The 288,358-nt window shown below is 35.5% G+C and overlaps 2 protein-coding genes across 3 annotated transcripts; one reads left to right on the top strand and one right to left on the bottom strand.

Moving 5' to 3' along the window:
• The first annotated feature begins 46,981 nt into the window (after positions 1-46,981).
• RASA1 (RAS p21 protein activator 1) lies at positions 46,982-156,267 on the top strand. The gene is made up of 25 exons (XM_072736858.1): positions 46,982-47,721; positions 101,850-102,002; positions 102,993-103,128; positions 103,712-103,782; positions 107,625-107,742; positions 110,834-110,865; positions 116,348-116,400; positions 118,752-118,902; positions 123,593-123,671; positions 129,546-129,666; positions 130,886-131,042; positions 136,833-136,920; positions 138,925-139,002; positions 140,730-140,887; positions 141,342-141,418; positions 142,695-142,867; positions 143,182-143,341; positions 144,462-144,604; positions 146,002-146,117; positions 146,839-146,925; positions 149,157-149,224; positions 150,770-150,858; positions 152,327-152,404; positions 154,139-154,273; positions 155,199-156,267. The coding sequence occupies exons 1-25, from the start codon at positions 47,252-47,254 to the stop codon at positions 155,280-155,282; spliced, it is 3,075 nt and encodes a 1,024-aa protein (XP_072592959.1). The 5' UTR covers positions 46,982-47,251; the 3' UTR covers positions 155,283-156,267.
• Positions 156,268-158,247: 1,980 nt separating this feature from the next.
• CCNH (cyclin H) lies at positions 158,248-181,148 on the bottom strand. 2 transcript variants are annotated; one of them, XM_025992932.2, is made up of 10 exons: positions 180,989-181,148; positions 177,266-177,554; positions 174,890-175,012; positions 173,715-173,788; positions 172,478-172,688; positions 168,470-168,633; positions 164,946-165,016; positions 162,097-162,208; positions 159,231-159,291; positions 158,248-158,645 (listed from the first exon to the last, which is right to left on the bottom strand). In XM_025992932.2, exons 1-10 carry the CDS (start codon positions 181,039-181,041, stop codon positions 158,607-158,609), a joined length of 1,197 nt encoding a protein of 398 aa, XP_025848717.2. In that variant the 5' UTR covers positions 181,042-181,148; the 3' UTR covers positions 158,248-158,606. The 2 variants fall into 2 exon arrangements, with proteins under 2 accessions (XP_025848717.2, XP_072592960.1); XM_072736859.1 differs by lacking the exon at positions 180,989-181,148 and having other exon boundaries at positions 159,216-159,291; positions 177,266-177,551.
• Between the last annotated feature and the right edge of the window lie 107,210 nt (positions 181,149-288,358).

Here is a 288,358-nt window from a genome sequence, read left to right as displayed (position 1 = left end):
GTAATTTGTTATAAAAGCAATAGGAAAAGAATATATATGCCAAATCAAAATCTCTGGAAATGAGGTCCAGGAATTTGCTTTTTATCAGTCTCCCAGATGACTCCTTTGTACTCCAATGTTCAAAACCCCAATATTAGTTTTGAGTTCTTTTTTAAAAATTGAAGATTTTTTTAAAAGGTTAATTTCCTCCCTTAGTCTTACAGGCAAAAAAGAAGAAAAAGATCAGACTTTTTCTGAAAGACCTACAAACTTGGAGAAGTTAAAAAAATAATAAGCTAATCAGTTTGTTCAGTGATATATACAGAACATTTCTTACAAAGATTTCTAAACAATTTTTAAAAGGTTGAGATGTTATGGATTATCTCATCAAGTGCTATGGGATTTAAAGAAGAGAAATATTAACAGAATATTTGTGAAGGATTAAATGGGTTTTAAATAAGTGGGACTAAACATATATGAAGTTTTGGGATGAGAGTATTTAGAAATGCAAAGATGTAATGTTAAAAACTGAGGTGGTACATTTTAAGAGACCATGAAACTAGCTTGATTAACACGTGGCAGGGGGCCTGGTGGGGCTGTGAGGAGACAGTGGCTCTGTAGGGAATTCTGGAAAATAAACTCAAATGGTGAGTGTGGATGCTGAATGCAGAAAGCTTTGTAGATTTTGCCTAAACTGTGGACAAATTGTTGAATAGAGTACTCTTGTGTGTTTCTAAGCATTACTTGATAAAAGTGGTCCTTATCGAAAACTGATCTGCTAGTGCTTTGTATAATAAACAGGACAAAAGTGCCAAGACAACCATTCAGGAAGCTTTAAAATAACGTATGCTTACAATGCCCAAGACTGGATTTAAAAAAAATGGCAGATGCTAGATTAGGATTGGACACATTGCTTTGAATTGATGTTTCACTAAATATAGATGCAAAGGGATACATATAGAAATATTTATACATATGTGTATTTACATGAACTGGTATATATACATAAATTTCCTTGCTCTGTCAGTTGAGAGGGCTTAAAAGCAAAATACTCCAGCAGCAATGGGCACACCCAGTGTCCAAATCTTGTTTTCTAATACCATTCTCTAATAAGGGAACTAGGAGTCCTTAAAGAAATGGTTGATTCTATGGGAAGAATAATGCCTCTTCCCACCCAAAGATCTAGAATTCCCAGGATCTGTGATTATGTTATTTTAAATGGCAAAAAGGAATTAAGTCAGAGATGGGTTTAAGCTTGCTAATCAGTTGACTCTGGTATAGGAAGATTATCATGGGTTCTCCATGTAGGCCCAACGTAATCACAAGGATTCTTAAATGTGAAAGGGGAGGCAGAAGAGGAGAAGCAGAGAGATGGCAGTATGAGAAGGACCCAAGCTTCCATTGCTGGCTTTCAAGATGAAGGAATGTGAGTCAGGATGCCAGCAGACTCTAGAGGATGGAAAAAGAAAGATAAAAAATCTCCCCTAGATCCTCCAGAAGGGATGCAGGCCTGTCCATATCCCAATATTAGCTCTTGGAATTTTGACCTCCAGAATTATAAAGTGTATAAGGTAACAAATTTGTGTTGTTTAAAGCCACTAAGTTTGTGTTAAGTTTTTACAGTAGTAATAGGAAATTAACACAGGCAGGAAATATACTGGATGACCCTACAGCATCCTATAGTGCCAGAAAGTAAGGAAGTGTTTAAAGACACACAGACACACACACCAAGGAGGTATGCCAAAGGATATAGAAGCTAAGTGAAAGAGTTCCCAATGCCTAGAGTTGGAACAATTTGAGCAACCAAATAAGTAACATAGTATTGTTATAACCCCAAGTATAAAATAAATATCCATGAAGCCACCTTGATATATATATGTAATATATATATTTGTATATATAAAAATCTGCATGCAAAATTCCAAATAATTATGTAGATACTCTACCCCCAACGAGAAGGAGCATGACTCCCCAATCCTTAAGTGTGGGCTTCCTTCCAAAGAATATAGTACATGGAAAATATATATATATATAGTATAGGGACGCCTGGGTGGCTCAGTGGTTGAGTGTCTGCCTTTGGCTCAGGGAGTGATCTCAGTGTCCCACACTGGGCTCCCTGTTATCAGAATGACTTACCACTGTTATTGTTAACCTTGATCATCTGGCTGAGGTGGTTTGATAGCATCTACTCTTGATAGGATGTGATGAGAATGGCACCTTGCCTCTGTGTTCTTCCTCTTCAAAATTCAGTATCTTAATCTAATTACGAGAAAAACATCAGACAAATCCCAATGAGGGGAATTCTACAAGATACCTGGACAATATTTCTTAAAACTCACAGGGTCATCAATAATATGTAAAGTCTGAGAAACTGTCACAGCCAAAAGGAGCCTAATGAGATGCAGTTAAATGTAATGTGGTATCCTGAATGGGATTGTGAAACAGAAAAGAAATTAAGTAAAAAAATTTAAAAGTCTGAATAAAGTATGGACTTTAGTTAAAATAATGCTTCAGTCTTGTTTCATTAGTTATGCCATATGTACCATATCAGTGTAAGATGCTAATGGTAGGGGAGGTGGGTATAGAGTATAATGTAATTCTCTATAATTTTTGTGACTTTTCTGTAAAGCTAAGGCTACTCTAAAATACAAAGGTTATTTAATGGCAGAAAGATTTCAGAAGGAGAAATGTTTTATGCAAGATGTTAAAGGAAGTAACAGCTGGTTTGATGGTTAATTGGATAAAGTAAATGAAAACATAGAGTCATAGAGTGTTGCCAAAGATTTAGGCCTGAATGGTCAGGGGAATGCAATGCTGTGACAAAGAGGAAAAGTGAAAGAGGAAGCTTACTGATAGTTGAGCAAATGGTAAGTTTGGGACACAAGAAATTTCAGACCAAAGTGGATAATTCAAGTATAAATATAATCAGCAGCTAGAGATAAAGAATTTGATTTTGAGTGAAAGCTCATGAATGGGAATGTAGATTTAGATTTAATCAACCAACCAGCAAATATACATGGAATAACTGGCTGTTAAGTTCCCGCATGGAGAAGGGAGTATATACTAAAATGAAAATCAGTGGAGAGTCAAGGTTTATGTCTACATAAAGATAACAACGGAAAACAATGCAGTGTTGACTAACATTTAGGGGAAAAAATGCAGTGTTGGAGTTCAGGATAGTAGCCTGAGTGTCCACGCTGTCAGTATAAATGAAAGCATCAAGGAAACAGGTAGTGTTGTAAACTGAATGGTATGGGCCCCTAAAATTCATGTACTGAAGCCCTAGCCCTCAGTGTGGCTGTTTTTGGGTCCACTAAGGAAGTACGTGAAGTTAAGTGAAATCATAATAGTAGAACCGTGATCCAATAGATCAGTGTCTTTATTAAGAAGAGACACCAGAGAACTGGTTCTTCACCCCCCACTGCCCTGAGCCTGCACCAAGGAAAAGCCATGTAAGGAGTAATGAGAAAGCAGTCATCTGCAAGCAAGGAATAGAGGTCTCACCAGAAACCAAATCAACAGAAACCTTGATCTTAGACTTTGAGCCCTGGAATGGTAAGAAAATAGATTTGCTATTTGAGCCTATGATAATTTGTTATGGCAGCCTGAGCAGACTAATGCAGATGGTAATAAGAAGGTAAATGAGGAAATGGGAATTGGAGAGTAATAAAAAGAAAACCAAGACAATGTAGCATCCAGGAAGCCAAGGAAAAATAAATCTTCATTTATTGCTTCCTAAGTATTTATCAGGAATTTATCTTGTGCCAGACATTGTATTTGATCCCAAAGATACATAATATACTTTTGCAAACAAGAATAATAGACAAATGTAGAGATCATGTTTACTGAAGGGAGATGCAATAATGAGCAACCACGTACAGTACATATGTCTTGAATGGTCAAGAAAGAACTCTCTGAGGGAGACAACATTTAAGCTGAGACCCACAGAATGAAAATGAGCTAGCTCTGCAAAATTTGAGGTAAGAGTTTTGTGGGCAGAGAACAGGAAGTGCAAAAGCAGTGGTGTCAGAAAGCACTTGGGGAATTTGAAAAATGGAAGTGAGGCCAATGGAATTGGCAAGAGAGAACATGATGTAGCAACTTTGCAAAAGGTAAGAAGAAGCCACATTATACAGTCTTATAGGCCCGCCTAAGAAGTATGGATCTATTTCTAAGACAGAAGCCGTTGAATGAGAACGCATGACATGGTCTGATTCATGTTTTTAAATAACTCTGATTGCTCTGTGAAAAAATATTTTTGAACAAGAACAAGGAAGGAGGCAAAATGACCAATTGGAGAGCTATTTCAAATAGTACAGAAAAGAAATTATGGTGGTTTAATCTAGGACGGTTGTGTATAGATGGAGGGAAATGACAAAATCAGATATTTTTTGGTGGTAGAAACAGGAGAAGTGGATGATGGATTGGATATGGAGAATTGCAGAAAGAAAAGTTTTATTTAAGAAAATGGATGAATTTTCTTGTGCCAAATACCAAGATGAAGAGGAGTAGTGGAAAACCAGATTTGTGAAAAAAATCAAAAGCTCACTTTTGGGCTAGAAATTTAATTTTGAGAACCATTAGTATATAGAAGGTACTTAAATCTATGCCACTGAATGAGATCACTTAAGGAGAAAATTTCTGATAGAACTGAAAAGAGGGCTAGATCTGAGCCTTGGCAAAGAAAAGGAGCAACAATGAGATAAGAGGAGTGAGATGTCACAGAGAGAGAGTGAGATGTCACAGAGCCAAGAGAAGAGAAGGTTTCAAAGAGGGTGTGTTTGGTGGAATCAAATGTGGTCAGGCATCAAGTGAGAGAACAGAGAAGATAGTTTTGGCAATGCAAAAACTGTGGGAGTCCTTGATAAAAGGAGTTTCAATATAGGAGTGGGAATGGATGCTGGATTAGAATTGGGTGAAAAATTAATTGGAAGTAATAAAGAGGACTGACACTATATTCAACAAGTTTAAGAGAAAGATGTAGAGAAATTGGGCAATATCTGCTAGTATGTGGGATCAACAGATGTGTGTATACTTCTTTTTTTTAACATGCGACATGCTGGAACGTTTTTTGGTGTGGTCCAGTAGAAAGGGTGAGAGGTAGAAGTGTCAAAGATCCAGGTCTGTGAGAAGGCAAGAAGGGATTAAATCTAGAGAAAAGTAGAGGGATTTGCATTTGTTGTTTTTTTTTTTTTTTCAGATTAATTAACTTATTTATTCATGAGAGAGGCAGAGACATAGACAGAGGAAGAAGCAGGCTCCTGATATGGGACTTGATCCCAGGACCCCCAGGATCACAACCTGAGTTGAAGGCAGACGCTCAACCACTGAGCTACCCAGGCACCCAAGGACTTGCATTTGATAAGAACAGGGTAATTCTTTTCCTGTAACCCCAGGGTACTGGTTCTATCTGGTAAGATTTAGGGTGGGAAGATGAGAGAGTTCACTTTTGATGCCTCTGTTTCTCAGTTAAACTCAGGAAAATGGGTGTTAAGGATGAAGAGAAGATTTGAAACAGGCATCTGAGAAAGTGGAAAGCAAATTTACTAGGAAGACATACATGAGTTCTAGGCAGCATTGAGTGGGCATTTGAAATTTTGTCATGAATTTCAAGAATTGTCAGTCTGCCGAGTTTTTTCTACCGAAGTTCAGCTACTGAAGTGCAGACAAGAAAAGGGATGTGGAGATTGCAGGTTGCTATTTGGTTAAAGACCTATAGCAATGCAAGACTAGGATGAGTAAAATAGACTCGGAGGTGATGGTCATAAAGTAGGATACTTTAAATAAAGGCTGATTGCTTTCCCAGTGATGGGAAATGCGGTTGCTTTCCCAGTGATGACACATTCCAGTGCTCATGTGAGTGGGTGGCAAAGGTGGAGCTGAGGCAGAGAGTGAAGAAGGAGAGGTCAAGGAACAGAGAAGCTAAAGTTTAGTGTGGTTCATTCACATGGTTCTTGCAATCACTAAGAACAATAACAGGAATTAAGATGTACAGGAAGGCAGTGAGTCAGTAGTTGAAGTCTTAAGTGAATGAGGAAAAATGATTAGGAAGATAGCTAGGAATTACCACCAAGGAGGGGCCACAGGTAATAAAACTAGATGGGAACCTACAGAGTACCTGTTCAGCGAAGTTTATAATGATATTGCCCTAAAGACAGTACGGCATAGCTCTCTAAAGAATAATATATATACTATTATTTAATTAATACTTCCAACAGTCGTTATCTTCATTTTTTATCACACACTCCTATCAAAGAATTTTGAGCATATCCATATTTATTTACTTGTAAATTACACATATGGTACTCTAAAGATATTTGTTACGAAAGCAATTTTAAAGGATGAAAATTTATATGAAATAACCTATGTTTGAAACTACTATTTCATGTTACTGTTAATATTATAAAATTATTTTGCTCACACTTGAAAATTATTATTAAACACTTTACAATGGAAAATACTTTTTTTTTTTTTTTAAATCCTGTTTTAAATTTTGTAACTGAATGATTTGAAGGTCTGGTACTAAGTTTAGTTTACTTCAGTACATGATTATAATGACTTTTCTAATTGAACCAAAAAACTCACAAAACCATTTATATCCAAATGAAAGACATATATTTTTTACTGTGTTTACCAAATTCTGATTTCTAATCCCATCTACCAAATATACAAAGATTTTCAATAACTTTTATATGGTAAATTTTAATTTACCTTAATGTCAATCAGTTTTCCTAAGCCAGTTGAAAGGTATAATATTTTTATGTTTGTAACAAATGAATTTAAAATGCATCAAGGGCAGCCTGGGTGGCTCAGCGGTTTAGCGCTGCCATCAGCCCAGGGCATGATTCTGGAGACCCGGGATCGAGTCCCATGTCGGGCTCCCTACATGGAGCCTGCTTCTCCCTCTGTCTGTGTCTCTGCCTCTCTCTCTGTGTCTCTCATGAATAAATAAATAAAATCTTTAAAAATAAAATAAAATACATCGAAATTCTTTATTTGGATAACTGTGGATAAGTTGGAAAATTATCTTTTTAAGGGTACAGATACGGGAGTATTCATAGGTGCTGTACTTAATCATTTGCAGTTATAATATTCCATAAAGCTGAAAATTTTATAAATGTTTATATACAAAATGTTTTCTCATAACATAAAGTTCTCTCAAAAACATTACTTTCTTTTTTTAAAAGATTTTATTTATTTATTTGTTTACTTACTTAGAGCACACAAGAGCCCATGGAGGGGCAGAAGGAGAGGCAGGGAGCAGACTCCAAGGTGAGCACAAAGCCCCTGTGAGACTTGATCTTACAACCCTGAGCCAAAACCAAAAGTCTGTCTCTTCACTGGCTAAGTCATCCAGGCTCCCCTCAAAGTGTTACCTTTTTATTACTAAAATATATTTTTTCTTTAAGGAATAGATTAAATATAACCCTCTCCCCCTCAAAAAATTAAAAAGCTACTAGGTAAAATACACACTTGAAACAATTCTTTTTGTAATGGAAAATGATTTACTTATCTTGGCCTTACCAGCCTCTGGGGGCTCTGTACAGTAAAGTATTCAAACAGCAACATACCCTGTGGACTTCAACCAAATTCATATGGGTACAATTTAACGGCATCTCTCCTCCAGCCTTGGGATTCTCTTTGGATGTTGAACCATAAAATGCCACAGGACTGTGTAGTGGTCACATATACACAAGCCAGAAGATCAAGAGAATTAAAGCCCCACAGGGTGAACCTTTATTTTAGATTGGGTTCTCCAGAGAAACAGATTAGTAGGATATGTGTGTGTATGTATATATGCGTGAATATATATATATGCATATATATATATATATGTATACATATAATGTGTGTGTGTATAAAATGAGGTCTACTGTAAGATATTGGCTTATGTGATGTGGAGCCTAGGAAGTTCCATAATCTGCCATCTGCAAAACTGGACACACAAGAAAGCCAATGGTGTGGTTTGAAATTCTAAGAGCTAGAGCCAAGGGTGTAGATTCCAGTCCAAGTCTGAAGGCCTGAGAACCTAGAACAGTGTCTCCACTCCAGCAGTCAGACAAACTCTCTGCCTTTTTGTTCTGTTCAGGCCTGCAGAATGCCCACCCACAATGGGGAGGAGGGCCTGCTTTCACCTTTCTACCAATTCAGATGCTAATTTATTCTAAAAACACCTTCACAGACACACCCAGAATAATGTTTAACTAGAGAGCTGACCATCTGGTGACCCACTCAAGGTGACAGATAAGATTAACCATCACAATCTTTGATTAACAGAAGAGGGTCAGAAGATTATTACTTCTCTCCATTTCTACAATCAAAGCAAGATGAAGTCCTTTATACAGTCTCCTGGAAGATGAGCCCATGAGACTGAGTTGTGGCATTTGAACCTTGTGGTGGCGAACTTGGTAATGCAAATTTGTGTTTGTTCTGTCTCTCATTCCCTGCCACTCTCCCCTTTTCTATCATTTGTAAACCCAGGAGATTGCATTGCTAGATGCAGATGTAGCACATAAGCCTTCCCTGCAGGCTCTAAACCCAAGCTGATATAAATATTTTTACCTGACATAAGGTATAAACCTCTTATTGTATAAAATCTGTTCATAGTAATACCTCCTCTAATTATATGATATTTATGATGATATAGGAGATATAATCGTATGACCTATTCAAGAACATATACACTGTGTTGTGTGGTAATGTGATTTTACACAAATGGGAGTGCCAGTATAAAACCCCCCAACTGTGGGACTCTTTCATCAGTCATACTTCACATACTGTGTGTGAAGTATGAACATCTGACCAAATACCTGATTTTAGTCAGATCCATATATATAGATTATTAGTCAATCCATATGTTAAACATAAGTGAAGTTTAATATCTCCATTTATCTATTGAATTGAATTGAATTGAATTGAATTGAATTGAATTGAATTGAATTGAATTGATTGTATGTACCCCTTCTTGAGGACATACAGACAACTGTTCTAGAAGCTACAGCCAATGCCTATATTGCAAGAATGACCTCCAAGGTAAGGTGAAGTCATCAGACATCTCTGCTCCACAAACAAGGGAAGAGTTATAGCCCAATAGATGGAAAAATAATCATAAATTGTGAAAATTGATTTTATTTGCCTTTTGAAACTATAGAAGGCAATGCTTTAAGGCAGAGGATCCTTTGCTCAAACAGTATTTAATTTCTTTTTTTTTTTTTTTTAATTTTTTTTATTTATTTATGATAGTCACACACAGAGAGAGAGAGAGATGCAGAGACACAGGCAGAGGGAGAAGCAGGCTCCATGCACCGGGAGCCCGATGTGGGATTCGATCCCGGGTCTCCAGGATCGCGCCCTGGGCCAAAGGCAGGCGCCAAACCGCTGCGCCACCCAGGGATCCCAGTATTTAATTTCTTATTCAGCATTTAAAAATAAATTAATTGTTCATTTTGAGATAAATTGCTCTATCAAATGTTTGTATATCATCTATCACTAATTTCATATTTTAAGCATAGCTATTTGAACTTCAATTTAAAGTATTTGGCATTACATATGTATTTATTAGGGATTTTTTAAAATTATATTTTATTTACTAGATATGAGTCATCTATAATTATTTAACATTTTAGCATTTAAACTGATATTTTTCTTTTCTTTTTTTTTTTAAGATTTTATTGATTTAGTTGAGAGAAGAGAGCATAAGCAGAGGGGAGCAGAGGGAGAGGGAGAAGCAGACTTCCAACTGAGCAGGGAGCCCAATGTGGGGCTTGATTCCAAGACCCCAGGGCCATGACCTGAGCTGAAGGCAGATGCTTGACCAGTTGAGCCACTCAGGCACTCCTAAGCTGATATTTGTCTATTTTATAAAAACTAATGTTATTCCATAAATTTAATTATTTATGATTATATATGCAAATATATTCTGTAAAACAGTAAAATTAATATTAATTAAGATGTATTCAATTCATAATAAGTTTTGCAACATTTGGGGAAAGTTTACCTCAGAAAATGGGCAAAATTCTAATAACTGCACACTGACAAAGGTCAAAAAAATCACAGATTATGTAAATATTGTTGTTTGAAGTTATAATTTATTTTATTTTTAAAGATTTTATTTATTCATGAGAGACACAGAGAGAGAAAGAGGTAGAGACACAGGCAGAGGAAGAAGCAGGCTCCGTGCAGGGAGCCCGACATGGGACTGGATCCTAGGACTCCAGGATCATGCCCTTCATGCTGAAGGCAGGCACTAAACCACTGAGCCACCCAGGGATCCCCTGAGGTTATAATTTAAATATCTGTTATAATTAATTGTATTAGAAAGTTTTTTGTGGGGGGCTCCTCAGTGGCTTACATTGAGCATCTGCCTTTAGCTCAGGTCATGATGTCCTGGGATGGAGTCCCAAATTGGGCTCCCTTCTCAGCAAGGAGTCTGCTTCTCCCTCTGTTTCTCCCCCTGCTCATCCTATCTCTATTTTTCTCTCAAAAAAGCAAAATCTTTAAAAAAAAAAAAAGGATTGAGGGACACCTTGGGGGGTCAGTCAGTTGAGCATTTGACTCTTCTTGATTTCAGCTGTGGTCATGATCTCTAGGTTAGGAGATTAAGCCTCATGTGGGACTTTGTACTGGGTGTGGAGCCTGCTTAGGATTCTCTCTTTCCATCTTCTACTGATCCTTCCCCCACTTGAGTGTGGTCTCTCTCTTTCTCAAAAAAAAAAAAAAAAAAAAAGGTTTGATGTCTAACTTGACAATAATTGTATATTAACAGATATTTCACTCATAACCTCCAATTAGCAGAAATGTGTAGATCTTTAAAAAATTTTTCATTTTGTTCACTTTATATCCTTCCAGTCTAATATGACTTCCTTAGTGCAACCAGTTATAGTATTGTTTTTACTAGTAATATACTACTTATTATAATGTTTATATTAACTCTTTAGGAAAGCAGCCCGGGTAGCTCAGCAGTTTAGCGCCGCCTAAGGGCCTGATCCTGGGGACGCGGAATCAAGTCCCACGTCAGGCTCCCTGCATGGAGCCTGCTTCTCCCTCTGCCTGTGTCTCTGCCTCTCTCCCTGTCTCTCTCTGTCTCTCGTGAATAAATAAATAAAAAAATCTTTAAAAAAAAATTTTTTTTTGTCAATATAATGAGCAAAAACTTTTTTATTTTGCATATTCCTGGTTACTAGTAAATGTACTCTTTTTTAAAAATTTTTATTTATTTATGATAGTCACACACACAGAGAGAGAGAGAGAGGCAGAAACACAGGCAGAGGGAGAAGCAGGCTCCATGCCGGGAGCCCAATGTGGGATTTGATCCCGGGTCTCCAGGATCGTGCCCTGGGCCAAAGGCAGGCGCTAAACCGCTGCGCCACCCAGGGATCCCTTTTTTTTTTTTTTTTTTTAATTTTAATTTAAGTAAATGTACTCTTATTTTCATAGTTGCTCATTTGTTTAGTCTTTGCTATTTCTTCTGTGAGTTGCTTGTTCATATCCTCTGCTCATTTTTAGATTGGGTCATCTCTTGTTTACTTGTGGATACTTTTTTATATAATATAGATATTAAAATTTGATATGTATTATGTAGTCAGTGTTTTACATTTTTTATGATTTCCTATATCTTGCAGAAATTTTAAGTTTTATGTACTCAAACTACTGATAGGTCCATTACCTGGTTTCTGAGTCTGACTTAGTAAAGATTTCCCTACATAAGGCTGTGTTCTTCTAATATATTTAAATTAATTGGTTTAATGCTAGATTGTCTTGAAATTTTTCTATGTATGAGGTAAAATAGCTTCAGAAGTTTTTATCCTGTTTCATAAATCTATTCATATAACAATTTCACATTCGGGTTTGTCTTTACTCTTTCTTTAATTTTTTAAAATAATTCTTTTATTTTTATTAAAATGACATATTTTCAATATAAAAACTTTAAATAATAAGGGAAATAGAAATAAAAACATCATACTGTCAACAAATTTTCATTGAGCACCTATTTTGTGGTATGTATTGTTCCAGGAAAAAAAGATCTAGCAGTGAACAAACCCAACTTTCCTGCCCTAGTGTTTATGTCTCAGAGGGTCATAAATAATATTTTACATTGGAGTAAATATCACTCCAGACATCTCATTACACAAATATACAGATGAAAAAATAGTTTGATACAGAAAACATATTATAATGGGATTGCACAGGCTAGTTCAGATAAAGTTAATTTTAGTGGCATTTAACAAAGATGAAAACTCCTAATGTGACTAAAAGAATAAACATCAGATAAATGTTTCTTCATCACCAAAGATGGCTTTAAAAAAGAAATCACTCTAGCTTGAGGAACTATTATTAAAATCATTGAGTTCAAAGTCACTGTGGACTTTTTAAATTTCATGTGTCAATTTTAGTCATTTTTGATTGACTCCCTAATAATAAACAGAGGAAACCAGCAAGCTTAGAAGCTTCCTCTGTCTCCCTTTTATCACTTCCCAATTCCTAGCAGTGTTTACTTCACTTCATCAACTTGAATAATACCTATGCTCTATCCACTGACACAGTATCCACATTGTTTAGTTTTAGTTCTATATTTAAATAGACATTACATTCACTAGAGTTCTTTGACCACAGTCTCCCCATTCCTGAGTTTCATTTTGATTAATTTTTTTGTTTGTTTGGATTTAATTGAACTGCAACTCTGTCCTGGGTCTCCAGCCTCCCAGCCTATCCAGCAGATCTGGACTTGCCAAGCCTCTGTAATCACATGAGCCAATTCCTTTAAAGTTTCTCTTTCATTCTACTGTAGAAATATACAGAATTGCGTTATTCATTCACTCATTAAGGACAATTAGATTGTTTCCAGTATTTCATTATCAAAGTGGCAGCACGGGCCTGGTGCATATCTCTTTGTGCACATGTGCAAGATTTCCTACAGGACATAGAAGTCGATATGGATTTCCCAGTTTTTAGGATAAGAACATGTTCAGCCTTAGTATATATTGACAAATTGCTCACCAATGTAGTTTTGTCAAGGAGGATTGCATTTAGCTACAAGGGTAAAAGAATCTAACTATCACAACCCATTGGTTTGCAATTCTCTTCGTCTTTCCTCCATGGCAACAAGGTAGCTGTTGCAGCTCCAGCTCAGCTATTGGGTATGCTCATTTTTTAATACAAATCAGAAAGAAGGGTGGACAGGATAGAGACAGCAAAAGTTTTCACAGGAACACCCCCAGAATATTTCTCCTTGTGTCTCATTGGCCAGAAATTTTCATATGGAGCTCCTATCTGTAAGCACAGCTGAAAGGGATGGGACAAGATTGCCATGACTGAATTAAGACTAGTCATGAACCATTATTTGGAACCCAGTTTTTTTTTTTTGTCCTTAACAAAATTGGACTTCTGCTCTTTAGGAAGAAAGGGGAATAGATGTTAGATAGGCAGCTGATGACATCTGCTATAGCAGTTGTACAAATTTATGTTCCTATTAGCAAACTTTCTGGTTTTGTGTTTTGTGTTGTTATGAGGTTGTGTGTGTGTGTGTGTGTGTGTGTGTGTGTGTGTGTGTGTGTTACATGCTAACACATTAGGGGTTTAGTGGAGCTTTTTTTTTTTTCAGTAATTTCAAGTTTTATCTATCTGTTCTGTGTTATATGTAAACCCAATTGTTCATATTGGCATTTTCCTGATACTAAAATAGTTAGGCATTTTTTCATGTTTATTAGCCATCTGAGTCTCCTCTTTTGTGAACTGTGTCTATGTTTTATCTAGATATGTTTTATCTATATTTTATCTAGATATGAAGTTTTATCTATATTTTATCTAGATATGAAGCATTTTATAAGTTGTATATGTTGTAAATATTTTCTCCCAGTCTGTGACTTATCTTTTAATTTTATTTTGACATCCTTTATGGAACATAGATTTTAAATTTTAATGTTATCAAGTTGACAATATTTTTCTTTTGTGCCTGGTTTATGAAATCCTTCCTTCTCGAATTCCTAAATTCTCCTATATTGTTCTAAAATTTTTTAAGTTTTGCTCTTTTCACTTAAATTTCATTCATTTGGAATGTATTCTTACAAATAATTTGAGGCAGACATTGTATGTTTTCCAATGTGGCTAACAATTGTCCTGGCATCAGTTTTTTGAGTAGTCTGGTCTTTCTACATTGAATTCTAATGCCATGCTTGTCATACACCAAGTCCTCACATATGTGTGTTTGTTCTTGTCTCTGAATTTTGTTTTATTGGTGTATTAATTTATCCCTGAAATAACAGCACATTTTTATTAGTATATCTTTGGGATATCAGAACCTAGTAGGAAAATATCACATATTTTAAATACTTGATTCAACTATAAGTGTTGACAAACTGTATGTATTTACATGTATACTTATAAGCTTGGTTAACCTATAATTTTTCTTTCTCTTATTTGTTTTTCTAGTTTTAGTATACAGAATATACTAACTTTATAAAAGCTGCTGTATAATTTGCTTCTTTCTTCTACTTTTTATCATATTTTGTTGCAAAGAGGGATTTTTCTGTCCTTTGAAGTATTGGTAAAACCTGCTTCAGTATGTCTGGGCTTGGTGTCTTTACTTTGTTTTTGTTTTTTTAAGATATTATTATTTATTCATGAGAGACACAGAGAGAGGTGGAGACATAGGCAGAGGAAGAAGCAGGCTCCATGCAGGGAGCCCAGTGTGGGACTCAGTCCCAGAACTCCAGGGTCACTCCCTAAGCAGAAGGCAGACCTTTCAACCACTGAGCCACCCAGGCATCCTGGTGTCTTTATTTTGGATAGCTTTTTGCCTGCTGATTGAATTTCCTTGATTGCTATATCCTCAGACACAGGTTTATTTTTCTCAAGTTAATTTAGGTCATTTAAATTTATATAGAGAATTTTCCATTTGTGTTTTAAAATTTATTCTTATAAAATTTTAATAATTTTCTTATGATTTTTGATATTTTAATTTGTACCATAACTATAATTATTTTATTATCATTCTTGATACTATCTACCAGTGCCCTCTCTTTAAATTATTGATCTATCTTTCTGAAGATTATCTATTTTATTACTCTTTGAGAAGACCCAAGTTTTGGTTTATTGATCAATGCAGTTAATCAAGGACCTCAATCATCCTTCTTCTTGTGGCACACAATCTTCATCATGTGGTCTCCAAGATCACCCCAGGATGGCAACAGAAAATGGATGATGGAGCAAATAAATGGTTTTTGTGTACCAGGACTAGAAGTGGCATAAATCACTTATGTCCAAATGACTTCAACTCGACTGTAAGACTTCTGAGAAATGCATTTGAATTGCTGTCCAGGAAGAAAAGGAGGGGGAAACATTCTGTGATCATTTTACTCTTATTTCTACATGCAGAATATACTTATCTCCTCCCCAGATAACTGAATGTCCCTTCCAGTCAGTACCTTCAGCTCAAAATCCAAGATATCCAAGGAATGTGCAGTCTTCTCCAAATATGAATATTTGGTTTCTTCTGAAATGGAACTCTATGAACTGAAGACACAACTTATCTTTACCACTACTCCCAAACAAACATACATACATCTAATATAAAATATTAGATCATGAACTAACTATAATAAAAACTCTCATTAGTAAAGGGGAAAAATGGAAGGCAAGTAGCAATACCTAGTACATATCCATCTCCAGGAACAGATATCCAAAATCACTGAAGAATGGGGAGAGAGGGTCTGAAAAGTCATAAATCAAAAGAGTTAACATTAGAAGAGACTTAGAAGTGGCAAATATCTTTTGGACATATTCCAATGGCTAAAGGTCAATTCCATGATCCCAATAAAATTATAAGAAACCTATGAAAGTATTTTAGTTGTGTGCCAATAAACAAGAGGAGAAAATGGATATTGATCAGCTCTAGCAGTCTGTGTCATCATGGTGAATTGACCATTTTATCATTAAGTAATCAAGTTTTTTAACCCTAATAATTTTACTGCTATAAAGTGTTTCTTCTAATATTAGTGTTTCTCTGCCAAATACATTTTGGTTGGATTTTTTCTATAACTGTTTTCATCCAATTACTCTTACTCTATTATTTTTAATATTTTGAGATTATTATATTTTAGGTGTGATTCTTGAAAAAAATAGCTTAAACTTAGATTTTAAATCCAATAAAATCCAATCTGAGAATCTCTGTATTTTATAGCTTAATTTAATCCATTTTCACCTTTACAAGTTTGATGCTGGGAAACAAATATCTTCAAAGACTAAACTATCATCAAAGATTTATTATGAAATAAAAGTAATTTTCAAAAAAAAAGAGCGTTTACTATTTGCAGACCATGCATAAAAGAACTGCTAAAGTACGTGAGTTGCAAAAAGCAATGTCTGTGTGGGAAAAAACAAAAGTTGGTAAATTTGACTAAACACTGTAAAAAAATGACTAATTTGAGGGTACTTAAAAACAAAGAGGACCTAAATACAATATAATTAAAGATGAGAGTGGGGTATCAAGCCTGAAATATTTCAAACTTGAATTTGGGGAGAACTGAATATGCGCTATGGAAATAGATTTGGCAGCTACTAATAAAGAGTGAAGAAAATCACAGGAGTATTATTGGATGAAGCACTTCCTCTAGTTAATACAACAAGGTAGACTGAAAACTCTAATGAAAGAACTCAAAGTATACAATGGCTCAAACTCAGTAACAATGTATTTTTCTCACACATAAGTAACCCAGGAGAGCTGCAGGTTAGTGGCCAGAGCTGGAAAGGATTCATCTTCACGCAGTCATTTATGGACCCAGGTTGAAGAAATAAACCCTTCCACAAATAACTTTCAGGGTCACCCTGATCATTAACATTCTCACCTGGGAAAAGGAAAGGACTGGCTGAGCATATTGAACCTTTCTCAGTGCAATATGGAATCACATAATTTAGAAGACTTAGCTCTTCTTCATGATCTTCCACTTAGTAACTATGAGTTTTGGAAAACTAATTTCTCTCTATATGTATCTGTCAAATGGGGAAAACAAGAAGTACTTTGTCCCACCAGGATGTTATAAGGTAGAGATGAGATGAAATATATAACAATTTTGTAAATAACTATACTGATTACATTTTTACATGATCACAAATGGTCTTAGGATCAGAGTGACAAGGTCTGACCCAGGGTGTTTTCTTATTTCTGACATTACCTCATGCTCTTGGCCATGATTGTTGACCTTCAGGGCACTGTGCCAGAGATACCTTTCTGTGTTTTTATTCCGTTCCTGGTTTCCTGCTAGGATATTTTTTTTTACTTTTGTTTTTTAGTAAAATTTCATTCTTTAGCAAATGCATTTCAGTTTATTGTGATCTTTGCTTTTTTATATAACAGAATTTGGTCATTTATACATCTCTTTTAAATTTGTAAATCATTTCAAAATGACTAATTTAAAAGACTAGTAGGAAGGCTCAAAAGGTGCTTTATCCTTTGCAAAAATAACAAAAAAGGAAACTATTGCTGCATCTTAGTTATTAAAGTGTCTTTTTGGCAAAATTTTGTTAATATGAAAAGAAGACATTATTATAAAGGAAACAAATTTCATCATGGTATTGAAGAACAATATATATAAATCTAATGATTATAATGTAATGAAAAAATATATGAAAAACATTAAGTTTTCCATGCTCACGTATGTTCCTTTATTTTCAGATCCCTGCTGCAGTTACTGGTTTACTCAGACTTTCCCTAGGAAACAGTCACCATCTGCCTGATTAGTCTGTTTCCTTGGTATCCTGCCCATTCTAGCTATTTAAGTTTCTGGTCTATTTCAAGAAATGCACTCATTAGGATGGTCACATCTGTTATCATTTGAAAAGAAATACACATATTCATAAAACATATAATAGAACCTTGATATTTTATTAGCTATAAACAGGAAAGCTCTCCTTTCAACTATCTTACCCTTAAATGCTCATAAAGGATGGTATGATCTTTAAGGTCCCTCCTGTAGTTCCATGAATCTAAAATAAAAAAGGAGTGCTGAAATGATCAAAGTATAACTTATATATTTTAATTATGTACATGTTTATAAGAAAAAATGCCATCTGTTAAAAATAGTTAACTGAACACTAGAAAAGAATAATAAAAATGAAACAGGTATATTAGCCTATTCTGGTAACTTTATATCTGGATATTTTCTAAAGCTCCTGAAACAAGAGAATACTAATATCTTACGTATAATTTTTTCCCTTAACTTTCCCTAAACATGCTCCACATGGACTGGTATTTTTAAATATTTTTTTTCTCTAATGTGTCCAAGTAATGAGACACATAATAAATAACTGACTCAAGTAGAATTCTAAGATGGTCCTCCAAAATTCCTGGCCCCTTTTGTCCATATATCTTCTCCACTTATTCACTCAAATAGTAATCTATGTAATACTATGAAAGGATTTTACAGATGCAGTTAATGTCTCTAATATTTTGACCTTAAGATGAGGGACCATCTTGGTGAGCCTGACTGGATCATATGAGTCTTTAAAAACAGGGTTTTCTCTGGTGGTCATAGAAGAAGAAGTCAGAAAGACACATCCTGACTGATCTAGAAGAATGTAACAATCAGACTGTAAATAAAGGCCGTATGGCAGGGAAAAAGGGGCAGCCCCTAGGAAATAAAAGTAGAACCCACCTGAGGGCCTGCAAGAAAGCAGGGACCTCAGTTCTGCAGCCACACAGAATTGAATTCTGCCAATTCTCTGATGAGCTTGGATGACAACCTGAGCCCCATATAAGAAGTATAGCGCCAGCCAACACCTTAGTTTTAGCTTGATGAGACTGAGAATTCAGTCATGTTGTGCTGGACTTCTGACCTACAGAACTGTGAGTCTGTAAGTTTGTGTTGTTTCAAGCTGCTAAATTTGTGGTAATTTGTGCTACAGCAATAGAAAAATAATATATTGACCTATAATAGGAATTCAGTAAGTATTTGTGGAATAAATGAACAAAATTTTGATATGCTACATAGTTAGGGTAAGATAATTTTAATAAAAGGGGCCAAGTGTAAGACTATGTAGATAGAGAATGAAGCCAACTGGAGACTATGGAACAGCCTTAGTGCCCTGATCAGTCTTCATCCTGCTACTTCTCTATGTCACCTTTGTTCCTTAAGCTCAATGTGCTATTGAAGCTGCTCACTCCAGCAGTAACTATGCTGGAGGCTGAGGAGATTGATGCTAGAGCTGTAGCCACACAAGGCAACATATTCACCATAAAATTCTTGTGATTCTAGAACAAAGTTCTTAACATTTTTAACAACCACACATCTTGTCCTATTCATATACACTTATGTGACATTAATATGTCATATTTAAATAGAAAATAAATCCTAAATTAAAATATGAATGGCGATGCAAAGAAAAAACATGTATAATAATAAATATATCTCCATTAGTATTTTACGTTTAAATGAAAGAAGCTTAGAGTAAATAAGACTACAATCCCATCTCAAATCTATTTTGAATATAGTTGAACTATAATTTTTTATGTATTTGTAGCATGTGAAACAGGATTTATTTCATTTAGAATAAATATACTATTAAATTTAAGGTGAAATTTGCAATCAATATTCTGGAGTTTTGCCCTATCTTTGCAAATATGGCATATCAAATTGGAAAAGATTCAAGTAAATATGCAATCCATACTCTTAGAAATCAGTAAAATTTCAAAGAGCCGTCAACAAAAGTTTGACTATAAGTTGTTTGAAAGAAACTAAATCAGTGTTGGGTGGCTTGATGTTACATATAAAACTAGGTTATAGTGGATTTTAAAAGATGATACATAGCCCTTCTTAAATATTATTGGCTTCTTAGTATTATAGAAAATTGATACCTGTTGGTCTGAACAGTATTTATTTATATATCACTATTTTTCAAAAAGGATTTGAGGGGAGAATATAAATAAATAAAGTTGAATAAATAATAAAAAATTGGAAATGATTAAAAGAAGCCAAATTGTTCATTTCAATGTCTAATATAGTTGTTATAATTGGGTATTAAATTTAGCTCTGGCTAAATATGTTGTAAAGAAGGAAATATACTATTAAACCATTATTAAAGAAAAATTTCAGTGATCTTAAGTTTGCTGTGATCTGGTCACTCCTGTGATTTCTTTAAATTTTTTTTAAATTAGTATCACCCTTGGCAAGTATATTTTGGGCAACTTTATAGGTAGCTATAAGGAAAAGAAGTCAGAGAACATGTTATGAAAGTAACAAAAGGATAGAATAATAAATGTTCATAAAACACCAAGGCAGAAAGAATTGTTAGAAAACACTCTGATAGAGGTATGGTTTATGTAGTCTTGTCTAATCTGAGCACCAGAAGATTATCTTGATTAGATTATTTAACTATAACTGAGTACCTGGCTGAGTTCTTTAACTGTGATTTTTATAAATTTTTGTTAAGAATTTCTGAAGCTATATAGAACAATAGCTATATTCCATTACATAGTTCATGTAAGTGTATATATGATATATATTAAATTTATATATAATATATTAAATTAGTGTGATATATAACTAATTTAGTATTACATATATAAATCAATTAAGCAAATTGACTTTAAAAGCTAATGTAATGGAGTTCTCTTCAATAAAAAAAAACTCATCATCAAGGACAGCTAAACAATAATTTCTATTCTGGTCTTCCCTGGATTTCTCTTTTTGCACCATCAACCTTAGATTGACTCACTTGTGGTTAATTCCCTAGTTTGATCTTATTTCTTATTATGCAGACATTCAAACTGCTTTGATTTTATTGGAATAAGCTTAATAATTGAAGAAAGAATGTTTTAGGTGTAACCTGAACTGATATTTAGTCTATATCTACTAGCATTATGCCCTATGTAACAATATCTGTTTTGATTGGTTGTTACCCATGCATTACTAGTAGTCAAATATACTGACTATGGTCGCCTGGATATAAGTATTTTAAAACAAATCTGGCCTACAAAGGTAGGTTATGAAAATAATACAAAAAATATAAAAGTATTTTGAAAAAAATTTAAAATATCGTTTAAAATAAGGCATTATCAGTATTACATTTAAATGTATTTGGTTGTCCCATAGTACCAGAAAGCTTACCTTTAACATTGAGGGAATCTAGTATTAAAGCAGCTTAAATTAAAGAGATCCTGAAAGGAAATCAAAACATTCCTAGGATAATATCAGAACAAAGTGAACATAAAAGCAAGAGTATCGCTAGCGATAAAGAGGGAAATTTTATAACAATAAAGGGACTAACCCACCAGGAGAATATCATAATTCAAGATTTGAATGCACCTAATCACATAGATTTAAAATATGTAAAGCAGGGATCCCTGAATGGCTAGGTGGTTGAGCTCAGGTCATGATCCTTTGGCTCAGGTCATGATCCCGGGATCCTGGGATCGAGTCCTGTGTCTGGCTCCCTGCAGGAAGTCTGTTTCTCCCTCAGCCTATGTCTCTGCCTCTCTCTCCCTGTGTGTCTCATGAATAAATAAATAAAATCTTTTAAAAAATAAAATAAACTACATAAGGCAAAAAGTGGGGCGCCTGGGTATCCAGTTAAGCATCTGATTCTTGATCTCATCTCAGGTCTTGATCTCAGCTCAGCTCTTGATCTCAAGGTCATGAGTTTAAGCCCTACATTGGGCTTCATGCTGGGTGTGGCACCTACTTAAAACAAAAATATAGAGAGAGAAAAAAGTGATAAATCTCAAAGAAAAAGTATATAAAACCACATACATAATAGGGTACTTTAATAAACCTCTCTCAAGAGTCACTAAAACTAGTAGACAAAATATCACTATGGGTATAGAAAATCTAAACAACGCAATGAACAAACTGGAACTAACCAGTGTAAATAGAACACTACAACCAACAACATTAGAATACAAATTCTTTTCAAGTGCCTGTGCAGTAAAAATATATAAAAGGCTCAAAGTGCGGAAATAAATAAAACTACTATTTGCAGATAATATGATCATGTACATAGAATATCCAAAAGACTACATACAAAAATCAATCCCAGATGAGTTGTAGAGCTAAATGTGAAAGGTAAAATATAAAGCTTCTGGAATAAAACATAGAAGAATATCTTCATGTCTTTGAATCAGGCAAAGCTTTCTTAAAAAGGACACAAAAAGTGATAAACTAAAGGCGATAAATGAAATCTTATTAAAAGATATACTGGCCGACATGTGTGACCTCTGTGATCGAATCATCATTGGGGACCGTGAATGGGCAGCACACATAAAATCCAAATCCCACTTGCACCGACTAAAGAAGAGAAGAAGGTTGGACTCGGATGCTGTCACTACCATAGAAAGTCAGAGTATTTCTTCAGACCATGAGAAAGAGCTTAAAGAGAAAGGATCCCTAGGGCAAAATGAGAAAGAGCTGGAATCTAGTGTTTAAAGAGACATGTCCAGTAGCCTTTGCACAGATACTTTTATAGATGACTGAAGTATTGTGGGCCACAAATCGGGAGTTCTGGATTTGAGTGAATGTCAGGAAAGGACCAGCCCCAGTGAGAAGATTAAGTGAACTCAACCACCAGTTCTTGGAATTCCACTGAGAAGGAGAGAAGGACGTGGTCATGACATGGCACTTGAAAACTAAAGACTTTGACATTTTGTTGAGTTCTTCCTGTGTGATAATTACTCTCACTGCTGTCTTTACATTAAATTAGGAGTCTATATTTTTATTGAAAGTTAAATTAAAGAAAAAAAGTTTCCAGGAAAAAAAAAATTCGAGGCTGGGGGACTCGGAGCCACTGTGGCTGCCCAAGCTCAGGGAGCTGCTCAAGTAGCTGTCTCGGTCCGCAACAACTCAATTTTCTATTTATCAGAAGACACCATTATGAAATTAAGAAGGCAAGCAATAGGGTGGGAAAATATATTTGTATAACTCATATCCATAATATATAAAGAACTCAGATAAATAAAAAAAAGAGACTGACAATGCAATAGATAAATGAATAGCAGACTTAAAAAGCCCTTCACAGAAAAAAAGTATATCCAAATAGCCAATGAAATAACAACTGGAACACATATATGTCATTGAGAGTGTAAATTGGAACACCTACTTTAGAAAAGTGGCAGCTGCTGGGGATTTACCCCAAAGATACAGATGCAATGAAACGCTGGGACACCTGCACCCCGATGTTTCTAGCAGCAATGTCCACAATAGCCAAACTGTGGAAGGAGCCTCGGTGTCCATCGACAGATGAATGGATAAAGAAGATGTGGTCTAAGTATACAATGGAATATTCCTCAGCCATCAGAAAGGATGAATACCCACCATTTGCTTCAACGTGGATGGAACTGGAGGGTATTATGCTGAGTGAAATAAGTCAATCGGAGAAGGACAAACATTATATGGTCTCATTCATTTGGGGAATATAAAAATTAGTGAAAGGGAATAAAGGGGAAAGGAGAAAAAATGAGTGGGAAATATCAGAAAGGGAGACAGAACATGAGAGACTCCTAACTCTGGGAAACAAACTGGGGATGGTGGAAGGGGAGGTGTGTAGGTGGGTGGGTGGTTGGGGTGACTGGATGATGGGCACTCATGGGGGCACTTGATGGGATGAGCACTGGGTGTTATTCTATATGTTGGCAAATTGAACACCAAAAAAAATAAATTTATAAAAAAGTGGTAGCATCTACTAAAGCTCAATATATGCATGTCATATATTCTAGGAATTCCACATTTTGGCATAAACCCAACAGAAATATGTACATATGTTCCACAAAAGACATGGGTAAAAATGATCATAGCAGCACTATTTGTAATGGCTAGAAACTGGAAACAAGCCAAATGTCCATCTACAGCAGAATCAATTATTCTGGATTCGTACCACAGAATACTGTATAGCAATAAAAAATTAATGAGCTGTAATTACTATAATGTAAATTAATCTCACAAACAATGCTGAGTAAAAGAACTCAGATGTTAAAGAGAATATACTGTATGTGTCCATTGATTTAGGTTGAAGACGGGTGAAATCAGTCTGGGCTGTTGGGAGTCAGGTTAGTGGTTATTAATGGGATGAGAGGTGTAGGGACTGGAAAGGGGTTTCTGAGATTCTGTTATCATTCTATGTATTGATCTGATTGCTAATCACTTGGGAGTGCTCATTTTGTGAAAATCAACTAAGCAGTACAGATATTATTTATACATTTCTGTTCACATGTTAGATGTCCTTGTTACCTTATTAAAAAGCAAAACCTCACCAAAAAAATAAAAATAAAAAACCCTTCAAAATAATAGCACTTCACTGACCTGTTTCTCCATACCTGAAAATTTAATTTAACTAAACATTGACACTTAAAAGACTGTTAAGGCTGTTGCTAAAAACTACAAATAAAACTACTTAAGCACTAAATATCCTTTTGAATTAAAAAAGTATGCCAATAACTTATAGATATCTTACTCCCACACACATGTAGTGTCATTCCTTTTTTGCAGTACCAAAGATGATTATTTAATTATTTAATATTTGAACCTCAATTTGCATCTCAAACATGTGACTAAAAATATTCCTATTATTTTTTAAAGATTGATTTATTTATTATTTGAGATGGGGAGAGCATGCACGGGGGGTGGGGTGTGAAGGAGCAGACGAAGAGGAAGAGAGAGAGAGTCACAAGCAGACTCCCCACTGAGCATGGAGCCCGACCCAGGGACTCCATCTCCTGACCCTGAGATTATGACCTGATCCTAAACCAAGAGTTGGTTGCTTAACTGACTGAGTCACCCAGGTGCCCTGTGACTAAAAATATTATGAATCAAAGTATATGATTAACAAATATTGAAGAGAAGGTTATGGTTTGTTAGTGATAATTAATCTTCCAATAAAGTTATTCTTAAACATTAAAATGATAATAATCGAGAAGCAATTTAGCTACTAATCCATGACAGAGGCCATTAAAGTCTAGGATTTGGATAATTACAGATAAAGAAATATGTGACCTAGGGTCATCAGTCTAAAATTCAAAAATATGATACAAATAATGTGTAAGATAAAGAAGCATGATGATTTATAATCAAGTTATAGGTGATGTGTTAGTTTTCCATTGCTGCATAAAAATTATAAATTTAGCAGCTTAAAAACACAGATTTATTATGTCACAGTTTCCATGGGTCAGGAGTCCAGGTACAAGTTAACAGTCTAGAACTTGGGCTCGCATCAGGTTGATATTATGGTGTCAGCAGAAGCTATGATCACTTCTAAATATTTGGGATCTTTTGTCAAGCTCATCAGTTATTGGCAGAATTCATTTCCTTACCACTACAAGACTAAACTTCTTGCTTTTTTTTGCTGTCTGTCAACCGGGGACTGTTTGCAGACCTAGAGGCTGCCCAACATTCCCTCTCCACAATATGGCAATTCCTCAAGACCAGCAGAAGAATCTGTCTGTTCAGTTGGCATGGATGAAGTCTTATATGACATAACCTAATCAAGGGAATGACTATCTCATCATAATCATAGGTCCCATCCATATTCAAGGTGAGAGGATTCTACAGGGCTTATACACCAAGGAATGGGGATTTGGGAGGTCGTTTTAGAATCCTATTCACCCCCACAAGTGCACGTTGGTCAGATGATGTAAATTCCCAACACATGGAACATGTTTAAATAAAAACAGAGTGGTCTGCTACAATATGAGGATTAGAAAAATGTGAAAGAGATACTTAAAGGAGGGAGGGAGGAAAAACTGATGATTCCGTGTTAAAAATTACAGAAATAAAACAATGTAAATACAAAACTACATATACTAAACATTATCATGCAAAGTATAATATACAATTTAAAACTAGAGGGGCATGTGGGTGGCTCAGTCGGTTAAGGGTTTGCCTTTGGCTCAGGTCATGATCGCGGGGTCCTGGGATGGAGCCCTGCATCTGGCCCCCTGCTCCCGGGAAGCCTGCTTCTGCCTCTCCCTCTGCCTGCTGCTCTATCAAATAAATGAATAGATCTTTAAAAAAAAATAGAAACACATTTGGTTTACCAATATTTTTACTTTCTACACTAAAATAGTTCATTTTAAGAGGACTCACGCAAGAATAAACTGATTTTTTTTTTGGTATTTTACAAAAAAGATAACTCTAGAAATCATTTGCCAAAAAATATGAAGAATTATATTGTAGCCAACATACCTGTGAAACATAAGCTAATATTGAACTTGTTTAATAACTACAAGCATGTACACATATCTTAGAGCTTAAACTGGATTCAACATTTCTAAAATAAAATACAGCATTTTCTTCCCTGAAACAACTCTTCCTTCCTAATTTGTCTATTTTTATCAATGGCATCACCATCCTTCCACTTACTAATAATAGAAACTTCAAAGTCATCTTCCATGCCCTTCCCTACCGTATTCCTATAACAAATAGAGTCACAAAGTTTAATATCATTCCCCTCATTCATTAAATAAACATTTACCAAGGGCTTGCTGCCTTTAGGCACCATGCCAGGCACTAGAACTGCCACAATGAGTAAGTCACCAGTGGTTTTATAATGTTTCCTGTAATTTCCATTCTCATTGCACCTGCTTTATCTCAAAAGCTTAACTAGTTGTCCTGCCGCAAAACTCTCCTTATATTTAATTTGTTCTGCATATTACTGCCAGATGAATTGTTTGTTCATTCTTTCATTGGCACTGCTATCAAACTGTGATCTAAATGCTAAGACGACAGCAGTGAATAAGACAACCGAAGCCCCTGCCCTCAGAAGCATATTTTCTAGTGCAATAAGGAAGATACATATATAAAAGAGCATTTCATATGATATATTGGAGTGGCAATTATCCTCTAAAGTCTTTTTCTCCATGTCATTGTCTCCATCTTCATTTGCTCCTTTTTTTTTTTTTTTTAAGATTTTATTTATTTATTCATGAGAGACACACAGAGAGAGGCAGAGACACAGGCAGAGGGAGAAGCAGGCTCCATGCAGGGAGCCCGACGTGGGACTCGATCCCGGGTCTCCAGGATCGTGCCCTGGGCCAAAGGCAGGCGCCAAACCGCTGAGCCACCCAGGGATCCCCCTTCATTTGCTCCTAATGCTTAAAATAACTTGTTGACATTCAGAGCCTTCCTCAATGTGCTTTGTCCTCCTTTTTTATGAAGTACCTTATTAGGCGAGCCTTCTCAGTTCTTCATTTTCCTGCTTCCATGCTCATGCCTTTCTTTTTACCCTTTTTTCTGGCTACCTTCTTCTCCCACTACCTAATTCTATCTAGTTATTCTCACATTTGCTCTGAAGTCTTTCCTGACTAATTTGAACCAAGGTGCTTTCCCTCTTTTGAACTTCCCATAGTACTTTTTAACTGTAATCATTGGGTTTTTTTAAACCATATATTTTCTGGTAACACAGTCAGTTGGTTTTTTGCAAGTATGTATGTTTCATATTTCCACCAGATCCCTAGCTTTTATTAGGGCAAAAACTGTCTATTTTGTATCTAGGTATCTTTAATACTAGTTTCAACAAAGATATCAAAAAGATAACTTTTCCCTCTTTAGAATTATCTCCTATTTGATGGGGCACCTGGGTGGCTCAGTGGTTGAGCGTCTGCCTTTGGCTCGGGTCGTGATCCAAGGTCCTGGGATCAAGACCTGCATCAGGCTCCCTGCAGGGAGCCTGCTTCTTCTCACTGTACCTATGTCTCTGCCTCTCTTTCTATGTCTCTCATGAAAAAATGAATAAAATCTTTAAAAAAAAAGAATGATCTCCTAATCGATATAGTTTGCTTAGATGTTAGTTATTCTCAAATAACCAAGCCATTTTATATACTATTTTTTCCTCAAAAAGGGAAGAGTACTTCATGTAAAAAAAACTAGAATCACTAATATGAAAAAAGAAAAGTTTTTGAAAAAAGTATTGATAAATTCCTATTGACACTCTACAAAAATAACAAGACATCTGTGTCCAACCTATTTTTGTTCTGCAGAGTGCACTCTTTCTAGAGTTTTGTAATCTTCAAAGCACCATGGCTTTGACATTGTGGTCACTCACCCCATGATAACTATCTGTGTCAAGCACTAACCACACTCCAAGCACTGTGCTGGGCATTTTATAAATATTAGTCTTCAAATATTACCCTTATCCTGTGATACTAAAACCCCCTTTCACTTCAAAGGAGGCAGACTTCCATTACCAGCAATATGGCAATCTTTATCTGAAAAACCTCCAAAAAAGATGCACAAAAACCTGGTAAAATATAACAAACATCCTTTGAATACATAGCTGAGCTTGCAGGAAAGTAAAAGAAATCCACAGAGATCAAATGTGAAGAAAAAACTAAAAATTAGAACTAAAAAGTGTGAATTGATGGTACTGTTGTCTTGGGTTGAGGCGTGAGAGGTATTCTCATTTGTTGTAAGCATAGACCTATGGGGAGGCAAGCCTCGGTTGAGGTAAGATGGGGGGAAGAGGGTTAGCAATGAGACCCTTTGTGAACAGATGGATTTACTGCAATCCCCCAAAAGGGTGAAGTAGAAAAAAAATTAACTTTGTAACACCAAAGACAAAGCTTGTCATCACACTGCATTCTGGGTCAGAAAACAAAATCTCCTCAGAATTTGCCTGAGGATAATATTCAATTTGAGATTAGTGTTTCTCTCTAGGGCCTAGAAACCTCTAAGCCAAGAAATTCCCAGCTCTCTTGCCAACATCTTGCCTTTTATTTGACTAAGGCCTACACTCTTCTCCCTGTTGTCCATTAATATCAAAGCCAATAATACTCATGGGGAGAATTGCAGCAGGAGATACCAAATGAGTCTATAAAGTGATTCTCTCTATCCTTGGTAATATTCTTTGCCGTAAAGTCTATTTTGTCTTCCATTAATAGAGCCACACCACCATTCTTATGGTTAGCGTTGGTAGGTTATATCATTTTCTGTCCTTTTATCTTTGTATTTTAGAATTTGAAATGGGTTTCTTGTGATAGAATATAGTTAGGTCTTATTTTTTTGTTCAATCTATCCAGTCTTTGCCTTTTAATTAGCATGTTAGATGTGAGGAGACACTCTACAGATATCTGGAATTCTTTTTCTTTGCTGCTCTCCTCCTTGCTCTTCTGATTTGTAATATCTAACTAGCTTCCTGGGTCTTCCACATTTCCAATTCCATTTTTTTTTTTCACTTCAAAAAAACTTGCTGGGCCTTTTCTGTATGCCCTTTCATTGGAAGCCCTCCTAATTAAGGAGTTTACTTCGTTTATTTCCCATTTCTGAAGGACCATTGTCTTTGTCACTTAATGGTGTTGTCTTTAAAAACTGTTGTTTATATATTTTGTCCAGAACTTTAGTTGTTTCTGGAAGGATAATAAATATAGTCTCCATTACTCCATCTTGCCCAGATGTGAAAGTACAAACCATTCTAGAAGGACATCACACAGGATTCCCACAAATAAAGCTCTGCTTTAATGCATGGGTACATGAAAAAAATCACCCGTCATCAATTAAAGTCAACAAACACAACAAACAGCATGCTTAGACCCCAAGAACTTCAGAAAGTAGAATTATTAGTTATCGACTTTAGCATAAGTATGCCCAAATGATTCAAGATTTGAAAAAAACTTAGAGGGACACCTGGGTGGCTCAGCGGTTAAGCATCTGCCTTTGGCTCAGGGTGTGATCCTGGAGTCCCGGGATGGAGTCCCACATGGGGCTCCCTGCATGGAGCCCGCTTCTCCCTCTTGCCTGTGTCTCTGCCTCTCTCTCTGTGTGTCTCTCGTGAATAAATAAAATCTTTAAAAAATTAAAATTAAAAAATTAAAAAACTTAGAAAAACAAATGACATTCTCAATAAGTATCAGACAATTTTGAAAAAAAAAAACAAATGGAACTTCTAGAACTAAAAAATATAATCATTGAATTTATATATGTAGAAATAAAAGCCATTAAATTTGATTTGTCTAAAATCACCCACCTTGTATGTGGCAGATCTGGAACAGAAGCTGTTCTAGGTAAAAACAATATCTGTGATCTTTTTACTAATACTGTATCTGAATTTAGAGGAAAGAAAAATGAGTGATGAGGGTTTCCAATATTTAAGTCTCCTCCCAGTCTTTGAATTAACATTAACTAATATTTGAGTCACTGAAAATAAAATTAACTTAACATCTTTTACATAGTGACCTTACACCCAAACTGTGGAAAAAGCGGAGATGTCCATCAACAGATGAATGGATAAAGCAGATGTGGTTTATATATACAATGGGATATTACTCAGCCATCAGAAAGGATGAATACTTGCCATTTACATTAACATGGATGGAACTGGAGGGTATTATGCTGAGTGAAATAAGTCAATCAGAGAAAGATAATTATCGTATGATTTCATTCATATGTGGAATATAAGAAACAGCACAGAGGATCATAGGAGAAGGGAGTAAAAACTGAATGGGAAGTCATCAGAGAGGGAGAAAAACCCCTCTGAGAGACTCTTTACGAAACAAACTGAGGGTTGCTGGACGAAAGGTTGGGTGGTGGGATGGGATAATTGCATGATAGGTATGAAGGAGATGAGTGCTATGTACATGATATGATGAGCACTGGGTGTTATATGCAACTGATGAATTATTGAACTCTACATCTGAAACTAATGATGTACTAAATGTTGGCTAATTGAATTTAAAATTTTTAAAAAAGCAAAAAAAAAAAAAATAGTGACCTTAGGAAGCAGCATTAACACATATGCTTTATGCTAATGTAAGTGAAATTCATTTTATTGAATTGAAAGTTGAATAAAACTGGGCCTATTTTATTTCAGCTTCAGATAGACTTATGTCAACACATCCAAAATAAATAGATAAGACCCTAAAAGCATATTATACATATTCTAATAATTCTTCAAACTTCATAAAAACCTTCTTTATACATCTTATTTCCCCAAAATTTCCTGCTCTCCCTGCCAAAACAAAACAATAACAAAATACAATTCCCTTCCTCATCTTCATATTGTTTTTTTCTCTTATCTATTCCTTCTGTTGCCATTTCTTTGTTATTTAAAATGGGTCATTTTACAGTCCACGTCTTCATGTGATATACTTTGTGATATACTTGAAAATTATTTTGATATTTTATGTATCTCAGTTTCTTTCAGCCCAATGGATTTTTTAAAAAATTTTTCTCTTCTTTCTTTGTGGGTTTTTTTTTTTTTTTTTTTTTGAGGTAGGGGGAGATGATGAGAATAAACATGATATAACTTTTGGCTTGAGTCACCTACTAGAGGAATCTAGCTTAGGAAGAAATCATACAACATTCACCAACATTTTTCTCTTGTTCTTTTAATTACCATTTTGCAGAACTGAATATTGATAAAAATGAAGCTATGAGATAAGTGGCTCAATGTGGCTTTAATGAATATCAACTGTTTTGTGTTTCATTCTTTATTTCAAATCAAAGAATATTTGAATCTTAGAATTGAAATGGAAATCAGAGGATAGATATATGATATTGAATATATTATATAATTAATATGATATTTAATATCATATATAACATTTATTAATTCATTAATTTGGGTCTTTAATAATCTAAATGACATACCATTTATATTTTAGAGTCTAAATTTGCCTGAATAGCTCAAAATGATAGTGAAGAGAAAGACCTTTTGTTCCCCCCAAAAATAATAAATAGCTACAAAACTATGACATAATGTCCTAAAGTTGGGGTGTGATGTTGACTCATAACAACCAGTCAGCCACACTCATGGAGTGATGTAATACAACTTTAGTTTAATGGAGAGACATTGTTTTCAAGAATGTTTGATAGTTGTCTTCAGATCCATTTTGTATTACCTTTTGAAGATTTTGTCTGGTTCCCCTTTCAGGCTTTTCCTTCCTCTTGGATAGACAAGAGTTTTTTCCAAATGCTTGAAAAATGGTAACTTTATTTCCAGTTGTTAGTTGATACAAATGCATCCCTTTGAAGTGAGCCCTCCTCATCTATTGCTGGAAGCTCCTCCCCCATTGTTCTAAGGATCTTTACACAAAGTAAGGCATAAATGACTAATAAATGTTTAAAATATCATTATTTTCTTTTCATTATGGAACTTATCAAATGTACATAAAAGCAGAATGAATAGGATAATAAACATCCAACTACATCACGACCCATCTTCAACAAGTATTCATGTTTGCCAGTTTTATTAAAAAATTACCTTTTCTCAAATCTACTAATAAGGGTTCATACTATTTTAAAGGGAATCCTGTAAATATATGTTCCTAACCTGGATCATAACTATGAATGGGTGTATTCTATTTCTGTCTGTAAAGAAAATCATGGTCCATTCAGAGGAAAGGGGGGATATATGAAGCATATCTGCTCTACAGAAAGCAAGAAGTGATTCTTTCCTTTGTTAAAAACACAGCATTTAACTACAAAAGGTCTCTGTTTAACTTTTTAAAAATGTAGTGTCAGAAATCTCTATGACACCCAAAAATTTTCCAACAAATTTTTTGATAAATCATCATATTTCACATATATTTATGGAAGTTTCTTTTTTCCTTCTTGGTATTTCCACTCTAAAGTGGATGTTTACATAAAATGGAGGAAGGAAGAGGTATTTCAAGCAGGTTGTTCTTGATCTCCCATTATTCAAACTTTTAAATATAATAGAAGCTTTCCCTGAATGCCAAAGATAATTAAAATATGAGAGTCCTAACATTACTTCCTCCTCTTAATAATACCTCACTCTGAGAATGAAAAATATTTTAAACGAGGGTAAGTATGTAATGGGAAAAAAGTAAAGACAATGACTAAGTGTATGAAAGGATGAAGTTATATTTAGGGAAAGAGAAAAAAAGTGGATGACTTTTTCGCTCTTTATTCTAAAATAAATTCCAAGTAAGTGAAAGATTTAAACAACCTAAAATTGTAAACCATAAAAACACCAGAAGATAACCGGAAGAATTTCTAAAATTGGCACAATAATGAAGAAGGGCTTTTTAACCATGACACAAATCCAGAAATCATTAAGGAACCCAAGTGGATCATAGGTCATGTTGGGTTGCAAGGGTGGCTGGGAAATTAAGTGTATGCCAAAGGGGAACAGGATTGTCTAAAGATTGGCTTGGCAAGTTGGGATTCATTGCTCAGGATAGATTCATTGCCATCCTAAGCAAAATCAAGATTCAGTTAGCAAGAAAGGAGGTAGGAGGAGGTTCACAGATAAACAACAAAGAAGATCTGCCATAATCACGGTGTTCTTTTCCTACAGAATTTATAAGTCTTGTCATAGCATTGCCTGGTTTTATTTTCTAACATTTTATTTTTAAAGATTAATTTATTTATTCATGAGAGACACAGACAGAGGCAGAAACACAGGCAAAGGGAGAAGCGGCTCCATGCAGGGAGCCCAATATAGGACTTGATCCCGGACCCCAGGATCATTCCCTGAGCTGAAGGCAGATGCTCAACTGCTGAGCCACCCAGGTGTCCCCTAACATTTTATTTTAATTTCAGAAGTAAAAATAAGTGCTGATACATCAAAAAGTAAACAAAAATATAAATTATGAAATATTGCTGTAACAGAACATAAGACTAATATAAAGTTTTTAGAAATAAGTACTGTTGTTATAATATGGAAAAACAGAATAGTTTTTAAGAAAGTATTTATCTAGTCTATATAAAATGAAATAAAATGTTAATATGTTATCAACTTATCAAAAATAATTTCAAATTTCAAATCAATTAAAAAATAATTACTATAAGGGACAGCAAAAGGTTTTAGATGAAAACAAATCACAAATTTTTAATATGTTAGAACTTTTCTTCACATCAGATGAATAATATGATATAAAGCCTTTGTAGATGCAGAACATAGAAAAAAATAGTAATACATACAACCACGTAATCTCCCAAAACTTATTTAATTAGGTGAATTTATTCCTGTAATGTTATGACAATTGGTTTAGCAGAACATTTCAAAAAGCTGAACATACTATATATCATCTAAGGATGAATATTATATAAGCAGCATATTGTCCATGATCTCAGTCAGAAAGCTCAGGAAATAAGATCATCAATACATAATGCATTTAAGAAACTTCAGGCCAAAATCATCTCATGCCTTGGTTAATGCCAAGTCTTAAAAGACTGAATATTTTACTTGAATAAAGCACAATTTTAAATAAGTCAAGCTATATGGATAGATCACAAATTTGTAACTGACTAGGAAATTAACATGGCACTGTTTTTTTTTTTTTTAACCTAATATATTTGTTTTGGTTTTTCTAACTGAAATACAAAAAAAACAACAAAATCTTGATATGTTTTTCTAGCTAGTTCAAGCATTTCCAAGGTATAGAAATTTAATGGATATCCTTTTCAGTAACCAAGACTTAAACAAATTTATACTAAAAAACAAAAGTACAGATTCAGAATCAAAATGTATTAATAAAGCAGGTGAGGAATGGCAAAACTGAAAATAGAAAATCAATTAAAATACCTCAGACCAAAAGAACAACTCCCCATCCCAAACAAAAACCTAATTATCTATGCTATGTATTCTGTCTATAAATTGCTATATTTGAACCTAGCTATGGCTATGTAGACAGTTATCTAGATAATTCAGATTTTTAAAGCCTTTTTATTCTTCAATAATCTTCATAAACTTTTGGAAGATATTTTTGGTTATTTCCAAATGTAGCAGAAGCTTATTAATGATTCAGATTCTAGGCTATATAAACTTGTAACATTCTCTGATCTATTAGCATAATCCTAAATAACCATAACTTTTTACTATATTTGATTCTGTTATAGACCCTTTGCCTTTATTAGTCAACTTTGCTTCAGTAACAAGTGATCCTAGAAATGTGTTACTTAAAATAACAATGATGTATTCCTTGCTCATATTACGTGTTTGTTAACAAGTTTGCCTGTGGTTTTGCTCCTATGTATCTTCTTATTCTGGGACTTTGACTGAAGGAACATTCTTTGTGTAGAACACTTCCTTCCTTCCTTCCTTCCTTCCTTCCTTCCTTCCTTCCTTCCTCCCTCCCTTCCTTCCTTCCTTCCTTCCTTCCTTCCTTCCTTCCTTCCTTTTTTCTTCCTTCTTTTTTGGAGAGAGTATGCCCATGCATGTGAGCAGGATGGGGGGTGGGGGTAAGGAGGAGAGTGAGAGAGGAACAAGCAGACTCTGCACTGAGCACAGAGCCCAATGCAGGGCTGATCCTAGGACCCTGAGATCACCACCTGAGCTGAAACCAAGAGTTAGATGCCCAACCGAATGAGTCACCCAGGCGCCTGTAGAACATTTTATTCTAACAGCAATGGAAAGAGCAAGATTATTGGCAGAAATATCCAATGGTGTATGCCATTTCTGTTTATATATCATTGGCCAAAATAAATCACATGGCCAGACGAAACAATGAGGCTAGAAAGTATATCCCATTGACAGGCAAGTACTATAAGTCACATGGTAATATGTGGGTACATATAATCTTCTTACAGATAAGCAGAGAGCAACTCATGATGAGTACAGTCCACCAGTGCTATATTAGATTTAATATGTTGGAGTTATTAAAAAGAAAAAACAAAAACAAAAAACAAAAACAAAACAGAAAAAACCCTCTGTCTTCGTGGCTTCTAACATCTAGTCATTACAAACTCCTTTCAATTCCTTTCCCAAGTCAACTCTTAATATGGTTGAGTAAAGACTTGTGATCCAAGGTAAGTTAGACAATACTACCTGGGAACATGGTTGAATTAAATGGGCTCCATTAAAAAGCTTCATAAAATTTCCATCTTAGCCTTAGTCTACTGAAAGATTGTACAGATGTAATGGATTCCCTGATAAGTTGGATAAGTTGTTGTAATAATTACAAGAGAAACCAAAAGGTAGATTTTTAGATACATGTGATGACTAGAAGAGTACTGTGATATACTGTGACTTTGGCAAGTAGTTTAAACTTAGAAGCTTTGGTTTTCTTATTTACTGAATGAATGTAAATAGAAATATCTATTCCTTAAGGTCATTGAGAGGATTAAATGAGATGAGATGCATATAACACAGAATAGAATTTTAAATATTAGCTCTTCTATTAAAAAACAAAAACTTTTCAGAAATGCTTAATAAATACACCAGTTCCTAACAAAACTTTAGAAAACATTATTAACCAGTTGTTTTGAGTGTGAAAACAGACAATGGATTAGTTATGATCATCAAGAAGAATTTTATAACAAGACATACCAAGCTCTCCTTTATTTTTTAATAAAGTTATTAAATTGATAGAAAAAAATGCTACAGAAATCTTTTTGAAATTAGCAAGGTGTTTTTCAAAATCACTTATACTAAACATAGGAATAAGCTAAAGGTAGGCTGAGAGGACTTTTTTGCCTGTTGAGCAACTACACCTAAATAGTATTAAATAATGGATTCATGTCCATGTAGAAAGGTTGCTAACTTTGTCCTTGTTCTGTTCATCATATTACTGATTTGGATTGGAGTGATAATATACATTATTTGCTTTTCAAGTAATTGGGGATTGATCAGTCAGGATTCTCCAGAGAAACAGAACCAAGAGGAGAGAGATAGATAATAAATAGATGATAGATAGATAGGTGATAGATAGATAGACACCTCAAAGAGAGATTTTTATTTTAAGGAATTTGCTTATACAGTTGTAGAGCTGGCAAGTTTGAAATCTGAAATGCAGGCCAGCAAACTGGAAACTTGGTAGGAGTTGACAACTTCTATTAACTATTAACCAAATCTTCAAAATACCTTCACAGCCATACCTAGATAGTATTTAATTAAATAACTGGCTAGAATAGCCTAGCCAAGCTGATACTAAAATTAACCATCATAGATACCAAAATGGTAGAAAAAATAGTCAATATATTGTGTTACATAATGTGTTTTTTTTTTAATCTTGAAAGCTGAAATATTCAACCCAAACTAAAAGAATGCACCAGATTAAGTACTGAGCTGCAGGAAGATGGCAGTGGGGAGACTTGGCAAATATTCATAGAGAAATATTTCAATGATAATTGCTGTAAATGCAGTGTTTTCGAACAGTAGAATGTGAATTTCCAAAAATTCTAGTTCCCTCCTTCTTCCTTCCTTTTTTATCTGTTCTTTCCTGCCACAGAAATTTACTGAGCACTTACTATGTGGCAGACACTGCCCAAAGCAAGTGGAATATGGCAGTTAATATAGGCAGAAATCCTATTCTCGTGAAGCTTATAATCTGTTGGTGGAAGTAGACAATAAACAAGTAAACAAAGAAAATATGTCATCATTTCAGGCACTGAAAAGCACTAAGAAGAAAAAAAATCAAGCAGTGTAAGTAGAAGGTTTTTGTGGTTAGAGTGGTCAGTGAAGAACTTTCTGAGGACATGATATTTGAGCAGTCTTCAATGAAGGGAAGAAGTAAACCAGGTAAAACTCCATTGAAGAGTATTTCATATACAGGGGATAATAAGTCTAAAGGTTCTGAGATAGTAGGCTTCTTGGTATAATCAGGAAACAGCAGGATATTCAGTGTAACAACACTAGAGTTAAGAAGTGGAGGTGTGTGGTAGGGTCTGAGGTTTAAAGGAGAGGCAGAGGCCAAGGTATGTAAGGCCTTAGAGATCATGGCAAGAAGTTTACATTTTATTGCAGGTGATGGTAAGACTTCAAAAATGAATGTGAGGTGATTTGATTTGCATTTTAAGAAAGGTCATTCCGGCTAGTGTGTGTTGAATAGACAAGAGGAGAAAAAGCAAAAGCCAGAACACTTCTATAAAATCCTCTTATGGAAGTTGAGGTAAGAGATTATGGTAGTTTAGACTGGGGTGGTAGCAATTAAGATTGAAATGAAATGAAATACAGGATATATTTTGAAGGCAGAGTTGAGAGGGTGCACTAATAAATTAAGTGTAGGATGGGACAGAAAGAGGAATCAATGATGTAATCTAGATTTCTGGCCATGAAGAGAGCTGCTGATACTATTCACTACATGGGGATACTGGGGGAAGAAGTTTCAGGTGTAGTAGATTCAAGACTTTCCTTTTGAAGATAAGATATTCAGATGGAGATGCCAAGGACAGTTTGGGATAATAGGAGAGCCTAAGGTTAGAGATATTAATTTTGGAGTCATCTGAATATATATGGTATTAAAGTCATGAATCTGGATCAAATGATTTAGAAAGAGCAGAAGTTAGTGAAAAAAGCCAAGGGTACTCCCAACATTTAGAATTTAGGAAGATGTCTTGGACAACTTACTAGGCATCTTCAAGTGTTGTAATGGCTCTGGGTTTAACATAAATATAGAAACATGAACTAGGACCAGTGTAAGGACGTCACCAAAAATACATGTCTGCCCAATAAAGGGAATCACTTTCTAACACAGCTAATGCCATATCTTATGAACCACTGAAAATGTTCACATTTTTACCAAGTCACAGAGTTCTCTAGAAAGACCTTTTGTATTGGGTGGGATTTAATAATAGATGAACTCCAATGTCCCTTTTAAGATCTAAGACTTGATGTTCATCTTTAGATCTTCGTTACCATGATAGTCTTCCGCATTCAGCTAACTTCAGAAGCTGCCTATTTGCCTGAGGATGAAATCCAAATGCCTCTGATTGGCTTTTTAAAGCCTCCATAACTTTGCCCTAACTTACAACTTTACCATTATCTTGCTTTCTGGTTACGTATTTTCCTCTCTAGTAAGGCTGGCTATCCGGCGCCCCCCTCCCCGTTTTTTGTTTTTGTTTTTGTTTTTGTTTTTTGTTTTTTTTTTTTAACCACAGGAAAATGTTCATCTTTTCTTCTCACCTTTCCTTATCTCCTTGCCTGGGAGATGCAGTCCTTCTTTTACTACTAAAGGAATTAACAGAGAAATGGAAGCTCAAAAAAAATTTTTTTTACCTTTTTTCCAGGATACAAACTGATTTGACTCTTCTGAACTATCATTGCAGTACTGTAACATGTTAACCCATGTTAACAATTATATATTTAATTTTACATTGTAATGTATTATTATGTTACTATTTCATGAGTGTATATCTCATCCTCTCAACAAGACTTTTATCCATTTTAGTGGATACAATTTGAGCTCCTATTTTGTTCCATTATCTGGGTATCTCAAATCCTCATAAATACCCCCTACAGGTAGGTTTAAAAACTGTCAGCACCCCACCCATGTTCCTTTGTCACTCACTATTCTAGTGCATGGTCATGGAATCTACCTAGTGACTGGGAGGTCTCTCTTGCCTGTGAGCATGGGACGTCTCAGAAGTATAAGGAGTTAAAAGAATCTCAGAGCAGCCTTCACCATAGATAGAGAGAGTTGGAGAATAAATACTCGTAGTTTCTTGGGATCACCTACCAAATAACTTATGATCCAGTTCTAGTTGGGATCAGCCTCTGGAGGAACCTAACTAAAGCTAAAAGATATTGCTTTCCATACATATAACAGATGTGAAAACTGAGACCCAGGGAAGTTAAGTAATTTGACCAGAGTTATAGAGCTAGCAGTGGCAAAGGAGAGATTTAAATCCAGTCTCTCTCTCCTAGCATCCCAGTTTGGGGGATGATACACCGTCTGCATTATTATACTGTAACAGTCTGTGAACACTCAACAAAGATTCTGTTGAATTACTATAAAAACTATAAAGATTTCGAGTCATTTTAGTTTTTTCCCCCTAATATAATTTATCTTAGTGTTAGATGCTGCATTTATTTATATGGCTACTTGATGAAATGTCTGCCTCTCTCCAAACTGTATGCTCCATGAAAGCAAAGACTACACCTATTTTGGCTCACCACTGTTTCCCTGGCACTTACTAAATATCTGTAAGTGGAAGCAAGGAAGTAGTGGAAGCCACAAATAAGTAGGAATTAGGAGACAGAGAGGTGTCAAGAGAGGTGGTTGTTAGAGGGGGTATGTTGAGCAGAGAAACAGAATACAGTAGTGACCAAACACTTGAGTCATGGGAATGATGCCATTGAAGGAAATAATAACATGGTCCTCATTCTTGAGGCATTACCACAAGGATACCTGTTAGTTCCCTAAAGCTGCTTCTGGGTCCTGAACAAAAAAGATATTACAGTTCCCTACGAGGTTAGACATTTTATTGTGGGACAGTTTTTTTTTCCTACCATACTTCCCCAGGCATCCTTATAATAAACCACCATGACTTGAGGTGAATTGACCACACCTTTGGAACTCAAAAGCTTATAGATCTGTCAATTGAAAATAACAGTATTGTTATACTTTTCAGAATTGTGAAAAAGACAATGCATGAGAAAGCACTTAGATGACTTTAACATTTTCTACAAATACAAGGACTGAATTTTGAACCACTTTTAATAAAGTAAAACATACTTTATTTCTTCAAAAATGCTATTTTAAAATTCATAATAGTTTTTTAGTCTTTTCCATTATGAATAAGCTATTTTATGTCCAATGCATAATCACCTTTGCTTCTATTCTATAATCTAGATCAAAATATATGTTAAAAAAAAAGAGAGGAAATATGTTTGATATCAAGCAATAAATGGAGAATCTTAGAAAACCACTCTCTGGTTAGCATTGCTCTAGTGATAATGTGCATTACTGGGAAATGAGTTCTCATTCCACCTATGCCATGATTAACACTGAATAAGCCTCTTAGTCAGTTGTGCTAAATAAACTTAATAGGTCATAGAGTAGGATAAATTAAATGTAAAATGGCTCAAGTGTAACAAATAACATTCCATAGTACCTATATTTAACAGAAATAAGTTCTTTATTACAGACGTTCTCAAACCCTGGGATAGTAGGTACTGTCCATACCAACTCCATACTCCTGGGACACTTACTTTTTCTGTGCATTCGATAACCTCTCACTGCAAACACCAGTTAACTCTACTTGAGGGCTTTTTCTAGCCCTGGGAGACACTCAGCTTGCATAGAAGAAGGCAGTGTAGAGGGGTTGCAGAGGAGATACTCTCAGGAGTAGCCCTCAATCAATGACAAATGGGAACTGATGAGCAAAAACCAGTTTCTTTGTCCCTTAGGTATGACAAACTCTCAGATGCATTGTGTTGTCTCCCAGGGCTGCCCAGTGGGACTGGGCCCCAGTTACTCACAGCAGTAACCTGCTCATTAACACATCTTGCATTAGCTTCCTTTCCTTTCCTACTCTCTTTCTGAGATTTCCTGTGACCACCTCCCAAATAAATGACTTACCACTCAAGGTTTATTCAGGGTCTGCTTCTGGAGAAGGCTAGACTAAGATACCTTGTCAGCAAACCAATGCCAAATTATTTTTTAAAAAAGATTTTATTTATTTACTTATGAAAGACACAGAGAGAGAAAAGTAGAGACGTAGGCAGAGGGAGAAGCAGGCTCCAGGCAGGGAGCCTGATGTGGGACTTGATCCTGAGACCGCGGGACCACGCCCTGAGCCAGGGGCAGGTGCCCAACTGCTGAGCCACCCAGGCGTCCCCAAATGCCAATTTTTAATAAATTTGTGGGAAAATGAAAAAGGACATAATATTTTATGTACTTTTCATGACAGCTGATTTATGTAATTCAAGACTTTTCTTGAATTAATTCCTTCCCCTTTTTTTTCTCCCTCCCCCCAACCCCTTTCTTTCTGCCTTGAAATGCTCTTTCCTTTTATGAAATAGAGTGGTAGGAAATCGTATTTAATAACAACAAGAAACCCAAAAGTCAGCAACTTCATAACAATTTAATAGTCTCTCAATTTTTGTTGAAGCTTTAGTAGTTTGTAAACTTCAGATATCTAGAAATCATTGCTCTCCTATGTGTTATATATCACTGTTATCTTAACAATTAGATAAAGAATGAAGAGGGGCACCTGGGTGGCTCAGTGGTTGAGCATCTGCCTTTGGCTCAGGTCCTGATCCCTAGGTCCAAGTATCTAGTCCCACATCAGGCTTCTCCCCCTGCCTATGTTTCTGCCTCTCTCTGTGTTTCTCATGAATAAATAAAATCTTAAACAAAAAAAGAGAAAGAATGAAGAGAAAGTTAAAAAATAAAAAAGTGTGTTAACAGGTGAAATCAATTATTTCTTCAAAGGAATGTGAATTGAGAAATAACTATAGTTAGAAATATCTAAGAAAGGTAGTTTTAGTTTTTGTGACTTTAAGTTACTCACAACTTCTTCTGATGTACCTAAAACTCTCACCTTATTTTATCTATAATTAACTCAAGACCACAGTTTACCCTTTCATCATATAGTTATTATGAAGACTATTAAAGATGCCTGTGTATTTAATGTATGAACTGAACTTAGAGATGGAGGGGGTTGCAACCTGAATTAGAGATTTTGCAGAACTTCTAAACTGAAGAGGCCAAACGTGAGTTGGATTCCATGACTGTGCTTTAGGTGGTAAATTATGGCTGACACAGACAGAGTATGGTAATATAGCAAACTCTGAAACATAGAGTTCAGAAAACATAGACCTAGAGTCCTACTCATCCTGACTTTCCCATTTCCCTTGCCCCAAAACCGTCCACTTCCTTTTTTTCTTTTACTTCTCTCATAGGGCACAATCATGTAAAGGAACCAAGGTATAGTCAAGAAATAAAGAAATGTTTCTGGTCAGAAGAAAATTGTAGGCAAAGAAAAACAGATTAGAAATAATGGAGGAGAATTTCTGTTAAAGAATAATGAAAAAACGGCAAAATAAAGATAAAAGCATAAGAATAATAAAAAATAAAGACATTTGTCTACTCTTCTTTCAAGAGAAAGAATATTTAGATTCAACTGCTCTAAGCTCCTTTAGCCATCAGAAGAGGGCTTCTGATGATTTTCTTTGAAGTTTATTTTACAGCCTCAGAGATCAGGCTATTATGTAATTTCTTCACAGTGGTTTTATAATTTTCATAAATCTTATTTAGTTATTATACCATATACCATAATGTCTGTAGAGCTATTTACTTTTTCATCAAAATAATTTCCTTTAACCTGTGTCTCCTCAATATTATTTTCTCAAAACATCTCCCTAATAAGGAAATGTGAGCTCTTGAGGACTTTAAGATGAGGTGAGCAAATGCAGAAGGAATATTAGGGCTTAGTAGTAAAAGCTTCTTTTTAATGTTTTTTTTTTTGGGTCATTGAAACCTTTGATAGTATTTAGATGAACTTGGAAGTCTATTTGTATAGCTGAGTATGTACTAGGGCATGAAACACAATTTGGGATTCTTCAAACACAGCTGTAAGCTCTTTGTTACTTCTTGCTTAGTTTTCCCTTCAGAAACAACTCATATATTTGCTCTAAGCCCCTGGAGGTTCTCTAAAATTGTATTACTGCCTAAGAAGTACCTTTTTACATACAGAGGTATTAAGGCTGAAAAAGGTTGGAACGTATTGCATTCATATTTAAGTTGCCAATAAAATCAAAATGAGACAATTTTTTTTTAAATTAAAAATGTTTAGATTCTTTTCACCAATGTCTTTGCCCAGCATTTTTGATTATTTAAATACTATATTTAATTCAATATCTGGATAACTTTTCTAAAATCACAGATATCAAAGATTGTTTTACTAATGGTAAATGCTATTTTGAATTTTCCTCTTTCTTGTATATTGTTCTGTTTTTCAGTACCTCCTTGTTTAATATTATCTGTGAATTTAATTAACAGACTGTTTACTTCCCTTTGTTAACTGATGTTACATAACACCACATCTAACATCAGTTCCTGCAGAATCTCCGTAATGCCTCTCTCTGAATAGATATTTCATAGTTTTTTTTTTTTTTTAATTGTTCTTCAGTTTTTGACTCATGAAACTTTACAGAGTTTGACTCATGAAAGCTCAAAGAGTCAGGAAATACAGTGGCCTAGAAAAAGAGAAAAGGAAACACAGAAGTAGAAATTGAGAGAGAAATTAGCTGGAGAAAAGAGAACATGAGACTATAAATGAGAGAAGCGCAGAAGGTCAAGGTGAGTAGAAAAAGAAAAAAGGGAACAGACAAAAAAAATAAGGTATAAAAATAAAATAAAATGTCACTGAAGATAAAAGAGTGACTTGAGATTCAGGAAGCACACAGGGATTAGTAAAGATCAAAGCCTAGATCTGTCCAATAAAAGGAGTACATAAGATATTTGGAAGTGCCTCATGAAAGGCAAGTGGCAATCTCTTTGGATAAAAAGGACTGCACAACTCTAAGACTGACTATATGGTAAGATATTGGTATTAGGTTGATATACGGACAGACACAGTATGTTTTTCCTACGAGTTGAGCAGTTGATGTCCAAAGATGCAAGCTCATCTAATCTAGTATTAAAAGAATGGAGGCCTGTCCAAAACTGTTGGCATAGATGCTTAGCACTGGGCTAGGCAGTAGGATAGACCATATGTTGTATTTGCGGTGTAGATTTGTATATACATACACCTAAAAGGAACTAGAAAACAATACAACTCAATATGTAATTGGTGTTGGACAGCATTAAATATTGGCCTTTAATTGCTAAAGACTTTTCAAAAGGGGAAAAGGCAATTCTGCAAATTAGAGTAGTAAGGCGGACCTGGCATCTTTGGCAGCACACGGACGATGTGTGAACACTCAGAGATCAGTGATAAGAGTTGGTGATAACCTGCCAGGCCTACATTCAAAGGCTGATGGTGGTAATTGGGATGGGAGTGTTGGAGGACTGTCGTTTTCAACCAAAGGCTACATGAAAATTTGTTGGGAGTGGGTGGAATAGGTACTTTGAAGTTTTCTTCTTACTTTGAGGGTCTAAGTTTAAAAGAAAAAATACTGTTCCAGGGAGGCAAGTGTAAGAAGTAGGACTGCATTATTCTGTTAAGTATTATGAAATTACTTCATTATGCATTTTCTCATTTCCCAACCACTTGTCTAGAATAGTACAGGGCTTAGCAGCACGATACCTACTTCTCTTATCCTCCTACCTAATGAATGGCATGGAGTTGGCTTTCTCATTTATTCTTCTTTCTTGAAGTGTTGCACACCTCCTCCTTGATTAGCATACTATAGTACCGTGATTCTTAAGTATGTCAACTTGGAGGGCCTAGTAAAACAGATTCCTGGGCTTTCCGTTTCAGAGGGTCTGGGATGGCGCCAAGAATTTGCATTTCTAACAGGTTCCTAGGATTACAGCTGGTCTAAGACCACTCTTGTGACTAATCCATCTTTGCTCTCTCAAGTGGTACACTGCATAAGAGGTAAGCACAATGAGAGTCCTCAGGATTAATCAAGTTTGTCAATGATTTGGCAAATAGGTTTGTGCAAACTTCTAAGAAAAGGAAATGCCTTGTGTGCACCTTGCCACCTCTTCCAGTGGCTTCCCTTTTTTTCCATGAGCCTGTTGGAGCCCCAACTCATGTGCTCCTTATGTGCTCCTCTGTTGGTTGGATCATCTTTAGCAGAGAAAACATTGATCTCAAAGACCAATATTCGAAGGTAGTCAATGTGAGATTCCTCCTGGGAGAATTTAAAAGAACAATATATGAATGCAAAGGGCAAATTGCCCGTACTGTAATTTCAAATAATGGGAGTGATTCTTCCACTTACATGAATGAACGCAATCATTTATACATATTCTAGCATAAAAGACGAAACAAAACCCATCTCTCTGGCTTTACTTAGGTTGAGACATCAGTTTATTGATAATTTTTGAAACTATGCATTATTTTCTCTGGCACTTTGCAACGTTGACATTGGCCTTGTTCAAGGTTCTCCATGCTTCACATATGCATCCTGGAACAGGCCCCCTGCCTTCTGCACACGTGTTGTTTGTGGCACCCCCTCCTCTATACACGTCATTAGTGCCCAAGACCTGATAGATGGCACTGGTAATTGCGTGTGTGTGGGGGGTGGTGGGGAGGGACATGACAGAGAGGAGAGATGGTGTGTGAGTGAAGAAAACAAAACGTGTACGGTCCTAGAAATCAGAATTTGCCACTATTTCTACCAAAATTCTTAGCACCCCCCACCCCGCCCCATAAGGGTCCCCTTATCTATTTCCTTTAGTTCTCTTGAGTTTTAGAACGTAGTTTGATTTTTTTTTTTTAATACGGAGTGGGGGATCCCCAGGTGGCTCAGCGGTTTAGCGCCGCCTTCGGCCCAGGGCGTGACCCCGGGGTCGCGGGATCGAGTCCTGCATCGGGCTCCCTGCGTGGAGCCTGCTGCTCCCTCTGCCTGTGTCTCCCGCTGTCTCTCATGAGTGAATAAATAAAACCTTAAAAATAAAATAGTCATATAGTGATTTCTAGTATGCGACGAAAATCAAACAAATCAATAGCCCTGCAATCCCCCTCGACCTCGACCCCGGCCCCGACAGCCCCGCTTCTTTCTGCGCCGCTTCCTAAGGGCGTTATTTTCTACCAGCAGGAAGCAGGGCCCCGGCTCCGCGGCATCTTCCTTTCCGTCTTCCTCGGCGCTTCCCCTTCCCCTGCAGCGTCCCCGCCGCGTTCGCGGAGCCGGGCCCCCCAGCCCTCCGTCCGCCCCTCGGCGGCGCACACTGACCCGGGGCGGGGGGGCCAGGGGGGGGCGGGAGGGGCGGGGCGGGCGGGCGCCCCCCCGCGGCCGGTCCCCCGCACCGCGCGCCCCCGCCGCTTCCTTCCCTCGGGCCCAGCAGCGCGCTCGCCCCCGCGCCAGGGCCGCGCCTGCGCACAAGCCGCCCCGGCCCTGCTCCCCGCCCTTCCTCCCGCGGCTGGCTCCTCCCCCGGCGCCCCGCCTTCCTTTCTCTCTCTCTCTCTCCCTCTCTCTCTAGTCGGTTTCCGCGAGCGCTCCAGGTCGGCAGCCGCTCGGCCCGCTTCCCCGCCCCCCGCCCCCTTCCTCTCCTCTCGCCTCTCCTTTCCTCTCCCCACCCCTCCCGCCTCCAGCCCCGCGGAGGATGCAGCGGCCGCCGCGGCCCGGGCCCCAGCAGCGGCACCGGCGGTGGCTGCGGTGGGGGTGGCCGGAACTGGGGTGGTGAAGCGGCGGCGGCGGCCGAGCGGGCGGCAGCCGCGCCAGCCGCTTCCTCTGTGCTTCCCTTCCTCTCTCGCGCGGCCAGGAAGTTTCTCACTAGCGTGCATGTGTGTGAGTGTGGGTGTGCAGGCTGAAGGTGCGGGTTGGCGTTGGTGCCGGCGGTAGGTTTTTTGCCCACTCGGCTTCCCGTAACCCGGGCCGCCCCGGAGCCTGGGCTGTGGCCCGAGGAGGGGGCGCGGCGGCGGGCTCGGTCCTTTTGTTGCCGTTTCCTCCGCCCGGGGAGCCGCCAGGGGGACGCGCCCGGGTGGGGCGGCTGGGAGCCCGGGCCTGCTGGCCCCCGGGGCTCCCGGGCGAGCGTAGAGCGGAGAGCGGAGCGGGCTTCAACATGATGGCGGCCGAGGGCGGCAGCGAGGAGGGCGGCCCGGTGGCGGCCGGGGCGGCGGGGGGCGGCGCGGCCGCGGGCTCGAGCGCCTGCCCGGCGGCGTGCAGGGTGAGGATGCCCGGCGCGCTGCCCGTGCCAGCCGTCGCCTGCTCCGGGCTGCCGGAGGCCGGCGGGGCCGCGCTGGGCGCCGGGCCGGGGGCGGGAGCCGTGGGGGGAGCCGGACTGTCAGGGGGAGGGGCGGCCGCCGGGGCCGCCGGGGCCGGGGGAGAGCCGGCCCTCGCCAAGGGCACCGCTTCGCTGGCTGCGGACACCTTCGGGGCGGGCGGCGCCTTCCCCCCGCTGCCGCCGCCGCCTCAGCTGCCGGCCCTGGGCGCCGCCGGCCTGGGAACCGTGGACGAAGGGGACTCCCTGGACGGACCCGAATACGAGGAGGAAGAGGTGGCCATCCCCCTGACCGCGCCTCCGACTAACCAGTAAGTGCACGCAGCCGGCCCGGGCCCGGGGACGCCGGCTCCTGGGCACGAGTGGGAACCCCTGGGACCTGCTGCTTTTCTTGCAGTTGCGATCCGTTGGTGAAAAAGTTTGGAGCCTTCGGGGTTGGCGTGCGTCGGGACTTGATTGGATCGCTCCTCTTCCCTGAGGGCATGCACGCTCCCGTCGGCGTCTTTTGCATCTTTCCGGTTAGATAGACCCTGGGAAGAAGTGAAGTTTTTGAGATAGGAAAGCTTGGAGGGGGGCGGGGGAGGGGGGCATGTGTATCCATCGGGAACCGGATACGGTGCTGCCTTTTCCAAGTGGAGGTTGCGTCCCCGGGGCTCAGCTGAGCTTGCAGCTGCCCGGGCCGTGGAGTCTCTCCGAGCCTGTGCGTGCATTCCCTGCTGAAGTCAGGTTATCGTTAGTCATAAGGCTTTGGGTATGCAGGTACTCGAAGGGGTATTGTGTTGATGACCATTTTAAACATGCACCGGTCGGAAGGCTTTGTCTTTGTGGTGCTGTGCATCCCCGACCTTTCGGAGGCAGAGCGATGCAGAAAAGTCTTCGGGTCTCTCCTGAAGATGTGAGTCGGCGAGAAAGGAAAGGAGTTGTGCGAATTACAGGTGCGGTGAAGGGTCTCTCTCCTCTTACGGTGTCTGTAACCTAGGCCGTGAAATTCCCATTTATTGGTAACAGCCTGATCTTTTTATAGTTGAGACTTTGTAAGCACAGTGCTCAAGTAAAATTGTCGATACTTCAGTACTTTGTTGGTGGCCAGTGCAGTGTTCCATTTGACAATCAGTTTCGACGGTATATTGCAGAACATTTAGGGCAAATGGCTCTTTTCACACGGTGAGTACCTTCCCCTTGTTCCCTCCATAAGTGAACATAGGTGTGTGTTTGTAAAGGTGGGCCTTGATGAGAGGAGAGTGTTACTGGGAAGGGGTAATAGATGGCAAAACCGTTCTTACGGATCCTTCACGTCAGTCAGTTATTATCTGACCTTTAGAATTTCGACAGCCTTGGTGTATCAGAGGAAAAAATATTTGGTTCATATGATGACATTCACTCTGAACAATTGAAACTATTTGTTTGTTTGTTTTGGATAAGCTTTGGAGGATTTAGAAAGGACTTAGAAAATGATTAGAAAAAGATTCTGTGATAATCCGTTCTTAACTTAGGGCTACATCTTTTGATACTTAAGGGGGAAAGGTAAAAGTAGCCTGATTTGTGTCAGCCGTGGTATACTGCTCAGTAAGAGTTTAATTTTTTTGTCTAACTTTATTCCAACTTACCATGTTATGTGTTTGTTTTATAGACCTCTGAAGGTGTTCTGGAAGTGTGAAAAATTTGAATTTTACAGCACTGTTTACACACCTTCAAGCCTTTTTGAAAGAATCAGTAAATATTTAAGTGCTCACTACATCACTCCATGCTCAGCACTAGGGTTATAATAAAGTGCAACTTTTCATAGTGAAAGAAGGCAGTCTTTTGCCAGTGTTCGTAACTGAGTTATATTAGGCATGTTTGTATATTGCAGTTATAAATTTTTTTTAAAAAGAAGTGATTTTGTGGAACAGTTTTAGGTTCACAGCAAAACTTGGCAGAAAATAGAGTGTTCCCATTAGATTTTTCGGGATAAACATGAAGGAGTATTTGGAAAAAAATTTAGAAGTCTATTGTGTGAGGTTTCCATCATCATTAATATATATTTGGGAATAAAAATAATACTTGCATGACTGTATATATGAGAATCGTAAATGTTCTGAAAAGTATCCTCCATTTCAAGTATGTTTTTTAAATTTGTCAGTGAGGAGTACAAATTACCCTCTTTTCTTTATCTTAGATATCAAACCATAGTCACTGGAGGCAATACAGTGTAGTGTTTAAGTGTGCAAATTCTGAAGTTAGACAAGATTTGGCTTGGAATCCTGACTCTACCACTTATAGCTGTGTGATCTTGGAAAGGTCAGTTTCCCCATCTGTAGAATGGGGATAATAATGGTACCTCCGTCATACCATCGTTTTTAAGGTTTAATGAGAACCCTTAAATATTCAGTCAGCACAGTGCTTGGCACATAGTAAGTGTTCAGTAAATAGTATCCCAAAGTAACAGTAATATTTTATTGCCATTAAATTGCCTACTAATTCTATTGGTACAGGGAACTCCCTCACTGATAGTTACTTTAGGCAGTGGTTCGTACTACAGAGGTCTAGCTACCATGGTTAGTTATATTAAAAATTATGACTTCATAAAGGTTTCCATCAGGTTAAGTAGGTTTAGAGATGAAGTTCAGATCTTTTCTATGAATGCATATTTTTAAAGGGCTTTAATGATTTGGTTAACTAATGCCAAATCTTCTGTAAGGTACTGAAGAAATAAATGTTCTTGGACTAAGTGAATATTTGTTTACTAGTGAGTGGTCACCTTAGTTATTGCATAGCATGATATTAAGGGGTTCAGGTCACAGGTTTGAGTCCACAGTGGTTTGTTAGAGTAAGGTTTCCTTGCACATGGAGTTCAACCCTGTGTCCAGCTAGTTTGGTGCTGTTGGTCACAAGAGCCGTTAAATGACGATATATGGATGGACAAATGCAAATACCTTACTGCCATTAGTATTTTGTATCTTGTTTTTCTGTGTGCATGGTGAGTCATTGTCTCATGTTTATTACCGAGGGTTTTCATTAGTTTGGTTAAGGACAGAAAAGTTTAATAGTTTTAACTATTTATTTGAATATTTTCCTTTTACAAGTTTTGAGGAAAATTTAAAAAGCATAACATTCTTCCTATGTATTTTTATGCTGTAGAAGTTTCTGTATCTAAAATTCCCACAGATTGCTTTTTCAAGAGAGAGAAAAGTTAAAGGAGTTTGTCACGGGTCACTTTCTAATTTTATGAACTTACTTGCTTTTAGTGCTCCTGGTTATTTTTTCTCTTTGCTTTAGAAGTGAGGGTGATGGTAAAAGGAGTGTTTTCCCCTTAATCCACCTTCAATTATATGTAGAGATTTTAAATTATGAGCCTGCAGTAGCAGGATGCCCTTGGACTGAATCCAACCCACAGATATATATTGCTTTCTCTTGGTGTATTTGGAACATTGAGTAATTAGTTGCCACCATTTAAAAATAGGAAGACTTCACGTTTAAGAAGTCTCACTTTCTAGCATCACTTGCAAAATCACAAGATTTGGCTCTACCTGGTTGCTGTTCCTGTTTGTGGATTGCTAGAGCTGAGTAGTGTTGCCCCTTTTAGGTGAGTTCTGAGCTCTAGTTTGCTGCAGTCTTCACTAGGCTTCATTTGCCTTTTGATATTATCTGCCTGGCAGGTTAGATCATACCCTGGACCTAAGATGAAGGCTTCTCAAGCCTGAAACTTGAAGGAAAAGGAAATAAATAATGTACAGGATACCTTTCTTTTCCTTAAGAAACATGTGACTATCTCTACAAAAATAAAATCATTCTTAATTAAGCCAAATAATTATTAGAGGTGAATGTTAGGACATGTAGCGTTCATTAGCTTTGTTACTAATTGCATTATAACTATGGGTGAGTCATTATTTCTTAATAAACATGGGGGGTGAGGATTGCAAAGATTAGTGATGTACAGAGTGGTTGCTGACCAGGACCCAGATTTTTTTTTTTTTTTTTTTAAAAACCATACTTGTATGCATTGTAGAGCAGTATAGTAGGTGCTCGATATAAGGGATAAAAAAATGAGTAAGATGCCCATTTTCTCAAGTCTCTTTTCCGGGGCAGTTACAGATCTAGTAGGCAGTTAAGTCAACCAACTTCTATAATTCAAGCTAGATTAAGATAAACATCATGAATGAAGTATGAACAAAGGGTCATGGGCTTTAAAATAATACAAAATTTAGGCAATTAGGATCAGTAAGTCTTTGAGGAAAAGTATCAAGTATGTTATCCCTGCTGCTTATTTTCTAAACAAGACCTTATTGGTCCCCACGCCCTTTGTCTAATGATTCTATCATGTGAAAAAGAATTACAAGTTAAAGTAGTATAAACTTTTGACCCTGAATGTAGGGTTTGTCCTACTGAACTCCTTAATTATTTACCTGTGATCTGGAAGGAGGTTGAAGGAGATGCCTGTAGTCTCTGAGAATACAGAGCACACCCAAAGGCTAGAATTGGTTTGGATCATTGATTAGGTACTCTGGGGAAACCAGGCAAACATGATTGGTAGAGATAAAAAGTAAAAGCACAGGAGTACCTGGGTGGTTCAGTGATTTAAGTGTCTGACTCTTGATCTTGGCTCAGGTCTTGATCTCATGGTCTGAATTGGAGCCCTGTGTTGGGCTCCTCACTGTGTGTGGAGCTGGAAAAAGAAGAAAAATGATAGCTGTAAATTAGGAAGAAGAAAGGGAAAGCAAAATGTAGGCCTTTCTGGTTGCTTTACCCCTGTCTCTTTACTGGCCATAAGGGAAATGAGAGAATGGCAGCTCTAAAACCCAGAATGTACCTTGGTGTGGGTGAGACATAATAATTAACAATAACTGTCATTATTCCTGATATTTCTTGATTGCTTACTGCCTACCAAGAACTGTTCTAATTGGCCTACATGTGTTGTTTACTTATAACTAAACCAGCGTTTATTTGCGCTTAATTCTGAAGGTTGAGCTAGGCTTGATGGGGACTGCTCCATATGTCTTCTGTTGGCTATAACATCCAAGGTGGCTTCTTAATTCATAAATCTGATGCATCAGCTGGGATGGCTGGACCAGCTGGTGGATAGCTGGGAATATGACTGCCTCTCTCCCCCTTTCTCCCTTTACCCGGTGCAGGTAGCCTCCCCCACTTAATTCGATTGAGCTTCTCCACAGCATGGAAGCTGGGTTTCATGAGGGAGGGAGCATTTCAAGAGGACAAGCTTCACTGGGCCAACACTTATCAGGCGTCTGCATTCTTATGTTTGCTAATGTTCTAATAGTCAGTGCTAATAACATAACCAGTTTGGATTTAGTGTGGGTGGGGACTATACAAAGACTGGGAGATGAGGTTTGTTGAGGGGACCAAAGTTAACAACCTACCTCGTGTGTTATTCATATACATGTAATACCAGATAATAATACTAGGATAGGAGTGGTGAGGGATGAGGTGCGAGAAAGGGCAAGTACTTACAAGTTCTTTTTTTTTTTTTTAAAGATTTTATTAATTTTTTAAATTTATTCATCAGAGACACGGGGAGAGAGAGAGAGAGGCAGAGACACAGGCAGAGGGAGAAGCAGGCTCCATGCAGGGAGCCCAACGTGGGACTCGATCCCAGGACCCCGGGGTCACGCCCTATGCCGAAGGCAGGCACTAAACCGCTGAGCCACCTAGGCTTCCCTACAAGTTCTTGTCTTAGGCTTTAACACGGTAAATTGTTTATTAAACGAATCAGATATCCTCACAATAGATTTTGCTTCTGACCACCATTATCTTAATTTTAAATCACAGTTATGGAGTATTGATGCTGGTTATGGCTCAGTGTTTGAATGTGCAGTGTATGGGTGGTAGGTGTAGCATCTTGAAATCACCTGCAACCCATTTCAGTCATGAGCTAAATTAAAAACAGTTGTCAGATACAATTTACTGATAACTTCTCCATATGTCTGATCATATTTCAATGGGATTTGGTGTATGATTTTCGGCATTTCAGTGATTAACTGATTTTTATGAGTGAAACAGTGAACATTTGGGGGAACAGAAATAGAAAAGAATATACAGTCCACTTGGAAGATGAAGCATTAATGATAGAGAAGATGGTAAAATTAATCTTACAGGTATATTGTACAGATAACATTTTTCAAACTGGAGGATAGTGTGGAAGAGTTTAAAAGAATGAAAGTATTTGAAAGAATAAATCGAAATTTCATACTGTAATCCTCTTTTACTGGAGTTTTATAGGAAGTTTGATTAATTTTCATAGTATTGGTGTTTGATATTGTAATCATAAAAGTAGTATGCATAGATACATAGTATTTTAGTGATGAAGGAAACCCTCATTGCCCAGACGCAGAAGCCACCTGGGAGACTGCCTAGATGCAGAAGTAGAGTAGTCTGGCTAAGGTACATAGGTAGTGGTAGAACTGGGACAGAATCTAGTTCCCGTAATTTTTTTTTTAAAGATTTTATTTATTTATTCATGAGAGGCAGAGAGAGAGAGAGAGAGAGAGGCAGAGACACAGGCAGAGGAAAAAACAGGCTTCATGCAGGGAGCCCCGTGTGGGACTCGATCCCGGGTCTCCAGGATCACGCCCTGGGCTCCAGGTGGCGCTAGACTGCTGGGCCACTGGGGCTACCCAGTTCCCGTTACTTTTTAGATATGTTTAGATTTGAGTAATATTTATAGTTAATTTGGCCGGGGCTGGGGGGTGGAGGGTAGAGGATGAAAGGCAGAGGCCTAGGATTGACTAATCCTTTACCATATATGCTAGGCACTTTACAGAGATTATTTTAATTCTCAAAGGTCTGCAGTCAGATACTCTCCTCATTTTTATTGCTGGGAAAACTAAGTGATAGAATTGGAATTCTGATGCCAATACTATACTTTTTCCTTTGCCTCGTCCCCTTCCATTAAGTATAATACACACATATTATGTTCACTCATAGAATATACTTCCGGGCTGGCCAGCCACTGGGTATTACGGATTGAATTTTGTTCCCCTAAAACTCATAGGTTGAACCCCAAGTCCCAGTGTGGCTGAATATGTATAGGGTCTTTAAAGAGGTGATTAAAATTAAATGAGGTCATAAGGGTGGGTCCATAATCCTACTGGACCTCATAAGAAGAGGGAGAGACACAGAAGTGCACGTGCACAGAGAAAAGTCCATGTGAACCCCCAGTGAGAAGGTGGCCATTTGAAGCCCAGTAGACTGGCCTCATTAAAAAGTACCTCTGCTGGCCCTTTAATCTTAGACTGGGCCTCCAGAACTGTGAGAAAATAAATTTCTGTGGTTTCAGCAATCCAGTATGGTTTTTGTTATGACAGTCCGAGCTGACTGACACTCTGAGTAACCCCGTCTCTTTAACAATGGCTTTGGCTGATTCTGATGCAGGTCAGATGCACATTTACTACTTGAGAAACAGGGTCCTCATGTTTATATTTCCTATCTTCCACTGTAGGAAAGAAAAACTTTCCATGTACTTTACCTTCTTTCCTTATATGTTAGTGGTTTATTTCTCCTTTTTTGGCTATACGTGTGTTGAAAGATGGAAAAATTATTTAAATGCATGTTTGAGTAGTATAGCTTGAAAAGGTCCTATATATGACCATGATGGTACCCATGGGAAATCCTGTGGGGGAGACATTACTTCAGCAAAATTTCTGTATTCACTCTGTGTTCCTTGTAATATTCAGTGTTACTTGTGTGTTGTGTGTGTGTGTGTGTGTGTGTGTGTGTATGTATTTTTTATTATTATTTTGTCTGGATAAGTAAGATAAACACCTCATCAAGGTTTTATCAAGCTAGATTATCAGCTTAATACAAAAGATAGAACTCAGAAACAACAATGGAAGGCAAGGCATTGGACAAGGTATGTGGAGAAGGATACAGAGCTTCCATGCCCTGTCTAGGGATGCTACTCTTCTAGCCACTCTCCCACCTCTATGTGTTCACCAACTGGAAGCTCTCTCAGTGTTACTTTTAAAATTCCCCTTCTCTTACATATCTGTCTGAAGCTTAAGGGAAAGACCTAGAGATTCTTAACTCTTTTAACTCTTCTTTATAGGTATAACCTATTAGACTGGGTTCACAGCTAAGACACTTATATAAAGCACCGTATCATCTCCTCCATTCTCCTCCATCCGTGTCTACCCACCTACCTAGATATTGATTTATCTCTCAGATTTTTAAATTAAATTTTATTTTGAGGTAATTGTAGATTAAAATTTAGTTGTAAGGAATAATACAAAGTATGTGTCCTTCACCCATTTTTTTTCCTCAGTGGCAACATCTGGTATGGCAACAAGAAATTAACATTGATTTAATTTACATCTTCAGATTTCACTGGTTCTGCATACAGTTGTGTGTGTCTATGTGTTCAATGTGGTTTTAGTTCTATGCAGTTTTATCACATTGTGTAATCATCACTACAGTAAAGACACAGAACAGTTTCATCACCACAAGGATTCCTTGTGCTGCCCTTCTTTCACCTCTCCATTTATCTCTAACTCCTGGCAACCACTAACCTGTTTTTCGTTTTGTCATTTCAAAAAAAGTTTTACAAAAACAAACAACAAGACCCCATGATGTACAGATGGAATCATAAAGTATGTAACCTTTTGGGGTTAGCATTTTGTAACCCAACATAATTCCTCAAGATTCATCCAGGTCCTTGCATGTGTCAATACTTTGTTCCTTTACATTTGCTGAGTATTTCATGGTGTGGCTGTATAACATTTTAGCCATTCACCATTGGAGAACAATTTGGATTATTTCCAGTTTTGACTATTAGGAAAAAAAAGCTATGAATATTCCTGTTTGTTTTTTGTAAACATAAGTTTTCATTTTTGTCAGTTAAATGTCCAAGAGTGCAGTTGTTGGATTGTGTGGTAATTATCTGTTCAGTTATAGAAGAAACTGCCAATCTATTTTTAGATTGGCTGGATGCTTTTACATTCTCACCAGTAACATGAGTGGTCCAGATTCTGTATTCTCACGAGCATTTGATACTGTCATAAGTGTTTCTTTAAGCTATTCTCTTGGTGTCTACTGATCTTATTGTGGTTTTAATGTATATTTCCCTAATGGCTAGTGGTGTTGAAGATCTTTTCATATGCTAATTTGCTATCTGTATATTCTCTTTGGTAAAATGTTTGTTCTTGTCTTTTGTGCATTTTCCAATAGGATTGTTTTATTGTTGAGTTTTGAGAATTCCAAATATTACTCTTTTGTCTGCTATCTGCAAATACTCTCATTCTGTAGCTTATCGCTTTTTCCTTTTAATGGGGTATTTCTGAGAGCAAAAGTTTTTAATTTTGTTGAGGCTTAATTTATTAATGTTACTTTTTTTTTGGTTGTGTTTTTGGAGCCAAGTCTAAGAACTCTTTATCTAGCATTGGTCTCCAAAATTTTCTATTATGATAGCTTTATGAAAGTTTTATATTTTAATGGTTTGCAGATAAGTCCATAGTTTATTTTGATTTTATTTTTATAAAAGATACATTTAAATTGAAGTTCATATTTTTACCTATGGCTATCCAATTGCTCTAGCCCCATTTGTTGAAAAGGTAAGTATCTTTCCTCTTTTGAACTGCTTTTGCAATTTTATAAAAAATCAATTGGGCATATATGTGTAGGTTTACTTCTGGGTTCTCTATTGAGTTCTGTTGGTTTATATGTTTTTTTCTTAATTTTTATTTATTTATGATAGAGAGAGAGAGAGAGAGAGAGAGAGAGAGAGGGGCAGAGACACAGGCAGAGGGAGAAAGCAGGCTTCATGCACCGGGAACCCGACGTGGGATTCGATCCCGGGTCTCCAGGATCGCACCCTGGGCCAAAGGCAGGCGCCAAACCGCTGCGCCACCCAGGGATCCCGGTTTATATGTTTTCATCTGCTAATATTGCACTCTTGGTTACTATAACAATGTAGATGTAGATAAGCCATAATACCAAATAGAGTGGTTCCTCTCACTTTTCAATATGGTTTGAGTTATTCAAAGGCTTATGTCTTCATATATAAATTTTTGAACAAGCTTACTCATATCTACACGAATTTTACTGAGATTCTCATAGGAATTGCATTAAACCTATAGATCAATTTGGGGAGAATTGACATCTGTACTATATTGACATGGTCTTCATTTAGTTAGGTCTTTGATTTCTTTAATCAGCATTTTGTATTTTTTAGTATGTATATCAACTCCTATTGTATGCCTCTTGTTAAATTTAAACTTACTTTTTTTTTTTGTTTGGAGAAATTTTGTGAATATTATTTTTTTATCTCTGTTTTCAAATGTTCATTATCAATACATAGAAATGCGATTGATTTTTTTTTTACATTGATTCTGTGTTCTTTGACCTTGCTAAAATTTTAACCTTTTAGTTTTTAGAGGCTTTTTACAGTATACTCTATAATCTCTTTGCCTTTTATTTCTTGTGTTATTGCAGTGGCTAGAACTAGTACTGTATCGACTCACAGTGGTAAGAGCAGATATCCTTGCTTTGTTCCTTGTTTAGGTGGAAAACATTTAGTATTTCACTATTAAATATGGTATTAAGTGTATGTTTTCTTGTGGGGGGAGTGCGTAGTTGAGTAGATACTCTATCAAATCAAGGTAGATCACCTGTCTTTTTAATTTACTGAGAGTTTTTATTATAAATGGGTGGTGGATTTTGTCAAATTTTGTCAAATTCTTAGTGAATTTATATGATAGAGTTATTTTCTTTAGTTGATATGTGGGGTTTTGTTTTGTTTTAATGTTGAACCAAACTTGCATATGTGGAATAAATCCTATGGGGTTATGATATATAATGTTTTTCAGATATTACTGAATTTAGATTATTGATTTGTTGAGAATTTGTGTCTGAGTTCATTAGAGAAACTAGTCTGCATTTTTCTTGTGATATTTTTGTTTTGTTTCAGTATTTGGGTAATACTGGCCTCAGATTGAGGTAGGACACATTCCCTCCTTTTCTGTTCTTTGGAAAAATTTGTGAAGTTTTGACATTCTTTAATATTTGGTTGAATTCTCTAGTGAAAACATTTCAGCTTGAGATTTTCTTTTTGAGAATTAAAATTACAAATTAATTGTTTAGTGGTTGTAGGATTATTTATGTATTATTTATTTCAGTTGAATCTTGGTAGAACAAACAGTCCCTGACTTAAGATTTTTTTGACTTTATGATGATGTTAAAGTGAGACACATTCAGTAGAAACCATACTTGGATTTTGAATGATGATCTTCTCCTGGGCTAACAATATGTGGTAAGATTCTCTCTTGTGATGCTGGATGGCAATGGCAAATCATAGCTCCCAGTCAACCATGCAGTCATAAGGGTAAACAACCACAACGTATAACACTTAAAAGGATTCTGTATCCTTAGAACCATTCTGTTTTTCACTCAGTATTCAGTAAATTACATGAGATTGTCAACACTTTTTTTTTTTTTTATTTAAATAGGCTTTGCATTAGATGATTTTGCCCAACTGTAGGCTAAGGTAAGTTTTCTGAGGAGGGTTAATGTAGGTGAAGCTAAGCTCTGATATTTGGTAGTTCAGGTACATTAAATGCATTTTTGATTTGTGATATTTTCAGTTTACAATGGGTTAGTTGCATGTGGCCCTATGGTAAATAGAGGAAGATCTTTATGTGGTTGATTGAAGAGTTGATTCATTTCTTCTAATTTAGGGGCATAAACTTGTTTGTATTATTTCCTAATTACCCTTGTAATGGCTGTAAAATGTTCAGTGATACTTTCTTTTTTTATCTCTGATCTTGGTAACTTGTACCTTTCTTTTTGTTTTGCCAGTCTTGCTAAAGATTTATCAATTTTATTAATTTTTTTAAAGGATTAATCTTTTGTTTCATTTTTTTCCCTGTAGTTTTCTTGTTTTCAGTTTTGTTGATTTTCACTTTTATTTTTATTATTTCTCTTCTGATTATTTTCGGTTTATTTTTTCCTATTTTTCTAGTTTCTTGAAAACTAGAAAGGAATTTAAGTAGGAATTTAAGATAATGATTTGAGAACTTTTTGCTAATGTAAGCATTTAATGTTATAACTTTTCCCCTTGGCACTGCTTTAGTTATATCCCATGTCTTTTGATGTTGTTTTTTCTGTGTTGTCTTTTCATTTTTATTCAATTCTATGTTTCTTTTTAACTTTACTTGGAGACTTATTCTTTGATGATTGAGTTGTTTTGAAGTTTTTTGTTTAATTTCCAAGTGTTTTGAGATTCGCTAGTTGTACTTCTTGATTTCTGATTCAAGTCCATTATGGTCAGAGAATATTCTCATATGATTTCAATACTTTACAATTTGTTGATGCTTTTTCTGTGGCCCAGTATATGGTCTGTTTTGGTGAGTGTTCGTTCTATGGATTTAAAAAAAAAATAGGTATTTGGCTTTTTTTTGGTCAAATGTTCTATGTATGTCAATTAGATCCTTTTGGTTGATTGTGTTAGAACTTTAGAACTTTTAAGTTTTGGCTGATTTTCTGTTTAGTGTTTTTGTGAGTCTCTGAGAAGGAAGTCTTGAAGTTCCCAATGATAACAAAATTTGTCTGTTTTTCCTTTCAGCTCTCTATCTGTTCTTCGTGTATTTTGTTAGGTGTGTACCATTTAGAATGGTTATGTATTCCTGTTGGATCCATCCTTTATCATTGTATTATGTTTTCTTTTCTCTCTAGCAATTGTCTTTGCTCAAAAGTCTAATATTAATATAGCCATTCCGCTTTTATTTTGTTTCCATGCATCTTTTTTGGTACCTTTTCACCTCTTATTTTAAGTGAGTGAGTTATAAACAGCCTATTTGTGGATCATTTCTTCTTAAGTCCACATTGGCAGTATTTGCCTTTATTTGGTATATTTTAAATTTACATTTATTTTAATTATTAATAATGTTAGGGCTTATTTTTTTAAAGTTTTTATTTTAATTCCAAGTGTACAATACAATATTTCAACAATTCCATATACTGCCTGGTGCTCATCACTACAAATGCACTCCTTAATCCCTATCACCTATTTAACTCACTCCCCCTTGCCTCTGGGAACCAATCTGTTTCTTGGTTCATGTTTCTCTTTCATTTGTTTTGTTTCTTAAATTCCACATAGGAGTGAAATCATGTGGTATTTGTCTTTTCTGACTTACTTCACTTAGCATAATAATTTCTAGCTCTATTCATGTTGTTGGAAATGGCAAGATTTCATTCTTTTTATGGTTAAGTAATATTCCATTGTAAAAAAAAAATATACCGCAACTTCTTTATCAGTTCGTCAGTCAATGGACACTTGGGCTGCTTCCATATCTTGGCTGCAGAAATAATGCTGCCATAACACAGGGGTGCATGTATCCCATTGAATTAGTGCTTTTTTATTTTTTTGGGAAAATACCCAGTAGTGCCATTACTGGATGATAAGGTAGTTCTCTTTTTCACCTTTTGAGGAACCTCTATAACTGTTTTCCACAGTGGTTGCACCTGTTTGCATTCCCTCCAACAGTGCAGGAATGTTCCTTTTTTTTCCACATCCTTACCAACACTTGTTTCTTGTATTGTTGATTTTAGCCATTCTGACAATGTGAAGTGATAGCTCATTGTAGTTTTGATTTGCATTTCCCTGATGGTGATTATGAAAATCTTTTCATGTTTCTGTTGGCCATGTGGATGTCTTCTTTGGAGAAATGTCTTTTCATGTCTCCCTGCCCATTTTTAATTGGGTTATTTATTTTTTGGGTATTGAGATTTATAAGTTCTTTATTTTGGATACTAACCCTTCATTGGATGTGTCATTTGCTCTTAGAGCTTCTGCCATTTTGTTTTCATTTCCTGTTTTTTCTCTCTCACTCATTCCTCTGTTTCCTTCTTCTTCCTCCTCTTCCTCCTCCTCCTCTTCTTCTTCTTCTTCCTCTTCTTCTTTTTAACATTTTATTTATCTATTCATGAGAAACACAGAGAGAGGCAGAGACCTAGGCAGAGGGAGAAGCAAGCTTCATGCAGGAAGCCCGATGTGGGACTTGATCCCGGATCTACGGGATTACGTCCTGAGCCAAAGGCATTGCCTTTTTTTTTTTTTTTTTTGAAGATTTTATTTATTTGTTTTTGAGAAAGAGCATGTGTGAACTAGGAGGAGGGCCAGAGTGAGAGGGAGAAGCCGACTTCCTGGTGAGCAGGGAGCCTGATGCAATACAGGATTTCAGGACTTCAGGATCATGACTGAGCTGAAGGCAGGTGCTTAACCGATTGAGCCACCTAGGTGCTCCTTCTCTTTTCTTTTTATGTGTCACTTGAGCATTTATTAGTATTTTATCCTGATTTATTTATAATTGTTTTCAAATATATCACTTTGTAGTGTTTTCTTAGTGGTTGTACTGGATATTAAGATGTATATGTACCTTAAGTATGGAAACTACCCTTCCATTTAGACCCCTTTACTCTCCCACTTTGTAAATATCACAGTTACGAATATGTTTTCATACATTGAACAGCTGATCAGATAGTGTTAATATTTTTTTTTCCTGTTGTGCTAAAACATACATGGCATAAAATTTACCTTTTTAACCATTTTTAAAGTGTATAGTTCTGTGATAAAAAGTACATTCACATTGTTGTGGTGCAACTGTTAACCACCATCCATCCCCAGAACTGTTTCATCTTGCCCAAATGAAACTGTACCCATTAAACATTAACTCCCCATTTCTCTCTCCCCCTGTTCCTGGCATCCACCATTTTACTTTCCGTTTTTATGAATTTGAATGCTCTACGTACCTCATTTAAATGGAATCATACATACAAATCATATCTGTTCTTTTATTACTGATTTATTTCACTTAGCATAATATCTGCAAGGTTTGTCTATGTTGTAGCATTTATTGAAATTTTCCTTTTAAGCCTGAACACTATTTTGGCCTCCTACATTTTGATTATTCATTTACCCATTGATGGACGTTTGGATTACTTCCACCTTTTGGCTCTTGTGAGTGATGCTGCTCAAACAGGGTGCATAAATATCTCTTTAAGTCAGTCCCTCCTTTTAAGTATATACCTAGAAGTAGAATTACTGGATCATATGGTAATTCTGTATTTACGTGTTTGAGGAATTGTCATACCATCTGTGATGGTGCCTATACCATTTTATGGTCCCACCAGCAATGCACAAGGATTCCAGTTGCTTCACATTCTCACCATTACTTGTAATTTCCTGTTCCTTTCTCCTTCTCCTTTTTCATAATAGCTGACCTCATGTGCTATCTCATTGTTATTTTGACTTGCATTTTTCTAATGAGTGAGCAAATTTTCATGTGCTTATTGGCTATTTGTATATCATACTCTGAGAAATACCTATTTAAGTCTTTTGTCCATTTTTAAATCTGTTTGTTTCCTCTTGAATCACAGGAGTTCTTTATATATTCTGGATATCAATCCTTTTTCAGATAAATGGTTTGCAAATGTTTTCTTCCATTCTATCAGTTGCCATTGTACTCTGTTGATAGTGTCTTTTGATGTACTTAAGTTTTAAAAATTTTGATGAACTCTATTTTTTGGTTGACTGTATAATTTTTATTTCTTCCATCAATACTATGATTTTAAAACTTATTGAGTAGTAGAAGGGTAGTCTGGTGAATCTATAGGTTTTACTCATTCTTGCTTTTCCCATTGTACTTTTTTCTTTCCTGATGTTACAAGATTCCTTCTTTTATCATTTGAAAGACCTTCCTTAGCTCTTCCTGAAGAATACATATGCTAACAGATTTTAGTATTCTGTTGCCTGCTTATGTCTTTGTTTCATTTCTGAAAGATAGTTTTGTCAGATATAGAATTCATGGTTGATTGTTCTTTGAGCTCTTGAAAAATTTTTGTTACTTTTGTCTGACCTTTGTGATTTCAGATGAGAAATCTGTTATTTGAATTCATGTTCCTCATAGGTAATCCTTTCTTTGTGGTTGCTTTTAAGATTTTTTTCTTTGTTTTCAGATGTGAAATGATGTGGCAAGGTGTAATTCTTGTGGATTTACCCGTTTGGAGTTGTCACTTGAATCTGTAGGTTTTTGTGTTTCTACAAATTTGGAATTTTCATCCATTATTTTTATGAATACCTTTTCAACTTAACCCTCTTTTTCTTTCTTTATGGGACTTCAGTGAATACAGAATTGGATCTTCTAGATTTTGAGTCTTTGTTAGTTTCTTTTTAGTCATGTTTCTCTTTTGTTCAGATTGGGTAAATTCCGTCCTCAAAATGACTAATTTGTGCCATTTGTTATTCTTACTATTGAGCTGTCCATTAAGCTATTTTTTTTCTTATTATAGTTTTCCAGTTCTGTAGTTTCTAATTATATAATTAAAATTTTTATATATTTAATTATATAATATATAAACATATAAATATATATTTAATATATAAATATAAAAATATAAATATATAAATATATATTTAATTTATATATTTAATTATATAATTATAATTTTTATAATTTCTTTTTCTTGGCTTGGATTTCCTATTTTATTTGTTTTTTTTTTTAAAGAGAATTTTTAATTGATAAATTATTTGCGATGGCTGCTTTCACATCTTTTTTAAAAAAGATTTTATTTATTTATTTAAAAGAGAGAGAGTGCACATGTATGCTCATGAGCAGGGAGGGGACAGAGGGAGAGGGAAAGAGAGAATCTCAAGCAGACTCCCTACTGAACACAGAGCCCAACATGGGGCTTGATCACACCACCCTGAGATCATGGCCTGAGCTGAAACCAAGAGTAGGATGCCTAACTGACTAAGCCACCGAGGTGCCCTGTGCTTTCACATCTTTGTTAGACAATTCCAATATGTAATTCATTTCAATGTTGGCATTTGTTGATTGTCTTTTTTTCATTCAAGTAGTCATTTTCTTGGTTCTTGGTATGATGGGTAATTTTTGATTGGATGTTGGGTTTTTTTGCCTATTATGCAATTTTAAAAAAAATCATTTTTACCCTTAATATTGATGAGTATATTTTTATTGTAGAAAATTTGGAGACTTGGAAATACAAAGGAAAAAAATCACTCTTTTTACTACCAAAGGTAGCTACTGTTAATTTTTTTGTAGATTATTTACACATTATATATATATATATATATATATATATATATATACACACACACACACACACATATACATACATACACACACATAAAATTCTTGAAAGGAACTATATTTGCATATTTCTATTTTCCTGACATATAATTATAACTAGCATTTATATATATGAGCAAATTGAAGTAATGAGAGTTTTAGGTAACTTTCTTGGTTCACAAAGCTACCAAATAATTCAAACCAAGCTTCTGAACCCTAGGTCTGTACTTATTTGTTTATTTATTTATTTATTTAAAGATTCTATTTATTTATTCATGAGAATACAAAGAGAGGAGAGAGAGAGGCAGAGACAAAGGCAGAGGGAGAAGCAGCCTCCACGCAGGGAGCTCAATGTGGGACTCGATTCTGGGTCTCCAGGATGACGCCCTGGGCTGAAGGCGGCACTAAACTAAACCGCTGAATCACCGGGGCTGCCCTAGGTCTGTATTTTAAACCACTATGGAATACTCTATCTTTTTCTTTTTTAAAAAAATCACTTAAAATAAATTGTTTCAATAGGAGAATGAACTTCTTTGAGGAGGAATCATCAATAGATTAATAACATTCTTAAAATATTTTGAATAATGTTTTAGTAGTTCACTATATGTGTTTATAGATAATTTAAGTTTGTTTAGATACATACATATATATTTTGGTAGTGGAGAAAGGAGCTTTGATATTCCTCTGTTTATGCATTCGCATGAATAAATAAATTAAAATCTCCTTAGATTTGAATGGAAAGTAATAATAGGCCTTTTTTTTTCTTAGAGATTTGTACCTCCTTCTGCTTCTCCCTCTGCCTATGTCTCTGCCTCTCTCTCTCTCTCTCTCTCTCTCTGTGTCTCTCATGAATAAATAAATCTTTAAAAAAGAAAAAGAAGATGTGTACCTCCTTTAAGAGCATTAGTGTTTTTCTTTTTTTCTTTTTCTTTTTTAAAGTAAATCCTTATTACCCTTCCTTATTTGTTGAGGAACAACTGTAGATATTCTTCCCCATATTATTTCACTTAAGAGACCATAAGGTCACTCATTATGTACATATAGTGAGCTTGGTTGTTTGTCCATATCCGTTGAGTCTTAGCATGGCTACATAAGCATTGGTTTAGAGAAAATTCCTAATCAGTGACTGTATGAAAGCTAGTATATTTTATTGCCTTTTAGTTCTTAGCTAAGAAAACCAATCCAGTTACTACAGTGGAATTACTACTATATTTACTTATGGGACATAGTAATGCTTATGATTGGTGGTAAGAGGAATAAAATTTAAATTAATTTTCACTACCATTAATCCTTAGACAACGTATGAGTTGGGGGCACTGACCCCCTGCAGAGTCAAATCTGTGTATAACTTTGGACTCCCCTAAAATTTAATTACTGATAGCCTACCGTTGACCAGAAGCCTTAATGATAATATAAACAATACATTAACACGTTTTTTATGTTACATAAACACATGTTTATGTAACACATAAAACATGTGTTTATGGAACACATGTTCCACTGTGTTCTTACACTAAAGTAATCTAGAGAAAAGAAAATGTTACTAAGAAAATCATAAGGAAGAGAAAATATACTTATGGTACTGTTCTGTACTTTCTGAAAAGAATTTGCATGTAAATTGACCTGTGTAGTTCAAACCTGTACTTCAAGAGTCATCTATAGTTCTTTGGAACTCTGTAAGAGTTGTCTTCATTTGTCGTTGCTAGCAATTAGAGACAAGTTAACTATGTGATTTGATGTTTCTTTGTAGTCATTACATAAATTTCTCAGGAAATTGAAAAGAAAGGAACACAGATCAGACTGACAGGAGACTGCAAGAGACTGCATCCTTTAATTAATACTAAAATTCCTGAATATCATCCTCAGAATGTTTTCATCATGAAACTATTTTGATAGGATTTTAAAGATTTTTTTTCTATTTATTCATTTGAGAGAGAGAGACAAAGCGCAAGCCTGGGGAGTGGGAGAGGGAGAGGAAGAAGGCAGCTCCCCCTAAGCAGGGAGCCCAAGACATTGGGCTCCATCCCAGGACCCAGAGATCATGACCTGAGCCCAAGGCAGACGTCAGCTGTCTGAGCCACCCAGGTGCCTCTTGATATAATTTTAAAAGGGAATAAAGGGCAGCCCCGGTGGCCCAGTGGTTTAGCACGGCCTTCAGCCCAGGGTGTGATCCTGGAGACCTGGGATTGAGTCCCACATCAGGCTCCCTGCATGGAGCCTGCTTCTTCCTCTGCCTGTGTCTCTGTCTCTGTCTCTGTCTCTGTCTCTCTGTCTCTGTCTCTTATGAATAAATAAATAAAATCTTAAAAAAAAAGTGAATAGAAAATAAAATAGTATCTTTATTTTGACTTTTTTTTTAATAGGTTTTTTAAGGAACCTATTCTCTATGATGTGATGAAATAGCATTTAGCGCTGTAATCATACAAAATCTTACAGTGCTGTGGAGTCATTAATATCTTATAACAAAGTACTATTGGACACCTGGATGGCTCAGTGGTGAGCATCTACCTTTGGCTCAAGGTGTGATTCTGGGGTCCCTGCAAGGGAGCCTGCTTCTCCCTCTGCCTATGTCTCTGCCCCTCGCACTGTGTCTCTCATAAATAAATAAATAAAATCTTAAAAATAAAAGTAGTATTGATATTTATGGAAATGGCATTATTTGCCTAGTAACAAGGACTGTGAGTACAATGAAGAAAAGTTGAACTATAATAGATTGCAGACCTATCATGTTATGCTTTAAATGTCACAGTAAGGAGCTTGTGCATTATAGTGTAGAATCCAGAGGGAAAGCCTTTCCTACTACTCAAAATAGTTTTTCTTGTTTTAAGATTTCAGTCATTTTGGCTTTCTTTTTCTCTTTCTCCCCCTCTTATCTAAGCATTTACTAAGATTGTTTTGTACCTTCTAAAGTGCTCCCAGATCTAATATTTGTTTTCTTTTTCTTTTTAAATATTCTATGATTTCAAACCCTCATTTTCTTTTTTCCTCCTGTTGGAATAGTTTGTAAATTTTCTTTGTTCTTCATCTCTTTCTCTGCCAGTTAGCCACTCTCCTTATCACTGCCTTCCAAAAATTTTATTTCATCCAAGTAAAAATTAAGAAATTCATTGTGCTTTGTTATACAGAATTTATCTGGGTTGCGTGTATGTGAAACTACAAAACAATGAAACCAACATGCATGAAGTATAAATTACTACTTATGATGTGCTCTTTTTTCTTTTTTAATACTGTTCTACTTAAACATACTGGCAGAGAGTAAATTTAATTTGAGACTCCCATTAACTTGAAAAGCTGATTTGTATTAGCTGCCAGCATGATTTTCTAAAGACATATTTTACCATATTCTTTTTTGAAACCTTTCCTTCCATGAGTCTCCATCATCTGGAGAGTAGTGGCTTTCAAACTTCAGTTTAACCATCACTCACCAAAAGAAATAGATTTTACATCTGTGACCCAGTATACACATATAAACAGATATTTATAATGGAAACAAAAGTTCAATGAAAAAAATTTACCCTTACTGCTTATGAGGTACACCATTTGCTGTTCTGTTCTCACCTTTTTCACTTAATTAAAAGAAAATGCTGATTGTGACTTACTAAATTCATTTCTTGACTAAAAGATTGAGACCTGCAGGTTGAGACAAAAAAAAAAAAAAAAAAAAGAAAGAAAATTAAAGCTTACTTTAGTGTGACATACAACACGACTCCTCCCTGTTTTCCATTATTACATATTTTGTCAGTACCATACTGTTTATTCCTTAAATTTGATGTGGTATTTTGTTTCTCCAATTTACTATTTCTTCTGTCTGGAGTGCCCTTCTCTCTATCTTGATTGTGTGACAAACTGTCACTCATTTTTCTAAAATACAGCTGAGACATTACCCAAAGTAGTGTATCATGATAAAAATAAAGGTTTCTTCTTAAGCAGTAATAACAGTGATTTCATCAAACAGACTTGCAAAGAAAAGTTTTCTCAGAGAATTAAACCGCAATATCTCAGTTAAATGAACAAAGATGAATAAAAAATTTCTGGTTAGAAAGTCTTGGCAGTAATGTGGTTGGTGCTATTGCTGTATTTAAATAATGGGGACTTAAATAACATGATCATAATGGGTTCATAGAAAATGGAGCCATATTAAGGGTAAGCTTGTCAGTGATCATCTATGTTCAAAGGAGTGGGTTTTTCTTTCTTTCTTTTTTTAAAGATTGATTTATTCATGAGAGACACAGAGAGAGATAAAGGCAGAGACACAGGCAGAGGGAGAAGCAGGCTCCCCACATGGAACCCAATGTAGGACTCGATCCTGGATCCCAGGATCACGCCCTGAGCCAAAGGCAGAGGCTCAACTGCTGAGGCACCCAGGCCTCCCAGGAGTGGGCTTTTTTAAGCCCGAGGATGGAACTGATTTATATCTGGTGCACTTATCTTTTTTATTATGTAAATACTTATATTAAATATGTGAATTATCTGTATTCTGAGATTATGAGTCCTATGATTCCCACTGAGCCAGCCAGCCACTCCCTTGAATTAATGCTATCTTTTTGCCCAGATTTTATGCTCCATGAGCAACCGTTTTTGTAAATTTTTATGTTGCAAAATTTCATATTTGCAAAAAGATTATAAGAAAATGTACCAAGTAACCATATTTCATTTACCTTTACATTTTACCACATTTCATTTATTTGATTGCCTTTATACCAACATAGTTCCACTCAACTATTTGGGAGTTACTTGCAGAGATCATGTCTCTTCACTCTCAAATACTCATCATGTGTTTTCTAAGAATAAGGACAGTAGCTTACGTAGTCAAATAGAATGAATTTAACACTAATATTCATTTTTAGATACTGACCATTGTTCCTTTGTCCTTGATACCTACTTATTTATTTTAGTGAATTGTATTTATGTCTCTTTTAATCTAGAACAGTTCATCCACCATTTTTTTTTTTTTTAATGACATTGACATTTTTGAAGAGTCCAGGACAGTTGCTTTGCAGAATGTGTCTCAATTTGTATTTGTTGCCTCAGAATTAGATGCAGGTTAACCATTCTTGGCAGAAATACTCCATAAGTCATGAGTTTTCCACACATCATATCCAGGGGCACACAATGTCAGTTGTCTTATTGATGTATAGAAGTTTGAACTTGGTTAAGATGGATCCCACCAGATTTTGCCATTAAAAAGAGGTAATTAATAAATAATACTTAGTGATTTTAGTATTCTTTGATGCTTTTTACCTGAATCAGTTGTTACTTTGTTGTACTGGTATTATAAGATGGTGAGTTTTGTCCTATTTATTATTATTTTGAAATTTCCTACTTGGCAGCGTTCATTACACAACCTTGGGATAACAGTTTGGCTTCCTGCTTAATACGCATTCTGCAGAATAAGCTGAGAAGAGATACAGGCAGGCATTTTTGTTATTAATAGAAAAATTATTACGGTTTCTATATTAGTCCTTTGTGAATTTTGTTAGAATGGACTGACGACCTTGACTCATCTCTTGAAACTTGACTAACTTGATTTTGAGTTATAGACCTTAGAGAAGTCACCTCGCCTATTGTGATCTCATGAAGTGTGTTGGGAACCAGCAAGTTGATTCTAGCATCCTTTCATTTTATGTTTTTACAGTGACCATTTCAAAGTAAATAAGAGCCAGGGGTATGCATATCAGAAAGGTGTTGGATTTTATTGTTTAAAGGTGATGAATAATTAATAGAAGTGCTGTTTGAGTAAAACAGTGAATGATTATAGATAAGCTTAAAGGAATGTTATCTTAACTGAATTTTTTTAACTAATCAATTTATTTTTCAGAGAAATTTTAAGTTCAAGGCAGAATTGAACAGGAAGTACAGAGAATTCTCATTTCCTTGGCTCCACACATGTATACTATCACTCTGTATCACACTGGTACATTTGTTACAATCAACAAACCTAAATTGACACATCATTATCCCCCAGAGTTTGTGGTTTACATTAGGCCAAGAACTCTTGGTTTGTGCATTTATTTAATGGCTTTTAACAAATGTAAAATGAGATGTATCTACCACTGCAGTATCACAGGGGAATAGTTTTACTGCCCTAAACATCCTTTGTGTGCTGCCTATTCATCCCTTCTTCCCCACCCCACCCCATGCTCCAAATCCTAGAATGTTTTTACTGTCTCCATGGTTTTGCCTTTTCTAGAATGTCATAGAATTGAAATCATACAGTATGTAGTCTTCCAGTTTGGCTTCTTATACTTAGTAATATGTAATTATGGTTCCTATATGTCTTTTCATTGTTTGATATTTCATATATTTTTAGTGTTGAATATTATTCCATTTTTCTGGGTATACCTCATTGTGTTTATCCATTCACTACTGAAGGGCATCTTTGTTGCACTCAAGTTGGAATGAATGAAGCTGCTTGTAAACATCTGTTGCAGGATTTTATGTGGCCATAGTTTTCTGTTCATTTGGGGGAAATATCAAGGAGTACAATTAACTAGATTATATGGTAAGAGTATATTTAGTTATTAAGACACTTCCAAAGTGTTTTCCAAAGTTGCTGTAACATTTTGCATTCCCACCAGCAATGAATGGAGGTTTGTGTTCTATGCCCTTTCTAGGATTTGATGTCAGCATTTTGGATTTTGGCCATTCTAATAGGTGTCAGTCCTTTGGTTACATTTGTCTTTTGCAAATATTTTCTCCCAGTCTTTATCTAGTATTTTCATTGTCTTTCACAGAGCAGAAATTTTGAGTTTTGATGAAATCTAGCTTAGGTATTATTTCTTTTCTGAATTAGGTCTTTGGTGTTGTATCTAAAAAATCATTGTCATCTAGGTTTTTTTTCTTGTATTATTTCTAGGAGTTTTGTAGTTCTGCAATTTACATTTGCATCTGATATCTATTTTAAGTTGATTTTTGTTCAGTATTTAAGGTGTGTGCAGGATTTTCTTTCTTTTTTTTTTTTTGACATTTGAATATCCAGTTGTTTCAACACTATTTGTTGAAAAGACTATCTTTGCTCTGTGTATTGCTTTTCCTCCTTTGTCTAAGACCTGTTCACTATATTTATGTGGGTCTGCTACTGGGCTTTCTATTCTGTTCAGTTGATCTATTCATCTGTTTTTTCACCAATAGCACCCTGTCTTTTGTGGTTTTGCCATGAATCTTGAAGTCACATAATACCAGTCCTTCAACTTATTTAATATTGAGTTGGTTATTCTTAGTCCTTGGCCTTTCCGTGTAAAATTTAGGATTAACTTCTTAATTTCTAGAAAATAATTTGCTAGAGTTTTGATTTCAGTTGCCTAGAATTAAGATCAAATTAGGAAGATAGGACGTCTTCACTATACAGAGTCTTCCTATTTATGGTCATGGAGATAGTCTCTCCATTTATTTATCTCTTTGTTGATCAGAATTTTGTAGTTTTCCTCATATAGATCTTAAACATATTTTGTTAGATTTATAACTGGGTCTTTTGGGAATCTCTGGGTGGCTCAGCGGTTTGGCGCCTGTCTTTGGCCCAGGGTGTGATCCTGGAGTCCCGAGATCAAGTCCCACATCCGGCTCCCTGCGTGGAGTCTACTTCTCCCTCTGCCTGTGTCTCTGCCTCTCTGTGTGTCTTTCATGAATAAATAAATAAATAAAATCTTAAAAAAAAAAACTGGGTCTTTTGGGTGCTGAAACAAATGGTGATGTGTTTTAAATTTCAAATTCCACTTGTTCATAGCCTGTAATGGAAAAGCTGCTGGCTTTCGTATATTAACTTTGTATCCTGCATCCTTGCTGTATAATCTCTTATTACAGGATTTTTTTTCCCTGATCCTTCTCAATTTTCTCTACAGAAAATCATGTCATCTAGGAACAATGATAGTTTTATTTCTTTTTTCCTGATTCTATACCTTTTATTTCCTCTTGTCTAATGTGTTAGTTAGCACTTTCCATTATGATTGAAAAGGCATGGGGAGAGAAGATAACCATGCCTTATTCCTAGTCTTAATGGGAAAAGTTCAAGTTTTTCACCATTTGTAATGTCACTTGTAATTTTTTTATAAAGTTGTTTAAAGTTTTAAGATCTTTATCAAGTTAAAGAATTTCCTGATATTTCTAGATTTTTGAGAGGTTGTCTTATCATTAAGGGATGTTGGATTTTGTCAAATTTTTTTGGCATTTATATGATCATGTGAGTTTCTTCAACTTGTTGATGTAATGGATTGAATTATCCTTGCATATCTGGGATAAATATTTGCTCATGATGTATATTTTTACACATTGTTGTAAGTGATTTGCTAATATTTCAATGAGGGTTTTTACATCTGTTCATGAGATATTGGTCTGCAGTTTTCTTGTAATCCTTTGTCTGGTTTTGGGTTCATAGAATCAGGAATTATTCCCCTCTACTTGTGTCTTCTGGATGAGATTGTAGAGATTTGGTATAATTTCTTCATTAAAAGTTTGGTAGAATTCACCAGTGAACCCGTCTGGGCTAGTGTTTTTTTTTTTTGGAAGGTTATTTATTTATTTTTTTTAAAGATTTTTTTTTTTTTTTAATTCGTGAGAGACACAGAGAGAGAGAGAGAGGCAGAAACAGAGGCAGAGGGAGAAGCAGGCTCCATGCAGGAAGCCTGATGTGGGACTCGATCCCAGTACCCCGGGATCATGCCGTGAATCAAAGGCAGACACTCCTCCACTAAGCCACTCAGGCATCCCATTTTGGAAGGTTATTAATTGTTTATTTTAATAGGTACTCTCTCTTCAGAACATCTGTTTCTTATATGAGCTTGGGCAAATTATGTTTTTAAAATAATTGGTTTTTGTTTCATCTAAGGTTTTAAATTAGTGGGTATAGAGTTTATAATGTTCCTTTGTAATCCTTTTAATGTCTGTAGGACCTGTTGTGGTGTCCTTTCTTTAATTCCTGATATTAGTAATTTGCATCTTTTTTCTTTTTTATCCTCGCCTAGCATGAGGCTTATCAAGTTTTTGATCTTTTCAAAGAATTAGTTTTTGGTCTCATTGATTTTCCTCTATTGATTTGTTTTCAATTTTAGTTTTGAAATACTGAGTTTTGCTCTAATTTTTATTGCTTTTCTGGTACTTGCTTTGGGTTTAATTTGCTCTTCTTTTACTATTTTCTGAAGGAAGCTTAGGATATTGAATCTAGACCTTTTCTAATTTAAGCATTCAGTGCTATAAATTTCTAAGGACAGTTTTTGCTGCATCCCATAAATTTTTAATAAGTCATATTATTTTAATTTTTAATTAGTTAAAAATATCTTAATATTTTTCTTGAGATTTCTTCTTTGAGGCATATGTTATTTAGAAATGTAATGTGTCATCTCTAAGTATTTTGAGGCTTTCAAACTATATTTCTGTTAGTGATTTCTATTTTCATTCCATTGTCGGAGACCAGACATTGTTCTCTACTTTAAATTTGTTACTTTTTTTTTTTAAATGACCTGTAATGTAGTCTATCTTGATAAATTTACCATATGAGCTTGAGCAGAATATGTTATCCGCCGTTTTTGGATGAAATAGTCCATAGCTGTCAATTATATCCAGTTGGTGGTGCAGAATTTAACTATGTGTCCCCTTTTTTTAAAAAAAGTTTTATTTTATTATTTATTTGAGAGAGGGAGAGAGAGAGTGCATGTGTGAAGGTGCACAAGTGGGAAGGGCAGAGGTAGAAGGAGAGGGAGAGAATCTCAAGCAGACTCCATGCTGAGTGTGGAGCCTGATGTGGGGCTCAATCCCAGGACCCTGATATCATGACTTGAGCCCAAACCAAGAGTTGGATGCTTAACCAACTGTGCCATAGATGTCCCTAACTATGTCTTTTATGATTTTTGTATCTGTTCATTTCTAAAAGAGGATTGTTAACTATAATTGTGAATTATTGTATTTCCCTTTGCAGTTCTATCAGTTTTGCTTCACATATTTTGATACTTTTTTGTTAGGCACATATGGACTAAAGATTGTCCTGTCTTCTTGGAGTATTGACTCTTATATCATGTAATGTTTTTTAACTCTGATAACTTTGCTCTGAAGCTCTTCTGTTGGAAATTATAGCTACTCCAGCTTTTTAAAAAATTATTTTTTACTTTATTTTTTCTTTATTTTTTAAAAATATTTTCTTTATTTGAGAGCAAGAGAGAGCATGAGCAGGGGGTGGGAGGGACAGACAGGGAGAATTAGACTCCTCACTGAGCAAGGAGACTGATGTGAGGCTCTTTCCCAGAACCCAGAGATCATGATCTGAGCCAGAGGCAGACGCTTAACCAGCTGAGCTACCCAGGCACCCCCCAAAATTATTTTTTAAATAGTATTAACCTGATCTATCTTTCTGTATCTCCTTACTCTTTAAAAATTGTTTTAAAAGATTTTATTTTATTTATTTGTGAGAGACAAAGAAAGAGAGGCAGAGAAACAGGCAGATGGAGGAGAAGGAGGCTCTATGCATGGAGCCAGATGTGGGACTCGATGTGGGAATCTGGGTCAGGCCTTGAGCCAAAGGCAGACGCTCAACCACTGAGCCACCCAGGCGTCCCTCTTTATTCTTTTTTTGTTTGTCTGTTTTACAGTGTTCTTTTTCCCCCCTCTTGTGGATTTCCATCTCTTTTTAATATTTATGTATCTTTCTATTTAAAGTCAGTTTCTTGTAGACAGCGTTCAGTTGGGTCTTGCTATTTGATACATGTGGCAATTTCTGTCTTTTAATTGGTGCCTTAGAACTTTGACCTTTAATTATTGATATCGTTGGACTAATATCCCTTTTAATTGTTACTGTTTTCTATTTGGTTTCCTTTTTTCTTGTTCCTGTTTTTATCTTAACACACTTTGCCTTTTGTGGTTTTGAGCATTTTATGTTTCTATAAATATTGCTTTTCTTCCTTTCTTTTTTTTCTTTCTTAGTTTTTCTGTTACACATATATCTTTTCTACTTGTTCCACAGTTCTCGGATGTTCTGTTCTTTTTTTAAGGCGTTTTTCTTTTTTTATTTTCAGTTATGGAAGTTTCTATTGTTATATCAAGTTCATTAATTATTTCCTATCATTTCCAGTTACTAAATGAGTCCATCAGAGACAACTTTCATTTCCCTTACAATGCTTTTTTATATCTAACATTTCTTTTTGATTGTTTTGTAGAATTTACAGGTTTTTGTTTACATTGCCTTTCTATTCTTGCTCATTTTTTCCATGAAAACTCTTAGCATACTAATAACAAGTTAAAAAAAAAGATTTATGGTCTCATGATTCCATCATTCATGCCCCATCTGATTCTCGTTGTGATGCTTGCTCTGTCTTTTCAAATTATGTTTTTTGCCTTTTAGCATGTTTTGTAATTTTTTGTTGAAAAGTAGACATGATGTGCTGGGTAAAATAACTGGTGGATAGGTCTTTAACAATGTAGTGCTAAGGTGTGGGAGAAAGGAAATGTTCTATAGTCCTGTGATTAGGTCTTAGTTCTTTGGTGATCCTGTGTCCCTGAACTGTGAACCTCAATGTTTATTAATTTGTTTATTTTTTATCCCTTTAGGTGGAACAGGATGGCTACAGAAGGCTAGAATATTTCTCTTTTCCTATATTGAAGGCTAAAGCTGGCTTGAGTAGGATGTTTCCCTTCCTTTAGTGCTTTGGACTCTTGGTAGGACTCCAGCAGGTTTGACATTGATAAATTAATTTCTTATGGGTGCAGGCCTTGTTAAGAATAGATTGCTCTGGAGATTTCAAAGTGGTTAATTTCTCTCTGCTTCCTAGAAGCATGAGGTGATTTTTGTCAGATACTTACTTGTGAGGACCTGATAGAGGTCTTGAAAGTAAAAGTCACAAAGGTGTTGCTTCCTCCCCTCCATTACTGAGTCTCCCTAGAGTTTTTAATTCTTAAGAGTTTTCCACACTGAACCTCCAGTAATTAATTCTTCAATTGTGCTTTAGGTTTTCCTACTCTGGTGGTGTTTTCCCAGGGAGATATCTGCTCAGATAAGTTAGGATTCTCATTAATCACCTGTTTTCTTCTCAAGTTTGGGGGCAGTTGTTTGCCCTATGACCTCATTTCTCTGATGGATCCAAGAGGAATTGTTGACTATTTCAGTTTGTTGAGCTTTTTACTTGTCATTCGGACAGAGTAGCAACTTCTAAGTACCTTATGTGCCTGACAAAAAAAATTGCAGGTGACTTAAAGGATTGTTTTAAGTTAAAGGTTTTAAAGAGCTTAAAATGAATTTGGTTTATGGGTATTTTGAGGCTAAATCCTTTAAGAGAATGGTAGCAAAGTAAAAGACATATAGCAACGTAGCAGCTTTTTCAAAATAGCAAAGAGAAGTAATTTGAATGAGAATATTTTTATTACTAATAGTAAATACTTAGATGTGTTTTTAAAAAGTCATTTAGCTTGGGTTTCTTGTTTTTATTTCAGTGTATTCAAGGGTAAGTAATGCTTTATTTTAAAATATATTAATATATTTAATAAAAACTTGCAAAACAAGGTAGAGATTTTATCATTAGAAGAAAGTAGTTTGAACAAAAGAGGGAATTACTAGCCAACCAGTGTCCACTGTTTTGTGTTTCGTAGCATTTCCTAAATTGTGCACTGCATTATTCAGTCATAAGAATTAGTGTTCTGTGACATTTTTGATAGTTAAATAATTTGGATCCATGTTCTTAGAAATCGAGAATGCATGTGGCGCAAGATTCCTATGTTTTTATTGTGATAAAAAAACTTTTTCATTTAACTCTGCTTTTCTTGAACTTACTTATTAATTACTATGTTTAGTGAACCCTGTGTGTGGAACGTGTTGAGAAACAGTAAGTAGCTAGGTTTCTATCCACCTGTGCTTATAGAGGAAGTAGTATATAGAGGAAGAACCTATACAATAGAGTTTGGAAACCTGAGCTTCTATTTTTAATGCTTTTAGTGAATCACTATTGGAAATTTTATTTAATTTCCTCTTGGTTGAGTTTTTCTGTAAAATATTGTAGCTTTTCTCCTTTTTTAATTTCCGGTGATGTTGGTGTTTCATAGTTATAAAAACAGCTTTTGTAAAGCACTTACATATAAGGTTAATTTGTGGTTCTTAAAGAAGAAAGTGAACATTTCACATCTACCTTTAGGGAAGCAGGTGACATTGATGTGAATTGTCACAGAAATCAGAAACCTGTATAAATATTGAAATAGTAAGTGAATCAAGTACATAAGTGAATTGCTTGTTAACTTTATGTATGTATAGGCAGCAGTGCTAATAACTTGATTTTCATATAATTTTTTTGCACATAAAAGTATGTGACTAGGATGAAATAACAATAAACAAGAATAAATATGCATTTTAGTGTTACTTATTAAGATTTAGATAAAAGAGGAAATTTCCCAGTGGGGAATCTTATCCTGTTTATTAATGACAGAGGTAGGATAGGAACATGACAGAAGAGATTTGGATAAAATCATATGCATTTGTCTTTGAGATAACATCTATACTTAGTTTAATTGCTTTGTACTAAGGAACTTAAAATTGTATGCGTTTTAGAATAATCCTTATGGTAATTGGGGATGAAAAAGCTTTTTATTTGAAGAGGGACTAAAGTATTCAGATGCTTTTTTAATCACTGAAAAGCTTAAAAATGACATATATGATTGAAGTTTACGTAATTAATGAATAGAAAAAGTGAAAAATGGTGACAAAACCCTGAGACATATAAAAATACACATGCCAAAGAGGTAGAAGTGTGTATTCTCTGCTCTCTCTGACCTTAGTGGTCAGAGTTGTTAGTCACAGGCAGACAGGACTAGGCCCTTGGTCTGTCATCCATTGACTCAGCTGCTAGTACTGATCATAGAGTCCTAGGCTATTGAGCAGAACATAACATTGCACAGTCTTGGCTTCTGCTAACATTTGGCAGTATTGGGTGTTAAGGGATATTGAGTCCAGGATGAGGTAATAGATGAGGGAGAGGGCAACAGTTGGCAGTATACTATTATGAGTGTCTAATGTGGATATAACTTTGCCTAATACTGTTTGTGTAACAAAATACGTTTAAGCATGGTCCCTTTTAATGTTAAAATGAAGGTTTTAGTAGAAAGACTTTTTCTTTATTTAGAATTACTTTTTAAGTGTGTGGTTAAGGATAACACATTGAAGTACAGCATACATGAAGTTTAGCACCATAAGTTTTCATCTCAGTGAATATTAACAAGTAGTATCTATGTATTTATACATAATTATTTTATTATTAGGTATTGTATATGTATGATACTATGTGTTAATATCTATTAGTATGTTACTACTGCCATTGCCACTACCATAATACCTATGTAATCCATCTTTTATTTTTAAAAAATATTTATCTATTTATTTTAGAGAGCAAGAAAGAGAGTGCAGGAGGGGTGGGGGAAGGGAAAAGGGAAAGAGAAAATCTCAAATGGACTCTTCAGAAGACTTCCTGAGCTAGGAGCCAGTTATGTGGCTCAATGACCCTGAGATCATGACCTGAGTCAAACCAAGAGTTGGATGCTTAACCAACTGAGCCACCCAGGTCCCCTGTAATCCATCTTAAATTTGAGAACAGAATATTATCAGTGTTCTAGAAGTCCTTTTGTGCTTGCTCCCAGTGTGATACCTATGCCACCTCTCCCAAAGATAAACATAATCCTAACATCTTATACCATAGATTATTTTTGAATTTTTGATTCTATGGAAATAAGATTTTGTGTAAATTGAGTAATATAGCACATATTCTTTTGTGTTTAAAAACTTTTTATCCATTGTCACTCATCTCATTGCTTATACTGTTACACTGTGAGTATACCACAGTTTATTATCTTTTTAAAAAATTTACTTTCTTAAACATTATTTTTTTATTTCATTATTTATTTATTCATGAGAGAGAGAAAGGCAGAGACATAGGCAGGGAGAAGAAGGCTCCCTGCCAGGAGTCCTATGCAGGACTCCATCCTGGGACCCAGGGATCTCGCCCTGAGCATAAGGCAGATGCTCCACCACTGAGCCACCCAGGTGCCCCTATCTTTCTGCTTTGGACAGACATGACATTTAAGTTGTAACCAGTTTTATATTAGAAATAGTACTACTTTGAACTTTCTGGTAATGTCTTTGTCTTTTGATCAACATATATATGCAGTTATTAGTTGTATACCTACAATTAGAATTACTGGTAGGATGTTCATATGGTAAGCTTGATAGATATTGTAAATAGTTTTAAAAAGTGCCAGTATCAGTTTACATTCTTAGTAGCAACATATGAGAATTCCAGTTACTCCACATTCTTTCCAACAGTTTTTTTTTTAATTTTATTTTATTTATTTATGATAGGCACACAGTGAGAGGGAGAGAGAGGCAGAGACATAGGCAGAGGGAGAAGCAGGCTCCATGCACCGGGAGCCTGACGTGGGATTCGATCCTGAGTCTCCAGGATCGCGCCCTGGGCCAAAGGCAGGCACCAAACCGCTGCGCCACCCAGGGATCCCTTGCCAACAGTTAATAGTGCTTTATCCTTTTCATTGTAGCTGTTTTTGTGGGTAGGTGATGAAATAGCCCTTGTGGTTTTAATTTGTATTTTCCTGATGTGAGGAATAATGATGCTGTGTATCTTTTCATATTTATTGACTTTTTTTTGTTTGTTTAAGATTTTATTTATTTATTCATGAGAGAGAGAGAGAGAGAGAGGCAGAGACATAGGCTGAGGGAGAAGCAGGCTCCTCGCTGGGAGCCCGATGTGGGACTTGATCCCGGGACTCCAGGATCATGCCCTGGGCAGAAGGCAGGGGCTCAACTGCTGAGCCACCCAGGGATCTCCTTTAATGACTATTTTGAAACCTCTTTTATAAGTTGTCTATTCAAAGTCTTCTGTTTTTCTGTTGGTTTTTTTTTTTTTTTTTTTTTTTTTTAGTGATTTCTAGTTGTTTTTGTTCTATGAATCCTTTCTTGGATGTATATCTTATAGAAGTCAATTTGTATCTTACCCTTTTACCATCTTAATGCCATCTTTAATGAACAGAAGTTCTTAATTCTATTATTTTATACCAATTTATATGTGTCAGGCTTTTTTCCTTTATGATTGGTGCTTTTCTTTTTTTCTTTTTTTGGGGGAGGGGGCGTGTTTAAGAAATCTTTGCCTGTCCTAGAGGTGTGAATATATTTGCCTATCTTTTTTCCCCAAAAGCTTTATTGTTTTATCTTTCACTTTTAGATGTAACATACATATGGAATTGATTTTTGTGTATGGAGCAGGAAGAGGTTAACATTCTTTCTCCCCCCTTTAAAAAACATGCATATCCTGTTGAACCAGCAGCATTTTCACCAAAAAAACATCTTTTTCAGGTTTTACCATTGTCAAAAATTAACAGCAGTCTATGATTAAGTCTTTTACATCTCAGTTCTTTTCCTTTGGTTTATTGTATTAACTTTGTAATAAGTCTTGATAAATGATTGCATAAATAACTTTTCTGTAGGACCTTTAAGAGTCCCTCCTTTTTATTATTGAAATTGACAATTTATGACTTTTTTCTTCTGACTTGTCTTATAGAATCCTCAGTTTTACTGATCTTTCCAAAAATAAACCTTTAATTTTTCTTCTGAAGTTTTGTTACACTTTTGCTTTTTTTTTTTTTTTTTTTTTTTTTAAGATTTTATTTATGAGAGAGAGAGAGAGAGAGACAGGCAGGCAGAGGGAGAAGCAGGCTTCACCAGGGAGCCTGACATGGGACTTGATCCCGGGTCTTCAGGATCACACCCCGGGCCGAAGGCGGCACTAAACCGCTGGGCCACCACTAAACCGCTGGGCCACCACTAAACCGCTGGACCACCGGGGCTGCCCATACCTTTGCTTTTGATTACATTAATTCTGTTCTTTTTGCGTTTTTTCATGTTTAACTCTTTGTTCTTTCACTAATTTTTTGAGGTAGATACTTAAATAATTATTGTCCATCTTCTTAACGTAAGCCTTTAAGGTCATATATTTAACTCCAAGTAAAGCTTCAGCTGGATGTCCCTCATAAGTTTTATATGTCCTTTTTTCATTATCGTCCATTTGAATACTTGTTTTCCATTGTGATTTCTTATTTGACTCAAGAATTCATTTCTTAATTTCTTCATAGTTGTTAATAGGTTTTATTTTTTATTTGTTCATTTGGTTTAGTGATTACTTCTTTGATTCCACTGAGGCAGGGAACATAAGTCTGAATGATTTCAGTCCTTTAAACGAGGCTTTTTTTTTTTTTTTGATTTAGCATATGGCAGTTTTGATAAATGTACCATGTTCATTTGAAAGAAATATATATTTTGTTATTAAATGCAGTTTTCTATATAGGTAATTATATTTAAGAATCTTGGTCATATCTTTTTATATTTACTGATTTTTTCTTTTGTTTACTTCTGTAGTCAATTATTAAAATAGAGAAGTTTGTTTCCCAACCTACAATGCTTTATATTTTGATGTTACGTTATTGGGTATATGCATTGTTAGGTTAGTTTAAATTTCTGCCCTATGTCTAATAATACTTCTTGTCTTAAAATCTAGTTTGGCTAATATCATTCTTCTTTTGATTAATGCTAGTATGGTACAACTTTTTCTATTCTACTTTTGACTTTTCTGTGTTCTTTTATTTAAGATGTATCTCTCATAAATATGTTTTATTTTTTATCTATTCTGACAATCTTGATCTTTTAGTGGTTGCTTTAGAGATTACAACACATATTGACTTTCTGCAGTCGACTGAAAATATTTGCTTTTACCACTTCCCTAACAATGCTAAGAACTTAGAATGCTTGAACTTTACTTACTCTTCTTTAGCTTTTTAACTATTGTCCTAAATTTTTGTTGTACATAACTTTAATACTCAGTAGATATTCATGGTTTATACGGTCAGTGTTTGTTTAGATTTACCCATGTATTTACCTGCTTTACTTCATAGTGCATTTCCATGTTTTCCTGTAAGGAAATATTTTTCCTTCCCCTTCCCCTTCCCCTTCCCCTTCCCCTTCCCCTTCCCCTTCCCCCCTCCCCCTCCCCTTCCCCCCTCCCCCTCCCCTTCCCCTTCCCCCCTCCCCCTCCCCTCCCCCTCCCCTCCCCCTTCCCCTCCCCCTCCCCTTCCCCTTCCCCCCCCCCTTCCCTTTCCCCTTCCCCTTCTCTTCCCATTCCCTTCCCACTATAGAACTTCTTCTGGTATTTCTTTTGGTAAACATCTGTCACCAAATTTACTGTCCATCTGAAAACATGCTTGTTTTGATTTTGAAGGATTATTTTTGGGCATAAAATTCTAGGTTTGCAGTTATTCTCCCATGTGAAGATAATTTTATCCTCTCAAGCTTCCAGTATTTCTGTTGCAAAGTCAGCAAAGATTTTATTGTTATTTCTCTGAAGATAATACATTTTTCTTCTGACTGCTCTTAAAATGTAGTTGTTACTGTTTTTTAGTATCTTGATTATGGTGTGCCTAGATGTGGCTTTCTCTTTCTCACTTTCTTTTTTCTTATTGTGTTGGTGGTTTACTGAGCTTCTTGAATCTGGATTATTTTTCCTTGAGTCTGAGAAACTTTTGGTCATTTTCTCTTTACATGTTCTTTTGTTCTCTTCTCTTTTTTCCTCTGAGACTTAACATATATGTTAATCACTTTAAAAAATTATACCCTCTTTATCTTCTATGCTCTTTTCTGTTATTATCCATATCTGTATTTTTGTGCTTCTATAGGATATTTTCTATGAAAGCTAATCATTTGGTAGCTTCTTAAAAATATGCCTAATCTAATACTAATCTCTTTTTTTAATACTAATCTCATATTTAGTTCTTAACTTTGTAAATTTGCTTTTTAATCATACCGCTTTTATGGTTAAATTCCATCTTTTTATTTATTTTATCTTTTCCTATTTTTTTTTGAATTGCTACAGTCTCTGTAACTTTGTGATTTATTCATCTGTGGGTTGGAAATTGGTAATTTGTGGCTTTTTATTCCCCTTCTGATCAATTTTGCTCTTATTAGTCTGAGAAACAACTTTTGATTTTTTTTCCTGAATTTTTATATTATACATTTGTTGTTGTTGTTTGCATGTTTGCTTTCTTTATTGGGTTCTGTCTCATGATATGCTCTTACTTTTTAAATGCCAGACATTGTGTTTAACAGTTTATAGGAGATCTGAATTGATAGTTTATTACAGAGGATAGCTTGCCCTTTCCTCTGCTAAACAGATAGAATGCAGTTAATCACTTTATTTAAAAAAAAATTTAAAAAATTTATTCATTTATTTGAGAGAGAGAAGAGAGAGGGGAGAGAAAGGAGAGCAAGCATGGGGTGGTAGAGGAGAGGAGCAAAAGGAGAGGGACAAGCTGACTCTGTTACTCTACTCTGAGAGGGGAACCCAACGTGAGGCTCTATCCCACAACCTTGAAATCAAGCTGAGCCGAAATCGAGTTTGACACTCAACTCACGAGCCACCCATGTGTCCTGCAGTCAAATTACTTTAATCACAGAATTTTCAAATATGCATTTTGCTATGCAGAGTCTTTGCTAAGTTTCATTATCCCTCTAGTTGAGAATTTAGTTCCTCTGTCTCTCCTTTATGACTGGAATCCTCTTCAAGTCTCTCAATGTGTTTTACCAGCTTCGTGAGACTATCAAAATCTCCACTGGATTCTTTTCCTCTAAATAGGACCCAGGCAGAAGACCTGGGTCATTTGCTTGTTTTCTCAGCCTCTATGTGACCTCAGTTGGGAAATACTCTGAGGGAAAAAATGGCAGTGTGGCTGCTGCTGGCACTCTACTTCCTGTGAAATTTGGGCTACTCAAATTGTGAATGCCTGAAGTAACTCTGGGATGACTTCAAATGGACAGACTCCTTTTTTTTTTTTTTTCCTCTTGTATTTTATTTGCTTGAGAAAGTTATTCTTGGTGGAAGGATTATTATGCTGTGAGCAAAGTTACAAGTATTAGATGAATCCTTCTTGTAAAATAAACAAGAACCAAACAATACAGGAAAGTCTCCACTCCTTTATAACTCCTTAATCTCATTATTTTACCATTGCTATTATTTATATGTGTATTTGTTCATAAATATATGTGTAGTGCATGTTATATATATGCATATATGTGATTGTTACGAGTTATGTGTGTATATATATATATGATTAGTATGAGTGTTAAGATTATGAAGTTTTCCAATAGGCAGTTTATGTTTGCATGTGGGGAAAAATTAAGTATGTATAAGAGAAATATGAAAAGAGAAAGACTAATAAGTAGAATATAAAAAACAAAACACATGAACAAAGAAATAACAAAGGTAGAAGCAGATCCATAAATACAGAGAACAAAATGGTAGTTGGCAGAGGGGCAGTGCAAAATGAGTGAAGAGGAGTTTGGAAATACAGGCTTTCAGTTATGAAATCAATGTCACAGAGATGAAAGGTACAGCATAGGGAACACAGTCTGTGATATTCTAAAAAACATTGTATGATAAGAGATGGTAGGTACATTTGCGGTAAGCACAGCATAATGTATAGTGTTGTTGAATCACTGCTATACATCTCAAGTTTGTCAACCTATACTTCAATAAAAATAAATGTAAATAAATAAGGGATAAAATTTTTCTATTACAGGCTTTAGGTTCCCTAATTATACTTTCTAAGGTCAACCATTTACCACTTTTTCGTATGTTTATTATTTAATGGTAAATTTTTTTTCAGAACCTGTCTCTTTACCAAACACTGTTCTGGATGATTTAGAACAAATAAATAAACAGATGAAGATGGCTTCCCCTTTGGAGGTTATATTTTGCCAGGAGTAGAAAGACAAAGTAATAAATTGTGCAAAATGCTAGAGGTAATAAGTGCTAAGACAAAAAAAGAAGAAAATGTTGCTCACTTAAAGGGGTATTGGGCGGCCCGGGTGGCTCAGCGGTTCAGCGCTGCCTTCAGCCCAGGGCCTGATCCTGGAGTCCCGGGGATCGAGTCCCACGTCAGGCTCCCTGCATGGATCCTGCTTCTCCCTTTGCCTGTGTCTCTGCCTCTCTCTCCTTCTCTGTCTCTCATGAATGAATAAATAAAATCTTAAAAAATAATAATAATAAAAGGGGTACTGGTGGTGCCAGAATGGAAGGTGTAATTTTAAATAGGGTGGTTTTAATAGGACTCAGAGATTTTTTGTGAATTCTTTTAAATAGCAACATAGTGTGCTATTGGATGTACCTAATTTATTTAGTCCTCTAGCCATTAAATAATTCAGTTTTATATAATCATGATATTGTATACAGCTACTATGATAATCCTTGTGGGTTATTTGAGCATTTGTGTGCATTTAATACTTTACTTTTATTTTGACGTATTCAATTTTTTTGTGGAATAAAATCTCTGTCATCTTTGTGTGTATTTTTTTCTTTTTTGGCTTCTAAGCACAGATTGTCATCTATCTAGATTCATATATATAAATCTATAGTTTTCATAGTTTCATTTTTTAAATAATTTATCTGGCATTTATTTTGTTATTTTGGGGAATCTAAGTTATTTCCAAACATTTAATTGATTATTGTAGAACTATTTATTGAATACTTTTTGTGCTGTGCCTCCCACTTTATATTACATTTTTATATGTAATAAAAGCCTTTTCTGGAATTGATGTGTGCATAGTATTTTTTTATTTATTTATTTTTGTGTGTGTGCATAGTAGTTGAAAGATATTGTTGCTAGTTGGGTACCTTGAGGAAAAGCTTTAGAGGGAAGAATAGGAAGCAGGTGTATATAGTGTTTTGACTAGAGGGAAGACTTATGTTGTTTGCTATGTCAAGTAATGTCAAGGATTGATTGATTTTGAAAATTTACATGTTAGCTGGCTTGAAGTTCATTTCTCTGTGCATAACTTAAAGTTATCAGTAAGTAAGACTTAATAACAGCTAAAATATGTTAAAGGTAAAGAATATAGCAAATTGTTAAGTAGAAACTGAGGAATTTTAAAAGAATTTTAAGGAATCCCAGAAGCCTGTGATTCAACTAAGGAAAAATTAATAATCTAAAGAGAAAACAGTTGATCATCAAAATATTAGTAAGCAGAAGAAAGATGTCAAAGCTGGAAGTTAAAACATTTGAAGCACGTCAGTAAAATATAATAATGTTTGAATTAATAAGTTATTTGGAAATAAGGTACTTGATAATAGAGTTGATCTTATTTATAAACAATGACAACCATGTATAAGAAATGGAGGCTGGGTGATCTTCGCATAAAGATATAGAAATTAATCAAGATTTTGGTTATGCTGGTGATGGCCTTGTCTTCTGTATAAGAGCTGAAGTTGTTTGTGAAAGAGATTGGAATATCTTCCCTGGGATTGATAGCCTCTTCTAGTCTACTTCGACTGGGTATTAGTTCTGAACCCTACCTGGAGGGTAGGCTGGAGACCGTTTCAAGAGGTCTGTAAAGTTAAAATGGTTTTCATAATACTAAACTCCTATTTCTGTTTCCACTTTGTTGATGTTGGCACAGTGGTGCACTGGGAGGTAAAACTTGTGGTATTTTAAAGTCATTTCATGCAGTGGCACCATACTGTACTAGTTTAAGTCATTGTGTTTGTCATTGCCAGACACTGGTAGAAAAAAAGAAAACCAGTTTCAATTAAGAATACCTTGATGCAGCAGTAAGAATTATTTTAAGCTGCTGTCCTTGAGAGTTTGTCTTTTTAATATTTTGTGTGGTGAAATGGAAAATATACATAATATGTATTCATCAGTACACACATAATACTGTATTCCTGAGTACATTGTCTTGGGGAAAACGGTTGTGTGATTGACTTAGGAGCTTAACTAGATGCTGCTTTTATGGCACACTATTTTTGCTATAAAGAATAATAGACTATGGTAATTCAGATTTGAATATTTAACAGACATTTTTCTTGAAAAAGAACAAAACGAGCCTGTCACTTTACGGAAAATAACTGACAATATTTGGTGCTTTCAAGCAAAATTTGAGCTTTTAAATAAAAGTTAGGATTTTAAGAACCTTCTATCTTTAAATTTGAGAACTTCCGAAATACTTAATGACTTTTCTGATGATATTGATGGTTGTTGTTTGAGGTCCCTTAAACCACCCTCCAGTTCAGTGATTTTCTAGAAGGACTAACAGAACTCGTCAAAACTGTTAGACTCACAGTAACCAATTATTATACAAAAGGATATGGATTAAAATCAGCAAAGGAAGAAAGTGAATACAGCAGAGTCAAGAAGAGACTAGATGCAGGCTTCTAATTTCCTCTCTTGCTGGAGTCACACAGACCTGCTTAATTCTCCCAACTGCTGTGTGACAAATACCAGATGTCAATCAAGAAAGCTCACCAGAGTCTTTTTTTTTTTTTTTTTTTTCTTCACCAGAGTCTTAGTGTCCAGAAGTTTTAAGAGTTGGTCCTATAATAGGTCTGGAGCCCCCCTGTGGCTGATCTTAGTTACTCCATCAGTTTGAGTCTAGGATCCCCACCAGAAATCAGTATGTTATCATAAATAATCTGGTATAGCCCAAGGTTCTTAGTAAACTAAGACACTCTTTTTGAGCAGGTATTGAAAAGGCTTAGAGGTTATCTCCCAGCAGCCAGTCAAGGGCCAAATGTATATAGTTTGGACAATCCCCCCCAAGTGTGTTTTCTGTCTAGTGGTGTTATAAAGAATGTGATTTTTGGTATTATAAAATGTTAAAACTTGAAAGATTGTCATAGGCCATTGAATCAGTATTGTCAAATGACTATTGCATGATGCTACAAAATATACACGAGTAAATGATAGAGCAGTGGATTTTAACCTAGCAGAGTATGAAACATTTATAGGTATGGTTAGATACTATATTCATCTAACCTTTAAGTAACTATCTTAAGTAACAATCTGCATATACTATGAAGGAAAGCAGTAGCAGCAACTAATTAAATGTAGAAACAGATATGAATATCCAGATAAGGTTCTCAGTTTTGTTTCTAATACTGCTAATGTTGATATATATAACCCACATAAACAAATTTGGTGCTGTAGTTTTTTAAAAAACATGTGAAAGGGGCAGCCCAGGTGGCTCAGCGGTTTAGCACCACCTTCAGCCCAGTGTGAACCTGGAGACCCTGGATCGAGTCCCATGTCGGGTTCCCTACGTGGAGCCGGCTTCTCCCTCTGCCTGTGCCTGTGTCTCTTTCTCTCTCTGTCTCTCATGAATGAATAAATAAAATCTTAAAAAAAAAAAAACATGTGAAAACATGTGAAAGGACATAGAGACCAATAGCTGGTGTATAGGTAATAAAAAAGGATGAGATGAACAGCTAAACAAAGGGAAGGGTAGGCTTGTTACTGAGATCTCAGAGAGAACTGGAATCAGGGATTTGAACACAGTCATGACTCTCTTTTTCTCTTCTCTTCTCAAGAAAGGAAGAGAGAGAATCCTAAGCAGGCTCCACATCCAGTGCAGACCCCAATGTGGGGCTCAATCTCAAAACCCTGAGATCATGGCCCGAGACAAAATCAAGAGTTGGACACTTAACTGACTGAGCCATCCAGGCACCCCATGAGTCTCCATTTCCATCTTTGTATTTGTTTAGTCCTGTCAGTTTCATTTTTTCTTATTATAGACTGGTTCTTCCAAGTGATGGGAAGTTTAGCAAACATACAACCTGCTCCTCACCCTTTGACCGTGCATCCTGTAGTTTATGCTATCAGAGAAAGACTGACTCTTTTTTAGTTCGAGCGAGAACAGAGTACTTGAAAAGAGTTTGATTCTGCTTGGTTCAGGTACTTACCATGGAGTGATGAATTTTGACTAAGCCAAGTTCTTCAAAGAAAATGAAAGCTTCCTTAGAAACCATGTTGTTAAAATTGAGGAAGAAAGACCTCCCAGAGAGGGGGTGTGTTTTCCCTGAATGGGATGGCTGCCAAACAGGCAACTTCCAAATCAGCATCTTTGAGTTTCAGCAAGTTGTATAGATGATAGATATTATGGTAATTCAGAGTAAGGGTGCTTGGAGTGTCCAGGTGAGGGAACACCGTGTTCATAGATAAGTACAGAATTATATTGCAGTTCTTATTAATGGCCAACAAGCAAAAGCTTCCTTTTAAAAAATCTAGGGTTTTAAAAGAGGTAAACTATCATCCGGGGTTTTCAGAAAACATCTCAATCTGGAATAAGTACAGTTGACACTTGAACAACACAGATTTGAGCTCCACAGGTCCTCTAACATGTGACTTTTCAATGCAGTATAGTAAATGTTTTTTTCTCTTCCCTGTGATTTTCTTAACATTTTTTAATTGTAAGAATACAATGTAGAACACATATAACATATGCAATATTTGTAAATTGACTGTTTATGTTATCAGTAAGACTTCCCAGTGGAAAGTAGACTATTTATTTATTATTTGTTGCGAGTGTCAAAAGTTACAGATTTTGCACTGTATGAGGTTAGTACGCCTCTAACCTTGCATTATTCAGGGGCCAACTGTAGAGTCCTGTTTGTTATTTCATGTTAGAATGCTTCATATGGGAGAGGATTGAAGAATTGTTTTTGCCATTGTTGTATTTTATGTACTAGTAAATAAGCAACTTGAGAATGACAGCTTTGTTTTCCATTAGTAATGAAGCAAATTAAATACTTCCCAGCAATTATGGTTATTTGTCTGGCTTAACAATTTTGATATAAAATAGAATGCACTCTAGGTCAAAGAACCCCCCCTAATTTTTATAAGTCAATATGTGGGTTAATCCTTTGATTTCTGTTAATGAAAGATCGAAAAATTTTTTTAAAAAATATTTTATTTATTCATGAGAGATACAGAGAGAGGCAGAGACATAGGCAGAGAGAGAGAAGCAGGCTCCTCGCAGGGAGCCCCATGTTGGACTTGATCCCGGGACTTGAGGATCATGCCCTGGGCCGAAGGCAGGTACTCAACCGCTGAGCTACCCAGGCATCCCAAAAGTTCAAAATTTTAATCAAAATTTTAATCAAAATTTTCTATAGCTTCTTAGACAATTTATCTGTAATTCATTAAAATTTAGCAAATATTGGGATAGTAGATGTTCAAATCTATCTACTGATACTTTTGTGGGTAGATTTGAGAGAGCTATTAATGTTTAATTTCTTAGTGGTACAGATACCTTGAGACCAGATCTATTTATTTGAAAACAAAGCTAGAAGGGTATAAATTTAAAACCAATATAAGGAATAATTATTAGCTTGTGCTATGGTTCTCCTGCCTTTAACAAACACCCTGTAAGGTATCACTCACTGTTCTGGCCATACTAAACAATTCTTTCTTTAGACAGTTACCATGGTCATGCCATTCAGGGCCTTTTGGTTTCATAATGCACTTAAAGAAATGTAAAATATAGTTGTGGAAAAAATTTTAAAAGTCAACGGATAGCTTATTCTCATTTCTAGATGAGGAACAGACAAATGTTAAGTTTGATAATGACAAACATAATTTAAAATTTAAACCTTTTTGGTTTTTTGTCTTTCTTTTCTCTAAATTCTGTACCTCTCTTTCTCAAAGACTGGAGCCTTTTGTGGTGGCCTTTGAATGCTAAGTGAATTAATGAATAGTTTATACCTGGTATTTGGTAATGCATAGCTATTTGTAGACTTGAGTTATTAGAGTGAAGTGTTTGAGCCCATGGTTTAGGAAAAGCCTGTTGGGAAAGTGAATCTTTCCACAGTTGTAGGACGGGTTGAAACAGTGTGAGAAGAGGGCTTAAACCAGAGTAATGGAGGAGGGAATGGAAAACTTGAGAATAATTTGTCTATTGTAACGCTAGTGATGTTGGAGAGGCGGTATACAAGTTGGCACTAGTATTATGGCTAGAGAGATAGGAAAGAAAGTTGAGAGTTTGAAGGTTAGGAACGATGCTGATATCATTAACAGCATAGAGAAGTAAAGAGGAAGAATGGGGGTGTGTGTTAGTAGGGGTAATTGCCAATATTTTAGATTTGGCTATATTCACCCTTAAGTTGAAGATTCTTAGCAGGTACTTGTTAATTTAGGCCTGATACTTAGGAAGAAAGTCAGGTTAATAAAAAGAAGTTGGAAAATTATTCTCATGAAGGTTATAGTTTGAGCTGATACTGAATAATATTATTACTAATTATTATTAGTAATAATATTCTGTGAGTAAGAATAATGGGGAACAGAAAACTCTGAGAAAAAATAAAAAACCTTACAGGAAATGCTTTAATTTTAGGATGGCCTTTGGCTAAAGTGCTTAATCTTTCCACCTTTATTTATTTAAAAAGTTACGTAGGAAAGAGACCTTGAGAAAGCACAGAGAGGGAGTGCCTAAAACAAGTGCTTAAAAAGTACTTGTTGAATGAATAAATGTAATTTGGTCAAGATATAGGGGTTTGTAGGGGAATAAATGGACACATTGTGGAGAATTTTGAGATACGGTATTAATGTCCCCCCCCCCCCCCCCCAACCTCTCAGGGTTATGTCTGGGACCTGATTAGAGAATAGAACTTAGAATATCTTGAACTTTTAAAATGTTCTTTGAGGTATATTTCTGTTTGAGGAACTGAAAGAAGTTCAGCAAGTAAGGTTGTAAGTCTAGTCTAATTTTAAAGCATATATTCTTTACATTTTTTCTGCTAAGAATTTGATGTGTAAGCAATATTTTGAAAGTTTGAAGTATTCTTATGTTTTTATATCTGTATGTAAACTTTTCTTTGCCTATACTTTTCCCTCTGCCTAATGAAACTTTCTCACTTTTTCAGTCCCTTGCTTTCTCTGAATCATTTGCTATTCATCTTTTAAGTTTTGTTTAGCCATCCGTGTTTTTAGGAAGCGTATTCTAAAATCCTAAGACTGCTGCTTTTCTCTGTGCCCTCACATTCTGATACTTACTGGACCAGATTGCAGTTGCTTGTTTTATCTATATTCTCCACTAGATCATAAATTTCTGTGTCATGGTGTTCATTAGCATTAACTTGTTTTCTATGTAGCACCATGGTTGGCCATTGTTTGTTGGAGATGGACTAAGTTAAAAGGCAATGTTAGAACTAAGTTTGCTTTTAACCTTCAGATTCAGTGTTTTAAAGATATATTTTAAAATACAGGTTAAGGGGAACCCTGAGTGGTGCAGCGGTTTGGCACCTGCCTTTGGCCCAGGGCGCGATCCTGGAGACCCGGGATCGAATCCCACGTTGGGCTCCCGGTGCATGGAGCCTGCTTCTCCCTCTGCCTGTGTCTCTGCCTCTCTCTCTCTCTCTGTGACTATCATAAATAAATAAAAAAAATTAAAATACAGGTTAAGAAATATTTTGGTTGAAACAGATAGCCACTGAATCACTATTTCCTTCAAAGTTTTAGAATGAACATTGTGAAACTAAAGAAACAGTGTTTCTTTTTACATAAAGGTGATTTACAACTCTGTTGCAGCAAGGTGGCTACAAGTCATTTCCTCCTGTTTTTCATGTGCTCAGTTACTTTTATGACACTGTAATTGTTAAGGTTCTAAGAATTGGTAGTTTTTGAGAAATGAAATTACACAGATAGAAGTGATTGACCATAGAGGTAGGAATTGATATTAGCTTCCTGCTAGAAGATATTGTGCTTTTTCATTTCTTCCTCTTTCGTTTCTTTCTCTTTCCTCATTTCCCTCTCTCCTTCCTTCCCTCTCTCCTCTCTCCTCTCCTCTCCTCTCCTCTCCTCTCCTCTCCTCTCCTCTCCTCTCCTCTCCTCTCCTCTCCTCTCCTCTCCTCTCCTCTTCCCTTCTCTTCTCTTCTCTTCTCTTCTCTTCTCTTCTCTTCTCTTCTCTTTTCTCTTCTCTTCTCTCTCTTCTTTTTCTTCTTCTTCTTCTTCTTCTTCTTCTTCTTCTCTCTCTCTCTCTCTCTCTCTCTCTCTCTCTCTCTCTCTCATATGATTGGTGCATAACGTTTTTGGGGAGGGTGTGGCTTTTTCTGCTCTTCACTGTTACCTAGGGTAATGGGAGTTAAGGGTGATGAGAATGAGGCTATCTTGGTTGAGTGCCTTTTAATATAAATAAGCTTTTGCCTGTGTAAGCATTGTGTGTTGGTCCCCATCTTCCATATATTAGTCTTTTAGCAGACTAAATTGTTGGTGGGTAGATCACATGGCAGTGCTTTTCTTTAGAAGTACTCCCAGGAATTAACTCTTTTGGACTCTGTAAATATGTATTTTTATGAATAAAAGGAAATAGATTTTCTACTCTTGATTTGAGCTAATTAGATCTGAAACATATAACTAAATATGCAAACAGGATATTTGCCTCAATGCACAAATATACTCAAGGTACCTAACATATATGCACATAAGTATTACATATACCTACTGTATACATAAGCATTTTTTCTCAAGTTTTAAGTGATGTAGTTGGACTAGGGTAGAAGGCATTTGAGGGGCCTTATGCTTATTAGTCCAGTGGTTTTTCAAATGAATTTATTAGTGACTAAATTTTAATGTCTGTGCATAGTAATATGAAAAAAAGGACCAAGTAAAGTCTCTCAGTGTAAAGCATGATTTCTTTACTTTTCATTCACTTTAAAAAGTCAGTTTGTTATTCTTAATCATCGGCCCAGACTCAGTGACTGTAAGAAGTCTGTTGAAAGGAAAAATGGGGGCTTTAAGAGATGAATACTAGTTTTAGCAAATTTTTTTTTAATATATCATACCATCTTGAAATAACCAGTTCAATTGATAAAAGGACAAGCATGTAAGAAAATCTGATTAGCATCTTTGAGAATTACAGAAAACACTTTAGGAGTTCGTAGTATGATCAGGCACACAGTATCCCAGGTGACTAGGTGACAGAAGGGATTTCTTGCGATAGGATACATGCAGATACATTTCTCAGGAAGGACTTTGGTGTCTGTCAGTGACATAATTGAGAGGAAGAGCATTGTGGAAAGTAAAAGTGAACTGGGAACTTGAATGTAGTTTGCTTTTTAGAAGGAAGTATGTTGATGGTGACACTGTTTTAATTATTTTCTACTGTAGTAGACAGTTTCCATAGAGGAATGTCAAGTTAGTATCAAGTAATTGTATAATTTGAAGTGTCTTTCTTCACACCAGCTGGTTTTCTCATTGCATAGGTTTCTGTATTATTTTTCCTGATTAAGAAAGACAAACTAAAGAGCACAAAAGCTCCTATAAGGCCCATCAAATGTCCTCTACTGATACACAACATAAGTTTATAAAAACAATTCAGGTGATTCCAAGTTTTAAAGTAAATTGTTTCCTGCAACGTGTCCAACTTGTCTCTTTTATTGTTGACTCTTGAAATATATAGTATCATCTTGTATGGCATGTTATCTTAGATAAACTGATTATGTAGTTTCTGATGAAATCAGCTCTGTATCTGCCTGTAAGATTTCTCAACTTTAAAAAACAAAACAAAGGAATGTAGGGGAGAAAAAGAGAGAAAAACCAAGAAACAGACTTAACTATAGAGAACAAACTGATGGTTGTCAGAGGGGAGGCGAGCCAGGGAATGGGTGGGATGGCTGAAATAGGTGGTGGAGATGAAGGAAGGTACTTGTGCTGAGCACCAGGTGATGTATGGAGGTCTTAGATTGCTATATTGTATACCTGAAACTAATATTACACTGTATGTTAACTAACTGGAATTTAAATAAAAACTGGGGAAAAGATTTCTCAACAAAAAATTACAAAGCTAGCCGAGAAAAATATATTACTTATTAAATTTCCTGCTGTTTTCTTTTCCCTACCTCCTTAAAAGAAAGAGAAAAAGAGAGAGGTACTTTACTTTTAAATAGGAGGACATTAGATACTTTACTATTAAAATGCTACATTAGCAAAGTTTAAATCACAGTATCCCAAATGCATATTTTCTTTGTCATCCCTCCAGAGAATATATCCACTGGAGAAAGAATGGGGCTATCTGCAGGTTTTCTCCTGGAGTTGCCAGGAGAAATGGAAGAATTTCTAGTTTATGAATACAGTGGCATCTCCAGTGCCACTTAACATGTATGATCTGTAATGTTCAGAAAAGGAATTTTGGGAGAAGAAATTTTCTCTTAAAAATAAGACTTTTGGGGATCCCTGGGTGGCGCAGCGGTTTGGCGCCTGTCTTTGGCCCAGGGCACGATCCTGGAGACCCGGGATCGAGTCCCACATCGGGCTCCCGGTGCATGGAGCCTGCTTCTCCCTCTGCCTGTGTCTCTGCCTCTCTCTCTCTCTCTGTGACTATAATACATAAATAAAAATTAAAAAAAAAATAAGACTTTTGCAGAGACATTGTGTTCTCTTCCCCAAATTAGCTGGAAGGTGAAACAAGACTGGAAAATAGGAAGATAACTGGAGCTTATGTGATCTACAAATTAATTATCCATATACCAGAGTCATAAAATTTGGGATTTTCACTGATGAAATTGTATTAATCAGTCTCATAGTCTTTTATATGTATATATATAATTTTATATGTATTATTTCATCTAATATCAAGCCAACCTACTATGAGGTAGATGTTGTTATTATATGCCTTTTATAGAGGAGAAAACTGAGGCTCAGAAATTAAGTCATTTGCCCACACTTGTATAGTCTGGTGGCAGAGCTACAATTCAATCAGGAGCAGGGTGGCTCCAGAGTCTTTACTTAACCATTATGCAATTATAGCCTAGGTAGTAGTTTTTCATTTTTATATTTTTCTTTGAAGGAGTTTAGGACAAATCTGTAATTTATTCTGAGGTTAGATGAAAATTGTTTTCCATATTTCTTAACTGATAGTAATAAGTAACAAAATGTAGAGGCTTGACCAGAATCATGGAGGTTTCTGGTAAGTCTTCATCTTTCCAGTTGGTTTAGTCTCTCCTGAACATGTTTAGGAGGTGTCAGTGTAGCCATCTTTCTTTGAGCTCCCTTGGTCTAAATTATTTTCATATTCATTTTAGACCTAGCTGGCAGTCTTCAAAGATCAGGACTTAACTTACTATGAACATTGAAGAAAAAAAAAAATTTATTTCCCCAACATTATGGTTTATGATTTGATACTTCTTTCTTCATTCAGCAAATGCTTTTCTTATTTTATTTTTAAAATATTTTAGTTATTTATTCATAAGAGACACAGAGATAGAGGCAGAGACATAGGCAGAGGGAGAAGCAGCCTCCCTGTGGGGAACCTGATGCAGAACTTAGTCCCAAGACCCCGGGATCATGACCTGAGTCAAAGGCAGACGCTTAACCACTGAGCCACTCAGGCATCCCTCAACAAATGCTTTTAAAATTAATATTACTATGTGCCAGGTATATTCTGTAAGTTAAAATTTGCCATAAATGTAGTAAGTAGAGTAACAAATTTACATTAGGTAATGGTGCCCATATATATTCGGTAATCTCGTGTTCCACTCAGAATATCCTCATACTCCAATACAATACCAGTTAGTTATTCTGCGTTCCTTAGAGATATTCCAGATTCACATTTTTTAAAACTTATTTGAAAACAATCACCAGCGAAACTACCCTTACCAAGATATAAGACTTTGATTGTAAAGATTGTTAAGAAATAGTGGGAATGATTAAATAGATTTTTTTTATTTCCTTGTAATATTTCTACCGTGTACAGTCAGAAAATGTAGCATTTTTGTAAAATGGATCTTAAACCAATATCCACTAGGGGCACATATCCTCTAGTGGGTTCACATCTTTGGTATGGGGGTATGTTTTGGAAAGCCATATTACACATTTTTTTAAAAGTATTTTATTTATTTATTCATGAGAGACAGAGAGAGAGAGAGAGAGATGCAGAGACCCAGGCAGAGGAAGAAGCAGGCCCCATGCAGGGAGCCCTACGTGGGACTCGATCCCGGGACTCCAGGTTCACGTCCCAGGCCGAAGGCAGGCGCCAAACTCCTGAGCCACCCAGGGATCCTCATACACGTTGTTTTTTTATATAAAATGAATTTTATTACAAATTTCAGAAAATGAAAGTAGATAGCATTTTTTTTGACTCGGGGTTAAATAGAATCTATAATGCTTCTCTGTGAGAATGTGACAGCTTAAGTATTCTGGATTTCCTGGTAGGTGAAATTTTATGTTTATCAAAATTTCATGGGTTAAAAAAAAGGTGTTGAGAGACATTGTTTTAAAGACCGAAGGACCAGTGCTCTGTGGATGTAGAGCTTAGGTTCTATAAAGCTGAAGTACTTTAATCAAATCATATCACATTGGAATTGTGATCCATTTATAAAATATTTGTTTTAGCTACATATTGTGATACTATATACATTTATAATAAAATTATTATTTTACCTAGCCTGATACTGATTTTTTTTCCCAAGTTTTTAAATGGGAAAAAGATTGCATGTTGTAACCGCTTTTTTGAAGTGCTTTTTATTCTTCAATAATAGCTTTAAAATAGCTGTGCAGGTACATTTAAAATATTCTTGTTAGTATGATTTACCTTAATTTCAAATAAACAATAAAGATAATTCAAGAAAGTATGGGTTTTGATTAAGACAATTCAGTTTTGTTGGTTTGTTTTTTGTAGAACAGCAGGTGGGTTTTAACAATGGAATTTCAACACTTAGAGTATCCAACTCAACTACATATATGCTCATCCAGGCTGTTACTGGATAACTTATTTTCTATTTATAATCATAATCAATGACTTTTTCTTTTACTGTAGTTGACACACATTATATTAGTTTCAAGTATACAACTTAGTGACTTGACAATTATACAGTATGTTGTGTTCATCTTAAGTGTAGCTACCATCTATCATCATAGATTGCTATTACAATATTTTAATTTTTTTTTTATTTATTTATGATAGTCACACAGAAAGAGAGAAAGAGAGGCAGAGACATAGGCAGAGGGAGAAGCAGGCTCCATGCACCGGGAGCCCGACGTGGGATTCGATCCCGGGTCTCCAGGATCGCGCCCTGGGCCAAAGGCAGGCGCTAAACCGCTGCGCCACCCAGGGATCCCACAATATTATTGACTATATTAATTATAGTGTGCCTTTTGTTCTCATGACTTACTCATTTCTTTTTTTTTTTTTTTTTTTTTTTTCTTATTTATTTATGATAGTCATAGAGAGAGAGAGGCAGAGACACAGGCAGAGGGAGAAGCAGGCTCCATGCACCGGGAGCCTGACGTGGGATTCGATCCTGGGTCTCCAGGATCGCGCCCTGGGCCAAAGGCAGGCGCCAAACCCCTGCGCCACCCAGGGATCCCGACTTACTCATTTCAAACCCAAAGCCTGTATCTCTCACCTCCTTTCACCCATTTTGCCCATCCCCCCCACTCCTCTCTGCTTTGGCATCCATTAGTTCTCTGTATTTACAGGTCTGATTCTCTTTATTTATTTAACAATTAAAAAAAATAATAATGAATTGACATATTTTGCATCATGTATTTGAAGCTTCCTGAGCTTTTGGCATAAAGGGAATTATTAGTATTCAAGAAACAAAATTGTTTAAGATAATGTTTGTCTTAAACTGAATATCTGTGTTAATGCCATAATCTTACAGAAAGTACATAGATCTAAAAACAAAATCACAAATATACTTTTATATAGTAGTAAAAGATTTTAGTCAAGTATTTTTATGAATTAGTAATTGTGTAACACCTCAAGCCTTGTGTATCACCTCATGGTGGGTTCACAAGATGAAGGAGATTAAAATGTTTTAATCAAGACATTTTGGGCAAAACAACCGAAATTTTAACAAATATAAACTATATAAAAATAGGAGTTTTGCTTATAATTGGTTTTTTTTTTAAGATTATTTATTTATTTATTTATTAGAGAGAAAGAGAGACAGACAGACAGACAGGCAGAGGGAGAAGCAGGCTCCATGCCGGGAGCCTGATGTGGGACTCGATCCTGGGTTTCCAGGATCACACCCTGGGCTGAAGGCAGCACTAAACCGCTGAGCCACCGGGTCTGCCCTATACTTGTTTTTTTTTTAAGGATTTTTTTTTTTTTTTGAAAGAGAGTGAGTGAGTGATAGCACAATTGGGGGAAGGCGCAGAGAGAGAGGGAGAAGCAGACTTCCCTGCTGAGCAGAGAGCCTGATGTGGCTCCATCCCAGGACTGTGGGATCATGACCTGAACAGAAGGAAGGCAGCCTCTTAACTAACTGAGCCACCCAGGTGCTCTGCTTATAATTGTTTTTAATTTTTGTCTTTTCAGTGTGTAAATCTGCCCCGTGGGATAGCTTCATTGCTTTAGGTAATAAAGAATGTACCAATTTCATGTTCTAAGGACATGTCCCATGTATTTTCATGACAAAATAAACTTCTAAATAAATTTTTTTAAATGATGACTTTTAAAATCTCTTTATTTTATTTTTTATTTATTTGAGGGGGGGGGATCACAAGCAGGTGTAGGGGCAAAGGAAGAGGGAGAAACAGACACTCCCCTGGTGAGCAGGGAGCCTGCTGTGGGGCTTGATCCCAGGACCCTGAGATCACTTACCTGTGTTGAAGGCAGACACTTACCTGACTGAGCCACTCAGGTGCCCTCTAAATAAATTTTGTCGTGATCATGTATGGTTAAATTTTAGCTTTTCAAGGAACTTTTAATCATCATTAGTCTAAACTTTTCCTTTTAGATTAAAAAAAATAGCTCTTGAAAGTTGAATTTACTTGTCAGTAGCCTCAAATACATGATTGAACTGAGATTAGAATTTTAGAAGAATGCAGTGTTTATTCTTTGCCTCCTTTCTCTAATACAATTTATAATTATGTTCTTCCTATTAAGTTAAAACTAGCTTCATGATTAAGTTTTTTATTATTTTATTTGTCTTCTGCATAGACTTCAAATAAATGGGTTGGTTTTTTTTTATTTATTTATCTATCTATCTATCTATTTATTTATTTATTTATTTATTTATTTATTTATTTATTTATGATAGTCAGAGAGAGAGAGAGGCAGAGACATAGGCAGAGGGAGAAGCAGGCTCCATGCACCGGGAGCCCGATGTGGGATTCGATCCCGGGTCTCCAGGATCGCGCCCTGGGCCAAAGGCAGGCGCCAAGCCGCTGTGCCACCCAGGGATCCCCTGGGTTGTTTTTTTAAAAGAAAATTGAAAATTCATTTGATAAGTTTTAAGCTTTTTTTAAAAAATAAACTAATGAGTCTAGAGTAGTTAGCCTTCCTTACAACAAGCCTACAAAAATAGGACTATTATAAAAATAGTCACAGGACTGTAATGGTTTTGACTATTGACTTCTCTTTAGATATTAAATATATCAGTACAATATGAATGTTTTATTGTTTTCCTGAGTGTTTCAAAAGAGACTACAAGTATCAAGATGACTTTGGATGACTAACATATGGAAGGTGTAAAAATATTTCATAACAATTATTTTGTAGAACTATTACCATGGCCATGTGAAAATTCTAATACATTTCTTTTTTTAAATTTTTATTTTTTATTTTTTATTTACGATAGTCACACACACACACACACACACACACACACACACACACAGATTGAGAGAGAGAGAGAGAGAGAGAGAGAGAGGCAGAGACATAGGCAGAGGGAGAAGCAGGCTCCATGCACCGGGAGCCTGACGCGGGATTCGATCCCAGGTCCCCCGGGATCACGCCCTGAGCCAAAGGCAGGCGCTAAACCGCTGCGCCACCCAGAGATCCCTACATTTCTAATTATGCTTCTGTTTATATCAATCTATGAGTCTTTTATAGGCATAAATTGGTAGCGTGGGTGATGCTAGATTTATAGCCAGTCATTTAAGCAGATTATCTAGTAGCATGGTAGGTAGAATATATTTAATTTCAGAATAGGAAAGTTAAAGGAACAAAGGTTTTATTTATTTCCTACATGTTTGTTAAATACATGTGAGGAATTAAGGTCATATGTGTGGTTATGGAGTAGTGGAAATAATCAGCTGCATGTCGAAATAGGAAATTAGAACAGTAGTCTTTCAACAGTGTCATTCTATTTTCCTGTTCTAGAGCACAGACACTGAAATGGAATAGTTTTATTTTCTTTCAGGTACCATGTATTTTGCTTGTTATGTCAAGTGATAGTTATATGCTTAGGTTCCTTAGTATGTAGAGAGATAGTAATTGTTTCCATTGTCTATCATATTCTAATTTTTCTAAATAAAGATTTGACTGTTATAAGTGTTTATATCTTCATGAGGTAGACAATCCTGGAGGGAGACAGATGGACAGACATGGAAGAAGTTTATATGTGAGATGATTAGCCCTGATCTTATAGAACAAATTAGAAACTGAGTAAATGAATTTTTTTTTGAGAGAGTGAGAAGTTAAAAACAATTGAGTTAAAACTGGAATAACCAATGCAGAGTAAAGGGTAAATGTTTAAGTTACATTTAGGTATTTAAAACCTCTAGTGGTAAGTTTTCAACTACCAATAGTAATTTTATGGTTGCTATTTGTATTCTAATGTCAATTTTTTTCCCTATAGGTGGTATCATGGAAAACTTGATAGAACTATAGCAGAAGAACGCCTAAGGCAGGCAGGGAAGTCCGGCAGTTACCTTATAAGAGAGAGTGATCGGAGGCCAGGGTCCTTTGTGCTTTCATTTCTTAGCCAGACAAGTGTTGTCAACCATTTTAGGTAAGTATTTATTTCTAATATGAGGCTAGATAATATAGTGTACTTTGCTGTTCTTAAATATATCTGCCTTAATGAAGGTGAATGATTCGCTCATATTTAAATGATGGGGAAAGTGATTTGTTTTCAATTAAGTGACTTAATCAGGTGATATAGAGTAGATAATTGAATGCTTTTTTGGTTTAAAAACATTGGGCATTACTGTGCCAATCTCAAAAATAATGATCACTTTTAAAGTATAAAGAGCTATGGAGGAACTTTGAACGGTAAAGCAGAAATGAAATGTATATTTTTAGACTACAAAGTAATAAATTATAGGAAATAGTATTTAAGAGTCAAGATGTATGCTTTTTCTTTAATTCATTTTGCTTTGCTGTTCTGAAATTCTTTATAAACATTCATGTCAAAGGTATGCATTTTTTCAAGTACAGATATCAAAGTCTATATAAATACATGTCCCTATGTTAATGTCTTTAATTTCATTTTTATGGGAGACATTGAAAAAATCATATGCTGCCTATAATGTTAACTGATAAAATGTTTGTATACCCTTGACTTTCAGATCTTAAAATAAATTTTAAGAGCATTTTATACCACACATAGAATGTAAAATTATAATCCTCTAAGTATTTTGAGATCTGTGAGCTACTCTTAGCCAGAGAAAACTTACTAAAATTGCTATTCAGCCTTAAATATGAAAAGTGAGCAGAGGTATATGAGGATAGATTTATAAATATTGCAGTGAGTTATGTAATGGGGTTTGGTTTGTAGTCACATAATGTATTTCATATCATATATACACATTTTTTTTTGAAGAAATAACCTCAGGTAAATTTGCATTGGCATAAATATTAATAAATGGTATTATTGTAATGCAAAGATATAGTTGAAAACAGTATGAAAATTAGGGATTTATAATTTCTTTAGAAATTGGTCTTCAAAATTGGCTCTATAGGTTTTTGTTATACTGTATGTCTTTTCCTGTACAAATAGGATTATTGCTATGTGTGGAGATTACTACATTGGTGGAAGACGTTTTTCTTCATTGTCAGACCTAATAGGTTATTACAGTCATGTTTCCTGTTTGCTTAAAGGAGAAAAATTGCTTTATCCAGTTGCACCACCAGAGGCAAGTAAAACTTTAATAATTTTCAAAAATTTATTATTTCACTTTACTAATGAGGTTAGCTCTTGTTCAGTTTCTTAATTCTGGTTGTACTGTGAGCAAAACCGATTCCCTCTTAAAAAAAGAAAAATTCTCTGTAATTTTCTATTTAAGTTGCCTTTTTTTTTTTTTTTACAATATCATATGGTGATACCTTAACAAATATTTTTAAGTGAATGAAGAGTAATGACTGATAGCATAGGTAATCCTGAAGTTGCTGCAAGATTCTGAAATGCCTATACATCATTAGAGAAAGGTTAATTTATGTGTTCCACATAGTTCATTTAAAATCAAGTGGTTATTCATACTACTTGATAAAAACATTGGTTATACCATTAAAAGCATTTCTTTAAAGAAAAAACTGAAACAAGACAAGTATTTCTAGGCTTTGAGTATTTAAACCTTACTAAAGAATAATTTGAAGGATCCTCTGGTGTTTATAATGTGGATTTTTGTTGGTTTTAACTTGATGTGAACATACCTGATTTGACTTTGACATAAAGAGTTTATCTTTTGTAAAATTTATTTATTTTTTTATGATTCCTAGCCAGTAGAAGATAGAAGGCGTGTCCGAGCCATTCTACCTTATACAAAGGTTCCAGACACTGATGAAATAAGGTATTTTATAACATAGTCTCATTTGTAGGCATTTGAAATAGGCATTTGACAGACTTTGAAAACTTGCTACTCTTGGACTAGGAAGGTTTTGGAATTTGAGGAAATAGCATGCGACAAGGTGAAAGTGACTTAAATATGGAGTTCATTGTTTCTGTACTCCTGTGTTTGGCTTATTTGTTCAGAGAATGGATTTGGATCAGAGTGGCCACAGTGAAGATGGCAGGTGAAATAAATTCAGTTTTTATTAGACTGTCTCTGACAAAGTAAAGATAATTGTTATATTCTTTATTTTAATTTTAATTACTATGTGGCATTTATGTCTCAACTGTAATTTGTACCTAAATGATGACTGAACTTCTGTTTACATGATGAGTGAATAGTTTAAGTATGGCATTGAACTACAGAACATGATAATTTTTAAAAATTATTTTTTATATAATTTGATATATAACTTGTTTTTATTATTTTTATATAATCTGGTGTTTGATTAATTATCAAATTATCAGTTCCTTTCTATAAGCTATTTAACCTTGCAATAGAAAATTTTCTTACTGGTAAAATGTTTACTGATTCTAAGTGTACAGCTTCTCACTGAAGTCAACAGCAGCATTTAAAAAACAGTAACTGGGGGGAGGTTACTGAAATTTCTGGAAATAGGATATTTTAAAAAACAAAGATTCAACTATCTGGAATCTCAGAATAAGGATTCCATTTTTATATGATTGTGCATGAAGTAACAACTTTTCATTTAGTTTTTATTGGCATACCTTTATTTGTGATCTAATCAGGAAAAGCCAGTGAAAGAAAGAGAAGGAATGAAATGTATACAATAAAAAAGAACAGTGGTGAGCTACCAATTCAGGAATTTTGAATAACTTGTAAATTCCTAGTGTATCATCTAGGACAGCAGTTCTCAAAGTGTGGTCCATGTAAGCTTGGAGATCCTTGAGATCCATTTAGAGGATTCATGAGAGCAAAACTATTCTTAATAAGACTACCATAGAATTTGCCTTTTTCACTGTGCCATTTACACTGATGGGACAAAAATATCAAGCAGTAAAATTGTTAGTGCGTTAGCACAAATCAAGGCAGTGCAGTGGCACCAAAGTATACAGTGTTCTTTACAGCCACATACTTGGAGAAATAGTACCAACCAGTTTCCCCTCATATTTTCATATTTTTCTTGATAAGACTGTAAAAAGGTGTTTTTTTTTCTTCCAAAATCTAAACTCTTTTAATATTCTGTGTGGTGAATACATTTTTAATCTTCAGTGTGACGAAATGTAAAGTACACACAAAGTATCTTCATTGCGTACCCCAGGTCCTTGTCTTGAGGAAAGCAGTGAGTTGAGAACTGAGCTAGCTTCTGCCTTTGTGCACACCCTTTGTACTTAAGAGAATGACAGGCAAACTATGGTTATTCAGTCTAGAGTATCTGTTTTTTTTTTTTTTTTTTTAAGAGTAAATCTATTATGTTACATTAGGGAGAATAACTGGTGATATTTGTTGCCGATGACAAAATTTGAGCTTGCAAGCAAAAATGAGAATTTTGGAAATCCTGTATCTGCTATCAGGAGTTTGATAGCTTCCCACATACTTCCTGATTTTTCTGATGAGATTGGTAGAGATGCTAAAGAATGTGATGTTTTGATTGTGTAAAATGTATTTACATCTGGATGATCAGCTCAGTGAATCAGTATTTTTTAAATGATCAATGCACGCTGTTAAAGAATTATGCCTCGGTAAAGGTCTATGGATAAATAGATGTTACTGAAATGGGGTACGGAAAGTTCATTGGTATAGATTCCATGTTACGACTAACCTTCCAAGTACCAATTGTTGAGTTTTTGGTGTAATATCATAGAATATCTGTAGTTATCTGAGAGGCTATTAAAATACTCATTCCTTTCACAACTACATAATTTTGGCTATCCAGATTTTTTTTCATATGCTTTGAACAAAAAAATGTAAAACAGTATATGGGATGTAGAAGGAGAAGAATCTAGCAGTTTGCAGTTAAGCCAGATGTTGAGATTTGCAAAAATGTAAAACAATATTATTCACACTAAACTTGTAAAAAATAATTTTTCATATTCTTTATGTTATGTGTGATGAGGTATATTATTTTTTAAGAAATTAGTAAACATTTAAGAACATTTTAAATTCTAATATGGTAAATATCAATAGATAAAATTCACTGTAAATAAAAGCCTATCAGAGGATCAGTTTTTAGGTATATAAGAGATTCCTGAGAGACCTTCAGAACTGACAACTACTGGTCTAAGAAGATGAAAATTTAAATAAGAATTAGAATGTATAAATTTTAATTTGATCATAGAAATACATGGGAATGTATGAGTCCTAAAAAATTTGTATGTATCTGAAGGTTTTTTTTTCTTTTAGGTAAAAAAATCTGAAGATTAATGAGATTTAATAAGGCATCTTAACCTTTTTTGGGGAAAATGCAAAATAAAAAAGAATCTTATGTTTATATTGTTTGTATTAGTAATCATTTTATTAAATTTTTTTCATTTTTGTGCCATATATTTCATGTTCTAGAAACCACAGAATTCTCTTAAGACTGTTTTTGACCAAGAAATGAAACTTGTCACTTCACATTTGTCTTCTGTATTTTTGTCCATATGTATTCTCCTTTTACTCATAATTCTGTTCTTTAATGTAGTTATTTAGGAGATTGGTTCTAGAAAGGAATAATTTATTTGGTTAAGTAGTTATGTCTGCTGCCAATCAGTGAAATATTGGTCACTGTTAAGAAGAGTTGTAGAATCAAGATGGGATGCAGTATTACATGCTCATTGATATAGTATTCATCTAAAGTTTTCTAGTCTTAAACTTGTCCAGCACTGAAGTTTGTGATTTTTCTGGAGAAAAACAGTTTTTAGAAGTATGAGAGGAGATTTGCTAAATGGAACTTTGGTTTGTGAAAATTTAGACTGGAAGGAAAATTGATTAAAAAAACATGCAATAGATACTGATACAGATGTAGGGTGAATAGCAGCAACCAATCAATCTTAAAACCTTAAACATGGAGAGGCATGCAATCAGGCCTAAAATGAAAAGTTCAGTGAATTACTGGTGTTGATAGAGGGCATCAATATAAAACTTATTCTTCCTGTGATTTTGTGGGGTTTGAAAACATATAGATTACAAGAAAAAGAAACTAGTTTGTGTATGCATCCCCCCACTCAGAAATTGATAACAGAAAAAACATGCATGCATTTGCCTATCCTTTGATACAACTTTCAGAGAACAAGTGCTATGTTGTATCATGGCTATCTAATTGAATTAAATAAACCTTACTGTTTTTTTATGAGAAAAATGTTAGTTCTCATAAACAACTGCTGATAAGGCTAATTGTGCTTACTTAAATTTTTTCTAAAGTAACTGTATCTTGTGTATGTGTAATGAGTTAATTATATTATGATTTTATATCTAGCCCACATCTGAAAGAGTTAATTACATGGAAGCTTAAATTTTTAAGCTCAGTCTTCTTGGAGTTATTCCCTAAAGCCTGTAATACATATATAATTACTGTTTACAAAAATTATAATTTGAATTTAAGAGTAATCCAATAATGTAGATAGTGCAGATACCATTATTAAATCCGTTTTACATGTGAAGAAATAAGATTCAGAATAAGTATCTTCAGAATTTTATATATAGATGATACCAAAAACAGGATAAAAAATCCAGGGTATTTGACTCTAATTTCTTGCATTTTCTAATATCATATTATCTCTGTACTATGGCACATGATTACTCAAATTTCCATGTTTAAAATTTTAGTTAAATTTTAATAAGTTCATAATTGCTGTTTTCAGTTTCCTAAAAGGAGATATGTTTATTGTTCACAATGAATTAGAAGATGGATGGATGTGGGTTACAAATCTAAGAACAGATGAACAGGGCCTTATTGTTGAAGACCTGGTGGAAGAGGTGGTAAGTTTTGTTCTTTTCCTCTCACTCTTAGAATTTTAAATATTATGTACATTTTTGGATCTTCACCATAATCAGGCAAAGTTAGAAATGAAACTTTGTTGAATGAAAAACCTCAATTCCTAAGTATGAGGAATTTTTCATTAAAATATATTTACTGTAGTAAACATTACTAATTTACTGAAGTAAAGAGCATAACTAAGCTAGCGTGTTTGAATCTATAACTGTCAATTTTCAGAAAGTTTTTATGAGTTTCTAAGGATTAAAAAAAAAGATGAACATTTGTCCTTCTTTGTATCTTTTAGTGGTCTTCCTCATAAGTGAGGCTATGAAAAAATGATCACGGAATCAATCAAATAGGGTTGCACATGTTTGCTTTCAGATTTGTTATCTCCCAAATATATGTACAATTTTCTAGTAACCTTGGGAAAACTTAGTTGTATTACACATTTATTATTATATTTCTACATTTCCAGTATTCCCACTTTCATTGTCACCACATAATACATATCAGTAGTCTTTCACACAGTATAATTGTGTGGTTTTTTGATAGCAGGTCTGCATTCAAGCAGCATTTGCATTTCAGAGATAATACCCAGTATTACTGAATCCTATCAAATATATTACAATTTTGGAATTCATCCTTTCTTTTTGGATTTGTTTAGTATGATGGAATGGTTTCCTTTTTATAACCCTCAGAGCTACTGTTTTTAAATTATGTCAGGAACTTGGTAATATTCTGAAACCTGTGCTTTGATTATTTTCCAGGAAGATAGCAGTGGAGAATATTTTTCTTTGTTATTAATTCTCTTGATTAATAGATCTTGATAAGTAGAAGTAGAACATATGAGGAAAAGTAGAGGGCAGTTGAGGAAATGGTATGATGCATTGCCTGCACATAGTAACTTGGAAGAGCTGGGATTAGAACTCCTAATTTCTAGGTTAGTATTTGATATTTTACAGTAGGGAGAGTAATTTATTTTATATAGGACAGAAGTGTTCAAACAGAAGAATCTTACTGTTTTGGTATTACTACACATTTCTTAGTTAAAACTTTTTTATGTCGGAGTTTTTCCTCCCTGCTATCATCCCCCCCTCCCCCCCCTGATTTTTTCCTGACTATTTGAAGGATTTAGTATAGTTTAATTTTTCTCCAGCTTTTGGGATTCTGGGTCAAACTTAATAAGATAAACTTTAAGAAGGATAAGTGAAAGTTACCCAATGAGTACAGGAAAAAAAATCCCAATTTAAGATAAGGGCTCATGATCTAACATCAATAAAAGGAAAAAGAAGAACAAGTTAACAAGTCAGCATGAATGAACAATATTATGTGGCTGCTAAAAGGAATATAAGCACTTTCAATTAATTAGTGGAATAGTTCCAAGTTAGAATTAATAAACAGTTTTTACCCTAATAGTTAAAATAAGTTTTCATAATGATTTTTCATTGGAGCATAGTGATTCCTTGTAGCTTGAAAAGCCATTTGGAGGTTTTCTAGATATCAGACATTAGGTTGGTAGTTGGATTTAAGGATTTTCCCACTCTGAAATTCTAATTACTCTTCTCCAAGTACATTTATACTTTTATGCCTTAAATCTATAATGTAAGCTCCGTGAGGATTTTTGTCTCTGATTCAATGATGTGTATCTCCACAGCATAGTATAGTGTCTGGCATTATTAAGCCTTCAGCAAATGTTTGTTGAATGAATTTCTTTATGCCTACACTTTCCTGATAACTCTTGCCCTGCTAGACTACTGCCATGTAAAATTTGATTCATCTTTATCAATTCAGCTCAGGTGTTGCTCCTGTTTTGACAGAGGATTTATGCCTTTCTTGGGCTAAGTTGTTTCATCTTGTGTTTTTATAGCACTTTGTTAATTCTATATTTTATTAGAATTGTATTGTATTTATTAGAATTATTGTATAAAATTTATGTTGTAAATCTATTCTATAGAGATTAACTCCTTTTGGGCAGTGATTATGCATTTTGTTTTTGTGTAATTTTTTTTCTTAAGACATTCAGTGGTTATTTGATTTTAGTTCTGTCAGGTATTTGATGAGTAGGGAACAAATGGAGAGAAGCAAATCCATGTATATAGACAGACCATTTTTCTACTTTTTTCCTTTATTACTCAGTGAAAACCTGGTGCCAGGTACCCAGTTTTGCTGGGTACTAGGAGTACAGTTCAACAAATATTCATTGAAAATTATATGCCCAGCATTGTGCTGGTGGTTATGGTGGTGGTTGGGTGTTAACTAAGAAGGGTTAAGATCTTAAGGTGGTTGTAGCCTTTATAGTGGGATGAGTAACACTGGTGTATCTTACCTAATAGGAATGTCAGAGTAAGGTAAACTTCAAAAGATGCTTAAAAAAAAAAAAGGTTTTCTTTTCTATTCAAAGTAGAAGTTTATGTTTTAGAAGAGACTCAGTGTTTTACTGAGGACTAGTATTTGAGGAAGATCCTGTCTGGATAGTTTAGGTTAACAAACAGGAATAGGATATTCTAAGTTAAAAAGAACAAGCCAGTGGTGTGAGAATATAGTTTAGCACATCAGTAGTTATGTGTGTCCATTGTTATAGATAACTAAAGAGAATTGGTAGTTGGAGATAGGAATGTAGACTTGAGTGATATGATAAAGGATTTTGGTTTTATCAAAGGAGGAATTTGTAGGGAGCAGAGAGGTATTACAGGTTTGGTTTTTAAATTTTGTTTCTTTTTGTTTTGTTTGGTGTTTCTCACTGTAAGACAAAGTTGCAGTTGAAACTGATAAGTCCAGATTGGAGTGGTGAGATGATGGGGTGGGACAGGGCATAGGGGTAATTAAACTCACTGGGTTGTGGTAGTAGTTTGAGAAAAGGGAGGAAAAGGGCCTGAATTACAGTAACCACAACAAGCGGAAAAGAGTGTAATGGTAAAGGGAGAGAGTTTTGAAAAGATATCTTGAACTGATATATCTTTCCTTGTATATGCACAAGTAAATATGAGGAACAGGGTAGAGATATGTTTGCAGATGTGATTTTTATTAATTTTAATAAAAACAGATTAATATTTTAAGTTACATAAAATACTGTCTTAATGTCTTACCCTTTAGGGCCGGGAAGAAGATCCACATGAAGGCAAAATGTGAGTTTGTGTTCATTACTAAAAGGAAAAAGAAAATATGTTGTAAACCTACAAAATTGGAATACTTAGGCCAAAATTTATTTTAAAAGAAAATTGCTACTTCTGAGGCTGACCAAAGAATTGTTTTTATTTTGGTGCAGGAACTGATACATTAGTATTTTCTTTAGGATCTACTGATAGTCTTATTTTTAAATAATGAAGATGTCTTTTACCTATATGAAACTCTTCTGTTACTAAACTAAAGGCTTTTCTATAAACATTAATAACATTATAAATCATAATTCTTCATATTTTTTTTTACTGATATATTTATAGCATTTCTTGTTTTTGTGACTACATCCTTTGGGTATTTTATGTTTCAGTTTTTTCTTTTCTTTTTTTTGTTTGTGTCTGTGTGTGTGTGTGAGAGAGAGAGAGAGAGAAAGGGAGTAACTTTACTCCAGATTATGGTTCTTTACCATATTAATAAGAATCTGCAAGGCCTTTCTTTTCATAATCTTTTCAGGCTGATTTTAAGTATCTTGTAAGGGCTAATTCAAAGACCAGGTATTACTATACTTGTTATTTGCCACAGTATCCTCATATTTCAGAAGTTATTAGCTGTTAACAATAATCTCCTATGGGAAATTTACTCTAATTTTGTTTTTGTCCTTGGAGATCTTTTTTAGTGTCCTGCTTATCACCTCATTTATTTGCATATTAATTTTCTTCTGAAGATATTAACTCTCAATTCCAATTCTATTTTACTCATATGATTTTAATAGAAACTGTTCATATTTTGATCTCTTTTCACTGGAACTTTTTTTTTTTCTTTTTACCATCCAGTTAGTATTTATGAATGGAATTTAAGGCTTGTCTCTCAAGTGGTTGCTTTCTCTGTTTTGTAACCATTAGAACACAAAAACATTAAGCTGAATTCTCTACTTTCAGTAAATCTCCTTTAGTTCCCCCCTTTCTTTAGATGTGGAACATATGAGATGTTTTCTGAGTTCATTTTCCTTATTCTGTATAGCTGTGTAACTGCAAAATAGGCTCCATGAATGAGTCTGTACCTTGTTATTTTTAGTGTGAAGTCTTTCCACTACCTATATTAGATTACAAATTCTAATTAATGTTTGGAAGGGGCATACCAGTAATGTAAGCAAATGAAGTGAGTCAGGTGTAAATACTCCTATTTTTCTCAAATTACAGTAATCTTGATCTTTGCTATTTTACCTCTTTGCTATATGGAACTATTTCCCTATGATACAAACAATAGCACAAAGTGTGGTGATAAATGGCAACTAACATTCTTTTTTGTGAATGGTGTAATAAGTGGCCCAGGTTCATTCTTTTGCATAAAGCTGTCCATTTTTTCAGTACCATTTGTTGAGGATTTTTTTTTTCCTCTATTGTATATTCTTGCCTCCTGTGTCATAGACAAATCGACCATATATAATCATACATTATTTCTGGGCTCTCTGTTCTGTTCCATTGATCTATAGGTCTGTTTTTTTTTTTGTTTGTTTTTTTTTGTTTTTTGATTATTACAGCTTTGTAATATATCTTGAAATCTAGGATTGTGATAACTCCAGCTTTGTTCTTTTTTTTTTTTCAAACATTTTTTTAAGGTAGTTTTTTTTTAAATTTTTTTTTTATTTATTTATGATAGAGAGAGAAAGAGAGAGGCAGAGACACAGGCAGAGGGAGAAGCAGGCTCCATGCACCGGGAGCCTGATGTGGGATTCGATCCCGGGTCTCCAGGATCGCGCCCTGGGCCAAAGGCAGGCGCCAAACCGCTGCGCCACCCAGGGATCCCTGTTCTTCTTTTTCAAATTGCTTTGGCTATTCAAGGTGATACATGGTTCCATACAAACTTTAGGATTGTTTGTTCTAGTTCTGTGAAAAATGTGGTGGGTTTTTGATTCTGTAGATTGCTTTGGGTAGTATGGACATCTTAACATTTGTTCTAATCCATGAACATGGAATATTTTTCAGTTTATCTCTTCAGTTTCTTTCATCATTATTTTATAGATTTTGGAATACAGGTCTTTCACCTTGGTCAAGTTTATTCATAGGTATTTTATTATTTTTGGTGCAATTGTAAATGGGATTGTTTTCCTAATTTCTCTTTCTTCTTTATTGTTAGTGTATAGACATGCATGGATTTCTGTATATTGAGTTTATATTCTGTGACCTTATTCCATTTAGTTCTAGTAGTTTTTTTTGGTGGAATCTTTAGACTTTTTCATATATAGTATTATGTCATCTGCAAATATAGTGAAAGTTTTACTTCTTCCTTCCCAATTTGGATGCCTTTTATTTATTTTTCTTGTCTGATTGCTGCAGCTAGGACTTCCAATACTTTGTTGAATAAAAATACTAGGAGTAAATATGCTTGTCTTAAGGGAAAAGCTTTGAGTTTGTAACCATTGAGTATGGTACTAGCTTTGGATTTCCCCTATATGGCCTTTATTATGTTGAGTTATCTTCCCTCCAAATCTACTTTGTCCAGAGTTTTTTTTTATCATGAATGAATACTGTACTTTGTGAAATGCTTTTTCTGCTTCTCTTGAGATGATCATATGGTTTTTATCATTTCTCTTGTTAATGTGGTGTATCATGTTGATTGATTTGCAAATATTGAACCCTACTTGCATCCCTGAAATCGATTTAGTTGTGTTGAATGTTTTTTTAATGAATTGTCGAATTCAGTTTGCTAATATTTTGTTGAGGATTTTTACATCTGTCTTTATGAGGGATATTGACCTGCAGTTTTTTTTTTTTCCCTTTTTTTTTTTTTTTTGGTAGTATCTTTGGTTTTGTTATCAGGATAATGCTGGTCTTGTGGAGTGAATTTAGAAGTTTTCATTCTTCTTCTGTTTTTTTTTTGAATAGTTTGAGAAAAATAGGTATTCACTTTTATTTAAATGTTTGGTAGACAGAATTCACCTGTGAAGCCGTCTGGTCCTGGACTTTTGTTTATTGGGAGTTTGTTGCTTACTGAGTCAGCCTCATTGCTAGTACTTAGTCTATTCAGATGTTCTATTTTTTTCTGATTCAGTTTTGGAAGGTTATATGTTTTAGGAGTCCATCCATTTCTTCTAAGTTGTCCAACTTGTTTGCTATACAATTTTTCATAATATCTCTTAAAATCTTTTGTATTTCTGTAATGTTGGTTGTTACTTTTCTTCTGTCATTTCTGATAGTATTTACTTGAGCCCTGCTTTTTAATTTTTTTTTTTTAAAACGAGTCTGTCTGAAGGTTTACAGATTTGTGTATTTCTAAGAATGAGCTCCTGGTTTCATTGATCTTTTCTACTGTTTTAGTTTCTGTTGTATTTGCTTCTGCTGTAATCTTTATTATTTCTTTCTTTCTACTGGCTTTGGGCTTGTTTATTTATTTTTTTTTTTTTTGGGCTTGTTTATTCTTTTCTAGCTCCTTTAGGTGTTAAGTTTAGGTTGTTATTTGAGATTTTTCTCTTCTTTCTTTCTTTCTTCCTTTCCTTCCTTTCTTTCCTTTCTTGGTTTTATTTATTTATTCATGAGAGAGAGAGAGAGGCAGAGACACAGGCAGATGGAGAAGCAGGCTCCATGCAGGGAGCCTGATGTGGGACTCAATCCCCAGTCTCCAGGATCAGGCCCTGGACTGAAGGTGGCATTAAACCGCTGAGCCACTGGGCTGCCCATTTTTCTTATTTCTGATGTAGGCCTGTATTGCTATAAACTTCCCTCTTAGAACATATTTTGCTTCATCTCAAAGATTATGTACTGTTTTCATTTTCATTTGTATCATGTATTTTTTTGATTTCCTCTTTGAATCTTGGTTGACCCATTCATTGTTTAGTAGCATGTTATTTAGCTTCCATGTATTCTTCCCAGACTTTTTCTTGTGATTGATTTCTAGTTTCATACTGTTGTGGACAGAAAAGATGCATGATATGATTTTAGTCTTTTTGAATGTCTTGAGTTTTTGTTTGTTTGTTTGTTTTTTTGTGGGCTAATGTAATTTATCCTGGGAGATGTTCTGTGTGCACTTGAAAAGAATATGTATTCATGGTTTTGGGATGCATTGTTCTGCAGATATCTATCTATCTATCTATCTATCTATCTATCTATCTATCTATGTTCCATCTAGTATAATGTGTCATTCAAAAGCACTTTTTTCTTATTGATTTTCTGTCTGGATGATCCATCTATGATATAAGTGGGATGTTTAAGTCTCCTACTGTTATTGTATTCCTGTCAAGTTGTTTCTTTTATGTCTGTTAATAGTGACTCTATGTCTTTAGGTGCTCCCATACATAGGTACTTGTAATTGTTATATCCTCTTGTGTTGTTCCCTTTATCATTTTATGTCTTTCTTTTCTCATCACAGCCTTTGTTTTTAAAGCCTATTTTGTCTGACATAAGTATTGTCACCTTTCTTTTTACATCTACCTTTCTTTTTACATCCATTTGCTTGATATTTTTTCATCCCTTCCCTTTCAATCTGCATGTGTCTTTAGGTCTGAGGTAAGTCTCTTGTAGGCGGCATATGGATGTGTCTTGCTTTTTTGTGTCTTGCAGTATTTTCACTTTCTAAGTTGTTTTTTAAGCCACTATCAAAAGTTATAGTAGATCCCAAGTTTTTATGGCAAAGTGATAGAGGGATGATCTGGAGTTGTCAGCCTGGCCTTAAGAGGTGTTAATCAGCAAGATAGATAATAGTCCTTCAGGTAAATGAGAAGAGATTCTAGGAAATTTAATTACTAATTAATTTGTAATACCAGGTGTGTTATTTTATTCTAAGGTAAATTTAAATACTTTAGTTATTATATGCAGTGGATCCAAACTATAATGCCATTTATAATAATTTCTAAATGTTTATTTTAAGTGTACAGAAACTAAAATACTCTAGCCATCTAATTTGTTAGGGCATTAGCTCAGATAGAATTAGGAATGCTAAGTCATTCATTTCTTTCAGTCCTTCTGGTATCTACTCTTTGTCATCACTCAGTCTTACTTTCTGACTTTAATATGGGAAGTATTAATTAGCCATGTCTGTTTTCTTTCAAGAGAGAACTTACCTCTTATAATAGGGGAAGGTCACTTTGAGAGTAATATGGGGAAAATTCATTTGCTAATTTTTTTTCTGGATAATTCCGTAGTGGGCTCTACCTGTACCATCCTCCCTCCTAATACAAAGAAAAGAGAACCCTAGCTATAATGTAATAAGCATGCACAGTTTGTCATTATCAGAATTAAAAATAATTATTGTTTTTGTATTGTTAATATGGAAATTATGGTTCATACTGGTACCTTATTTTTCTGTTTCGCTGAAGTTATATACGTTTACAAAGTGCAATAACATAAATGTAAAAGATGACATAATTTGATCAGTTGCTTTTGCATTCATTTCATTTTGTCAGCTTGAATTAAACTTATGTTGGTTGTTTAGTTTTGATTGTATAATAGCAAAAAGGACTTCAGATTTACATATCTTATTTGTTCTCTTTTTAAGATGGTTCCATGGGAAAATTTCCAAACAAGAAGCTTATAATTTACTTATGACAGGTACTTGTATATTCACTTGCCTTTTAAAATAACTTTATTTAAAAAGAATAAAAGAGCAAACTGACCATTTATCATCAATTTTGCCTTTAGTGCTCATTTAAAATTTAAAAATACTGTAATTTCTTGCCCACCACAGAGAAACTTGTATATTTGTTATGCAGTGTTTTTTAGTTGAATACATCCATGTAGTATAAAATTCAGTGAAATGTTTCTCTCTGTCCCAGTCCCTATTCTCTTCCCTACAAGCAGCACCAGACGAGTTTCTTTTTCTGCATTTTTATAAGTTTTCAGTATCTGTGTGTATCTCTGTTTCTCTCTCCTAAACATACCCTTACACACACACACACGCACACATACTTTAGGAACATGCAACATACTTTTTTTCCTGTTAGGATGTATTTTGGGAGATCATTCTATATCTGCTTATATATAAGTTTTCATTATTCTTTTGAATGACCATAAGCTTCTGTTATATAAAAACCATAATTTATTATCTGTCCTTAGAGGAATATTGTGTAGTTTATATTTTTGGTTTTTTTGTTGTTCAACTGCAGCATATGTTCTTGTTTATCGTTGTGCACTTGTGGAATTATAGATTGTGCCTTATTTAAAATATATTATTTTAACATTTCTAAAAGTCTGGTTATAGAGATATGCAAAGTAAAGATTGACTTTTATTGTGGATTTATTATTTGAACTAAAAACTTCCTGTCATCATTTATCTAACATTTAAGACAGAATTAATTTAATTAATGAGTATCTTTTTCATAAACTGTACACATATGAGGATTTGACACAAGTTGAAGCCATAATCTATAATGTAGAAATCTTAGTTCTTTAAAAACAACCTGTTTGATAGTTTCCATATATGGTGAATAAACTACTGATTATTAAAGATGTAATCTGAATTACTCTTTTGAACTGTGGGCTTTGGAATCTAATGTAATTAATACTTGGCTCTTTTGTAAGATTTAAGGTTTTAGAAGCATTCAATTTTATTGTGAGGACCTAGATTAAGTAGGTTAAAAATAAAGAATATGATGATACATTATGGGAGTAATAGAGACCAGATGCTCAACCACAGTGACCTGCTATCAGCATTTGAGAGTGGGGCCAAAATATTTATTTAAAATTTACATACTTTTGAATAGAAGTTTATATTTTTGAACTGGATCCCCAGATACTTGAGGCACTCATTCTTGTTTTATGCATTTCAAGTTGAATGGAGCTAAACTTAATATCTTTATGTTATTTTATATTTTCTTCGGGTCATGTGCTTTTTTTAAGAATCTGGTGATTTTCTCCCTGAAAAATGCACATAAGCACTTGCATGCACTATTTTGCATGAGTTCCTATTCTTTGTATTAAACATGAAATTACTTGGTAGTAAGTGTCTTAGCTAGATGATTGGAACTCTCAATAATTTACATAAAAATTACATCTGATATTCTAAGTATTCAATGTGTTTTCCTAAAAGCAATCAAGTTCTGATCTTTTCTATGTCATTAGGACTTAAGGCAGAGGAAAGACAAAGTATTTTGGTGTTAAGAGTCACTGCCAATTGAAGACATCAGAAAGCCTTCTCTAAGATTAGTGTGAAAATCTTTAGTATATGATAATTTGTTTCTATATGACTTCTCAGGTTCTTAAAGGAAAGATAGTGTACAGGTATTGATTTTGATAAGGTACACACATATTTCATTTTTGAATCTACCTTTGTAAGCATTGGTACTATTTTATTACAGTTACTACTTTTTAATGTTTAATCAAAAGCATTAAGTATAGAGTATTCCTTTTTTTAAAAAAAAAAGATTTTTTAAATTTATTTATGATAGACAGACAGACAGAGAGAGAGGCAGAGACACAGGCATAGGGAGAAGCAGGCTCCATGCCGGGAGCCCGACGCGGGACTCGATCTCGGGACTCCAGGATTGCACCCTGGACCAAAGGCAGGCGCTAAACTGCTGAGCCACCCAGGGATCCCGTAATGAGTATTCCTATACAAAATTGACTTAAACTTTTTTTAGACTCTTCTTAAGAGGAATTATAAATAGAATGTGCCCATTTTAGCCAGTGTCCTCTACCCATGGTTAGATTATTTTTTCCAAGTCATGACAGGTATAGACATTATTAACCAGAAATCACTGCTGCTGACCTATTTCTATGTAATACAGACATGCACCATCATGGGTGGTTGTGACTTATAAACTAGAAAATACAAAAATGTGTTAAAATTGTCTTTATTATAAAACAAGTTCCAGGTTTAAATGTACTTTATAGTTACATTTCTTAACACTGCTTCTTTTTTATTTGATAATTAGGGAATAAAACTAACAGCTTAATTTTTACAGTTGGCCAAGTCTGCAGTTTTCTTGTGAGGCCCTCAGATAATACTCCTGGTGACTATTCACTTTACTTTCGGACCAATGAAAATATTCAGCGATTCAAAATATGTCCAACACCAAACAATCAGTTTATGATGGGAGGCCGGTATTATAACAGGTGAGTTGTGAGAAATTTTAGTTATCTTTTTCTTTTGGCAAAAGTAGTTGAAATCTCAATATTTAGTGTATCAGATTCAAAATTGCATAAAAGTTTGTGACTTTTTAACATTTAAAATTATAAGGCCTTTGATACAATTTAGTAGTAGTCATGTCCACATAGTAGTCATGTCCAATTTACATTACATTCACACAATGTAAAACATGAATGTAAGTTAGTAACTTGTAATTTGTTTTCCTCTAAGATAATTTTTGTTTGTTGATTGTATGCAAACTGTTTACAGCAAATTTGCTAAGTCCTTAACTATAGGATAACAAAACATTTGTTCTAAGAGAAAGAAAATATATTACATTCTTCTATTAGGGAGACATTTTATTTTATTTTTTTTTAGGGAGACATTTTAATAGAAAGTTATTTATTTTTAAAGATTTTATTTATTTATTAATGATAGACATAGAGAGAGGCAGAAACACAGGCAAAGGGAGAAGCAGGCTCTATGCCGGGAGCCTGGCGCAGGACTCAATCCTGGGACTCCAGGATCACGCCCTGGGCCAAAGGCAGGCACTGAATCGCTGAGCCACCCAGGGATCCCTAGAAAGAAAGTTCTTAAAGAGTAAACTGAGACTTATTACAAATGTTACCCATGTTATTGGGTGTTCTCAAGTTGATATTTCTTGTTTGTAATTATTGGTTCCTACTTCTCATTTTAAAAATTACAGTAAAATCATTGCTTATCCCATAAGATACAGAATGAACTGTAGCCACTGGAGCAAGAAAATAAGTTAATCAAGAAACCATATGATAAGGCAGCCCAGGTGGCTCAGCGGTTTAGCGCTGCCTTCAGCCCAGGGCATGATCCTGGAGACCTTGGATCAAGTCCCATGTCGGGCTTCCTGCATGGAGCCTGCTTCTCCCTCTGCTTGTGTCTGTGCCCCACCCCACCTTCTCCCCCCCCCCCCCCCATGAATAAATAAATAAAATCTTTTTAAAAAAATAAAGAAACCATATAATAGAACCCCCCCCCCCTCATATATTAGAAAAGAATCTTTCTTTTCTTTTTCTTTCTTTTTTTTCTTCTGAATGTGAATAATCTCCCATATGAGTTAACTCTAGAGTGGTTTTGTCTTCCTCTTTTGGAGGCTTTTATAAACAAAAGTGGTGGCATTTGCCTAGTTTAATCCCTTAATACCACAGCAGTATTCTCCATCCCATTTAGAATTTTTCTTAATTCCAGCTTGACCTTTGTGTGTATAGAGATCCAGCAACTGGTTTATCTTAGAAAACAAAACAAAACAAAAACAAGTTGTAGTTGCTTGACAGAAGGCCCATGGACAGTTATAAGACATCAACTGGAAGATGTGAGTCTAGACGTTTGAATCCTTTCACACACCTTATACAGAAATGCTACTTGAGTGGTTTCTACATTAATAGTCCAATCTAGACATCCTCGCGGAAAATCTAGCTACCTTCAATTTGAGCTCTTTATGAAGGTAAACTACTTTTTCCCGTTGTCCAGTTTTCTAAGGACTTAGAATATATAAAACTGTAAATTGAAAACATATATTCTTAATTGAATTGATAAATGTCCATGGAAACTTTTAAAGATAATATAATTTACTTGGTTTATTTTTTGTCAGTAAACAAACTTCCTTATGATACACATTCTGCAAAGATGAAAATTTTTCCTACATAAGGAGGAAGTCTGTAAATTGTATAAAGATTATCTTTTTTATTGATAAAGACTAGAATGAAGCAGGAAGAAAGAAGTATTTGAAGTATATTTCTAAATTGCAAAATTATTAGTCTGCTTACAAAATGACAAAAAATTTTAAATGCGTGTACATGTTAATTTAGTGACTGTGATCATTCTCCCTATTTTTTTCTTTTCTTTCTTTCTTTCTTTTTTTTTTTTTTTTTTTAAGATTTATTTATGTATTTTAGAGAGAGAGCATGTGTAAGTGGGGGGGAGGTGCAGAGGGAGAAAATCTTCCAAGCCAACTCTCCAACAAGCGTGTGATGCCCAATGTGGGGCTTGATCTCACAACTCAAGAGATCTTGATCTGGGCTGTAATCAAGAGTCCAACGCTTAACTGACTGAGCCACCGAGGTGCACCCCCACCCACAAATTTTCTTTATAGTTTATTTGGTAAAGTTCAGGGGGATTGTTGTTTCTAGTATTAATATTAAATTTTTTTAAAAGAAATATTTATGTAAATCTGATGTCTGGGAAAAAGGCAGTTTTATAGTTGTTTTGGAAGTATGTATTTCAGCATGGATATATATATATGCATATATATATATATATATATACCATTTCAGCATTAGTGTCAGTAATAAAGTAAAACTTAGAAGATAAACCTTTGTGGGTTACTTGGCTGACTCAATTAGGAAGAGTATGTGATTCTTAATCTTGGGGTTGTGAGTTTTACTAAGATTACTAAGAAAAGATAAATGAATTTAAAAAAGATACACCTTTGTGATTATCAGTTATTGTTTAGATATGTAAGTGTAAAGTTGAATTATACAATAAACGTTTATAAAAGAGCCATACTCTACTGTCTGTTCTCCCCATTAACTCAATATTAATCATTTGGTAAAGAGAGGTAGTTATGTCTGTTTCATTTAGAAACTGTGCTTTTGAGACATAACTCTTAACTTTCCTATAAATAAACTTTAAGAAAAGCAGGAGAAACATTTAAAAGCAAATATAATTCAGCAAGCATTTATTAACTAATTTGCTTTTTGAAATATATTGTATAGATCCTGTGCATATACATTAAAGAGAAAGTTCTATGAGGTACAGGTTTATGAGAAAAGATGGTGGGCTGACTGTGGTAAGTTCAGGGATGTGAACATAGGCATAGGAGAGTCAGTGGAAAGAGAGCAGTTGAGGTAGTGATGAGAAGGGAGAGAGAGGGGAAGATTTTGGTCAAACATTGAAGATTACTAACATTTATGGGGTTCAAAGAGAGAGACATGGTTTTATTAAGTAAATTAATTAAAATAAAAGTATAGGATATGGTATCTTTCAGAACTCACATTTATTTCACTGACATATAGTGAACATGTTTTAGTTTTCTGAAATATAAACCTATCTGATTTCATATCTGAAACTTTCATGGAATGTCTAGGAAATTCTGGGTTGCTGTGACTGTTTCTTTAGGTATATCTGGGTAGAATATAAAGTAATTAAAAAAAAAATCTTGAGGGTCTAGCTCATTTGTAAAAATATTTCCCATTGGTTGTCACACACTTAAATTTGCTCTTGGGCAGCCTGAACTGCATTCCACAACAGTATCCTATTCCTTGAGCTCCTGGACAAGAATTTACATTGTAACACTGAGAAGCTCCACAGGATCAAATGCACTTTATAGTTAATGAATCAGAAACCTTTGATATTTACTGTTTTATATAGATCTGATGCTTTTTCCTTTTGCTTTGAAACACATAGTCATCTCTATGTCTACAAATGTATTCTTTTCTGATTTTCTTTCTTCTTTTAACGTTTTTGGATTTATATGTAGCATTCGTTTTCCTCTAAAAATGTATAACCCTCCTTGTCTTTTTTAATGTTAATACCTTTTTATTTGTCTCATTTTGCACTCCTTCCCCTTGTGTAGAATGCTGTGTCTGGTATTTAGTTCATATCCATTCATGATTGTTTTTCATTAATCCTTTCAAGTCTTCTATTTCGCTATTTTACATTTGGTTTAAATTAATTTTGTAGTATAGCAGAGATATTTTTTCTTTGGAGACATATATATATGTATATATTTGTGTATCTTTGGAGAGGGGTTTGTGTGTGTGTGTACCCACACACATACATATGTATCTCTGAAGATAATATATATATTTCAATTCCATCAGTAGAACTGGAAAAAATCAAGTGGAAGGTTAAACAAGATCTGTTTTTGAGAAATGTTTCCTAGCTGTCCCTAAAATACCCATTCCTCCAGGATATTAAAGGGAAGTTTAAAAGTCTAGGACTTAAATAGTTAGGACAATAAAATGAGCTACTGATTATACAGATAATAATATCGAGAAAAGTCATTATGCCTTTCTAAAATATGTGTTAAAATACATTATACAATGTCATTTTATTTTCAGTTTTGTTTGTAAAATTTCCTAAATAGTAAGAATATTTTATAGTGTTTGTTTATCAAAATCATCAATAAGCCTTCTCTGTTGTAGTGATAATCCTATATGTAAAGTTATCTCCTGGTCTTCTGTTTGTTTCTCCTTTTACTTGCTGTTAATATGTTTTACGATCTAACTCATCTGATTATTATGAAAGCTGAATGTGTGTTTTCATGATAAAAATTCTTAAAATCTACCTGAACTTGCTATATAAATGCTATTTCTCTATTAGTTCTTTCTCAATTCCTCAGAAATACTTTTAAAAAAAAAAAAGTAGGCTTTTATTCTTTCATTACTTATACTGACTCTTTCAGTATGTGCATGCAAAATTGGAATCTCTGACTCAGGTATTCTGACCTGTAAACCAAATCTTGCTTTTCCAAAATAATGGAACTATTATAATCCTATGTACTATTGCTGTATTTGGGTTATATTCTTTGGGAAAAAACTGGCAAATACATAATTCTTGCCAACAGGGTCTTTGTGTATTTTCAGGATTTGCATTTTTTTATAAGACAAATTATGTCAATGTTAGTTATTTTTATTTTAACAGCATTGGGGACATCATAGATCACTATCGAAAAGAACAAATTGTTGAAGGGTATTATCTTAAGGAACCTGTACCAATGCAGGTCAGTGTTGTTTTTCTTTTTGCAGTAATAAGCATTTTATTTTAAAATGCATTTTTGGTGTTATGTTTTATGCACACAGTCATGCATTTAAAATTGGATAAAATTTAAAACTGCCATTACTCAGATTCTTTCAGAAAGTACATTGTAAGAGAATCACTTAGTTTTTATTTCTGTTGATTCTAGCCTTTGTGGCTTTTTGAGAATAGAAGCAGTGGTGGGACAGAAGCCATGTTACATGGGGTCAAGGAATGAATGAGTTTGTTGGAGGCAAAAGTGGAGACCACAAGGATAAATCACAGCTGGGCTTACCTAGGTGAGCTTGGTAAATAAAATGAAAATTAATTCTAGAAGAAGATAGGGTTGAGAGGGGTTTAAACTTTTTATTTCATGGTTTATTTGGCTATAGATTTATGGTGAGAGAGTTTTGTGCGTGTCTGCATACTCTGTGTAAAGCCACTAGTGATGATGAGAATGAGATGTGGTAGTGGCAGTACCTGATGTACAATTTCCTAGGCTAAATCCACAGTATAAGAAGGAAGATTGGTCTTAACAAAAGGGCCTGTTCAGTATTAGCTGCTTAATGCATAGGGTGATTGTTTAGTCTGTGTATTCCTTAGACTTTCTGAAGAGTGGTGGGCAAAGATTTTAGCAGATGTAGGAACAGGTATTTCAAAAAAGTGATTAGGAATTGTCTATGTGGAAAATGGAGGTATTGATACTTCAGGGACATAAAGGTTTTTTGGGGGTACCCAACTAAACTTCCAGTGACTGATAGTGTCTCTAGCGTCTCAGTTTTCCCTCCTAACATGTTAGTTCCAGAGGGTTGTCCCTGCTAGTCATTGAAGTTGCTGTGGTGGGGGATCATTTTTCTGATGCTTAATATCAATTCAAGAATCATCATCATCTTGTCACACTATGGTAGCTTCATTTCCTCATACTTTTCTGGTAGACTGTAAGGTCCATGAGAGCCAGGGGTGTTGTGTTATATTCCCAGTGTCTAGAGTAGCATCAGTGTTACTGAATGGATAACTGTTTGCTCTCCAGTAGGAAGCACCCCCTTCATCCCCTCTGTATTATCACTAATGTGTCTTAGTATCATTGTGCTTGTTGTTATCTCCATGTCCACCCCTTCCTCTAGGACTGTCGAAACACTGCTAGTTTTAAGATCCATCTCAAGTTTTACTTTCTCCTTGTTGACACCTTCCAAATAACGGTAGTCAGCCCTGATGTCCTGCTTTGGCAGTTTGGGCAGACAGTGTCAGTTCACTGCTCTGCTGACTGCATATTAAAATGAATTTAAAAAAGTTGTTTTGCTTTTGTTATCACAGTTTATTTTCTAGAAGCACTACTCAGGGTCTTTTTATTAGGGATCAGATGTGCCTTTACCTCCAGATGAAGATTGTGCCACTGTGTCTCACGGCTGTATCCTAAATTCTAATTCACACTGGTTGTTAGAGTTAATGATGGTTTTAATTTGTTTCAGAAGTCTACAGATTCTGTCTAAAAATTAAGTCCTATGTTTTCCCATCTTGGATTTGGGCTTAGAATTTTTTAATTTAAAAATTTTTAGAAAAGTTTATTTTTTAGAATAAAAACTTATTTAGCACAATAAATAAGTAGTATTTGACCTTTAGTAAACTTTTGTACTTCAGTTATAAGGTTGTTTTAAGAATTACTTCAACTATAGTCTGCTGCACTCTTGTGTTGTGGTTTCATAAGTCAACAAACCCCAAATTGTTGTCATTTGTAAAAGTGTCAATTAGTGCCTTGGATACTTCAGAAATAACTGATGCCAATTACAAAGCAATTCGATTGCTACATAAAAACCATTAAATGCTATTTGAAGTCTCTTAATTTGAGCCTGGAGTTAAAAGTAGGTTACTGTAGAAGTTTGGGAATCAGAATACTTACCTATCCTTCCCAGCAGGCTTCTATTACAGAACAGAAAGTGTAATAATAACCTTTATTAATGAAAAACTGATTAGCTCACTCCCCCTGAGGTGACTCTGCCTACCCCCACTCAGAGTAAGATGATGGAATAGAAAGAACAGTTTTTGGTAGGTTTGCTTACTTTCTGGAGCTAACACTTCTCAAGACAGATGTTAGAAGAGAAGGAGCCTTTTGAGCCAATGCAGCCCACAATTAAATGAGCAACATTTTTTTTTTTTTTTTTGCACTATGATTTAGACACTGTTCTTATTAATTTATTTAGTTTTTCAACAACGTGTTGAACTACTGTACAATAGGGAAATAACAACTTAGGGCATTGAGTCTTCCTTGACTCTTCTTTCTCTCCTATGCTTTGTATCCATACTGTCAGGTACATTATGCTGACTCTGCTTTCCAAATCTAACACATAACCACCGTTAGAATCTGACTTTGTCTCCGTATTTCCTCTTTTGCCCCTTAACACGGCACAACAGTCAGGGGGATCCATTTAAAATGCGAGTAAGATCATTTCACTCCTCTGTTTAATACTCACTTGCATATGTTTTATATTTCATTTGGAGTGAAAGCCAAAGTTCTTAGAGTGGCTTCTCAGACTATAGATGTCATCTCATTAGTCCTTTGAACTTCTTACTACAATCCTCTCTCTCATTTGTCTCCAGTCATACTGGCCTCCCTGCTATTTTTTAAAATATGCCAGATTCTTTTCTGCTTTAGGATCTTTGCTTTAGTTGTTCACTCTGCCCAAAATGATTTTTTTTTTTTTCCAATATCCTCTTGCCTCACTCATTCTCTTATTTCTTTCAGGTTTTGTTCAGAAATTAGCTTCACAATGAGATTTACCCATACACCTTATTTAATACTGGTACTTGCCCTACCCTGTAAAGCGCTTAACCATTTATTAACATACAGTATGATTTATATATTGTTTATTTCTTTCCCTCATTTCTTTGAGGATAATCTTTGAGGAATCTTTGATTTGTTTGCTGATGTATTTCAAGAACTAGAACAGACCCTGACACTAAACTAACATTTATTGAATTAAATGTATGGAAACATTTAAGACTTCTCTGGAACTGTGTAGATTTCAGCCTTTTCTTCTGTCATCCAGTGATTTACTGGAGTTTGGAAAGCAAAGTTCTGTCCTTGGCCATAATTTCTTCTAATATATTAGAATCTTTCAGAAGTTGTAGATGAGTATATCAGCCTCTACCTAATATAATTTAGAAAAGTGCTATGGAGATCATCCTGAAATCAGATATTTAAATCCAAATAATAGTTATGTCTTAATGCACACACTACAAATATGCCCATTCTGTAGCCAAGACTAAATATTATCATTACTGAAATAAAAGACTGAAAAGTACACATCCATATAACTGGGAAGGTAGTCATCACAGTTTATCATCTGGGTCCAGTGTATCCTTTTAAAATTTTTCTTTTTAAGTCATTTTATGAATAATTCTTAGAAGTGGGAGTAAAGATATAGTCCAAAAAAAGTTAATAGAAAGTTTAATACTAGGAATTTAAATATAGCAAACTGAAAATTTTTTTCCATATTTCCTTTGTTATAAAGGCTTAAAATAGGCAGCTGTTAATCCACTCTCAGGCAGGGACTTGGAACATATCCATCTTATTAAATCCTAATTCCAGATTTCAGATACATCTCTAATTAATTTTTGCTTTATAATTACTCAGGTTATTCTTCCCACACTTTCACAGTCAGAATCCAATACTGATTCCAGATGTAATTATCTCTTACTGGATTTTAGTTTATGATTCTTTTTTGTTCATGTACTTGAATCATCCATCAAATAGAATACTTCTGAAAACTTGTATGGTTTATATAAATTTTGTTGGGAGAGTATAGTCTTCTTCACTCCATAAGGGTAATATATTTTTCTGTTTAGATTTTTAAACATCAATTACAGTGATAAATATGGTAAATTTTAAAATTTCTACATTATGTTTCCTTCCAGCAACCTTTGGATACAAAGTACCTTTTGGCCACTACAAATCATCTTAAATAAATCTTGGTGCACAAACATAAAAATTTAAAAGAACCGTTATTTCTTTTTAGCAAAACAAGACAGTCTAGATTCTTGTCACAAAATATTGCATGAAGACATCCTTCCTACTAAATGACTGACTAGATAGAAACACCCCATATCCCTCCCCCCACGTAGAAATCTATCATTTACTCAGTGTTTCTTGAGTTTGAGAAAGTTTAAGGATACTGCATTAGAAGAATTAAAGTCTGAGATTTTTGCTTATCAGAAATCAATTTTATCATCACAGTAGATCCCAAAATGCCACTACCTCTTTGCATTCGTATTTTGATTCTTTTAATAATTGTCAAACATCTTCCTATGTCAATTTTTTCTCTTTGCTGTTAGCAGAACATTGAAAGTTCTGGGCTGTGTTCAATGAAGGCTACTGAAAAGTTAACACAGATGGTAGATGGGCTTTTATACTTTTGAAAGATGCTGCAATACTTGGCAGCATAGTAAAAAAAAAAAAAAACAACAAAGGGTGATGCAATAGAGATGGTTTATTTCACTCTTGCATCATCCTTTAAGTTAACAGTTGGCAAACTTTTCTGTAAAGGACCAGATAATAAATATTTTAGGTTTTGCAGGCGATTCAGTCTCCATCTCACCTGTTGAACTCTGCCTTTGTTGTATAAAAGCAACTGTAGACAAAAGGAATGAGTGTGGGTGTGTTTTGATAAAACTTTATGTCCAACATCAGGCAGTGGGCTGGGTTTGGCGCATATGCCATGGTTTGCCAACCCTTCTTGCTCTTTAGTATACTTGAAAAGTAATTGTTGAATAATGATGAAATGATTTCTAGGATGATGAAATAGAATGTTTTAAGATACAGGAAAAATATGATTTACGAAAATCTCGTATCTTAGATTTATAAAAGGATCAGAAAGACCCATGAAGTCTTTAAAAAATCATTCATTAAGTATTAATCCTTGTAAATAGTAAGAACTGCTCAAAAAAGAAACTAAGAAACTGAAATTAAGTCTAGTGGATCCCGTTGATAATATTGGTGATTGATTTATTTTGGAAAGATCATTATAAAGACACTCTTCTCTTTATAGTCTCCCTGACGTCAGAAATCTTTTTGTTACTTAGGAGGGTTTAGCAGTTAAGACACATGCATCCATTCCTACAAGTCACAGTTATGTAAAACCATGTATTAAGAACGGTAGATTATATAGGAAGGTGAGATTATGGGGTACAACACTCAAGAACCTCATCAGTAACACATAAAGATAACCTAATAAAACGTAGTATAGTTTTTATATGTGATAACTGGTTAAGAAATGTTTAACCAGAACAATAAATATGGTACTTTACCTTGAAAAAGACCTGAAGCTTACTTGTGGAAGAGGCTACCACCAGAAGGGTTGTGATTATTATAAAGTGGTAGAAGGAGGATTATTTGAAATCAGATGGCGTTCTATCACCAGGTGTAGATGAATGAGTGTGGCATAGAATGCTTGGTGAATTGAGAGCTGTAAGGTATTGGAGGTATGTTTTCTGTATTCCCATGCATCTCATTTTAGCTGGGCATAGCTTTGTGCATTCATCTAGTCCTCCTCACAGATACAATTTTGCATAAGCAACCAGGTTTTTGTTTTATGCTTAAGTTGGCTCCCAGTTTATCAGTTCTCTTGGGACAAATTCATGTTTTCAGTGTTACTTGCTGTAACACAATATTGTATTTTTGAGACTTTATTTGGAAAACAAAGGATCTCTTAATGTTGTTACATTTTTAGAATTTTAGTCTTAAAAACTTCTTTTAAATGTCATAGAAAGACAATCAGCCTGTTTTTTTTAAATTGGTAATTTAGTAGATTTTATTTGATTTCTATCAAGAATTCATGAAATAATTTTAATATTTTTAAAAATTCAGGATCAAGAACAAGTACTCAATGATACAGTCGATGGCAAGGAAATCTATAATACAATTCGTCGAAAAACAAAGGATGCCTTTTATAAAAATATTGTTAAAAAAGGTTATCTTTTAAAAAAAGGTAAGTATTAACTTTAAAGATTCAATTTTAGTATTTTACCATTAATATTTAATAGACACATTATAAATATTGGCATAAAAGTTCCCACTGATTTATTTAATAAATTTTGATATGAATTATTAATAACTGACCCTTGGTTAAAGCTTTTATAAGCATCATTCAAAATCTGGAGTCTACGATAAAGAAGATGTATACACACACACACACACACACACACACACACAGTGCAATACTACTCAGCCATCAAAAAATGAAATACTGCCATTTGCAATGACATGGATGGAACCTAGAGGGTATTATGCTAAGTGAAGTAAGTCAATCAGAGAAAGACAATTATCATATGATCTCATTCATGTGGAATTTAAGAAGCAAAACAGGATTATAGAGGAAGAGAGGAAAAAATTAAACAAGATAAAATCGGAGGGAGACAAATTATAAGACTCTTAATCCTAGATAGCAAACTGAGGGTTGTTGGAGGGTAGGGGGCGCTTAGGGGGATGGAATAACTGGGTGATGTAATGAGCACAGGGTATTATATGAGACTGATGAATCACTGACCTCTACTTCTGATACTAATAATACAGTATATGTTAATTAATTGAATTTAAATTAAAAAATCTAGAGTCTAGGTATATCAAGTCCACATTTCCAAGCAGAGTTTCATGAAACAAACTTATATATTTTCAAGTGTGTCTTTCATTCTTGAGGTCAATTCCAGTGCAAGATATTTGATTCTTTGCCCCCTCTCTACCCCACACTTCATTATTATTTTTCTTCTTAAAGAGAGACTTCTGATGACACTGGTCACATTCATTGTTTTGATATTTCTGTTTTATATATTTGCCTCATTTTAACATTCAGAAATGTAGGGGATTGGTTATTAGGATGTGGAGTAGAAGAGTATTTTCATATGATTAGAGAAGAATTACTCCAAAGCAAGAATTTTAAAGATTTTTATCATAATGAAACTTTCAAAGATATAGTTAAGGTACCATTGTCATTTACTCTGTGATTCATTAAAACAAGCAGTATAGCATAAGGCATTTTTCTACAGATAAATTTAGGTATTTTGTCATTTTGTAAGGATAGATGTGTGGTTGAAGCTTTGGAATAAAAATGGATATACGATTTTTATTTTCAGCAATAATTTTTATGATTTTAATATATATGGCTTCATAGTTTATCATTTGGCTTACAGAAAACATTTTTTTTTAAACAGGCAAAGGAAAACGGTGGAAAAATTTATATTTTATCTTAGAAGGCAGTGATGCCCAACTTATTTATTTTGAAAGTGAAAAACGAGCTACAAAACCAAAAGGATTAATAGATCTCAGTGTATGTTCTGTCTATGTTGTTCATGATAGTCTCTTTGGCAGGTAAGAAATTAATTTCCTATTTCTTTTTGGAATTGCTTTAATCGTAAAATAGTGGATATGTTCATCATTTTTTGAAGCATAACCAGTGGATTTTCAGAGTCCTAAAATCATCTGAAAAGGTCTGATTTACTTTCTAGGGTAATTTCTGTCTTCCTTTTTTATTTTAGACTAACCTGTGCATGAAATTCCACTCTTGTATTACATAGAAATCTTTGGAATGACATCTCCTGTAGTAAAACATGGCTTGTGTAAGGCATGTTTCCTCCCTGCGCCTAGCACCAGTCTTTTGAGTAACTCAGTGTGAGTCTTGTCCTCTCCCATTTTATCCCATTCTCTTTTAACTCATTGCATCTGTTAGTACTGAGTACACTCAGTTGTATTACTAACTTGATAATAAGCATGTTCGTAAAAAAATTGACATTAAGAAATAATTCTAATATAAAAACAATTGCTTCAGTAGGGAAAAGGAGAGTATTTCAGATTTGGAGTTGAAGCATTTTTTCTTAAATTAATTTCAAAGTTTTTTAAAAAATAAATATCAATGTATAAGCTAAAAGTGAATCCTGACCATCACAAAGCACATGCAACTCTTGATTACTTCTAATTTTTTGATCAGGAACAATGGCCTGTCTTTACCTTTCACTATCAGTATTATTAATAATCCATTCTAGAGTCTTTTTTAGACAAACTTATTTTTATTACATATTATTTTTAATAAAGACAATTAAAAACACGGTTTTTTACAACTTTTTCTGTTGTAGGATGGCATTTCTACTAAGCAAGTCTAGCTTTATCCTGTTTAAGTTCAGAAAACTTCACAAGTAGCTGTAGAACATACAATCTTGTCGTTTCTTTTCTCCAGACATCATATTAGTGTTATTTATAATTTTAATAGACTTTTTAAAATGGTCTTCTCTGTGGGAGCGGGAAATGGATGTTGAGGAGACAACTGCATTATTCACCACCAAACATGGTTTATTTGTACTATGAACAGCTACAAAAGGGAAGAGATTTGGGGGGAAATAAGTAATAAGAAATTGGTGGTTCTTAAGCTGAGTTTTGGAAGATAGGGATTCATTCATCTAGATAGATCAAAGCTTTCCCAACCAATGTGTCACAAATAGGTTATAGGTGTCCCTTGAGATATTGGTAGTTGTAAAAAATGTTACTGTAATAAAAATACTAAATGTTTTAAATTTCAGAATTTCATTATTATAAAATATATAATGGAGTTCCTCAAAAAATAATAACTTAAATATTTTTTAGATGTTTAGATATTTTAGATATTTAGATATTTTTTTCATTGTTACTTCTTTGATTGGCTTTAATGTATAGATACTTATTTTACCACCAGGGGCAATTAGATGATTATAAAGCTGGAAAGTCATTAAAATCACAAGATAAAAACAGTAGGCTTAATTTAAAAAATTCAACGTATTAGGCCACTTAAGAAATGATTGGGATAACTAAATCCAGTAAATCTTCTCTTCCTCAGCCTAAATATTTTGCATATAAGTTGAATGAATCAGTGGTACCAAGCACATTGTGTTGGCACCATATCCCTAAAGAACTGTAAGTTTTAAGTAAAAGTCCCTCTGTCCACATAGCTTCCCCTCCCAACCCCCTCCTTTCCATAGATCTGTTCCTACACTATCAAAGTATACTTGGGAAGCTTGTTTGGAGACCTTGGAATTAATAGCTAAAGCTAAAGCCAAAATGCTTCACGCAGAGTTGGAGAATTTGTTTGTTGAAACAGTCTGTATGGACATTGCTAATTGTATGTTTGAAGCCAAAAAGCAAAAGAAATAGAAGAAATATGATTTTCAAATAGTATTAGATTGTGTTCAGATATTATTATCAGTAAACGCATTGGTGAATCAAATGATAGGCTGTATACAGATCCAGAGATTACATTTTCACTGTACACCGATAAATCTGCAAACATTAGAGAAATACTTGGAGGTAAATTGTTGGCCATCCAAAGAAGTACCAAAAGAAATTATAAAATATGAAGTATTCAAAACAGTAAATTAATCCTTTGAAACAAAGAAGATGTTGTAGAAATAGTATTTAAGTTCATGATCAATGATGACACTTCATGAGAGGAACATTTAAAGGTTTTTACATCAAAAATTCATTCTGGAAAATAAGCAATACAGAAAGACTCTTACATGTAAAAGTCTGTTTGTAGACCAGAATTCCACATTGAATATTATAAAATGAGTCTAATAAAATCCAGGCTGCTTCAGCTACACATGTTTTCACTTTCATGGGAAGAAGTGGGATCAGAATACCACTGAGCTATTTGATTCCAGAGTCCATAAGCTGTCCAAAAGGAGACTTCTGCTGACGTCTACAAGATCTACAAGAAAAAAAAACTTCTTGGCAAATGATTTCCACATCACAGATTAGTTGAAGAATAGGTAAACTTCCTCAGATTTAGAAATACAACATAAAAATATATTAATGTGCTCTGATAGTTTATGGATTCAAAGCAGAAATTCAACTTTGGAAAAATGAAGGTAAAAAATGATTGATTCCCTAGTGATACTTAAAATTTGAATAACAAGAATCTTAGAATCATTTAGACTAATAAAAGCTACATCTGTGTAAAAGTGGTTGGGGAAAAACTGTAAATTATTTTTGACATACTTTCTATGAACAGATGTGAGCGGACTGAAAACCAGTTTGCAGTATCAAAAAAAAAAAAAAAGAAAATGATGGCTAGAGTTAAAGAACAGGTCTTTTAGTGCAATTTAAAGAGCGAATTATTTCTGTTATGGTTACTATCAAGAAAGGAGTTTTAAGGAAGCAGAAAAGCAGTAAATACACATTTATCATTTGCTACAGGATCACAGCTTGCTTCTTGTGCAGAGTTTCTTGTTGAAGGTGGCTTTTAAGAATTTGACATTGAATTTAATGATACCAAGTCTAAACTGGGTGTTACAAATGATATGTTCACAGGAATTATGGTACAAGTCTTTTATTTTAAAGAACTGAGTTTTTTTCCCAAAGTCTGCCAGTATACCATCACCAGCTCTTTTTTTGAGGGCCTTTACTAGGAAAGAGATGGGAAGTACCAAGAAAGAGTGGATCCCAAGAAAAACAGCATCAGCAAAATATATTTCAAGGACGTGAACAGATACCTCTACCAGATAGTAGGACTAATGAAAAATTGACATCAAATTATGTAACACAGAATGCAAATATCATGTACGAAAAGGGAAATTGTGGATGAATGCAGTTACCTTTTTCTTTGACACAAATGACTGGCGCTGGACATTTTATGCTTTGTGTCTGCATAGAACCCAATACGCTGCCTGACCTGCATTTGAGTGAAATGTAATGTGAAAGGTAACAGCTCCTTGCAACACAGGTTAAATGACAGCATGCTTACTCAGGCCACGGCGAGGGAATGTTTAGGTAGCACTGCTCATTGGCCTGTTTTCCCGAACTGTTTTAGCTGCAGAGCTGTGCAAGTTTTCCAGATTATTTTCAATACTAAGAAGTCACTAAGCACACCATTTCTTTACATTAAACTTATGACTTTTAATATTGCTTTAGTTTAAATATAATCATTTAAGAAGCACAGGTTGAAAGACATTTCAGTGAAAGAGTTACCGTAGTGAATATTTATGTGGGAATGTTTACACCTTTTTGTGCGCTGAATCTTTCATTGTGGCAATATTTATTTATCTTCATTTAGGTATGATGTTTTCACTGGATATTAGATGTTTAGGTTGACAGTTATTTTCTTTCAGTGTTTTAATTAAGGATTGTTTTCTGCCTTCCAACTTTTTCTTTTATGATTCTCTTTTAGAGATAATACATCTTTTTTTTTCTCTTTAGGTATACTGTATTTCATCTTTCTCTGGTTGAGGTTTTTCTTTAAATTTTTAGCAGTTTAACAGAAATGTGCCTACTGTAAATTTTCTTTAGATAAAACTTTATCCTAATATTTGTAGAACTACTTCAGTTCAATACCTGATGTCTTTTGTGAGTTTTAGGAAAGCCTTGGTAACCCTGTCTTTACACACTTCTTTTGCCACATTCTCTTTCATCTTCTGAGATTCACATTACAGGGTATATCTTTTTTAAAGATTCAATTAATTTATTTAGATAGTATGTGTGTGCACAAGCACAAGTAGGGGCGGAGTGAGAGGGGGAGAATCTCCGCCAGACTCCCCACTGAGCAGGGCTTGATATCAAGACCTGAGCCAAAATCAAGAGTCTCGCGCTTCACTGACGGAGCCCCGCAGCTGCCCTAGCATATTCCATCTTTTACTGTGTCCCATGTATCTATGATATAGTTTTCTATGTTTTTCATAATTTTTTCCTTTATGTGCCTTAGGCTGGATATTCTTATTTGTCTTCCAGTTCACCAATATGCTCTCTGCAGCTAAATGCATTTCTTGAGGTCTTAATTTTATTACATTTTTCAATTTGGAGTTTCCATTTGATTCTTTTATAGATGTAGTTAGCTGACAAAATTCTCTATTTTATTACCTATTTTATGAAACCTTCTAATTACCATTATTTGAAAGGTGCCCTTATTTTGAAGGCATGTGTAGGAGTCTCAGATGAAAGCCTTCCTTTTTAAAGGTCCTAAAGTCATTTGTCTTTCTTGGCAATATGAAACTGCTGAACGTGCTAGTTAGTTTTTGAGCCTCTTAGGGGCTCCTTCCTTCTGCTTAGTTTCTCAACTTTTTGCCCCGCGCATTTTAGGAATTGGCAGACACCTTGAAAGGAAAAGCTGTGGAGAAGTTCGGGCTCACTGTGATCTTGGCCTCTTGAGTCTGAGCTGCTTTGGTGGTTCTCCAGTGATTTTGAACAGTTGCTTTTTGTTTTATTTGTATTTTATGGAGTCAGGAATGCCAGTGTGATTCAAGCACTTTCAGAAGCTGAAGTATTCAGTTTGTACCTGTATTATTTTATAGCATTTTCAAAGCATGAAAGAATGGTTTTAAAAATAAAGGTTAAACTTGTACTCTGGGTATTTTGCCATGGTCTTCTAATACTGAAGTAAAAGATACAATCTTTGGTTAGTGCAAGAAATAGGAATAACATTTATTGAATTTTGAGTTTCAAAAACATGAAGGCCCTTAATAAACATTTCATGATCATTTTCAAGTCTTGTTGGAAAGATAAAAAACATATCTTCAAAAAAGATATAAACTACTATCTGATGTGGTACCTAATGTGGAATGAATTCTAGTATGGTGCATACTATTGGAGGACAAAGGACAAAAACTAATGTGTGCTGTATACCACTGTTGGGTTCTTTAATCACCAGAACAAGCATATGTGTGAGCAGGTGATGTTTCCATTTTAAAAGACGAGGAAAAATCGTCAGTTGTAAAGAAAAAAAAAAAGTTTCCAGAAAGTCGCCCATAGTCCACTGAGAGATAACCACTAAGAACATTTTTGGTCTAAGAACATGTCTTTTTTCCAGCACATATAAATGTAAAATATATATTATTCTGAAGTAAGGAGTTTAGTAACATTTAATTTTAAGAAAGTGTTTTAGATGAGCTATGTGCAATTCTAGCATAAAACATTTTTAAACTTTGAAGGGTAAAATTTCAGTGGTGCCGACAAAAAGTTTTTTAAAATGTATGCAGCTGACATTTTCTTTTCATTAATGATCTGGACAGTGGAATATTGGTTCTCTAAATTAAGAATTATGTCAATTGACCTATATAATTATATGTTGTGACTTCTTTTAAAAGTTGGTGTCATTTGATGCTTTTTGTTAAGCTTCCTAATAACTGTTCTGTTTATATTTTAAAGGCCAAACTGTTTTCAGATAGTGGTTCAGCACTTTAGTGAAGAACATTACATTTTTTACTTTGCAGGAGAAACTCCAGAACAAGCAGAGGTAAGTTAATTGTTTTCTCAATTACTGCAAACCTTTATTTAGCCAATGTTTTCTTTTTAACTAGGAAACTTCTGCATTTATGATAAGTAATAAAAAGGAAGACTGAAAATCTAATCATCTTATTATTTCAAGGAATGAGAACTTTGATGTGTAAATTTTTTTTTTTAAAGAAATGCAGAAAAACTCAGTGAAGGGTTATTAGAAATGAAAACTCCATTTTAAATTGGCCTTTAAATACTTTGTCATGTTGAGGCCAACTCAAAGTGTTCATTTAAAGTCCTTTCTGCAGAAAGGTTATAGATATTCTCAGTACAATAGAAAGGTAAGGCAGTTAGTTTTTCTAAGAAGCAGTGTTATTCTTCACTGGTTGAACTCCAGGTCTAAAAATAGAAGTTCAGTCATCAAAAATAAAAAGTATTTTAGAAAAAAAAAAAAAAAAAGTATTTTAGGAATTTTCTATTTTCTCTAAGTCTGCATATGATGTCTTACTTTTAGCACTAGGCATTGATCCATGTGCAATGCCCTTATAACTTTTATTAAATTTTAAGCATCACTGTGATGAGAGAATGTTTTAAAAATACTTGGATTTCTTCGAACCATAATATTTCAGGGGTGGTATTTATTGGTATTTTGTACAAATATATTTTTTTGTTTGTACTCTATGGAAAGAATCTGAAGGTGGTTAAGAGGTCAAAGAAAACTTTATTGTAAATAGAAGATAATTTGAAAACTCTGGATATGGAGCAGTAGCTCTTAGAACTGGATCTTGGCTTGGGTCCTTGATTCATAAATTATGAAAATGTCTTAGAGTCCAGAATAAACTTGATGAATGAGCCACATTATTTTATGGTTCACAACTGAATGTCCTGTTTGAAATCTTTGCAAAATATTTCAAATAAACACTATAAACATATAACACAGAAAACCTTGTTTTGTGGGTATTATCCCTAATATTTAGATGCAAAAAGTAGAGTTGAAAATATTTCAGTAACAGATACATATTTTTTTTAAATGCTGGAAATTGAGTTAGTCAAGAAATTTAACCTTTGGTATCCTATGCTCCAATTATTTCACCAGGTTCCCTCTTTCTCAATAAAGATGTGTTATATACTTCGATAACATTTCAGTATAAGAAGAACATTTTCTTACTGTATTTATACGTAAACTATTTTACATATTTTTTATTTCCATATACCACTTAAAGTCCAAAAATACTACCTGTATTTCCAGTCTCTGTTACTTTGGTGGCCTATGGGATCTTTGGTTACTCTCTTCTATTTCCAAAAGCTATAGTAATTGATTAGGGCGTAATTTGTTCTGTAAAGATGTCCTCTAAACATTCAGAGTTCAGACTGAAATAGTCAGCAAGGTAAGGATATAACTGAGTAAAGCAGCAGTGCAGAGCTTTGTGGAAGTAAGTAAGCCAAAGTGAAATGTTTAGATTTATTTTTGATAAGCCTAAGATTGTTTTCTCCTTTCTCCAGACCACTAGATAAACATTTAAAAATACAGCTTCAATTTAATGTGAAAATTAGCATGAAATTTTTTTCGAACCTCATGTTATATTTGTAAAGCTTACAAATTAACCCAGATCCCCTTACACATTTCTACCTATATCATCATGGTCCAAGGTAAGATTAGAATGCTAGTCATCAAGTCAGTCATCACATGATCAGTTGGTTTTTCAGTCAGCCCTCCTTTCACAATACAAAACTGCTTAATAACTTGACGTGAATTATATTTTTTGTCTAATGGTCACTCATGGCATACTTAACATTAATTTAGGGATTCAACAGAAATATAATTTTAGGGATGATTATACTTGTTTTGATCATTGTTTTATGGGGCCACAAATATATTGAAGTGCAGCATACTCTGAGTATAGAAATAGCAGTCTGGAGCAGGAAAGAATTCCTGAATTTGGGGGAAAAAAAACCCTGGTTATTGAAAACTGAATAAACTATTGTATAGTGTATTTTTTTGAAATGCTGTTATTTTTTGTAGGACTGGATGAAAGGTCTGCAGGCATTTTGCAATTTACGGAAAAGTAGTCCAGGGACATCTAATAAACGCCTGCGTCAGGTGAAACTTAATTTTCTTTGATTTCATGTTGTGGTTCTCTAAATTAAGAATTATGTCAATTGACCTATATAATTATATGTTGTGACGCTTTATTACTTTACTCTTTACTTCTATCAGAACTGTTTTGGGTAACCTTTCAGACACTTCTGAGTTCTTAAGAGAGGTTTATCTTTTCAGGCATCTTAAAGACATGCTTTTACTTGGTTCAGTAACAGGAGAAATATTTATGAAAAAATATTCTTTATATACCTGCTGGGTACTTTAGTCCATAATGCTATCTTTTGAATACATACCAAAGATTTTTTTTTTCCTTCTACTTGAAATAACAATACCAAACCAACAGCCAGAAACCATTCTGTTGGGCACCTTCATTAGTTTTTTATTGAAAATTTATTTTGGCCTATTTCAAAAAAGTACAATTAAGGTAATTATTGAAAAGATCATCTGACTTTATTATTCCAAATAAATTTTTTTGTTTTTCACTTTATAGTAATTGCCTTTGAAGTCTGTTATGTAACTTAGGTAGTGTCCTATCTTTGAACTTTAACATGTCGTACATGTTCAATTTATAGAGAGTTAATAAGCTAGACTTTCTAGGTGTGTAAAGTCAACTCTATACCCTCCATATCTTTGCTCCCCCCCCCCCCCCCCGTATTGTTATCTTTGGATAGTTGGAAAAAGTTATTTTACTATTCTTTAAGTTTGGAGCAACATTTTGTACAGTATTATTGACCAAAGTGATTCTTGTTGTATTCGTGGAAATTTCCAGTAAGCTTTGTGAATTTAGTACAATGTTCTATTGCAAGTCAATAAATGGTTAATATTTAGATGATTATATTTCCTGTAACCAAAAGTCTGACCCTTTCCCTAAGGACAGTTAATTTTACACATAATTATTATGTGTTCTCAAATCATATTTTAACATTTTGTAAGCCATGAAAAATCAGTTTTTGCAGATTGTGTCTTGTGTGAGACTTCAGCTATGAAGTTACCATTTTTAGCTATAATAGAATAAAAATTAATACAATAAAATCATAGCTAACGTGCCTTGAGCCCTTCTGCAGGCACTTTGCTATGTATTTCCATGTATTACCTCTAATCTTTAAAACAGCTTGCAATGTGGACTTTATTCTAATTTTGTATCTGAGGAGGTGAGGTCCAGAGAGGCTGACTTGTCCTGCGCCATGCGAGTAGTATGTGCTAAGGGGGAAAGAGACCCTCATGCTAGAAAGTGAATGATCTCTAAGTTTTGGCATCATAGCTGATGAATAACTGAGCTTCTTTGGATTTGTATCTTTATCTGTAAATGAGAGGCATAATCCGTGTTGTGAAAGTATTTTCTGGCTGTGGAAGGTGTATAGATAAATCTTCCAGATGAGGATTTTGATTTGGGGATGACAGTTGTTTACTTTCATTAATAAAAAAAATCCTCCTCTATTTCATTTTCTTTTTTTCTTTTTTTTTTTTTAGTAAAAAAGGTGCATTTCATTAAATTCCTACAAGAATATTATTGGAGGAATAACTTAAAAAGAAAATCTGCACTTCAAAAAATAATTTAAATGCTTGAATGTTACATTATATCACATAAAGAGGAAAATATAATTACAGGTCATAATGTCTGAAGAAAGGGGAAAAATCCGTTTTGGTATTTTTTAAATAATTGCTTTTGAAACATAACTCATAATTCTTGAAATCTGGGATAACAATTTTTATGTTTTTTTTTTTAGGTCAGCAGTCTTGTTTTACACATTGAAGAAGCCCATAAACTCCCTGTAAAACATTTTACTAATCCATATTGTAACATCTACCTGAATAGTGTCCAGGTAGCAAAAACTCATGCAAGGGAAGGGCAAAACCCTGTATGGTCAGAAGAGTTTGTCTTTGAGTAAGTCTCATTTATCATTACATTAAATCTTCTTCTTTTACCCTATTGCATTTTCTCTCTCTCTCTCTCTTTTTTGGGTGTCTGTCTCTGAACTATCAGAATAAGGTACCAAGTCCAGGCATTTTAATAGTACTTACATTTTTTTCCCCTGCTTTTATTAGCAAAGTGCTATATCCTTGGTTTTTCACCTAGTTCCTAATAGGAATTAGTGTTACTGACAAGTTCAAAAACATATACTAACACACATACAAAATGTTTATAATGGTCAAAGATAGGAGGAAAAGTATCATTTGCTTGTCTGCATTCCTGTATTTCAAATAATATGTTTGGAATCTAGTTTTAAATTTAGCATTTCAAATTGTTTAGTAGCAGAAATAAGGGACTTATTTGATACTAGAAATAAAAGAATTAGAATTTGAGGCCAGAATATTTTAATTCTTTTTCTCTCTTCTAGTGATCTTCCTCCTGACATCAACAGATTTGAGATAACTCTTAGTAATAAAACAAAGAAAAGCAAAGATCCTGATATCTGTAAGTTGATGCAGAAATTTCTTTCTGAAGTAAAAACGTTACAAACTTTTTTTCATAATGAAATGTAGTCTAAAGTGAAACTTTTAAAAAGTGCAAATACTACAGTTTGACATAGTTTCTTTTCGTACTCCTAAGAATTTTGATTGAGAAAAAGTTTCTCTAATAAGAAAGAAAAGGTGAAAATGGCTAACCTGTACATACTGTAAATGTCAGCCCTTGCTACTGAACTCTCTTTCCTTCGGTCCCCAGAGGACAGGGGAGCAAGAGAACAGGAAGAGTGGCTGTCCTTCTGTGGTGCTTCCAGGATCCCTTCTTTCTACTTTTTTACATTTTTCCTGTTTTCATAGACTGTTACCTAAGTGGTTAAAAGCCCTCTATTAACATGTTTTCTTTAAATTAGTCTATGATTGTATTCATTTCTGGTGAACCTTATTGATTCTTGTTTTCAGTTGGCACATCTTCTCCCACCCAGCCTGTTGCTGAAATAGGTGGCAGTGGGATTTAGATCGCATCAGCGTGAGTTAGGTTAATACCTTCTTAAAAGTCAGGCTTAGGGAAAGAATGATACGCATTAACAGATCAAAGCCTGAATTTTCCTCTACAAAGTATTTATTCTTTCGTTTCTGTACTACTTAAATGCTTAACATTTTCTAGTGGTTCCCCATTACTTTTAAGAAAATCCAAACCCATAGTAAGCACAGAGGAAAGGCCCTTCCTGTTCCACTCTTCCCCCCTGTTGCTCTCCTAAGTGTATCTTTGGTATATTCTTTATAGACAGACCAGCCTTCTTAGCGCTCGTAAGTTATCCACGGATTGTAAAAGTGCCCACCATACCTTCAATTTGGACCGTACGCTGTTTCTCTGCCTTTGTACTTAGCTACACCTCCACATCCTGTTACATGTCGACTTAAGGGTTACCTGTTTGGAATGAATTTTTCCATGGGCTGAATTATATATTATTTCTCTGTACTTTGGTAGCATTAACCATTGTTAACAGCACTTACCACACTGTACCAGGATTGAGTCCTTGCCTTACTGTGACCTCCATGCAAGTCAGAGACCATGTCTGTATCTTGCCTACCATAGTCCAGTACAAAATAGGCATTGAGTAGATGAATGAAGCAGGCATCAAGTATTGAATTTATGTTACTACTGAAAACTCCTTTAAAGCATTTAACACCATAGAGAAGACAAAATGTCAGGAAAATTTACTGGTATGACAAATTACAGTGTCCTCTTTTTAGACAAGTAATCATTTGATGTTTTTCTATCAAAGTATTTATGCGCTGCCAGTTGAGCCGGTTACAGAAAGGACATGCCACAGATGAATGGTTTTTGCTTAGCTCCCATATACCATTAAAAGGTATTGAACCAGGATCCCTGCGTGTCCGAGCACGATACTCTATGGAAAAAATCATGCCAGAAGAAGAGTACAGCGAATTTAAAGAGGTATTAAGTTATTTACCGGTCTGATTATTTTTGATGGAATTAACAAATATTTAACATTTAAACACAAGATCCATTAAGTTAAACATAGTTAATGTTGTAGCTTAGTGCATGGTGGGAGGCATAGAAAGTTGAAAAGTCTTGCGGGAGTATGATACTGGTCTTAAGAGACTATAAATGTGTAGGCTGTAAAATTGTTTTTAATAAATATATTCAATAGAACATATTTCTAAATAGAAGAACATAATTCCTGTGAATCTCACTGAGAATGTTTAATGCCGTGTACTTTGAACAATCTTTCTCGGTGTCCTTTTTAGCTTGTACTGCAAAAGGAGCTTCATGTCGTCTATGCTTTATCACATGTATGTGGACAGGACCGAACACTACTGGCTAGCATCCTGCTAAGGATTTTTCTTCATGAAAAGCTCGAATCATTGTTGTTATGTACACTAAATGACAGAGAAATAAGCATGGAAGGTAAAGCACAGATGTTTTAGTGTGATACTTTAAAACAAAATCATCTTGCAAAATACGTTGTTATTCTGTCTTTCCTTCATTAAAAATTAAAGTTGGGATGTCAGTTCTGATCCTTGTGCTGGCTAACATTTGGCGGTTTCTGTCCTAGTAAATTATTCCATCAGAAGTCAAAAGAAAGTGACTTCTTACCCCTATCAGTGGCTCAGGGTGCTTGATTATTAAGCATAGTTTGGTGTGCCTACCAATACTCTCTTGTTTATATTTTACTTGCTAATTCAGTGCTCAAAAGTTAGGTGGCAGCTGAATTTTATTTCTAGCTTCTAAGTGGCCTGGACACACAGTGCTTTGTGACAGCTTACAAATTTGTCACAATCCCTTTCTAGCTAGCACTTTGGCTCAGTAACAGTGCTTGCTTCTAGGTTCCCCAATAAACTAGAAAATATAAAAGACATAAGATTTGTCAGGAAAGATAAAGTGATGGTTCAGATGTTACACTGAGATTGTCTTTTTTGGGCAATATTTCTGTGTTTTACATAATTAATAGCCATTTTTTTAAGGTAATAATTTGTACTAGGATTTTGTGGGTCTTTTTTCCCCCCATTTTTTGCATTTAAAAAAAATTGGAAGTGTTATTGACATGCAATATCCTATTAGTTTCAGTTATACATCATAGTGCGCTTTGGTATTTTTATACATTACCAAGTGACCCTCATGATAAGTCTAATTATTCATACTACTATGTTCTTATTCGGAAATTAACCCAGAACTTCCAAAGCGAGGGCTCTGGATAACAAAGCTGAATTCTGATCTTATTTTTGTCACTCAGTGGCTCTTTGGTCCTAACAAGTCGTGTAACCATTCTAGGCCTTTGGTTTTTCTTATGAATATGGCAGTGTCAACACCTTTTCCTGTTGATCTAATGAAGTAATACAGTCCTTTGAAGAGTTAAATTTATAGAAATAATAGAATATCATTATAATCCATACTTCAGTGCTGCTGCAAATAAGCATACTTAAATGGCTATGTTTGGGAAAAAAAAAGAATTCATTTAATTTCTAATCTTGTCCACATTAGTACAATCCTTTATATAAATAATCTTTTAATATAAATATTTATGTAGATGAAGCCACTACTCTATTTCGAGCCACAACACTTGCAAGCACCTTGATGGAGCAGTATATGAAAGCCACTGCTACACAATTTGTTCATCATGCTTTGAAAGACTCTATATTAAAGATAATGGAAAGCAAGCAGTCTTGCGAGGTACGGATTTCATATTTTAAGTATTTCAGCAAAGAGCATATTTTAATAGGTGATGCTTTATAGCTAATTACATTTTAAGGAAAATATATTAGCTTTCTAAAATTATTCATCAGAGCATTTACACATTTTGTAATACATTTAGAAAAATGTTAGACAAAACAGACTTTTTAAAAAAAGATGTACTTTGAGATTAAAAACCTCAAATTGTACCAGAAATTAATCAAATTACTTTCTCATTTATCCTACTGTACAAAGTATATGGTGCTTTCAGAAAGTGTACATGACATAAATTGGGAGTTTTGCTAGAGACTTTTGTTGTATAACTAGTTACTAAGGTCTATGAAGCACTTCCTAATAACAGCCAGGGGTGTCCTTGAAGGTTTTGGGGGTAAAGAAGTAGGACATAATCCATTCAAAAGCAGATAAAAACATTCTTTTAGGATTACTAAGGCTTCAGTGTAAATTCATAATGAACCATGAAGAGATAGAGTGGAATCTCACAGGACTCTTGTCTCATTTTATTTTGAAGCTAATTAGAGCAACTACAGAAGGAAGATACTAGATGCATTTTTTAAAGATCTGATAGAAGCTTATTAATAAAACAAGGAATTGCTTTTGATAATGTACATTGGGAGCTGTCAGAGGCTAATTTTGCACTAAGTTGTCAATTTTTACTAATTAACTTAAAGGGAAGAAATTGAGGATTTAGTGTTGAAAACTTGGGGTAATGCCATAGTTGGCCTACTGAAATGAAGGAAGTCTGCAGAGTCTCTGGCTGAATTCTTAGATTCAGGCTAGGGAATTCAGACTTACGTAGATGAATCTACTCCACTGATTCTAGATCAGAAGTCTTAGATTTTCAAGGGCTACTGGAAAAATTTTGAGAAAGGTTCATTATTCTGTCTACAGCATTCAGAAAAGCCTTTCTATTTTAATATGAGGGTTGTTTCAAATATAATTAAAGATTTTATAATACATGGTGATCATTATTCTCAAATACTCAGTGTATTTATGTGTATGTGATCACTAAAGCTGGATTTCTGTCTTGTAGTTGAGAATACTGTTTTAAAAATAAAGTCTAATCCAATTTCTGTGGCTATTAAAAATCTGTGGTAAATGAATAAGAGAACTTTAACACTGGTATGAATCCCAGAGCAACTAAAATGTGCTGAGTCATCACTGCTTATTGTACACTTGAGTAATTGGGAATCAGTGGTAAATGAGTTCCATAGAGCAAACTACTTAAGAATTCCCATTTATACCCACTCCCCCAAGAGCTAAAACAGATTGAAAAATGGAATAACAGAGAACCTTGAAGAACTACTGTTTGATTACCTTGATTCATTTGCATTTATCATTGCCAAGATGCATTTATATTAATTTATTCCTTCTCTTAGTTAAGTCCATCAAAGTTAGAAAAAAATGAAGATGTGAACACTAATTTAGCACACCTATTGAACATACTTTCAGAGCTTGTGGAGAAAATATTCATGGCTTCAGAAATACTTCCACCGTAAGTGGTGAAATTTTAATTTGACAAACGGTACTGCATTTTGAAAAATCTGTAGTTCTAAAACATGTAAACTTTTCAACTATCTTAATGTTTTTTACTCTGAAAAAGTTTTTTTTTTTTTTTTTTGTCTTTACAAGGTAAACTGTGTTTAAGGCAAAAGAGTGACTTGAAGAAACCATGGTGGTGAAATATTTACATTAAAATAAAAACAAAATTGTGTTTTCATACAGGCTAACATGTCTGGTTTATAAAGTAACTTGAGTCATGAATAGAGACTTATAATCTCAGATTTGAGATCATAGATATCTTAGTTAAACGGACACCAGACAGTTTGTACCTGCTTAATAGCTTTTAGTGTAAGTGAATTCACTTATTTAGGTAGAAGTTATCCTATAAAATCCATATCACTGGAATCTGAACTTATTTCCTTTGTGTTCTCATTCCGGTACTTTTCCCCCCTTTGCATTAATACAGAGGCACTGTAAGAATGGTAAGATTTCTTCCAAAGTAAATGTAAAGAGTTGACTAAATGATGATGAAAACTATTTGTTTTCCTTATCCCTTGCTGAGTGTGTCCTTCCTTCCTTGTAGCAGAGTACTTTTTAGGGGGAAAGGCCAGTTGCATTCATATGTGTATTTACCAAATTAAGCTTCTGGCAGCAATGAGATCAGCATTTTTCCCCTTGGTTTGTGTATTGAGATGATTGTGTTGTTTTGGCAGGACACTGAGATATATTTATGGGTGTTTACAGAAATCTGTCCAGCACAAGTGGCCTACAAATACCACCATGAGAACAAGAGTTGTTAGGTAAGGCTCATCAATTTACTTGTTTTATATCATTGTGTATAGTATGCAGAGTGGCTGAAAATTTGGAGTAACAGTATACAACTCAAGACTTTTTTCTTTTATCTCAGAACCCTGTTGAATATTGGCTGAGTTCGGACAGCTACTAAGTTTTAACTTTATTTTTGGGGGGACGTTACCAAGAGATATTTAGCTACTTTGTGCATTTCTGAAAACCTCAACGCTTACGTATAATCAATTCACTATTGGGAATTTTTATCCTGTGGACAGAAAGGTTAAAAGTTACATAACCAGCAAACTCTTTAGCTAACTTTATATAGTAGTAATCGTATACACATTACCTACACGCATGTACATACATCTAGAGAGGAAGAAGAGGGAAGGGGAGAGTGGCAGGAGTGAGACAGAGCTTGATGTGGTGCTACCAAGGAAGAGCAATAATGGAACCACTGTGGTGCTGACTGATGGGTTTGTAGCAGTGGTTCTGTGCTAAGCTCCAAGCCAGAACCTCCAGTTCCAGTGAGCTTGCCACACAGTAATTAGGAGGAATTGCTTTGGGCAAGTCACGGGATGTTGTACCTTCTGTACAGCGGCGGGACACACTTTGATATCACTATTTTAACTTTTTCTGATGAGGAAGCAGATCTGTAGAAGTTAAAATTGTTTGCTTAACTTTATATAGAAAGGGGTCGTACTAAGGCAGAACTAAAGGCCAGCCTTCTAAGATTCAGTCAGATCTCTGACACCATTGTAGGCTTTTGGTAGGTACACCCGGCCCACTGAAGACCACTGGAAATCAGTGTCAAAGCGTCAGAGAATATATAGGGGTCTACTAATAATAGATTCAGTAGAATACATCCTCCTGTCATGTTATATCCCATTAAAACAAACAAACAAAAACTAGACAACCACTGAAGACACCAATAGCATACATTTAGTTTTGAAAAAATGTGTTAATCCTGCCCTCAACCAAAGTTTTGTAAAGAGGCTTCTACTCTTCGTAGAGAGTATTTCTCTTGGTTAGTAATGATATGACATAAGAAAGAATGACAGATTCTCTATTTTTTCACTAGTGGCATAAGATTCAGCACAGTTTTGTGTGTGATGTAAATTAAAGCCTCTGTAAACTGTTTCAAACAAATATAATTGTTAAACAAACACAGCAGGAATTTCTGCTGTGTGAATCGTCTGACACGATAGGGTTTTTAAGGGGCATTGATGCCCAAGGTGATGATTTCTGTCCCTACTAACAAGCCTTTAAATATATATGTATGTACCTAGTATCCCTTTTAAATTTAAAATCACCTCTACAAATTCACAGAAAATAGATTTGTATACTGAAATTCTTTCATGATTAAATTATAGGTTATAGTTCAAATTCAAACAAGTATCAAAATGTTTTCAAGCAAATTTGTGCAAGATTCTTCATAAATGAGCTGATAATTGTGTATTATAATTGCAATAAATGGTATCTGAGAAGTAACAATCATTTTCTAAGAGTCCAAAAAGTAGTAAGCTGTCATTAGGTTGGAAAGTAAATATCGTAAAGTTGACTTATCCTCTCTGTAATGGAGAAGGTGAAAAGTGAGGTCTTTTTAATAAAAGCTTTATATTTATAGCATTCAATTGTATACATTTCCATTTATCAAGAAGTCACTTTTCTGTACTAGAATGGATTCTTATTTTTAGGATTCACCAGCAAAATCAGTTATAATCAACTTGATTTATAACAGATTTTATTTGGATTCACCAGCAAAATCAGTTATAATCAACTTGATTTATAACAGATTTTATTTGGCTATTCTATTTAAAATAAGGAAAGAAAGAAGTGAGACAATGAGAGTTTTAGCACCATATAGGCCTGTCTCTATAAAAAGGATTAATTCATACTCCTATAGTATTTCAGAAAATCTTAGTGTTCCTAAAGCTACTGCTTCCTCAGAGTAAGTATACTGGAATAAATAAGGAGTTGTCAAGACAGTAAATGTTACAGATGTAACTTACATCTTCCCAAAATAAACTGAAAATTCCAAATTTGGGAAAAGTAAATAGTGTAAGAAGCACAGATACACGTACCTTAAGTAAGATACTTAAGCTATTTTCTTAAAGCTTTGTTTGGGCTTTTTACATCAGTTCAAAGCTCATGGTTCTACAAGTATTAAAATTTTTGTTTATTATTTTTATGTAACATATATAGTAGTTTTCTAAAAAGAAAAAATTTCCCTCCCATTCAGTGGTTTTGTTTTTCTTCGACTTATCTGTCCTGCCATCCTGAATCCACGGATGTTTAATATCATCTCAGGTAATCAGCTTTTGATAAAATTTTGGAATTAAAAAAATTAGAATAAAATTTCATATTCTTTGGTAAGGTTATTCATTTTTTCTTTTACATCTGATTTTTTATTATTCTCCAGTTCTAAGACTTGATATAAAACATTCCAATGCATCCTTATCTCCTTCTTTCCTTTTGCTACTTTACCTTCTGCATTTTGCTGCTTTTCTTTCCATCTAGTATCTGAAACCTGAGGTGGCTTGATTAGACACGTATCACTTTTTCCCCATTCCCACCTTTGTCTCCAACTCTCATTATGATGACTTTTTTCCACTCTGCAACTTGGCTTTTTCAATTGGGAAGAGGATTCTGTGTTCTCTTAGCCCATGCCAGACTCTGTCACTACCATTGCAAGCTGTATTTTAAAGTCAAATTAAAAAGATAACTACAGTTGCAGTAGTACTCTATGAATACTTGACAGTGGCCCTTGAGAGATAGAGGTTTGTGACCAGTTAGATAACGTTAATTGGCCAGTTTAAACTCCAACAAACCAGATTTAGTTTGCTTACTGCCCATATGTCCATTATGCAAGGACTTTCAGATGCCATAAGTTTCTTTCAAAGAAAGGTGAACAGTGTTATTTGTGACTACAAATGTAATAATGAGCCATTAACAACAGAAGGAACCTGAACCATCTTTCTTTTAGTAATTAGAAGCTCAAAGTTGTATTTAAAAATACTTCGGACTGCATCTTAAGTTTTACCTTATTATAGTCATCACATCTCTTGTCATTATCTTCTATTGCTATTAAAATGGTTAAAACCATGGTTCTATTAAGAATTAAGGGTTTAGCATTCTGTTGGAGAGATTAGTTTATCTTAATGTTGGCCTCCAAACCAATAGGCTATACTTATTTACAGTTCAGCTTAAGATTAATCTAAAATCACGCAGTCAGATAGACCTACCTATACATTTTTAGTTACATAATTCTGTTATGTTTCCGGGCTTATATGTAATCGCTACAGATGGTTTTCATTTACACCATACTATGTACATTCTCTAGGGAAATGTTTCCGGACTAATCTTTATGTTTGATTCTGTGATATTCTAAGTTTATTTTTTTTCTCTTCAATATAAAGCAGAAGTCCCAGATTTTATCTTTGTTATTGAGCTCTAAAGTGATTTTGTAGTCATTTGGAGGTTGGTAATAGGGAATTGCTCAGATTGCAAATTGCTAACCTGAAGGGGTTGGAATTAGCTGTGAATTATCATGAAGCAGGTGTGTGGAGTGACTGTTTTTAGCAATAAAGATAAAGCTTTAAGGGAAATATCAACCAGCTGAGAATTGCTGAGTCTTGTAGCAGCTTTTCACAAACTAGAAGTATTGATAAATGTATTTAACTCCCCCCCCCCCCCTTTAATTCAGGTTTTCTTGTGAATTATACAGGTCATGTCATTTCCAAGAATGTCAGTATTTTTAGCAGGAAAAAAATGTTTAAGTGTTAAACTTTATACTGCTTTCCCTGAAAATGCCTTTGGAGTCTGTGTTACCTGTACCCAATTTTTCTTTTATAGATTCCCCATCTCCTATTGCTGCAAGAACACTGATATTAGTGGCTAAATCTGTGCAGAACTTAGCAAATCTTGTGGAATTTGGAGCTAAGGTAAAAACATTTTGATAAATCACAAATGAAACCTTGAGATGATAAAACCATAGAATATAAAGTTTTCAGTAGTGTCTCTTGCATAAAGACTATTCATTTTTGTTGATATGTAGGTCTTTTTAAAAATATTAGTATATTTTAATGTATATTGTATATTTTAAATGTATATTTTAATGAAATTTTAAAAACCACTGTTTTAGCAAGTATACAGAAAACTACATTTTCTATTTCCAATATATTCATATTTTCCTACTCTTAAATATAAAAGTAAGCATATTTTTAAATGTACCTATTATTTATTTTCACCATAAACATTCACTGTAAATAACTCAGATGAGGTCTTAAAACATTTATATGTGATCCTACATAAAGGATAAGGATTGTTAATAATCTAGTAGTGGTTGTACCATGTGGCCTGATTTTGTCAGTATTTAACAAACTTCTTGCCATACCTGGAAACATAACAATCATTACATCATCATATAGCTGTTAAGTAGTCTTTTACTTAACATTTAGATGGCTTCCAACTTGTCACTCTTACAAGTATCCATATATATTTCCTTTCAAAGTTTTCCAGTTATTTCCTTAAACTTAGTTTGGAGGAAAATTCCCAAGTAAGACTTTTTGCTTTCCAGAGCCTTGCCAAAATTCAGTATTCTGTTTATTTTTTTGCCAACTTGCTGGAATAATGTTACTTTGATTTTTCACGTCTGTTTCATTGGAATTGACTGATGAGGTCTTTATCATTTTCTGTGTATTGACTTTAAAAGAGCTTCTGTTAATACTAAACATTTTCTGTTTTACATCATAGCACATTTTTAAATAGGCTTAATATGTTGTTAGTATGAAGAGCAGTTTATTGTATGGCTTAGCTTCTGAATTTATCTGAATAGTGAGGAAAGTTCTATTACCTATTCCTGTTGCAGTCTTTAGCACACTGTATTTTAATTATATTCTCTGCTAGATTCTAAGCTCTGGGTTGGGCCCATGTTGATCTTGGCAGTTGGCAAATAATAGTTTCTCAATAATTATTTTTGAATGAATTACAGTTGACCTCTGACACACAGGTTCAAACTGCACGGGTCCACTTATTCATGGTTTTAATGTATTTTCTCTTATGATTTTAGTATTTTCTTTTCTCTAGCTTACTGTATTGTAATAATACACAATAGAATATATGGAACATACAAAATATGTGTCAATTAACTTTAGGTTATCAGTCATGTTTTGGGGGGGTCAAGTTATTTATGGATTTTTGACCACTTGGGGTAGTGCTCTGGGTTTTTATCCAGAATTTCTTACTCTTTCATTAAAATACTCTAGTTCCTTGGTATAGCTTTTATTAGAAGGAAAAGTTACAATTCTTGTGAACATGTACTGGTATTGATGTTCGTAATTAGATACATAAGAATTCTTGCTACACGTTTGGTTTTGATGCCATACAGTAAGTTTTTTGTTCTATTTTTAGGAGCCCTATATGGAGGGTGTCAATCCATTTATCAAAAGTAACAAACATCGTATGATCATGTTTTTAGATGAACTTGGGGTATGTATATAATTTTTAAAGTACTTTGAGACCTATAGTTAAGGTAGCTGAGAGTTAACTCATTTAAGCTTCTGACTCTTGATCTCAGGCTATGAGTTCAGGCCCCACATTGGGCTCCACTTAAAAAAGGCAAAAAGCTGCCTATTTTTGTCTACTTTCATAAGCAAATTATTGATTATAACCACTTATTTTTACACCAAATGGTTTATATCAAGTACTTACTATGGTAGCTTTTGTGCTTCTTGTGTTATTTTTTAGTTTGTCTTGTTTTTCCATTATCCCTTTAGCTGGTTCATCTCTTTACTGCAGTACTTAGCTGTACTTGAAACAAGATGGATGACCCAGATCTGACCAGGTTAAATAAGTAAATGGACTGTAGAGTGAATGTTCTTGGGGCTTCACTAGGAATAAAACACATGGATTTAATATTATATACTTCATTCAGTGGAACTACCAGTGTCTTATGTTTTTTAAAAATCACTATTTATAAATTAATAGAAATGGTTATATATTAAAAAATTCCCTAAGACCCTGTATTTCTTAGTAAAGCTTAATTTTCTTGTTATAGACTTACAGAAACTAAAGTATATTAGTAATTCAGTTCATTAAAAAACAAATAGGTTTATCAAAAAGACTCCCAGGTTAGCCAGGTGTTACGGCATTAGGGAATGCTAGGGTAGGAGACTGAGGTCTCCATGTTTGGCCTTAATGTATTCAGATCCAGTTAAAAATACAACCACACCAGTATGCTCTGCAGCTAACCAGTACTGCCTGAGTGTCCCTCGTTTGCTACCTCAGGGATAAAACCAGTGTGAAAGAAATTACTTGCAACATAATAAGTCCATACTACTCTTTCAAGACTCACTTCAAATTATCTACTTCAGAAGGGCTTTGATGGGAACTAAACCTGAGTCCAAGACCTTTTCATCTGCTTCCTAAGTATCCTCTGCAATCCTGGATATCCATGTTGCTATGGTCGGTTTACCTTTTAGAGAGACTGCAAGTTCTCTGAAGGCAAATACTGGTTCTCTTTCCCCTCTAGAATCCTCCATTCACTGAATGAATAAATGGGTAACTGAGTTAATTAACAAGAATGGACTGTATTTCAATTGTTTGTTCATGCCATAGAAAACTATTTTGCAGTTTTTAGGAATGCAGTGGATTTAGTCAAAAGTACCAGCAATCTGAGCCCATGTTGAATTTTATTCCAAGGCTCAAGCCAACATTTGGTGTTTAGTACTAATAAAGTACTAAGTTATTTAATGACCCTTAGCTGAAGATGCCATAATCAACACTGATCATTTCCACACATTATCAAGTGTTTTGGGCACAGGCCACAATAATAGCCTGACAGGTTCTCATCACGCTTCCACAGTGTAACTCCTAACTTATGTAAACTGATAAATCTGGACAAACTATCGTAGCTCAAGTTCTCCTTGCATTTAATCCAGATTAGCAGTTACACTGTTTTATGATCTATGTGCCAAATCAAAAAAACCCCCAAAACTCTTGTTCGGTATTCTTGTTATTCTGAATACCAATCCTGTTTAAGAACATTGGAGCCTGGTTTTGATGTGAATATTAAGGTCCCAGAATCTTAGAACTGAAGGTTACACAGCATCTTAGACTGTTAGGAGAAATGTAAGAGAATAAATATTATAAGCAATTAGGATCTTTTCAGAAGTGACTGTAATGATTTGTATTTCTAAATGCAATCTTATCATTCCCGTAAAGAATGTACCCGAACTTCCGGACACTACAGAGCATTCTAGAACCGACCTGTCCCGTGATTTAGCAGCACTGCATGAGATTTGTGTGGCCCATTCAGATGAACTACGAACGCTCAGCAATGAACGTGGTGCACAGCAGGTAGGTTTCTGTCAGCCTTCCTTAACAGTGATGTTTGATTAGCACTTAAGCAGAATGTCAGCATAAGACTCAGAGAAGTAGCTGAATTGTGGTCAACATTGTTATTTTATCAGTTATATTTTTAAGAATCTGAATCCTACTCCCCAAAGATCTCGGACCCAGACCAGAAATGCGTGTGTTTGACACCACACAGCGTGAACTCTCAAGTCAGTAGTGACGTGGGCTTATCACACGTACACAGCACGTGGTCAAATGACTTGCAAGCTCCAGATTCAAAGATTCTGGAGTGTGGGCCTTGAAAACTATCATTTCTAATGAGCTCTTCCTGAGTGCTGTTGCTGTACTGGCCAACCATGTGGCAGGGGCCTTGGAGAAGAGATTAAAAGTAAAGCATTGTGTTTGTGGATTCCAAGTTTTCTTCAACCAGAGATTCTAATCACTTTAGCAGAGTATGTGCCACTGGCCCACTTACGTATCTGTGGTACATACAATGTCTTGCAGCTACACTGGACATTTCATTGTTTATTATGATCTGCCTTAATTAAAATAAAATTCTTATTGGAGAATTTGGCCTATTTTTAGGCCCAGTGTAGTTCTATTTCTTCCATGATCCTCGATCCACTAAGGATAATAATGTCATTTGTAATGATAAATCTATCTTCTGGCAAGATGTTCTATTCTAAGTAGATATGAAAATGCCAAATGAATTTCTATCTAGTGTACAAAAATTCTATCTTGACCAAAAATACTGAGTCAAGGACTTAATGATAGAAACCATCAAAATTTTATGCTTTAAGTAGAATGGTTAATATTTTATGAATTCCTTTGAATCAACGTGACTATTTACAAAATCCAGGTTCCCAGAAATTTGCCTGAACTTTCATTTCTTTACTAATTATTTTCATACTATTTTTCCTTGTTTTAGCACGTACTGAAAAAGCTTCTGGCTATAACAGAACTGCTTCAACAAAAACAAAACCAGTATACAAAAACTAATGATGTCAGGTAGCAGCCTTGGCCCAAGTGTTCTGCTTGGATTCAGCATGCCCAACATGGTAATTCACATCAGTACAATGTCTCCTTTGCTCTTGCCAAAAAAATAGCACACCTTTCCACATTCCAGTGATGTGTGAGCTATGCAAACAAAATCCAAGATTCTGCTGGTGACTAAATGTGCCAGCAGCTTTGTAAGCTATCTGTGCAGGAAATTTGCACTTTTTCCACATATGGGATCAATCTTTACCAACATCTGAGCCTTTGTGTACAGATCACCTTTCTTTCACATGACAAAATGCTATGAGACTGACTATACCTTGAACTTGGAAAATATATTTTCAATACATCCAATTGCCAAAGTTTTGCTGCATCTTTGAAAAAGAACTATGAAACCAACTGACAAGGAAAAGGATTCTAACTGGATTGCTGACTGTTCTTACTGTAACTTCCTCCTGATTAGGAATATGACCGTTTGACTGTTCAATGACTATTTGTATTTACAGTTTTCAGAGTCTGCCATTATAATAGGAACAATCTTTGCTGTATACTTTTTTAAAATACTGTGCTATTTCTCTTGCTGGAACTGTTGAAAGAAAATATGATCTATTGCTCATCAGCTTTATTTTTTAAACACCACTTATTTTGTTGGAATTGTCAAAGACTGTATTTAGATCTCATGATGCTTTCGTTAAATGTTTACAACAGTAAATAGTTTGAATTCAATAAATATTATTGGTCACTGTACTGATCAATGCACGTTACCCATTCATCCATTCTGTAGACTACAATTTATTTTGTGTTTAAAAGTCTGGAATGCTTTTGTTGAAAGTACTCATTTCCAAATTGATTTTTTTTTTACACAGTTATCCATCTTTGAACTTCTGACTACTTGTTCTATCTGCTGCATATTTAGTTTGTATAGTTTTGCTTCTGTATATGTATTTTTGTGAAATATTCACAAGGGTTTAAGTTAAAATAAAACCAAGGGTTATCTTGAATAACTGATTACTTCTGTCTAAATACAGCTCAGCATTCAGTTTCATCATTCTCCTCCTCCTTCTGGGGCAGTTCAAATTTAGCACCAGAGCAAGGCCCGGAGAGAAGAATCACAATTCCTTCTCTCCCATGAGTGTGCAGGGGAGAGAAGGCCTACAAAAAGTAAATGGCAGAAAAGCATTTTCCACAGTAACTAACTTTCCAAGAGCAACACTTCAGTTAACACTTTAAAATACAGCAAAGGTGTCAGCTATTGGAGGCTGTTTCTTCTGCAGACGCAGGTGAACAGCCTCCTTTTCCTTGGTGTCTACGCAGTTCCCGACCTTTCCCATCACAACTGCTTCACAGCTGCACTGCCATGGCAGTAGCCCAGTTGGGTTACAGGACAAAGGATGGACCAGAAGGGATACAGACCAGTGACCACTCCAGAAATGTTTCAACACTATGCAAAAGAGGGCCAAATCCTAGTGCGCGGCAACTTACTCTTCCCCCATCCATCACTCATCAGTCTTCACCGATACTGACCTATCATCCACCATTCCCCTGGCAGGAATTTCCTCTTCTGCCTTTGATATTTTAATGCCATCTTCATCTCTAAAGCTGTAATAGGAAATGTGTCATGTACCTTTGTACGCCTTGCAGTAACTAGTTGGGTCAAAGATGAAAGAAAACCACAAACTTTCTAAAGGGGCTGGGTAGGAGACTTTTCAGAAATAAATGTGGACCTTGCTCTGATACCAAAGCTTAGTGACCTAAAAGAGAAACAGGATCAAAGGCATGAACACTACACAATGGTGTCTAGAGACGAGCAGCACTGCTGCTTCACTTGGACTGCGTAAGAAGGTTGTCAACTTAAGCTTCTTCTGTTCTATGTAAAAAAAAAAAAAAAAAATCACGCTTCATGAATTTCATTCATTGTTCTACAATTAGAAGGTGCTAAAAATAAACCAAAAAAGTCATAAACTTTGCAAAGAATTAGAAGAATATTAGAATATAATAAATACTGCCCTCAAATACTGAGGTGGAATTAAAATGGTACCTGCACTTTCATGGTAAGCATGGCCTGGGATGTGCTGACGCTGAAGACCGCTGTGTAGCCATCAAACTCAGATTTACAGGGCTACTGAGTTCCTCAGAATTCCTACAACCAGGGATCCCTGGGTAGCTCAACAGTTTAGCGCCGCCTTCAGCCCAGGGCATGATCTTGGAGTCCCACGTCGGGCTCCCTGCAAGGTGCCTGCTTCTCCCTCTGCCTGCGTCTCTCTCTCATGAATAAATAAATCTTTCCAAAAAAAAAAAAAAAAGAATTCCTACAACCTAGTTTTCCAGACAAAAATTTGACATTCATAATTTGGTTCCAACTTAGAAACTGAACAATAAGATCACAGTTAAATACCCGAACAAATGAACACTTAGAATATGCAAATACCACTCCCATTAATCCTATGAAAAGTAGGCATTATCTTCCCTATTTATACCTTGGAAAACTGTCACAGCTTTAGAACTCGACCAAAGTCACGGAGTGAAACAGCCAAGGTCATACCCAAGTATCTTGGTACCATCATCTGTGCAATTACATTTTAGATCAGCTCACTTCAGTTTGAATTCAATGTTTTGAACGTATTTAATTTGAAAAGTTCTTAGTAACTATAACACCTGTTTATATAGATTGAATAATGTTAGTTTTGAAACAGAATATACAATTTGCTATCTGTTCCCCTACAGCAAATTTTATCTTTTCGTCTAGATCATATCCAAGACTATGTGTTTATCTGATTTCTTTTTTAGAACTTATTTGGTAATGATTTCAGGTAACTGAGGGAAAAAAATGCAGATGATGATTACCCTGGGTTAACTGGCTTTCAGTTGAAGTACATTTTTGTCGTTTGGTAGTTCTATACAAAAAAGCTAAGTATATCACGATGACCTTTGAGACGACATTTATAAAGGTTTCTAGAGGGCAAAAACCATGTCCTACCATGTTTAAAGCTGATTACTTGGTTTTATTTTTTGTAGACCTTTTTTTTTTTTTTGTGCCTTTATTCCCTAAAAGGATAGGTTTGCTTATTTTAAGACAATATAGGCAAATAAATTATAGCTTTGACTACTGTAGAAAGACTAATTTGATATTAGTCATGATGGGGTAAGATCTAAACCAGGTGCTATTCTGGGTCCTTTTAGAGCAAGTTTTATTTCACATAAAGCTATCTTGGAAGGAAAAAAAATAACAAATAGAAAAGTTTAATATACTTGATACTTTCACATTAATTCATTTTTCAATAAAGTTAAGATGTGCTTCATCCGTGTGATCAGTTAGCATTGAAAAGTCAATTTCAAATGGCTAGAGAGAATCTACGAGGTCATCGTCAGTCCATTCTTCCTAAGAAGGAAAGAGAATATAGTAAGAATGACATTACACTGAAGGATAACAGCACTGTTTACCTCTTCACGTTTCAGGAAAATCATCTTCCTCCTTTCCCTCCGGTTACAGGAAGGTAATAAACTAGGAAAATTTGTAGAGTTCAATCTTCTAGTAATGTGGCTTAGTCTCACGAGACTACACCAATCACAGGAGTAAAGGTTACGATTGTGACTTTCTGCCTCTTATTATTAATTTATATCTGACATGTAAGGTACAATTCTTTGAAAAAGGTAAGAGAAGAATCCCTGAAGAGGCAAAAACCAAGCAAAAATTTAGCATGTTATCTCTATTTCTGCTGCTTTCCAGAACCACAGGAAGGATTCATCAATAAACTATCATACTGCTTCTGAACACGCTAAGATAGAAGTGAGAAAACCCCATAATCAGACAGTATACATCAAGAAGGATGCGAAAAACAAAAATGAAGGCTTCAAAGCCCACATCTCTAAGATACTTGTGTTCTGGAACAATAAAATCAGAACAGTATGGTCATACCAGATTATCCAACAACAGTAACTTTAAATTTACCTTTGGAGAACATACCTCTTCATGTTTGGGTTTCTTTGAGACATAATCATCATCTTCATAGCCTTTCCTCTTCTTCCTGTAATTGGGCAGCCATCAATAAGTAATCTAAAACTGGGAACAGACACTATAAAATAAACTAGTAAGGTGATATGAAATATTGTGTGTGTGTGTGTGTAGTGAAGAACTAAGCTGCAGTAGATGGAAAGAGATGAATTATGGAGAGGAAGACATTACCTTTCAAATTAATCTTTATGTTTAATGCAATTCTAACTAACATCCTAATAAAATTTCTCATGGAACCTGTCAAGTGTAACTGATGTGCAAAAGACTATGCAAAAATAGCAAAAAGAAACTGAAAGAATAAAGTGTGGGGCCTTTGTTCCAGTTATCATCAAAACACTATATACATAAGATAAAATGCTGTATTAGCAAGAATTAAATGGATCAATGATTGGAGCAGACAGGCAAAAAACGATGTATATATAGGAATTTAATATACAATGAATAACTGGGGAAAATTATCAATTTCTTAAAAATGGCGATAACATTATTTGATAAAAGTTAGTGTTAGGAGATGTGTACCTCACATCATTAACAAATAATTCTACGTGGTTTAAACAGCTGAACAAAAAGCAAAATAAAATACGGATTACCTTAGTGTAAGAAACGGCATTCAAATGTAAAAGCACGAAACAGAACACAAATCTCCCTATATATCACAAAGTTGAAAGAAACCAGAAAACAGCTGTAGGATATAAAGGAAAAGACAAGTATATAAAATATATAAAGAACTACAAATCAGGAAAGTAACACCAGAAAACTGCACAAGGGTTGTAAGGAGGAAAAAAGAACTACAAATGACTGTTAAACACAAAAGCCTCAACGCCTCAGAGTAAGAGGGGAAATGCAAATTAAAATACCAATGTGATACAGCTTTCTCACCCAGACTGGCAAGTTAAAGATTGATACTATTATATGTTTTACAATATGTATGAAAACATCCGAGACGAAAAACCTTATTTGATACACACATATACAGAAAAAAGACTGACAAAAGTAAACCAATGAGGTGTTGCCTCTGAGGTCACAACTGGATTTGGGTTTTGGTCAAAGAGAACTTTAGTTTACCTGTATTAACTGACTTTCGTAACGACAATACAGTTAATTGTGTAATGAAAAAGAAAGGTAAAGGAATTTTAAAGACCCAGAAAACAAACATTTTTTCCTGAAGTAGTGCCTGTCTCAGTGTGTTCCACGCACCAGTCGTGAACCATTTTCAGAATGGAAAAAGTTGAAGTATAGAAACAGACTGTGTTTAGAACTTTTATAGCAACTCCATCGATTAGTTTTATGATTATTTCTAATAAAATTTCAACTTATATTCTATTTCGTTTTTCTAGTACTTTATTTTATTGCATTTCATACTGGACTTTAAAAAAAAGTCCTTTACAGGTGGTCTGAAAAGCCCTTCTCAAGTATTCATGGAAACGCAGAATTTGCTTGACATACTACAAAAGCACATAGTAACTTTTAGAGTAAGAGGTACTCTGGCAATTAGGAATTTTGGACTATGGTCCATTCAGTTACCTACCTAAGAGGGCAGATTAATAGTTCAATGGTCTAATCCAGAGAATGATAACATTTTCTTTAAATAGTCAAACAGCAAATATTTTTCACCGTCTAGGCTACACAAGGAGTCACAACTACCCAACTCCTGTCATGGTGTGAAAATAGCCACAGACAATATGCAAACTAATGGGTATGTCTCTGCTCCAGTACAAGTCTTTCTAAAAACAGGTAGCAGAGTTCACATTTGGCCTATGGGCCACAGTTTGCAGACCCCTGGTTGAAGCCCATTTCAAAATCAATGTGAAAAGAATATAATCACTGCTACAATATTTTCATTTATTAAAGTCAACATTTCTATACTTCTCTGTAACCACTCTGTCATTTCTGTGAGTTACCACTGAAACCCAGGAGTGAGGTCTACCAATCTGAAGTTCTAGACTAAGGCATGCTTTGCCATGAGAGCTAGGCTATCATAATTCCCTATTCTGCATGATTCATAAATCCTTGGATTTTCTTCACCTACAACTGTGTAGTTATAGAACTTGAGCCATGTGGATCTGGACCTGAAGGCTATGGAATGCTGTTCTGGTTTCTCAGACATTATGCATTTCAGTATATTTTCCAATTACAGAAATCAAAAACATATTCAATGGATGTTAACTGTAAAATATCAAGGCTAACTCCCACTGCATAATAAGGTAGAACCTTTGAATCAGAATGTATTCCACAGAAAAAAGTTTTCCCATTACTACCTGCCCAAACCCCCAACTTGAGTGGGTTGATGAGGCTTGAGTGGATCCTTCAATTTGTAAAGCACAAAGAGCCCAAATCGTGTGATTCCCACAGTCAGCCTACAAATCAGAGACCTTATAGGTGTTCCTTATGGCTGCCAAGAGGATTCCTAACAGCACATTTTCTTACTGGTTCCATCTTTAATTTAAAGCTTACCCTGAAAGAAAATAGGTCAGCTTTTCTTGCTCCAGCTAATAAATAATTCTGAAACAGTATACCTGTTTTCTCAGACAAGATACCAGACCTGTAAAGAACCCAATTGTTAAAAGGGCAAGAAGAGGCTCAGAGATTCTCTAGAAAGACTCCAGAGATCCCACGGAAGTAATAGGATATGGCCCACAAGCTAAGGAACAAGCTAGTCATACAGCAGGAGCTGTACTATGAAAGCCAAGCTGTTACGTCGTGTAATGGGTAAGTCATTTTTTCCCCACAAAAGCACACATTTACCAGTTAAATGATTTAAGGACAAGCTAGTATCAGTAACAGTTTTATCTACTGAATAATATTCTCATCTACTTACGTAATTACGTTAAGGGCAAGCTCAGCAGAGTGACATCTCTCCAACTTCTGTTTCAGAGCAGCAACTTCTTCAGATCTGGGTGGCTCATATTTTTTTACCAAGTTTCTCATACCTATATGGAGATAAAAAAAATTCATACTACATAGTAAAAAGTCCTGTTCCCTAAGGGAGCTGAGTATTTTCCCATCTTATTATGGGAACAATAACAAAACTCTAGAAATGTGATTTTTCTTAATCAGGATTTGCAATGTTAGGCATTAAAATACAATGAACACGGGAATCCCTGGGTGGCTCAGCGGTTTAGCACCTGCCTTCGGCCCGGGGCGTGATCCTGGAGTCCCGGGATCGAGTCCCACGTCGGGCTCCCTGCATGGAGCCTGCTTCTCACTCTGCCTGTGTCTCTGCCCCGCTCCCCCTCTCTCTTTCTCTCTCTCCTTGTCTCTCATGAATAAATAAATAAAATCTTTAAAAAAAAATACAGTGAACACCATACTTCAAATAATGGTAGCTGTCTGCTGCTTAGCCTATATCATATACAGCATAAAAATAAACATGTTCTACAATCTAATCAGTATTTTTACCAAATCCCGGCATAGTCGGTTTTTTGAGGTCTAACGCTTTAAAAATCCATGATTTAGTAAACATGCTTTGTTCTCTACCAACAACTGTATTTATGACATTCTATGCTACAGATGGTGGCCCAAAGACTTTACTTCTTATTGACAAAGGAAACGAATATTAGATGACATGCAATAGAAGGAGGATGCTTAGTAAAAATGTGTCAGTGATCCTTTGCTTCAATAAAAGGCAGAAGCTATATAATAAAGCATCACCAAGAAAACAAAAACGTCCTCTTTAGGCTAGGAGTAAACTACTGTGTCAGGAACTTTACAACTGCAGAAATGTCCTTTCCCTGGTCTGTTTATGTTATTCAACTGCAATAAACCAAAGAATATAAATCTCAAGATTTTTAGGGGAATAGGTTTATTATTAGCAGCTACATGCTCCAAATAGGTGGAGCTACTGGCTTATTTCGCATTGCAAAGCAGTGTTTTCACCTGAACTAATACTTGTGGCTCACTACCCTTAGGACAGTATCTTTGTTCCGAAAAATTATGAACAGGATAAGACATCTTAACATTGTGAAAGCTGAGTGTTTTCTCAGGAGCTACTCTTACTTCACATTAAAACAAGTGGAGTAAAATAAAGGTACTGAGAAGAAATCAATCAAAAACTATCAGCTGTACAATGAACATAGTGGGTTATCTTTAAGGCTCCTTTTACCTCCTCAATTTCATGATCCTAACTAATAATCTCTGGCCAAACCACAATTAGCTCTGGAAGTGAACCCTCTAGTGGTGTAACTGAAGACCTACAGTTTTATGATTCATAAATCACAAATCCATCACTCAACTGAAGCAAGCCCCCATGAGATCATTTCAGAGAATCAAGAAATGATATTTTACATGCCCTGAAGCAGCTTACCTTCTGAAACATAAAGCATATAAAAAGTACCCTCAGTTACTACTATCATTCAAGATCAAGATTTTTAGTCGTAGTTTATTGGTTTACTCAGTATTTCAACTACATACTTAATTAACAAGGATAAATAGCACAAAGAGTTTGGGGGATACACACAACTGACTTTGAATCATAAAGCTTAGTAGCCATGAGCATCAGTGACGCCCAGGCAAGAGTGAAGAGGAGAGGGTGGGTAATCTCTACTCAACTATTAAGACAGGGTTTCTTGACACTGACAATGCTGACAGTTTGGCCTTCTTGTGAGGGGCTGAATTTGTTTCTGGAGTCAGCTATTGAAAATTATCACAAACTCAGTAAGGCTTATCACAACATAAATGGATTTGGATTCTCCTCCAACAGTTCTGAAGCCCAGGAGTCTGAAATCCTTTTCACTGGGTCAACATCAAAATGTCAGCATAGACATGTTTCCTCTGGAGGCTCTAGTGGAAAATCCATTCCTTCTCTGTCCCAGCTTCTTGTGGCTGCCAACATCCCTTGGCTTGTGGCCCTATCACTCCAATTTTCAAAGTTTGCACCCTCAGATCTTTCACTGTGCTCTGTCGTCACAGTGCCTTCTCTGGATCAAACTTCTGCCTTTCTTTAATAAAGACTCCTGTGATGCATTTGTGCCCTACCTGGATATCCAGGATACTGTCCCCATCTCAAGATCCTCAACTTTAACACATCTGCGGAGACTTTCTAAGGGAAGATTCACGGTTTCCAAGGATTAGGACATGGGTATTTTGGGGAGCCGTTTCTCAGCCTATCAAGGGGCTACACTGAATCGTAAGATGGTCAGCAGCATTCTTCTACCAACTAAATGCTCGTAGTAGCTACCATCCCCACCTGCCCCAAGTCCTGAAAGCCAGAAGTGTCCCAGACATTGCAAAAATCACACCCAGTGAAGAACCAGGGCTTTTATAATAGCAACATGACTAGCAAATAATGTCTATTCACTAATTAAAGCTGTTTACAAAACAGAACTTCAAATTTTAAGTATTATCTTTTAATCTGGCTCCATTTAGATCTTTTCTTGTGCCTATCATATATCTGTGTACACTTTAAAAGAACTGTTTTGAATCTTAACCCTTTCTGAATCTTGTATTTTCACTTTCCTAGTAAGTTCAGTTTATGTACAAACGACTTACTTTCATGGAAGCTGTATTTGTTCATCAGTGAATGTATCCCTCATGCCTCCATGATACATTAATTCAATGAAAATAAATCTAAACGATCTATAGGATACCTCAAGTTAAATATCAAGATGATATTTAGAAAGTAGCTTTGTAATAGAAGAACATTTTATGAAACTGTCCTGTTTCACTTACTTTTCATTATATCTAGTAACTGTGATAAGCAAGTTCTGTTCTCTTTCAGCATCAGACTTTCTGATAAATAACTGGTAAAGAAAAGAAAAAAGTTTTAATCTATTGAACCCATATAGCATCTTGAGAAACATGACGACATAGTTTCCCCCATGTGCATTTCATTAAGGGCAATTTTAAAAGTAATTTACTTCAAAAGTATTAAATAACAATATTTTGATTTCCACAAAACTGTATAATCTACAACTATTATAGTCTTAAGAATTTAATACAACTGAGTTTATTTATTTTTAAATTTTTATTTATTTATGACAGTCACACAGAGAGAGAGAGATAGGCAGAGACATAGGCAGAGGGAGAAGCAGGCTCCATGCACCAGGAGCCCGACGTGGGATTCGATCCCGGGTCTCCAGGATCGTGCCCTGGGCCAAAGGCAGGCGCTAAACCACTGCGCCACCCAGGAATCCCTACAACTGAGTTTAAAAGATGTTTAATGTTCGGGGTGTGCCTGAGTGGCTCATTCGGTTAAGTGTCTTCCTTTGGCTCAGGTCATGATCCTGGGGTCCTGCGATTGAGCCCCACATCAGCCTCCATGGTCAGTGTGGAGCCTGCTTCTCCCTCTCCCTGCTGCTCCTCCTGTTTGTGGAGGAGCACATCTCTCTTACTCTATCATAAATAAAATGTTAAAAAAAAAAGTTTAATGTTCAGATTAGTGTGTAAATTTTGTAATATATATTTTACATATATATGTCCATCACAGGACAGACAAGTCATGATCTTGTCGCCTGCCCAAAGTCATAAAGCTGCAAATTAGCAGAGCTGACTAAGGATTCTCTCTCCCCTTAATATCAAGTTAAGCTACAGGTGCTCTTCTCGAGACTAACAGGTTTCAAACCAGTTGAGAATATCCTTATGCTCTGCAAATCTATCACATCCTATCTGCATAAAGTCCGAATCAAAAGTGTTAATACTTTTCCATAAATGGATATAAAGCCCAATTATCTGTTTTTCTCAAAACCAATGATAGCAGCATGAAAATAATTTCTGTATGTAAATATTTAGTTACTCTGAACTTGATCTATAATTGATAAATGCCCAAGCGAACAGATTTTGAAGACATAAATCATCAAACATAAGTGCAAAAAATTAATGTCTCTGAAAAATGGCAAAGTGAATAAATGGTGATATATAATTACAACAGTAGACAATTCTTTAAGAAATTTTGTTGGTATCTTTTAAACTATCCAGATTATTTAAATAATATTACATAAATTTTGATAACTAAGTTTGATGTTACAACTTCATCATCAATGATGGGAATTAATTTTAGATATAAAAACAACTTCCTTAACTAATACATTTCTGGTTATCAGTAATTCAAAATAACCTTTTTCTCCCTAAAACCCCTTATACTTCTGGCATCTTCTTTTGTCTCTTTTTATTCTTCCTTTCCTTTCCACTTCTGAAGTGCAAGCGTGCTACATTGGGTTCTAAGAGCTGACCAGGAAAAAAAAAAGCTGACCAGGCTCTTTACCTCTACAAACCTTTAAATTAGCAACTCAATCTCAATCCTGATTTTGAATTTTAGAGAATTTCAGTATTTTTTTAAAAAAATCCATAAGCAAGCAGGAATACTTAACAAGTCAAAGGAGATGAAAAATAAATCTCAAAATCCAGTAAAAAAGACAATTCAGAACAGAACATCCTATGAGTACTAATCTAAAGCATCATCCAGAATATAATAGCACAAGGGCTTTCCCCTTCTGAAACCAGCAATAAATATAAAGGGAATTCCAATATATCCTCAAAATTTGCAAAGTAAATCAGAAGTTAAAAATGATCTGCAAGTATTTCCTCAAAGAAAAAAAAAAAGTCCAACTGTTTATGGTCCCTTGGAAATTCAATAGTATATTTAATTTGCAATGAGCCCAAGTTACCACAATTTTAGTTTCCACTATCTGAAATTGTAACTATGCTTCCAAGATGACATAAACTCTGATTTGGACTTTCGGATGCTTCATCCCTCTCCAACTACAGAAGAAGAATCTCACCACTGGAGAATTTGCATATATGCTGCATCAGACAAAATGCTTCAACAGATTAATCAAATGTGAGGTTATCTGAATTGTGGGGAAGAGGCTTTCTTCTCTTGGAGAGTGGAAGCTGCACACCTGAACTCCACAGAGAGCAACCATCTGCTGGCTATCTTCTCTAACTAGAACAAGGATTGACAGCTTGGTTCATTCTAACCGTGCAGCGCATGGTGCAGGGAAGGGACTCGGTAAAGTTTTGCTCTATTAAACAAATGATCACTTTGGGATTAAATTATGTACATTTGGCGAGCTGTGTTTGTAGAGAAGAGGCATACTATAAAGTAAATGTGATTTACACGTAAGCCCACAATCCCTTATCTTAGATCTGTTTTGAAATTCATAAACTGTTCATGTTTTGGGAAGGGAAGCTGTGGAAAGTACCATGAAACATGCAACAGGCTAGAGATGTCTGGGGAAGCAGCCTGTCGCCAGTTACGCCCGTACTTTTCTGAGAAACATGTAAACACTCCCATTAGGTGGAATAAAGACACATCTGTTCATGTTTGCCACCACCATAATCCATGCATCATGAGATCATGGAAGAGGGTATCACAAATGTGGAGAGTGGATAATTTTATCATCTTTCTCAGATTTTTCTAGGACTAAGATTGGTCAGAACTTCAAAGTCAGAGAAACGGAGAAATCATCATAAAAACGGACACAATCTCATTTGCTCCTGGCCTGTGCCTGAGTTACAATCAGTATAATAGGGACGCCCGGGTGGCTCAGCAGTTGAGTGTCTGCCTTCAGCTCAGCGCATGATCCTGGAGACCCTGGATCAAGTCCCACATCGGGCTTGCCACAGGGAGCCTGCTTCTCCCTCTGCCTGTGTCTCTGCCTCTCTCTGTGTCTCTCAAATGAATAAATAAATAAAATCTTAAAAAAAAAAATCAGTATGTTTAATTAGCTCGTGCATAAGATATTGCGAAGAATCAAGTAAACTTAATTCAGGTGAAGGGCTTATGGCGAAGCCTGGTCCTCGCTGTGCACATATGCATCAGCTGTTGCTTTCTGCAGCTCAGGTGCACGTCACATGGACAGTCTCTAAAGCCTTATTCATTCAACAGACCTTCACGGAATTCTACATGCCATACACGCTCCACAGCAGGGGAATAATGAGAAATCAAGGCAAACGTATCTGCTGTGTGCATGTTGCTTGCCAGTTCACCCTCTGCTGGCAGCTCCATCAGCCCTCCAAGGATCACCTCCTTTACTTCTACTTTCATCACAAAATGGATATCCCTCAGCTCAAAGATGCTCAATTTTTAAAGATTTCTTTAAAAGGTGATTTCATTTCTTCTCTCAGTGCCCCTCACCAACCCTCCCAACCATAGGAGGCACAGAGGACTACAGTCACAAAGTGAGTCTCACTTAAAAGCTGGGTCTACAGGCAGGGATAAAGAGTCTGATCCAAGTTAAAACACAGATTAGTACCTTTCCATAGTAATTCCTGCTCGAGATGCACTAGATAAAATGGCAGTCAGGGCAATTTGGGAAGGTGTATATAACAGGTAAGCGTCAGTCAATGCGATTCTATTAAGAAAGTCATCAGCTGTTTTCCTCAACATCTCAGGATTCTCCATCATGGGATAGCGAGTCTAGAAATAAAGTATCCCAACGTTACCACTTTTGAGAGTTACAGTATTGAGTTCAAAAATATTTATATAAACAAGAAAATGTTTAACAAAGGATTCTTTTATTTATAAAAATAACACCCCAGGGGTGCCTGAGTGGCTTCCATCAATCGGTTAGGTGTCCACTTCTTGCTATCAGCTCAGGTCATGATCTCAGATGGGATCAAGCCCTGCGTGAAGCCCTGCATTGGCCTCCACACTGAGCAGGGAATCTGCCTGAGAGTCTTTCCTTCTGCCCCTTCCCCCTACTCTCCCTGTTCCTGTACACTTGCACTCTTGCTCTCAAATCCTGAAGAAAAAAAAAAAAAAAAAAAAAAAAGTAACACACCAGCTTAATCTTTCCACATGATTGTTTTGTACTCAGCATCAGAATGTACCCAAAGTATAGTCATTAAATTCTGCATGTTTTAAGAATCTGCTTTTCCTCAGTGACTTTCAAACTTTTTAAAATCACAACCCTAACAAGAAATATATGCTTTAAAAATCTGATGTTCCCAGTATAGTACTTGGCACTATTCGGATTTATGTTAATCTCTCTTTATCCTTTTCCAGCTGAGGAGGAAGGGGAAGAGAGGTTTGAAGTTGACCTAAGACATACATACTCCAAGGAAAAGGCTTTCCAGGCAATCCAGCTTTGATTCAGCTGCAAGGCCGTTTAGGAATCAAAGCACCACCTCATCTAGATTTGAAATTCCTGCTACTTGAAGTTTACTTTTGGGAAGAAGTGAATGGAAATGGATCTTAATTTGATTACAGAATTATTTTTAGAATATGCCCAGGAAATATGGAAGAGCCTGTATTTCCTAAAAACTCTTATGCGGAACTCTAAATCCTAAACCCTCAGATATATTTCAGAAATCCACATTCAAGTCCCAAGGCACTAAGAAATCTCTTCTATGCTCCACACAAAATATCCTGAGTCAACTGCAGTCACACTCAAATCTTATTCCCCTGAAATGGCTGACCTCTACTATGACAAATTCAGACATTCCACTCTGACCACAGTGCTCCTTTCCCCCAATATATTTCCTTAATTACTTCACAGCTATTCCCTGACTCTCTTCAGAACCTTTGGTCCCTTATCCCTCTACTTGCTCCTACTCACCAATGTCCACGGATCCTCATTTCCCTCCAGAATTCCCTGCCTCAATATGCTGCCAATATATTTCAGACAGAGCCTTAACAACGGCTGAATCCAAGCAATCTTCTGCTTTGTAACTATATCCACATTTCTTGGTGCTGCAATAGAAAATAGTACCACCAAGAGGTCTGATACTATTATTATAAATTCAAGTTCACTGACCTCAGGAGGACTTTCAACACTGCCTAGCTAGGATAATATCCCATAGAAAAGTTGTTCTCCCATTTTTCAGTAACTGTGTTCAACATTTTCCACCTGTCTCAACGTATCTGGTAGTTTTCAGAAATTCCATCACTCTCTGTAAATGATCTCTGCCTTAAACAAAGACACACTATTTTCTGTCAGCCTCAATCCCCAGGGGTAATGCTGTCTTCAACCCATGCTTTCCTCTTTCTCTGTTCTAAGAGCTATTATTCTCTCAAGGCCAATTCTTCTATTTTGCTTTGAATCTCATGCCAGTCCCTTATACCCTACTCCAAAGAGAAAGCTGAACTTATTTTTCACTTCTTCCTTTAAGCTCTCTCTCACTACTAGCTCTCCACATCAGTTTCTTCCACAAAGCAAAACAAAAGCCATCTCTCTCATCTCTTTCTAGGAGTTCCTCTATCTTCTCAATCACTCATCTTTTTCCACTTCAAAGATAAGCTGTTTAATCCATGTCATAAATACCTATTTTCTCACCTTCTATGTATTCCCCAACTGGCTCCAATCTGCTTTCTTCCTCTATGCTCTATGAAGACAAATGTCACAAAAATCGCAAATGACCCTTCGGGCACTCAACCCAGCAAACATTATCCCTTTTGCTTTTACTTTGCCTGAATTCTGAACAGGTTAGAGACTGACCTGTGTTCATCTTCTAAAAGTACTCTACTTCTCTTCACTTCTCCAAAAAGTCCTATCTCTTTGGATATTTTCAGTCTCCTTACTAGCATCTTCTATTCCTCTAACTATTCTATATTTATTTATGAAAATAACTTATTTTTAGAGAGAACAAGCAAGGGAGCAAGCATGAGAGCAGGGGGGAGGGCGGAAGGAGAGAATCTCCAGGAGACACTGTGCTCCCAGAGCAACGTGGGGCTCGATCTTATGACCCTGAGCCAAAACCAAGAGTTGGGTGCTTAACCAATGAGCCACCCAGGCACCCTTCTCTAACTACCCTTTAAATGGTCCTCTGGCCAACCCAGCTTAAGTTTTCCAGAAGTAACAAAACCCAATAGCTTAGCCATCGTCTCTCACTTCCAGACACTCATGATGTCCTGGAGGTATTGGAAATTTATTATGTCCCAAACCAGATTCATCAAACCCCACCCCTCCACTATCAATAAATCTCTTCTACGCCAGCATTTTCTGTATCCGGAATTGAACCACCATCCACCTATATTCTTAGGCCAGAAACCTGGGGGTTCCTCCTCTGTTCTCAATCTCTACAGGAAGTAAATCCTCAAGCTCTAGTGGTTGACTAGTATCTCCTAAGTCCAGGAAGTTCTCTCTATATGCACAGCCACTGGATGAGTCAAGCCAACCACCATCTTTTGCTTGGACTACTCATAATAGCATCTTACTGGTATCCTTTCATCCATTCTAATCCATTCTCCACATTATGTCTGACACATACATACGTGCAATAAATAGCTGATGCAGACTGATTCAAGAGCTTCCAAACAAAATTTTTAAAACTGCAAACCTAATTATGCCACTGCCCAGACTTAAGCCTTACAGTGGTCTCCCACTGCTCTATTCAAAATCCTTAATATCCCCTCCACAGTCTAGACTCTACCTTCCACCCAGAGAGCACTCTGTGGCAGTCTTTTCCACTCTATCTCTAAGCTGTTTAGGTTCTTGCACCATGGTTTCTTGAATCTGGACCTTTGAGCAAAGAAATCTAATTGGGATATTATTCTACTGCCTAATTCCTACTCTTGCTCTGATTTTCACTCTAAATGACCCTTTCTCACAACAACCCATCTCATTCTAAAGTATCCTGTATCTTTCCTTCTGTAACACTTAGCACACTGAATATATGATTATCTTTCCCATTAGACCTAGGAGAGTTGAGGCTGTTCCTGTCTTAATCCTCAAGCACAATGTCTTGGCATATGGTACACGTACCCAAATTTTGCTACTCAACTGAGATGAATGAACCAGTTTTTGACTTCCATTTTGACCTCACTCACACTATCCAAGTCCCCTTTCAGGACCCAAACAAAACAAGTTATTTTTGTCAGGGTTCATTTACTTACATTTTTGATGCCTACACATGCACTAAAAACAAAAATCACTTAGCAATCTTCTAGTTAAAATTAAGAATTTTTGTGGTTCTTTAAATCAGATCCATGGCAGTATACTTCAGAGTTAGAAGAGTTAACTTAAGTCTTCAAAAGCATTACTCTAAACTGATAATAGTTCTCATTACAGTTCCTGGACCAATATGCAGATCCACTAAATGAGCAGCTCTGGTACTGTAGCCCAACAGTACGGTTAACAATCCTTCCAGGTGGCACCGAAGTTTGAGAACTATAACATTAGAGATCCAAGCTAAACTCACATGTTAGAGCAATTCATGTTGTAACAATTAGGAATATTACAATAAAATTTTGATTTTTCTAGCTACAGAACTATAGCAAAGGTATACACTCTACTAGTTTACTTTTTATATCAACAAGATACCTTTAAATCAATGAGAAAGCCCTCAAATGGTCTATAAGGATTGTGGACAATAAGGTGGAAATTAAGTTGCTGTATAAGAAGTAGTTCATATTCCAAAATCTGTTCAAGTGCCTTCTCTTGTCCAAGAGGACTCTCCCTCAAATTTCCAACGAACTGTGGACTAGATACGTTGAATTCATCAACTTTGCAGGCCAAAAATGCACAAGTAAGCCTAGAGGAAAAAAAAACCAAAGGGATAGGATGGGATCTGTACATACTTTGAGAAATATCTGAGTATGTTATTGCTAAAATAAATTCCAAAAATGCCTAATATTAACAGGTGACGATGCTAGACATTACAGGAAATTTTTTTTTTAAAAGAGTTTTCTCTTTCAACTTTTTATCCATTAGAAGACTATAATTAGGTTGAACTGTATAATCTTGCCATAGCATTCAACCATAATTGACTTAATGGCAATTTCATAAAGTTCAACATAAATATCTGGAAAAATAACTGAAAAATAAGAGTACACTGGATCATGAAATGTAGACAGAAGAACACAGCAGTATACACAGATATACCTGGGAAGGAAGCAAGGTAAGAAAGGTGGGAAGAAAGGTAGGAAGAAAGGAAGACCACCAGTGAAGACTCTGAAGGCATTTCAAAAGATTACCACGTCAGTAACATACCTGGAACTCTCATGGCTACTACCATAAATATCAGAGTAAGAATCTAGTAATAAAATTACCACAAAAATCAAGATTGAAAGCAACAAGGGCCTGACCTAGACTGACAGAAAAGGAAATGAAAAAGAGAGAAAATAAATAAGGAGAATGTGATTGATAGCAAGCTCTTTGATGAGTCTCATAATAGATTTATCTTTATTTTTAATGGACTTTTTTTCAATTGATATGAATCCGGAGCTACAAGACTTTTAAACCCACTGATACAGAAGGAGAAGAGGTACCACAAATGATTCTCAGCGGAAGCAACAAAGAGAAGAAAGGTGCTACCAACAGAAAGAGGTATTAGGGAAAGTTAGTATAAGAAAAACAGACTTTGAACAAGTTGAAGTTCAGATGCCATAAGTACTATAGGGAGGGAAGTATTACAGAGATATATAGGAGTAAAAGGACAGTATAAATTCATAACAGAATGCAAGTCTAAATTACCCTTTATTAGAAAGCCATTTCTTTTTTTCCCCACACAAATAAAGATTTTCTTAAATGAAAATCAATAAATTAGAATTATACTCACATTATTATCCGGGGGTGATATTCCATTACTGAGTTATTAAGATAAAAACGCTTGAAATACATACAAGCTGTACCCTATGATTAAAAATACATATATTATCAAAATCTATTCACACATCCATGTTAAATTTTGTATAAAATGTTTTTAAACTTACATATGCAAAAGTTTCTTTGAAAAAGTTTCTGATACAAATACAAAACTTAATCTTCTTTAATCAAATAAATTGTGATGAATTATTACAGCAATGTCACAGCCAAAAGACCTTTTCTTGTCCTTCCCCACCCACCATGGGTACCCTTCCTATGGTCACTGAGTTAATTTTAAAAAGTCTATGTGTGTTTATTTTAGACTTCAGAATAACAAAAGCCAACTAGATTAGGAAAAAATCAAGGAGAAACATACAAATATTCACAGCTTAACCAAACTCGTGAAAACACGGACAGAATTAATACATTTGGGGCAATAAGCCCTCTCTGTAAATCCACTTTGGCTCTGTGTGGTAGAACTATGCTTGTATTCCCACATTAAATAGTAGAAGCAGCACCTACCATTTATTGACTGTATCCCATGGGCCAGATTCTGTGCCAAGCACCAAGCTATTATCTTTTTTCTATCCTTACAAAAGCTTGGTGAAGTATTGCTATCTCCACAGAGAAGGAAACTGCCTATCAGTGAGATTAACTGGGTCACATATCTAATAAGGAACACGGAGGGATTCAACTAAGATCTGCCTGTACTTTTAACTACTCTGTCATTTCACTAGAATCAATGAAATAGATACTTATCTATTTTTGGACTGAAAGAAAAGTTTCATGTGGGCACCTGGGTGGCTCGGTGGTCAAGCATCTACCTTTGGCTCAGGGAGGGTGTGATCCCAGGATCCTGGGAGTCTCCCATCAGGCTCCCTGCAGGGAGCCTGCTTCTCCCTCTGCCTATGTCTCTGCCTCTCTGTCTCTCTCATGAATAAGTCTTTTTTTTTTTTTTTTTTTTTTTAAAGAAAAAGAAATGATACAGAATTCCTAAGTTAAGGAATCTATCAAAAAATACATGAAATGACAAAAACATGAATACATACATTTGCCTAAAGTGGGCAGAGAACTGTGTTACACATTAGGAAAGTTCTGATTTCAGAAGTCAGCTAAAGGACATTACACTTTATCACTATTGTAACTTACCACAACAGACCTTGGCATTGCTGGCTTAAACACTGAACAGAATTCTAATAATCTCTTCTCATAGTATTTGCAGAGTATCATTTCTTCATGAGGTTCAAGAAAGACTGGATCATTTGGAAGAACCTTTAGATCAAAAGTTACAGCAGAAGTTCAATGAAATAAATAATCTTAAAATACTTTTCTCGGTCCAGACTGCATTTGTATTTCCAACCAAAGGGAAATAACCAGATGTCACTTTTCTCTTCATAGAACTAAATTATTACACGAAGTAACATTAGTGAAATATCTGATAAACTAAAAACGATCCTATTGTATCACAGTTTCTCAGAATGTCAGCTGGGCATTTACTTCAGTAGGGTAAAAAGAATCCTGACAGAGGGTGTGCATCTGCTCACAAGTTTGATGTCAATTATAAATCAAAAAGATGATACAAGGGGGGGGGGGGGCTCAGCGGTTTAGCGCCGCCTTTGGCCCAGGGCCTGATCCTGGAGTCCCCGGATGGAGTCCCGCGTTTGGGCTTCCTGCATGGAGCCTGCTTCTCCCTCTGCCTGTGTCTCTGCCTCTCTCTCTGCAGTCTCTCATGAATAAATAAATAAGATCTTAAAAAAAAAAAAAAAAAAAAGGATACATACTGTCATTGGTTGCAAAGGTTTCAACATCCCTTTCTCAGTCATTAAGTCACATAGGCTGAGGTAAAAATCAACAAGTGTCTCAAGAATGATTATGACCCTTAACAGTACCTCCAACCCCCCCTCCCCCAAATAGTACCTCCTGTCTTTAAAACTCTCCACAAAATACCTAGATGGTTCATAAGACAATTTTACAACAATTATATACTAGGCAGTGTTACTGGATTAATTATGTTTACCAAAAAAAGGGGCGGGGGGTATGTTGAAGTCTTAACCCCCAGGATCTGAGTGACCTTATCTGGAAACAGAATCTCTACAAATGTGACTAGTTAATATGAGGTCATACTGGAGGACGGTGGCTCCTAATTCTATACGACTGGTGTCCTTATAACAACAACGTGGGAAGATACAGAGAGAACACTTTGTAAAGACAGAGATAGAAGCAAAGGAACAGGGCAGCCCTGGTGGCCCAGCGGTTTAGTGCCGCCTTCAGCCCAGGGCCTGATCCTGGAGTTCCAGGATCGAGTCCCACATTGGGCTCCCTGGATGGAGCCTGCTTCTCCCTCTGCCTGTCTTTGCCTCTTTCTCTGTGTCTGTCGTGAATAAATAAATGGAATCTTAAAAAAAAGAAAAAGAAAAAGAAAAAAAAAAGTTGGTAGAAGCAAAGGAACACCTAAGTTACCAGAAGCTGAAGGAAGAAAGGGTCACCTGGAAACTACAGAGAATATATCCTGATGACAACTTTATCCCAGACTTCCGGCTTCTAGAACTGTGAAACAGTACATTTCTGTTGTTTTAAACCACCCAGTTTGGGTTTTTTTTTTTTTTTTTTTTTTTTTTTTTTTAATGATAGCACAAGGAAACTAATACCAACTAATTTTATGGAGATGGCCCAGCAGGAATGGGTTCACAGATCCTGGCTCTGCCACTTACCAGTCCTGAAAAATTATCCAACCACTCCATACCTCAGTTTCCCCGGCTGTAAAGCAAGGACAATAACAGCATCTGCCTGGTGGGACAGTTGTGAGGACTGACTGAGCTAACACACACTCAGAGCAGCGCCTGGGGCGCAGCCCGGGAGGTCCCCCTTCGGGGCAGCGCCAAACGCAGGCGGCGTGATGCAGACGTCGGTCGGGCATCAAAGGGCCTCGGCCCCAAGGGGTCTGAAAGGCGGAATACTCGCCGGAGGGACGCTGGTGCTGGAACCCTTGGCGGAGCCCGTGGAAGAGGAGCAGGGCGGCGGGAGCTACGACGGCACGGGCTCGGCGGGCAGGGCGGGCAGGGCCGAGGCCTCGGGCGCCGACCACCCCCGCGTCCCGCCTCCACCCCCTGCACCCCCGGGGTTCCCAGCTCTCTACGACAGAACCCGAAAGCTCAGTCTCCCACTTGAAGTCTTACAACAGGCTCCCCATCTCGCCATCCCGAACCGGACTCCTTCCTTCCGCCTCCAGGTGCGCGGCCTCGCCCTTCGCCAGCCCCTGCGGGCCCCGACCTGCCCACTGCACCTGTGGCCCCGCCGGCCCGGAACGTCCCTTCCCAGGCTCCCCGCGCCGGCTCCCCGCACAGCGCCCCACAACTAGAGCGCCCCGCCCTGCCCCGCGGAAGCGCCCCAGAGCCGTGGCCTCCGCACGCTGCGGGTCGCTCCCCGAGGTCCGCGCCCGTGTGGTCGGGAAAACGCCCCGCGCTCCGCCGAGGCCGGGCAGCGCGGAAGGGGGCGCGCAGGGAACCGGCCGCCAGGCTCCCTCACCTTCCCGTTGGCCACCGCTTTGCATTTGAATTTACGGTTGGCGTCGGCCCGCAGGCGCGCCAGCTGCTCCTCGCTCGCGAAAGTCCAGTGCCGCTTCTGGCTGCTGTTGTGGTACATCGCGGAGCCGCGAGGCAGGCCGTGGCGGCCCGAGGAAAGGACGCCACAGGGCACGACGCGGCGGGGAACACCGCCTGGGCTACCACCGCGGTCCCGCGGAAACCGAGGGCGCCGGCGCGTTGACGTCCAGATCACGTGATATTTCCGTCGGCAGTCACGCTTCCGGAGCGGACTGAAAGGAAAACAGCCCTCGGGTCGGTCCGGGCGGGTCCCGGCACGCAAGTGGGCGGAGCCTAAGGGCACGCCCCCTTACGGTGACGCGAGGCTCTAGCCCCGCCCCTTCCCGACACAATTTAAAGGAGAAGCGCCAGGCTGGGGAGTCCAAAAGGGATGGAAGGTGGAGGCTGGGCGGGGGCGGGAGCGGGAGCGGGGGCGGGAGCGGGGGCGGGGGACTACGTTAACATCTTACGTTCGGTAACCCGAAGCCGCTAAAGGGCCTGGGAGGGTGTCAATTTTAAATTTTTTTTTTTTTTTTAATTATAGGCACACAGTGAGAGAGAGAGAGGCAGAGACACAGGCAGAGGGAGAAGCAGGCTCCACGCACCGGGAGCCCGACGTGGGATTCGATCCCGGGTCTCCAGAATCGGGCCCTGGGCTGAAGAAGTTGCTAAACCGCTGCGCCACCCAGGGATCCCGGGTGTCAATTTTTAAATAAGGCGTTCAAGGGGATCCCTGCGTGGCTCAGCGGTTTAGCAACTTCTTCAGCCCAGGGCCCGATTCTGGAGACCCGGGATCGAATCCCACGTCGGGCTCCCGGTGCGTGGAGCCTGCTTCTCCCAACGCCTGCGTCTCTGCCTCTAAGTCTATCGAATAAGTAAATAATTTTAAAAAGTAAGGTGTTCAAGTAATGATGCGCCCATTTTATATTTAATCCTATCATCAAGCAACTCCAGGCTTCTAGCTTTTTCATTTTATTTTTTATTTTTATTTTTATGTATTTTTTTAGATTAGCTTTTTCATTTTAAATGGCTACTATATGTAAGAGAATAAGGTATTATACTGTTAATGCTTTTTCTTTTTTTTTTTTTTTTTGGTTGTGAAATTTATTAGGCAAATAATTTCTGAGCACCTACCACACACTTACCCATTGAGTCTTAGGCAAAATCAGGCACAAAACCTGCTGCCATTTAGCTTACTCTCTGAACCTAATTTTCAAATTATTGACGCTTTTTCAAGTCAAAAGATGTGTTATCTAGAAAAGAATTTAGCACCGAAATGGGATCTTCAAGATCAATTCTGTTTCATATACTCTGAAGCAAAAATAACATTCCTAGGAGGAAGGATTTAATTATACACCTAGCAAATTCTCGATAGTCACATATTTGTGTAAACAGTTTAACATGGTTTATTACGGTTCCAGAAATGTTAAGTCCTATATCCAGTTTTCTGCTAATTCTTCTTTCATATAGTATAATGTATACATATGTATTGTTTAAAAAAAAAATAGAGTGTTCAAAGTATGCCTCCCTGAAAAGGTGACATTTGAGCAAAGGCTTGAGAGAGTTGAGGGAATAGGCCTCTTGGGAGAGCGGTGGATTTGGGGGCAGATAGAACATCAGGGTCCCAAGGCAGAAGCATTCCTGGGACTTTTAAAGAAGAATGTGCCTGGAACCTCACAAAAGATGGCCTCAGGGAGCATGAAACAGGGTGGAAAAGCCAGAAGCAGTGCATATGCATTCTCTACTCTTCCACCAATGCTGTGATCCTATCCTTTTCCCAGGACCTTTCCCCTCCCCTTCTGCTGATTACTAGCCAGTCTTACCCCACGTCCACATCTGAAGCACTATGTTTGGTAGTTTTACGATTTTCTTGAATTCTCATCTTCATTATTGCCCCAGGGAAGACTTGCAATAAGCTACTGTTAATACGGAAGAGATTTACAATTGCTATTACTAGTATTTTCAAACTTGCATTTGTGAAACAAAATTTATATTGATTACAAAAACCTTTACTGGTTTTCTTATTTGTCCCATGTAGGCAGGCATACTTTATTCTGTGCAAAATTCATCAGGTTAGAAAGATGGAATGAGCTACAGCAAATAGTTGGGTTTTTTTAAAAATAAAAAGCAGATAAAGAGGAGATGAGGAATTTAGGTCTTGAAAATTTGCATAGGTAAAAAGAGGTAGGAGGGTGTCTGTGTTCTATGAAAAAGTTTTGAGAGGTTTAAGGGAGGGCTTTTTTTGTTTTGTTTCATTTTGGTAGGTACAGTTGAGGGTAGAGTTTGCCAGAGTCATTTGAATTTCTCAAACTTGCAAATTTGTAGTTTGTAACTTTTGAAATCCAGACACTCCTTAAACATTTGTTGGTAATATGGACAAGTAAAATGGCTCAGTAAAGAGAAAGGAAAAAATGTGATGATGTTAAGGTAGGACATGGTAAGTGAAGAGCCCAGTGCGCTGTGAGCACCTTAAAATATTGTGTAATAGGGAAGAATAATTTTAAAGGAAAAACAGGGATGCTTGGGTGGCTCAGCGGTTGAGTGTCTGCCTTCAGCCCAGGGTGTGATCCTGGAGACTGGGGATTGAGTCCCACATCAGGCTTCCTGCACGGAGCCTGCTTCTCCTCTCTCTGCCTATGTCTCTGCCTCTGTCTCTCATCAATAAATAAAATCTTTAAAAAAATAAAGGAAAAAAAAAGTTATAAAAGATAAGCAGGAAATGAGGGGATTTAGGTAAATTAGTATGTACAGAAGATCTTGACCCATGACAGTTTTGTACACCATGTCAATTCTTTTTGTTTTTTTCTAAAAGACATCTGACAACTCCTTTAATTTTATGTAAAGGAGAATCCAAAGATGGGCATTTGGGAGAAATAGGATAAGATTTCCACAGTAAAATTGCTCAGTGTCAGAGTTCATTTAGGAAGTCAATGTGAAAAAGCTGGTGGTGATGATGGAACTATTTTTTTTTTAACCTGTAACAAATCTTAGCCTACAAAAATCAATACTGACCATATTTTTGGGATGTATAAGGAATTATATCTAAGTTAACCAGCTACAGGATAAAATTATTACTGATGCCCTAACAGTGAGGCTCACATACGACTTCTTATTAAGATGAGCAGGCTGGATGCTACATCAGTCACTATGTCAGAGTCACATTCCCCTGTCAAGCTTTTTGAGCACAAATTTATTCCTTGTGCTATTTCTACAGTGGAAGGCAGACTGTGGACATAGAACTAGGTGCCTTTACCTAGTTCCATTTCTAATTCCAACTAAAAAGTAGCAAGTATTTCTTCCATACTTTTTATTTGTATAAAACTTCAAAGAAGAGAGAGAAATGAAAATTTCAAAATTATCAATACAGGTGGTCAGTTCCCCTCCACATCCCACCCCAGTTAAGTCACAATTTCCCTGATACTAGCTGGAGGTATTACAAACAAACTAAACAAACTGAAGAATTTATACTTTCTAAAAAATAGAAAGATTGCAAACTTGAAAGCCAAGGTTATTTTGTTAGATACTACCTAGAAAGTAAATGTTAGCAGAAAAGATGACAGTGATTTTTTAAGTAAACACTATCTCTTTTATTGTGCTGGAGTTGTTAAATTGGGTTTGCAGTTTGTATTTGTAGACAAACTCTAAATATTTTGACTGTATGCATTACCTCAAAACCAAGGACTGTGAATCCGAGATTAGATGATGCAGAACAGGCATCATCTGGTGGAAAGTCTCTGTACTTAACCATGTGTGATGCCGAAGTTTCTCATGACAGCATTAGGAATTTCTCTTCTTGCTGTAACTTTCCCTCTTCTTCAGGCTCTACCCTAGTGATCATAATGTTTTGGGAAAAAAAAGAGTATCAGACTGCTTGATCTTATGAATAAAAGAAGAAAAGGAAAATTAGAAGGGTGAGGGAATGAATGACCAATAAACATATGTCGAACTTGAATAGATTTGTAGTCCAATAAAACACTTTACTGAGTGATCTGATTAACTTATAGTTACTTCCCAAACACATCAGTATACTCATATCCACAAAGTTTCTGATTTCAGGGCCATAAAGGCAAAAAAAAAAAAAAAAAAAAAGGTGGCAGGGAGAATAAAGCACACCTATGCTCACACACACACAAAAAACCCCACAATATCTTCCTTCCTTTAAAATCTGACATGCAACTGTACCCCTTAAGCTACTTGACATGGGTATGTGACATTCTAAATATAGCTTGGCAATGATATTCAAAAACAAACTCTTTGCAAGTCTTTATGATATATGCAATTAGCGTTGGCTCTAAAATCCTTTCCTACTCCCCCCTCCCCCAGTTTTCACATTGTGACTCAAAGAAAAGGAGCAACATTCAGCAAATACCTAGTTTCTCCAAAAACTGAGTAATAGAAAAGGAAAAGAAGACAGAGCATCTAAAAAATATCCTTGATCTAAATGTAACCCTCTCCCCCAAATTGAAACACTTTTTCTTTCCTTTTAGGACTGTTTAAAATTAAAGTGTAAAGAGGATTGACAACCATACTGAGGAACAAATTCTATAAATCCATATTCAGTTCCACATCTTACTAAATCCCCACCATACTCTAAATCTGGTACTAATTGTTAGGTGATGGTGATGATGGTGAAGGAGACATAAAAGTGGACTACTATTTCATAGTTCCTATCTCAGGATAGGGTCTGTAGTAGAATGACTATGACATGTACAATTACAGTCCCCTCTCAATGACAGTAACTTTGGGTAGGGCCCAACAGAGAGTGGGATAGTAAGATTTCTTATCTCTAGGTGCTGATACCTGGTATTGACATAGACATGACCTTTATATGGTTTGAAACCCACGGAAAGCCTAAAGCCTAGATCATTCAACCCGTACCAGTTACGTTCAGTCCAAAGACTAAGTGTCTTTTCTGATAGGTAGGTGTGGTCAACATGAAAGTAATTTCTGTGTGGTGGTGGGAGTGATATTTTAATCACTGTTAACCTCCACCTTTCCAAAAAAGAGTTGGGGTTTGTTCTCTTGCAACCATGTTTGGGAGTGATCTGTTACGATCTTTATCCTTCTTTTATACCAATTAATCAATAGCAAATACATCTCTTTTATAGAGTACCACGTAATCATTTCCAACACAATTTTATAGCAATTTAACAGGGTGGAAAGATTTCATTTGTGACTCAATAAATCTAGTATTTCAGCGCTCAGGATATGAAATCAAAATCCCAGCTTTACTACTTGCTACTGAGTATTCTTGGGAAAATCACTTCAATCTATTTTGCCCTAAGTTTTGTTTTTTGAACAGTAAAGGAAATAGTTGTAGATACCTAATAAAGTACCTATGAAAATTAAGTTAGTTAATGCATGTGAAGACATAGCAGAGTGACTGGCTTCTACAAATTATTTAATAAATGTTAGTTATTACTTAATGGACACCTAGAACAGGCTGATGGAGGATATAAGTTATGTAAATTTGATTTTGTTATTGACATCGAGGGAGGCAACACTCCTGCTGGATAGAATCTGCGTGGGCAAAGTAGAGGGGCATAAAGTACAATGTGTATCTAGAGACAGAAGAAACATGGCTTGGTTGGAGAATAAGGTGAATTAATGGAGATACGAATTTGTAAGAAGATTAGCAGAGGGTGTTGAATGTGAAGCCAAATAATTTGTATGCAATAATGTCAAAAATCTTGAGTGAGAGAGAAAAATTATCAGAATTGAAGTACTTTAATCTAGAAGTTATTTGTGATTGTTTTAATAATGAAGACTTTATGAAGTTCACATTAAAATAGAACAAGGGGGTCAATTCTAATGGGGAGGCTCAAATATTTACTCTTTGAGTAGCTTTGTCAGATTCAGGAATATAAAGGTGAAATCCTCACTAGGCTCCCAGGTATATATCACTTGTATCATACATATCATATATGATATATACTGTATGAAATGTAATACATTAATTTGTTTTTGTGTGTAATTTTGGAGCATGGCCTAGGAGTCTGTGTTTTAAAAAAAAAATTAGTTTTTTCTGATGATTAGCATTAGGTTTGGAAGTTTTTTGCAAATGTAAAATGTATAGAACTTAACAAAGCCCTACAGGTTGGATGGGGTGGTGGGATGAAAGAAAAGCAGCCAACTCTGAAGTAGTGACTTTGAAATATGAATGAATCTAACGGTCATCTGGGAGCTTGTTAAATGCAAACCAGAGGTTTCCAATTCAATATATCTAGAGTAGAGCCTCAGGAATCTGGACTCTTAAGTTGAGTTCTCTTGAGTTCGGTGGTTTTCAAACTTTAATGTTCAACAGTTGGAGAGCTTGTTAAAATACAAATTGTGGGGCCCACTACCCAGTCCTGGATAGGCCCAAGTATGAACATTTCTAACTAGTTCCCAGGTGATGGTGGGAACTTGAATTACACTTTGAGAACTACTATTCCAGTTGCATCAATGCAGTTGATTTTTAAAGCCCAGATAATGAGGAGAATGACAGTGTGCCTTATCATGGAGAGTCTCCACCTTTTCTACTGGGTTGAATGAAGAAAACTATACTTTTATTCCAGGTTACCTTTGTGAGAGAAAATAATGGGAGATGCTTATTCATTTGTTGGCCTTGTGTTTATACACATGCAACATGACCACAGTGAAATTTAATACCTATTTGAAGAAAAATTATTAATAACCACATTCCCACTGGCTAAAAAAAGGTAAGGAAAAAATTTCATTTTCTCACAATTGGATTAAGATATCCTTTGGTTATAGAGTAATAAAAGTTACCAACCTCTTTAGTTATTATTCTTCTATTGCTGTTGAATTTAGCTGATAAAAATAACTGTTTTCAGGATCTCTATTAGCTGCTCAGACAGGAGTCGGTAAACTACAGTCACAGACAAAATCTAGCCAATGTCTATTTTTGCATGACCTGAATACTAATAACAGTTTTTACATTTTTAAATGGTTTAAAAAAATCAAAACAAGAGTAGTACTTCATGACACATGAAATTTTATGAAATTCAAATTCTAGTGTCTGTAACTGAACAACTGTATTAGGGTTCTCTAGAGAAACAGAACCAATAGGAATATGATAGATAGATAGATATCCTACAAATAGATATATAATTACTTATATACTTTTATAATTTATTACAAGGAATTGGATTATGCAATATGGGACCTGAGAAGGTCCAGAATCAGCTGTATATAAACTGGAGACCCGGGAAAACCAATAGTGTAAGTTCCAGTCCGGGTGCAGAGCATTAATGCCAGAGTTGGAAAAAAGTCAAGCAGAGAGAGCGAATTCACCTTTAACCCTCCTTTTGTTCCACTTGGGCCTCCGACAGATTGGATAAGGCTCATCCACACTAAGGAGGGCAATTTGCTTCACTCAGCCTGTCAATTCAAATGCTATCTTTTCCAGAACATTGTCAGACACACCCAGAACAATGTGCAGCCGAATATCTCGACACCCTTGTCCTAGTCAAATTGACATATAAAACTAGCCATCACAATAATAAAATTTTACTGGAACTCAACCATGCTTGTTCATTTACATACTGTCATTTATGGGTGCTTTCATTCTAAGTAGCAGAGCTGAGTAGTTGGCCTATAAAGCCAAAAATATTTATAATCTGACACCTTACAGAAAAAAGTTTGCTGACTTTGTCTAAGAGTGTTTTAAAAATTTTAATGTAAGTGAAAATCATCTAGGGTTCTTGTTCAAACGCAGACTCTGATTCATAGGCCAGGACCAAGATCCTCCATTTCTAATATGCTCCTGTAAGTAAGGACAGTGCTGCTAGTCGACAAATGGTGATTTATTTCTGTTATTGCTCTTGTCACTGTCCCTGACTGCAATGCCCCAAACTCCCTCTGTCTATACAAATTTCTTTTGAGTCCATCTAGCTTAAATCCTGTTACTTCTGTTACTGCCCAAGTATATTAGCTTACTGTGTATATTATCCTTCATACTCATTGCACGTACTTTGCTTCACTCTTTTGGCCTTTAAATTAAGCCGTGTTGCCTTGTTGTTTGACTTTTAACTGCCCCAAAGACTTTTAAACTCCTTTGAAGAAGGGATCCTGTTTTTAGACATCGCCTATGATGCTCGTATAGTGCCTTACATCTGGGAGATATTCTAAAAATATTTAAGTTAATAGCTGTCCTATGTGTAGAAAAGACCTTTCTTGTCAATAGGGTATCACTACAGTCAATAAGGCAATATTCTTAGCCACCTACATTTTTAGAACTTTTTTTTTTTTTGCTTTAATAGATTTTGAAACATTTCAGTTGGTAAGCATTATATTTCGTCCAGAACAAACACAGTTTTGAGGTAAAATATAAACCTTTGGATTGATATATTAAATCAGATTATGGAATTAAAATTTAAATTTGGCTTGAACCTTTAGATGAAAAGTAAAACTTAATTATGAACTAAAAAAGTGCTTATTGAGCACCGTGTCTGGAGACTGGAGAATTAGAAATGCCATGTTAATTTCACTAGTATAATAATCTCATTTTCAGAATTTGCTTGAAGAGATATTGATAAATTACAGTAGCCAATCATGTATGAAAGTTTACAGACTATGAAGATGTTTTATTTTGCCATTAAGAATCACACATTCCAAGCCTTTCAAGAGAATTATGTGAGTAGTTAAATAAGATGAGAAACTTCTACAGTCATAAAAATTAATCAACTTATTTTGATCTTCTTCTAATCAATTTAAAATTTCTACCTGAATTATTTCAGTATAGGCCAAGAATAGGAGTGATGTGATTATGAAGCTACTTTCAAGGAATCCTAGAGAGATAAAAAGCAATTGTAAATGTTTGGCATTTCAAGTCCTCAAAGCAACACTCTTAATACCTTCTGCCCCAAAACGAATGTGATAATTTCACTATTTAATAGACGTTAGACTTAAGGAATGTAAATAAATACCTTTTTTCATACAGATCATACCCAAGGAAAAATTATAAAGAAATTTCATATGTAAAACATTATATTGGACTTGAATAAAGTATTTGAGTTCCAAATCTTTTTATGCATCAATACATATTTTTCTTCTAAGCAACACGCTATATTTGGCTTTTTATTTCTACTGATATTCTCATGTTAACCACAACCAGGATCAGAAGGAAAAAAGCTATCAGCTGACTTGATACATCACAGTTTATCCACATGGTGGAGCCATGTGGCTAGATCCTGGAGACATCAGTTTTATTGTACTCATTTCGAAATCTCTCATGGTAAATCCCATCAAACAAGTTTCTTGTTCCTGTATTCTGTTAATTCCTGCGTGTTCCTTGGGTGCTATTTGTTTGCTTCCTTATCATCTATCTCAGCATAGTGCAGTCTTGTTCCATCCAGTCTTCCATAGCAGTGGTTCTCCCACATTGGCTGTACATTACAATCACCTGGGAAGTTTCTAAAAACCCTTATAGTTAGGGCTCTATCTGAGGCTAAATGAACAGGTGTCTCTGCAGGGTGGGGTCTGGGCATTGGCAAGGTTCAAGTCTCCATAGGTGATTCTATCCTGAAAGTAAGGTTGTACACCAATGTGTATTCTTACAACTACTATATATTTCTAAATTATAATCATGCCATTCCTCAGTTAAAGTCATTCATTGGTTCCTCATCAATTTTAGGATAAAGTAAGTACTTCAACATAGCAAACAATCCTTATCACATTATCTTTTTTTAGTATCACCACCACCATCTCCTACCTGGAAACACACCAGGCTTTTTCACACCTCCAAGCTTGGGTTCACATCCCCAGTATCTAATACAGTAGGCACGAATGAATATTTATTGAATGATTAAATGAATACTATGAAATGGCTAGACCTTATTTAGGACAGAGATGTTTATTTCTGTCAAACAACTCCTAAGTGTTTGCTTACCTTTCTGTGGCTTGGAGTGCAGAATGTGGCACGATATTAACCAACAAACGTCAAATATATTCTAAAGCCGACACTCTTCTGCCAACTTATTTCATTCAAAGGGAACATTTGAAGGCTTCCTTAGGAACAGTTGCTTCAGCACTGTATTTATTTTTGATCCAAATTTTTCAACTCTAACATTTGTGTTTGAGTCAACAGAGATTGAACTGTTTGCCTGTGGGTGATGATGCCCTTTGGTTATTCTTTTTAAATTAGTGGATCCTTGGACTCACTGGCTAGCCATTTAGCATCTTTGATCTTAAAATAGTTCTCACCTGGAAGTGTCAAAACCCTAACTGAACTAGATTTGCTAGACTGGATATTCCTGAAGAATATGTGGTTTCACATATTCTTCAGGTGTGGTTTCAGTCAGAGCCACCTTATCTACTGGGCAGCAGCAGACACAGTGCCTGGTGACCACAATGCTTTCAGAGGTCCACAAACATGTTTTAATATCCTTTACATCAAAATTAACTTTTAGGTCAAAGAAATGTTTTAATATAAAAAAGGAATATATTTGTCTTTACGCCAACATGATGATAAATACAATCGGTAATTATCTCTATGGAGGAAGGGGTCTATGAAGACCAAAGTGTCTTAGGCACAGGAATGCCAAGTGGCCCTGATTTCAGGAAAACTAGACAAGGAGCCTACAGACCTAAGAAAAATTCTACCTCTCCATGTCTGCCACAGGATATAAATGCTTGATAGTGTCTACCAGGGTATCTTGGTCTTTATTATCAGGCAATCAACATCTATCCCAGTATACTTTTTTTTTTTTCCTTCAGGAGAGGAGGTAGTTGCTGGCACTCATATGTCAAGTAACAGAAAAATGTCCCTCTAATCATCCCCTTAACCTGCTTTTTCACTATAGCACACACCTAGTAAGTCATTTGGCATGTAAAAGCCACTTTTTCTTTAACAGACACATCTTGATGTTGTTCTAATAAAAAGGTGCCAATACTAGAAATGAGTGCGAATGGTCATAAAAATAATACAGTTCTATCATGTACACTCAGTTTTCAGAAGCACTTCTCTGAAATGCCCTCTAGTGAAGGAGGTTACTAGAGTTTGCAAGTTTATGAAAATAAATGTTTTTGAAAGTGTTAATCATTGCAAAGAGCTCACATTTAGCTGAGCACCTTTGACGTCAAAATTCATGATTAGAATATGGATGTTATTTTTGTGCAATACTAAACAAGTGGTTTTGCTTTTCTAATGTAAATTCAAACATGCTGCTGAATGAATTAACTAGTGTTTCTGTGACACTGGATAGTCTTAATCTAGCTCTTTATTAAAGATAAAAAATAAACTCCACTGCCTTTAATGGCCTTGCTGGGCAATCCCTTTTTGGTGAGAGGAGTATTTTAGGGTTGAAGATACTTGATAACTACAATGTGTTTAGAATACATTTCTTGGCTATTAGAGCATCATTTTTTTGCTTGTTTAACCTTAGGGCCATGTTCATATATAGTAGGAAGCTCTTGGCTTTGTGGATTCTGGCTCCCTAGGTGCTATTCAAGTATTTAATGCTTGAATAACAATTGATCTTCTTTCTTTGCAAAAAATAAACCAATGAAACTGATAAGGTTAGTTCATAAATTAATAGTAAAGGTGGATGCATAGCTATCTAATGCATCCTTATAGATATTTCTCTGATTGGTTTGCCTGACATCTTTCCCTTCTGGGATTTAAACTTGATATTTTGTAAAGATTGCTAATCATAGTGCATTCTGCTCAGTGCTCACTGTGATTAATCCAAGGAGTGAGCACATAATATGTATTGTGTCCATCAACCTCCTTCCTAGGAACTTAAACTTAAGTTAGAAGGATGAGCCCTTTTATCTCAAGTGGCAAAGATTTAAGGATATGAGTCCAGGAGTTGCCAGTGGTGGATGGTGGTGTGAGTTCTAAACAGACAGAAAAAAAAAATAAAAAGAAGGAAAGAAACAGAGTTCTGAGAAGGGCATTCACATGCTTAGGTCCTTGAAAAATCTTAGTTTTCACAGTTCTTGATGTCTGTTGTTCTTATCCAATCTATAAGCTAATCTGGTGCCTTCTGAATATATCTTGAAAACACCCACCTTGTCCTCCACACTCTTTATTCTAGGCTTCTCTCTATCCATGCCTTTAAGTAGAATATTTTAAAATATTAACTAGGCATGAAATTTCAGACATGTTACTTGGTTGAAAAAAAAATTGAGGATAGTAGGATCTTAGGATTAAATGACATAGTATATATCAAATATTTGATCAGGGTATGGCATATGATAAATCAATAAAAATATTTTTAATTGTTATCTCTTAGTTACTTATACTATATACTTTGAGAACTATAATAATTAATACATATAATAACAGATTTTCCCTTGCTATCCAAAAGTAAAACATTCCTATGAAACTTTTGTAAGCTGAAATGGCATGAAGTGAAGGAACAGTTACCATTAAATTTATATGGAAAATTTCTTGAGTATCCCCAGATCCCAAAAATAACCTCTTTTAGGCTTTTCAGATACCTTAGGACACATCTTGCTAACAGTTGCACAAAATAAATCTAGATAAAGCACAGTTGCTCACTGACACACTTGAATGCTAGGGTGGCCAGATGCTGAGTATAGTTTCCAGGGAAGGAGCTTGGCGGTGCTGCCTGTATGATGACTCACTGCAAAACAAACACTGAATGTTATTTTTACTTTTAGCCTTTTCTTATGAAAGTAAAACTTACAAGGGGCTCCTGGGTGGCTCAGTCAGCTAAGTGTCTGACTCGATTTTGACTCAGGTCATGATCTCAGGTGCTGAGATCGAACCATGCATTGGGCTCTGTGCTAAGCGTGGAGCCTGTTTAAGATACTCTTTCCGTCTCCCTCAGCCCCTCCCCCTACCAACTCCACTCCTACCCCTGGCTCCCATGCTCATAGAGCTGGTAGACATAAGGCATGGAGTTTGCAGAGGGAATAAGTGACTGAGCCAGTAGCCATGAGTGCATGGGGTAAAGCACACCCATGGATGCTAGACCAGAGGTGGTACTGTGGTCAGAACAGAATTGAATGAGAGCCCACTCACAAGCCCACACACATAGCTCAAACCCAGGTTTGGCAATGAATCCTCAGTAGCCCAGGCCTGAACTTACATGTGATGATAGCGTCAGCTGCTGTGGTACCTTATGGCAACCCAATCTCATCAACTTGATCCTGCAAAGAAATGCTGTGCTGACTATCAGGAATTGTCCACTCAACAGGCTGCACTCCTGGAACAAGGACCAACTCTGGAGTGAAGGACAACCCCATCAGCATGAATACCAGAGCCTCTCAGATCATTTGGTTCACTTTATACCCTTGGAAGAGGATTGGAGTTTTCCCCAAAGTGGGGAAGAAGAGACTAAAGACCTTGTAGTTCATGATTTGGACTCAGAGAATGCTGGATGGAACTGCCAACCCTGGCCAGCACCACGGACCAGAAGAGTCTTTAGGGAAGGCACTCCAAAGTGTGGGGCCTTTCTGGAACTGGACATATGCAAACTTATGCATACCCTACAGCCTACTATTTTAATGCACCTAATATATCAATTCTAACTTTTTAAGTGTTTAAGTTTTTAGACTTGAAAATCAATTTATATTTGTTTATTCTTTACACTAGTTCTTTAAAAAATTGTACCACTAAGAATTTAATGTTCATTGAGATGTTTCTTTTAAAATATCAGTAATTTTCTAAGACCTTGATATAATTTATCAGTGAAAATAACATATTCCGTTTCAAGGGGATAAGAAATGATTTAGGGCCTGAAGTTACTTTTTTTTTTTCTTCTGAAGTTACTCTTAATAGTGTTTCAATGTTTCTCTGACTTCTATTCAAATATTTATATTAATATTTACATAATCTATATAGATGGCTTAGCTGATCTGTAGGTGCTAATTAAAATAATTCTATGATTAATGGGTGGAGTTTTCCTAAAGTAGATGCATTATCTCATTAAACCATTAGACTAACTTGTATTTTTATAAAATTTTGCTGTGATCATGCCCATTATCTTATTTACTCCTCATAATTAGTATCTACTTATGATTAACTGCCTTTGATAGATAAAAAAATACTAAGGAGAGTGACTTACGATTATTGTTCAAGTTTATATATTTGGTATCATAGCCATGAACAGAACTAGGCTTTCTGGACTTCTCATCTGATGCTCTAGTGCTTGTGGTAACTCTCATGTGCTTTCCCCAGGCATGCCTGTCATGGTTAAGTTAGTATTTATTCTGAGTCTTTTTCCAATGTTCACTATGTCAAAAAAGATAACATGTCATTTTTCTTTCTTGATGCCTCTATTGCTTCAAGGGAATATAGTTTTAATATTCAATAGTGAATATTAAATACATCTATTAAACATGATATATGACAAGAAATCTATATCCTGCATTCAGAATTTTACTGTTACCCAACATTCTGATGTGTGTGTCAATGCAGCGAACACAATGGATCCTCCTGCCAGTCACCTCTTAACTACCTAAATATCACAGCTTCTCAGGGCTTGAGGCAGGAGAATCTTGCTGCATTTAAGATTTGATGGCCCCATGTCCTTTTTCTTGATTTGGAATAAAGAACAAAAAGTATTAATATCCTTATACGGTAAGTGATGAATAGAACTCTGCTCCACATTTTCAAATAAGTGATACTGTCACTACCTGCCCTCAGGGTTCCAACAGGGTTCTTGTCACTCCACAAGATCCCAGGAACTTACAGGTTCATTATGATCTCTTAGGTGTGCAGGCCAACTTTATACACTTAGGGGGTGGTACAGCCAAGTGGGGGTACAGTGAGAGTTCTAGAGTTGAAAAAAACTGAACTAACTCATTTACTAATTGTGGGTTTTGGTCAATCTATCTTTTTAATGTCCATTTATACTCACATCAACATGTATTTTTTTCCTAAATGAACTTTGCAAGTGAGAACTATTTCATATTCTTCTTGAAATGACTTGGAACCCTGGCTTCCTTGGCATTATACTTTTACTATCAAAATGCCCAAGGTCCTAACAATGATTTTATGATAGCACATGTTCATCTGTAGAGGTTGCAGAAATTTAGTGACTTCTGGGAACAGCAGCTCATATTCCACACTATTCCTTTCCAGTTCTTTTTTCCATCTCATTTTTGATGAGAAAAAGTTCAGTTTTAAAAACTTAAAAAAATATATCTAATGTATATAGAAAAGAGAGATATGGCAGGATGGCCGGAAATGGCATACATTAGAAGAAATAGATGCAAGACTTTACTTTAAAAAAATCCTGTTCATGCAAGTCAGGTCCCTTCAGGAAAATGGTGCTACTTGCCAAAATCCTCCACAGAAGATAGGCTTGATGAAAGTGGTGCAGCCCTATAATATGTCTTATTGGCTCTTTTCCTTCTACTTCACAACTACTACAAATTATATGTGAATTTATTAAAGGGTTGGAGAAAATTAAAAGTAATGGAGAAAAATCATAATGCATGTATTAGATACAGCTTTCTCATAGTTCAACAGGAAAACACTCAAGGATTTCCACATTTTGGTTCCCAACCTTATTTTATCCACAGATTTCTAAGGGTTTCTCCTTGGCAATCTCACCAACTAGTGTTAGAAACTCTACTTTAACCATAAGGGTTGATTTCACTTCAGAATCTATTCCCTTCTCTCACAGAAGTATCTTCTTCCAAGTGTGAATTAGAAGAATCCCATACAGGTTCAAGAAGGACAGTTCAGATCTATCATTCACATTCCAAATCTCATAGAAAGGTCAAGAGTGGGTGTGGCCTTTCCAAGCTTAGCCTCTAAAAGTCTCCCAAATGGTGTGAGTTGTAGGTGGTTGTTTATTCTTAATGATCAGTGAGTAGCTGTTGAATCATACACACACACACACACACACACACACACACACACACACCTCAAGGCAGATATTAATGTTCAGGGTCAAGAAAGACTAAATTCATAAAGAAGAAATTTCCTTCCCTATAGTTTTTAAGACTACCATTATCCAAAATTTTTCCTAATATTAATTTTCATTCTTCCATTTCCAAATTTTGTTTCCTAAAGCTACTAGGTAAAGTAAATAATTAATATGCTAAATTCATATGGTAGCTTCCTTAGCTGTATATGACCAAACCAAGACAGGGACATTATTGTTCTGAAATAATGCATCATTCTTCTCTATGGTTGTGGGGGTGGTAGACAGATGGCAGTGAAGAGGCAAGGAGTGGGATTAGAATTTCATTTTTTTCTAGCTAAGAATTGTTGAGCTGAATTGCTTTAGCTAATGTATGTATGGGGCTAATATCTGAAGTAATAGTTAAATAAAATTTGTTTTCTAGGAATATTAAAAGGTAAAAATTCATTCTGTTCTGTGCTCATCAGTACAGTTGACCCTTGAACAGAATAGGGGTTATGGATGTTGACTCTCTATGTGGTTGAAAATCCATGTAGAACTTATCACTCCACAAAAACTTAACTATTGGTAGTCTACTGTTGACTGGAAGCCTTACCAATTACATGAATAGTCGATTATCACATATTTGGTATGTTATATGTATCCTATAAATATCCTTACCATAAACTAAGCTAGAAGTAAAAAAGGTTATTAGGAAAATCATTAGGAAGAAAAAGTACATTTACAGTACTATACTTATAGAAAAAAATTTCAAGTATAATGGATCTGCACAGTTCAAACTAATGTCATTCAAGGGTCAACTGTGTAAAATAAGCTCTAAACTTGATCCTTAATTTAAGGTGTGCAACTAGAACTCTTAACACATATGTAGTAAAGGTATGGATCTAATTATTTACATTTTATTAAAGGATAGAATTCTTTTTAACGATAAATGTAATTATTGTAGTAACAATAAAGAAATATGTTATTTGAGACAACAAGGACTCAGATTGTGAATCTGCTATACTGAAGAGTACTTTCTATTTTTTTTTAAGAAATAATATTATTTAATTTCTGCCATGCAAAAACATGGGAAGACCAACAACATTGACTAGGCAAATGCACATTGCTCAGGCAGGGCCAAAAAAACCCAACCCAAACCAAACCAAACCAAAACAAAACAAAAACCCCAAAACAAAAAACCCAAGATGTAAATTATAGCTCCAGATGACGTCTGTCATTTGCTTTCCAAGTAATAAATCCCTGAAATCAGAGCCAAAGGAAACCTAAATTTTACATTTGGCCAGACAGATATAAAGTTCCTTCAATATTAGGTCAACAATTAAACCTTTTATTAAGATGTGGGCAGCCCCTGTGGCGCAGCGGTTTAGTGCTGCCTTCAGCCCAGGGGGGGATCCTGGAGACCCAGGATCGAATCCCACGTTGGGCTCCCTGCATGGAGCCTGCTCCCTCTGCCTGTGTCTCTGCCCCCCTCTCTCTCTCTGTGTCTCTATGAATAAATAAATAAAAATCTTTAAAAAAAACCCTTTTATTAAAATGTAACATAAAATAATAACAGAACTTGAAATTTTAACCTGGACTCTCTTACTCTGGGTGAAAGTCAGATATAAAGTTTTTGACTTTAGAAATTTATATTTCTGTCATTATCTCAGTATTTGAGTTAACTGTGTACATATTTTATCATTTCTCTTCTTGCATTAATATATTTTTGTGCAGAAAAATTCTTGCCTTTTCACTGATATATATCATGACCACATATTATTTTGAGTGTTTTTCACATAAACTCTCAAATTTTAACTCTGTGGCCTGGTAGTTTACATATTCCAAGCAGATGCTCTTTTAAATGGTTTAGTCTTATTTATGGGATGAAATGGTTTGGGCTTCTGGTGAAAAGTAAATCACTCACAGATATATCTTGTAAAAATACAGAATAAAATTAAACATCTATCTGGGCCTATTCCCTGTGTTACTCATCAATGTAGCCAATTAATACGTATTAACCACTTACAAAAGTGTAGGGCATATAGTTAAAGCTCAAGAACTGCTAGGCTCAAGGACTTGTGAAACCTGCTGACTCCTGGCCTCATAATTGTAAAATAATAATATTGAACAACTGCAGTGGCTTTCAACTTAAACATTATCTGGGAGCTTCAAAAAGTCTCCATCGTTAGGCTCTTGACCAATTAAATCAGAAATTTTGGAGATGGGATTCAGGGATCAATTCTTTTCCAACATTTTATTTGGAAAACAGTCAAGCCTACAGAATATCCACTAAATAGTAAATCAACATTTATATATCCTTGTAACATTTGTTTAGATTTCTGTTTATGTAAGATTCATTTTTTTATCCTTGAAACGTTTGAGTAACTTATTTTGAAATGATGAAATGTTACTTCCAAACATTTCTGCATATAACTTGAAGAACAAGAGCATTTTTCTATATAAGCACAACATAAAGACACCACTTAGGATATTTAATAATTATATATTATCTAACATATGGTCTATATTCAAAATTCTCCACTAATCCCAATTAGATCCTTTAAATAGCTTTTTTTCTTTTTAAATCAATATCCAGTCCAAGATTTCAAATGTTGTTAATTTACCTTGCTTGTTTTTTCTCCTTTAATCTAGAACAGTTCTCCAGGCTGTCATTGACCGTCATAAAGGTTGGTGTGTCCTTCAACTTGGACTGTGCAGGATTAGATTAGGTTAAACATTTTTGACAGGAAGACTATCTGAGAGCACATAGTGTTATTTATCGCATTACTGGTGATACTAGTTCTGAGGACTGGTTGAGGATTTTTTTTATAATAAAAATATATACCTTTGTTACTTTGTGACTGATAAGGCTATGGCACTTCGGGAAATGCTGAAGTGAAAGAATAGTAAATGATTGGGTAGAACTGCTTCCCTTAAAAATCAGGTAAGACCCTCAGGACTGGAGATGGCAGTCATTAAGGTGGATGATTTTTCCCCCTTCTGGTTTGAATTTTTCTTATCTCACTTCAGCTTTTGTCTCTTCAAATCTCACTTTTGGGTGTTTTGGAAAAAATTTATTCTAAGAGAATCTATACTGAGAAAAAGTACTTTTCAGATTTCCTGCCTTAAAGAGAATACAAAAGTCCTCTGGCATTATTATTATTTTTAAAAACAAACCTGATCATGTGGTTATCTGGTATATTGGTCCTCTGTCACCTTTAAGGTATAGGAACTCTTTGGCACAGAATAGTAGACCTGTGCCTCAGTTTCTAGCCCCTACTATCCTGCACCCCATACTCCAGGCATTTGGGATTACTTTTTGTTGTAGAAGCCTCTCTGGCTTGACAAGACTGTTGCCTTCACTTGAAATGAGGGACCTCACTTATTTGCCTGGTGAACTTTTACCTGGCCTCCCAAATGAAACTCATGTATTAACCCTTTTTTTTCATGTGATTAGCTGCTTCACAGGCAGAGCTAATCATTCTTACCTCCCTCCCCCCCCCAATTGAAACTTCAATAAATGTCCTTCTATTAGGGCAGTCACATGAGGGGTTTTTTTTTTCCACAGTGCCTTCCCCTTGGGGTTATGAGCTCCTTGATGAAAGACATGTTCTTAATTTTATTTCCCTAGTTTTGAGCTCAGTGCTTTACGTATACGCAGTGTTCATAAATATCTGGCAAATGAAAGCTATTAAACTGAATTACTGATTCAATAGCGGTAAGAACCTAGGTTTCATTAACAAGTTAGACTAATGTTTCAGTTCTCTAAAATAATGTTTCCTAAGGTTCAGCCATGGTTTGGGCCATATCTCATACCACATATTATTTTAGTATTTTTATTTAAAATTACATTAACTTCGTCTGTATCAACTTCTTACTAGACATGTCTGCCGAGAGAAGGGAAACAAAAGGAAAATGAACTTTTGGGACTTCATCAAAACAAAAAGCTTATGCATGGTGAAGGAAACATCTACAAAACTAAAAGGCAACCTGTGGAATGGGAGAAGGTATTTGCAAATGACATATCTGATAAAGGGTTAGTATTCAAAAATCTATAAAGAACCTATCAAACTCAACACCCCCAAAATGAATAATCTAGTCAAGAAATGGGGAGAAGTGAACAGACATTTATCCAGAGAAGACATACAAATGACTAACACGTGAAAAAAAATGCTCAAAATTACTCAGTATCAGGGATATACACATCAAAACCACATGGAGATACTACCTCACATTAGTCATAATGGCTAAAATTAACAACTGAGGAAATAACAGATTTTGATGAGGATGCAGAAAAAGGGGACCCCTTCTATCTTGTTGGTGGGAATGAAAACTGGTACAGTCATTTTGGAAGACAGTATGGAAGCTCCTCAAAAAGTTGAAAGTAGAGCTATCCTATGATTCAGCAATTGCACTACTAGGTATTATTTCAAAGGATACACACATAGTGACCGGAAGGGCACATGCACCCAATGTTTATAGCAGCAGTGTTCACAATAGCCAAACCATAGAAAGACCTCAGATGTCCATCAGCAGATGAATGAGTAAAGAAGATGTGGTACATGTATACAATGGACTATGAGTCATCAAAAAGAATAAAATCTTGCCATTTACAGTGATGGGGATGGAACTAGAGGGTATTATACTAAGTAAAATAAGTCTTGGAGAAAGGTTAGTACCATATGATTTCACTCATATGTGGTATTTAAGAAATAGAACAGAGGAACATAGAAGAGGGAAAGGAAAAATAAAATAAGGTAAAAGCAGAGAGGGAGACAAACCATACGACACTTAACTAGGAGAACAAACTGAAGGTTGCTGGAGGGGAAGGCGGGTGCAGGGATGGGTTAAATGAGTGATGGGTATCAAGAAGACACTTGTGAAGGGCACTGAATGTTATATGTAAATGACAAATCACAAAATTCTACTCCTAAAACCAATACAAAATATAAAGTTTTTTCATTAATATTCATAAAAAATAAAATTACTTTTAAAACTGAAATGCTTGTTTCTTAATCCCATCCAAAGCAATATTAGCTATGACAATCATGGTTTTTATGTGAGAGTTTTTAAATGCATATCAAATATATATATATTCAATATATATTGAATGCTTCGATGAAAAGAATTGATGAAAAATTTTAAGCACCCTGACTCAATAGCACCTAAAATCAACTTTTTGGTCTTTGACAGTACAAACATTATTATATTGGAAAATCTCTCTATTATCAAGCTTAGGCAATTCTTACAGACACACAGCCACTGCATATTTTGTATCTATGAAGTAGATTTTATGACATTTGAGTTTAGAAAACCAACAAAACTTTATAGGCCAAATGAGTCTCCTATTCTTGATGCTTAAAGTTAGATTCAAGAGATATATTGCCTAACCAACATTTTTACTGGGCCATCACATTTTTATTAGCCTCATCCACTTTTTCAAATATCAACACAGTTGCTCTAGTGGCAGGCAAAAATCATCCAGATGTTGCTAGATTAGTCAATCAAATCATTCACGTATACACATACACATATACACATATGTGTATGTTAGGTGATGCACAGAATACTTAAAAGCATAAATTCAACACTTGTCTTTGATGAATGTGGAGTTTAGTTGGATAAATTAGTAATATCAAAGATATTTAATCAAATAATTACATATTAGGTATAGCATACAAGAATACAGAATTTTATAATAGAGTACATAACTATTTTCAACTAGGAAGTCAAGGAAACCTTGATGTGGCTGATGTTTAAGCTGAAACTTAAAGGATGGGTAAGATTTAGATAGGGACCCTTGTGATTAAATACCACAATAAAAAAACACAAAGTGTATCCCAGTGGATTGATATACATCAATTTCACAGGTGTGAAACTTATATCAAGGAGATATAAATGTGTGAGTTATCTAATGCGTCATTTGGGTTCTCTGAGAGTCAGATGCTGATTTGGAGTTAGAAGTGTAAGGGGTTTATTGATTAGAAATGTAGAGGGTTGGTAATGCCTATGAAAGGTAAAGCAGAAAAACAAAAGCTATATCATGGGGATGCTTTGATTCTAACACCTGACAGGAAAGAGGAAGAATTGGACAGTGAAAATCGTAGACTGGGATGTAGGTATGACAACGGCCTGGCCAACTTAAGGGTGAGGCTCTGATCAAAGATGGCCTGTTGCAAGAGTCCCTTGTGTTGCTGCATTGGGCAGGCCCTAGGACACCCACTGTACTCAGTGACTGGATAGGTGCTTCCCAGGAAAAGCATAGCCTTGGCTCAAATACTGTGGTGAGTTTGGAAAGAACTATAGCTAGAAGCTATCATCTAACAGCCCTCCAAGTACTGACTGACAAAAATCTTTCTCAAAAGGAGAGATCTGAGTGGCACACCTCGCTGGTTGTCACATCTAGCAATGATTCTAGCCAAAGACATGCATGTGGATGAGATATCTTAGCCAGCAAATTAACTATGAAGATGTTTGAAAAGGATTTATTAAAAAATGATATAGGTGAAAAGTGGAGAAGCTAAGTTAAAATCATGTTCTGAAGTGATGTAATGGCAAATATGAGATTTGATTGGTACAGGTTTATGTATTTATGTATTTTCTAAATTGTTCAAGAGTAAGTCTGCTTATATAAATATGTTCTGTATAGTAATAAAATTCAAAACACAATGAATAAAACAGGACAAAGAATGATGTAGCAGGGTTATGTTGTTTCAAAGGTCATGTCAGAGAGTTATATAAACTGAGTAGAAGTGCATGCAAACATGACTCTGAACTTCCTTGGTGCAAATGAAAAACATAATCATTTATATTGATTCATGATATCTATAGGACAAAAATAGACCCATTGCTGAAGAAAAATCTATTTTTTTCTTCTGACATCACATGACGTAAAGGGCAACATCTTCACAATAAAGGCAGGAAGGAGTTACACAACTCCGATTATTAAATTTCCAACTAGGATGACTAACATGATTTTATGTGGAGAACTATTGGTTAATTTGGTAAGAGACTTAAGAGACTTTAGAAGAAAAAAATAGACTGCACATCCTATCAACAACTCAAAATGGATTAGGATTGAAATCATTTCACAAAGTCGGACCCTGATCAGAAATATAAGCTACCCTAAGTCCCATAGAATTAGCCTGAGGAGCTATCAGCGAACCAAACCACGAATCTAGTCAAGAAGTAGATTAAAAAAAAAAAAAAAAAAGAAGTAGATTTTGTTTCTTAGAGTACGCACACAAGAGCTTCTTGCCCTAACCATTACATGCATTTCACCATGTCGGCAGAAATTTCAACACTGAAAATAATTTAAAACAGATAGTAAACTAAATATTCATCTCTTTAAAAGAAAATATTTAAAAGAAAAGCCTGCATATAGATGAAGTCTTCATAGGACATTTAACCTATGGTACTTTTAGTTTTACCTCATGAAATCCTCATATAAAATCTATAGTGAAGATTTTCTGTTGATTTCATTTTTCTTTCCATGGTGGTTTCAAATTATGTCAATGAATTCTTTGGTTCTCCCCTCATCAGATGGAACTTAATTCTCTCCTTATGTAGTACAACCTACTAATGAATAGAATAAAGCCCAAATGATGGTATATTTTAGAGAGTTTTCTTCTTAAATACTTTTTGTAAATATGAATATATTCTCTAAATTTTAGCCAGGGCATATGACTGTTTTAGCAGTACTTTTAAAAAAAACATTCAGAATTTTGAAAGAGTTACAACTGATTTGATCTCCTTATATTTTAAATGTTTCAAGTTTTTATTAAAATTCTAGTTACCATATAGTGCAGTATTCATTTCAGGAGTAGAATTTAGTGATTGATCACTTACACGTAACATCCAGGATTCATCACAAGTGCACTCCTTAATACCCATCACCCATTTAGCCCACCTCACTGCTCACCTCCCTTCCAGCAATCCTCAGTGTATTCTATAGTTCATGAGCTCTTTTGTCCTCTGAAAGGTGAGGCCACCTCTCCCAGATGCACTCTAAGAAGGGGAAACTTCTCTCCCAGTGTGTCCTGGGTATCCTCAGACTGTGCCATCAGCTGTGCACCTCAGACCTCCTTCTCCACAGGAGCCTTTCAGTGTCTTCTGGGCTTAACAACTGCCAGACCGTGGACTTCTAAAACTCCAGTCTGAGCTCTGCTGGTTATAAAAATGATAATCAGTCCCTCTCATTTTTCCAGCCAATGGCTTTGAGGAAGTGTTTTCCTTGTTCTATCCTCTGTATGCTGTATTCCCTCCCTCTCCCTTTCTATGCAACACCCCCCTACCCCCGCCCCCAACCTTCTCTCTACTTCCTTCCCTCTGTCCATGATCAGGGCTCTCTCCTCTTCATAGCACCTGTGATCCTTTTCTGCCCTAAATCATCTCTGTGCACCTCCTTCATTCTACGCCTCTTACATTCTACGATGTGGCCCCTTCTCTCCTTCTAGTTGCGCAGTTTTTTCTAATAGTCTCAGATAGATTTCTTTGGCGTTTAGAATGATTTGACATTTATCTAGCTGTGTTTGAGGGATGAGGCAAGCATAGGGTCCTCCTCCTACTCCTCCATCTTAACTTCTCAACCCTGATCTCCTTATTTTTTGATATGCTGAAACTTTCTTAAACTCATTAATTTCTGTGGATGTCATTTTATGAGGCAGTATGGCACAGTGAGCCAAACTCTGCACCTTGTTGGGTGTGTGACCTTGTGCAAGTTACCCACCATGACAGTATGTCTGTTTTCTTCTCAATAATAATAACATAATATACTTCATAGGACTATTGTGAAGAGTAAATTAATTTATGTAAAGTATTTAAAACAAGGCCTTACATGTCTTAAGTCCTCCATAAATATTAAGGGAAAACAAGTTTAGAGGCAGTAGATACACTTAAAAAAATCATTTTCATCAGGTATACTCTAAAAGATATTTCTTAAAACAAATTTTTGGTAAATTTGATCAGTCAATTTTGCCATTCAGAAATTGGTTATTAGGCAAACTGATTATAATAGATTAATTTTCTATTAATTTCTATGTTCTCTATTAATGATGATTCTCTATTTGTGTATTTATTGTGATTGTGCTTTAAATTTTTATTTCTTCAAAAATCATGCTCTAGGTACCATACATGATTAAGTATATAGTTAGTATTCTGATAAGCAGTGATTAATATAAAAAGGTGTTGAAGATTTCAAAAAATGCTATTCAGTGCACATGATTAGAAATCTGATTCATTGACCAACCAAAAGTATTTAATATTTTACATCTCCAACTGAAAAATGAAATATTAAGAACACGTTGCTATACTATTTTCAAACTTTTTAATAAAGTTACAGACATAGGTTGAGGAAGGTATGAGTTCCAAGTAAAGTTCAAGAATTCATTGGAGGATAAATACAAACCCTGAGTCTGTTAATTGACAATCAATCCAGAGTTGTGAAAAACATCTTTGGCCTTGCAGCACTGTACAATATTTTCTAAATGTGTTTAATGGAAATATTTTTTTTATCAGATCATTATTTAAGGTAGGTGAATGAGAATACAAATCACTGCTTTGTTTGGCTTTGCTGCTAGCCCAGCAAAGACTGGACATTAATTAATAGTTAATAGCTGAGCAATTCAAGCAGCCTGTTTTGGATCCAAAAATATTCTTAAAGATGGGAGAACCATATTAACTTCAGTAAGCTGTAATATCCAGCTGGTTCTGCTGATCCCAAATCACAGGATTTTTGCTTTGCAAGGGGCTCTGTAAATCATCTAGCCCAAACCTTCAATTGAGGCTATTTAAGGGAAGTTTTTAGAGACTTCAAAGGCTTCATAAGACCGTATATTTGCTAGGACTACTTATTACAGCTAAATCCTCCAAGGCTTTTGAATGTACCCATGTACTGAAGAAATTATTCAGCTTGTTGAAGGTCACTTATTAAAATGTGGCTCTGGGCTACTTGGTGAGAAATAAAAGTGTAAAAGGCAAGGAGAAGCTGGAGGAAGCTGCCCTGTTAGGGAGACTTGGCTGCTGCCTGGGCTCTGGCTTAGATGTGTGCAAGGACAATTTTATATACAAAAAGCAGGAGGCCAACTATGAGGAGATAAGGCATACTTGATTGTCACACATGAACATGATGCTACTGTAGTCTTCCAAGTTTTGGACTTGTTTGTATGGATTTTGTTCCATGATTTTCTGTAGCCCCTTTTCCCCCCAGAGGAAACATTAGGTTTGAGAATTGCATCAAAAGAAATTTATGACTTGAATATTATAGATATTTATTATTATGTGCAATGCTTACAAAACTGAGACCCAAGGGTGTAGTCTTGCACTGGTGTAGAACTTCAGGAATGCCCCAGTGGGGGTTCCAGTCCTCTCACATATCCTCTTTTTTCTCTAGGCTTTTATGCTCCCGGAATCCATACTCCATTGGCCTGCTTTCCTACGTGGAGCCCAGCAGACACTTATCACCTCCCACTACATGCACCCTCATGTGATAGGTAGTTTGTCTTTGGCTTTTACTGTTTTCCTCAAGACTCACCTGTGTAGATTTTGACCTCTTTCCATCTCAGAAGCTAAATGGGACATGCCCGAATGCACTTTCACTGGGGGGTTAGGGTGCAGCATGAGATGGTGAAGGAAAGGGTACAAATTTCACACAAATTCTTGTTCCACTGGAGATTGTTAAAATATTAAAAATTATTTTACTATATATGCAGTCTCCTCCAAAAGCTCTTTTGTTTCTATGTATCAATGACTAACATGTGAACTAATCAAACAGACTGTAAACTATGTCAGCCATTTTCACCTCAAAAATGGCCTGATTGGCCCCAAAGTGTCTGGATGCCTCATGATAACTATGAGAACTATTACTAAATTGTATTTGTGATTCATGCCTAACAATGAAGTGATAATATTAAATTACAAACATTATGAGTAGAAGGGAGACAACATTATAAAGGGCTGTACCCTTGCAATAGATGATGAAGGAAAATAAAAGCAGGTAATTTTGGGAGAATGTAACTTTTCTCATATATGGCTTTGTCTTTGGTGCTGTGGTTCTACAACTATGTTCTGGGGAGCAAAAACAGGTCACAAGTAGACAGTTTTGAATATTACCTACCTCTTCTGTTTCTCTACTGGCATGAATAAGTAGCTCCTACATTACATGGAGATTAAGGATTCATAACATCTGCAACTAATTTCTCAAACTGTCAGGAAAGGAATCCTGTACTGGGTATTTATGGAAAGATAGTCTCTAGGGTAAAGAAAGAGAATCACAATTAATGTGACCAATAGCAAATTACTATTTTTGCCTTAAAAATGGATTTGAATTTCTCTCTTACACATTTCAGGTATAACTAGGATTTTCAAAGCTGATGAAATAAACATGTAAAAAAGGAGCTCCAGAAGACAATTTGGATATGTCTACAGAAGGAAAATTTGAAGGCATCTGTCTGTAAGATTGACTTAGAGCAGTCAAGAACCTGATGATAGAATTCTGATTGGACAGAGATTTTGAGACAATTTGCTTCTGTTTTCAAATATTTGGTAAATTGCTATTACATTTTTTAGTGGTTTTTTGGTAATTGTATTGTGGAATTACACAGAATGTCACTCTTGGGAGCCTAGAAGAACAAGCCTTAAATTAATATGGCTATCCTAGGACATCTTCAGAGATGCTCTTTAAGTAGCAAGGTTAGGGAACCAGCTATCATTTGAGAAGACAAAAGAATGAATGAATATATATGTATATATATTCATATACACACACACTCATGTATACATACATATATATGGCAGTGAATGCAGTATAAGATGAAGTGCCAGGTTTATAAAAGAATAAAGGAAACAGACTGACTCTGAATAGTCTTTGAACATGGTCTTATACCAAGCTGTGCCCACTAGTATATCTGTTTCATAAGAGTAACTTTTGTATATAGTTATTTCAGATTAATTTTTTGGTATTTTTTTTATCTGAATAGTTACGTAATTATCTACTATGGCTGCAGCTTTTTTTAAAAATCGCCAATTGTCTTCAGAATTTGGTAGACACTACTTACCCTTTGCCATACATGTACACTCAATTTAACAATGTCTATAGAACACATGCAGTAAATACTGGAAAACCAAAGTAAAACAAAGTAGTAGAGGAACTGATTATTTGATATCTTATAGATGCACAGATGACAGGACTGTGCTTTTGACTATATTCATTCAAATCATTTGTGGTGTGTTATCACTTTTCAGAGTTTGGGGTTTTGCTTGTTTGCTTGAGAGTCAGTTTGGGTCTTTGAGTCGGTTGCTAAGATGTCCAGACAAAAGCCAATATTGAGTTTGTAAGGGCAGTTACCTTTACGGCCTATGGTTGTTTTACCAGCGCATGTCAGCTTTCTTTTCATTTACTCATGGTTTTATTCGGCTCACTATCTGTTTCATACCTCAGCCTCACCTCAGGACCTAAGGGGTCTTAGTCTTTGTACTGGTTCTGAGAATCTACTCCTACAAAGTCACTTCACTGATTACACTGACTGCCAGTGACTGCCTCTGAGAAAGATCACAGGGCTCCATACTGACCCAGCAAGCCCTGAGATTCTGATGTGCCAAGCCCTGTCCTGTCCAGGCCTGACACATTACATTCTCTTCTGCAATCACAAGTGTGACTTGAAAATTGGTGTTTTTGCATACTTGTATGTGTGAATGCGGTACCTTGCAGCCACCAGCACATGTGTATATAGCAGTTTTAAGGGATTGGTTCTGCTTTTCGTTTCCCAGAAGTCACTACCATGCAGATTTTCTGAGAAATGTTTATGTGTAGCAGGATAATGTTCTGGTTTTTGTCCTTTGTTTCCTGTTCTTATTCCATGCTGTGATATTGCCCTTCTTGAGAGGCAATGATGCCAGATAGTAGGATGGACAGGCTGAACACAGGGATTAGAAGGAAGTGGTTTCCCTAGCAACAAAAACCATGCAAGAAAAGCCACACTACTTATCCACTACTCATGTCTCTTTTCCTCTGGTTTAAATAATACCGAGGATCTGAATGCTAAGTACATATCTGATTCTGAATCATTCTAGTAGATGGAATTAGAGTGAACTGGCGTTGTTCTAAAAAAAAAAATTGGAAATTTGATGAGTGTGCAATATACTTTTATATACTAATTGACACCTCTAAAATTATGTCTTTCTTATTAGTGTGTCATTGATTTTGCACTTTTCACAACATGGAGCCACCAAATAGTTTTCTCTCTCAAAAATGAAGCAGGTGAAACATTTGCAAAAAACCATATTTAAAAAAAATAAGAAAACTCGTATTATAGCTTTAATATTTGCCAATTATCCTTTCTATCTCAGTGGCTAAAAGAAAAGAAAGAAAAACCAATCTGTAGATGAAGTGATATGATAGGAAAGTCACTTCATTTTAGTTCTTAGTAGTGTTTCATTTTAAGGTCTTCAAATTATTCTTAATTCTGCACTTATTTTATTAATATCCTGACATCAGAGTACTAATATTTTGATGTGATTGTTAGTCATTACACAGGGACTGGCACTCACTCAAAAATCTGTCGCTGTATCTGGAAACAACTATTGATGGAAGATCACTTGCCAAACTATTACTTCTCAAACACTGGTCCATTTTTGATAGAGCAGTTGTTATCCATTATTTTCTTAAATTTTCTGACTTACTAATAATTGGTGAAATCTACAGTAATGAATTTAGTCATGTATTCTTGAAAAAATATTTCTGATTTGAGCAACACTGGTTAAGAGTATAAAATGATGCTAACACAGATATAATGTGAATAAAAAAAACCAAGCCATGTGTGTGGTTTAAAATTTTCTAGAAACTATTTTTATAAAAAGGAAAAAGTGAAATAATATTTAAAGAAATATCTAAAATATTATTTATACATATAATCAATATAAAATTATTAGTGAGATTTTTATATTTTTCATGCTCAGTCTTCAACATTTGACTTATATTTTACATTTAATCTCTCAGTTTGGACTAGCCACATTTCTAATGCTCAATAACCACGTGTGGTTCATGATTACTGTATTGGACAGCACAGGTCTAGAACATAAAACATTATCAAAGGCATTTGAGATTTAGCCTCTTAAAAGGATGCTGACCCTGTAGAAACACTATTTTTCCTAGTAAGATTTAAAAAAAAATCCATCTTTCTATTTGTTTGGAAAAGTTAATAAATTGGCAATGTTTTCTGAATTTCATATTAGATGCTCCTAAAAAGTACTTAAATGCTCAAAAGAATTTTCCCAACATTCTTCCCAGAGACTGTAATTAAGGTGATGGTAATATAATTAGAGAGATTGGAAGTCAGTGGCAAATTTAGTTAATTCTGTTTATTCCATGAAATATTCTTGGAAAAATTTCCTTGCCGATTTAGTATATTGCGTTGTTATATTAGCATAATAGAATTGAGACTATCTTACAGAAAATAGCTCTTTGCTGATTTTCTTTATAACCACTATTTTTGGAATGTGAATGTATACTGTGTAGATCCAGAATGACTGAACTGAGGAAACTGTAGGTTTTTCAATGGGAGGTTTCATTCCAGTCTCCTTGAGTGCAGAGAGATACTTGCCTTCTCAGAATGATATTCCAGAGAAGAAAAAGAGAAAGGAAGGATAGGAGTAGGTTTCTCCCTGCCAACTGGCCGAGTCAAGCAAATTCCTTTCTCTCTCGATTTCCTGTAATACTTAGAAATCATTTTCAGAAGAACTAGTTAGCAAAGATACAACTAGGTTTTTGAATAATGTCCATGGATAAAGATATCGTAAAGCTATATAGAATAAATAAGGAACTATTATGTGAGCTCACAAACTCATTTATAAGCTTTCTATTGTCAAAGAAATTCCAGGCAAGTGTCTCATTAGGAGATCCTGCCCCTTACCATTTATTAATACTGTCAATGGCCCAACTAGAGTTCAGAGAGTATACTGTCACTAGACAACTTAAGCCCAAACTGTCAATAATTAACAATCACCGATTTGTGAAGTAAAGGGAAAAATCATCTATTACAAAATGGATCAGATTCACGGGAGAACTAGACCTCTACATGTAAGGATCAAAGTGATTTTTAGGACACAGAAGCAAGGAGCAACAAATAATTTATGTATGCTACCAGTGTACAAATCGTTCAACTTACTGAGCCAATAAATATTTTTAGAACTACTATATGCAAATTGCTTGTCTTAGATGTAATGGAAGCTCAGAAACAAATCAGATGTGAATTCTACATTTAAGGATTTATAATTTGGTGGATCAGAAAATATATAAATAGCCATAATGGAGGCTTAGGAATCTTGAGATCTGAAGAAAAAAGACAGGGTTCAAGGGTAGGGGCTGATATTATCAGAAAAGAAGTTAGAGCACCTTCCTAGAGGAAGCCAACTTGAGCTGGCTCCTGATGAATGGGAAGATTTAGTCTCACAAAAAAGCAGAGGGCACTGAGGGAAAAAAAAATACCAGCAAAAGGAAGCCTCTTCAGGGAACACAAGAAAAATCTGATTCAGAAGTGATAATATATGTTTATGCATTGCTCAAGGATTCTGTTCTGCATGGAAAGAAATTTTACCTTATTAATAATGGTGATTCCAGGCAGTTTTCAGCATCAGTTCAGACTTTTTAACTAAGGAGTCACTTTTAATCATAGCTCCAAGTACAATAAATTCTATGTTCAGATCACAAGCTTGTGCCCATTTCTCAAGTCTGGTACTATGTCAGGGAGTCAGATTCATTAATTAATTCACTGCTTTTGTCTGTATTGGTGTTAGTGGCATTAAGGCTTAGCCAGCATAAAAAAAATATTTTTATCAGATGGGAAAAAGATATTAGTTAAAATAAGATGAATTGTATTTTAAAAAATAGAGGTAATTTGTTATCCAGTAAATTTTGGTTTTATATATTTTTTAGGGTATTTTACTTACATGGTGTCTACAGATCTATAGATACTTTTCTTAGTGATTTCTTATATTACATTTAAATTTAGCTGGGACTCCTACCTGTTCACTCAAATTGGATAAGTATTCAGTCACTTTTATCCCAGTTATCCCATGGCTTGATTTTATCTCATTGATAACACAAACTTTTTACACCTTTACTGCATCAGTACTAGGTAGCTAGCAGGTAAGTATCAATTTCTTTTTAATTCGTCTTCCTTGCTGATATCATGGCCCTAATAGTTGGGCTTCTTTTCTGTTCCCTCAATTATGCAATTTTCCCTGCAATAGGCCAAGATAACTTCTTGCAACTGAGGACAGCATAGACACTCTTTTTAGAATGGCAAAATACACATTGATGCCTTTTGTACCCTGTGTCACATCCCCTCAGCCTGCCTCTGACTTGAGAAACAAGCAATAGTGAATGCTTTCTATACACAGGACCACAACCCACTGCAAGTGTCTAACCAGGTGTATCTACTTTTGTATTCGAGGATTTTTGCAAGCATAGGACCCTTCAGCCAGGGGCAGGGCAGTGTCACATTGCAGGAGCATTAATTCCTCTCGGAGCAAATCTCAACTAGTAGAGGACTGGAACTAATGGATATGCCCTAACCTCCTATATACCCAGGGATAGTTTTAAGATTATGATTTCTCAGGGAGTCCCCAGCTGAAAGAAGCCCCATTGCCCAGAACAATAACCAGTTCCCTAACATACCCTTTGCTTGTTCTTTTTCCCTGGCTCTCCACTCTCTCACTCCCAAATATACTACCTGTGCTCAAGTCAGCATCTGCTTTGTGAAAGAAGCAAATATCACCATTCTTAAACAGAATTAGACACTTAAAAAAAATTAAGGTTGAGTAACACGGTGACTAAAGAACTTACGTCAGGGCCCCTTGATAATAAACTGAGAAAATCTGAGCCCCATATGTATAAGTAGATTATAATAAAAATATTGACTTATATTTCACTGGTTTTAAAGCTGGAATATAGTCCCTAAAAAAACACATCAAAATGATAGCTAAGTTCCCAGTTAACAGAAATGAATTAAGCTCGCAAATAACTTAAAAAAATAATTTAAGTAATAAATACAATTTATCCTGTTTTATGGAGTCACATAGCATTAGTTTGCAGGGGCTGCCATAATAAATCCTAGACTGGGTGGCTTCAATAAGAGAAATGTATCTTCTTACAGTTTTGGGGGCCAGAAGTCTGAGATCAAGGTGTGGGTATGGTTGGTGTCTTCTGAGGCCCCTGTTCTTGGCTTTTAAATGACTGTCTTCTCTCTGTCTTCACAGGCTCTTCCCTCGGTAAACATCTGAGTCCTAATCTCCTCTTGCTACAAGAACACAAGTCATTGGGTCAGATTCCTCCCTAATGACTTTAACTTAATTACCTCTTTTAAGACACTACCTCCAAATATACTCACATTTTGAAGTACTTGAGCTTAGGACTTCAACATATGAATTTGGAGAGGGACACATTTTAGCTTATATACACCTTTATCTTTACATTTTTACTTATCAACTATTTGATCCAGGTAAATAAGTAATAAAATAAGCACCAATGAAATCACAATTCAACTTAAGAATTAAAATGTTGTAAATACCTTTGAAACCACTTGTGGTCTCCCTTCATCTCGTACCCCTAACCCCTTCCCTCCAAGAAGTAGACACTCTGCTGAAATTTATCAGTTATTTATTTACTTGTTTGTTTTTAAAGATTTTGTTTTTTACTCATGAGAGATACAGGCAGAAGGAAAAGGAGGCTCCCTGAAGGGATCCTGATGTGGGACTCAATCCCAGGACCCTGGGATCCTGACCTGAGCTGAAGGCAGATGCTCAACCACTGAGCCACTCAGGTGCCCCTACTCGCTTTTCTAAAATCACACATGAATGTATATTTAAACAATGCACTGTGGTTTTGAAGTTTATAAAAATAGCCCCGCTTTGTATATAGTTTCTTTTCCCTCTCAGAGTCCAAGATTCCTCCACACTGAAGCAAGTAGTGGTTCATTCATTTCACTATCATATTCAGATTCCAGTAGGTGATTATACACATACATATGTATTCTTTCTTGTTTAAAGAATTTAGCTTTCCAGGATTTTGCTTATTAATTATACTGCCATTGTCATACATATCTCTCACATAGGTTTTATACCCAGGAGTGCAATTGCCGAATTGTAGGTAATGTGATTATTCACTTTTGCAGGATAGTACTTAATTGTTTTTTACAGTGATAGTGTCAATTTACATTCCCAAAAAGTATCTCAGATTCCTTGGTGATACGTATTGTGGCCAGTACAGGGTATTGTCAGGTTTGTAAATTTATGCCAATGTAGATGTCAAACGATAGCAAATTGTCTTTCTAATTTACATTTTCCTTACAACTAATAATTATTAGGAGTCTTTTATGTTCATGAGCTATTCATATCTTCTCTTCTATGAATGCATATTTTCTTTTTATTTTTTGGTCCATTTTTCTACTGAGCCTTTATTATTTTTTTTTGAGGGTCTTTTTGTGTATAAGAGTTTTTTCTATACCTAGATATATGTCCTTTTCTGCCTATATTTGCAACTCTCATCTTGCAGTTGTCATATTTTTAAATTTTCTTTATGTGTATTTTGAGGAGAAATTTTTAATTTTAATGTAGTTGAACTTAGTTTCTTCTTTTGTAATTATTTTTTGGTATTGTTCAAAAAATTCTTCCCTATTCTAATTTGAATTTTTCTACTAAACTTATTTTACATATATTGCTTTTGATGTCTTGTTTTCCTGTATTGATATTATAAACATATTTCCTTTAAAATGTTTATGGTTTATCCTTCACATTTATATTTTTAATCTTTAGGTAACAGAATTTTGGGTATGAAGTAGGGACCAAGTTCCATTTTCCTTCTGCAGAAATCCTCAAGTGTCCTTTCAATGTTAGAATAAAGTCACCACTTTGCTTTTGTACCTATTGCTAAATACTCCAGTTGGAACTAAAACTTTATAAAAGGAGGAAGTAAATAAGCTGTCATAAGACTGTAATTGTATAAACAATCAGTAGCCAGTCAGCCATTTTGCTAGCTGAACAAAGAGTGGTGGCTATAAAGGAGAAGGAAGAATGATTTCCACTGCAAAGACAAACATCCTTTAATCTGCGTTGAAAGAAAGATAGGAGAAAAAGAAGTAAAGGTGTGTTTAGTTAGGGTGAAGACAGTGAAATGTATGCTACACTGGAATCATTTATAACACACAGGACATTCACAAGCATGAATGTGGAATCAGAAACCAATCTTAATTTAAAAATCTGTATTTTTAAGAAAAACTATCTACTGTATTATTTGATTCCTTCGTCTTGTCAGACATACATGTAAGACAAAGTAAATGACTTTCCAAAAGACACATGGTGAGCTGGGGGCTAAGCTGTCAGTATAGTTCAGGTCAGACTTCTAAGAGTAGTAGATCTAGAACCAACCAAACAAAAAGACAGGGACACCCTTTTAAAAAAAATCATCAACAAACCTGAAGACTTTTTTGGACTATTTGTTTGCTAAAGGTGTAGAAATGTAACCTGCTAGCCTGATGCAAAAAAATGTATTTTGTAAATTTTGTTCTTTATGCCTACTCCAAAAAAGGAGATTAAGCCTAAAGATAAATTCTCCTACCATATTCCTAGCATGAGCAGATTTCCTCTTTTAAAAAAGCTTATTAGTTTGCTTCACAATAAAAATTCCTCTCTTGATAAACAAGTTGAACTTTCTCACTTCCAGTTAGCATGAATGGTTTTGTTTGGCTACTAACAATAGTTTATTTTTATTTTTATTTTTTTATTTTTTTTTTCTAACAATAGTTTAATAGTTTGAGGATAATAGTTTGAGGATAGCATAAAAAGTTAATAGTTTGAGGATAGCATAAAAAAGTAATCAGAAAAAAAGGCACATGTTTAGCTTCCCTAGACTTCTTTTGTAGTTGATAAAATGTTAAAAAAAAAAAAAAAAGCCCAAAATCTCACAAGCCATGATCCATGTATTTATGACTTGAGGTTCTGTAATTTTATTTTCCCTTGCAGAAGAAAAAAGACAATAGCTATAATAACTTATCTTATAGATAGAATTTTCATTATTTTACAGTGATGTTCTGTGTAGTATATGGGTTACAGTACTTGGCTGCCAGGAAATTATTTCTCAGAATATCTGCAAAAACAACTTTGCATCGGAAACTTGGAACTCTGAAGGAAAATTCTTCCTTTCTGTGAAACAAAATTATGGTGCAAATAGCTAGTGAGTCATCAACTTCTTAAATTTATGAAGTTGTATTCAAACGACTTCTTAATTTTTTGCATCCTCAGAACTTGATTTTATCTTAACAATGATGCTGTGCTGGAGAGTAGACCAAACCATGAAATGAGGACAGATATTTTTATGGAGAAGAATAGGATGGAGTAAAAGGGAATCTTATTGGTAAGAATTTATCTTTTTTTTTTTTTTAAGTTTTTTTTATTTATTTATGATAGTCACAGAGAGAGAGAGAGAGGCAGAGACACAGACAGAGGGAGAAGCAGGCTCCATGCACCGGGAGCCTGACGTGGGATTCGATCCCGGGTCTCCAGGATTGCGCCCTGGGCCAAAGGCAGGCGCCAAACCGCTGCGCCACCCAGGGATCCCAAGAATTTATCTTTAAATAATAATTATAATAAAAACATTAAATAGAAATGTTAAATAGTTTTATAATCTCACTTGAAGAATTTCTTTCATTCTCATCGATAAAGAAGTCCTCAGCTTTACCGAAGTTCAATTTACATACAGTAAATGTATTCATTTAATGTAAACAATTCAGTGAGTTTTCACAAACACATATATCTGTATAACCACCACAATCAAGATAATAGAACATTTCAGAATCCTGAAAGATTCCCTTGTATTTTTCCTTAACTAGTCCCTCTCTTGCTCTCAACCCCAGGCAACCAATGTTCTTCCTATCACTATAGTTTAAATTTGCCTTTTTTTTTTTTTTTTAAGAGTTTCATATGAATGAATCAGAAGGTACGTACTCTTTGGTATATAAAGTCTTCACTCAGAATGATGTTTTTGACATTTATTCAGGTTGTTGAATGTATCAGAAGTGTATTATTTTTTTTTATTGCTAAGTAGTGTTCTATTGTGTGGATATCATAATTTATTTATCCATTTATCTACTGATGGACAGTGACCTATTCTGACTTAGGGCTACTATGAATAAATAAACGAATAAATCTTTAAAATTTCATAAACAACTCTTTATGAGGACCTTTCTTCATTGTTGTTGAGGAAATACCCAAGAGTAAAATTGCTGGGTCAGTCTGTAAGTAAGTGTTTAACTTTATAGGAAGCTGCCCAACTGTTTCCCACAGTGATTGTACTACTCTACATCTCTAACACCATATGAAAGTCCTTACTCCATACTTTTTTTCTTACATTTTGTATTATCAGTTTTAAAATATTTCACCTATTCTAATGAATTTGTGGTTATCTCTCATTGTGGTTTTAATTTGCATTGCACAAATGACTAAGAGCGTCTTTTTAATTCTTTATTTGCCATCTATTTTCTTTTGTGAAAATTCTGTTAAAATCTTTGCTTAATTTTAACTATATCGTTTCTGTTCTTGTTATTGCATTTTGATTTCTTTATATACTCTGGATATAGTCCTTATATATAATTCTTACAAATATTTTCTCCCAGTGTGTGGGATTTTAATTTTAGTGCTGTCTGTTGTTGAGTAGAAATTTTAAACTTTGATAATATCAAATACACATTTTTTTTTTGTCCTTTTTGTTTCTTTTTTCTTCCTAAGGAATTTTCACCAATCTTAAGGTTGCAAAGATTTTCTTGTATTTTCTTCCAGAAGTTTTATAATTTTAGAGTTTATATTTAGTTCTATGGGCCATTTCAAATTAATTGTTGTATATCACATGGGACAAGGATCAAGATTTATTTTTCTATCTAGTCGTTCCAATATCATTTGTTGAAAATACAATCCTTTCCTCATTGGATTACTTTCATGCCTTGTTGTAAAGTAATTGAGGATATATGATGAGACTCAATTTCTACATTTCAATATAAATTTTATAATCAGTTTGTCAACTTTTAACAAACATCAGTAAGGGATCTGACTGAAATTGCCTTAAGTCTATAGATCAATGTGACCAGTGGGGTATAATGTGTCTTAGCCTGTTCAGGCTATGATAATGAAATACCACAGACTAAATTACAGTATTGCTTACAAAGAACAGAAATAGGTTTCTCATAGTTCTGGAGGCTGGAAGCCTGAGATCAGGGTGCCTGCAAGATCAGGTTCTGTGTTTGGTGAGGGCTTACCTCCAGCTGATAAACAGCAATATTCCAGCTCTAACTTCACATGGCAGAAGGTGCAAGAGAGCTTTCATAGGTTGCACTTATCAGGCACTAATCCCATTCACGAGGGCTCTGCATTAATCATCTCCCAAAGGCCCCACCTCCTAATGCCATCACCTTGGGGGTTAGGTTTCAATATATAAATCTGGGTTGGAATCGTGTGGAGACACAAATATTCAGAGAATAGTACAATTCAAGCCAAAATATATGAGGAAAGGCAAAAATGTATAAAATGAAACTTGTGAAATTAATGTTAATATATTTTATTTAGCTCAACATATAAAAATATTTTCATTTCAAAATGTTATAAATATGAAAGTATTGATGTAATCATTTACATTCCTTTTTGGCAATAAGTCATCAAAATCTGGTACTCATAGCACATCTTAATTTATATTAGTCAGATATACAGTATTCAATAGCCTTATGTGGCTAATGGCTTCCACTCTGGGCAATTTATCAATGTGGGGGAAACTGACCGATTAACAACATTTAGTTGTTGATATTTATTATAACATTTTATTTTATTTTATTTTATTTTATTTTATTTTATTTTTTTATTATAACATTTTAATACATAAGGTTTTAATTTTCATTAAGTTCAAAATACTTTCTAAGAGTTGTGAGAAGATGGAGTAGATAGATCCTGAAGTCACCTTGACCCATGGACACACTGAGAAAACAGCTACATCTATGTGACTAACAGTGAAAATGACCTGAAGACTAGCAGAACAGACCTTCTATGTTTAATCACAGAGAGAGGCTGCCCTGAAAAGGGTAGAAGGGGTGAAGACATGCTTGGAAACCAAACCTCTGGAATGACTAGCCACAAACTGGAGGGATACCACAAGCACAGAGAAGCAACAATATCAGATGCCATACCAAACACTCCTGACACTGGGGATCCAACTGGGAGGATCAGTCCTCTTTATACCTGGCTTTGAAAACCACCAAGACCTAACTCTGGAAGCTTTAAAGATCAGTGAGCTTAAAACTCTGAGAGAGCCAAAGAGCTATATAAACTAAGTCCATATCCTTAAAAAAAATAGCACACTAAATAACTCAACCTGAGAAATGTCACAGAAGCAGCAGTTTGAAAAGAGCCTGGAGTACATGTGAAGGAGACATATTTATGAATCTTAATCTCAGAACATGTTTTGAAGGGACAGGGATCAGCAGATTTCTCTGGGAACAAAAATACAGGTGGGCACCATTTATTTCTAACCCCTTCCTCAGCAGATGGACACTTAACAATAGCCAGCACTAACACTGAAAGCCCCATCCTGGAATTTCCCCTGCGGACCTGCCTCACCCACCCTAACAGCCTAGGCAGGCATCCCTTCAAATGCCTCCTGCTCTGGGGAGAGGGGAAGATAGGCCCATACTAGCATGCCTGCAGTTTCTGTAGCTGAACATCACAGATGGCTGTGCAGGCAGCAAGTCCTGCCCTTTGATGTGTCTGCAATTGTGGCAGAGGGGCTAATTGCAGGCTGAATGCTAGGCCTTGCCAGCTTTATCCATCAAAAAGCACAGAGATATTATAGACAGGTCTCTAACAGTGCAAAAAGGAAACCTTGACCAGTGCACCCAGAGCAGGCAAAGCTGGCACTGCAACTGACTAGGCCAAAGGAAATCATGGCTTGGGAATAACAGGAGGCACCTGCAGCCTACACAGGAGACACCTCTACTGTGCCTGGTTCTGATGACCAGGGTGAATTGCTCTGTAGGGCACTACAGGATCTCTTCTCCAGAAGGCCTCTACTTTTAGGACCAGGAGATGTAGCTGACCCACCTAATACATAGAAACAAACATAAATAATTAGACAAAATGAGGAGCCAGAGGAATTAATCAGAAATGAAAGAGTAAGACAAAACCACAGTAAAAGAGCTAACTCAACAGATATAAGAAGTATGTCTGAGAAAAAAATTCAAAGTAATAGTCATAAAGATACTTGGTGGACTCTAACTGGACTTGGGAAAAGAGTGGACAGAAAATATTAAAAAAAAACAGAACTGAAGAATTCAATAACTGAAATAAAAAGGTTAACTGAAGGAAATTAATAGCAGACTAGAGGATGCAGAAGAAAGAATCAGCAATTTTTATGACATGGTAATTGAAAGCAACCAAACTGAACAGCAAAAAGAAAAAAGAAAAATAGAAGGGGATAAGAAAACTTTGCAACATCATCAAGCATAATAACATTTACATTATAGGGATCCCAGGAGAAAAAGAAAAGGAGAAGGAGGCAGGAAACTTACTTGAAGAAGTAATAACTGAAAACTTTCCTAATCTGGGGAAAGAAACAAACATCTGGGTTCAAGAAGCAAATATAGTCCTTAACAAGATGAACCCAAGGAGGTTCTCACCAAGATACATAATAATTAAAATGACAAAAGACAATGATAAAGAGAGAAATCTAAAAGAAGCAAGAAAATTGTGACATAAGGCAAACCCCATAAGACTATTGGCTCAGTTTTCAGCAGAAATTTTGCAGGGCAGAAAAGAGTGGCATGATATATTCAAAGTAAAAGTAAAAGCCTTCAACCAAGAATACTTTAACCAGCAAGGCTGCCATTCAGAACAGATGGACAGATAAAGAGTTTCTCAGACAAACTAAAGGTAAAGGAGTTTATCAGCACTAAAGCAACCTTATGAGAAATATCAAAGGGAATCCTTGAAATAAAAAGAATAGGCCATAACTAAAAATAAGAAAACCAGGGAAGAAAAAATTTCACAGGTAAAAGCCAACAAATAAAGGTAGTAGATTAATCACTTATAAAGCCAGTATGGAGGACAAAACACAGAAATGGTAAAAATCATTTATATCTACAAAAATTAGGCAAGGGATACAAAAAAAAAATAAAATGATGTAAAACATGACATCATATAAAATATAGAGAGGAGAGAAAAACTTCAGTGCTTTTAAATATGTTTGGATTTGTGATCATCAACTTAATATAGACAACTATACACATGAGATGTTTTATATGAACCCAATGGTAAGCACAAATAAAAAAATCTATAAAAGATACATAAAAATAAAGAGAATGAAATCCAAGCATAACACTAAAGAAAGCCCATCAAACCTCAAGGGAAGAGGGCAAGAGGAAAGGAAAGAACTAGAAAAGAACTACAAAAACAACCAGAAAAAAATTAAGAAAATGGCAATAAGTACATAACTATCAAAAATTACTTTAAACATAAATGCACTAAATACTGCGATAAAAAAAATAATGGGTGACTGAATGGATAAGAAAACAAAAACAAAAAACAAGACCTGTCTATAAGGTGCCTAAAAGAGACTCTTTTCCGACCTAAAGACACACAGACTGCAAGTGAAGGAATTAAATATTTACCATGCAAACAGAAGTGAAAAAAATCCAGGTAGTGATACTTATATCAAACAAACTAGACTTAAAAAAAGATTGTAGCAAAAGGCAAAAAGGGATAATATATAATGATAAAGGGATCAATACAACAAGAAAATATAAGAATTATAAATATCTAGGAGCACAACACAGGAGCAGCTAAATATACAAAGCAAATATTAACAGACATAAAGGGAGAAATTGACAATAATAGTAGGGGAAGTTAATACCCCACTTAGATCAATAGGTAGATCATCCAGAGAGAAAGTCAATCAGAAAATGGTGGCTTTGACACATAAACTAGATGGGCTTAACAGATTTACATAGAACATTCCATCCAAAAAAAAAAAAACCAGTGGTGGAATACACTTTCTTTTCAAGTGTACATGGAACATTCTCCAGGGTAGATCACATATTAGTCACAAAACCAATCCCAATAAATTTAGTAACACTGAAATCATATTAAACATCTTTTCCTACCACCATGATATTGATATGAAACTAGAAATCAATTACAATAATAAAACTGGAAAAAATACAAATGCATGGAGGCTAAACAACATGCTACCAACCAACCAACAAATCAGTGTAAAAATCAAACAGTAAGTGAATAATACAGGGATACAAGTGAAAATGAAGACACAATGGTCCAAAATTTTTGGGATGGAACAAAAGCAGTTCTAAGGGGGAATTTTAGAGTGACATAGGCCTACCTCAAGGAACAAGAAAAAGTTCAAATAAAAACCTAAACTTATGCCTAAAGGAGACAGAAAAAAAAGAATAAAGCCCAAAATGAATAGAAGGAAGGACATAATAAGAATTAGAGGGGAGGGGATCCCTGGGTAGCGCAGCGGTTTGGCGCCTGCCTTTGGCCCAGGGCGCGATCCTGGAGACCCGGGATCGAATGCCACGTCGGGCTCCCGGTGCATGGAGCCTGCTTCTCCCTCTGCCTGTGTCTCTGCCTCTCTCTCTCTGTGTGTGTGACTATCATAAATAAATAAAAAAATTTAAAAAAAAAAGAAAGGTTTTAAAAAAAAGAATTAGAGTGAAGATAAATGAAATAGAGACAAAAAACAATAGATAAGATCCATGAAACCAGGAGATGGTTCTTTGAAAAGATAAACAAAATCAATAAACCTTTTTTTCCAGACTTGCCAAGAAAAAAAGAAAACTCAAAATAAAAAATGGAGAAGAAACAGCCAACACTACAGAAATACAAAGAATTAGAAAAGAATAGTATAAAAAATTATATACCAACAAAAATTCTAACAAACGTTAAAGAAAAGTTAATACTTATTTTCTCAAACTATTCCAAAAAATAGAAGAAGGGAAACTTTCAAGTTAACTCTACAAGCTTGCATTACTCTGATACCAAAGCCAGGCAATGATACTACAAGAAAGGAAAACTACAGGTGAAAATCCCTAATGAAGACAGAAGCAAAAATCCTCAAGAAAATATTAGCAAACCAAATTCAACACTACATTAAAAATATCATTCATCATGATCAAGTGGGATTTATTTCAGGGATGCAAGGATGATTCAATATTCTTAAATCAATCAATGTGATATATAACATCAGTAAGAGAAGGATAAAAACAATATGATCATCTCAATAGATGCAGAAAAAGCATTTGACAAAATACAACATTCATTTATGATAAAAACTCTCAACATAGTGGTTTTAGAGGAAACAACGTTCACTATAATAAACCCACAACCAACATCATACTCAATGTTGAAAAACTGAAAACTTCTTCCTCTAAGATCAGGAGCAAGAAAAGCATATCTACTCTCATTACTTTTATTCAACATAATACTGAAAGTCCTAATTGCAGCAAGCAGACAAGAAAAAAAGGTATCCAAATTGGTAAGGAAGAAGTAAAAATGACAGATAACATGATACTATACTTGGAAAACCCTAAAAACTCCACCAAAAAACTATTAGAACTGATTAATGAGTTCAGTAGAGTTGCAGGATATAAAATTAATATGCAGAAATCTGTTGTACTTTTTCTTTTTTTAAAGTAGTCTTCATGCCCAGTGTGGAACCCAATGCAGGGCTAGAACTCAAAATCCCGAGATCAAGAATTGACTAGAGATCAAGAGTTGGGTGCTAATTGAGTGAGCCACCTAGGCATTCCAGTACACTATACACTAATAACAAAGTAGCAGAAATTAAGAAAACAATCCCACTCACAATTGCTCCAAAAATAAAATGCATAAGAATAAATTTAGCATAGGGAGTGAAAAACTTATACTCTGAAAACTAGAAAATATTGAAGATAGAAATGGAACACAACACAAATAAAGATATTCCATGCTCATAGATTGGTTTAATACTGTTAAAATGTCCATACTACCCTAAGCAATCTACAGACTCAACATAATCCGTATCAAAATACCAACAGGGTTTTTCACTGAACTAGAACAAATAATTCCAAATTTTGTCTGGATCCATAAAAGGCCCCAATAACCATAGCAATATTGAGGAAGAAAAACAAAGCTAGAGGTATCACAATTATAGATTTTAAGATATACTACAAACTTGTAGTAACCAAAATAGTATAGGACTGGGACAAAAATAGACAGAAAAGGGATCCCTCGGTGGCTCAGCGGTTTAAGCACCTGCCTTTGGCCCAGGGCGCGATCCTGGAGTCCTGGGATAGAGTCCCATGTTGGGCTCCCGGCATGGAGCCTGCTTCTCCTTCCTCCTGTGTCTCTGCCTCTCTCTCTATCATAAATAAATAAATAAATCTTTAAAAAAAATAGACACAAAAGATTAGTAGAAGAGGATAGAGTCCAGAAATAAACCCGTACCTATATAATCTATTCATCTATGATGAAGAAGAATATATAATGGAGAAAAGACAGTATCTTCAATACATTGTGCTGGGGAAACTGGACAACCATGAAAAAGAATGAAACTGGACTACTTTCTAATACCTTATATAAAAATAAATTTAGAATGGACTAAAGACCTAAATGTGAGACCTAAAACCGTAACACTCCTAAAAAGAAATCAAAGGCAATAATTGCTTGAATATCAGCTTTGATAACATATTCATGAATATGTCTCCTGAGACAAGGAAAAGAAAAGCAGAAATAAACTACTGGGATTACACCAAAATAAAAAGCTTTTGCAAAGCAAAGGAAACCATCAACAAAACGAAAAGGCAACTTACTGCATAAAGATGATATTTGAAATGATATACCCTGTAGGGGGTTAATACCCAAAATACATAAAGAATGTATTCATGTCAACACCAAAAATCCCTCTTAATGCCATTAAAATTGGGCAGAGGACCTGAAAGGACTTTTTTTCCCCCCAGAGAATACATACAGATGGCTAACAAACAGATGAAAAGTTGCTCAACATCACTTATCAGGGAAATGCAAATTAAAATCATTGGGAGATAGCACCTCACACTAGTCAGAATGGCTAGTATTAAAAAGGCCCAAAATAACCACCCCTGTCTTTATTGCAGCATTATTTACAATAGCCAACAACTGGAAACAATCTAAGTGCCCATTAATAAATAGATAAAGATGAGGTACAACGGAATATTACTCAGCCATAAGAAAAATAAGATTTTTGTCAATTATGACAACCTCGATGGACCCAGAAAATATAGTATCAACTGAAATTAGTCAGAGAAAGACAAATACCACATGATTCCACTTATGCGTGAAATCCAAAAAGCAAAACAAAGAAAAAATATCAGATTATTAAATAAAGAGAATTAGTAGCCACCAGAGGGGAAATGGGTTGGGGGATAGCTTAAATAGATAAAGGGTATTAAGAGGTATAAAGTTTATAGTTTTAAAATAAATAAGTCACTGATATAAGTATAGTATGAGAAATATGGTCAATAATAATTGTAATAACATTGTATGGTAACAAATGGTGACTACACTTATGGTGAGCCTTGAGTGAATATAGGTTTTTTGAATCAGTATGTTGTACACCTGAAACTAATGTTACATGTCAATTATATTCCGTAATAAAAGAATAGCAGAAAATACCTAACTAGACTCCATTTTATTTGAAGATTACATTGTGATCATTAACTTATGTTCCTGAAATAAATCAAAGTAAAAAAACGAAAAAAAATGAGCAAAAATAATCAGTAAATCCAAAATAAGAGTTTATAACAAAATTAGCATAAAATCAACAACATTCTTACATATTCTTAAGTAACTGGTTAAGAAATATGATGTAATTCCATTTACAATAGCAATAACTAAAAATAATACCATACAGTTCCTGGTATAAACTTTAAATATCTACCAATAAACACTTAAGAAAATTACTTTGATATATTTGACTATAGAGTGAAGAGGGATAGGGAAGTCTCAGAGATTAGAGGGTAAAACTAAAAATTGAGATGGGACAACTTTGTTAACAATAAAGGACTATAAAGATTTGCTTCACATTATTTTCTCCACAAGATCATTAGTTTTTGGAATTAGAGGCTACTTTTCACATCATGCATTCCCAGAAGCTAACATCTAATATAAGATAGGAGTTAAATTCGTTCATTGAATGAATGATTTAAAAGTATTTTATTTCTAGTCATTTCTTCTTCGGTTCATGAGTTAGAGAGAAGTGTGTTAACTGCCAAATATTTGGGAATTTTCCAGAAATCTGTTAAAATCTATTTTAACTCTATTGTACACACAGAACATGTTTTATCTGACTTCAGTCCCTTTAAACTGGTTCAGAAAATGCCCTACCTCAATGAATGTTTCACGTGCACTGGAAAAAAAATGTATATTCTACGATTGTGGGATATAATATTTTATTTATATCAATTAAATGAGGTTGGTGCTGTTTGGATCTTCTATATTGCGACTAATATTCTTTTTGTTTTATCAATTACTGGGAAATGAGTGATAAAATAAGTACAGTTGTGGACTTGTCTATTCTTTCAAATCTATCAGTTTTTGTTTCATGTGTTTTAAAGTGTTATTAGATATATAGGCATTTAGAATGGCTATGTTATCTTGACTAGTGAACCTTTTTATCATTGTCAAATGTTATCACCAGTAAAATTCCTTGTTTTAAGGTCTCCTTTGTTTTACATTAATATAGTCACTCCAGTTTTCTTACACTTAGTATTTCATGGTGTATCTCCACATCCTTTTAGTTATTTTTATCTTTATATTTAAAATAGATTTCTTATATATAGCATTCAGCTGGATCTTGACTTTTTATTTAGTAGGACGCTCTTATCTTTTGTGTTCAGATCATTCATACTTTGTTTAGATGCTTTGTTTAGATTTGTTCCATTTGTTATTGGTTTATTTTCCCTTTTTAAATAAAATACTTGTTAATATTTTATTTTGTCTCTATTATTGGCTTGTTACTTATATGACTTTTAACATTCACACTAGGGTTTATTATATCAAACCTACACTTAACACCTTCTTCAAATTATATCGTATCACTTATTTGTAACATATAAACCTTAAAACAGCATACTTTTTTCCCCTTCTGCCCTTGGGACAATTCTTATACATTTTTTACTTCTAAACATGTGAAAAACCCCATAATATACTTCAAACAGTTACTCAGCCTTTAAGGAAACAAAGTAAGAAAAAAAATCTTTTATATTCATCCACATGTTTACTATTTTTTGGTGTTATTTTTTAATTTTATTTATTTATTTAAAGTTAATTATTTTTTTATTGGAGTTCAATTTGCCACCGTATAGCATAACACTTCGGTGCTATTTTTATGTTTAGGTCCAAACTTTCCATCTGGTATCATTTTCCCTCTGTCTGAACAACTTTATCATTTCATGCCATCTCAGTCTTCTAATGACAAATTTCTCAGCTTTTGTTATTTTCATTCGAGATAATTGTAGAGTTGACTTTTTGTCCCTCAGTATTTTCAAGACCTAATTCTTTGGTCTTCTAGCTTTTATAGTTTCTGATGACCAGTTTATGTTATAAACTTAGTCCAAAAAGAACTTACATGCTCTGACAAGGTGAATTTCCAGACACAAAAATGCTTTATTGTATGTTTCTTCCCCATATACCAATCAATAACTTTTCTACTTTGTAGAATTCCACAAGATGTGCATGTTTACATTCTCCTATAAGACTAATCACTATGAGAGAAGGCTCTAATACTCATTTTTCTTGGCAGAGAGTAAATCCCCAGTAAATGTTTTAAGTTAGTGAGTTTCTTTATGCTCATTACATTGCATAAAATATTTGGTTAGGACATCTTAGTTCTATCTGCTTTAGATGCCTAAAATACGGTAGCTAAGAATAAAGCCATTGGTTTCAAGTATAAACAATAGGTACCATTTTGAGTACTTTGTGTGTGCCAGACACTGAATGAATCCTGTGAGGTATGTATTATTATATCTATTTTATATATGAGAAAACTGAGGCTCTAGTTTATGTAAATTGCCTGAAGTCACACAGCTGGGGTGTGGAAAAACCAGGATTTAGATTATGTGAGCAAACCTCACGATCTGAACATCTTCATAAATGTCACTTCTTCTTGGAGACAAAGAGATTATCAGGAATAGTTAGTATAACACTATGTATCCTGTATGTATGTGTATCATATGTACTTACATACAAGTCTGTGTTTCCTTTTAAAAATTTTAAGGCTTATATGAGGCTGCTAGGCTTCCTGAAAATTATTAAGACTTTCACGTATTCCAGGGTTCAGAACTCTAAATATCTTATTTAGATATTTAGAACCCTTACAATTTCTTTTTTCTTTTTGAAACCTTACAATTTCAAGTGACAAAACTCCACTAAAGTAAATATAAATAATTTATTGTCTCATGTAACCAGTCCACAGCGTAGCTTTGATAAATCCAGATCTCTAAGTCTAAAGGGAAAGTGGATTCCATTCATCAAAGTTATGCAAGATGTGGAAATAGAGGCATTTTCAATTTTATAGCTAAACTACTGTTCCCGCAGAGGTAGAAGTTCCAGCCAGTTGGTTGAGAAATACTCAAGACAAAGACTATTTAAATAACAACATATTTCAGATAAATCATACAAACCATTATATAATCATAAGCTAGTTTTTTTCTGAAAATAATTATCAATTTGGCGTTAAGAATTTGCATTTAAAAAGTGTCATCAGACTATAATGCTATAACAGGGTTTAGTTTTTCGTAAAAGCTCATATCGCCTAAAGGATGCCAGCTACAGGTCAAAGAATATGTGACTTTGAAGACTGAACTCTCAATTTTAAATTCCTCTTTACTTCAGGTTAGGTTACACCATAATACTAGGAGAGAGAAAGGCTGCATATGTTGTCAAACTTAATGGCAAAAGTTACATAGATTGGCTAATTAAATAATAAGTGTATTCTAACTTATATCGAGGTGAATGTCAGAATTCATCACTGTTAGTGTTATTTGACAGGGGTGATAAATCTTGTTCTCCAGGGTTGGTATTTTTCAATACCCTTGTGTATCCTAGGGCATTTCAAATACGCTGGAAGGGCTGGATTAGCAGCAGCCTGATTTACTGATACCTTTAGGGGGGCCACTCTAATTAGCACATATCTGTGATCTTTAAATAGCTTAAACTGGATTTATGCAAAGTGAAAAAGATAAGGAAGATAATAGTATGTGATTATATTCACAAAGAAACTGCATATAATAGAAGATGCTGATGAAGGCTTGAGTGGGGTAAGAAAACAAAACTGTTATATTAAGAGAATTTCCAAGAATGAAGAAAGTGGAGACAAACTATTTTCAGGGCTTGCAATTCATTCCTAAAACTACAATGAAGTTAATTTCAACTAGTCAAAGTCAACATTTAGAGTAGATGGCTGACCTGGATCTTAAATGGTACAAGAAGTAAATGTACACAGATATTTTATATTCATGGGGTTCTTCTGAACACTCTTTTAGTTCTTTTCCTCTGTATTTTCCTCCTACCATCACCTCTAGTTTCCCCAAGATCCTACTGCCTGAATCTGTTGTAGAAGTGACTGACCTCAAACTAGCCTGCAGGAAATATTATAAGCTCATTTATTTTCAATACAAAAATGTAGCAATTTAAAATAAGAAAGGAATACATTTGTTACTAGTATTGGGACCCTTCCACCCATTAGCTGTGGTTTCTATGAAGTCACAGGGATAATCTAGCAAAGACTAACTAATATGATTTACAGAACTGAAAAAAAATACTTAGTAACCTCACGATCTACAAGGGAATCGTGGTAAAGATGATGCAATCTATCAAGCTGAGCTCTCAGTTCTGTAAAACTTTACATATACTAGCTCTTTCCCCATTGGAATAGTTTTCACTTTGTGACCAGTTTAGCTTTATTCTCATCAGCAAGGATGGAGGAGGAAACCTGCAAGTGAGAATTTCACTGCCAGTTTGGAGGTGATTGTCTTTCATAGTCTTATTCTCTGAAGATTTGCAGATTGTGACCTCTTATGGTTCCAAGCCAATCCATACTTAAAGATACTATTTGGGTCATAAATGTCTTCCCTCATATCTGGCACCAATAAATAAGTTGAACACCAAGGATATAGTGATAGTAGATATGTTGAATTATGAAGAATATAGGTTGCTAATGAGAATGCAGAGTGTTTAAAGATCAGTACTAATTGCCACATAAGCATATAAGACATTATCTGTAGAATAAAGAGCAAAGGCCAGAGGACATTATTTCACAGTGTAACAATGGAAAAAAATGAAGGCCAGAGTAAAAAGAGAGATGTGGGTTAGCCACTAACTTCTTTGCCTGTGGCCTGGGCAACAAGATTGCTCACCTCAGTTTAATTTGTATAGACCCATTTTTAAAGCCTTAGGCTTAGATTTTTTTGGTTTATTATTCAGTATTTGTTGAGCTCTATTTGGAGATCACCAAAATATACATTAACTTTCCCAAGTTATCAAAGAGCAATAGAGTGAAGCAGAAAGGTTTTCTTATCAACTTTATCAATAAAAGCCAAAGCAGCAGTGGCAACAACAAACTTTTTGTGTTAAGTGCTCAGGATGAAGAAGAGCTTTCAGGTCAGCTTCCTAATGGAATTACGGTTAATTTCTAAATACTTCTTATAGAAAGAACTGTTTGAATAAGTTAGGTGCAAAACAAATTACTATCTACTTATGAATGATACTTTCTTTTATTTTACTGAGGTCTTAAATACTTTTAATCATTTAGAAATACCTAAGTGTTCCTTTGAAAAATAATAGTTCAACCCAGCTAGTTCATGGCCTCTTAACTTTCTTAAAATTGGAATCTATTAATTAAAAAAAAAAAACCTGAAAGTTTTTACTTTAAAGGCAGTATCTATTATGAGTTTAAATCACTAGCATACTAATTTCTTACCAATTACTTAAAAGAAGAAATATATACTTAAAAATGCCTAAACAAAATTCAAGGAGCAATGTGGATATGTGTAAGAAATTAATTTATTATTCTGAGCATGGAATGCTAGTATAATTACTATTATACCTATGTGGAAGTTCAATTTAAAGTTACACAAAGCATCAGTATCTTTAAAAATTCTCTATTGTATATGTGGCTGAGTTCTCTCTACTGTATAAGCAGAATGGCTAGTAGAGTATCTTTGCAGTTGAGGGGTCTAGGAGCAGAGAGACTTTCTTCCACTCTCAGTCAGGGCCCTGTTGACCTCCTTGGCAGCTCTGTAGCTAGCCCATAACACCATTTTTGGTAGTGCTACTTCCTAAGGTACCCCATGGCTGTCTGAACTCCAGAGAGTAGTCAAAGAAATGTATCAACTTATTTGGAGGTTCCAAAAACCAAAGAGAGAAAGAACTTAAGATGAAAGACAACTGTTGGGAAAAAAAACAAAAGAAAGCTTATATTTAAAATATAAGTAAAGAACAGTAACTTCACTTTATATCTTAAGGAAGAAGTAAACTAAACCAAAAGCAGAAGGGCACTTCCTCAACACAGTAAAGAACATTTATAGAAAACCCACCCCTCATAATATACTCAATAATGAAAGAATGAAAGCTTTTTCTCTAACAGGAACAAGACAAGGATGCCTGCTTTTACCATTGCTATTAAGCATTGCCCTAGAAGTTCTAGCCAGATCAATTAGGCAAGAATAAGAAAAAAAAAAAAAAGAATAAGAAACAAATGCATCCTAATTGGAAAGAAATAAGTAAAACTATTTCTATTTCCAGTTTATCTGATCCTAAATATAGAAAATACAAAAAATCCACAAGCAAAAAAAAAAAAAAAGGCTATTAGAGGTAATTAATTTAGTAATGTTTCTGTCAAGTAAATAATCCACTTACAATAGCATCTGAAAGTATAAAATACTGTGGAAAAAGGTGGTAAAATATTTATACACTGAAAACTACAAAACATTGCTGAATGAAATTTAAGTAGAACTAAATATGTGGAAAGATATCTGCATTCATGAACTGGAAGACTTAATACTATTATAATGTCATTACTATCCAAAGCAATCTATATATTCAATGCATTTCCTATCAAAATTCCAATGGCCCTTTTTGAAGAACTGAAAAAGGCAATCCTCAAATTCATATGGAATTGCAAGGGGTCCCTAAAAAGTCAAAACAATTTTGAAAAGGAGAACAAAATTGGAAAACTCACATTTCCTGATTCCAAGACTTGCAGTAAAGGTACAATAAAAACACTATTTTGTGTTCTGTTGACAAAATAGATATATGTCTATGGGATAGAATTGAGAGTCCAGAAGTAAACTCATACAACTGTGACTAAATGATTTTCAACAATCATGCCAAAATCATTTACTGGGTGAAGAAACTCTCAACGCATACTGATGGTAGTGATTGGGTGGGGAGCCTGGAAGCTAATGGGTCTTCCTGTGGGCAGATCACAGTTCAGTCCTTAGGTGCCTGTGAGAGTCTGTTTCTGGCCGTAAGTATTGCCATGACCTAGAAAGCATGTTCTTACATAGTAAATAAAAACTCCATGAAAGGGGCACCTGGGTGTCTCAGTGATTGAGCATCTGCCTTTGGCTCCAGTCATGATCTCCGGGTCTTGGGATTGAGTCCCACATCAGGCTCCACACAGGAGTCTGCTTCTCCCTCTGCCTATGTCTCTGCCTCTCTCTCTCTCTCTCATAAATAAAAAAAATCATAACAAAACAAACAAATCTCATGACAGGTCAAGAGAGTTTCCCCCTGTGGGGGAAAAGGAAAATGTTTTATATTTTTCTAACTTTCATGGCATGTTTTTCACTTTTTGAATGAGGGACCCTACATTTTAATTTTACACTTGTCCACACAAATCATGTAGCTGAACTTGGTCAGAAATGTAAAGGATCTATAACTTACGATTGTGCACATAGCAAAGACAAATTTCATTTTATGTAGGATCTATGACTTAGCCTGGTAAGTCAGTTAATTATTTTTTTAAGTTTATGGACTTGTAAATATTTTCTATTTCTAAATATGTTTTTATTTTCAGGATAGAGAAAGAGAAAGGCTATGTATAGCAAAGCTTTTGAATAAACACAAGTATTTTTAAGTTCATGTGATTGTTTCTTCCTTGTATAAGACTCCTGGTCCATATCAAATTGTGATTTGTAGTTTCCTATTAACTAAGGCTGCACAAAAATATCAAGGGAGATTTATCAATCAGATAAAGGAGCTATAGTAAGCTGGGTAAAGATATTTGTGCAACAGAGCACCGTGGCACACCCTGGATAAGACCCACATTAGCTTCAGCTATTCTGCCAAAGTGCTTTCTACATGTATAGTCCCAGGACAGTCTGGCTTGTACCTGCTGTGTAGAGAGCCCAGGGACAGTACCAATCTGTACCCACTTCAGCTTTAGCTGTGCTAGCAGGGTACACACTATGTGGAGAGCCCTGGGACCCCCAAGCCGTGTCAGTCACAGCTCCAGCCAATCAGTGAAAATCTCCAAGCACACACAATCCACATAGGGGATGACCATATGTATGACCATTTCTTCAAGTTTAGGAGAAGTAGCTGTTTCACCCAATCCATGGAAGCAAACACAGGAAGTCAAGCAAACTGTAGAGGCAAAGGAATATGCTCCAAAAGAAAATACAAGATAAACTTTAGAAAAGGAATTAAATGAAACAAAGATAAGCAATTTACTCAAAGAATTTAAAGTAGTAATTGTACAGATGCTTACTGGGCTAGAGAGAAAGAGTTGAAGTTAGTAAGAATTTCAATAACGAGATAGAAAATATAAAAATGAAGTAGAGTTTAATACATAACTGAAGTTAAAAAAAACACTGCAGGGAATCAAAAGTAGAATAACAGACGCAGAATAGTGTATCAGTGATCTGGAAGGCAGGATAAAGGAAAGTACTAAAATTGAACAACAAAAGGAGAAAAGAATTTTTAAAAATTAGTATATGTTAAGGGATCTTTTGGACAACATCATGAGAATAATCAATCACATTATAGGGCTCCCAGAAGAAAAAAAAAAAAGAGAGAAGGGAGCAGAAAATTTATCTGAAGAACTAATAGCTGAAACCTTCCCTAACCTAGGGAAGGAAATAGACCTCCAGGTTCTAGAAGTACACTGTCAGACAAGGTGAATCCAATGAAGTTTGCACCATGAAATGTCAAATAAGTGAATATGTCAAATAAGTGAAATGTCCAAAGGTAAAAAATAAAGAGAAAATTTTAAATCAGCAAGAAAGAAGTAAAATTTACCCAGAAGGGAAACCCATAAAGCTATCAGTTAATATTGCAAGAGGAACTTTGCAGACCAGGAGAGTGGCACAATATATTGAAAGAGCTGAAAAGAAAAATCTGCAATGAAGAATACTCTATCCAGCAAGACTATCATTTTAATTTGAGGAGAGTTAGAGTTTCTCAGATGAACAAAAGTTAAAGGAGTTTATTACCCTTAAATCAGCCTTATAATAAATGTTAAAAGGACTTCTTTAAGTGGAAACTAAATGGCTATAATTAGACATAGGTAAATTATGAAAAAAAGATGTAAAATATGAAAGCGTATACAAAATATGTAGAGGAGCAAGAAAAAGTTTTTTTTAAAGTATATATCTGAACTAAAATGATCTTCAGGAAGAGGGGCAAGACGGCGGAAGAGTAGGGTCCCCAGGTCACCTGTCCCCACCAAATTACCTAGATAACCTTCAAATCATCCTGAAAATCTACGAATTCGGCCTGAGATTTAAAGAGAGACCAGCTGGAATGGTACAGTGAGAAGAGTTCGCGCTTCTATCCAGGTAGGAAGACGGGAAAAAAGAAATAAAGAAACAAAAGGCCTCCGAGGGGGAGGGGCCCCGCGAGGAGCCGGGCTGAGGCCGGGGCGAGTGTCCCCAGGACAGGAGAGCCCCGTCCCGGAGGAGCAGGAGCTGCACCGACCTTCCCCGCGAAAAGGCCTCCCGGGGAATTGGAGCAGGATCCCCATAAAGGCGGGGATGCCCTCGGGCTCCCGGGGACAGTGACAGAGGAACTGCGCCCCGGGAGATGCGCCGAGCTCCCTAAGGGCTGCAGCGCTCGGCGGGGACCCGGAGCAGCTCGGAGGGGCTCGGGCGGCGGCTCCGCGGAGGGGGCTGCGGGGCGGGAGCGCGAATCCAACAGCGCAGGCTCCGGAGCACAGGGCGCCGGGACACAGCCCAGGATTTTAAAAAATTTTAAAAAAGAAAACCATAGCTGGGGGCATCACAATGCCAGATTTCCAGTTGTACTACAAAGCTGTGGTCATCAAGACAGTGTGGTACTGGCACAAAAACAGACACATAGATCAATGGAACAGAATAGAGAATCCAGAAGTGGACCCTGAACTGTATGGTTAACTAATATTCGATAAAGGAGGAAAGACTATCCACTGGAAGAAAGACAGTCTCTTCAATAAATGGTGTTGGGAAAATTGGACATCCACATGCAGAAGAATGAAACTGGACCACTCTCTTTCACCATACACAAAGATAAATTCAAAATGGATGAGAGATCTAAATGTGAGACAAGATTCCATCAAAATCCTAGAGGAGAACACAGGCAACACCCTTTTTGAACTTGGCCACAGTAACTTCTTGCAAGATACATCCATGAAGGCAAAAGAAACAAAAGGAAAAAATGAACTATTGGGACTTCATCAAGATAAGAAGCTTTTGCACAGCAAAGGATACAGTCAACAAAACTAAAAGACAACCTACAGAATGGGAGAAGAGATTTGCAAATGACATATCAGATAAAGGGCTAGTTTCCAAAATCTATAAAGAACTTATTAAACTTAACACCAAAGAAACAAACAATCCAATCATGAAATGGGCAAAAGACATGAAGAGAAATCTCACAGAGGAAGACATGGACATGGCCAACATGCACATGAGAAAATGCTCTGCATCACTTGCCATCAGGGAAATAAAAATCAAAACCACAATGAGATACCACCTCACACCAGTGAGAATGGGGAAAATTAACAAGGCAGGAAACCACAAATGTTGGAGAGGATGTGGAGAAAAGGGAACCCTCTTACACTGTTGGTGGGACTGTGAACTGGTGCAGCCACTCTGGAAAACTGTGTGGAGATTCCTCAAAGAGTTAAAAATAGACCTGCCCTACGACCCAGCAATTGCACTGTTGGGGATTTACCCCAAAGATTCAGATGCAATGAAACGCCGGGACACCTGTACCCTGATGTTTCTAGCAGCAATGTACACAATAGCCAAACTGTGGAAGGATCCTCGGTGTCCATCGAAAGATGAATGGATAAAGAAGATGTGGTTTATGTATACAATGGAATATTACTCAGCCATTAGAAATGACAAATACCCACCATTTGCTTCAACGTGGATGGAACTGGAGGGTATTATGCTGAGTGCAGTAAGTCAATCGGAGAAGGACAAACAGTGTATGTTCTCATTCATTTGGGGAATATAAATAATAGTGAAAGGGAATATAAAGGAAGGGAGAAGAAATGTGTGGGAAATATCAGGAAAGGAGACAGAACATAAAGACTCCTAACTCTGGGAAATGAACTAGGGGTGGTGGAAGGGGAGGAGGGCAGGGGGGGGTGGGGGAGAATGGGTGACGGGCACTGAGGGGGACACTTGACGGGATGAGCACTGGGTGTTTTTCTGTATGTTGGTAAATTGAACACCAATAAAAATTAATTTATTTAAAAAAATAAAATGATCTTCAGCTTAATACAAATTGTTATATATTTAGGATGTTATATATGAACCCCATGGTAACCACAAACTCAAACTATATAATGGATACACAAAAAATAAAGAGAAAGAATGCCAGACATAAGACTACAGAAACTCATTAATCTCAAAGAAATAGAGGAAGAAGAGAGAAAAACAGCAAAACTAGAGAATAATAAAATGGCATAGTACATACCTATTAATAATTACTTTAAATGTAAATGGCCTAAATACTTCCATCAAAAGATAGATTGGCAATGGAAAGGATGGAAAAATAAGACCTACCTACGTGCTGCCTACAAGAGATTCCCCTCAGACCTAAAGACAGATGCAGATTCAAAGTGAAGGATGGAAAAATATTTACCATGCAAATAGAAGTAAAAAAAAAAAAAAAAAGCACACACAAAAATGCCAGGGGAGCAATACTTATATTAGACAATATAGACTTTAAAACAAAGACTGTAACCAGAGGTAAAGAAGGCCATTATGTAATGATAAAATAATCAATCCAACAAGAGGATATACAATGTAAATAACTACACACCCAATGGTGGAGCACCTTAATATATAAAGCAAATATTAATAGACATAAAGAGAGAAATTGGCAGTAATACAATAGCATTAATGTAAGTGGGGACATTAACACCCCACTTATATTAATGGATAGAACATTACAGGCAAAAAACATTAAAGAAGCATCTTTGAATGATACATTAGACCAGATGAACATAATAGATAAATACAGAATGTTCTACCTCATAAAACACACAATACACACTCTTTTCAAAAGAACCTAGAACAATTTCCAGAATAGATCATGTCAGGCCACAAAATGAGCCTCAGTAAATTTAAGATTTTAAATCATGCCATGCATATTTTCTAATCACAATGGTATTAAACTGGAAATCATTCACAAGGAAAAAAGTGGAATAAACCAAACAGGGGGAGGCTAAATATGATACTCCCATCAATGGGTCAATGGAGTAATCAAAGAAGAATTAAAAAAAAAATATGTGGAGACAAATGAAAATGAAAATAAAAACACAATAGTCCAAAATCTTTGGAATGGAATGAAATCAGTCCTAAGAGGGAAATACAAAGATACAGCACTACTCCAAGAAACAAGAAAACTCAATTTAACTTTATGCTTAATGAACAATAGCCAAACTGTGGAAGGATCCTCGGTGTCCATCGAAAGATGAATGGATAAAGATGTGGTTTATGTATACAATGGAATATTACTCAGCAATTAGAAACGACAAATACCCACCATTTGCTTCAACGTGGATGGAACTGGAGGGTATGATGCTGAGTGAAATAAGTCAATCGGAGAAGGACAAACAGTGTATGTTCTCATTCATTTGGGGAATATGAATAATAGTGAAAGGGAATATAAAGGAAGGGAAAAGAAATGTTGGGAAATATCAGGAAGGGAGACAGAACATAAAGACTCCTAACTCGGGGAAATGAACTAGGGGTGGTGGAAGGGGAGGAGGGCGGGTGTTGGAGGGGAATGGGTGACGGGCACTGAGGTGGACACTTGACGGGATGAGCACTGGGTGTTTTTCTGTATGTTGGTAAATTGAACACCAATAAAAATTAATTAAAAAAATAACTTTATGCTTAATGAACAAAGAATAACAAACTAAGCCCAAGATGGGTAGAAAGAAGGAAATAAAAAAGATGATATGAGGAAAAAAAATGACAGAGACAAAAAAAGAAAAGTCAATGATACCAATTTAAAAACAAACAAAATTGGTAAACTCTTAGAGCCATACTCACCAAAAAAAAAAAAAAAAAAGTAAATAAATAAAAGATAGATAGATAGAGAGAGAGAGAGAGAGAGAGAGAGAGAGAAAGGACCCAATAAAAATCAGAAACAAAAGTAATAACTAACATCAAAGAAATACACAGTTTTATAAGAAACTATTATAAAAGTTATATGCCAACAAACTGAACAACCTAGAATAAATGGATAAATTCCTAGAAACATTTAATCACCTTAAACTGAATCAGAAAAAAGGAAATGGAAAATCTGAACAGACCAATTAATAGTAATAAAATTGAATTGGTAATCAAAAAACTACCAAAAGATAAAAATTTCAGGACGTGATGGATTCACATGTGAATTCTACCCAACATGCAAAGAGGACTTGGTATATATATTCTCTTTAAACTATTCCAAAGAATAGAAGAGAAAGTTTCCAAATACATTTTGTGAGAGCAACATTGCTCTGATATCCAAAGACACTACAAAAAAGCAAAAACCACTACAGGCCAATATATTGGATGAACACAGATGCAAAAATCCTCAACAAAATATTAGCAAACTGAATTTAACATTACATTAAATTCACCACAATCAAATGGGGTTTATTCTGGAGATGCAAGAATGGCTCAATATTCAGAAATCAATCAATGTGATACACATCAAGGACACAAAAGATAAAAATTATATGATCACCTAAATAGATGTAGAAAAAGTATTTGGCAAAATTCAACACCAACTCATGATAAGAATTCAACAAATTGAGTTTAGAGGGAACATATCTAAACATAATTAGGGCCATATATGACAAATCCACAACTAACATAATACTGAAAGGTAAAAGAGAGTTTTCCCTCTAAGATTAGGAACAAAACAAGGAAGTCCATTCTTGCTGCTTTTAATCAAAATAATCCTGAAAGTCCTAGCCATGGAAATCAGACAAGAAAGAGAAATAAGAGGCATCCAGGCATCCAAATAGGTCAAGAAAAAGTTAAACTGCCATTATTTGCAGGTGACATGACACTATACACAGAAAATCTTAAAGACTCCACCAAAAAACCACTAGAAGTAATAAATAAATTCTATGGGATTGAAAGGTACCAAAATTAGTACCTAGAATTTGGTAGCATTTCTATATTCTAAGTGAAGAAACCCAAAGAGAAATTAAGAAAACTATTCTATTTACATTTTCACCAAAAAGAAGAAAATACGTAGAGGCATAAACTTAACCAAGGAAGTGAAAAACCTGTACTCTGACAACAATAAAACATTGATGAAAAAACTGAGGATGACACAAACAAATGGAAAGATATTCCATGTTCATGGATTGGAAGAATTAGTACTGTTAAAATATTTATATTACCCTAGCAATCTACAGATTCAATGTAATCTGTCAACACCAATAGTATTTTTTTTTTTTTACAGAACTAGAACTAATAATCCTAAAATGTGTATGGAATCACAAAAGACCTCAAAAGCCAAAGCAATCTTGAGAAAGAACAAAGATAGAGGTATTACAATCCCAGATTTCAAGATATACTACAAAGCTAGAGTAATCAAAACAGTATGGCACTGGCACAGAAAGAGACATATAGATCAATAAAATAGAGAGCCCAGAACTAAACCCATGATTATGTTGTCAATTAACTTATGACAAGAAAAGCAAGAATACACAATGAGGAAAAGATAGCCTCTTCAATAAAAAGTGCTGAGAAAACTGGACAGCCACATATAAAAGAATGAAACTGGATGACTTGTCAACACCAACACAAAAATAAACCACAAGTATGTTTAAAGACCTAAATGTGAGAAATGAAACCATAAAAATCCTAGAAGAGAACACAGGCAGTCATCTCTCTGATATCAGTTGTAACATCATTTTTCTAGATGTGTTTCCTAAGGCAAGGAAAACAAAAGCAAAAATAAACTATTGGGAGTACATCAAACTAAAAAACTTTTGAACAGTGAAGGACACCATCACAAAAACAAAAAAACCAAACTACTGAAAAGTAGGTATTTGCAAGTGATATATCTGATAAAGGGTTAGTATCTCAAATATATAAAGAATGTATACATCTCCACACCGAAAACCATAATCTGAATAAAAAATGGGCAGAAAGGACAGCCCTGGTGGCTCAGTGGTTTAGCGCTGCCTTCTGCCCAGGGCCTGATCCTGGAGACCCGGGATGGAGTCCCATGTCAGGCTCCCTGCATGGAGCCTGCTTCTCCCTCTGCCTGTGTCTCTGCCGCTCTCTCTCTCATAAGTAAATAAATAAATAAATAAAATCTAAAAAAAAAATGGGCAGAAAACCTGAATAGAGATTTTTTCCAAAAAAGGCATACAGATGTTCAACAGACATAAGAAGAGATGTTCAACGTCACTAATAATGAAGAAAACGCAAATCAAAACCACAATGAGTTATTTCCACATACCTTTCAGAATGGCTAAAATAAAAAACACAAGAAACAACTATTGGATAGGACATGGAGAAAAATGAATCCTTGTGCATTATAAGTGGGAATACAAATTGGTGCAACTACTGTGGGAAACAGTAAAAAAAATAAAATAAAAAAGAAATACCATATGATCCAATAATCCCACTGCTGGGTATTGACACAAAGAAAAGAAAAGCACTATTTCAAAAAGATATATATACCTCTATGTTCATTGTAGTATTACTTACAATAGCTAAGAATTAAAAGCAACTTAAGTATCCAATAAATGCATGATACAAAAATGTGATATATATAAGCAACAGAATATTACACAGCTATAAAAAAGGATGAGACCATGCCCCTTTTGACACCATGGATGAACCTAGAAAGTATTAGGCTAAGTGAAATAAGTCAGACTGAAAAAGGCAAGTACCATATGATTTTATTCATATGTGGGATTAAGAAAAAACAAGTGAATAAACAAAAAGCAGAATCAGGCCTATAATTACAGAGAAGAAACTGATGGTTGTCAGAGGTGAGGGGGATTCTGGGGATTTGGGACAAAATGGGTGAAGAGGAGTGGGAGGACAGTTATGTCTTTTAGTTATGAATGAATAAGTTACAGGAATAAAAAGTATAGTATAGAAAATGTAGTCAACGCTATTGTAATAGTGTATGATGACATAATAGCTACACTTGTGGGTGAGCATAGCACAACATATAGAGAAGTTGAATCACTATGTTGTACACTTGAATCTAATTTAACATTGTGTCAACTATATTAAAATATAATTTTTTAATAAATACAACTGACTCAGGAAAAAATATTGCTCGTGCAGAATTAATAGCAAATACCATTCTAAATGGTGAAAAGTTCAAAACAAAGGTTAGTTAAAATGGACACCATTAGTATAATTCAATTTCTTTTGGAAGTCCTGGCAAATGTAGTATATCAGAAAATTCAGTGAGAATAGAGATCCCAGTACATATGGGATCAGTACCTATGGGATCAGTCCATAGGTACTTCAATATACAAAAGATGATTTATCAATTATTTGGAAGGAGGATACATTTTTAATAAGCGGCAGAAGAAGCTATCCATTTGGAAGATAAGAGAACTTATTGATCACTTTTCTATAACTACAGAATGTAATTGCAGGTGGAGTAGAAAATTAAATGTCAACAATAATTCCTTAAAATTTTGTGTTATTTGAGAGAGAGAGAGAGAGAGAGAGAACGCGCGCAAGCAGAAGGGAGGGGTAGAAGAAGAGGCAGAGAGAGTCTTAAGTAGACTCCATGCTGACCATGAAGCCCAATGTGGGGCTTGATCGTAACTACTCTGAGATCAGGGCCCTGAGATCAGGACATGTTGAAACTGAGTCATGCTTACCTACTTATAACCTTAATTAAAGCTTTTCATCCTTGTCTTTGGACTCAGGTCGTATGTCACTAAAACATAAAAAAAATAAAAGTAAAGCCTCATTATTTTTTCATATCTTTGCCTTTTATTTTCTACAAAATAGGGAAGAAAGTATTTTGTTATAATATTTTAGAAATACAACATTCTATTTGAAATAGAGTCCCTGTCTGCCATTTTTTTTTCTGAAGAAATAACCTACTGCTTATACAACTGTCTGGCAGTTGGTAGTTTCTTATCACTTTTATATTTTAACTGATGATGTCTTGCTTGATTCTTGATGGAGGCCAAGAGCAAAGAGTTGTTTGTGGCAGAGAACAGTGAATGGAAAAAGAGCATGAGAATGACCCTGTAGAGCAGCATAGAGAGGGATCAATGGCCTTAAACAGTCCATAAATGTATATTTAGCTGAATTCCTACTGCATACATTTTTTTTTTTGGTAGAGCAATTGAACATATTGGCTTGCATTGTATGAAGGATTCCTGAATTCCTCAGCATTTGATGGACTATCAAAAGGGGGTCAGAGGGAGAAAATATTCATTAAATATGGTTCTGGTGCTATCTTGTCTCTTGAAAAATGCCATTCTCTATAGAGGTAAAGAGACATTGGTTTATTTGAGGACATCCTAACCATAATTTTAACATATAAGCATGGATTATTTTACTTCTTTCATGTGCCAATAACTTTTCTTTAAAAAAACAACAACAACAACAAAAAAAAACTAATGGTCCTATCACTGCAGTTATAACTAAGCAATCATTATAGTGAAGGGCTTTTGAATGTTTAAAAATCAATTTGTTCCATTCTTAATTATCACCTGTCTCCTCTTCTGTTCACTTGGTGCTTTATCTCTCTTCATAATATTAAATAAAGACCTCAAAAATAAAGACGGGTTGAGGACTAAGCTTGTTTTATTTAAATATTTTTTTTTAATTTTTATTTATTTATGATAGTCACAGAGAGATAGAGAGAGGCAGAGACACAGGCAGAGGGAGAAGCAGGCTCCATGCACCCGGAGCCTGACGTGGGATTCGATCCCGGGTCTCCAGGATCGTGCCCTGGGCCAAAGGCAGGCGCCAAACCGCTGCGCCACCCAGGGATCCCCTAAGCTTGTTTTATTTAAAACGCATTCCTAACATAATACTAACCAGTTCTTAAAGGCCTGTGCTACTCTGGCCTTAGCCTCTTGGTTTTAGAAAACCTTGATCATGGATGTCTTCTTTGTCTATTTAGGCCGTAATTAATTGTATCAGTTATTTTCATAATCCATTGGTTCTAATACTCAGAATTTTAAGAAGCAAAACCAAGTTTTTCTTTGTTTCTTATTTTTACAAAAGATTTTTATTTGAAAGAGAGAGAGCATGAAGGGGGAAGGAGCAGAGGCAGAGGGAGAAGCAGACTCCCCAATGAACAGGGAGTCTGATGCAAAGCTAGATCTCAGGACTCCAGGATCATGACCTGAGTTGAAGGCAGATACTTAACCAATAGGTCACCAGGTGCCCCGGATTTTTCTTTTCTAAACAAAGCCTTTATTTTTAACTTATTTTTTATAGTACATAACAAAATTTACCATTTTAACCCTTTTAAGTTTATGATTTGGTGGCATTAAGTTTAGTTAATTTTAGGTAATAATTAGGTTTTATATATATATAAATATATAAAAAAATTATAAATATATATAAATATATATAAATATATATATTAATATATATATAGGGTTTCTGACTCTTTGCTGTTTTTTTGGTTGTCTCAAAATTCCAATAAAATAAGATTCATGATCAGAGCTGTGAGTAGCTACCAAATAGCTTTTTCTTCATAGCCCAAATTCAGGAGAAATGATCTTTGGGCTATTTTCAAAGAAGGTGAAGTTTTTCCTTTTTTATGAATGACTATTGAAAGTGATACTACTGAAATATAACTTTGTATTTAGGACACTGAGAAGTGGTTTTCTCTAATATTCCCCCCCCCCCTTTTTTTTTAAGTAGGCTCCACTCTTAGCATGGAGCTCAACACATGGCTTGAATTCATGACCCTGAGACCAATCCCTGAGCTGAGATTAAGAGTCTGATGCTTAACCAACTGAGCCACTGAGGTGACCCAAATGTTCTCTAATATCTAATAGAATACAATAAAGTAGAAAGTCGACATAATTTCCCCCAAACAAAGCATGACTTGCAGAATATTCCATGTATGTATTTCCTCCAGTGTTACATCTTATCAATGTGTAAATTATCTTGAGAGAAGAAAGGCCAAGGGCTATCTTAAATCTGGTGAAAGTTTTTTCAATTAAGTATAGAAAATACTTTTTTATGAGAAATTGTCTCAAAGCCAGATTTTCTCTTTTGGCATAGTGTTGACCTATTTCTCATCAATTTCAACATACTACTTCTGCTTTGTACTCATTATAATTTCTGTTTCACAACAGAAATTTAAAATTTCACTCCCCCCCCCCCTAGATTTTTTTTTAGTTGAAAAAGCAAATCAAGAGAGCTGTTAAGATATAATAATTAAAGGGGACTGGTAGTTAGAGTGAATGTCTGGGGCTGAAACCAGTGCTGGGAGAGCAAGCCTTGTCTGTAAAGATATCTAAGGACTGGCCAGTCTATTAGGCTTATGTTAAACCAATTCTTTGCTCTGAATTCCTACATTCTGTTCTCCACTCTATAGACTGGTTCTTTACTTTAAAAAGCCAGTGGTCTCTCACAACCTTGGATGGCCCTTAGCCTAATTCATGGCAATTTTTCATGGCCTATATGCTGCCAAATAGTTCAGTTTTTAATTTCACCTTCCCAAGAATGAGTTGCTAGTTAGATTTACTTTTGTCATAGCCCCTCAAAACTGAAAAATTTATAGTGCAAAACTACAAGTTTACATGTATGCATGTGCCCACAATCCCTAAGCATATTTATATGCTCTGAATGACTCAGATATAATTTCTTCTTGGGATGAGACTATAATGGAGATAAACCTATACTCCAATTTTTGTACTTGGAATTCTTCATGAGGCTTGTTTAGCATTAGGACTAACTTTAGAGTTCCTTCCATTGTTTGAGGTGCTGTCTGCATTCCTAACAGATGGTAGAAAATTCATACAATACCAGAGACTCTCTTCCTCATCAACTCGTTGTAGAATGTCTGTGAATCTCAGTATTGAATGGTGTTGAGTTACTAAGCAGTGAATGTTATTTTAAAAGGGTTAAAAATTGTTAAAATGTGTTCAACAATCATCAGAGCAAGATATTTTCTTCTTTGTATGTAAAAAGAATCAAAAGAAATTGGCTTTACTAAATAAGAGGAGGTAGACTTTAAATGGTGTGGTCTGACAGTAATTTGTATTAGAGTCTAGAGGAGCACATTTGTAATGTCTTGTGGTAGTACATTTATCTCTTGGTGACAGAAGGAATAATTGCTTTAGAGAGCATATCAGTGGCTGTTTAAAAATTTAACTCTTTATTTCCTCACACCTAAAGTTACAAAATTGAGAGGAGAAAAAACATTATGAAAAATATAATTTGTGCAGAACAAAGTATTAGTTATCAGAAAAACATATACATTGTCTATTTTCAAGGAATGGCAAAAGGCTAGAAAAGTAATAAAAATGTTTTTCATTATATGTGGGTGTTTGTTATTTATTTATGGGTATTACTAGCATATACTCATCACTTCTGCCTGTTTTGTCTCTGGAACATGTTTTTCAAGTTGAATATACCTACCTAAAGTGGTTTTTGCTCAAAGATGAACTGTGTCTGATAAGTTATTAATTAGGCTCTGCTGTCCAATGTTCTCAAATTTGACAGCTTTAATGGGTTCTCGATTCCTGGCTCCCTTTCATCTACATCTTTGTGTGAAGTCTGTTCATCGTTCAGGTCCTTGCTTTCCCCTGAAAGGATCTGTTCATATTTATGCCTCCCTTGGTGTCCAGACAATTTCTTAAGGAATTCCATTTTATTTCACCCCATCAAAGGTGCAGTGAGTTAGTACAAGTGAAGAGACACTTCAAACTAGGAGGAATCACATAATTTGTTGTTTAAACTGATCACTTCTAGAGTAAAATACATTAATAATTATGCTGGCACAGCAGGTGTAAACTGTCCCAATCAAACCAAGATGCATGATTATTTTTCTTCAAGGCAGCCAGGGTGGAAACAAAGGTAAGACACTACTGGAATCACATTTTTAAATATGAATAGAATATTACTGATTTGAGCAGACTAAGAGCCAGTAAAATGACTTTGTAATCACCTTTGTTATTACCTTATGATAATCCAAAATAAAACATTAAATATGATTTATTTTGAATCTCTAAAGTGACTCAGTTTTGCAAAGATTACCCAAAGCAATCTACAGATTCAAAGTAATCCCTATCAAAATACCAACAGCATTTTTCACAGAACTGGAACAAGTAAACCTAAAATTTTGTGGTATGGAACCACAAAAGACCTTGAGTAGCAAAAGAAATCTTGAGAAAGAAGAACAAAGCTGGAGGTATCACAATTCCAAATTTCAAGATACAATACAGAACTATAGCAATCAAAACAGTATGGTACCAGCATTTAAAAAAAAAAAGATGCATATATCAATGAAACAGGATAGAGAGTTTGGAAATAAACCCATGCTTATTGGTCAATTAATTGTACAACAAAAGATTCAAGAATATACAATGGGGGTAAAGACAGTCTCCTCCATAAATGGGGAAGAAAAATTGGACGGCTACATGTAAGAGAATGAAATTGGGCCACTTTCTAACATAATACACAAAAATAAACTCAAAACAGATTTGAGACCTAAATATGAAACCTGAAACCCATAAAACTCATAAAAGAAACTACAGGCAGTAATCTCTTAGAAACCAACCTCAGCAACATATTTATGGATCTGTCCCCTCAGTCAAGGGAAACAAAAGCAAAATAAATTACGGGGACAACATACACAAAAAAGCTTTTGTACAACAAAGAAAAAGAGTGACAAAATGAAAAGGCTTAAGAGTACACTTACTGTGATGAGCATTGAGTAATGTACAGAATTGTTGAATCACCATATTACATACCTGAGTCTAATATAACACTGTACATTACATATATTGCAATTTTAAAAATTTAAAATATAGGGATCCCTGGGTGGCGCAGCGGTTTGGCGCCTGCCTTTGGCCCAGGGCGCGATCTTGGAGACCCGGGATCGAATCCCACATCAGGCTCCCGGTGCCTGGAGCCTGCTTCTCCCTCCGCCTGTGTCTCTGCCTCTCTCTCTCTCTCTGTGACTATCATAAATAAATAAAAATTTAAAAAAAATTTAAAAATTTAAAATATAAAAAAGCAACTTACTGAATAGGAAAAGATATCTGCAAAAAATATATCCAATGATGGGTCGATATGTAAAAAATATAAAGAACTTATACATCTCAAAACCCAAATAATCCAATTTAAAAATGCACTGGAGACCTGAATGGACATTTTTCCACAGAAGACGTATAGATGGCTAACAGACATGCGAAAAGATGCTCAATATCACTAATCATCAGGGAAATACAAATCAAAGCCATAATGAGGTACTATTTCACACCAGTCAGAGTCGGAATGGCTGGTATTAAAAAAAAAAAAAAACACACGAGAGAGAAACAAGTGTTGGTGAGGATGTGGAGAAAAGGGAGCCCTCATACACTGTTGGCAGCAATATAAATTGGTGTAACCACTGAAAAACAGGACCGAAGTTCCTCAATAAATTAAAAAGAGGAATAATACATGAACTAGTAATTCCACTACTGGGTATTGGCCCAAATCAAATGAAAACACTAATTTGAAAACATACATGCACCTCCACATTAATTGTAGCATTATTTATAATTGCCAAGATATGGAAACAGCTTAAGTGTCTATGGATAAATGAATGGATAAAGAAGATCTAGTATTTATATATACAATGGAATATTAGTAAGCTATAAAGAAAAATGAGATCTTGTCTTTTGCAACAACATAGATAGATCTAGAATATCAGGCCAAATGAAATAGAGAAATACAAATACCATATGATTCTAGTTAAAAACAAAGAAATAAACAACAAAAAGTGAGAAACATATCTATAAATACAGAGAATGGGTGCAGGGGGGATGTGCTAAAATGGTTAGAGGGAAGTGGGAAGTACAGGCTCTCAGTTATGGAATGAATAAGTCAGGAGGATGAAAGATACAACATAGGGAATATAAGTCATTGGCATTATAATAGCCACTGTATGGTGACAGATGGCAGCTACACTCGTGGTGAGCATAGGGTAACATACACAGTTGTTGAACCACAACGTTGTGTATCTGAAACTGATATAACATTGTGTGTCAACTATACTTCAATCAATCAATATTCTTGTAAACAAAGGCATTTCCTGCTTTTGTAGTATATAAATGAACAAGAAACATAATGAAAATGGTTTTTGTGTTCTTGTGAATCTTGACCATAACCCAGATACAAATACTTTGGCATAAAGAAAACAACAACAACCCAATGTCACTGAAATAGTCAAGCAGTGCTCAAATAAACACAGAAATGAACAAAATAAAATGTAAACTAAAAAAAAAAAATAGACTTTACACAAACACACACAAAATATCTCACTTTTAAAAGAAGTATACAGATACACATCTATCTCAGTATGATGCTGGTATTTCTTGAAGTGCTTCTATTTTCCTTTCTAAATCTATTGGCTTTGCACAATGTAAGAACATGCAATTTTGAAAGGGATTGATTTCCTAAAGGGGGCCAGTCATGCATTAAAGGAGAGGGCAGATTTCAAAACCAAAAATACATTTGTGTCAAATGATATTCAGCTTGTGGCCGGCACATAGTAGGCATTTAATAAATATTTGATGAATGCATAAATAAATGAGTGATGAATTCTAGCTTAGACTTTTTTTCTCCTATAAGACCTGAGGCTAGCTAGTATTTCATCTGGTTCACGCTGTTTCTTCAATTTATCGAGGTCACTTTGAATTCTGATCTTCTCTTCTGAAGTGTTAGCAACCCCTTCTAAGTTGGTGTCATCTGAAAAATACTACCTGTATGAAATGTGTGACTGAGTTAAGCTAGGAGTGTCATGTTGGACATTTTCTTAAACTAGAACACAGCTGGAAAATTATTACACAACCAAAAGCATACTTCATTTCAGTCTTATCAGGCCAGCCTTGTCCACATTTGACTGATTTTTTCTGTTATCATCCATAACCGATCACTCAACTTCTTCACTAAATAGAAAATAAGATGCACGACGGAGCCTCATGAAAATTAGAGGACAAGAAAGGTAATAGGCAGTAGGTGAAGACATTACAGAAATATCTTGTAAGCATATTTTATAAATTATACTCCAGTGCATACTTATTGTATATGCCTCAGTAGGCAAGTCTTGACATAAAATGTATAGAAACAATCTACTGTAGATAGTCCCATAGGGCAGATGTGAATTCTGTAATACATTCACATGCCCTCTTTCAAAAATTTGGTAGAAGAGTATCTTACTGTTGAGAGCTTAATTCTCTTCAAGTTTCATAACCAATTCACTGTTTTGTTGTCAAGAAAGCTTTTATGTATGTCAAGTAATAATAACAATAATCTCTCATTTTATTAAGTCGAAAGTGGTCTTCTAAAATGCCCAGAGCAAAATTTTTATTTTTTAAAAAATAAAGATGAATAGTAGAACATAAGCCAATCAATATACGTGACCTGAAAGCAATATCTGAGATAATTATCCAGGTAACTTAAAACTCTCTTTTGCTTATCTATTTGATAAATTAGGTAAAAGTTGCCTCTCGAGTTTTCATTTGTGGACTCATGTCACCATAGAAACTACTAAGCCATTGTTCAAAAATTGGTGCATTCTATCTTCGTTTTTATCTCTCTCTTACTGTTAAAGTTAAATTTTCTTCCTGTAATAGAAAAATACAAAGTGCTACTTACTAATCAAATTGTTTTTAAAAATTTTGTACTATATGATTTTTCACTTGGGGAAAATAGGACATAGGTAAAAGATAAATATTTCCATGGAATAACTTTTAAGAGAATTCCTTTTGTTTACATAACAAAGGAAAAAAAATCCTTCTAATGATAAATATCCCACTTCTAAGACGTTTAAAATTCTGGTAGCGTGATGTGTTTTAATAGCTTAGGACGATAGTCGCAACACTCTCTTTGATCCATAAGTGGCAGTATGTATTTGTATGAGGAGGTACAGTTGGCAGTGTGAATTCCCAATGTTGATGATGATCTGTATGTCACAGGCTTCATTTCCAACAATGCTATATGCAAATTAGTTATAGCTTCATGCCAGCGTAGAACACCATTCACAGAATAATTGCCAGCATTTTTCCTGGTCATTCTATACATGGAATGAAAATAATAACCATTTAGAGACCTATTTCTATAAATTAGTAGAATAAAAGCATTATGTTGTACATATTCCTCACATTATTTTTATCACAATTAGAGATGTTCATTTTTTGTTACATGTTTAACACATAAGAATGGAATTTTAATATACTTTCAATATTTAATCTACTCTGCAATTTTTAAACAAAGTGATTTTTATATACTTTAGGGATGAGAACTATTTACAATAAAATACATTCTGTTGCAAATTATTTGAAAGTCTTTAAATGCCGTGAATAAAACACATGATGATTAGATGTGTGAGAAATTACTCTCAGTTACTGTGGTAGCACATGGAGCGCAAATGTTTAAATTAATTTTTGCTTCACCTAGAAGTGTTTGCTGTTTTCCGAGCATTTCTTTTGATTTCTACGAGGTACAGTACACGTGGACTTAAGCACGAATAATGGAAGGGATAATTGTTTCTAATGACAAGAGCTTACAATTCCTAGCATGAGAAATTCAGCACCAGATTTTGCAAGTCTATGAAAAAGGTACTAATAAGTAAATTAGAAACAGAGAAATTTTCTATTATAGCATCTGTGGGCTTTCCTCATTCCATTTAAATTTACTCTCATTTTAGAAATATAGTGATATGTACTCCTCCTTTTCTGTGTCACATGCAAAAGTGAAGCAACGGCTTTCCTCCACACACAAAATGATTTGTAAATGCATTCTGTGAATAAAACACATTAAACGCCATTTGCATATAGTACGTTAACACATGTGAAAAATGGTTCACACAGTACATTAGGAAGGGAGTAAATAGAAATGACTTTAAAATGCCTGCTATATTTATAACAATTTAAAAGATAACAGAGCAATGAATTTCAGGTGCATTGGACGTAATTCAGCAACAATGTTTTGTTTGGAAGGCCTTATTTATTAATTTTTTTTTTGAAGCCCTCCTTTGCCAATTGTAGTGCTAAGCTGCCAAGATTTTCAGAGCTGACCAGGAGGTGGAGAGCTCATGCAAATGAGCTCCTCTCCTCTGCTGGCAGCCCACAATGACTGATTCAAAGGAACACTCTAACCCAGAAGATGAGTCTGAGCTGAATATCACCAACCAGAAACCACTCCAGTGTTCCACGTTAGATGGGAGGGGGCCTTCCAAATACTATTTTACGTTCCAAAATTCACTATTTTCAATAATAGAAGAGTTCATTTTCTTTTTTGTCTTTTTTTTTTAACTGAAAATTCCCATCCATTAAAAAAAACCTCCCTATCTTTAAGTTAAATTTCCAGGCATCTTTTCTATTTCTCTCAACTTACATAACACCCATTAACAGGAATATATATGTCCATCTTTATTCCCAGACTGTTTGAATTATATATGGCTAAGTGTCAGTGTTTAATATTATATTGAATCTGAAAGGAATGTTGAAAAATATACAATATGTGTAAGCCAAAGTTTTATTAGATTTCTTAGTGTGAACTGGCACATGATGTAATTTTCAGGAATCTTATAACGGGGGTATGTTGAATTGGCGAGATGCAAGTCCAGCAGTATATTATAACATCGTCATTTTACCTCAGATTCTGTTTCGTATACACTTCCGCCTTTGGTAATTTACATAAACATGCATAGTCTATGAATTATGCATAAACCTTATTTTAAATGCAGAGCTTTCAACTCTCACAGTGCACTAGTATACACACCCATTTGATTGGCTCTGCCCTGTTTTCATTACTCGCAATTTCTTGGAACACAAAAGAGGTTGAAAAGGCTGACAGAAATGGACAGTATTTTTTCTTGTGTGTGTGGGAAATATTTGTTTCCTTTTCAAGGCAATTGGTGTTGCAAAGTTTTGCCTGTGATTACTGTTCCTAGTTGTTATTTTTTCCAAGGAAGAATGCATTAAAATGTCTGAACCTACCACACAACAATCACAATCAGATACTTTTATTTATTTTTAAAAGATGCTGCAGAAATTGCTCCCAGTTTGAATAAATCTGAACACATGGTTATAATAAAGAAGAAATATAGTTTTGGGGGGATATCCCAATTATACTTGAAATAAGTAGGTAATCCTAAAGCATTGATGGAATAGTTAAACATCCAGGAAATTTAAAAATTTTAGTACTATGATTGTGTTTATTCAAGTAGAATTGAGAATTCTGATTAATGTACACACATAATGGGTCCTCTGCATTTGACACATTGTGTGATTATTCTTTTCATCTGAACTTATTTATGTAGGAAATAATCCGTTCAATGATAAAAAAAAGGGGGGCATTGACATTTTTACTCCAATGGCAGTACACTAAATAAAAACACAGTAAAGTGGCATGAAAACAGAATTTTAATCAGAAAATATTTTATCTTTGTTTACTAACCATCCTCTGATTTAATATTTAATATTAAAATAATATTGTGCTTTAAAAGAAAATTTCTATTCTCTCTTTATAGAATTTACTTCTCATTGTCTTCTTTCATTCATTTCTTCATTTTTTTCTTTATATGCCTCTAGGACATTGTTCCTTTCTCTCTTTTTTTTCCTCCATAACTTTTCTTTTACTTCCTATTTTAACTCAATGGTGGACATTATTCATCAAATTATGCCTGATGTTATCTTCCCTTTTATTGACTCTTTTAGCTTATTTTTCTTAATATCTGATTAAGCTTTTATGAGAATTCTCTCTTTTGATACATTCTCTAATAATGGTACAGGAAAATGGAGATTTGATTTAAGTGAAAAAGGAGGAGTTTGTGCTGCTAGATTTACTTTCAGGAGTACTACTTTTGAGGGCCATAAAATTTTGATTTCATTCTGTTTCAGGGAGTTACCAAGTTCTTCTTTTGTGGGTTATGTATTAGAGAGGGACATTTGGAGATTAATGACCAAGAGAAGCCTTTGAGATCATTTTGTCATGATTTTACACATAGCTTTAACAGAGTGAACCTCCACCCCACAGCCAGACAGATTTGAATACTAGTAAAGGAGGGGGTAAAGCTGAAAATTTAGGCTCACACTTAGTGGCTGGAACTTAAAGGGATCAGCAGCAAACTGAAAGTAGTGCAGTTCACCTGAGAGAAGGTGAAGCAATTTGCTTCAACTTGGACTCTGAAAAAGAAAATTACACCTGGCAGGACTTGTTCTGCTGATTTAGGAAAAAAGGCACAGAAAAGTTGGAGAAGCACAAGCAGAACTAGTTAACTACATTACGTTGCTTAAAGAGAGATGTCCAACTAAAGTTTAAAATTAAAACTAAAGTTGTCTGGCTAGCTAGCTATTATCTGTAATCCATCTCTTATCCATGTAATCTTTGTGATTATATTTGGTAGTAAGCGATACATTTCTATTTAAATAATACATCTTTGCTTCTTTATATCTTAGTTTCTTTGGCTTTACTAAATGAATATGAATGATTTTAAACCCAGACTACTTAGCAGAAAAAATCTACCCAGATGGCATTTTGTCATTTGATCACAGCAAAAGCTACTTTCATGATCTTTGGACTCCCTAGAACTATGTAAGTTTGAGTAAAATGCTCATATCCATTCTGAAATAAGCCTTATGAAAAGAAGATTCTGTAAGCTAGAGGCAGCTTTCCTACATTGGGCCCTTCAAACTTGCTCACAGTGGCCAGTTGGCATATACCAGTACAGATAGCCGTAACTAAAAACACCTGGAAGAAAATCTTTTAATTTGGGATTTTATAACAACAGCAAAAAAGTTAAATGAGAATGATGAAATCTATATCACAAAATGAAACTGCCTATAGCCTAAAATAATTAAACAAAGATATCAACATTGAAATAGGTTCAGTATAATTTTATTTCATTGCATTATATTTCCACATTAAAAATCTTAAGCACCCAGATCCGACTCTTTCACACCTACAATCTCAACCTCATTCCCACTAAATCTGCTCTTCAACCTCTTAGATGCATCACGTTTCTTTATGCTTATGTTTCCTCATTATTTGTCTTTCTTTTGGATTTATTTACTTTTTCTTTCCTGGAACCATGTGGTTGTATATCTTATCCACTTTCTCTCATCCATATCTTGGTTATTTGATGTTTCTATTGTTTATTGTACCTGCTCAGCAGAACTACAACTCTGAATCAATCCTTCCACCAGGCTTCTTTGCTATCCTGTCAGAGTAGTACTGTTAAATATACCAAACAACCGTATGTCAGTCCAAATATAGATCAGTCCAAATTAATGGTGTCTAAACTTATTTGGCTCCTTAATGAAGTTCAACAATCTTTACCTTTAATGCCTTTCTGTTTTTTTCCTCATGCTTTTCTGACTTGTTCTTTCTTGGATTCCTTAAGCTCATACATCTCGTTTCTTCCCTTGCATATTGGTATCCAGCAGGCTTCCATCATTGCCCCTATTTTATTATTCTTCTCACATGCTTTCTTTTGGAGTTTCCATGAAACTTCATGGTTTTAATTTCTCTATCTGTACTAAAGACTTCCATTTCTACATCTTCCACTCTACATTTGCCTGCACAGAGCTTTGGATTCATTTACTCTCAACGCAAAGCATGAATGCAAGTCAGATCATGACATGACTCTGTCAATAATCCCAAGGCTCCCCATTTTTTCCCAAATTAAATCCAGAATCATTATCTGTCTCTGGAAATTTGCACTTCCCATTCCCCTTCTACTTTGAATACTTATACCAATGATTCACTCCTTTACTTTGTACAGTGTTCAACTGAGACTTTTAAGTGATAATTTTCCTAAACACTATTTAAAACCATGTTCTTTCCCTCTAACCTTCACAAACACACCTCTGCTCATTACTGCTTTTCTTTTCTCTGGAGAATATTGTATTATCTCTATATTTTATTTTATTTTATTTTATTTTATTTTATTTTATTTTATTTTATTTTATTATTTAACTTCTTTCCCATTTTCTTCCTCACCCAATAGAGTATAAGCTCTGTAAGATCAGGAATTTTTGTCTATTTCATTGACATATCTCCAGGGAATATAATAGTGCTGGGAGAAATATATTGCTTACTAAATAATAGAAAGAATGGAAGGATCATGGACTTGGAATGGTACAGAGTTCACTAATGACATTGAGTATGTAGGCACACAGAAAGGGACAAGTGACTTTCTTAAACTCTGAAGAGAGGAGAGGGTCAAAGAAAGCAATGTAGGAAGATCCTAAACACTCATGTCCTACCATGGAGACAACAAATCTGTACAGCTACATATCATTTCCCTCTGAAAAAGATCTGAACACTAGATGAACTGCTCTCCATAATGAAGGATTAAAGTACCACATGAAGATGGTTAGGAAAGGCAGAGACATGATCTCATAAAAATCCCCACCCCCAGTGCTGAAACACATAATAGGAAGGGATCTCACCAAATAAGCACTTCTGGAGAAGCAAAGGTTAGTGTCCACATTGGGCACTCCAGCTCTCTGGAGAGCTGAATCCCCCAAAGTCTGACTTGGAAAATCAGCAGGTTGATGTCCAGGAGCCCTAATGTGCTATGTGAAACTGAAATTCCCCTCTTGGAAGGCTTATGTGTGTCTCACTCACCCCAAGACCAGAAGGAAAAAAGGTAGTTGAAAGTGCATATACATGGGAGGGACATTTATTTGATATCTGAGGGCATCAGCCAGAGAGACACAGGACTGTTCAGACATTCCCAGGAGACAGTGGAGATACTGGCTGACACCATCCTTGCACTCTCCATTAGCCTACTAGCATGGGTGGGCAAGTTCTTATAAGATATCCTCCTGTCACATTGCTGGAATAGGTGGGGGTGAGCAGTCATGGTACTTGCTGAGACATGGAACTTGCTCTTCTGTTCCCTGGCTAAAGCTGATGAGTACAAATGGTTGCAAAGTTCTCCCACTCCCTAGCTAAAGTCTGTGAGAGTTGGCAGTAGTGATACTCCATCTCCTGCCTGGGGCTGGTGAGTGCAAGCTGCCTCAACACTCTCCCACTCCCAGCCTAAATCTGGCATGAGTGCACAGACAAGGCATCCTCCTACTGTACTGCTGAAGAGTGTGGGTTCACACAGTCAAGACATTTCCCTCACAGCCTTTCTGAAGCTGGTGAGCTTACCTTGCCCCCAACACTATCCAGTTGCCTCAAAAAGCCAGTGGGCACAGGTAACCTATGCAGAGGGCATCCCTTGATTGCCTGACCCTGGTGGATAAGAGGGCTGTCATTCCATAACACCACGAGACTGCAACAATCAGAAAGAGTTCTTGGTGGGCACTACGGAGACAACAGACTGAAATACAACCCATTTTTCCTTTTCAAAGGGCCCATTTCCTAGATTGGAGCTTTAGCCTGACAGATAGGCTTTAGGTTTTCCATACATCTAGAGGCTAAGGAGGTTTTTCCATGGAACGTAAGCAAAGAGACACGTTCTTGCACATTCCCTCAGTCTCACCATGCCTGATAAGAGCTCCCAGAAAAGAGCTTATACACCTTATGGAGTCCTGATTTTTGCAACTGCTATCTAGAGGACAACACTAGGTATCCTGGTCTGAACACCAGCAGGGACTACAAGTGTGGCTCCATAGGATTATATATATTTGTATACTTTAAAGGCTGCTGCCTGAGGATCTGGCTTCCAATCAACCAGCAACTAAATGCTAAATGAGATTCTTTCACCAAAAGATCTTGGGATATCCTCAATAATTGGAGTGTATCAATAATGTCTGGCAGTTTATACAATCATGAAGATCAGAGAGAAAACACAGAGCTAGGGAAAACTAAATGAGTAGATTTATCACCCCTAGAAGGACACTCCTCCAAGATTGTGAGGGGTGGCTCTTTCACCTAATCCATAGAATCAAACATAGATAGTCAGCCTACAGCCACATCAGCTCCATCTACCCCACCAGGATGGGCCTGAAGCAGACTGCTCTGAGATTTTCAGCCCATGCCTGCTATAATTCCAGCCAGAGCTGCCAGCAACTTGCAGTCTACTCGGTATGTTCCTATATGAGATCAGTCTTCAAGACTAGGAAATGTAGCTGTTTTAACTCATAGATACAAACAGAGAAAGTCAAACAAAATGAGGAGGCAGAAGAATATACTCCAAATGAAAGGATAAGACAAAACTTCAAAAACAAAAAAGTAAATGAATAAAGATACACAATGTACCTGATAAAGACTGTGAAATATACCATAAAGGGGGTGCCTGGGTGGCACAGTCAGTTAAATGCCCAACTTTTGGTTTTAGCTTAGGTTGTGATCACAGGGTTGTGACACTGAGCCCTGCACTGGGCTCTGTGCTCAGTGTGGAGTCTGCTTGAGGTTCTCTTTTCCTCTCTCTGCTCCCTCCCTTATCTCATTCTTTCTCTAAAATAAAATAAGGTAATAATTTTTTAAAAATACCATAAAAATGCTCACTGGACAGAGAGAAAGGTGGAAAACTTAGTAAGAACTTCAACAAAGAGATAGAAAATATAAAAAATAGCCAGAGTTGAAGATTACAATAAAAAACAAAACACAAACAAACAAAAAACACTAAAGGAAATCAAAGCAGAGGTGAACAGCAAAAAGAAAAAAGAAAAAAAATGAGGATAGGTAAGGGATCTCTGGGACAAATTAACCAAGCTCACATTCATATTATAGGGGTTCCAGAATGAGAAGAGAGAAACAAAGGGGCAGGAAACATATTTGAAGGAATAATAGCTAAAATATTCCCTAACTTGGGGAAAGAATGATACATTCATATCCAGGAGGCACAGACAACCCCAAAAAAGTTGAGATCCACACCCAAATTCCTAAAAACTAAAAAGTCAAAAATTAAAGATTAAGAGAAAAAATTTAAAAGCAGCAAGAGAAAAGCAACTAGTTACATTCAAAGAAAATCCTACAAGGCTATAAAGATATTTTCAGCAGAAACCTGGCAAGCCACAAAGGAGAGACATAATATATTCAAAGTACTGGAAGGAAAAAAAACCACCACCAACAATACTTTGCCAAGCAAGGACATCATTCAGAATTGAAGGAGAGATAAATATTCCCAGCCAGAAACATTAAATAGTTCATCACCACAAAACCAACCCTATGAGAAATGTTACTAGGACCTCTTTAGGCAAAACAGAAGAATAAAAGAAAAATATGAAAGGAAAAAATTCATGAATAAGAGCAAACATACAATGAATGTAGTAGATCAATCACTTATAAAGCTACTTTGAAGATTAAAAGACTACAGTACTAAAAAAAATAATCAATGATATCTACAAAAACTAGTTCCAGAGTATATAAGATGTAAATATGATATACATAAAGGAGGGAAGTAAAAAAGTAGAGCTTCTATAATATTTCAATTTAAGGAAACAGGAACTTAATATAGACTACTATACACTTAAGCTGTTATATATGAACCTCATGGTAACTACATGCTGAAAGCCTATAATAGATACACAAAAAATAAAGGAAAGGAAACCAAATATAACAGTAGGAAACTTCTCAATCATAAGGGATGAGACCAAAAGAAGAAAGGAACAGAGAAGAGCTATAAGAATAACCAGAAAGGAATTAAAAGTGGCAATAAATATGTACATATCAATAACTACTTTAAATGTAAATGTCTAATTCCTCCAATCCAGACACAAAGAGTAGCAAAGTGAATTAAAACAAACAAGCAAAGAATGCCATCTATATACTGCTTACCTGAGATTTACTTCAAACCTTCAAACAGATTGAATGCAAATGGATGGAACAGATATTTCATGGAAATGGCAGTGAGTAAAAAGCTAGGGTTACCACACTTTCATTAGACAAAATAGACTTAAAAACAAAGACTGTGAGGAACTAAAATGGCAGAGTAGTAGGAGGACTGTAGGCTTGTGTCATTCCTTGAACACAGCTAGATAAATACCAAATTATTCTGAATATCCAAGAAATCAATTTGAGGACTGACAGAACTATACAACTAGAGAGAGAGAGAGAGAGAGAGAGAGAGACTAGGCCACATCATGGAAGGTAGGAAGTGCAGAGATGTGCTTTGGGGGAGAAATGGAATGTGGGTGCTGTGCAGGGAAGGGAACTCAAGTTGTGGAGAGAAGTGAGATAGAGAAAGGAGCTCCCAGAGGATAAGAAAAAGAAAACAATTCGCCAAAACTATTTACTGAGATGCTATCTAGCAAGGCTGTCTCAAGATAGGAGGAGAGATAAAAAGTTTACCAGACAAAAACTAGTTTGTGACCCCTAAACTAGTCCTGTAGGAAATATTAGCCCTAGTTATTATATGACTTCTTCTTTATAAAGCCATTACTCTCAGGAGCAGGAAACATAACAGGATTTCCTAACACACAGGAGACAGACAACTAGACAAAATGCCATGATGAAGGAATTCATCCCAAAAGAAAAAAAAAAAAAAACAAGAAAATTAGAAAATGTCACATCAGGGATCTAATCAAAACAGATATAAGAAATATAAGTAATATGCCTGATCCAGAACTTAAAGCAACAATCGTAAAGATACTGGCTGGGCTTGAGAAAAGCATAGAAAACACCAGAAAGTGTTTTCTATAGTGTTTTGCTATAGTGTTTTCTAAAGTGTTTTGCTATAGAGATAAAAGAGCTAAAAACTAATCAAGCTGAAATGAAAAACATGATAACTGAGATTTAGAACAGACAAGACATATGACCTCGAGGATGGAAAAAAAACAGATGAATGAATAAGTGATATAAAAGATAAAGTTATGGAAAATAATGAAGCTGAAAAGGAAAAGAAAAATCTTGGATCGTGGAATTAGACCAAGACACACTATAGTTAGATTTGCAAAATATAGAAATAAGGAAAAAATCTTAAAAGTAGCAAAGTAAAAGAAATTCTAACCTACAAGAGAGGACAAATAAGGTTACCAGCAGATCTCTTCGTAGAAGCTAGGCAGGCCAGAAGAGAGTGACATAATATATTTGACATGCTGATGGGAAAAATTTGCAGCCAAGAATATTCTAACCAGCAAGGCTGTTATTCAAGATAGGAGAGATGAAGAGTTTCCCAGACAAGTGAAAACTAAAGGAGTTCATGACCACTAAACTAGCCCAGCAGGATATATTAAAGAGGATTCTTTGAGTGGGGAAGAAAGACCAAAAATGACAAAGACTAGAAAGGACCAGAGAACATCACTAGAAATACCAGCTTTACAGGTAACACAATGGCACTAAATTCATATCTATCAGTAATCATTGTGAATATAAATGGACTAAATGCTTCAATCAAGACACAGGGTATCATAATGGATTAAAAAAGCAACACCTATTTATATGCTGCTTATTTTAGACCTAAAGACATCTAAAGATCGAAAGTGAGGGGATGGAGAAATATTTGCTGTGCAATGGAAGTCAGAAGAAAGACATAGTAGCCATACTTCTATCAGACAAACTAGATTGTGATGGGATCATTAAGCCCATTCACATTCAGAATTACTATTGAAAGATATGAATTTAGTGTCATCATGATACCTATCCAGTCCCTGTTTTTGTGGATTATTTCCTTGGACTTCCTCTTTCTTTTACAGAGTCCCCCTTAATATTTCTGGCAGAGCTGCTTTGGTGGTCACATATTCTTTCAGTTTCTGCCTATCTTGGAAGCTCTTTATCTCTCCTTCTATGAGAGCCTTGCTCGATTAAAGTATTCTTGGCTGCAGGTTCTTCTCATTTAGGATCCTGACTATATCCTGCCAGCCCTTTCTGGCTGCCAGGTCTCTGTGGAGAGGTCTGCTATTAACCTAATACTTCTCCACATAAAGGTTAGGGATCTCTTGTCTCTTGCTGCTTTAAGGATCTTCTCTTTATCTTTGGAATTTGCAAGTTTTGCTATTAAATGTTGGGGTGTTGAACGGTTTTTATTGATTTTAGGGGAGGATCTCTCTATCTCCTGGATCTGAATGCCTGTTTCCCTTTCTAAGTTAGGGAAGTTCTCAGCTATGATTTGTTCAAATACACTTTGTGGTCCTCTGCCCCTTTCAGTGCCCCTCTGGAACCCAAATTAAACATAGATTTTTCCTTCTGAGGCTGGTCATTTATTTCCCTTAACCTATCCTCATGATCTTTTAATTGTTTTTCTCTTTTTTCCTCAGCTTCCTTCTTTGCCATCAACTTGTCTTCTATGTCACTCACTTGTTCTTCTACCTCATTAACCCTTGTCGTTAGGACCTCCAGTTTGGATTGCATCTCATTTAATTGATTTTTAATTTTGCAAACTAGATTTTAAACCAAAGACTGTAACAAGAGATGAAGAAGAACCCCATGTCATAATAAAGGGATCTAACCAACAATAAAATCTAATTGAAAATATTTGTGATCCAATTTGGGAGCACCCAAATGTATAAAACAATAACAAACACAAAGAAACTCATTGATAAAAATACAGCAGGGAACATGAACACCCCACTTACATCAATGGACAGATCATCTAAGCAGAAAATCAACAAGGAAATAATGGCTTTGAATGACACACTGGACCAGATGGACCTAACAGATATATCTAGAACATTTAATCCTAAAGTAGCAGAATAAATGTTCTATTGAGGTGTGCATGGGGCATTCTCCAAAGTAGAGCATATACTAGGTCAAAAACCAGGCCTCAACAAACACAAAAAGATTGAGATCATACTACACATATTTTCAGACCATAAAATATGAAACATGAAGTTAACCACAATAAAAAGTTTGAAAGATGACAAATACATGGAGGCTAAAGAAGAACCTACTGAAGAATGAGTGGGTCAACCAGAAAATTAAATTTTATTTTTTAAAATTTAAAAATTTAAAAAATACATGGAAACAAATGAAAATGAAAACACAATGGCCCAAAACATTTGGGATGCAGCAAAAGTGGTCCAAAGAAGGAAGTATATAGCAATACAGGCCTTTCTCAAGAAGCATGAAAAATCTCAAGTAACCTCACCTTACACCTAAAGGAGCTAGAAAAAAAGAACAACAAATGAGGCCTAAAGCCAGCAGAAGAATGGGAATAATAAAGAATGGAGCAGAAATAAATGATAAAGAAACAACAGCAAACCAAAACAGTACAACAGATCTATGAAACCAGCAGCTGGTTCTTTGAAGGAATTAATAAAAATGGTAAGCCTCTATGAAGACTTATAAAAAAAAAACAGAAAGAACTCAAATAAATAAAATTACTAATGAAGAGAGGAGAAATAACAACCAATACTATATAAAGGCAATTGATTATAAGAAATGTTATGGAAAATTATATTTCACCAAATTGGGCACTCTGGAAGAAATGGATTCTTCTCAAACTGTTTTAAAAACAAAAGAAATGGAAGGAAAACTTCTAAAGTCATTCTATGAGGTGAGCATTACCCTGATTCCAAAACCAAAGACTCCATTAAAAAAAAGAGAACTACAGGCCAGTATCCTTCATGAACATGGATGCAAAAATTCTCTTTAAAATATTATCAAATAAGATCCAACAATACATTAAAAGAATCACTCACCAGGATCAAGTGGGATTTATTCATGAGTTGCAAGCATTATTCAATATTCACAAATCAATCAATGTGATGCACCATGTAAGTAAAGGATATGATATTCTAAATAGATGCAGAAAAAGCATTTGATAAAGTGCAGCACTGATTCTTGATAAAAACCCTCAACAAATTAGGGATAGACGGAACATACCTCAACATCATAAAAGCCATATACAAAAAAACCCAAAGCTAGGGGCACCTGCGTTGCTCAGTCGCATAAGCATCTGCCTTTGGCTCAGGTCATGATCTCACAGTTCTGGATTGAACCCCAAGTGGAGCTTCCTGCTCAGCAGGGAATCTGCTCCTTCCTCTCCCCTGCTCTCTACCCCGTTTGTGCGCATGCTCTCTCTCTCAAATAAAATAAACAAAATCTTTAAAAAACAAAAACAAAAAAACCAAAAGCTAATATCATCTTCAGTGTGGAAAAATTAAGAGCTTTTCCTCTATGTTTGGCAACAAGAAAGGGATGTTCACTCTCATTCCTGGAAGTCCTAGCCTCATCAATCAGACAACAAAAAGAAATAAAAGGCATCCAAATCGGCAAGGAAAAGGCAAATTTTCACTATTCTTAGACAGCATGATATTCTGTAGAACAGCTGAATGACCCCACTGAAAAATTGCTAGAACTGATGAACAAATTCAGTAAAGTCACAGGATACAAAATCAACATACTGAATTTGTTGCATTTCTATACACCACTAATGGGGCAGTAGAAAGAGAAATCAAGGCATCAATACCATTTGCAATTGCACCAAACCCCACAAGATACCTAAGAGTAAACAAACAAACAAACAAACCTAGCTAAAGAGGTAATGGATCTATACTCTGAAATCTACAGAACACTTATGAAAAAAATGGAAAAAGACACAAAGAGATGGAAAAACGTTCTATGCTCATGGATTTGAAGAAAAAGTTTTGTTAAAATACCTTTACTACTTAATGCAATCTACACATTTAATGCAATCCCTATCAAAATACCACCAGCATTTTTTTTTTTTTACCACCATCATTTTTCACAGAACTAGAACAATCCTAAAATTTGTGTGGAATTACAAAAGACTCCAAAGAACCAAAGCAATCTTAAAATAGAAAAGCAAAGCTGAAGACCTAACAATCTGGACTTTAAGGTATAGTACAAGCCTGTAGTGATCAAGATAGTATACAAAAATAGACACAAAAGTCAATGGAATAGAAAACCCAGAAATGGACCCACAAGTATATGGTTAACTAATCGTTGGCAAAGCAGGAAAGAATATCCAAAGGAAAACAGACTCTTCAACAAATGCTGTTGGGAAAATTGGACAGTTACATGCAGAAGAATGAAACTGGGCCACTTTCTTACACCATACACAAAAATAAATTCAAAATGGATGAAAGAGGGATCCCTGGGTGGTGCAGAGGTTTGGCGCCTGCCTTTGGCCCGGGGCGCGATCCTGGAGACCCGGGATCGAATCCCACGTCAGGCTCCCGGTGCATGGAGCCTGCTTCTCCCTCTGCCTGTGTCTCTGCCTCTCTCTCTCTCTGTGTGACTATCATAAATAAATAAAAATTTAAAAAAAATGGATGAAAGACCTAAATGTGAGACAGGAAACCATCAAAATCCTGGAGGATAACACAGACTGCAACCTCTTTGACATTGGCTATAGCAACTTTTTACTAGGTATTTTTCCTGAGACAAAGAAAATAAAAGCAAAAATGAACTAATGGGACTTCATCAAGATAAAAACCTTCTGCACAGTGAATGAAACAATTAACAAAACTAAAAGGAAACCTTCGGAATGGGAAAAGTTATTTACAAACAACATATCTAATAAAGAGTTATAATATAAAATCTATAAAGAGCTTATTAAACTTAACACTCAAAAACAAATAATCCAGTTAAAAAATGAAAAGACATGAATAGCTATTTTTCCAAAGAAGACATCCAGATGGCTAACAGATATAAAAATATGCTCCACATCACCCATCATTAGGCAAATACAAATCAAAACTACAATGAGATATTGCCTTACATCTGTCACAATGGCTGTAATCAACACGTCAGGAAACAACAGGTATTAGTGAGGATGCAGAGAAAGGGAAACCCTCTTACACTGTTGGTAGGAATGCAAACTGGTGTGGACACTGTGGAGAACGTATGGAGGTTCCTCAAAAAGTTAAAAATTCAATTACCTTATGACCCAGAATTGCACTACTAAGTATTTACCCAAAGAATATAAGGATATTGATTCAAAGAGATACATGCACCCCAATGTTTACAGCAGCATTATCAATGATAGCCAAGTTACGGAAAGAGCCCAAATGTCTATCAAGTGATGAATGGATAAAGGAAACTTGATACATACATACACAATGGAATATTACTCAGCCATCAAAAATAATGAAATCTTGTCATTTGCAATGATGTGGATGGAGCTAGAGAGTACTATGCTAAGTGAAATACATCAGAGAAAGACTAATACCATGTGATTTCACTCATACATGGAATTTAAGAAACAAAACAAATCAAATGAACATATGGGGGAAAAAGAATAAAACCAAAGAACATACTCTTAACTATAGAGAACATACTGAGGGTTGCTGGAGGGAAGTTGGGCAGGAAGTATGGGTCAAATGGGTGATGGATATCAAGGAGGACACTTATTGTGATAAGCACTGGGTGTTGTATGTAAGTGACAGATCATTAACTTCTACTCCTGAAACTGATTATACTCTGTATGTTAACTGGAATTTAAATAAAGGCTTGAAAGTAACTAAATAACTGTAACAGGAGACAATAAGGACATTATATAATTATAAAGGTACCAATCTAACAAGAGGACATAACAATTTTTAATATCTATGTACCTAATATAGGACTACCTAACCTAAATACATGAGGCAAATATTAACTGAGATCAAGGAAAAAATGACAGTAGTAGTACTAATAGTATGGGACTTTAACACCACACTACAACAATGAATAGATCATCCACACAGAATATAAACCAGAAAACAGTGGCTATGGATGTTATGTTGGATTATGTTATGTTGGCTGTTTCCATCCCCAAACATCAGAATACATACCCCTTTCAAGTGCACAGGAAACATTCTACAGAACAGATCACATGCTAGGCCACAAGACAAATCTCAATAAAATCAAGAATACTGAAATTAGGGGTTCCTGGGTGGCTCAGTTGGTTTAGTGAACAACTCTTGATTTCCACTCAGGACACAATATCAGGATCATGGAACTGAGCTCCATGTGGGGCTCCATGCTGAGTGTGGAACCTGCTTGAGATTCTCTCTCTCCTCCCTTCTTCCCCATCTCTCTCCTTCTCTCTCTCTCAAATAAATAAATCTTTAAAAAAGAATACTGAAACTTATTTAGCACTTTCCCCAACCACAACAGTATGAAATTATGAAACAATTACAAGAAGAAAAAAAAACACAAACATGTGGAGGCTAAGCAACATGCTACTAAAAAGCCAGTAGGTCAACAAAGAAATCAAAGAAGAAATAAAAAAAATGCATGGAAACAAATTAAAATGAAAACCAAGAGTCCAAAATATTTGGGACACAGCTAAGAAGTTCTAAACAGGCAGTTTATGGCTTTATAGACCTCCCTCAAGAAATAAGAAAAATCATAGGTGAATAATCTAATCTTACACCTAAACTAAAAAAAGAAGACCAAAGCTTAAAGTTAGTAGAATGAAAGAAATAATAAAGGCCCAAGCAGAAGTACATGGACTAGAAAAGAATACAGGAGATCAACTAAGAACTGGTTATTTGGAAAAGTAAACAAAAGTGATAAACCTTTAGATAGCTTCATCAGTAAATAGAGAAAACTCAAAATCAGAAATTAAAGAGTAGGAGTTATAATCAAAACCACATAAATAAAAAGGATTATGGAAGACTACACTGAAAAACTATAGGCCAACAGCTTCCTTTCCAACCAGCATCTAGCAGAATGGCTTTGAACTTTAGGCTGCACTAAACCGCTGAGCCACCTGGGCTGCCCAATGTGTTGTGTTTCTACACACTAATAATGAAGTAGCAGAAAGAAATTTAAAAAGCAATCCAATTTTCAACTGTCTTAGAAGGGTGTCAAGAAAAATGGCTGTTTTGTCAACCAGATAGTGACCAGAGAATATTCTATCAATATTCACAAGAGCATCCATGACATGGGTTTCAAGAAGTGTGGTCCTTGTGTAGTCAAAGAGATCCAGAAATTTGCCATGAAGGTCATGGGAACTCCAAATGTGCACACTGACACCAGGCTAACAAAGCTGTATGGGCCAAAGAAATAAGGAATGTTTCATACCATATCCATGTGCAGGTGTACAGAAAACATAATGAGGATAAAGATTCACCAAACAAGCTCTATACATTGGTTACTTAGGTACCTGTCACCACTTTAAAAAATCTACATACAGTTGATATGGATAAGAACTAACCACTGACTGTCAAATGAAGGTATAATACTGAAGCAAACAAATTCCATACATCAACAAATTGGACAACCTATAAGAAATGGATAAATTCCTAGAAACATATAATCTTCCAAAATTAAATCAAGAAGAAATAGAAAATCTGAACAGACCAATGACCAACAATAATTTCAGTAACAAAACTGAATTGGTAATCAAAAAACTTCCCACAAACACAAGGCCAGGCCCAGGTGGCTTCATAGGTGAACTCTCACATTTAACGAAGAGTTAACACTTACTCTTCTCAAACTTTCCCAAAATATAGAAGAGGTAGGAAAGTTTCCAAATTCACTCAATGAGGCCAGCATTACCTGACACCAAAACCAGATAAAGACACTACACACACACACACACACACACACACACACACACACACAAGACAAAACCCACAAAAACTACAAGCCAACGTCCTTGGTGAGCACAGATGCAAAAATCCTCATGAAAATACTAGCAACCTGAAGTCAATAAGTTAAAGGTCAAATTCACAATAATCAAATGGGATTTATTCAGGGAAGCAAAAATTAATCAATAGGATATATCACATTAACAATATGAAGAGTAAAAATAATATCTCAACAGATGTAGAAAAAGCTTTTGACAAAGTTCAAAATTTTTTCATGTTAAAACATTAAACAAAATAGTTTTATAGGTAGTGTACCTCAATGAAGGCCATATAGAACAAACCCACAGCTCACATCATACTCGACGTTAAAAATTTGTAAAGCTTTCCTCTAATATCAGGAACAAAACAAGGATGGCCACTATTGCCATTTTTATTCAACATAGTACCAGAAATCCTAGCCATAGGATTCAGAAAAGAAAAAGGCATCCAAATTAGTAAGCAGGAAGTAAAACTTTCAGTATTTTAGATGACATGATACTATACATAAAATCTAATAGACTCTACCAAAACACTATTAGAATTAATAATGAATTCAGTAAAGTTGCAGGATACAAAATATACAGAAGTGTGTTATGTGTTTTTTTTAAAAGATTTTATATATTTATTCATGATTGACACAGAGAGAGAGAATGGCAGAGACATAGACAGAGGGAGAAGCAGGCTCCATGCAGGGAGCCTGCCGTGGGACTCGATCCCGGGTCTCCAGGATCAGGCCCTGGGCTGAAGGCTGCACTAAACAGCTGAGCCACCTGGGCTGCCCAATGTGTTGTGTTTCTACACACTAATAATGAAGTAGCAGAAAGAAATGTAAAAAGCAATCCAATTTTCAACTGTCTTAGAAGGAATAAAATACCTAGAATAAATTTAACCAAGGAGGCAAAAGACTTACACTCTGAAAACTCTATGACATTGATGAAAGAAACTGAGGGTGATATTAACAAATGGAATGATATTCCATGCTCACAGACTGGAAAAACCAATATTGTTAAAACATTCATAATACCCAAAGCAAGCTGCAGATTCAATATAATCCCTATCAGAATTCTACTGGAATTTTTCACAGGGCCAGACAATTAATTCTAAAGTTTGTATAGAATTACAAAAGACTAAAAAAAAAAAAAAAAAAAAAGAATTACAAAAGACTGACTAGCCAAAGCAATCTTGAGAGAGAAGAATAAAGCTGGAAGTATCATAATACCAGATATCAAGATACACTACAAAGCTAATCTAATCAAAACAGTATGACACACAAAAATCGATGAATGAATGAATGGAACAGGATAGGGAGTCCACTAACAAACTCTTGCTTATATGATCTATTAATCTATGACAAAGGAGACAAGAATATACAATGGAGAAAAATTGGTCTCTTTGATAAATGGTGCTGGGAAAACTGGACAGCAAAATGCAAAAGAAACAAAACTAGACCATTTTCCTACAGCATACACAAAATAAACTTCAAATGAATTAAAGACCTAAAAGTGAGACCTGAAACCATAAAAACTCCTTAAAAAGCAGGCTTTAATCTCTTGGACATGAGCCTTGGAAACCCATGTATGAATTTGTTTCCTCAAAGAAAATAAAAGCAAAATTACTGGGACCACACCCAAATAGAAAGCATTTGCATAGCAAAGGAAACAAAATGAAAAGGCAATCTTCTGAAAGAAGATAATTGCAAATAATAAATTCAACAAGGGGCTAATACCCAACTATATTAAACAAAAACAAAAACAAAAACAAAGAACTCAACAACAGAAGTCAATTTTAAAAATGGGCAGGGCACCTGAATAGACCCTTTTCCAAAGAAGACATACAGATGGCCCAGAGACGTTCATACAAAGACGGTCAAAAATCACTAATCATAAGGGAAATGCAAATCAAAACCACTGTTAGATGTCACCTCACATCAGTCAGAATAAGTAGCATTAAAAGCAAACAAGTGTTGGTGAGAATATGGAGGAGAGGTAACACTTATGCACTGTTGGCAGGAAGGTGAATTGGTGCAACCACTATGGAAAACAGTATAGAGTTTCCTGAAAATATTAAAAATAGAAATATCATACTACCCAGAAATTCCATTTCTAGGTATTTACCCATGGAAAACAAAAACACTAATTCAAGAAGAAATAGGCATTCCTATGTTCATTGCAGATTTACAACAGCCAAGAAATGAAAGCAACTTAATTTTCCATCAACAAATGAATGGATAAAAAGATGTAGTATATATACACAATGGAATATAACAGCCATAAAAGAATGACGTCTTACCACTTATGACAACATAGATGGACATAAAAGGTATTATGTAAAGTGAAATAAGTCAGAAAGGAAAAGATAAATATAATTTGATTTCACTTATATATGGACTATAAAAAACAAATCAAATGGATAAACAAACAACGAAAATAGACATGTAGACATACAGAAGGTAGTTGCCAGAGGGTAGGGGTGGAGGATGGGTGGTTGCCAGAGGGTAGGGGTGGAGGATGGGTGAAAAAGGTGAAGAGCAGTAAGAGGTACAAACTTCCAGTTATAAAATAAGTCATGGAAATGAGAAGTACAACATGGGGAATATAGTCAGTAATATTGCAATAACATTATATAGAAAGGATAGTGACTACACTTATGGTGACTTTGCATAATGTGTAGAATTGTTGAATCACTATGTTATATACTTGAAACTAATATAACACTGAATGTCAACTCTAATACAAATAAATAAAAACACAATGAGGTATCACCTTACCTCTGCCAGAATGGCTAATAATAAATAAGTATTGGTAAGGATGTGTAGAAAAGGGAACTCTTGTGCATTGTTGGTGGGAATGTAAATTAGTACAGCCACTATGGAAAACAGTATTGAGGTTACTCAAAAAATTAAAAATAGAGCTACCATATAATCCAGCAATTCCACTACTGGGTATCTACAAAAAAAATTCAAAAAGGTAAATGTACATTTCTGTTCACTGTAACATTTTTTCCAATAGACAAGATATGGAAACAACCTGTGTCTATCCATGGATGAATGGATAAAGAAGAGGTGGTGTACACACACACACACACACAATGGGATACTACTAAGCCATAAAACGAATGCAATTTTGCCATTTGCAGCAATATGGTTGGACCTCGAGTGTATTATGTAAGTGAAAGGAGTCAGACAGAGAAAGACAAATACTATGATATGGAGAATAGATTGGTTGTCGCCAGAGGGGAAGGGAATGGAGAGCAGGAAAATGGGTGAAGGAGATCAAGCGTTACAATCTTTCAGTTATAAAATAAATAAGTCATGTGCATGTAATATGGAGCATAGGGAAGATGGTCAATTATATTGTATTAACTTTTTAAGGTAGTAGATGGGAACTAGATTTATTGTGGTAATCATTTTGCAATGTATACAAATGTTTAATCATGTTGTACATCTAAAACTAATACAACGTTATATGTCAATTATACCTATTAAGGTATAGTTAAAAAAAATCCTCAGACTTGTGAGAAGGTATCTGGATAAAGGGAAACTTTGAGTCTCCCCTCTTTGTAATTTCTGGCATGAGAAGATGAGTAAAATATAAAACATTGCCATGCACATTACATGGAAGATTATGAATTAAGAAACATCAGTAACAAAAAATAAAGGCTTTTGCTATTTCTTTAGCAAAGCTTGATTTCTTTTCTCCATTTTGGTTCAGAACTACTCTGAATGCCTTACTATTACTGCTAGGCCTTTGTTTTTTTCCTAACCTCCAGTCTTATTCATTCTTTCTTTTCTTTTTATCATTTTTCTCTTCTTTTCCTTCTCTTCCACTAATGCTCTTATACAAATTTATTTGTTACCATAAAAATTAGTGTTTTTGCATGTCATCCAGCCTTTCAGGAGGTTGATGTGATTCTTATGCTGATGATCTACTGGTCTAATCAATTCAAAGACAGCCAAGAATAATATATTTTGGCTATATCTACAACCCATGAGTTATAGGAAATAAACCCATCAGTCAAATAAAGGAATTAAAGAAATGAAGACTCCACATCTAAAGATACATTTACTTTAGCACATTCCCTAATTATCAAGGAATTTTTACTATTCTCAAAAGTTGACTGGAGTCTCTCTCAACTCAAAAACAAAGCATGTGAATTAATAGTTCATGTAGCCTCATAGCCACAAATATTGTTTTCCCATGCTATGAATGTGTAATTCTTTCTTGAAATTTGCTGAGGTATTTGCCTCACTAAAATCCCGTGGAAATGAGTGCTGTAGATTTATTAGGCACTCCATAGAAATGTATTTCCTTTGTGTTTTAAATTAGTTGCATTTTCATGTCATTGAGCATGCCCTTGTTCTTGCTTCCATTTGTGGTCTTGCATCCAGTGGGAATTTATAGGGCTCAGATTTATTTAAATTATGCTGATGTATTTGATCTTTCAACATACAGTGCATGGTAAAAATGGGTGTCTGTCCATATTCATAAATGAAATATGAGGGAAAAGGCAGGCTGATAAATTCTCCACTAAATCAGGTTTAATTAGATATCAAAAAGGGATAAAGCCTGGGAAAGTTTCTACTCTAAGTGTTACAGAGATCTAAGATCAGAAAACGAAAATAGATATTCAAATGTGTATTATAAAACATTTTCTTGAATTTTATAGGTGACAAAGCAAGAACATACTTCTAATTCAGCCAATCCACTTGTTGAGCAGATGCTTCCTCTTCATTAATTCTTCCAATTTCACTTCACAAGTAGTTTAGGAAAACCTCTCTACCTGCCCCAAAGATTATTAGGCTTGTAAAATATCATCATGCGTGCCTACATTAGATTCTAAGAATTGTGGAGATATTATTAGTAACCCACATTTGACATAGGTATGTTTCTGCTTTTGGGATGTGGGCAAAATTTGATACATCTCTAAAGACTGTGTAAATCAAGTTGTATGTTTAATATGCTGGGGCTGCTTTGTAATTAAAAAAATCTCAAGAAAATGCATTTGTGAAATGAAATAGTCTGTGAAATAAATAACCTCTTAATTTGTGTTTTGCACATATTAGAACTATTTTACATACTAAGTTTAAGTGAGACACAGTCTTACAGGTTTCAAGGATCCACGTACATATGCACAAAAGTACATTGCCTTGTCAAATGGCATACATTGATTGACCCTTTTCACTTTATCCATGTGTCTATTCTTTTCATTTATCTTCTTCCAAACCACATGAGTGGGAAAGAAGTAGTAAAAGTGCCATTAGAATAGTTGTAGGCGTGGGAAAGACACGTTGGAATGTGTGGTGGGAAAAATGTCACGTGTACTTCCCCATTCCATTTGTTCCCTTGCTCACCCTTCCCCTAGTCTCTCTCTTTTGCACCATGTTTAGTCATGGGATTTAGGACATACCATACACAAGCGGAGTTAGCTGCAACTAAAGCTGCTAAAATTACGCTTGTAGATCTTCTCCGTGTCTCTTTCCTAATTATAAAAATAAACACAGACTAAAATTTAGGGGCCAACAAATATGTTAAATGTCCTAACTTTATTTAAAAAACATAGGAAAGTCAGGGTATTGTGGTTGAATGAATGATACAAATTAAACATATGGTTTTCAAAAATGCTAAAATAAATGACCACACAAAAAATACAATGTCTACATCCCTTAGAGATTTATGTAGATAGATTTTGCCAATTGTATTATGTTCTTTGAAGGAGAAAAGTTTAAAAATCTCACTAAAACCTCTAGGTTTCTTGGAACTGATTGATTTAGCACACTCTTTCTTAAGCTTCCATGCCTAGATTTAACTTTCCCTCATATCTTCACAATTCTTTTAGGATTTCATCAACAGTTCTGAAGTTCTGGAATTTCATCCTGTCCTTTTAATGCCCTAATTTGTCATTCAGTATTATAGCCATACTCATCTCCTAAGCCACCATGGCAACTGCTCCTTTCGTCTATGTCAACTATGTAAAAGCATTCTCGGTACAAAGCAGATTTTCAAACTCCAGAGTTATAATTCTGTGTTAGTTTTACTTTTTAGAATGTTGAATCCATGCTTCAATTCTATTTGGAAATAACAAATCCCTAACACTTTGTTTGGTGCTACTGATTCCATCCTCTTCTGTCTCCTGTGGGATCATTTTCTATCTATCATTCTCACTTTTATTCTAAAAACATGTCCTTTAAGCTTTTATTCTAAAAACAAGTAAACATTTTTATTCTAAAAACACTATTCTAAAAACATGTTCTTCCAGCCAGCCCCTACAAATTAATCCACATCATTACTGCTTTTTTTCTTGTATAATGTTTTAAGTTATCAGTATTTTTTGTTGCTTCCACTTTTCACTTCTTATAAATTAGGACTCAGCTCTCCTTTTGGTTCAGTCCTCTCCAATGTGAAAATAACATTTCATTTGTTTTCCTTTATTTCTTAGCCATACCCAATCAAGCATTTCTTGTTGGGAAAGGCTCCTCTCTTGACTTTAGTACAAACAGCTAACGTCATTTTTATATGTACTTTGAGTGCTTTGTAAGTACTACACACTGGACTAAAGGATTTTACATATTTTTGCTCACATAATATTCCATTAGCTATCCCTATTTCGCAGGTGAAGAAACTGATTACCTTCCCAAGACACTCAGTGGCAGAAGAATGGGCTGGTTCCAGAGACTACTCTACAATTATCATGTCTTTCAGGTTAGCTTCTGGGCTATCTTACATTGACCACTCTTGTGCTAATCTTTATATATGTATTTGAAAGGTTATATATTTCACAATTACAAAAAATCCATCAATGCATTCTTTTAAGAATTATAGATAACGAAGAAATATGTAGAATGAAAAATAAAAGTTCTCTATTATCTCCCTGGACCAATCTCAATGTCAGCCCAAGAGAAAAGTTTGTTCTGTGTTCTTCCAAACTGCTTTGTATGCATTTATTATTTCCATGTATTAAGTTTAAAAAATTATTTCAAAAATGGGATAATATGGTGTATTTTTCCATGGGTCAGGCTCTCTTCACTTAATATTGTGCTTGGGAATTAGGGAGTTGAGTTCTTTTATTTCAGCAATACAGATCTGGATCATTTTATTTAATGACAGTATAAGAATCCATAAGATGGAACTATTGTGTTGATTGGCTTTTAGGCTGTTTTCTATTTTTTGTTATTATAAAAATGATGCTATGAATATTCTTGTACAAATATCTTTATGAACAAGCAAATCTTTCTGTAAAAAATATTCCTACAGACTGATTTGTCAGGTCAACAGGGAATGATCACTTGTTATGTAAGTACTGACAAATTCCTTCCAAAAAGGCTGCACCAGTTCAAATTCCATCAACAGTGTATCAGAGACCTCATTGTTTTACAGGTTTTTGATCACTTGATGTAACCAGTAATGTTTGCGCATCTGATGGGAAAATGGTTTTCTTATTTTAGTTTACAATTCCTTGATTGTAAATGAGTTTAAGCCTATTTTATGTTTCTTGTCTTTTCATAGTATAGACCATTGAAATAATTATTTCTTTTGTCATTTCCTTTAACATTAGTTAAAAATTATCATTCTTAGTGTGCTTATTATACTTGTTACCACTATTTCATATTGTTTTATTCAAATGTGTTTTCCTTCCTCTCCTCCTATGTAGAATATTCCCATTAGCCTCTTGAATTAAAAGTTTAATTTGTTATTAACATACCTTGTTTTCTATTAAAGACATTAAAAGCTTCTGAATTTTCTTTTTAATTCTATCTTGGCACATTTTATCCTGTTTAGTATATAGTCCCTTCTCATTGCTACTCACTTCTGCATGTTACACATTTTCAGTTTTAATTTCCACTTTTACCTAAGACTTGCTTAGCAGAGTGTTTACATTCTTTCCAAGAAGATACATAAAATACTTTGTATACAACATGTAGGCATATCTATGTTTTTGTAAATGAACCCATATTTATTTACAGCTTATTTATTATTTGGTTTTAACTCTTTTCAGGATGCATTCTAAAATTATTCTTTTGTCACTTAAATGTTACTTGGATGCTTTGTTTTGGTAACAATAATTATATTCTGAATATGTGTCTCCTGAAAATATCTACTCATCAAAGTCTGCATTATGTTATACACATCATGAAAGGCTTAGCAAGGAAGGAAGGTAGAAATAGGCAGTGGTGTACCTAGTTATCTGGGCTGTAAAATAGATACCTTTAAAATACTTTTCCTTCTTTAAGAGAATTTTCAGTAACAATCATAAAAACGATGTATTTCACACACATTCATATTCATGTATATTTTTCACATCTATAAAATTCTCACTTCCTCAACAATACCTCTTTGTACTATTTTTAAACATTTTAAGTACAAATAAAAATTCCATGTGATCACATAGAATGACAGAATTGAAGTAATTGAAGTTCTGTTTGTCTTTACAATCATTGAATTATCATTGATTACTTTGAGTTTACTCTTTGAAGGCTGGAGTATGTGGTACCTCAGGGGATGAAGATGCCAACAAGGCTGGAAATAAGTCAAAGATTTGTAACCTTAGGAAAACTCTTGCAACAAATATGTGTAGCTGAATTTACATCTATACAGGATATATAATTGGGAGTCCCCTGTACTAACATCCAAGGAGAATGGAGTATTTTTAAGAGGATACATAATACATCTGTGCTGATTTGAAATGTACATACAAATTATTAAAACTCAGCCATAACTGTGACAGATTTTAGAACATACACAAAGTATTTGGGGGAAAGAAAATCTTATCACTAACATTGTTTTAAGATGACTGCAGCATGGTGATAAGAAAAAACAAAATAAAATATCACTGAGCTTTAAAAAAAATATCCACCTCAACAGGTTTTGTTACTGCTTGAATTCTCTACAGAAACCATACCCTTTATAGGCATACCTCATTTTATAGCACTTTGTTTTATTTTGCTTTACAGACATTGCAGTTTGTGTTTACAGATTGAAGGTTTGTGGAATCCTGCATTAAGCAAGTCTATCAATGCCATTTTCCCAACAGTATTTGCTTACTCTGTATCTATTTTGGTAATACTCTCAGTATTTCAAACTTGTTCATCATTATTTACTATGCTTATCTGTGATTAGTAATCTCTGATGTTACTATTGTAAATGCTTTGGAGGCACCTTGAGCCATGCCCATGTCAGACGGAAAATCTAACTGAATAATGTTTTGTGTTCTGATTGCCCCGCCAACTGGCTATTCCTCCCTCATTCCCTCTCCTAAGGCCTCCCTATTCCCAGAGTCACAAAAATATTGAAATTAGGACAGCAAATAACCACATAATGGCCTCTAAGTATTCAGGTGAAAAGAAGAGTGACACATCTCTCACTTTTAATCAAAAGCTAGAAACGATTAAGCCTAGTGAGGAAGGCATGTCAAAAGCCAACATGGGCTGATAGCTAGGCCTCTTAGAATAAGAAGAAAGTTTTAGTCATTGGATAGAACGCCAAACCACAATACTCCCTTAAACTAAAGCCTAACCCAGAACAAGGCTCCAATTCTCTTCATTTCTATGAAGGCAGAAAGAGGCGAGGAAGCTGTAGAAGAAAAGTTTGGTGCTAGCAGAGATTGGTTCAAAAGTTTAATGAAAGAAGTTGTCTCCATAACAGAAGTACAAGGTAAAGCAGCAAGTACTAATGCAAAAGCTGCTGCAGTTATCAAGAAGATCTAGCTAAGATAGTCCATGAATGTGACTACACACAATAAGAGATTTCTGATGTAGAGGAAACAGCATTCCTTATGTTGGAAGAAGATGCCATTTAGATCTTTCATAGCTAAAGAGGAGAAGTCAACACCTGAATTCAAAGCTTAAAGTGACAGATTGACTCTCTTGTGAGGGGCTAATGCAGCTAATGCAAACTTTAACTTAAAGCCAGTCCTCATTTACCATTCTGAAAATCCCAAAGTGCCAAAGAGTTATGCTAAATCTACTCTGGCTGTGCTCTATAAATGGAACAACAAAGCCTGGATGACAAGCACATCTGTTTACAACATGATTTACTGAATATTTTAAGTCCACTGTTGAGACCTACTGCTGAGGAAAAAAAAAAGATTTCATTCAAACTATTACTGTTCACTGACAATGCACTTCATCACCCAAGAGCTCTGATTAAGATATACAATGAGATTAATGTTGTTTTCATGCCTGCTAACACAACATCCATTCTGCAGCCCATGGATCATAGAGTCATTTCAACTTTCAAGTCTCATTATTTAAGAAATACATCTCATAAGGTTATAGCTGCCCTAAAGAGTGATTCTTCTGATGGCTCTTAGCAAAGTAAATTGAAAATCTACTGGAAAGGATTCACCATTTCAGATGCCATTGAGAACATTTATGATTTATGAGAAGAGATAAAAATACCCATATTAAAAGAGTTTGAAAGAATAGGTTACTCTTTATGTGGGTTGTCTTTTCACTTTCTTAGTAGTGTTCTTTGAAGCACATTTTTTTCTTTTTCTTTTTGATAAAGTGAAATTTATCCAGTTTTTCTTTGGTTAGTAGTGTTTTGCATGTCATACATAAGAAACCAGTGTCTAACCCAAGGTTACTATCATATACATGTATGTTTTCTTCTAATAGTTGTATTGTTTTAGCTCTTCCATACAGATCTTTGACCCATTTTAAATAAAATAATATATATGGTATAAAGTAGGGATCTAAATTCATTCTTTTTCATGTATATACCCAATTTTCAAGCAAACTTACTGAAAAGATTTTTCTTTTCCCCCATTGAATTGCCTTGGTATCCTTGTCTAAAATCTGTTGACTAGAGATACATGTATTTCTGGAATCTTAGTTCTAACCCATTAATTTGCATGTTGATTATTATGACAGTATGATTCAATGTCATTCTAGCTTTATGGTGAGTCTTGAAACTGGAACATTTAAGTCCTCCAACATTGTTCTTCTTTTAAAAGACTTTTTGGCTTTTCTGGGCTTCTTACATTTTCATATGAATTTTAGAACGAGTTTGCCAATTTCTACCAAAAAATTCTACTGGAATTTTGATGGAAATTGCATTATGCACATCAATTTAGAGATTACTGACATCTCAATAGAGTTTTCCAATACATCAACATAAGAAGTATTTTAATTTGAGTCTTTAATTTCTTTCTACATTATCTTGTAGTTTGCAGTGTACAGGTTTTGAACTTCTTTTGTCAAATTTCTAATTGTTTTATTCTTTTTTGGTGCTATTACAAATGAATTGTTTTCTTAATTTCATTTTCATATCATTCATTGCAAGTATATAGAATAAGCAACACAGGAACATCTCTGGTGAAAAATTAGTTTCTAAGTTTGACTTTCTTAAGATAAATAACTAGAATGGCAATTATTGAGCCAGTGGGCATACAACTTCTCCAGTAGTTCTTGAAATCGACATATTCTACCCAACAAATACTACTATAAAATATTTGGTAATGTGGTAACTGTCTAAAGAATGTTATCTATTTCTTTTAAACTTTTTTTTGTAAGCAAAATTAAACTTCTCACATATTTTAGCTTTTAAAAATTGTCTCTTGCTTATTTATAGATAGTAAGCTTATTGTTTTCTAATTTTATATGTTGGCTTTAATTTTGTAATAGCTTTTTAATTGATCTTTCAATCCTTGCCACCTATGAGGCTATTTTCAACTTAGTCATTAAAGAGATCCTATAAAAATGTAGCTCAGTTCTTTACTTAAAATCCTCCACTGCTTTCTAATTTCACTCAGAGTAAAGCCCTAAACATGGCCTACATGATTTGACCCCATATGCTTTCTGATCTGATTCCTATTACTTTCCTGTTCTGAATTTTTTCCCTTTCAGTTGCTCTAGTTTTGTTTTTTCAAACCTGTTACAGTATCTGCATAGCTCAGGGACTTAGTGCCCTCTGCCTGGAATGCTCCTTCCTACCTACAGAAGAGGCATAGCTCTTCATTTATTTATATCTCTAATATTATTTGTAAAGTTTTCTTCATAAAGATTTTATTAATTTTGTTGTTCCTTAGATATTTATTTCTTGCAGCAGGAGTTGTTGCTATTGGTAAGCTTTTACTCTATTATATTTTCTTTCATTTCATTTGTATTATATGGAAAAAATTTATGCGTTTATCTTGTCTTTAGACTAGCTTTGAATTCAATTAATCCAATTGTAAATGATTTTAACTTTTCTAATATGTATTCAAATGATATGCAAATATTTTGCTTCATCTTTTCCAGTACTATATTTCTTATTTTTGTTTTCTATTTTATTGTATTATAAAAACTTTCAGAATAAAATTGAAAATAATTGGAGTGGGGCTGGAAGTTCTCTCTCTTCTTAGAAAGCAGAAAGACAATACTTACTTCTGCTATAACAAGAAATCAGCAGATAAACCTACTATAAAGATTTTCTTTAAAACGATTATAAATCCAGACAACACTGAAAGAACCAAACACCAGTGAGAAGAACCCTTCCTAGGTGATGAAGGGATTAACAATGCTATACATTTGAGACCAGATGCTGAGGTTGGGGTTGGATAGGCAGAGAAGTGACTGCTGTGAGAGATCAGTCTTTGCTGGGATGAGGTGAAATTAGTCAAACTTTTGATAAAACTATGGGCTGACATGCTGGATTTAAATATAGTGGAGCCCCACGGACAAACATAATCCTCTCTGCTCAAAATTTTGCAGTGACCATTTTTTTGAGATAGCAGGGCTAAGGAACAGGATGAGAAAGCAAACAGGATGATATCTGGTGGTCTCATAGTTGCTGCCTTACAGCTCACTCAGAATCTTCACTCTCATTGCTTCAAGATCTCAAATACCAGGCAGTAGAACTACAACAATAGAGTCAATACTCTCCCTCTAACCAGTGTCTCACTCTTGAGACCAAGAGAAAAACTTCCCATACTTTTGCAGTTTCTCTTCCAATAGTAGTAGCTGATCATGTCAATGAGGATCCTGAACCAGAAATTGACTATCCTTGATGACTGTCTTTAAATTAACTGGCTTTTTTCTGAAGGAACTCATGAGGCTTAAGTTGGATTTCAAGGAATAAAGTAAATACAACATCATGTGCTCAGCAATAAAACTAATCTATAACCAGGGCTCAGAATGTGTTTTATTTTAACTTTCACTTTAATTTCCTAATAGACAATAAATTTGCCAGTGTTTTAGGCCTGGTTTCCAGGAAGCAGATCTAAAAACAGGCATTCCTGTATATGTAATTTATTAGGAAGTGCTTTCAGAGAAAGGACAGTGACAGAAATAGGACAGAGTGGTCTGGAGTCTGGCTTCTGTCTGATACCATGGAAGCCAGAGAACAAAACATTGAGATCATCCCATCATGAGGCAAGGAGGTGGCTTCTTGGATCTCTGTCAGTTTTCCATCATAGATGGCATTCTCCGTTCTAAGATTATCAAGAATAGTATAGGTTCTAGTTTTAATAATTTCAGTTTTCCTTTCTATTTTTACAGTTAAATTTGTGATCCAACTGGTGTTTATTTCCATGTGGGGTATGGAATCTCCCTAACATTTTCCCTAAATTGTTTATTAAGTTACCAATCTCTTCACACACTGATTTATAATTCAGCTTTCATTGTATATTAAATTTGCAAATATATTTGAATCTCTTTCTGGATTTTTAAAATGTCTTCTATTCATAATCCAATATTACAGTGTTTCTACTTATATGGTTTTATAATATAATTTCATATTTAGTATGCCTAATTCTCCCTTATTAGTATTTTTTTCTTCACAATTTCCCAGCCTATTCTCACTCATTTATTTTTCCATATGAAAGAACTTAAGATTAGTCTGTCTACACAGAAAAAAGTCTTTGTCTTTATTTTTATTAGGATTTTGGTATGCTTATATATTTACCTATAAGAAGTAGAAACACTGTGATATTGAATTTTCCTATGTATGATCATGTAATGTTGTACTATTTGTCCACATGTTATTTTCTTGACTGTAGCAGCCTTTGACAGTGTTTTATATAGCTCTTGCTCATTTCAAATTGTAGCCTCAACTTACATAATATGGTTTGTAGTATAAATAAAACCAAGGACTTATTAATTATGTATCTATCCATCTCTCTGAAATCTTTTGTAATAGTACAAGCAGTTCTATTACATTTCCCAAGATGCAATTATATTATCTACAAACAATGACACTCTACCATTTCTGATTCTTACACTGATAATTTTTTCCTCTTTTATAAATACGTCAACTAGTTTCTGCAGAGAAATGTTAAGTACTTGTTATCCTACTGTCCATCTTTGCCTTAATTCTGACTTTTATAGCCATGCTTTAGTGTTTTCATCAAGTGTGATATGCTCAGACATTTAATTAGTTCCTCCTTTAAATTCTTTATGCAGAGCCAGGGGACTTTCTCACCAAGTTTGTCCAAAGCTGTTCATCAGAAGACCAGTCTTCACTATCTTTCTTTGATTTATTTACTTTATCAAACACAGGGCTCACTGGCTCCCATGGATTCCTCTCTTCTAAAAGAAAAAAAAAATGGCTTTTTATTTTTTCTAAAGATGCAGCATCTGCTTTAGCAGTAATCTGCTAAAGTCAACTGGCCATATGCCCTGGGAATGCCACTGCCTCACTCCCAGCTTCGATGATGCGCCTACACAGAGTGGATTTGGATTCTCCTGCCACTGACATACTTAGTGTGGAAACTGGCATCCACAATGGCACTGCAACGGGCCAGTAATGAGACCTGAACATTCAGGTCTATGTATTGAACTTTAATGATTGGGAAACAGAAGAATGGTATAGCTGGCAGGTACATTTTCCTCCATCTCTTTTCCCACAGAGAACTTCAAGGTACAGTTTGTCCTTGCAGCCTCTCTAGAGAGGCCCTGAATATTCAATTAATGCATATGCCACATGACTTGCTAGTTTCCTAGTCATTCTTGTGAAGCATTTTTCAGCATTATTCTGCTTCCCTTTACAAAGTTTCTCATCTTTTCTTGCTCTGCTCCCCTTTTTTCTCATCCTTGCACCTCTGCAAGGACTTCCCAAATAATATATTAGCACTTTTCACCTTGTTTCAGGTTTTGCTTTCTCAGGAACCTATATAAATTACTCCTCTTAATGCATATTTACTCCTAAACCACGCTTGTTAAGATATAAAAGTTTTCCTGTTATTGTCTCTTTTGCCTAGGGAGATGATTTAGTAATTCTAGAAATAAAAATATTTTTTCTTTCCAGGTCATAAGTTGCAAAACTATGTCTTCAGTCAGCCAGGGTTCTATCAGAGAAGCAGAACCATCAGGAGTACCATAGAATAAGGGATTTATAATAGGGATATAAATAGCAGGAACTGTAAAAAAAAAAAAAAAAAAAAAGCCTTATTTGGCTGTTTCGTCTGTATGTGGTACTGAGCCTGAGTGCACATGGCAGACTAGTGGGGAGATAATGAAAAGTTAGGGGGCAGCATGAACAACTGAAAACCATGAGGAACAAGCTAAAACCTGCATCCATCACTCACAGAACTCCCTGGCCTCCCTTCATCTCAAAGACTTTGATTTGGCTTCTGTGGATGACCTGCTGGAGAAGCTGTTGTTTTCCTATACCTGGCCCAGACTTGGAAAAACAGAGAAAAGATTTGCAGCAGCTGGAGAAGCTGTGTGCTTTGTGAAAACTTCTATGGGCTCCAAACTGGGTCTCTGTGCATTGACCTTCACATGGTAAACCATGACTATTTCTTCACTTCTGACTTCTAGATATCAAGCAAGTTTCTGTTGTGGCAACTTTAACTGGAAATTTTCAGTGAATTGATTCCTGCCAAATGTAGTTTAGTTTAGCCAAGTTTACACATCATAAAGCCAACTAACATGAAGTACCTATCTAGTGTATAAAATGAAACATGCTAATCTTCTCTACAGAAAGAATACAACGTCCCATTATCCAGCTTTGGGTGATATTTATTCTTTATCCAGCTACCCTCCCCTTTGATAACTTTTTACTTAAACATGGACATGTAAAGTTGACTACTACAAACTTATGTTAGATAATTAAGAGATGAGAAAACATAGGTAATAATAAATATATTAATATCATGACACGAAAGGAATATTTATAACTGTTACAGTCCTCGTTATTCCTACTGGTTACATCATTATGGTGATTTATAACATCCTTCGCTCGCTACCTATATCATATTCCCTTGGCCCTTAGTAAGCATATCAGCTAATCATGGTTTCTTACTTGGTAGGGTGACAAAATTTTCATTCCTGAATGGTCTGGGCCATTAGTAATCCTTCCTATTGGGTTGTTTTAGTTTTCCATTGACTTTAATTACAGGTCAGGAAGGTATCTTTTTAAATTTTTTTAAAAAAGATGTTATTTATTTATTCATGAGACACACAGAGGCAGAGACACAGGCAGAGGGAGAAGTAGGCTCCCTGTGGGGATGTGGGTCTCAATGCCAGGGCCCCGGGATCACGCCCTGAGCTGAAGGCAGATGCTCAATCACTGAGCCGCTATCCAGGCATCCCAGGAAAGTTTTTTTTTTTTTTTAAGATTAATTTATTTATATAAGAGAGAATGAGCATGAGGAGGGGAAGGGGCAGAGGGAGAGAACATGCAAGCAGACTCTCTCTCTCTCTGAGCATGGAGCCCAACTTGGGGCTCAATCCTATGAACCATAAGATCAGGACCTGAGCCCATCCAAGAGTCAGACACTTAACAGGCTGAGTCACCCAGGTGCCCCAGGTCAGGAGAGTATTAAGAGGTACCTTGGGGAATCTCACATATTCCAGACATACTCCTTCCTACCCTCATTGTATAATAACTACCCAATTTCCCCTTGGTTATCAAGATAGAATAAATTTAACCAAGTTGGTAAAAGACCTGTACTCTGAAAACTGTATGACACTGATTAAAGAAACTAACAATGATACAAATAAATGGAAAGATATACTATTCTCATGGAGTGGAAGAATTATTATTGTTAAAATGTCTATACTACTCAAAACAATCTACAGATGCAATGCAATCCCTATCAAAATATCAATAGTATTTTTTCACAAAACTAGGACAAATCATCCTAAAATTCATATTGAAATACAAAAGGCCTCAAACAGAAAGCAATTTTGAGAAAAAAGAAGTTATCACAATCAAATTTTAAGATATACCACAGTCTAGAGTAATCAAAGCAGTATGGTACTGGCATAAAGACAGACATGTTGATCAACAGAACAGAATAGAGGGCCCAGAGATAAGCCCATGTTTATATTATTAATTAATCTATGACAAATAAGACAGGCACATATAATGGGGAAAAGATAGTTTCTAACATCATACACAAAAATAAAATCAAAATGGATTAAAGACCTAAATGTGAAGCTTGAAACCATAAAAATCCTAGAAGAAAACATAGGCAATAACTTTTTGGATATAGGTCTTAGCAAGTTCTTTTTATGTTTTCTCAGGCAAGGACAACATTTGCAAAAACAAACAATTGGGACAACATTAAACTAAAAAGCTTTTGCACAGTGAAGGAAATAATTGACAAAACAGAAAGGCAACCTACAGAATGGAGAAGATATTTGCAAATGATATAACTGATAAGAGGTTAATATCCAATATGTATATAGAACTTCTACAACTCAACACTAAAATATTAAGACTCTGATTTTAAAATGGTCAGAGTACCTGAACATTTTTCCAAAAAAAGACCTACAGATGGCCAATAGACATATGAAAAGATGCTCAACCTCACTAATCATCAGGGAAATGCAAAGCCAAAACACTGTGAGATAGCTTCTTACACCTGTCAGAATGGCTGATCTGAAAAAGAAAAAAACAAACAAGTGTTGGCTTGGATGTGGAGGAAAGAGAACGCTCAAGCACTGTTGGTGGGAATGTAAATTGGTGCATCCATTATGGAAAACAGTATGGAGTTTCCTCAAAAACTTAAAAATAGAAATACCATACAATCCAGCAATTCTATTTATCTGAAGGAAAAAAAAAACACCAATCCAAAGGTATGCACCTCTGCAGTGTTTACAATTGCCAAGATATGGAAGCAACTTAGATCGCCCTTGATAGATAAATGAATAAAATGGTGTTGTGCATATATTTACAATGAATAATATCTCATCCATTCCATTAAGAGTAAAATCTAAAAAAAAAAAAAGTGAAATATTGCCATTAGTGGCAACATGGATAGATCTAGAAGGTATTATACCAAGTAAAATAAGTGAGGAAATGAAAAACAAACACTACATAATTTCACTTATATGTGAAATCTAGAAAACAAAACAAATGAACAAACAAAACAGAAGCAGACTCAGATACAGAGAACTGATAGTTTCCAGAGGGTAAGAGATTGGGTATAGGTGAAATAGGTGAAGGGGATTAAGAGTTACCAACTTCCAGTTATAAATAAGTTGTGGGGACGTAATATACAACATAGGGAATATAGTCAGTAACATTATAGTAGCTTTGTATGGTGACAGATGGTAACTACATTTATGGTGAGCATTTCATAATGTATATAAATGTCTAATCACTATTTTGTATAGATAAAACTAAAATAATATTGTATTTCGACTACACTTCAATAAAAAAGATAAATCACCATAGCCAGTGATGAAGTCCTCTATTTCGCCTGTTAATTTATTAGAACAAACACCTAAGGTAGTCATATGGCAGTCTCGGCTCACAGTTAAACATTGCTGTGTACTCTGCTTGAAGCATTCCTTCTTTGAGAGTGAAGATTTCTAAACTGGCAAAGCCTAAATTTGTAAAAATGAGAAACAGAAATGTTGCTAATTTATAACTAACAGTGAAGTGATATAAGTTAATCCCATTTTTTTTTGGCTTCTTCTTTTTGTATCTTGAGGACACTGTCCCAGTACGGCAAGATGTTGCCACCCAACTAGTTCCTAACTGTCTTCAATATGTCATTCCCCTGTTTTATCAAATTGGCTGCTTTAGAGACATGATAAAACTAGTGAATACCATAAGCATGGACACATTCCTACACTTTATTAATACCATAAGTATTTAGTGAATACCATAAGCATGGACACATTCCTACACTTTATTTAAAATCAAATAAGATCCTAGATCAAAAATGATGCTGTGAAAAATCCTATGATGGATGAGACATTTTATAAGTTGAGAGATGGTTTCGACAGAAGCGTTGCAGTCAGAGAAGGCAAGTATATTGTCAATGTCTATTGCTCCTTTCATAATAGAAGCAGTTCAATTTGATCAACCTGCTATTGAGTAGCTGTTTCTTTTGCAGAATCATGTCACATTAAGGGTTGGTCTATAATTTTGAAGGATCAGGTACTCAGTACTTGGCTATTGCCAGATGGGTCTTGGTAAGTGTATCCTCCCTACATGCTGCCCTGGTCACTTTCTTCACGAGGTCATTGAGCAATTAAGTGGCTACAGAGGGATGTTGACTGAAGTTCTCATTGGATAGGCTTCCAACTGATCTTAAAATCTTCCCCTGAGAGGGTCATCACCTGGTAAGCACTCACATGGGATACACATATCTTCATACCCTGAGCCCACTCAGAGAGATTTTCTTATAGTTTTCTTACCATAGAAGTCTCTGACCATCTATTTAAATTGTTAGTTACAGCTCGTGCATTGGTATAGAACTGTATATGCAGCTATCCCCTTTTCAGCAAAACAAACTCCTAGGTGCACCTCTTATAGTCAGCCTCTTGAAAGGAGTCCCCTTTATTAGCGTCCTTCAGAGGAACTCTGGATTGGGGTTATAACGCTACAGCTGTAGTCTTCCAGATGATACCTGCATAGGATGCAGAACCATCTCTACACACAAGGACTGAGATTTTTCTTCCTTAGTTTGAACATCGTTGTACATCTTTGTTGGAAATTCAGGTTTTTCTCTTTTAAGTTGGTTGTTCATATCCAGTGTCCATTCTTCATTGGTGATCTCTGAATAGTAACCCACATGTTCATCTTGATTCTCTGTCAATGGCTCTTAAAATGTTGATCATCTGGTTGTCAGAGTATTTATGAATGAAAGATTAATATGTTTCTTTACATTTAAGTAAGTTTTTTCCTTCAATAGTCATTACATTTTAGGGGGTAGATAGAAGGAGGTTAATTATGTTTTATGTGGACAGGCAAGATTTCCTGTGAATGCGTGCAGAGCAGTCAGGCTAGCAGTCCTAACTGCAGAAATAAATGGGACTTTATTCTGGGTGTGAATAGCTTTAGAGTATCTGACATCTGAGCGGATCTGACTTTTTTCTTTTTTCTTCAGTGTGTCACTGAAGGAGTAGGTTTTTTTTTTTTTAAATTACCGCTGTCCCCAATATCCTTTGTACATCTTTCCCCATAAAGACTACCCACTGTCTTGAGAGAATAGCTGTTAGGTTTTATCCTACGTCTAAGCTCTACCCTTGCCGCCACTTGTGATCATACTCTGTACACATAGTAAGTAGAAATGGGAAAAAGGACTTTACTGACTTAACTGAACTGAAACCAGCTCTCCAATTAATAATGCTCTGGTTGCTCCTGCTGTTCTGATTTGTTGACTTTGAGTGGGGAGCGTATCTGTGACTCCCTTTGGAAGGGCCCATCTTAACCCTGGACAAACATCCTATATTTGAAGCTTGATATAGTAGTTTATAAGGATCAAGATACTTTTATTTGAATAAAGTCAGCATTAAAACAAATCCTAGATAAAAATGACTCTGGATCAATTACATTTGTATATGGTTAAAGAAGATATAAATATTTTATATAAACATAATACCACCTTAGCCACTTACTTTTGGTATAACTTTGTGCAAGTTTGGTAGCCTTTAAGTTCCTCAGGTTTGCCTTTTATAATGTTTATAGTGTTGTCAAATTAGTTGACATATATAAAAAGTAATTAGACTCATCCCTAGAGGAGGCATGCTCTAAATTATTTTCTCATATTTTTCATATTGTACAAATATCTTTGTGTTTGTCACGATTTATACAGATGCAGCCTTGACATTGAAAAAATAATGTTCTGATTTTGGAGCTAGGGAAGATAGCAGACTAGGAGGATCCTGAGCTCATCTCAACCCATGGACACACTGAAGCAACAACTTTATCTATGCAACTAACCTGTGAATACAACCTGAAGACTGGTGAAACAGATCTTCCACTGCTAACTGTGTACAGAAAGTCATATCAAAAGGGGTAGGAGGAGCAGAGACATGGTCAAGAACCAATTCCTCAGGGCAACTAACGACAAATATGAGGGACATCATAAACAGAGAGGAGTGAGGAATCAGATCCCACATTAGACACCCTTAGCCCCAGGGATCCACACCAGAAAGATAGTCTCCATAATGTCTGGCTTTGAAAACCAATGGGACTTCACACTGGGAGTTCTAAAAATAAGCAGGGTTTAACTCTGGGAGCCTTAAAAACCAGCAGGCTTAACTCCAGATGAGTCAAAGAGAGATAGGTAACGCTCCCTACCCTCAGAGAGAGAGAGAGAGAGCATACTAATTAACTTGGCCTAAGACAGCACAGAAGCAACAGTTTGAAAAGTGCCTAGGGCGTATGTGTAGATTTACTGACTAATCTTAAAATATATGCTGGAGAGAGACACACACACAGATTAGTCTGGGAACAAAAGGGATTGTAGTGTCATTTCTCTGGAAGCTTGCAGGAGTCACCTATAACACTCTCAATCTAGCTAGCACTGCATGCCTTATCCTGGTGTTCCTGTAAGGATCCACCCCATCCAACCTGCCCACCTCAACAGGCAAACCCCCAAACAGCACCTACCCTCCCACATTCAGCAGGCAGCCCTGGCTGAGACTGGTGCAACCCCAAACTGACTCCTATAGCCAGGTGTCTTAGCTGGTTGTGCAGGGAGAAAGCCTTCTTTTTTTTTGGTATACCTGCAGCTGTGGCAAGGGACTCATTGCAGACAGCTAGGCTGAATGCCAACCCACCCACCAACAAGCCCAGGGCTACTGTAACCAGACTCTCAACAGTGTGGGAAGGAAATCCTGCCCAGTGCACCCACAACAGGTAGAACAGGTCATTGGAACCAGCTGGGCTGAAAGCAATTCCATCTCAGCCACAACAGAAGGAAGCATGCAGTCTACACAAGATACTCCTGAAGTGCCTGGTTCTGGTTACCAGGGAGGAAATTGCTCTATAGGGCACCACAGGATCCCTTCTACACAAGACCAATACTATCAAGGCCAAGATGCCCCTGACCTCCCTAATACACAGAAACCAGCAGGAGTTAGATTAAATGAGAAAACAGGAATTTTTCAGAAATGAAATTATAAGACAAAAATCACAGTAAAAGAGCTAAAATGAAACTCAGGTAAGCAAATGCATGATAAAGAATTCAAAGTGATGGTTATAAGGATACTCACTGGACTTAAGAAAGTGGATGCACTCAGTGAGAACTTCAATGAAAGAAAATATCGAAAAGAACCGGTTAAAGCTGAAGAATTCAGTGACTAAAATAAAGCATATAGTAAAGGCAATCAACAGGAGTTTAAGGATGCAGAAGAAGGGATCAGTAATCCAAAAGACAGCATAATTGAAAGCAACCAAATTGAACAGCAAAAAGAAAAAAAAGAATGAAAAAGGGGAATAGGTTAAGGGAATTCAGTGATACCATCAAATGTAATAACATTTGCATTATAGGGATCCCATAAAGAGAAGAAAGGGAGACGGGGCAGAAAAATATTTGAAAAAAATAGCAGAAAGATTCCCTAATCTGGGGAAGGAGACAGACATCCAATTTCAAGAAGTACAGCGCTCCTAACAAGATGATCAGAAGGAAATCCATATCAAGACATGTACTTTAAAAAATTTTTTTTAAAAGATTTTATTATTCATGAGAGACACAGAGAGAGAGGCAGAGACACAGGCAGAGGGAGAAGCAGGCTCCATGCAGGGAGCCCGATGTGGGACTCGATCCCGGAATCTGGGATCATGACCTGAGCCGAAGGCAGATCCTCAACTGCTGAGCCACCCAGGCGTCCCCAAGACATATACTTGATAAAAAGTAAGGATAAAGAGATAATTTTAAAATTAGCAATAGA

This window comes from Vulpes vulpes, chromosome 14, assembly GCF_048418805.1.
Source record: "Vulpes vulpes isolate BD-2025 chromosome 14, VulVul3, whole genome shotgun sequence".
NCBI classification, from domain to species: domain Eukaryota; kingdom Metazoa; phylum Chordata; class Mammalia; order Carnivora; family Canidae; genus Vulpes; species Vulpes vulpes.
This window is presented reverse-complemented; position numbering and strand designations above follow the sequence as displayed.

Excerpts from the sequence above, each read along its gene's own strand:
- CCNH (XM_025992932.2), bottom strand. The coding sequence starts at position 181,041 with ATGATGCCTGTTCTGCATCATCTAATCTCGGATTCACAGTCCTTGGTT. Across the intron at positions 165,017-168,469 it reads GCAGGAATTACTATGGAAAG|TTATTTATCAGAAAGTCTGA; the intron begins GTACTAATCTGT and ends TTTCTTTACCAG. Across the intron at positions 158,646-159,230 it reads AGAAACCCAAACATGAAGAG|GAAGAATGGACTGACGATGA; the intron begins GTATGTTCTCCA and ends TTTCCTTCTTAG.
- RASA1 (XM_072736858.1), top strand. The coding sequence starts at position 47,252 with ATGATGGCGGCCGAGGGCGGCAGCGAGGAGGGCGGCCCGGTGGCGGCC. Across the intron at positions 103,129-103,711 it reads ATCCAGTTGCACCACCAGAG|CCAGTAGAAGATAGAAGGCG; the intron begins GCAAGTAAAACT and ends TATGATTCCTAG. Across the intron at positions 129,667-130,885 it reads AGGTTATCTTTTAAAAAAAG|GCAAAGGAAAACGGTGGAAA; the intron begins GTAAGTATTAAC and ends TTTTTTAAACAG.